Raw genomic sequence first — 288,358 nt, 5'->3', positions numbered from 1 at the left:
ACCAAATTTCTCCCAAGTGAAGAATGGTACAGTCTCATTGTATTGTGCCTAATACATTGCAGAAAATTTCTATATTTGTCATTCTGCATATAATTTTAGCGGTAATTTCTGAGCAAAATAATTATGTGGTACAATAAAGATTTTTCTGTTTCCTCAGGTGCACTGCAAACTACAAAACGAGAGGCATAATATGTTCCTATTAATGTTGACAGCAGCCTGCCACAGTATGAATGCTGTTAGACTGATTATGCACCAGAAAATAGTGCCAGAAATGAAACGAGTGTTATAAAACTATCTATTGGACAAAATGTTGTAATTCTTAAACTATAACTGACAATTTAATAAATTTCCTTGTACAGCTTCAGTTAATATCATTCGGTGTTGGTACAAAACCTCAACTTCCTCCGCATTGCAGGTTACGGGTAATGCGCACCGATAGCGAAGTATAAAAACACAGGCCGTTCACGTCCACACCCCTTAAGCCTATCTATTTCTGTTTTTTAAATTTTCTAGCCTACCTTCCTGATTATGGATCGCAACCTCCAACATTCCGACTAGTAGTTTATTCTATTTATTTATTTATTTACGTCAGCCTCCTGAGTATCCCCCACCTGCCGGTCCGAATGGGGGATTATGTTACCTATGAAATATTTTACCCAATAAATTTTCATCATCATTTAATCGTAGAGCTGCGTGTCCTCGGGAAAAAATAACAGTTGTAGCTTCCCCTTTTTTTCAGCCGTTCGCGGTACCAAAGTAGCAAGCCAGCGCTGGCTAATACGAGGTGCATTCAAGTTCTAAGGCCTCCGATATTTTTTCTAATTAACTACTCACCCGAAATCGATGAAACTGGCGTTACTTCTCGACGTAATCGCCCTGCAGACGTACACATTGTTCACAACGCTGACGCCATGATTCCATGGGCTAAGGCTTCTTTAGGAGTCTGTTTTGACCACTGGAAAATCGCTGAGGCAATAGCAGCACGGCTGGTGACTGTGCGTCCACGGAGAGTGTCTGTCATTGTTGGAAAAAGCCAAAAGTCACTAGGAGCCAGGTCAGGTGAGTAGGGAGCATGAGGAATCACTTCAAAGTTGTTATCACCAAGAAACTGTTGCGTAACGTTAGCTCGATGTGCGGGTGCGTTGTCTTGGTGAAACAGCACACGCGCAGCCCTTCCCGGACGTTTTTGTTGCAGTGCAGGAAGGAATTTGTTCTTCAAAACATTTCCGTAGGATGCACCTGTTACCGTAGTGCCCTTTGGAACGCAATGGGTAAGACTTACGCCGTCGCTGTCCCAGAACATGGACACCATCATTTTTTCAGCACTGGCGGTTACCCGAAATTTTTTTGGTGGCGGTGAATCTGTGTGCTTCCATTGAGCTGACCTGCGCTTTGTTTCTGGATTGAAAAATGGCATCCACGTCTCATCCATTGTCACAGCCGACGAAAAGAAAGTCCCATTCGTGTTGTCATTGCGCGTCAACATTGCTCGGCAACATGCCACACGGGCAGCCGTGTGGTCGTCCGACAGCATTCGTGGCACCCACCTGGATGACACTTTTCTCATTTTCAGGTCGTCATGCAGGATTGTGTGCACAGAACCCACAGAAATGCCAACTCTGGAGGCGATCTGTTCAACAGTCATTCGGCGATCCCCCAAAACAATTCTCTCCACTTTCTCGATCGTGTCGTCAGACTGGCTTGTGCGAGCCCGAGGTTGTTTCGGTTTGTTGTCACACGATGTTCTGCCTTCATTAAACTGTCACACCCACGAACGCACTTTCGACACATCCATAACTCCATCACCACATGTCTCCGTCAACTGTCGATTAATTTCAATTGGTTTCACACCACGCAAATTCAGAAAACGAATGATTGCACGCTGTTCAAGTAAGGAAAACGTCGCCATTTTAAGTATTTAAAACAGTTCTCATTCTCGCCGCTGGCGGTAAAATTCCATCTGCCGTACGGTGCTGCCATCTCTGGGACGTATTGACAATGAACGCGGCCTCATTTTAAAACAATGCGCATGTTTCTATCTCTTTCTAGTCCGGAGAAAAAAATCGGAGGCCTTAGAACGTGAATGCACCTCGTAATTGAGAGATCCGTCCATCATTCAGACAGTTATTCCTGGAAGTATCAGAAAGGATGCTGTCCCTCTTCTGGAACCAAGTACCATAGTAGTCTGGCCCCTCTGCATATACCCCTCCATTGTGATTACACCTAGGATACAACTATACAAAGTATCCCAAGTGCAATGTTCAGTATTCAGAAGTATGACAGGCACGATCATTCGAAGCAAAATGTCTGGTGAACACGCTTACCTAACGAGCTATAAACACTGTTTCATCTCCGATGCTGTGAAACAAATCTCTTCTACTGATAGCTCTTTGCTTTCCTTACGATAGTACGAACCAAAAAAAGAAAAAAGGTACAGTAAACATGACCTCTAAAGTGCATACCTCAAGAATTACGAGTACTTGTTATCTTCTAGTAAACAACTGCTCATAACTCCTAGGGTATGCTTTGTATAGCCCACGTTCACTGGACATTTTTTTCTAGTTTTCGTCCGTACTACCTACACCGAAAATATAGAAAGCAGAGAGCATGCAGTAAAAGAGATTCGTTGCACAGTATCGAAGATCAAGAAGTACTCTTAGCTCTTAAGGTAAGCATTTTAGAGCCTATGTTTCTTAGACCTTTTTGCTTCGAATGATAGTTCCTACCATATCTCTGAAGACTGACCATTTCACCTGGGGCACCCTGTACGTATCACTGAGGCACGCAAGGCTCCCTACCGTGGCGAGGACCATAGTTAGTGAGGGGGTAGGGACTTCTAATCTGCCCCTCCCTTTCTTGTTGTTGCCACTGTCCACAAAGGCCTTTTAAGAAGATTCGAGATGAGTAAGATTTACAATAAACTTTTTACTTAACTTTTCTCGCACAGTTAGCTCCAGTTATTCATGTCTAGGAGTCTGATTCTTGAAGCTGAAATTCTCATGTTTTAGGTTCTCATGGTTCAATTGATCTAAATAATTTTGATGATAGTCTTTGCAGAATTTTTGTTTTCACAATAATTTATTATCTCACATTTTACTGTATCACACTGTCTATTGAATTTTTACATTAAGAAAGCTGAAGTTGCATTGTTCGTCCAAAATACAAAAATACGTCCAATCACATCAGAGGGATGCTTACTACTACTTCACTCTGCGTTAGTAACATTATTCCAAATGATTTGCAATTTTTCTTGAGAAATGAATTTCTATTAGTTTAGATTAGTATTTCATAAATGAATCCAAAAATAAACATAATACACAGTACTAGATTGCGTAATTAATAATAGAAATTTTAAGTGTACCAAATATTTCGTAATTTCAAATGTTTCTATACATTCAGAGCTAGTACATATCAACTGTAACAACGAAAATAAACTAATTGCGTTTCATAAATTTTAGCTTGAAATATAACATATTGTGTATAAAATTATATGAAGCTTTTCAGGAAAATAGTTGAGATAAAACTGCCCTGACCAAAATTCGAATAATATTTCTGGTATCGACTATTACTGTTGAGGAAAAGTAATGTTAGAGGAGAATGTCCCTTTACAGACTGCAGGGCAGGAAGTGAAGATTGGAAGCCTTAGTGGTTAAAAATTGTAGCGAATGACAGAGATTGTACTCGTATATCCAACAAGTAATTGATGGCGTTCAGTGTAATTGCAACTCTGAGATAAAAAGATTGACACAGTCGAGAATGTCCCTTTACAGACTGCAGGGCAGGAAGTGAAGATTGGAAGCCTTAGTGGTTAAAAATTGTAGCGAATGACAGAGATTGTACTCGTATATCCAACAAGTAATTGATGGCGTTCGGTGTAATTGCAACTCTGAGATAAAAAAGATTGACACAGTCGAGAAAACTGTGCAGAACCCCATCAAACATGGGAAACCTAAGAAAATGAGGAACTGCACAAAGAAATTAATCCTTGCGATACCTGAACAGTAATTCACTGGCCGAGACACGTGTCGAAGTCACGTTCCTTGTGCGGTTGCATCCACCGTAGCCGAGATGTTTGCAGACAGTAGTTACACAGTCGCGCAGGTAGAGAAGCAGTGAGATATCGACGGGCTGCGGAATACAGTGCGTACGATGTGCGCAGCAGCCATAGGGCCATACCGGAGCCAGCCGGCGGAGATAGGGCGTTCTGGGAAAGGGCGTGGCGACTGCCCACGAACAATGGCGCGTGCGTTGCGGGGGTGTTGGCCTACGCTCGCTCTATCTGATGCGCGGCTGGTCACGCGGGAACATCGTCCATCCACGCAGTTCTGTCCGCCCGCGTTACGTAACTGGTGTAAGGGAGAGCGAATGCAGAACACAGCAGTCCGTCTGAGACTAAGCTCAGATGTCGCTTTCTTCGAAGTTGTCAGCGTCCCTCTACGTGAGGTAGCCTGTTATACACAGGATAGGCAAAATAATGTGAACACTTGTACTTACTTGGGAATGGTTTATCAATAAGGGGTCGGACCCCCATCTCCCGTAATACAGTTGCGATTCTTCTTGGAATACTGGCATACAATGATTGTATACTTAGTTTCGGGTGGAATCTTATGCCACTCTTCGATCAGAACCTCTTCTAATTCCGGTAGTGTCGAGGGAGGCGGAAATTGCTCCGGAGTTTGCGCACCAATACCGCCCACAAGGAATCGATAATGTTCCAAGTCCAGGGACTGCACTGCCCAGGCGAGACGCTGCAGTTCAGCTGCTTGCTCCTTATACCACGATTGTGTGAATGGGTGCATTATCGTCCTAAAATATGGCGTCGTTGTTGGGGAACAACATTTGAATCATAGGGTGCACCTGATCACCTAAAATGTTCACATAATCGTTGACTGTAACACGGCCTAAATGATGGGACCAGCAGAATACCATAATACTCCAGAATGAGATTTTCACTCTGCAGCGGAGTGTGCGCTGATATGAAACTTCCTGGCAGATTAAAACTGTGTGCCCGACCGAGACTCGAACTCGGGACCTTTGCCTTTCGCGGGAAAGTGCTCTAGCATCGGAGCTACCGAAGCACGACTCACGCCCGGTACTCACAGCTTTACTTCTGCCAGTACCTCGTCTCCTACCTTCCAAACTTTACAGAAGCTCTCCTGCGAACCTTGCAGAACTAGCACTCCTGAAAGAAAGGATATTGCGGAGACATGGCTTAGCCACAGACTGGGGGATGTTTCCAGAATGAGATTTTCACTCTGCAGCGGAGTGTGCGCTGATATGAAACTTCCTGGCAGATTAAAACTGTGTGCCCGACCGAGACTCGAACTCGGGACCTTTGCCCGCGAAAGTCTCGGTCGGGCACACAGTTTTAATCTGCCAGGGAGTTTCATACCATAATACTGACGCCCACACCATCATACTTTCAGCTCCATGCTTAACCCTGGGACTCAAGTAGTCTGGATTGTAGGCTTCTTTTGGCGTTCTCCGGACGTAAACCCGGCCCGATGTTGGAAATAACCAAAACATTGACTCGTCGGTCCATATGACGTGCTTCCACTGATCAGCCGTCTATGATTTATGCTCCTGACACCATGTTTTACGCTTCTTTGCGTTGGTTGTCGTCACTAATGGTTTCGGTATAGCAGCTCGTCCATGAATATTCGCTTTATGAAGTTCTCAGCGGACAGTGCCGATAGATATGGGGCCTCGAAGATGGCTATTGAGCTCTGCAGTCACTTTTGCCGCCGTAGTTTTGATACAGTTCGTGTTAGCGTACGACGATCACTGTCATTTAGTTTTGATGATGGCTATCCATGTTTTGTGTAGACTGTCGTGACTGTTGAAACAGGTGTCCTTGAAACATTCAATAAGTTGGCTGTCTTGGTTACTGATGCTACAGCTATCGGGTCCTCACAATCCGCCATCTTTGGAACTCCGTTAGGTCTTCCATTGCACGTCGACCTCGGCCACTGAATTCAAATACGAAGTGTGCACTACTCGTAAACAACTGCGCTGATGCCTAGTCCGTACTGAACCAACACCGACTCAAAGGAAGGCCTCGGCGCTGGCGTCACGTCAGCTAGGCACGGCGAACGCCAGGTCTGTTGCAGGCAGAAACGCCTGGGCGTGCTTATCACTATAAATCTCTTATTTTTGGGCAAAATGTTTGGTATTGTTTTGGATTCTGGAGTTTTACTTAGATGAAAGATTTTCTTACTATCGTAAAGCTGCAAATTAAGATCATAGCTCTGTATTACTGAATCCTGTCGAAATAAACGTAGATCAATATGAGAAGATGCTTTGCCCCATTGCAAGCTTCGGAAATTTTACATTCAAGTAACTATATTTACTTGATCCATTTTGTTATCTAAACTTACCCCAACGCCCTTACAATGAACTCGTTTCTTTTATTTATTTATTTATTTTCGTTTGACATCGTCACTGGAAATGTGAACTAATTTACATGTGTAAACGTCCAACGGCTGCCAGTCATTACATTACAGTCGTTTTCAACGAAAGGAATTCTAAACAGGAAACAAAATAGCTTCATACATCGAAAATACTGCTGAGCTTAAACTTTTTTAAACATGCACATTAGAAAAGATAAATATTCCCCTCTTGCAACTGAGAGGAGAAACTTTGTAAGATAAAAAAATTTTATTTGATAAAACAAGTATCTCTCCTTTGCCTCTTCTTCTGTCCCCCACCCCCTCCCTCAACGTGTACAATCGCAAGATATTTCATTAACATTCAGTGCTTCTCACCCCATAGTCAACCAAGATACCTAAAGAAGAGCATCAATATGTTCACAGTTTCTTGTAAAAGCAACACAGTACAAACGTAACTTCCTCAGATTTACAAATAAGGTAAAGAGGCACGAATTCTGTTGCTGCTGGACCATGAAGTTGCTTTTGTATGTCAATCCTTAAAACAGGTGGAAATTTAAGTTCAGGAGTACACTATTCTTTAGCCCGCATCTCGTGGTCGTGCGGTAGCGTTCTCGCTTCCCATGCCCGGGTTCCCGGGTTCGATTCCCGGCGGGGTCAGGGATTTTCTCTGCCTCGTGATGGCTGGGTGTTGTGTGCAGTCCTTAGGTTAGTTAGGTTTAAGTAGTTCTAAGTTCTAGGGGACTGATGACCATAGCTGTTAAGTCCCATAGTGCTCAGAGCCAGCCAGTACACTATTTCTTAAGAAGTTTAATGAATTGCACAATTAATTGATTGCAGAAATCTCTCAGAGCAATTTGTGTTGGTCAACTACCGCCAATAGTTTCACATTTTCCTGTGTCAGAGAGGGAGACATCACCATTATGAGTATGCCTGCAACAGACCTGGCGTTCGCCTTGCCTAGCTGACGTGACGTCACGAACAAGCGCCGAGGCCTTTCTTTGAGTCGGTGTTGACTGACACGCACAGTCCAGCGAGACACGTGCCTTACCTGCGTTGTTGACCGTCAAACGCAACCATCCCATTACTATCACCGTTCACATTATTTTGCCTATCCTCTGTAGGTGGACTTTTCTGTTAGTGGCAATTGCACAGGTGTGTAGCTGGTGCTTTATACCACAGGTATATATGCAAGGGGTTGGACAAATATACGGAAACACAGCGAGAAATTCATGCTCGAACATAAATGCCAATGCCAGCCAAACCTGCAGGTTGTGCTGTTATACTTGACCACGAACGGCCCCTGCGCAGTGACCTCAATACACTGCAAGTGTCAGTCGTGATCAGAGCTGTGTTCTACGAGGGTCGTTCCGAAAGTAATGCCTCCTGTTTTTATTCATGGAAACTACAGGAGATACATAAACCACAACAGCGCGGCTAAATAGACCAATATTTCAGCTACAGACTTTCATTTTTCCACATAGGCACCACCATTCGATCTATTATTCTTTTGCCAACGATGAACCAGAGCGTGCATACCTCTCGAGTACAAATCGGAACCAGTTGAGGATAACGACTTTCTTACAGCTCTGACAACAGCATCCAAGTCTTGGAAATGTTCGCCACGTAGTCCGTCTTTCAGAGGCCCAAAGAGATGTAAGGCGCTAAATCGGGACTGTACGGTGGATGTGGTAAGGGAGCCCAGTCGAATTTTGCAATGAGTTGTGTGCTCGAAAAACTGGTGTAGAGACTGGCGTTATCATGTTGGAGGTGAAAGTAGGTCCGCTTCTCTGGCCTTACCCGGGAAATGATAACAGATAACAAATATTAAGAAGTGTTACAAATTCTGACAACGCATTTCTAACAAATAGAATAATGGGAACCAATAAACTAGTAATCCTCAATTAAATCCTTGTCAGAAACTACAAATTGTTTGACTACATACTGGAATCGGTACAGTACATCAGATACTCTTGTGCACATTGTTTTTTTAAGTATATATTTTTCTCGTGTACATAATGTGTCTAATTACAAGTGAGTGGAGTGTAATTATTGTTCGATAATACCGTAATTAACATCAAAGTATACTACAACATTAAATCTTATTAAACGAAAAGGCGGACACAGTAAGTAGGTGTTCCGGACCGTTCTGTTAATGCGGGTTGCCTACATCAGGGCAGGTATGCACTCAGGGACAAACATATTGTTCTCCTTTGATTGACAGGTACTTAACCTATTGTTCTCCTTTGATTGACAGGTCCTTAACCTATTGTTCTGTTCAGTGGTTTTCCAGTCAGAGAGGCTGAGCGGTTCTAGGCGCTTCAGTCTGGAACCGCGTGACTGCTACAGACACAGGTTCGAATCCTGCCTTGGGCATGGATGTGTGTAATGTCCTTAGGTTAGTTAGGTTTAAGTAGTTCTAAGTTCTAGGGGACTGATGACCTCAGATGTCAAGTCCCATAGTGCTCAGAGCTATTTGTTAAGTGGTTTTCTATGTGACTGCACTTAATCTAACGTTTCCCCACCTCTCCCACTCCCCTGCCCCCTCAGGAAGGGGGTGCTGGGCCATTTTGTTAGTGTGTGTTGCCTACATTAGGGGCAGGTATGCACTCAGGGGCGAACATATTGTTCTCCTTTGATTGGCAGGTCCTTAACATATTGTTCTGTTAAGTGGTTTTCCATGTGACTGCATTTAACCTATCCTTCCCCCACCCCTCCCACTCCGCTCCCCTCTCAGGAAGGGGGTGCTGGGCCATTTTGTTAGTGTGAATTGCCTACAAGCAGGGGCAGGTATGCACTCAGGGGTGAATATATTGTTCTCCTTTGATTGATAGGTACTTAACCTTTTGTCCTGTTAAGTGGTTTTCCATGTCACCACCCTTAACCTATTGTTCCACCACCCCTACCCCTCCCCCCAAACCCCCCTCTCCTCTCGCTACTGCAGGCATACTTTCATGTCTGACTTTTTGGAATAGGCCATGTCACTACTATCAATTTGATTGACTACTTAATTAAGTTCATCAATTAATTAATCTCTGCTCATCTGGTAAATCCCCCTCCCGTCCCTCCTCTCTCCCCCCCACCAGGAAAATGGCGGGAAAAAGACTCAGTTGACTGGTCATTTGGAGGGAACTCGATTGCTGTGTATGGAATATTGTTTTAGGGGATTAAAGGCAGTCCATGGAATATATGGAAAGGGTATTTTGTTTCTTTATAAAAAATTCATTTTTTGGGGGGGTTGGATATCTCTTGCTCATGATTCGAGACTGTTTGGGAACGTGTATGTCTTGCCACAAGCAATTACATGGGGCCAAACATTATGCAAAACCTAATGTTCAGCATTGTTCTCTGGGTGTCTTAACCTAATGCTTGGGCCTTTGTTGTCACTTAACCTATGGTTCTGTTAAGTGATTTTCAGTGTCACCACACTTAAACTATTGTACCACCTTTGATACGAAATTAAGTAATAAGTTATGTCCTCCCACCATTTTCTGATACAGTTTTCAAATTTCACACGCTTTTGAACACCATTTCTGGCGCATTCTTCTTTATCACCCACCCCTTAAACTATTGTACCTCGTTTTGCATAAAAATTATTCAAATTAACTTAGTGGTCTGCACGTAACCTGAAGTTCTGCTCCATGTCACCCACTCACACACGCCACCCCCTTAGTTATTGTACCGCTAACACCACGTTGATATAGAAAAAAATTATGCAAATTAATTAAATCGATATTCTTCACATGTATTCGACAGTTTTTTTTTATAATTTGCGACATCCTATTTGTCTTAGAGTATTATTTGCCTGTATGAGCCCCTTTAAAGTTGGGTCTGATTCAAGAGATTGAGAAGGTCCAAAGAAGAATGGCGAGAGTCATGACTGGTACATTTAACCATAACGAGAGCATTACAAATCTCATTGAAAGTTTGGAGTTGGGGCACACTTGCAGATAGACGACATGCTAAACGGAAGGGGCAGCTCACTAAATTCCAAAATCCTATCTTTCTCCGAGGATGTAGAGCATATATTATCACCACCAACTTCCATATCGCGCAATGATCACCATTCAAAGATAACGAAAATTAGAGCTCGTACTGAGACGTTCAGACAATCGTTCTTTCTTCGCGCGAACCGTCAGTGATACAGAAGGAGGGAAATATGACTTTGGCGCAAATAGTGCCCTACACCACACACCGCTTGGTGGCTAGCAGAGTATATATGTAGATGTAGATGGAATATAGTTTAAACAAAAGATCGCTAATAGTAAAAAACACATCCCACCACTCGGTGCCCGACACTGACGCCAGAGTCTGGGTGTACTGGCGCTCCCAGCGAAGCTACGACGCGACAGTTCAGGCCCTGCAAGGATGAGGTGGCGACATCTCTTTCATACTTTACAGTTGAGGAATTCCCACCGAAATACATGTTCACCTATGTACTGTTGCTGGTGCGATGACGCACGGCTACAGTTTGGTCCACAGCCTTTAAGATTTCACAATGCCTCTCAGAATAGCACAGGGCACGTTCCTAACAGGACAACCTGTCCGTCAGTGAATTTACCCATCAAACTACCAGTCTGGGAGCACTATCTGCCATTGTTTTCTGCAGACAAGACTTTCAGAGGCAAAATTCTTTTGCACAGATCGCTACACTGCGAAAGTTGTCTACAGATCATCAAATACATACAAAACTCACAAGAATATTTACCAGTGTAACTACAATTAAATATTACGATTTCTTCTACAGTCTGACACCGATCGATGTACAGCTAATGTCTCCTCTTGATGGCTGTGCTTCTTGAACGAATGCCGGCCGGTGTGGCCGTGCGGTTAAAGGCGCTTCAGTCTGGAACCGCGTGACCGCTACGGTCGCAGGTTCGAATCCTGCCTCGGGCATGGATGTGTGTGATGTTCTTAGGTTAGTTAGGTTTAATTAGTTCTAAGTTCTAGGCGACTGATGACCTCAGACGTTGAGTCGCATAGTGCTCAGAGCCATTTTTCTTGAACGAATATCAGTATCTACAGCACACATAATTTTCCAAGTAAAAAATCTCATACCCTCGCAGTTATCGATGTGCTGAATCCAAATGTCCTTCATAATAGGACACACAGTCCTCCTCTCTAGTCATGCCACAACATAAACCACACTTACTTTACAACCCAATATATACGCACTTTACACAAACAGAGCAGTTATCTTTTATATCTCTCTAGCACCCAAAAAAATTATGGTGTTCCCACACTCACACTGGCTATATGTCACAATGCTCCTCAGTCCTAGGGAAGCACCATCCGCCTTTTCTTTCTTTCTACAGATGTGACATTCAGTGGCAATAAACTATTTTACACTGATCGCCATATTGCACTGACAACTAAACCTCACAAAGTGCCATACATATCGTAAAACACAGAAAAACTCTTACACAATTACACTGCTCTCCCACTGAGGACAGGAGCTTGAATATTAGAGCGTCAAACCAATCTCCAACCCAGCAATATAACACCGCATACCATGTCGATGTAGTAAACATACGATTCATATCCTCCGCCATACAAAATCACCCCTTCTGCATCAGAAAGCCGTTAGTGTATAATAAGTCACTCTCAGAACTGTTGTGCAAAGTGTGGCTATTTCCCCTCCCCCCCCCCCCCCCCAGTATAAACGCGTTACTATTTCTGGGCCAGACCTGCCTGCTTACTCGCGTTTCTAGACCCATCTCCAGACTCTGAGATTGCAAGAACATATCTAATTCCGCATATTTTCGCACCCAGCAGTATCCTACGAATTGCTCACGCAACATAATTCCGAAGATGTAGACTGGGAATTATTTCTATACAAACCTGAAACGTTAACTAGGTGGAGCGTGCTCTAGACCACAGAGTAACTGGAAACAAACAGACGAAAAATGATATTTCCACCTGTAAATACCGATCTCGGTGATGTAACAGATTCTAAATCATCCCTATAATTTACAAGTTCAATGAAGGTGTTTCTCATGTCTAGAGAACCGGCAAATGTGTCTTCCACATGTTAGATGCACATGCCACAATCGATCTCCTCTCAACTAAATAAAGGCGTGAAATGTGCAGAAGCAGTCAACTGAACAATTTACATGGGAGGGAATAATGGTTCAGCACAAACGCACCTCCATATTCATTCTCAAATTTCCACGGGATCACAAAAGCTATCCAACATCCAAGTATTAGTTCACTATTCGGTAATCTAGAGGACAACACCTTAATTCATCTACATTCCTACACTCCAACAGGCCTCTCCATTCTGACAGCTCCTACCATTAAATGGAAATATGAATCGCCCCCGCACAGGTCACCGGCGCTGCAGGCCGAGCACGCACAAGTAGAATCAATCATCGTAAGAAATCGGTCACATATATATTTCATCCCTCTATTTATAACTAAATGTTATGATCGCTGTCTCCACTGAATGACATTCGACAATGAGCGAAGTATCGGAAATTTGCCCTGTTGACAGCAATGGTTCTGCAGATAGAAATATCAGTACCATTCTTATGACTTGACATACTCTTCCCTTTGCTATCACAGTACTAGACTTCAAATCCATACCTTCCTTATGAATGGACACAGTCACTTCCTTTGCATATGTTGAAACGCAAACACATACCTTATAAGCCTGATGCTCAAGGCGAACCTATTACGCACCACCTACTACTAAGTATAATACTTCATCAATAACTGATTACCTATGATATAAAATAATACTGAGAGAAAATCAGAGATAGATGGACATGTCTCATAAGTTTTTCTTGTGATGATATCTCTGTGTCTTAGAAAGAGAGCCGTAATTGGCCAGATGTTAAAAAACCCGATCACAACAACTACTGTATGTTACTGTCAGAGGCGGTCTTGGTTCTACAGGTGCGCACAAGTATCCATGTTAAAAGCTATACTGGCTTTATAAATCGAGGTACGACATTACCACTGAATGAGGTGGTTTTTTGCCCAGACAAATACCGTGACGGCGACCACAGGAGTATATTGTATCAGACCAACACGTTGCCGACGGTGCAACCTCGTAATAAAATTACTCAATTTAGAAAGTGATTTGGCTAAGGAACATGGTATGAAACCAGTATTTGCGAATCTGTCACGCCATCGCAGCTAGATATTTCTACAGTACTTGCAACGTATTTTGTATCGATCCCATGTCGGAGGTTCGGTGATATATCCACTGAGCTACAGGCGATGGTTAATTGATAAGGATCACAAACAGTAGTAGATGGTGTGCTGATTGAGATCGTAAGAAAATGTACACTAGCTTTCCAGATGTCTCGTGTTACGCTATCTGCTAGAAATGATGTCCATTATTTTGAATCAAGTCTTTCCATTCAAGGAGATACCTGCTTTGGATCACAGCCACAAGTGAATCATATTTCTGGCACTCTAATATCTCGAAACGAGACACCTTTCTCAATTATGTCTGCTATAGTAATATTCCAGCGTGGGTTTAGTCCGCCCCTACGTATCTTGCAACTGCTGCCATTTCTACAGCTTAGTGCATGTGATCGCTCCAATTTAAGTCGGAACCGAGCAGAAGTCAGGGAAAGCCATATCCACCACCTTCTGCGGCCCATGTAGAAACAGAACGACGTGAGTAAGTGCAACAGGACTGTGTTTTGACTATTTGGTGGAAATGCACGCATTGTGGTGTGTCGCCAAACCAGATACAGATACTACTGTCTCAAGCAGATCCGCATCCATTCACATCTGCCAGTCCAACATGCTATCATCGTTATTTTGTACCATCCAACAGAGAAAAACATGCTGTCACATCATTGGATGGTGTTGAAATTACTATAAAATTACTAAAATTGTTCACACTGTCAACTGTGATGTTTATTATTACAGTACATTGTCGATGTCTTTTCCATCCCATCCGTGCATTGGCATGCTGTTGGTTATCACATAATGATTGACTGACAGCGCTTGTTTGAGTTGGCCAATGAGTTTTGTGGATGGGTGACACCTTCTGGGGGTTGCTAGCTCTGAAACAGTGATCGCGTACATGAGTGCAATATGAGGAATCAGCCGAAAGGGAACGCAGAGCCATCCTCTATTCTGTCACTGTAACAGATGAGTTTAAACGTAGGTCGTCAATCTCTTTCGGACATCAGTTTGGAAACTCTCCACAATGCAGCCAAACCCTTCTAGTTTCTTTACGTTGTAACTGTCTTTTATTTAAAATCGTCCAGTGTGTGGCTTGTTATGGTAGCCGCCATAACAACATGATTTACACTGTGCGATGTCTAGTTCTCTGCGAGAGGCCGCGGGTCAAAAAGTCTTAATGTCAGTTTAGAACCTGACACTGGTCTCAAAGTTGTGGCAGAAAAAGAAAATGTTTCACAGTGTACAAAAGCGTGTTAGACAACAATGTTTCAGGCAACGACACAGCGTCACAGGGAGCGTCTCTTGTGACTTACAATATAGTCTGTGGGATACGATCATTCTCCTAGATTATAGGTGATGAAACTTTAAAGTGGCCTCTGCAGTGGATCAATACGTGTATATTTAATAGGATCGTCCTACACAGGCAGCAGCAGCAGTTTGAGATAAATTCAGTGACGGACAAGGTGTTCTGTTAGGAATGCTATTCTGGGGGGGGGGGGGGGGGGGGCCTCGCACAACTCTCTCTGTGTGCCATATATATCCATATCGCAGTTATGCGTCATTGCTCCTGCAACGGCATCTACGAGGTGCATTCAAGTTCTAAGGCCTCCGATTTTTTTTCTAATTAACTACTCACCCGAAATCGATGAAACTGGCGTTACTTCTCGACGTAATCGCCCTGCAGACGTACACATTTTTCAAACGCTGACGCCATGATTCCATGGCAGCGGTGAAGGCTTCTTTAGGAGTCTGTTTTGACCACTGGAAAATCGCTGAGGCAATAGCAGCATGGCTGGTGAATGTGCGGCCACGGAGAGTGTCTTTCATTGTTGGAAAAAGCCAAAAGTCACTCTAGGAGCCAGATCAGGTGAGTAGGGAGCATGAGGAATCACTTCAAAGTTGTTATCACGAAGAAACTGTTGCGTAACGTTAGCTCGATGTACGGGTGCGTTGTCTTGGTGAAACAGCACACGCGCAGCCCTTCCCGGACGTTTTTGTTGCAGTGCAGGAAGGAATTTGTTCTTCAAAACATTTTCGTAGGATGCACCTGTTACCGTAGTGCCCTTTGGAACGCAATGGGTAAGGATTACGCCCTCGCTGTCCCAGAACATGGACACCATCATTTTTTCAGCACTGGCGGTTACCCGAAATTTTTTTGGTGGTGGTGAATCTGTGTGCTTCCATTGAGCTGACTGGCGCTTTGTTTCTGGATTGAAAAATGGGATCCACGTCTCATCCATTGTCACAACCGACGAAAAGAAAGTCCAATTCATGCTGTCGTTGCGCGTCAACATTGCTTGGCAACATGTCACACGGGCAGCCGTGTGGTCGTCCGTCAGCATTCGTGGCACCCACCTGGATGACACTTTTCGCATTTTCAGGTCGTCATGCAGGATTGTGTGCACAGAACCCACAGAAATGCCAACTCTGGAGGCGATCTGTTCAACAGTCATTCGGCGATCCCCCAAAACAATTCTCTCCACTTTCCCGATCATGTCGTCAGACCGGCTTGTGCGAGCCCGAGGTTGTTTTGGTTTGTTGTCACACGATGTTCTGCCTTCATTAAACTGTCGCACCCACGAACGCACTTTCGACACATCCGTAACTCCATCACCACATGTCTCCTTCAACTGTCGATGAATTTCAATTGGTTTCACACCACGCAAATTCAGAAAACGAATGATTGCACGCTGTTCAAGTAAGGAAAACGTCGCCATTTTAAGTATTTAAAACAGTTCTCATTCTCGCCACTGGCGCTAAAATTCCATCTGCCATATGGTACTGCCATCTCTGGGACGTATTGACAATGAACGCGGCCTCATTTTAAAACAGTGCGCATGTTTCTATATCTTTCCAGTCCGGAGAAAAAAATCTGAGGCCTTAGAACTTGAATAAACCTCATAGATGAGTTCTCTATTGGATGAAGTTAGTGGAGCTTTTATAGTTCGTAATTTTTCTCTGTTGGATGCTATAGAATAACGATGATAGCATGTTGGACTGATAGATCTGCATGGATGCAGATCTGCTTCAGACAGTTATATCTGTATCTGGTTTGGAGACACACCACAATGCATGCATTTCCACCAAATAGTCAAAACAACACCAAATGGTGTTGCAGTAACTCAGGTCGTTCTGTTTCTACATGCGCTGTAGAACTTAGTGGTTATGGCTTTCTCTGACTTCTGCTCAGATCCAACTTAAATTGGAGTGACCACATGTGCTAAGCTGTAGAATTGGGATCAGTTGCAAGATGCGTAGGGGCTGACTAAATCCACGTTGGAATTTTACTGTACCAGAAAGGTTCGAGAAATGTGTCTCGTTTCGAGATATGAGAGTGCCCCAGAAATGTGATTCACTTGTGGCTGTGATCCAAAGAAGGTATCTGCTCGAATGGAAAGACTTGATTCAAAATAATGGACATCATTTCTAGTGGACAATGTAATACTAGACATCTGGAAAGCTAGTGTACATTTTCTTACGATCTCAATCAGCACACCATCTACTACTGTTTGTGATCATTCTCAATCAATCATCGCCTATAGCTCAGTGGATATATCACCGAACCTGTGACATGGGATCGATACAGAATACATTACAAGTACAGTAGAAATATCGAACTGCAGTGGCGTGAGGGATTCGCAAGTACTGGTTTCATACCACATTCGTTAGTCGAATCACTTTCTAAATTGAGTAATTTTATTACGAGGCTGCACCGTCGTCACATGTTGGTCTGATAATATATACTCCTGCGATCACCGTCACGGTATTTGCCTGTACAAAAAACCACCTCATTCACAGGTAATGTGTATCTCGATTTATAAATCTCAGTATTGCTTTTAACATGGATACTTGTGTGCACTTGTAGAACTAAGACAGCTTGTAGCAGTTACTTTCAGTAGTTGTTACGATCGGGTTTTTTAACATCTGGTCACTTATAGCTCTCTTTCTAAGATGCAGTGGTATCACTCACAAGAAAAACTTATGAGACATGACCGCTCATCGCTTATTTTCTCTCAGTATTATACTTTATTGTAGGTAATCAGTTATTTACGAAGTAGTATACTTAGTAGTAGGTGTAAATTACAGGGATTATGTCGAATCTGTTATATCACCAATTCGGTATTCACAGGTGGAAATATCATTTTTCGTCTGTTTGTTTCTAGTTACTATATGGTCTAGAGCACGCTCCACCTAGCTAAAGTTTTGGGTTTGTACAGAAATAATTCCCAGTCTATATCTTCGGAATTATGTTGCGTGAGCGATTGGTAGGATACTGCTGTTTGTGAACCATGTGAAATTAGATATGTTCTTGTAATCCCAGAGTCTGGAAATGGGTTTATAAACGCAAGCAAGCAGGCAGGTCCGCACCAGAAACAGTAACACGTTTGTACCGAGGGGGGGAAACGAGCCAGTCTTTGCACAATAGTTCTGAGAGTGACTTTGATCCACTGTCAGCTTTCTGATGTTCAAATGGCTCTGAGCACTAAGGGACCTGACATATGAGCTCATCAGTCCCCTAGAATTTAGAACTACTTAAACCCAACTAACGTAAGGACATCACACACACCCATGACTGAGGCAGGATTAGAACCTGTGACTTTAGTGTTCACGCGGTTCCAGACTGAAGTGCCTAGAACTGCTTGGCCACACTGGAAGGCCCTTTCTGATGTAAAAGGGGTTATTTTGTATGGTGGATGATATGAATTGTACGTTTACTACATCAACATGGTATGCGGTGTTATATTGCTGGGTTGGAGATCGGTTTGATGCTCTAATATTCAAGCTCCTGTCCTCAGTGGGTGAGCAGCATAATTGAGTAAGAGTCTGACCATATTTGACGATATGTATGGCACTTTGTGAGGTTTAGTTGTCAGTGCAATATGGCGACCAGTGTAAAATAGTTTATTGCCACTGAATGTCACATCTATAGAAAGAAAGAAAAGGCAGATGGTGCTTCCCTAGGACTGAGGAGCATCGTGACATATAGCCGGTGTGAGTGTGGGAACACCATAATTTTTTTGGGTGCTGGAGAGATATAAAAGATAGCTGCTCTGTTTGTGTAAAATGCGTATATATTGCATTGTAAAGTAAGTGTGGTTTATGTTGTGGCATGACTAGAGAGGAGAACTGTGTGTCCCATCATGAAGGACATTTGGATTCAGCACATCGATAACTGCGAGGGTATGAGATTTTTTACTTGGAAAATTATGTGTGCTGTAGATACTGATATTCGTTCAAGAAGCACAGCCATCAAGAGGAGACATTACCTGTACACCGATCGGGGTCAGACTGTAGAAGAAATCGTAATATTTAATTGTAGTTACACTGGTAAATATTCTTGTGAGTTTTGTATGTATTTGATGATCTGTAGACAGCTTTCGCAGTGTAGCGATCTGTGCAAAAGAATTTTGCCTCTGAAAGTCTTGTCTGCAGAAAACAATGGCAGATAGTGCTCCCAGACTGGTAGTTTGATGGGTAAATTCACTGATGGACAGGTTAGCCTGTAAAGAATGTGTCCTGTGCTATTCTGTGAAGCATTGTGAAATCTTTAGGATGTGGACCAAACTGCAGCTGTGCGTCATCGCACCAGCAATGGTACCTAAGTGAACACGTATTTCGGTAGGCATTTCTCAAGTGTGAAGTATGAAAGAGGGGACCCCAACTGTCACGTTGTAGCTTCGCTGGGATAGTACACCCAGACTCTGGCATCAGCGTCGGGCATCGAGTGGTGGGATGTGTTTTTTATTATTAGCGATCTTTTGTTTAAACTATATTCCATCTGCATCTACATATATACTCTGCTAGCCACCAAGCGGTGTGTGGTGGAGGGCACTATTTGCGCCAGAGTCATATTTCCCTCCTTCTGTATCACTGACGGTTCGCGTAAAGAGAGAACGATTGTCTGAACGTCTCAGTATGAGCTCTAATTTCCGTTATCTTTGAATGGTGATCATTGCGTGACATGGAAGTTGTGTAGTGTTAATATATGCTCTACATCCTTGGAAAAAGATAGGATTTTGGAATTTAGTGAGCTGCCCCTTCCGTTTAGCATGTCGTCTATCTGCAAGTGTGCCCCAACTCCAAACTTACAATGACATTTGTAATGCTCTCATGATGGTTAAATATACCAGTCATGAATCTTGCCATTCTTCTTTGGACCTTCTCAATCTCTTGAATCAGACCCAACTTGTAAGGGCCTCATACAGACAAATAATACTCTAAGACATTTAGTCTGTCGCAAATTATAAAAAAAACTATCCAATACATGTGAAGAATATCGATGTAATTAGTTTGTATAAGGTTTTTATATCAGTGTGGTGTTAGCGGTACAATAGTTAAGGGGGTGGTGTGTGTGAGTGGGTGACATGGAGCAGAACTGCAGGTTACGTGCAAACCACTAAGTTAATTTGAATAATTTTTATGCAAAACGAAGTACAATATTTTAAGGGGTGGGTGACAAAGAAGAATGCGCCAGAAATGGTGTTCAAAACCGTGTGAAATTTGAAAACTGTATCAGAAAATGGTGGGAGGACATAACTTATTACTTAATTTCGTATCATAGGTGGTACAATAGTTTAAGTGTGATGACACTGAAAACCACTTCACAGAACAATAGGTTAAGTGCCGACAAAGGCCCAAGCATTAGGTTAGGAAATCCAGAGTACAATGCTAAACATTAGGTTATGCAACATGTTTGCCCCCATGTAACTGCTTCTTACAAGACATACATGTTTCCAAACAGTCTCGAATCATGAGCAAGAGATATCCAACCCCCCCAAAAGTAAATTTTTCTTATAAAGAAATAATATACCCTTTCCATATATTCCATGGACTGCCTTTAATCCCCTAAAACAATATTCCATACACAGCAATCGATTTCCCTCCAAATGACCAATCAACTGAGTCTTTTTCCCCGTCATTTTCCTGTTGGGGGAGAGGGAGGGAGAGGAGGTGATTTACCAGATGAGCAGAAGTTAATTAATTGATCAACTTAATTAAGTAGTCAATCAAATTGATAGTAGTGACAGGGCCTATTCCAAAAAGTCAGTCATGTAAGTGTGCATGTAGTAGCGAGGGGAGAGGGGGTTTGGGGGGAGGGGTAGGGGTCGTGGAACAATAGGTTAAGCGTGGTGACATGGAAAACCACTTAACAGGACAATGGGTTAAGTACATATCAATCAAAGGAGAACAATATGTTTGCCCCTGACTGCATACCTGCCCCTGATGTAGGCAACCCACACTAACAAAATTGCCCAGAACATAGCTTGTCCCTCTACTACAGTACAAATCTATAATCTTTGCAAGGACAGAACTGGCACACGTGTGACACTAGCAGATGTATCAGAAAGATTTTCACTTATAACTTAACGTCTCGGTCGTTTTCGGACCAGGGTTCCTTACCTCAAAATGATTATTTACCTTTCTCTATCATCCCTGCAAGTTTGTAATATCATCATGGAATCACACAATGTATATTAGTGTTAGCAGAAGTAATGTAGGCAATGCAGATGATGTTACGCTTCATTTGTTACTCAAACATTTACAAAATACAAGCACTCTTCTCAGTTTACGCCTGTTCAACTGCACAGCTACCAGACAAGGGTAACCTTCTTTTCTCGTTTGTGAAAAATGAGAACGAGTCCACGGTAGAGATACACACTGCGTAGTAAGGAAAGTGAAGCACCCAGGAAGGGAAGAGGAAAGGAAATGAAACTTGTTGAATTGAGAGAGTAAGTGATGTTATTTCGTTGATTACGAAATCGAGTCAAATTTACAAAGAATTTGGCAGTAGAGTCCATTTATCGATATGACGCTGCACCCCATATGGCCAGGATGTATTCAGTGATTCGATTGAGAAAGATACCGTCAACCCGTTCCGTCCTCTCGTGATGCAAGATAAGCCACAACTGTTGTAACTTGTAGGCCTACTTGATGTGCTGTACATCGGCACTGCGATGGAATTGACATCCAAGCTGGTACCAAACATGTTCTACCAAGAATAGATCTGAGGATTCTATTGGCTATCGGAGTAACTCAGCATCACATAGACATTGCATAGGGACACGTGCTCTGTCTGAACAAGAATTGCCCTGTTGAAAAATCACACCAAGACAGTCGCATGAGAGTTAACACATGAGGATGCAGGATGTGTGTGACGTCCTGCTGTTCCATTAGAGATCCCTCAATCACTGCTAGCCATTGCCTAAGGTCGTATCTGATGGCCCCCCACATCTCCATGCCAGGAATAACACTACTGTTCCTCTCCAAAATGTTTGAAGAATGGAAGCACCTCTATCCCTCTCCTTCCCCCCCACCCCCCACCCCCAGCGCCAAGTCACCGTCATACTCGCCAACAATGGTCATCCAAGGTAGTGCATAACAGAGATTCATCACTGAACACAATGTAAAGCCATTCATTAGCAGTCTATGCTTCTGAGTCATTGCACCAGTACAAACGCAGACATTTGTCTTGTGGCGTTCATGGCAGCCTACACATGGGACGATAAGTCTCTAGTCTAGCTCCTGCTAGTCTCCAACCAATGATGCACAGAATCAATTACTGTGGTATCGTCCAAAGATCATAATGCCACACCACAATAGGCAATGCGCGTCTATACTACAGACATTAGCAATGCCTCGCTGCAATCTGCAACAATTACTTGGAGAGGCTGAGGAAGACACGGCCTCTCACTCAGCACAGCAGCACTCTTGCATGGAAGTCAAAAAAGTGCCGAGCATGGAAGCACTCAGCCCCAGTTCGTGAACTCAGCTGAAGCAGTCAGCATCATTGTGTACGTCTAAAGAGTTATTCAAGTTTCAGATGGTAATGTAATTTTCTAAATCTTCAATATTGTACATCAAAAGAACAGTTTGTTAATTGGTGCATCAAGTGATGCTTTAATAGCCAAGTCAGTTGTACGAGGGTTGCCCAGAAAGTAGTGCACCACATCTTTTTTCTTCAACAATTAGAATTACACTCACAAAAGAATGATGTTTTATCTACACATCCTATTTTTCCACAAAATCTCCATCCCACTGTATGGCCTTCCTCCAGTGTGAAACAAGGTCGTGTATGTAGGGTGACCAGACGTCCGGATTAATCCGGACATGTCCTCCTTTTCCGCTCTTTGTCCAGGGTCCGGGCGGGTTTTTATAGTGTCCAGGTTTTTCGCAAAGTTGAGCGTAATACAGTTAAATTTACAATTCGTCCCGTTCTATTGCTCTTTTCTTAAATACTTTAACTATTGGCACAGCCTTCGTGACAAACCCGCAGGAAGGCGGTATTAGTAGGTGGCACCAGGATCGTCGATGATATCGTTCATCTATCTATAAGCGAATGCAAATATCGATTATTTAAAATTTTCGTTTCGTATCTTCGATTTGTATTGGCTTGGCTTCCTGCAGTGCACGTGTAATTTGTGAGTATAATCTTTAACCGAGTGAGTTACATAAAATATTTGGCTATGCCTAAACGAAAGTGTACATATTATTATGTTCTTTCCTGCAAATATCCAGCTTTAAGAAAGGAAGAAATGAATTTGAAGCGGAATGTAAGTTATGTGCAGCTGGAACGTATGTCTCAGTGGCCAATAAACGTAAGAAATAACTCGACAGATTAACTGTCATGATTTTATTTCATAGTTTCATAGTCATTCAATTTATTTCTATTCGGAAGGTTAAAGTGCAGTTTACATGTCGTCAGCTGCTGCTTGAATTGTAGATGTTGGTAGCGGTGCGTCGAATAAAGGGAGGTGAATGGTCTTACGTTTTTCGCTTTATAAACAATTCCGTGTTGTTGACATAACAAAACAATTGACTCCACACTGTCACCACAATCAATGTTTTCAATTTTTTTTATATTGCTCAGTTAACCACCACCTGACCATCAGTAAGAATTAACTACTAGTTTTACCGGTAATTCTAGGCAGTCACATGAATTGTCCAAAGCTGACGGGTGGTATCCTCATCTGCAGTTGACCCGTTTGATGTGTCCTCTTTTTGATTCCTTTATCCTCCTTTTTGAAGCTGTTTGTCCTCCTTCTTAAACAATTGTATCTGGCCACCCACTGTGTGAATCACCTCCTCATCGTCCACAAAATGTCTTCCACGAATGGCATTCATTAATGGCCCAAACAAGTGGAAGTCTGAGGGGGCAATGTCAGGTGTGTCAGGTGTGACAGCCGTGGATGGTCTCCCCAACCACTGCAAATCGTGGAGCTTCGCCGAACCTCTTCCTGATGACGTCACCCTCTGTTCCCAGCGACTAACTGTATTTCTGTCGACAACAGATGCTCCACAGACTTTGCACAAGCGTTTGTGAATATTCCCCACAGTTTCTTTCTCTGCAGTGAGACATTCGATGACGGCATAATGCTTGTAACGTACATCATCCACAGACGCCATTTTGAAACTGTCCTGCAGCTACGCTATCTGAGAGAAACCACTGAAACTTGGCGCGCTCACTCAGGAGACTTCAGATAATTCATATGTAACGTTTCGCATTCGTAGCTTTGTTCTCGGCTGAGAAAAAGAATGCGCTGCATTACTTTCTGGGCCACCCTCGTAAATTATCGACAACTCCTGTGGCAAAGGATTGTATCAAGTTAAGGAAATCTCTTTATTGATTGGTGTAATAAAGTGAACTAGTATTTCAACTGTTGTAATTCCAATGAGGCATCTCCCAGAACCAGCTTCGTCTGGTCATAACGATTACTTGTTCTCACATGGCAGGCACGGATGCAAAGGAGTTGCAATGTGCTTCATGCGCAATACGATAATCCTCCCTTGTGGTGGTCGGACGTGGTCGACTGGAAGAGGGAGGGGGCTGGTTCGGAATGGCAGAACCACCACCACTAACCAATGATGACTGTGCTCGTAAGTACTAGTCTTTCATACATACGTAAGTGACAAAATTATTTGTGATTGCACACAATAGTTATATGATATCTATTTTTTTATTTCCGCACGATTTTTGAATGATATCAGTCAGATGGATGTACAACGTATGTGAGAAACGTAATGAGACTGACTGGCAGTGCTGCGTTTTTCTGCTTGAATAGACCAGCATGTTCATCCTTTCCAGGAGCTCGGCCCGAGTTCCAGCTCCATACAGCCATCACGTGATTTTTGAGAGCGCCATCAGTGAAGTTATATTTTTGTTGTTTGTTTCGGAAATGGAACAGAGGACTTTAGGGCAACTTTATGTCATCACGTTTTGTGTTAAAGTTGGGGAATCCACGAGTGGCCCTTTGAAAACGTTGAAAGAGGCTTATGGGAAAGTTTTCTTATCAAGATCGTAAGTTTTTCGCTGAAACACATCATTTTTGTAAGGCCGAGACCACGTTGAAGATAAATCTCGCACAGGGAAACCTTCATTTCCAAAAACTAACGAAAATGTCGAACGAGTGCGTGCTCTGGTAAGATCAGACCGACTTTTAACAGTAAGGATGATGGGTGATCTGTTAAAGACTATCACCGTATATCAGATTTTGACCAAAGTTTTGCACATGCAAAAGGTTTGTGCCAAAATGGTGCCGAAAATCCTCAAAACTGAGCAGAATGACAATCGAAGGAACATGTGCCTTGACCTTCTTGAGAGGATTGCCAATTACCGTGAATGGTTCACTCAAATGATCACAGGTGACGAATTCCAGACTTTTGAGTATGATCCTGAGACAAAGTGGCAAAGTGAAGAATGGCACACTACATCTCTCTGATTGAAAAAACTCGAATGAGCAAGTGAAAGCTCAAAACAATGCTGGTTTGCTTTTTTAACAGTAGGAGCTATCATGCATAAACAATTTGTTCCTTCAGAATGAACTGTCAACCTACTGTGTTTCAAAGATGTCCTTGATAGGCTCAGGAAAAGGATGAATCGAGTGAGACTGGACATTGCAGACAAGTGGATGCTGTATCTTGGAAATGTCCCATGTCAAATGGCAACTTCCATCATGGAATTTTTGATCTCAAAAGGCTTTCCTGTTATTCCACAGTCCCCTTATTCACCTGATCTGAGTTCTTGTGATTTATTTCTTCTCCCAGAATTAAGAAATATCTTAAAAGTACGTAACTTGGGGACTCTGGAGAACATTCAAAAGAATATGAATGACATGTTAAAGGACCTACCAGTTGAAGCCTTTCAGCACTGCTACCAAGACGGGGAACAACGACTCCACTGGTGTATAGCTGCCTAAGGGAACTACCGGGTGATCAAAAAGTCATTATAAATTTCAAAACTGAATAAATCACGGAATAATGTAGATAGAGAGGTACAAATTGTCACACATGCTTGGAATGACATGGGGTTTTATTAGAACCAAAAAAATACGAAAGTTCAAAAAGTGTCCGACAGATGGCGCTTCATCTGATCAGAATAGCAATAATTAGCATAACAACGTAAGACAAAGCAAAGATGATGTTCTTTACAGGAAATGCTCAATATGTCTACCACAATTCCTCAACAATAGCTGTAGTTGAGGAATAATGTTGTGAACAGGACTGTAAAGCATGTCCGGAGTTATGGTGAGGCATTGGCATCAGATGTTGTCTTTCAGCATCCCTAGACATGTTGGTCGATCACGATACACTTGCGACTTCAGGTAACCCCAAAGCCAATAGTCGCACGGACTGAGGTCTGGGGACCTGGGAGGCCAAGCATGACGAAAGTGGCGGCTGAGCACGCAATCATCACCAAACGACGCGCCATCTGTCGGACATTTTGTGAACTTTGTTTTTTTTGTTATAATAAAACCCCATGTCACTCCAAGCATGTGTGTCAATTTTTACCTCTCTATCTACATTATTCCGTGGTTTATTAAATTTTCAAATTTATACTGACTTTTTGATCATCCGGTACTTTGAATGGAACATTATTGCTGTTTGAACAAAAAAAAAAAAAGTTGGTTGCTAAAAAATCAGTTTCATTAATATTCTCACACCCACCCACACACACACACACACACACACACACACACACACACACACACACACACACAAACCCACCTCATTCTCCACGGAGAACTGCACCGGAAATGACCGCGGAGAAGCCCTCGGACGTTGGTGTGCCAGGTACATATAGTCTGCAGCCTTGAGCTTGGCTCCAGTTCACCACTGGCAATGGAGGGTGAAGCTTTGACAATGCCAGCTACTTATGCTGGTGAAACATCAGTAAAATCGTCAGATGAATGTCGGCTGAAGAATGCAAGACTGAAGCCAATAGGCAGTTTGTCAACAAGTGGCCATGATAGCCTTAACAGTTTTGTGATTTCACACAGTCTGTTGGAAATGACTCCAAAAGACTGTTTGTCGTGGACAGGTTAACTGAAACCAAATTCTTGGTGGACACAGGGTATGATCTTGGTGTGCTCCTGCATGACAGTTTCACAGACGATTCTGTTGGAGCACAACTTTTGACAGCAGCTAATGATTCTTTTATTCAAACATAGGAAGGAGACAGTAGAATTCAGACCTCAGTTTGGACAGGAAGTTCCTGGGGATCTTCATAGTCATGAATGTTATTGAACCTGTAATAGGGGCAGTTTTTCTTTACCACTTTCTGCTAGCAGCAGATTTCCACAGTGGAAAACTATTATCAATAGCAACAGCAGAACCAACATGGTGTAGCCAGAACTTTAACAGTGTCATATAAGAATTTCCAGAAATTGAGTCAGTAGAAAAGGCAAGCTCCTTGGGCGAACACAATACTATGCTTTTCATTCAAACATTGCCTGAACCACTGTTAGTGGCATAACGCTGCTGCACAAGAAGACATTAACATACAGATCCATGAGGTTGTGATTTAATTGGAAATACTAACAATATTAGAAAAAAATTGTGACTTACATGATTACAACACTAGATTAAAAAGTAACTTGCATTTACTCCTAGCCAATACAAGTTTGTATCAGAAAGTTACAAGCTACATGGCAATTAAATTATGTAATAAGTTTCCAAATGTAAATATACACTGAAGAGCCAAAGAAACTGGTACACCTGCCAAATATTGTGTAGGGACCTCGCAAGCATGCAGAAGTGCAACAACGTGATATGACATGGACTCAACTAATGTCTGAAGTAGTGCTGGAGGGAACTGATACCATGATGAATCCTGCATGGCTGTCCATAAATCTTTATGAGTATGAGGGGGTGGAGGTCTCTTCTGAACAGCATGTTGCAAGGCATCCCAGATATGCTCAATAATGTTCATGTCTGGGGAGTTTGGTGGCCAGTGGAAGTCTTTAAACTCAGAATAATGTTCCTTGAGCTACTCTGTAGCAATTCTGAATGTGTGTGGTGTCAAATTGTCCTTCTGGAATTTCCCAAGTCCATCAGAATGCACAGTGGACATGAATGGATGCAAGTGATCAGACAGGATGCTTACTTACGTGTCACCCGTCAGAGTCGTATCTAGATATATCAGGGTTCCCATATCATTCCAACTGCACATGCCCCACAAAGCCTCCACCGGCTTGAACAGTCCCCTGCTGACATGCAGGGTCCATGGATTCATAATGTTGTCTCCATATCCATACGCGTCCATCTGCTCAATCCAATTTGAAATGAGACTCATCCGACCCGGCAACATGTTTCCAGTCATCAACAGTCCAATGTCAGTATTGATGGGTCCAGGTGAGGCATAAAGCTCTGTGTCATTCAGTCATCAAGGGTACACAAATGGGTCTTTGGCTCTGAAAGCCCATATTGATGATGTTTCATTGAATGGTTCACATGCTGACACTTGTTGATGACCCAACATTGAAATCTGTAGCAATTTGTGGAGGGGTTGAACTTCTGTCACATTGAATGATTCTCTTCAGTTGTTGTTGGTCCTATTCTTGCAGGTATCCTTTTTCAGCTGCAGTGATGTCAGAGATTTGATGGTTTACAGGATTCCTGATGTTCACAGTACACTCGTGAAATGGTCATACGGGAAACTCTCCACTTCATCGCTGCCTCAGAGATGCTGTGTCCCACCACTCATGTACCGTCTGTAACATCATGTTCAAACTCACTTAAATCTTGAAAACCTGCCATTGTAGCAGCAGTAACCAATCTAACAACTGTGCCAGACACTTGTCTTATAAATGTGTTGCTGACTGCAGCACTGTATTCTGCCTGTTTACATATCTCTGTATTTGAATATGCATGCCTGTACCAGTTTTTTTGCACTTTAGTTTATGTACTAAATATTATTGCTTTTGAAAGTTCTGTTAAAGAACATCCATAGTGCCACTGCTTTTATCCAGTAAGTGAATAGTTGAACTGCAATAAATGTATATAACTGTAACTTTTGTAACATGTAGTATTATATATAACCCTGAATACTGTCCACTATAATAAACAGAGTTAAGCCAAATATCATGTTGTACATCACACTACACAGGATCAAAGACTGAATAAATAAATGGCACCTTCAGACAGTCAGTGGGCCTTTCCATTATGCATGCTGCCAAAGTGGAACAATAAATGGTGTTTGCGCAGCAACTACAGAGTTTGGATGCCAGAACTCTGCCAGAGGTAATGGATTTCAACAATGCTGTTGCAAAAGTCTGAATATTCAGCATCATCACTTGTGAAAAGGCCTATTCACAAATACTGGTTGTGCCCACATATATAAAAAAGACAGCCATCATCTCCGCGTTTGGCGTGTTCGAGTACCAGTTCATGCAGTACAGTTTGCAAAATGCAGCACAAACATGGCAGTGTTTTATTCACCAGGTCCTCAAAGACATTGATTTTTTTGTTTTGTTACATGGACGATATTCTAGTGTTTTCAGTCACTAGAGCAGCATGTGAACCTGAACCATCTCATACAGTGTTTCTGATTGCTATGCCAATAAGGGGCTGACACGAACAAAGAAAAATGCATCTTGGGGAAAAAGCAATATGAACTTTCTCAGTACTGACATGTCAGCAGGGACCATAGCACCAGTGTATGAGAGGGTAGAAAACGTTTGCAAAGTAGTGATATCACAAGCATCTGCAGCATTTCCTCAATTATTACAGAAGGCACCTGCCAAAAGCACTAGAACTTCATGCACCCCTCACAGACCTGTTGAAAGGAAAATGTACGGCTAGCAGGAGAAAAGTGAAGTGGAGTCAAGAACCACTCATGGCATTCAACTCAATTAATGAATATGCAGCTCAGGCAGTGGTACTCACACATTCATGGCATTACACATCATTGGCATTAATCGTGGACACTAGCCAAGTGACAGTTGGAACTGCCTTGCAGCAACTTGTGCATGGAGCCTCGCAGCCTTTAGCATTTTTCTCACAAGTGCTTACAACAACACAATAAAAATGAGGCACAATAGACAGGGAGTTGTACAGTAAATTCACTGCAATACAAAATTTCCGCAACTCAGTGGAAGAGCAAGCATTTCAATATCTACACAGACAATGTTCCACTTACAGCCTTCTTTTCTAAAGTGTCTGCACATGGCTCACAAGGTGCTGTAGACAGGTTAATGCCTTTCTCAAACCTCTACATAGTTGCTGACTTTTTTCTCACGTTGTTGTTCAAACATGAAGGCCATTCCATGGCATAGCATTCTGGAACAACAATAGAATGACAATGACCTACCTTTTATGCTCGAGCAGCAGCATTCCAGTCTCAGTTTGTCACAAGTACATGTGCAAACTGCAAGTTTCATTGTGGAGTGATGCATCACACAACCTGCTGCTCGTTTCTATGCCCACAAAATTCTTGCTCTGTGATTTTGAGGCCTTCCACAATTTAGAACACCCAGGGGTGGGAGATACTGTCAAATTGATAACAACAAGTAGTTTGGCTGGGCATTGAGAAAGACTGCCAAACATTTGGCTCAAGCTTGCACCAGGTGGCAACAGTACAAGACTGGCAGGCCCTTACTGGTGCCCCTTAGCACCAAAAGCATGCCTACAGTGCACTTTAAGCATATTTGCATTGACATGGTGGCACCTTAGTAATGTACCAGATCAGTGTAGTTACTTATTAGCAGTGGTTGACAGATTTACATGCTGGTCCAAGGCCTCTTCAATCACTGATGTGGCTGCAGAAACATTGACCAGAACTTTTGTAAATGACTTGATCACAAGATTTCGGGTACATCAGATGATAATAACAGTTCAGATCCTCACTGTTCTTCCAGTTGCTATGATTATGTGGTTACTCATGTATTTGAGCAACCAGCTGCCATCCTGCTAGCCATGGGATAGTGGAGAGTCTCCACAGGACCTTGAAGGTGACCATTATGTGTAGAGGACAGCAATGGCCCAAAGCTTTACCCCCGGTGCTACAGACAACAGCTACAGACACAGCAGTGCAATTAGTGTTTGGAGAGCACTGGAAACTTCAGGCTGAAATCATGTCTGACAAATGAAGACTTCTGCCTACTGAGGCAGCCACAACAGAATCTGAACAGCTTCTCCAAAGAAGCATGAACCAAATTCAACCTTCAGCACCAAATACCACTATCTTTAGGACCACCTTACACAGGACTGTATAAACATGGAGCAAACACATTTAAGATAGCAAGCAATGATAGGGAAAAAATGGCCTGCATCACAGGGCTGAAGCCATTGCACATAGAGGGGAACTTGATGGACTGGAGGCCATGGATCACACCACCTACTCCATCGGGCTCTAACTTCAGGCCATCTCCTCCAATTGTACATGAGGGGGCCTCAGAATATGTGGTGCAAGACTCACTGGTGCATAAGAAACACCATCTACAAACACCTCAACCACCACAATCAGTGGTCACAAGAGCAGGAAGAGGAGTAAAACATCAGTTCCCCAAAATCCCCACTGCTCCAGGGTTACAAAGAAGAAGGAGACGGGTGTTGATGTAGCAACCTCAGAATCAACCAATCAGTCCTGAAGAAACAAAAGACAAATTGTTAGTGATATTTTTCTATGTTGTGCTGTTTGTACTTTCTGGGTTGTAATGTGCTTTTGCTTGTTGTAAGAAGCTTTCATGTAGTGTAAAGTACAATAAATGCATGTATTCAGAGCTTGTGACTACATAATTATTGTGGTGTCTGTTTACTTTGTTTTTATCCTACACATTCAACTCTTCCATCCAATATTCATATATCTCAATTTTATAGCTGCCACCTTGATAAATCTATCCAATTCTGTGTGTCTACATATAAACAGAGGATTCATCTATGCAATATCCCCCCCTCCAAGAATAAATGCATAACATATGTGCTAATTTATCCATACAGTTACCTATCAATTAATTTCAAGATGGTTCTGATGTTGTCTTTGTGCTCAATTTTCATATCCTTTATATCTTTGTCAGTGTGTTCTTCTTGAGCATTTTCATTCATGATACTCTTGTTAACACTTTCTTTTCAGGCATTTATATCCTGTATTATTTTAGTGATGCTTTCTTTTATAGCATTTATATCCCTGATACTTTTGCTCATGCTTATTTTCAGGCAGTTGTATCTACAATACCAGTACTTTTGCAGATGTCTTCAGGATGGGGTACTTTGATATCTTCTTCAAGTACCACAAGCCTTGCAGCTAGCACATTCATTGTTTGCCATGTGCTCTCGAGTCTCACATTCAACTGCTGTTCAGTCTTTGTGTAATTTGCTGATTAGCCCTCAAAGAATTTGCATTAACCACACTGGTACGGTTTTAATTTTTGTAGAACAGCTTTAAAGAGTTTCATTATTTTTGTCAATACACAATTTTTGCATCAACATAAATGTGGATATTTGGCCTGTGTACCATGCCCTAAGAATAAATGCATGATATGCATGCAAATTTGCCCATGGTGTGGAATATACTGACTCAGTTACATATTGGTACATTACCTTTTAAAAAGAATATCCTGGAAATTCCTCTGTGCCACCCATCATTCAGTTCTGTTGTTTTATCAATAAAAGTAACCCGTACTGCAGGTGATTCTATCAATCTCCATGTACGGTTGTCAATTCGTTGACAATTAGGTCAGTTCCTATGTGTGCTTGATAAATGTGTTTTAGCTCATACTATCTTGGTTGAAAGCAATAATAAAGTTTGTGTTATCCCTTACCACTTGCTTTGAAATCCTAGAATATGTTTCAGTCAAATAAAAGACATCAACCCCATTATCTTTCCATACTTGATCCTGGTTTTCCATAGCAACATCATCATATATGGGGTGGCCAAGATAAAAGAGGCCCTGTGTTATACTGAACATGATATTTGAAACTATCTTGAGTGTTGTTATTTCTTATGTTATTATTTTGTAATGCTAGGGTGTCACTTGAGCATGGTCACATGATATGATGTGATATCAAGCAGTGATTTAGTGATCAGTGCTGCTTTGTCAGCAATCAGTTTGAAGCTTGCTGCAAAAACAGTTCAGCTGAATCCCTTGTTCAGCTGAATAAAGAGTGTTTATTGTTGAAACTTTTTTGTCTGTCAGTTGTTTAAAATGTTAAATTAAAGTATCAGGATAAAACATTCAGATACAGTTACTCCTGCAAAAAGCATTGTGCAGAAATTGATCACAAAACTTAGAGCCACAGGTTAAGTCGCTAACTCCAAATGTAACCAGGTAAAGAAAGTTAGTTTGCCTAAAAATACTGGTGTGTTCAGAAGACTATGGTAAGAAGTCCATGGAAATCAACTGGATGTCTGTCTTCCCAACTAAACATCAAATGAATATCACATTAGAACATGTTTAAGCTGTTACATATGTGAACATACACTGTAAGAATGACGCAAGCATTAAAACCTATGGGTCATGCATAATGACAACACCATTGCAGATGGCCACTCCCACATGTTGCCGATGGTTATCTGGATTCAGATCTTTACTTCAACTCAGATGAAGCTTGGTTTGACTTTATCTGCACTCTGACAACACATTCTATTGGTCAACAGACATTCCCAGGAAATGTTTTGCGATGCCTCTGCATGATTTGAAAGTAGATGTTTGGTCTGCAGTTTCATGCCAATGGATTGTAAGCACCATTTTCTACAACACCAAAAGCTCTCAAGTGTATGTAATGGAACTGTTGCAACCATTCATAGGGCAGCTAATGGAGGAAGAAAGAGAGTATGCATTTTTCCAGCAAAATGGCACTACAGCATATACTTCGTGGCTTTTAATGTCATACGTCGATGAAGCTTTTGGAGAAGAACATACAGTTTCTGAATGTTTATGGCCTTCCAGATCACTCAATCTACCTACCTGTGATTTTTATTTTGAGGTAATTTAAAGGGCAAATTCTGCAGTAACAAGTCATATACAACAGAAGATTTGAATACAAACATTCACAATACTATTGCAAAAATCACACCAAATCAATTGACAAAAGTTTCCAGGAACAAGTTGAGATGTGCTGAGTTGTGTGTAAGGTTTATGGTGACGTTTTCAGCACCTCCTGTGAACTACTGACCTATTGAATGTTAAGTACATTGTTTTTCATAATAATAATTTACTACTCTGAATTTTATATTTACAATGAATGAGTGAATTCTCTGTATATTGTTTATAAGATGAGGGGCCTCTTTTATTTTGGACACTCTGTATAAAAACAGTGTTCAGCTTTACTCTTTCTTGTCATATGATATCACTGCTTTTGCTGAATGTCATGTATGTTACACCATCAATGCTGTGGACAGTATCTCCTGTAATAACTGTTATGTGGGTTAGAATAATTATGATTTTAAAATATATACACATGATCAAAGCAAATCCTAACAGGTTGTGTTAACAATGACATAATAACATTCATCTTGCTGCAGTATCACGGACCAACAGTTATCAGCCATAAGCTATAGGGAAGAAACATTCTATTGTTGTTGTTCTTCTTCTTCTTCATTTTCTTCTTGTTTTTGGTAGTATTGCAGGACCAATCATTTACTATGACGTCCTTGGGATGAGGGTGTTTTGTCCACTCAGCCCTAATGATAACTATACTTTTATATTACCATACAAGGGCTTTTATGGAGGAAAAAGGCACATACATATGGCTCTTACGCTCTTACACTTTTTTATTTATAAACTCTTACATATGAATATGCTTAAACAAGAATTTAGTTCTGTGCGTACATCCGGCATGGCAGGTTTATACATATTTCCGTGTACTGATACACAGCGTGTGTCATAAAGCCTAGTAACGATTTCTTCTGATGGATGCAGAGCTTGGTGAGCTAACTCCATCAGACTAGTCTATGGTTTCTCATACAACCTGTACACATATGGCTGCCACCTCAGTCACTTGTCTAGAGTACACTGGATCATGTAAGTGGCACAATTAAATTTTTAACCATTTGCTCATGTAACTCTCTTTTGTTAAAAAGTTAAACTGTGCATAGGAAGTACCCTGTGGAGATTTTATGATCACCTACTATCAGTGAGGCAGTCCAAGCATCTCCGCTGAATGTGGCAGCAATTTACACTGAACTTTCACATAGTTGAATACATTTACTCAAGGAAAATATCACTTTCATATCCCTATATCAAGGATTTTTGAAAACCACCATTTTGTAGAATTCATGGTCTGACATTATTCTCACAATAATGCATTTACTGTTGCTACTATTTAAACTGTATGTTTAATTAAACAACATTATTTTCACATGAGGTAGTTGGGGTGGGGTGCCTCACCTAACCAGAAAAAAAAGGCTACACATATACACTCCTGGAAATGGAAAAAAGAACACATTGACACCGGTGTGTCAGACCCACCATACTTGCTCCGGACACTGTGAGAGGGCTGTACAAGCAATGATCACACGCACGGCACAGCGGATACACCAGGAACCGCGGTGTTGGCCGTTGAATGGCGCTAGCTGCGCAGCATTTGTGCACCACCGCCGTCAGTGTCAGCCAGTTTGCCGTGGCATACGGAGCTCCATCGCAGTCTTTAACACTGGTAGCATGCCGCGACAGCGTGGACGTGAACCGTATGTGCAGTTGACGGACTTTGAGCGAGGGCATATAGTGGGCATGCGGGAGGCCGGGTGGACATACCGCCGAATTGCTTAACACATGGGGCGTGAGGTCTCCACAGTACATCGATGTTGTCGCCAGTGGTCGGCGGAAGGTGCACGTGCCCGTCGACCTGGGACCGGACCGCAGCGACGCACGGATGCACGCCAAGACCGTAGGATCCTACGCAGTGTCGTAGGAGACCGCACCACCACTTCCCAGCAAATTAGGGACACTGTTGCTCCTGGGGTATCGGCGAGGACCATTCGCAACCGTCTCCATGAAGCTGGGCTACGGTCCCGCACACCGTTAGGCTGTCTTCCGCTCACGCCCCAACATCGTGCAGCCCGCCTCCAGTGGTGTCGCGACAGGCGTGAATGGAGGGACGAATGGAGACGTGTCGTCTTCAGCGATGAGAGTCGCTTCTGCCTTGGTGCCAATGATGGTCGTATGCGTGTTTGGCGCCGTGCAGGTGAGCGCCACAATCAGGACTGCATACGACCGAGGCACACAGGGCCAACACCCGGCATCATGGTGTGGGGAGCGATCTCCTACACTGGCCGTACACCACTGGCGATCGTCGAGGGCACACTGAATAGTGCACGGTACATCCAAACCGTCATCGAACCCATCGTTCTACCATTCCTAGACCGGCAAGGGAACTTGCTGTTCCAACAGGACAATGCACGTCCGCATGTATCCCGTGCTACCCAACGTGCTCTAGAAGGTGTAAGTCAACTACCCTGGCAAGCAAGATCTCCGGATCTGTCCCCCATTGAGCATGTTTGGGACTGGATGAAGCGTCGTCTCACGCGGTCTGCACGTCCAGCACGAACCTACCCTATTTTTTTAAATAAACTTCTGCAATTACCTTACCAATTGAGCCACAATGATTGTATGTCTTTATAAAAAATGATAGGATTGATGAGAAATAAAACATAATTTTTTAAGATATATTATTTTATCATATATTTTTGATACAATCACTTTTATTTATATATAACCATCATCCACAGCACTATTATGAAAATAATTTTTGGTTTTATATGCCTTAATTTCGCCCTGTATTGCTTTCAAACTGATAGGAATAATGACATACTTAGGTATTCTGTCTGTAAATTCTGCCTGAATGGGGGTAATAATAGCAGACTGCAGTACTGCATGAATACATGAATTTATTCATTGATCTTACTTATCACATGTACTCTCCTCTCATACACATAGCTCGCAGAATAATTGAATAGCACCTTCTCATAGGGTTGCCACCAACTCAGCCTGTCTGTCACAATCCGGAAGGGGCTTGTAAGACACACAAGTTCACAACTTTTGAATGACTAATAAATGCACCACAAAGAGTCTCCTGATGTTAACTTCAGTGTTGGAACTGCATACATGTCAGCAATGGATGCCCTCTTGTTAAAGATGTAGATGACTGGAGGATGACATGGGTCATCCAGTGATCGATGTATTCCAACATGTTACACAGATGCTCCCACACCATCTCTGTAAACTGCTCTTTAGCATTGCAATAAATATTCTCAGTTTCTGTTAGTACTTGGCAGTCACTGTCTGGTGCTCTGCCTATGTTTACAGGTTTAAATCCACTGACAGTCAACTGATAAGGAGCTGTGAACAGATATTAACTGGAAATAACCACATGGCCTGCTCGATATATCAGGCAGTCCATCTGCTGATTTCTGCTCCAATGTAACAGGGTGCCATTGTGCAAAGGGAAAAAATAGTAGTAATAATAAGTAATCCAGAAGAAATTATAATAATGGACAGTGAGAGAAAGGAAAAGGTTAGTACTGACATTTGACTGTGCGGGTCAGTTTTTTACTCTGTCTGTAGGTTGCAGATCTCTGGTGACACTTCATGATGATGATAATTGATCTTTTCACTATGGTCTAGCATGAATTCCAAGTCCAGTTGATAGCTTGCATGCCCAGATGCTATGGATGAGTTGTGAGGATAGGTCATAGCAGCTTTGTGGGAACTGGAAGAACGATTTTGGACTGGGAATGGGGGCAGGGGAAATTCTTGGATGATTTGTGTGTCCACCAAATTGGGCAGGCATGTTTGATTGTGATATCACAGTTCCACCTTGCTGCATCCCACCTTGTGTCATGAATTATACTACCTGGATAATAAATACCACTGATAAGATTTTCCAGAATGAGATTTCACTCTGCAGTGGAGTGTGCACTGATATGAAACTTCCTGGCAGATTAAGAGAGTCGTGCTTGGGTAGCTCAGTTGGTAGAGCACTTGCCCACGAGTCTCAGTCTGGCACACAGTTTTAATCTGCCAGGAAGTTTCACCACTGATAAGGTAAGAAATTACAATGATAAAGAAAGGGGTAGTCCTAATTGGGTAATAAGTTAGCTCCTAAACAAACAAAGCTCAAGGACCTAGATACCAGGGGGAGGGGAAGAAAAAAGGGGAAGGGGAAGAAGAAAGTGGGTGGGAAATGTCTAGACATTCAAGATCAGCAGCCCAACTAAAGCATAACAGCCCACCATTTTCAAATTGCTAACTGGCCAAGAGGGAAAGGCAGAAGAGGAGAAGTGAAGAAAGGGAGCTATAAATCACTGATAAGGGGGAGATAAGGATGACAGGTCATAAATCATTGGGATGAAGCTGGTTCTGTTTCATTAATCATTGCCATGCTGTTGTCCCCACCATAGTAAGAAACAAGTTCTTGAGATATTTTATCACTTGTTAAAGACAGAGAAAATAAAGTTCAATAGATCCAAACAGCAGTGTTAGGGCCATTTGCATATCCCTGCAATCTGTAATTTTTATTTTACTTTTGGCTGCTATTTCTCCTTTTCTGTTATTATTATTATTATTACTATTATTATTATTGTTGTTGTTGTTACTTCACTCATTATTTTCAATACCCATTTTTGTCCTTGTCCTTCCTACTGCATTTTGCTTAATTGTTCCTTGTTGTTCTTGTTGCAGCATTCTTCTGTCCAAAAAGAGGTTTGATGCAGCTCCACACCAGTCTATCCTGTGAAAACCTCTTCATCTATCAATAACGGCTGCATCCTACATCCATAGAACCTGTTTACTGTTTTCATCCTTTGTCTTTCCACTACAATTTTTATCCACTATACTTGCCTCCATTATCAAATTTATAATTCATTGATGTCCTGGGATCTGTCCTATTAAATGGCCCCTTCTTTTAGTCAAGTTGAACCATAAATTTCTTTTGTCCCCAGTTTGATTTGGCAAGTCATCATTGGTTACGTTATTTACCAACCTAGCTTTCAGCATTCTTCTGTAGCACCACGTGTATTCTTGTCTGAACTTTGATGTCAACAAGATGTTAAACCCAATCAATCTTCCTTCCTTCCTCCTTCTGGTGCAAACCATTTAGCAACCCAGTTTCACTCCCATACAAGGCCATGCTACAGACAAATTCTTTCAGAAAAGTCTTCTTCACATGTTAATTTATATTGGCTACTAACAACTTTCTCTTTTTCAGAAGTGCTTTCCTTATTGCAGCCAGTTTGCACTTTATATCCTCTCTGCTTTGTCGGTCATCAGTTATTTTGCTGTTCAAATAGCAAAACTCATCTACTACTTTTAGAACTTTACATATCTTAATAACACTTCTCAGTCAGTGATTTCAGTTGTCTTCCTCTGACAATTAGCAGCCCAATTTGTATACAAGTTTTAAATAATCTTTTCTCCCTGTAATCACTGTTACCTTCAGAATTTCAAGGAGTGTATTCCAGTCAACATTGTCAGAAGTTTTATTTAAATCTACAAATTCTTTAAACATAAGTTCGCCTTTTTCTAAAAATCTATCTTCTAAGGTAAGTTGTTTAGTCAGTATTATCTTGTGTGTATCTACATTTCTGTGGGATGCAAACTAATTGTCTATCTGCCTCTCATGACATCTAGCAATCAATTTTGCATTATACAGTGACACCAGGTACTTTTGATCAAATAGTGTATCACCCTCTACCCTGCTTTACAGAAAGCACAATCCACTGACCTCAACTCCTGTGACGAGGTGTGGACATCCAACTCTTTGTTTCCTACTTGTACTTTCACTGTACTTCAACCATTTACCATAGATGCTCATGATTGTAGCATGTAAATGGCCAACTAGCCTTGGCATTACTGAAGTGCTCGTTTCCAGGCACAGGACAATAACAATATGCCATTTGTCAAAGTAGCTTATGTCAGAGGGTTTCCTCATCATCACTAGAATAATTTCCCATTCATCTATGCTCCACTTATACAGTTTCCTTATCACACGACATGCCCACAGTGTGACCAGGTGTCATTCATTCTTGCAGTGGACAGTGGTCATAATGTTTTAGCTCATCAGTATATGTCTCAAATAGTGAATTGTAATTTAAAGTTATAGGATAGCATTTTACAGTAATGGTTCGGTTATATTTGCATTCATGAGTAACACAGGAATTTTACACAATGATAATCAAGCAATTTATGTAGCACCACAGTAAGCTTCCTAACTACCACCGCAAGATTCAATAACGGCAATTCTGAAATATCACTTAGGTGCAGATCTAAAATTAAGGGAGAAACAACTCTAGTGCAAGTAAAGAATTTTTTCACACTAAATATTTTAACACAGTAAACAGCAGTACCAGAGCCCCTCACTATCCTATTCCCTTCACAAATAGAACACTGGAGTAATAAAAGTTTATATGGATCTGTGCACACTGTATCCTCTCTTATCTTTTTCTCATGAATGATGGTGGCTATAATGAGAACTAAATCAGAGATCACTTTTCTTGACTGAAAAGGGAGGGGGGGAGGGGAGGAAGGTTGTAAATACTAAAAACAAAATCAGAAAATGACATACTGATATGTTGTTGTTGTGGTATTCAGTCCTCAGACTGGTTTGATGCAGCTCTCCATGCTACTCTATCCTGTGCAAGCTGCTTCATCTCCCAGTATGTACTGCAGCCTACATCCTTCTGAATCTGCTTAGTTTATCCATCTTGTATCCAAGTCTTGGTCTCCCTCTATGATTTTTACCCTCCACGCTGCCCTCCAATACTACATTGGCGATCCCTTGATGCCTCAGAACATGTCCTACCAACCGATCCCTTCTTCTAGTCAAGTTGTGCCACAAAATCCTCTTCTCCCCAGTTCTGTTCAATACCTCCTCATTAGTTATGTGATCTACCCATCTAATCTTCAGCATTCTTCTATAGCACCACATTTCGAAAGCTTCTATTCTCTTCTTGTCCAAACTATTTATCATCCATGTTTCACTTCCATACATGGCTACACTCCATACAAATACTTTCAGAAACGACTTCCTGACACTTAAATCTATACTCGATGTTAACAAATTTCTCTTCTTCAGAGACACTTTCCTTTCCATTGCCAGTCTACATTTTATATCCTCTCTGCTTCGACCATCAGCAGTTATTTTGCTCCCCAAATAGCAAAACTCCTTTACTACTTTAAGTATCTCATTTCCTAATCTAATTTCCTCAGCATCACCCGACCTGATTTGACTACATTCCATTATCCTTGTTTTGCTTTTGTTGATGTTCATCTTATATCCTCCTTTCAAGATGCTGCCCATTCTGTTCAACTGCTCTTCCAAGTCCTTTGCTGTCTCTGACAGAATTACAATGTCATCAGCGAATCTTACACTTTTACTTCTTCTCCATGGATTTTAATACCTACTCCGAATTTTTCTTTTGTTTCCTTTACTGCTTGCGCAATATACAGATTGAATAACATCAGGGAGAGGCTAAAACCCTTTCTCACTCCCTTCCCAAACACTGCTTCCCTTTCATGTCCCTCAACTAAGGATGGGGTAAAAGATGCACAGAGCATAAAACTGTTTCACCACTGCTACGATAGATAACAGTGGCAGTAGCAGTAGCAGTATCCCAAGTAAGACAACAGTAATGAAATGATAAAGAAATGAGGAGTGAAATTTATCTAAGAAACTTGCATTAGCTCTGAGGAGTGTGGTAGTGCCTAAAAATTGGCATTTATATAATAAAAATGCAATAGTTAAGGATATATTACCTATTCTAGCACAAAATGTGGGGACTGATAAGCTGTTAAGTAAAGTTTTTGAATTTCTTAATGACTGAAAGATAAGAAGCTAAGATTAATAAAAAAAGAGATGAACAACCAGTTACCCTGTGGGTCTTTTTATTTTCTTTATTATTATTAATTTTTTATTTCTTTTTTAACCAAGCTCGTTTTTACTGTGTGACAATTTGTAATATCAAACACATCACAATGTTATAATATAGTAACAGAAAATAGGTTCTTGATGAAAAGTTTTTAAAGACAGACACATGAGAGGGAAAGCTCAGCATTAAATATTTCAATAATATGGAACAAGTTGACATACTGCCAAATACAGGGAATGGTGTAACAGAAGGAGGGAGGAAACAAAGTGTTTTATATAGCCTGGGAAGGTCACTGTGCTATGGAGAAAACTTCAAAATTGGTAGGTGTGATGGGGAAGGGACAAAAACTGGGCACACAATTGAAAAATTTATAAGATGAGGGTGCATCTGAATTTATGTAGGGGTAGGAGGAAGGTAGGTTAGGCAAACCCTTAGAAGGGATGCTCTACACATGGACAGGTAAATCCATGGAAGGATTGACTTTAACTGTTTTTGTAGGAAACGAAAAGTAAAGGGACATTTACATCATGAATACAATAAGGTATGTTCACAGTATTTTGTTCAGAAAACGAGTTGAAAGCACGACTAGTACAGAGAAATGAAATAGTAAAGTGAATGTAAGTAAAATGAAGGAAATATTCTCAAAAACAATTTAAGGCACATGGGTTGACCTGGTTGCTGCTGATTCTTTGTAACTTCATTTTCCATATATGTTGAATGAATACAAACATGAGATTTGAAGACACGGAGAGCAAGGCAGATTGGAATAGCCACCATGTAAACAAATGTTTTAACTTTTATATCTTTAGCAAATTGATAAACCTATGTTGTTACAAACTAATCACACAGTATTGCCCCGATTAAGAGTGATGTAGTCAGGATAGAGCATGAACAACCATGACAAAGGATTTGTGTAGTTTTTATGACCATGCTCTGATTTCTGAGTGAAATAATTGACTGTTAGAAGTAATGCAGTCATTTACTAGTTTATGACAGTCACATGTTTAAATGAAGATATGAAAGGAGAGCATTCCTTGTGATCAATGAAGCTTAATGTTACAATAAAATTACCCTTAGTGGAAATATAAACATTCACACTTACTCTTGGTGAATAAAGTGATTACCAATTTAAAAAGTGCTTGATTTAAGATATCAGAATGTATTTATTTTGTTATGGACAGAATGGAAATATGTAGAAATAGTAACAATTTATCAAATGGTCATAGTTTTCAGATAGTCTAATTGGTTACATAAGTTATTTTACACAAAATCTTTCATCTTAGTGGAGGGAGGGTGTTTCGAGGTATGTAGTGGTACAAGTTGTTATTTAATATAGCAACATGTCTCCCTTCTTTCTACTGTATCATTGAAAGACATTTGTGGAGAAATATGATTTTTAATTAATAGTGTAAAAAGGACTGCCCACTGTGCATGCATTTTTTGGATTTATGTGTGGACATGGAGGAAGAAATGTGAGCACAGTGCATCAACAAGATACAACAAAGTGTGAATGCTTTTATTTGCGATAGTGAAGTCATTTATACATTGCATTTGTGCTCTGGGGATGTTGTGGACTACAGGGGATAAGTGGTATGATGACAACTGTCTAGTCTCAGAACAAAATAAGCTATGTTACGAAATCTCTTACTTACTATCTATCATTTGATTAATTATCGTGTCCAGACCTGCTACAAGCATGTTGTAAATGAATGATCTGTTCACACAATGTTTTAATAGTTTATGAGAAAATTGAAATACAGAAGAGTCCTTTAAAGAGTGGATATGTGATTTTGTAGCCAGTTCCTAGAGAACACAAGCTCTCTTACAGCTCTTAACCCTCTGCAGATGGAGACAAAGTTCCATGGTACAATTAGTGGCACTGCATAGCAGGGCCATAGCCTCAAGAGTTGACTACATGATCACTGTAAGAAGATATTCAGTGTAACTGGTATTACAAACAGCATCAGAGTGACAGATCACTTCACAAAGTAGGTGCACTCAACAATGCAAATACAAAACTGAGCCACCATACTATTGCTAAGTCTCATCACCTATGATGATTGTTCCAGAAAATAATTATCCATATTTTACATTTCAATCAAGTAGTATCATTTTTGTTCAAGAGTTATGGTGCGCAGGACAGATGTACACTCTTCTCTCTTCTTCAAAACATTTTGGAGAATGTCTTGAACTGTTTGAAATGTTGCTCCAGTTTGGTTTGTGACAACAACATTGACGCACTGTGGTGTAACATCCACGACTTACCAATGCATGCTCATGACTGACTGTTTGAATATGTGTCTGTTGTCTACAGCTGCTAGTTCAAGCTGTTACCACAGTTACTGTCCTGACTTCACTTATACACCAGGAATAAAATCAGTCTCAGAATTTTTTGGACAGACAGTGTAGTTCACTGTGACGTGTGACGTCATAAGCGAGTGACTGCGTGTGAGATCGCTCTCTAAGTTTTCATATATTTTTAGGTTTCAGATACATATTTTAATGGTTTTTGTGATAATATTTACTATATAAGTGATGTATTAGTGATTTCTTCATTCACCTCTGCCTTTCTTGTGTTGTAACCTGATATTTGTGAGTGTTTTGTATTGAGCAACTTAACCTCTTGCCTGTGTTTACATTCCACGCAGACCAGTTGCAGCTGTAGCAGTGCATCGAAAGCTAAGTACTAATTAATTGTTTGTGTATAGTGGTTTATTTAGGAACTTTAGTAGTTTTCAACCGGTGTTCTTGGTGTTTTCTGGTGAAATAATTTCAGAAGAATCTTTTGGGAACTGTTTTCAGCTTCGTTACTGTGTCATTAGACGTTTGATTCTCTTTCTGTATTAGTCTTTTGTTATATTCACATTTGTTGTTTATTAATACTGTTAATAATAGTAGTTACTTCCCTTGTAGAGTAAGTTTGTGATTATTGTAGTCAGGTTTTTAACATCTTCTTATTGTAGTAGCGGAATTTAGAAAAAGTAAAATTTTACCATGAGTGAGAAGTGTGGGCTTTGCCGTAGGTTCGTGAGTAGTGGATTGCGGTGTGAGACTTGTTCAAAGTATTTTCACTGGGGGGGAATGCAGTGGGGAAGCCAGTGGGCATTCTGGTGAGATCCTCTCCTGGAACTGCAGGTTATGTAGCAAGAGTAAGTTGATAGAGGAGCAGGAGCGTAAAGTCTGTGCCCTTCAGGTGCAGTTGAAAAACGCACAGGAGGAGCTAGATAGGATGAGGAGGGAGGGGGGGTTGGGGAATGGGAGCTGGCTGTTGGCAAGAGATCTGCTATGAGAAGAAGATTTTCAGGTAGTTTTACCATTGGTGTTTACAATAGATATGACCAACTGACAGAGTCTAGTGGAGAGGAATCTCTAGTAGCTGTAGATGTAGGAAGTATGCAGCAGACCTCAGTAGTTACTGTGCCTAGAACAGTTGCAAAGTCGAAGAGGAAGAAGAAGGTTCTGCTGTTAGGTAGTTCTCATGGCAGAGGTGTAGGCCAGCAGTTGCAGGAAGTGCTGGGGAGTGAGTACCAGGTCACCAGCATTGTGAAGCCTAATGCAGGGTTGGCTCAGGTGACTGTTAACATAGGGGGGTTATGTAGGGATTTTACTAAAGAGGATCAGGTAGTGATTGTGGGTGGGGCTGGTAATAGTATTGATAGGGATGGGGAGTATAACATAGATGGTGACCTGCAAAAGATAGCCACTCAGACTGGCAACACGAATGTGCATTTCGTGAAATTGCTTCAGCGTCACGATCGGCCTCATCTTAATACAGCCGTCAGGCGTAATAACATGAGACTTGGGGGTGCGCTGATGACAGAAGGCATGGGTCACATTTCAGTGGTGTCGGTGGAGTCTATCGGCAGGACGGGTTTCACTAGACATGGCCTGCACCTCAACAGGTATGGGAAGGGGAGGTTGGCAAAGCTTATAGGTGACAGCATAGGTGGGGTTGGTGGGATCACTCATGGGAAAATTCCTGCAGTAGTGGGTGTTAGAGCTGCACCTTTTTTAGATTGAAGTCAGCTGATAGGTATTCCTGCTTAAGGGAAGTCTCTCTAACAAGGGAATCACTTTTGACAAAGCTTAGGTATCCGAGTAATGAGGGAATTAGTATATTTCATCAAAATATACAAGGTATTAGAGATAAAGTTAGTGAACTGCTTATAGATGTTGACTCTGAAATTATTGGTATATCTGAACACTTCTTAAATAAGGAGATAATTCAGAGGCTTCCTTTACCAGGATACAGGTTGGCTGGCAGCTTTTCGAGGAGCTCTTTGCGGTGTGGGGGAGTAGCCATGTATGTGAAAAACGGCATCCCATTTGAGTCAATTGATGTTTCAAAGTACTGCACTGAAAAGGTGTTTGGATGTTGTGCAGGTGTGGTTAAATTTAACGGGGACTCCGATTTCACAACATTTTAGCTAAAGCTAGAGGAAGTTCTTGGTTCACTTTATAGGAAATACAAAAAGTTAGTTATATGTGGTGACTTCAATATTAATTGTATAAGTGATTGTGCAAGGAAGTGGATGCTGGTAGACCTCTTTAATTCATATAATCTTATGCAAACCATATTCTTTCCAACGAGAGTGCAAGGGAACAGTAGAACAACCATAGACAACATTTTTGTTCATTCCTCATTACTAGAAGGGCATTCTGTTAGCAAAAAGGTGAATGGCCTTTCAGATCGTGATGCACAAATTTTAACTTTAAAAGATTTTTGTGCTGCAACACGTGTTAAATATAGTCATCAGCTGTTCAGGAAAGCTGATCCAGTTGCTGTAGAGACCTTTGTAAACCTTATAAAGGAACAAGAGTGGCAAGATGTTTATAGCGCTGATACAGTAGACAATAAATATAATGCTTTTCTCAAGACTTTTCTCATGCTCTTTGAAAGTTGCTTTCCATTAGAACGTTTAAAACAGGGTACTAGCACAAACAGGCAGCCTGGGTGGCTGACTAGAGGGATAAGTATATCTTTTAGAACAAAGTGGCAATTATATCAAAACGTTAGAAACAGTCAAAATCTAAATGCAGCAGCCCATTACAAACAGTATTGTAAGATGCTTAAAAATGGTATTAGGAAGGCAAAAAGTATGTGGTATGCAGATAGAATAGCTAAGTCTCAGGATAAAATTAAAACCATATGGTCAGTCGTAAAGGAAGTAGCTGGTCTGCAGAGACAGGTCGAGGATATAGAATCAGTGCGTAGTGGGAATGTCCATGTTACTGATAAGTCGCATATATGTACAGTATTTAATAATCACTTTCTGAATATAGCAGGTGAACTAAATAGAAACCTAGTCCCAACAGGGAATCATATAGCGCTCTTAGAAAAAAGTTTTCCGAGACTGTTACCTGAAATGCTCCTCCATGATACTGACAAGAGGGAGATTGAGTTAATAATTAAATCACTAAAGACCAAGAACTCTCATGGATATGACGGGGTATCTAGCAGAATACTGAAGTATTGTTCTATGTATGTTAGCCCAGTTCTCAGCCATATCTGTAACTTTTCCTTTAGGAGTGGTCGGTTTCCTGACCGATTAAAGTACTCGGTAGTGAAGCCACTTTATAAAAAGGGAGACATTGATAATGTTGACAATTTTAGACCTATTTCTATGCCATCGGTGTTTGCTAAAGTTATCGAGAAGGTTGTATATACAAGGTTACTGGAGCATTTAAATTCACATAACTTGCTGTCAAATGTTCAGTTTGGTTTTAGAAATGGTTTAACAACTGAAAATGCTATATTCTCTTTTCTCTGTGAGGTTTTGGACAGATTAAATAGAAGGTTCCGAATGCTAGGTGTTTTCTTTGATTTAACGAAGGCTTTTGACTGTGTTGACCACAAAATATTACTGCAGAAGTTGGACCATTATGGAGTAAGGGGAGTAGCTTACAATTGGTTCACCTCTTACTTTAAGAACAGAAAGCAGAGGGTAATTCTCCGCAATATTGAGTGTGGTAGTGATGTTCAGTTCCAATGGGGCACTGTTAAGTGGGGCGTTCCCCAAGGGTCGGTGCTGGGGCCACTGCTGTTTCTTATTTATATAAATGATATGCCTTCTAGTATTACAGGTGATTCAAAAATATTTCTGTTTGCTGATGACACCAGCTTGATAGTGAAGGATCTTGTGTGTAATATTGAAACAGTAACAAATAATGTAGTTCATGAAATAAGTTCATGGCTTGTGGAAAATAATTTGATGCTAAATCACAGTAAGACTCAGTTTTTACAGTTTCTAACTCACAATTCAACAAGAACAGATATTTTAAATCAGACAGAATAGGCATATTATAAGCGAGGCGGAACAGTTCAAGTTCCTAGGCGTTCGGATAGATAGTAAGCTATTGTGGAAAGCCCATGTCCAGGATCTTGTTCAGAAGCTAAATGCTGCTTTATTTACCATTAGAACAGTATCTGAAATAAGTGACACTTCAACACGAAAAGTAGTCTACTTCGCATATTTTCATACGCTTATGTCATATGGTATTATTTTTTTGGGGTAATTCTTCTGATTAAAAAAGGGTATTTTTGGCTCAAAAATGGGCTGTTCGAGCTATATGTGGTATAAGTTCGAGAACCTCTTGTCGACCCCTATTCAAAAATCTGGGAATTCTGACATTGCCCTCACAGTATATATTTTCTTTAATGTCGTTTGTTGTTAGCAATATTAGCCTATTCCCAAGAGTTAGCAGCTTTCACTCAGTTAATACTAGGCAGAAATCAAATCTGCATGTAGAATGCACTTCCTTGACTCTTGTGCAGAAAGGAGTGCAGTATTCTGTTGCATCCATTTTCAATTAGCTACCACAAGAACTCAAAAATCTTAGCAGTAGCCCAAACTATTTTAAGTCTAAACTGAAGAGTTTCCTCATGGCTCACTCCTTCTATTCTGTCGAAGAGCTAAAAAATTAAGCAAATTCCAGTGTTACATTGTTGATTTTCTTCATTTAAACTTACGACTTGTCACCTGAATATGGTTTTTTATATTTCATTTTATCTGTTTCTAATATCGTGTTATAATTTCATGTATTGACTCGTTCCATGACCATGGAGACTTCTCCTTAATTTGGTCCCACGGAACAATAAATAAATAAAATAAAAAAGTTCAGCATGTCACATGACTAAAATGTCTTCAGACCATCTACTATCCATCAGCATGACAATATAGTGCTGGATGGGCTAGGTGTTCAGTGTCAGAGCATATGGTGAACAGGTTGTGACAACAGAAAGTTATTGTGCTAGACTGGGATTCCAACTTTCATGGTCACTGACATTTCCACTTATTATTTTTGAAAAATTTTAATCAGGCCTAGAGGCAGGCTGAGCCTGCTTTCAAATCATTTGTGTGTCCCATCTTAGAATACTGCTTTAGTGTGTGGGTCCCATACCATATTGGACTGACAGAAGATCTTGAATCCTTGCAAAGAAGGTCAGCACAAATGCTCACAGGTTCATTTGATTTAAGGGATAGCATCACACAAGTGCTGAAAAACCTGAATTTGCAAACATTTGAAGATAGACACAAATTATTCCATGAATGTCTGTTTACAAAATTTCAACCAGCAATATCAATTGAAAAATAAAGAGATGTTCTTCAGCTCTCTGCATATCACTCCAGCAAGTGTCTTAAAGACCAGAGACTAATAACAGCACACATAGAAGCATAAAGTAGTCATTCTTCTCACATTACATGCAGATGGAATGAGGAGAAGCCCTAACATGTGCTAGCATTCTAAGTATCCATTGCCTTGGAATTCAAAGTGGTTTGCAGAGCCTATATGTGGATGCTAATATAGATACAGTGGTCATCACACCAAATGTAGGCCTCTGCTCACTATACATTGAAATGATGAAAGTCACAAGATACCTCATGATATCATGTCAGACCTCCTTTTACCCAGCATAGTGCAGCAGCTTGAAATGGCATGCAGTCAACAAGTTGTTGGAAGTCACCAGAATACAAATACAACCAGTGGCAGCAGGTGCTGCTGAGGCATAATCTGCCTCTTTGGTCACTACATGCCTTCCCAGACTCCAGAAAGCATCATCTTCCAGTGGAACTGCATCAGTTTTTCCTCACAACTGGCTGAGTTACATCAACTCTTAGGCATTACACCTGCTTTTTGCATTGCCCTTCAGGAAACTTGGTTTCCCGCAATGCAGACCCCTGCCCTGCATGACTATTCGGGCTGCGACAAAAAAATGTACTGACTGTGACAGACTGTCAGCTGGAGTTTGTATCTATGTCCTTACCTTTGTCAGTAGCGAACCTGCGCCCCTTCAAACACCTTTCGGAACTGTGGCTGTCAGGGTGCGGACAATGCAGGAAATTACTAGATGTAACATCTACCTTCCCCAGATGGTGAAGCGCCACCTGATGTACTGGCTGCATTAATTTCCCAACTCCCTCCACCTTTTCTGTTTCTGGATGATTTTAATGCCCATAACCCTTTGTGGGACAGAAACAAGGTTACAGGCCATGGTAGAGGTGTTGAGGACCTACTAACTTAACTTGACCTCTGCCTCCTAAATACAGGTGTCTCCACATATTTCAGTGTACATGTGGCACATATTTGGCCATTGATCTCTCGGTCTACAGTCCTGACCTTCTCCCATCTATCCACTGGAGAGCTCACAATGAGTTGTGTGGTAGTGACCACTTTCCACTCTTCCTGTCCCCTCTGCCTGTGTCCCTCATCTGAACACTTGCCCAGATGGACTCTTTCCAAAGCTGACTGGGATGTTTTCACTTCCGCTACCACCATTGCATGGCAACACTGATGATGTGATCCACACCATCACTACTACCATTGTTGCTGCAGCTGAATTGGCAGTCTCTTGTTCCTCAGGCTGCCCCCATCTGAAGTCAGTGCTTTGGTGTTTTCCAGAAATCGCTGCGGCCATTAGAGACTGGAGGCGGGCCCTCCAATGTCACAAGTGCCACCCAAGCCTGGAGATCCTCATTGCCTTCAAACGGCTCCATGCCCAGGTCCACATACTCATCGAATGACAGAAGCAGGAGTGTTGGGAATGCTACGTCTTCACCATTGAAATACGAACCTCTCCTTCCTGGGTTTGGACTGAGCTCCGATGTCTTTACATCTATCAGGCCTCTGCAAGTTTACCTCGAATTTCTACACATGGACCTGTATCTGCCGACCCAGAAGTAATCGCAAAGTGTCTTGCTGAGCATGATGCTCACACCTCTGCATCTGAGAATTACTGCCCAGCCTTTCATCTCCTCAATCAGCGGGTGGAATGACCACACTTATTCTTTTGCTCCACACTACCCTGAGCCATATAATTCTCCCTTCAGTGAGTGGGAATTTTTCAGTTCCCTTGCTGACTGTCCTGATATATCACCTGGCCCAGACCACATCAATTCCCAAATGCTTAAACATCTGTCAGCAGATTACCAGTGCCACTTCCTTGCCATCTTCAACCACATCTGCAGCGATGGCAAATTCCCGTCACAATGGTGGGAAAGTATCCAGTTCCATGCTAAAGCCCAATGAGAACCTGCTGGATGTGGATAGCTATCATCCTCTCAGCCTCATCAATGTTCTGTGCAAGCTGCTTGAAAGTATGGTGTGCCGGCAGTTGTGTTGGCTCATTGAGTCTTGGGGCCCCCGCAGGCCGTCATCGCCACACGTTTTCACAGAGGCATCGCAAAACATAACTGTAGTATGCTGAATTCGGTGTTTGGTTGGGTGGGATGAATTCTTTGTGCACAATTCCCTTGGTATCAAAGAAAACTATGATCATGCTCTTCACCTGTCTCACTTTTTTGGGTCTTGGAGAGCCCAGGTTCTTCCACTGGGACGATTGTTGCTTTGTCTCTTGGTCATAACAGTAAATCCAGCTCTCGTCGATGGTGATAACCCATGACAAGAAGGGTGGATCATCAGATGCAGTCTGACGAAGGTCCTTGAACACTTCGCAGATCCTTCGTAAAATCACCACACACCAAACACAAAGTATTACGGAAATCCCTGTGGACATGCAACACATCCTCCCAGCTGAATGACACTCCGCACACTGACTCATCAGATAGGCAGCTCTTGCCACCTAGCAGTGCAAAGATCTACTACTCCTACTTTCCAGATGGCAGCACCAGTCCCAAAAATTTTGGATTCCACCTCGTATTACCTCAGTGTATGTCACAGGGCATAAGAAAAAGATGGTCATTACAAAACCACCATGGAACACTAGAATCTTGGAGAGAGGTCACATGGACAGCCGAGTCACAGTATATGTGGGTTTATGCTAATGGTGGTGTCTGAGCACATTAAATGCTGCAAAACAATGCAGGGCATCCCACTTGTCAGTCTAGGGGAGTTTTTGTGTGTGGACACTGACACAGTTGCCATTGTCTCTCACTAGCAAATGATACAGGAACTTACTGTCCAGTCACAATCACCCATTTGTTTGCCTACACCTCCTCCTCTCCCCTCTACCACAGGCCACCTGACTTTTTAGCAAGGCAATACACACACCAGCTTATCATTCCCAGATTGTCGGAAACACTACACATACTTTAGGGTGCGTGTTTTGCTCCCCAGCTTACCTGTGTTCAATCCAACTGAGCACATATAGGAGGGCATCTAGTGATGTGAGGGCCTTAGACTTAACTCCAACCAATTATCATTAGAAGGGTTTAGTATTTGGTTATGATTCTACCATCTCAGCAAACAGTGATATGATTAAAGATTACGTCCTACTTCAGTATTGCCACACATTCCAGCAACTACCTACTTTGGGCTGTATGTACTCCAGTATTTGTAGTTGGATTTCATTTCTTAGCTAATGGCATGATGCTTGTTAATAGTTATGATCTGTTATGCATTTGATTAATGGTGTCACACTGTAAGTATACAATAGGTCATGGATGATGATTAGTTTATTATATTTGTTTTTGTAATTACTCTCTGTGCCTATTTTTTTCCTTCCTTCTGGTATGCTGATACTGAAAGTAGTCTGTTTCTGACTGAAACTGGTCGTTTAATAAAGTGGCAATACAGCTGCGTGCAACCCATGATTTTTAAAAAAAATCTAGAATCTGTAAATCATTGAGTACTCAAAATAATGTAAAAAAGGATACTTTTAGGTAGTCACTTCAGTACAGATGTGTGATGGACAATACATAGGAACACTTAGAACCATCAAAAAATCAGCTCTCGTACTTTTTTGAGTGATACTGGTTCAAACCCCTTCTGTCTGGGACAGCTGGATGGGGAGCAGTTAAGTACTGGGAGCTCTCTCTCTCTCTCTCTCTCTCTCTCTCTCTCTCTCTCTCTTTGCATTGTTAAGTAGTGCAATAGTTTTGTAAGAGGGTATAATCCTTTCATAAATTTGTTAAATTCATGAAGAGCCTGACAGGATGGACAGTATTTACCTGTAGGAGACAACTTTCTGTAAAGATGACGTAGACAAATCAAGCAATATTCTTATCTCTTGGAGCAACAAGGCCATTTTTCAGGGGACAAATGATGAAATCATTGTGTAGGAAAGAGAGGGGAGTAATGTCACATAATCCACATTAAGAGGAACTGGTGATATATCAGGAACAGAGGCCGTTTATCTATGTGGCATGTGTTATGGGATTCATGGTGTCAGTGCCTAGCAGCTATACTGCACATTTTCTTGGGGGGGGGGGGGGTAATAAGCCATTACCACAAATAAACTAAAAACAATAATAGTATTATGAGACTGTGGGCTACAGTGGATAATAGATCACTGAAAAAATGCTTCAAGAATACATTTGTTGTACGACAGTAAGTCATAAATTATCCAGACTTTTCATAAAACACTTAATTTACTTTGATTTACACATTACTTTTCAAAGTAGTCTCCCTTCTTTGAAATGCCCTCAGTCCAGTGAGCCACAAGCCAAAAAGAAGGTTTCTGGTTGGTTGCAAAGCCACTGATGCACTGCTTTGGAGCACGTCTGTGTCTGAGAAAATATACGTCCTTGCAAAGTGCCTTTCACTGATGCAACAAATAAAGGTCTGATGGAGCAAGATCTGAACTTCCAGGAAGATGTTCCAGCAGCTCAAAACCCAATTTCTGGAGGGTTTCAGTACGAGCGTTACTGTGTGACAAAGAAACTCTCCATGACAAAAGATCTCCGTTTGCTGTGAACTGCTGCTTCATGTTCCTTAGGCAACAATGCACAGTAATAGTCTTTGTTGAGGGTTTTCCCCTTCTCCATGTAATCTTCCAGTATAGGCCATTTCGTGTCCCAAAACACAATTAGCATAACCATCCACGCTTATGCCGCACACTTGAATTTTTTCTTCACTGGTGATTTTGGGTGCTTCACTCCATACTCTGGAGTTTTGATTCTGTCTCATAGTGATGAGCCATTTCATCACAAGTCACTAATCCTTGAAAAAATGACTCACCACCTCTTTCGTAATGGTTGTGTAAGCGATGATAGCTCTCAGGATGTTTGAGTTTGTGTTCTTCAGTGAGTTGTCAATAGCACCCATCACGAGCAAAGTTTACGGAAACTAAGTTTATAATGGATGATGGTATAGGCAGAACCATAACTGATGTTCAGTGCAGATGCTACACAATCAATAGCAACCTACCTATTTGTCAAAACCATCAATTGAGCTTGCTCCATTATGTCTGCCATTGTGGACATTGACAGGCACCCTGTTGTGCATCAAAATTGTCCAGCCAGTTTTGAACTTCTCAATTCACTTGACCACAGCAATGTACTGTCCCAATACTGCACTAACAGTCTACAATGAATTTCAGCCAGTTTCACTGCTTCTGGCCAAAGAAATAGTATCATTGTCCTTTTTTTTTTTTCCTTTGTGCAAACCAATAGTGGAGTGGGCATGTTTACACTGCCACTGCTGGCTCACTACTACTCTGATGAAGGTCAAGAAAGGCACACATCACCACATTAGTACCAACTGTAAACACACATTCGCAGAACACAGTATAACTACTGCCAAAGCATTTCTTTAAGGAAGCCAAGATAATTTTTGACCTACCCTAGTAATTCAACTTTATTAAACCATAAAGGTTACTAGTCTAGACGCACTGAGTCATCATTTTCAAATGCAATCACAAACCTGGAAAAATGCATTAATAATTTATTGTTTTAGTGACTGTGGCTTGACAACCATTTGTGGAGTCAAATAAATATTTTAAATTTTATTCGGTCACACTCCTCAGTGACAATTATGTCGAAATACAAAATTTATTAAACCACATTTTACATACTAAAATTGGTACAGCCTCTGGTCTCCATCAAATTACTATGTACTTGTGCCACCATATTGTTGGGAAAAAATGTTTGCTTTACATTATTGACACACTTCAGCTAAAAATCATTTGTTGGCATACTCTCACACCAAACATGGCAGACCTCTAGCCAAAACAGATAAGACAAGAAGTTCAGATTAAGATTAATTATAATTTATCTCACATAGTTTTGTTTTTTCGTGGCTGTTTTTCATTCCTTTCACTAATTTTGTGTTTAGTCAGTGTGCCTGAGCTTCATCTATGTTTCAATGCATTTTTGTAGTTTTAATACATGCTTTAGTGTTTAACTTACTCATATGGACTTGCCCACCCATTCTCTCCTGACAAATGTTCTCACGCTCCCTCTGCTAAGCAAGATATAGATCAGACTTTCACAAGCAATTTGTCATGGCATTTTACTGTGTGGCATAGTACTATTAACTATGATGCAGAACTTTGTAATTTTCACATGTATAAACTTTATAACATGTCTCATTACTTTTCAACATGAACTGCAATCCAGATCAAGGCAATCTACACAAATTAGTGCATGCAATGGTGGACAACTGCCTGTTCTGCTTGTTGCTAGTTTGAGTGATGGTAAATGCTTGTAATATGGTTATCTTTGTCTTCCCACTTTGTGAAAACAAGTAAGAACCCCTGGTGATTTGTCAGTTTTAGAGTATCCACAGCTAGACATTATCTTCACATTTTACTGTATAGGAACCCTACAATTCTTTAGTGCTAACTACTGCGCCTCCTCCCAAAACACACACACACACACACACACACACACACACACACACACACACTCACTCACTCTCTCTCTCTCTCTCTCTCTTTAAAAGAATTCGAACATGTCCCATGATACAAGCCTGTGAAAATGTATAGTACAGAGCAAACACGAATTTGTCAACATTTACCTTTCATGCAAGTAAGAACGAGCCCATTACAACCAATAGGAGGTGCTGATTTGAGACGTGTTTTCCATTTCCGTCATGGTCAGAAGTATCTGTGCACAGCAGCAGTTCTGTGCTCCATCATAATAGTATATTATTATTATTATTATTATTATTATGTCAATGTGGTAGCAAGGCAGTAAAATAGATTAAGAACGAATTTTTGTGAAAATTGCAAACAAAGGGTGGCAGAAGGAAGAAGAATGATGCAGAACATTAACATGGCCGCGAGCGTAAACGCACGTAATTCTAAGCTATGAAAAGTTACAGTTGTGTGGTCAAGAAGGGCGACTGTGACAGTTGTAAAGTTGAAAAAACAAACACTAAACAAATGAATTTCAAGCCTACAACTCTCAATAAAGTCTTTACGAAGAGCATCGATGCTCTGAAGAAAGAAAACCAGGGCCTACGATTCAAACAAAAACCAATTTAAAGAGGACAAGACAAATGTGATAAACCATCCGAGTGGATAAAAGTGTCGCATAAAGGTAGTTCTTTATCCACGAAAATGTCAAAAAAAATCTGCAAAAACAGCTACAGTCTCAAAAAAAAAAAAAAAAAAAAAAAAAAAAAAAAGACAACACAATATTATGTTCTGCAAAAAGTGTTATTTAACATTAATATCTACATCTACATCTACATCTATACTCCGCAAGCCACCCGACGGTGTGTGGTGGAGGGTACCTTGAGTACCTCTACCGGTTCTCCCTTCTATTCCAATCTCGTATTGTTCGTGGAAAGGATTGTCGATATGCTTCTGTGTGGGCTCTAATCTCTCTGATTTTATCCTCATGGTCTCTTCGCGAGATATACACAGGAGGGACCAATATACTCTTCGGTGAAGGTATGTTCACGAAACTTTAACAAAAGCCCATACCGAGCTACTGAGCGGCTCTCCTGCAGAGTCTTTCACTGGAGTTTATCTATCATTATACTCAAACATAATAAGTGTTCCAAAATTCTACAACTGATTGACGTTAGAGATATAGGTCTATAGTTCTGCACATCTGTTCGACGTCCCTTCTTGAAGACGGGGATGACCTGTGCCCATTTCCAATCCTTTGGAATGCTACGCTCTTCTAGAGACCTACGGTACACCGCTGCAAGAAGGGGGGCAAGTTCCTTCGTGTACTCTGTGTAAAATCGAACTGGTATCCCATCAGGTCCAGCGGCCTTTCCTCTTTTGAGGAATTTTAATTGTTTCTCTATCCCTCTGTTGTCTATTTCGATATCTACCATTTTGTCATCTGTGCGACAATCTAGAGAAGAAACTACAGTGCAGTCTTCCCCTGTGAAACAGCTTTGGAAAAAGACATTTAGTATTTCGGCCTTTAATCTGTCATCCTCTGTTTCAGCGAGTGTATACCTGTCCCTTTTTCCCCCTAAGGTAAGTCTTTCCGCTCCCGGGGTTGGAATGACTCCTTACCCTCTCCCTTAAAACCCACATCCTTTCGTCTTTCCCTCTCCTTCCCCCTTTCCTGATGAAGCAACTGTGGGTTGTGAAACCTGAATTTTGTGTGTGTGTGTTTGTTAGTGTCTCTATCAACATACCAATGCTTTCGTTTGATAAGTTTCATCATCTTTGTTTTTAGATATAAATTACATAGTTGGGTTTATAAGAGTATTTTAGATGCTGTGGTTAACTTAGTCCATGTAATTGCTTTAGTTTAACTGATTATGATGTAGCAAACATGGCATTAATTGCCAGAGGAGTTTGACTATATGTGAAAGTTCATCACAGCTTTACAACACTAGGAAAGCTATTGTAATAGTATGCAAAGAATATATGATTAAATCATTACTATTTAAGTAACAAACTTCAGTAGTACCAAAAACAATGTTACGATAAAGGTACAAATACCTGTTCTAACAAAAGTGGTCAGTCACAATTGTATAGCACGCTTTAAATGAACATGGTGTACAAACTACATAATTAGAATCTGTTAACCTTGAGTAGTGGCACTAGTAATCTGAGATATAAGGAAAAATATGGTTAAAATGAACTTACCTGAAGGAATACAAATGAATTGGTTCAGGATTCATAGCTTTATTTATTTGAAGTTGAGAGAAATATCTAATAGAAATAACAGAGTAATGTTTAACGTGTAATTCTATGAAGAGTTTGCAGGAATTTTATTTTCAGTATGTTACACGGTTAGGGCATAGCGAAGTGATGTGGAGCACAATGTTTGTAGTACCAACAAATGGTTGCCAAACACACAACTTTCTTCTTATTAGCAGCTTTAGTGAGTTTGGATAAGCATATTGGGCAGTAAATATGTATTGTTTACGAGTGTGATGGACGCAGCATTTCTGCAAGAAGTGACAGTGCTGCAGTTTGGTCCTGCTTTGTAGCACCAGCTGGTCTGGTGATTAATCCACACAGCTGTGCCCCTGCCTCAGACACATTGCACTCCATGGCGTAGTGCACTTCATGACAATGGACCATGTTATGAAATGATGAAAGAGTCAGTTCAGCTCTAGAGAGAGTAGACACTGAACCATCTACAAATTTGTAATACTCTACGTAACTGACAAAATCTGAACTGCAGGCAGTTGTATATGGGAGGTTCTAGAATTTGTGTGTGTTGGAAGAACAGATTTACATCTTCAAAACTGACTTCTTTAATTTGGTAGCCTGTGAACATAGATAAGCACGACTTCCCTCTCCAACGCAGGTCAAACTGCATGGGAGACTAAGTCCACGAATCAGTCCTGAGACTGGTTTGACGCAGCTCTCCATGCTACTCTATCCTGTGCAAGCTGCTTCATCTCCCAGTACCTACTGCAACCTACATCCTTCTGAATCTGTTTGGTGTATTCATCTCTTGGTCTCCCTCTACGATTTTTACCCTCCACGCTGCCGTCCAATACTAAATTGGTGATCCCTTGATGCCTCAGAACGTGTCCTACCAACCGATCCCTTCTTCTAGTCAAGTTGTGCCACAAACTCCTCTTCTCCTGAATCCTATTCAATACCTCCTCATTAGTTCATCCCTCAAAGCTACCCATTCTTCTTCTACTGTATTTTTTCCCCCATTCCTGTCAATTGCTCCCTTATGCTCTCTCTGAAACTCTGTACAACCTCTGGTTCTTTTAGTTTATCCAGGTCCCATCTCCTCAAATTCCCACCTTTTTGCAGTTTCTTCAGTTTTAATCTACAGGTCATAACCAATAGATTGTGGTCAGAGTCCACATCTGCCCCTGGAAATGTCTTACAATTTAAAACCTGGTTCCTAAATCTCTGTCTTACCATTATATAATCTATCTGGAACCTGTCAGTGTCTCCAGGCTTCTTCCATGTATACAGCCTTCTTTTATGCTTCTTGAACCAAGTGTTAGAGGGAGATATCAAGTCAGTATCGGCTCTATCACACGAAGCCCCCTCTGAATGTTTAGCACATACAGCAGGAATTATCATACAGGATATTGAGAAAACACAGTGTACAAAGAAGGCTGCTTACAAAACACCTGCATGTCCCATCTCAGAATGTTGCTCAAGTGTGTGGTATTCACACCACATTCAACTTCCAGGAATACTGAATGTGTACGAAGAAGGGCAGTGCAAATGGTCACGGGTTTAACACAAAGGAGTCACAGAAATGCTGAAAAACATTGTCACACATCTGAAGATAAACTCCAATTATCTCACAAACACATAATTACAAAATTTCTAGAGTCAGGCTTAAGTCGGGAATCTAGTAATTATATTTCAGCTCCATACATATCAGTCTCATAAGGACCACAAAAACATGTGGTACAATGCTAAGTAACCTCTGCCATGCACCTCACAGTGGTCTGCTATGTATGAGTTTGTATGTAGATGAAGACAGACCTGGTTAAATGTAGCTCGGCAAAGGCACTGGACTGTTAGAAGAAGAGGAGCCCAGACTACCAAGACAACATCAATGAAGCTGTATCAAACCAAGAGTTGCAGTTTCTGTGAATTAAGGAATGCCTTCTCTTTCTCATAGCTTAACGAAAGTGGCGCAAGGGATGAGGACATCCTACAGGGTTATTACAAATGATTGAAGCGATTTCACAGCGCTGCAATAGCTTTATTATTTGAGATATTTTCACAATGCTTTGCACACACATACAAAAACTCAAAAAGTTTTCTTAGGCATTCACAAATGTTCGATATGTGCCCCTTTAGTGATTCAGCAGACATCAAGCCGATAATCAAGTTCCTCTCACACTCGGCGCAGCATGTCCCCATCAATGAGTTCGAAAGCATTGTTGATGCGAGCTCGCAGTTCTGGCACGTTTCTTGGTAGAGGAGGTTTAAACACTGAATCTTTTACATCACTATGCGTGAAACTTGCCCGCACGCGTTCAACCGTTTCTTCGCTCACTGCAGGCCGACCCGTTGATTTCCCCTTACAGAGGCATCCAGAAGCTTTAAACTGCGCATACCATCACCGAATGGAGTTAGCAGTTGGTAGATCTTTGTTGAACTTCGTCCTGAAGTGTTGTTGCACTGTTATGACTGACTGATGTAAGTGCATTTCAAGCACGACATACGCTTTCTCGGCTCCTGTCGCCATTTTGTCTCACTGCGCTCTCGAGCCCTCTGGCGGCAGAAACCTGAAGTGCGGCTTCAGTCGAACAAAACTTTATGAGTTTTTCTACGTATCTGTAGTGTGTCGTGACCATATGTCAATGAATGGAGCTACAGTGAATTTATGAAATCGCTTCAATTATTTGTAATAGCCCTGTAGTTTCAATAGCTGTACCTCTGTTTGTCTGTTGACCATCAAAGGTTAAGAAGTTATGAGTGACGAAGTTTGCTAGTGCGAAAAGGAAGACGACTGCGGAAGTGTTTTCAGTGGATGTTGGGAGAGGAGACTGAGGTACATAGTAGTTACATCTACAGTAAGAATGCAAGATTTGAGATACAAAAGCAGTCAGAAACGAATAGAGATCCTCCAGCAATTGGCTGGGATCATTGCTATATGAATGATGGTTTGGGCTGATAGATGCTGGGCTACAACCAAAGCTTAAATTGGTTGGAACCGTAGGCCCAAAATCACTGTTCAGAGTGGTTGGGGGCTTGAAGCTGTAGGACAGTACGGATTGTTACCACTGGCTATTTTTGGTTGAAAAACAGTAGAAATGCAGTGATCATGTAGGATTCGAAAGTCTTTGAAGGTTGTCACAAGGGAATGTGATGGACCTAGTATTTTTAGAATTTACTGGAGTTCATTAAGGGTAATCAGAATGAGGTCAAGAAACACGTACACAACCTCTGTGCATCATCAGTCATATACCAGTTGTGGAACTACTGTCCACTGGGCGAGTGAGGATAAAATTTTATAGGTGAATTTTGTTTCACGGCCCATGGTCCAAGACATAATTCCCTACCTGTTTCATCTTCCAATGCTAGAGATAGCATCAGAGGCTTTAATGAGACAGAAAGCAGTTACAGTCTCAAACAAACTCAGTGAGACAAACTGTTTATATACATAACTATGCCACAATCGGTTAGCGGCATAATCAGACCACTACCCAAGATCGTAGCATTGTGCTGACGTATGTTATGGACGTTATAGTAGGTACAAAGACCCATAACTTGTCTAATTTCAGTCCTTTATTGGTGTTAAAGTCTATTTTCTGCTTTTGAATTCCTTTGGCCTCTATGTACATCTTAACACAGATATGGTTAGATCTTAATAAAACCACAATATCAGAGTAACTAATTTACTGGTTCCCTAGTCCAGTGCATCATCATCTGCTGCTGCTGCTGACTAATACATATTCCTCCTATCACAGTTGCTTGTGTTCCTTCCACTTATAAAAATTGTCACTGGCAGAGCACTCAGAAAACAAGGTATTGAGACAGTGTTTAAACCAACATTAATGCAGTATTAATATTTGAATACTGCAAAGGACCTAAGCCTGCCACTTGCCATAGCAGGAGTATATGAAACTCCTTTGCAGTTGTAATCAGGTGTCATAGGAATTGCAAAATGAAGAATTAACATTTACGTTAAGGAATGCATGAGTAACTGTTGTCTAGACAATATAGATAAATCAGTACTTACAGATCATGCACTGGAACCATACATTCAGACAAGAGCTCAGAAATGTGAACAATTATTGCATTTTGGTTATGCACTTCTTCAATCAAAGAGGTCCTTAACCCATTTGCTCCTACAACTTCACCACCAGATAAATTTCTATGCCACAACAGAAGCTAAAATGTGCCTGAGAATTGATTCCATTTATTGAATACTGTCCTCAGTTAATGGGAGTTTTAGGGAGCATTAAAATTAGAAAATATGGAAGAAATTTATTTGTAAACAATCCTTTTACTTATGATATAGCAGACAATGTACATATCCTTCACATACAAATGTAGTGCAAAAACATAGTGACCTCAGTAGAAATCATTTATAACACTCAGATGTTAACAGATGTCCAGCAACAGTAACAATGGTGCATGTAAAATTCCTACTTTAATATCTATACCATCAAGATAACAGTGCACACAGCAGGAAGAAACACGTAAGTTAACACTTCTTAAGTATAAAAATATAAAAAATATCCATTTCACTTCAAAGAGTGCTCAGATCCTCTCAGTACGTATTTTGTACACCTCATCACTGACTAAAATGACAGATCAGCAATAAATTACTCCTAAGCCAAACATAAAATGCCACCACCTTCATGAATCACTAAAGTACTTATAAATATTCTATTAGTACCACTTCCATTCTATTTACTTTAATTAGGAACAGATTGTTGTGATAACACTCCGACCTGGAAGTGAAAATAAACTGAGAAATGGCAGTACACGCAAAGAAACAATTTCAACAGCTGTCAGCCCAGTGCATAATACGAGTTATCTACATAATGAACCACAAAAATTTTTTCACAAAATGAATGTGAGTTATTAATATACAGTAATAAGGCATTGTGTGTGTGAAACCCATTTTATGTTCAGATGTATGCACATACACAAATATTACGTTTCTCAATAAGGGCGCTATCATTTTTTCTATTGCATAATCTGATTTTGGTAGAGTCAGTGCTGTAAGATACCCTTTTACTTTTACAAATGAGACTCCTTTTTTTAATAATAAATATCAACATCATTCACCCACTGCATTAAATTCCCTAAGACTTTGAAAATCTTATTACCACCCTTCTTCATTTAATACCAGTTTCATTTCTAAATATAATGCACACAACACAATCGAAATATACATAAAAGAAACTGAGATCTCATATAAAACTGAGATTTCATTTAAAACTGAGATTTCATTTAAAATGTAAAAGCAATTGCTTTCTATTAAACCAGTTAAATACAAGGTAACCAAAAACTTAAATACAGTAATAAATTGTAAACAGACAAGAGATTTACAGGGAACTGCTGCACTTCTTCCCTACTCCAAACAATATATTGAACTTTCATACTACCAGTAGTTTATCTGATTAACTGAAATTACAGAATCCTTTGGGGAAAAAAACTAGTAAAGATAGACATGATACACTATGGATTGCACTGTACATGAAAAAGATGATCTGATAGTTTCAGTTATCTGCAACATCAAATATTGCACACTTCAAAATCGAACCCGAAGTATTCGTGTTTGTAACAGAACCTTTTAAGTTGTGTTCATGTGATGTATTACATTTCTTGAAAAATATCTGACATAACTGTTTTCCTGGCATATTTCATTTAACCATAGTTAGCCACAAGGATGGAATCCTGTATCACATGCACTACAAGAAAAATATAAAATGAAGGACTAAAATGCCTCCCACAAAACATACATATTCATAAAAAAAGAAAAGCTTCAGATCTATCAAAAATACGCAATAGTTAATGGATGTAAGCAGCATTCAAAAAAGATATACAGGATGTAATAAATGTCTATGTGACTAGTTCTGATTAAACGAAACAGCACAAAAATATGTTTCTCCTTAGCCAATATGGCTCAGAACAATTGCAATGTTGTATGTTATACACATTGATACACTTTTAAGCATTGTATGTAAATACTCTATGAACCACACATTAAACATTCATCCTTGTTGGCTAGTGAACAAACCATTGCACTCATATTGTATGCTTCATCACTGTTGTTCTGCACCTTTGGGGTGGAATGGCCATTTGTTGAGGTGCTAACATTGCGTGATAATTTACTCTTGTCGACTGTGAACTGGATTGCTTGAGCCGCAGGCTTAGTACGAAGATAGTACATTCCTGTCTTCAGCCCCTAATAAACAGATACAAAAAGAAGAAATTTAAGCATTATAAGAACACTAAAAACAAATGTAAGAATTACTGTAATGTTTTGCTTTCCATAACTTTATCTCCTTATGGGACACAAGCAATAGCTCCCACATGTATCTACATGGACGGTTACTTCTTGTAACTTTTCTTTCTTCGTAAGACAAGTACGTTATCTTGTTTCTCTGTAGACAATGAATCTACTGTCCCTATACGTCAAAGGTGTCTACTTCCATTAATACTCTTATTCTTTGTTATATCATTAAATCAAAATAAATACAATGCTTCGAACTGCTGTACAGTATTCTGTTTGTGGGCCAGGGAGTAGAGTTATGACTACATTTCAGAGAACAATGTTAATTAACTGAATACCATCAGTTTAATATAACTTACATAATGTAAGCAGAGCATAGAAGATGAATGGATGATACTGCTACTTTAAAGTAGAACTAACAAGCTGTGTTTTGAGAGTCTGTGGAGTGTGTAGTAAGACAAAAATTAGTTGATGAAGGTATACAATTCAAATGGAGGAGCGATACCTGGAGAAAGTTTTAAACAGCGGTCCACACTTCACACGAAAAATACAAATTTCATGCAATGTAAACCAATGTAAACAAAATGGTTGCATTCTTGTTTATTCCACCTCAATCATGAGTAAACATATCTGCTGCATCAAACAAAAACTGGACACCTAGCAATGTCACTGTTATATCACTGTGACAAAAAAGTGCACTAATAATACTGTACTCAATTTGGTCATGGTAATTTGCATTTGTCGACTAAAACAAGGTGCCTGGCTTATCATTCATTTCTGTAATTTATTTCATATTTTCTCGTTCTGACATTACAGACTCTGTAACACCAAAAGTGTCTGCGTCAACGTAATCCTTAGATATTCTCTAAATAGATATTAAATATTAAAATAACTTTATAGCAGTCTTCAAAAACATTTTATGTGTGATCAGAATATTATTTACTGCTAACCAGTCAGTCATTACGTCCATTACATCAGTATATAACTTGCTTCTGCCATTTAGGCAGGTCGGATATTTTGTGACATTTCAGCTTGCACTTGAGAATGGCTATACAGCCGAAAACATGACTGCGTGAAATAAATTAATAGTTATTTACAGTTTCATGGTGGGAATTTCTTTCAAAACTGTTGTGTATGTAGCAGGAATGCTGCAAGTCTGCAAACTCGTGTACTTGCTCTAATTTCCACTTGCACCTGACAACAGACAGGCGACGAGTGGCCTGCAGCGGAGACTCATGGTCTTATGTGCACATGGAGATGGCGTGTTCAGAGATGTCACAAGACCCGCTGACGAGGTTAAAGCGAGCTCATTTCTGATCCTTACATAATGTCCCTGTTGGTGGGATGCAAGTACAGTTACTCTAACAACATAAGTTTTTCACTTTCAAAACACATACGCATGCCAATAGTGTTTCACATCTAGGAATTATATCTTTTATGGAGGTTTTATAAGTAAGTTAGAAGCCTTTGATGAAAGTGAAGTTTCACTTTGGATTCATCTCATCTCAGTAACTTAAGTGTTCTTCCATAGTTACTCTCCATAAACCTCCTATCTTACATATATTCATAGCTGTAATAATTAGTATAGCTGTAATACTCAGCTGTTGTTGGGAATCGCAGTAATAACTTTTTTGCTCCACATTTGTTGATATTGTTCACGAACTGTCAGTGATGTGACTGAATGGACATGCTAATGAAATACTTATCACTTGATTTTAAGTAAACTATCTGGTGGGAAAATTTTTTCTTTCACACCTTACAGTATGATTTATTTGCTCAATAGAAGGCTGATTTTACTTCCATTATTCATCTTAGTTACTGTGCTGCATCCAGTTAAGAAAACATTGAATGAAATTTTACTTGTTTTGCAGAGGTGGTTCGTTTTAGGGCACTGACTGCTGCATATGAAACATAGATAAAATTTTGTGGTACTTCATAAACGATTCAAGATATTTAAACGAGATTTTGGCAAATGACAGCACACAAAGAAATGCGTATATTATATTGCCGTCGGACTAATACTTTAAACTTTTTCATTGATTGAGATGTGGATGCAACTATAATCTGTTTCAATGGAAAGTTGTATTTGTCTGAACAGCATTTAATATCTCGTCAAAAAGGAATACTCTGGGATTACACACATTAATATTTATGATTGTCTATGTAGGACACTCAGCTACAATCGGAACCTGTTTGTCGTTATGTTACAATATGTATTTGCTAAGTAACTTAATCACTTAAAACTTCTGGGCTATTAGGCCACACTAGATGCATAAAAGTTTCTCCTAACATTTCCTCTCTGACTGTGAGAGACATCTTCAAGGGCAAAATGGCGAACTACAATCAGAACTCGAGGGAGTGCGGAATATATAAGTAGTGTCGATTATAGCTCGTAATGCCAACATTCTTATGCTGCAATGTTGACATCCAAATTTTATCTTATTTAATACCTTTCTCCTTTCTGTTAAATTTATTATGGAGTTTATAAATCTCAATAGCCTCTTTATACATATGAGCATGATAATGCGATGTTTCGATATGACACTTGTCTTGGTGAATTTTATTTCAGTATCACCCTCCTGATAAACGTGTTCCAATACGGCCAATTAATGCACATGTCCCAGCCAGCAATTCCTCTTGTGTTCAACGTGACGGGTGGTAACGCTGCTTTCTGTGGTACCAATATAAACCAGTCCACAACTACAAAGAATGTTGTATCAACCAAGTGCAATCAAAGGATGTCATATGTCTTTTGCCGATCTTTTATGTTCCTGGTGGGTCTGAAGATAGTTTCCGCACCATACTTGCTGAACACAACAATTCTTATATGGAGGTGTCAGAAACTCTGCTTCATTTTTTTTATTCTGCTTCATTTTTTTTTTAATTCTTCTTCCTCTGCACCACCACGACAGTGTGCCATTTTCTCAATCAAAAACCAAGAAGATGACAACACCAACACAAATAAGATCACACGATCAAATGCACATGGGACGAACAATGGAAAGTAGCCGAGTACTCAGGGCAGAAATGCAACTACGCGAACACTATATGGTCGCTAAGTGCCTCGTGCATTAATGCGCCTGGAGCGTACAGACTCAAGCGGCTGACCACATTAACCTACCGGGAGCATAAAGGTGGCAGCAAGGAAGTGGATGTACACATGTCTAGAGCACCTGACAAAAGAATCAAAGGTGTGAGTAAACGTATCAAGGGCACCCAGGGATAACAGCAACCACACATTAACTCAGTCAGTCAAAAGGTTTAATGGTAGAGTGAAAACAGGTGACCAAGTCAGGATTCGGACCCACACCCTTTCAGATACCAGCCACATGCCCTATCACTAGATCACCACACCGGATGCAAATCAGATTGCACTTCCTGTGTCCTCTGCTCTCTCAAGTTATAGCAACTGTTCGTTAAGTGGCAATGGCATTGTTTTCACAACTTGAGTTGAAATCACCATAATTCAGAAAATTTGTACGAAATATTTATAAATTATACACAAAAGCCTTCCTTGCAGGTGAGTGTGCCTATTAGTCTAAATCAGATCAAAATCCCTACAGCAGTTCCTGAGATTAGCCTGCACATACAGTCTGAAGCAAGCAACTTATTTCAGTGTGTGTGTGTGTGTGTGTGTGTGTGTGTGTGTGTGTGTGTGTGTGTCATATATATTAACTAATACCTCTTTGTCACACATATTTTCCAAGCTATTGGCAGGCTGTATTTTATGTCCTATCCAGCCACGTCAACCATTTTGCTTTCCAAATAGCAAAACCCACCTACTACTATGAGTGCCTAATATCCTAATCTAATTCCCTCAGTTGATTTAACTACTACATTCCATTACTTTTACTTTTATTGCTGATCTTATTACCTATTTTCAAGACTCATTCCATTCTGTTCAACATCCAAATCCTTTACTGTCTGACAGAATTACAATGTTGTCAGCAAACCACACTGTTTATTTCCTATCCCTGAACTTTAATATCCTTTCCAAATTTCTCTTTGATTTCCTTTGCTGCTTCCTAAATGTACAGTTTGAATAACACCAGGTCTAGGCCAAAAACCTGTTTCATTCCCCTTTCAACTACTGCTTCCCTTTAATGTCCAGGCTCTGGTTCAGGTTCTGTACTACTTGCAGGTAATAGTTCCCTCATTTTACCCCCACTACCTCCAGAATTTCGAAGAGTGTCTACCAATAAACTTTGCCAAAAGCTGTCTCTCGATTTGCATATGCCACAAATGTAGGGTCAGTATTGCCTCACATGTTACTTGATTACTTTGAAGCCCTACTGATCTGCAATGTCTGCTTCTAGAGGTCTTCCTATTCTTTGGTCAATAAACTGTGTCAGTATTTTGCACCCATGATTTATTAGGCTAATGGTTTGATAATATTCACACCTGTCAGCACCTGCCTTCTTTGGATTGGGAATTATTAAGAGTCTTCTTGACATCTAAGGGTTTTTCGTCTGTCTCACACCTTGCACCATGTGGAATGGCTTGGTCAGGGTTGGCTCTCCCAAGACTTAATGATTCTGAGGATATGATGTAGGCAACATGGGTCTTGTTTAGATTTAGGCCTCGCAGTGCTCAATAAAATTCTTGTAACAGTTTTAATGTGACCCTCTATTTTCATATACTACTACTACCCTTCCTATAAATTTGTCTTCAAATTCATTTCTCTTGTATAGCCTTTAAATAATTCCTCCCATCCTTCTGCTTTCCCTTCTTTGCCTAGTACTAGCTTGCTATCTGAACTCTTTATATTCATTCAGAGATTTCTCTTTCCTCAAAAGGTCTATTTTTTTCCTGTAGGCAGCTTCCATGTTTACTCTAGTAATGCATGCTTCCACAATGTCACATCTGTCCTCTAGCCATTCCTGCTTAACCAATTTTTCACCTTTCTCTCATTCCTTAGATGTCTTTATTCCCTTTTGCACCATTTTCTTACCTTCTATTTTTATCAATTAAATTTACTATCTCCAGTGCAATCCAAGGCTGCTTCTAGGCCTTATCTTTTTACCAATTTGATCATCTGCTGACTTAACCATTTAATATGTCAAAGCTGCCCAATAGTCTTCTATTGTATTCCTTTTCTGTGTCCATCAATCGTCACCTACCCTTCCCTCCAAATACGTGAAAAACCACATTCCGTAATTTCCTACTTTTTTTTGCAGTTTATTCAGTTTTAAATATCAGTTCATAACCAATAAATCAGGGTCAGAGTATATACTTGCAACTGGAAATGTATTACAGTTTTAAGTTTGATTTTGAAATCTGTCTTACCGTTACATAAACTTCGTGTCTTCACATCTCTCTCAATTCCATGTCTCTTCCAACTATACAACCCTTTTTCATGATTCTTATACTAAGGGTTACTGTTGATTTGCTACAGTAATGCATTCACTATAGTGTTCGTGTTAATTTATCTGCATTCCTATATTCTTATTCATTATCAGATCTACACCTCCATTACACCTATTTGATTTTGTATTTATAATCCTGTACTCATCTGACTAGAAATCTTTTCTTCCTGTCACTACACTACACTAATTTCCATTGAACTTGAACCTACCCATTCCTTTTTTAAATCGTTTAATCTTTCTGCTCGATTAAAAGGGTGTAACTTTCCTCACTCTGGCACGTACAAAGCCTTGTGTGTTGCACCTTAGGTACAGGTCAGCAAGGCAAATCGTCTAAGCATAAAATACTTTTACAGCTTGTTGATATACTTTACACTAACCATAGTAACAGATCTATGATAATACAGCTGAATGCGTTTACTTGACAAATCTTAATTCTTGTAACATCAAGTACACTTTTTTATTTTGTAAAAACAAAAATTCTACACCAATTAACAGTAAACTGATTTTCGGCATTAGCTTTTCCTTGTCCTCTTTCTTTTACAGTTGGCTGCAAAAACTATTTTTTTTTAAAACAACTTGTGTTACAATATTCTGGAAAGAAACTAGTGAATTATTGTGCTGACAACGCAAGTAATGCTATGGAGGAACTATAATGTAATTACCATTCGCCATGCATAGAAATGCATTGATGTTAGCTTTCCATAATTTGGTTCAGCAATATGTATGTTGAGAGACTGGCTCTGATCAATGAAAGCTCCTCTATCAGCTGCCATCTTAATAATAGTTTTTTGAGGTATCTCCCACACAGTTTTGTACAGCGCCTTCAGATCATCAGGAATGCCAGCAATGTTCTGCAAACAAACCACATTTAATTAAGGAAGTCCAAATTTTGGTTTACTGTAGAGTGCAATCTTAGATACTTGCCTGTATTGATCCACCACTTGCTATTATTTCATTCTTCATATCATCATTCCACAGACCACACTCAGTCAAGTCCCTTAAGAGGTGTTGATTTACAACCTGCAACATACAATAATTGAAATGAAATTAAAATGGATTAAGGGAAGTTGCATAACTTTACAAGATCAGTTGTGCAAGAAATAGATTTTAGAAGTGTAACTGATTTCTGTTATCACCGTGTAATTTTCATAAAATGCTTGGTAATTCACCTTTTACATATCAGCATGAAAAGTTGACAGTGTATTACTTCAACAACTTAAACATTACAAGTATTAGTAACTGAACTGACATGTATCTAGCCGTCAATTATTTTTAACAGCAGTTGATATTTGGTCCACAACAGTCTGCTTGTGTAATTTTTTGAAATTGAGTTAAGTTTTTCTGTTCAGATTTACAGTGTGAAAAGAAGCCCTGAAGCTTTCAAAGTATAAGTGGAAGATGTCTTCTTAATTCGTAAGATGCAGGGTTCATTCACTGCGTAACTACTATATTTTTGCATTTTGGTACAAATCTACACTGTATGTTTTTCCAGAGAACATGCCTGACTACTGTAAGATTACGTAAACAAATGGAACACTTTTTAAATATAGAATTATGTGGCAATCACATTGTCACCTGTTAATGTTTGAACTTTGGCTGTTACTGATGTACCAATAATCACCAGTTAGTTAATAGCCTGAAGGTGTAAGAAATTATCATTGTGGCCTTGCAGAACAAAACTTTATTTGCATATGCTGAAAGAATGAGGAGGTGCACTGGAAGTGGCAAATACAGATAAGATAAATACTCAATCTCACATTAATAAATGTACTCCAAAATTGTTTTTTTTAGTTGATGTAACTACAAGAGAATAATAAGAGTAGGAAATAACAACAGAACTATTGTTACTCAAAACAATAGCTACGCTCCGTGGTGGCTGTGAAATATTCCATGCTGGTTGCAGTGCCCCTGGTGGTTATCACGAAAAGCCAACTGACAAGCAGAGCACCATCAAGGTAATGCGCAGGGAAGCACACACGCTGTCCCGATCTCGTTGTGCGAGGTGATGGTGGTAGGAGGTGGTTCTGTGACAATCGGGAGGTGGTTCTGCAGCAGTTTGAGGCAGTTCTGCGACAGAGGTAGGCGACACCGGTGCTTGAGCAGGAAGTTGTGGCTGTGGACAGTTGTAAGCAGGATCCTCATGCGGAACGTAAGCTGGTTTCGCGGAACATAAGCTGGTTTCACTATCAATTGGCACTGTATACAGTTTTCCATTTAGCAGTATTTCAAAGGTTTCTTCTCCTTGGGCCAGTGTAAGGCACTTGTGCAGGTCTGGCGCCACCTGTTTGGTGCATGACGTTATTGCAGGACACTAAGTCTCGATGAATGTCAGTAGCAGGAATGCTATGTCTTGAAACTTGGAGAGGGCGAAGTCGAGTGACATGTTCCATGAGCTTAACTACAGAGTCGTCATGATCCTGACCAAATGTCTGTGGCAGCGGTGCTTCAATGAATTCTCCAGGTGGTGCAGTGTTTCGCTGCACACTAGTTTCACCAGTGAAGTGTAAGTCAGGTTTCTACACCATGCAGAGCCCCAGAAGAACAATCGGTAACACAGTAGTCCAGTCTGATCCATGGCACATTATGTCCCCCTTGAGTGTGCAATGCCAGCACTCAACTAAACCATTACTGGCTGGATGGTTACTAGCAGTCCTGTGGTGCACTGCGTTGCAGAACTTGGCTAATTGGGAGACTAGTTCCCACTTGAACTGGTGGCCGCAATCCATTGTTACATGTAGTGGGCAGCCAAAGCAAGAAATTCTGCTTGAGGTAAACACAGAAGCTATTTTTTCTGCTGTTATGTTGTCTATCGGAGTTTTCTCAGGCCAGCGTACGAGGCGATCAATCATTGTTAGAATGTATCTCTGTTCGTTGGAACGAGGCAGTAAGCGTAAGACGTCGATGTGGATGTGTGCAAATCTCACATAGGTCACTGGAAAGTTTCCAATCAGCGCATGAACGTGACGACGAATCTTGCTTTGTTGACAGTGTATGCAAGTATGTGCCTATTACCGGCAGTCTTTTTGCACACTGGGTGAAGCAAATTGGTGCGAGACGACGTGAACTGTTGCCCTGACACCAGGATGACTTCAATTGTGTACTTTGCCCAAAGCTGGTTTATGAAACCCTGCCGACAAGAATGATCTTGCTTTTTCTTTGGCAGCAGCATCAGACAGGCAATCCGCTACCACCTTGTCGATTCCAGACACGTGTCTGATGTCTGTAATAAACTGTGCAATAAACATTAGTTGGTTGTGCCAGCATGGTGAACAGTTGTTGCTGTTCTGTATGAATGCATACATCAACGACTTATGATAAGTGAAAATAGTGAATTCTCTCACTTCCAGTTGAGGTCAAAAGTATTGCCTCCTACATTGCAAGGAGTTCACGCTCACACGCACTTCACAAATGTTAAGATGCCAAAGGTTGCCACGTGACTTCGTTTAATTGTTGCAGCGCAGCTCCAATCACTGTCTGGCTCAAATCTAATTCTAGTGCAAGCAATGAGTCTAGTACATGCTTCAAAGGCAGAATTCATGTCTTCAGTCCACTGAATCAATGAAGTTCCCCCGTTTTTCGGACCAGCCAGTGCTGCAGTGAGTGGTTCTTGTACTTCAGCAGAGTATGGCACATACAGACAGCAGAAATTGAGCATACCAAGAAACTGATGTAGATCACGAGCTGTGCGCTGTTGTGTGATCTGTAATATAGCTTCCACTTGTTCTGGGAGGGGAAGTGTGTCCTAAAAAATCAATCTGCGACTGGCCAAACACACATTTGGCTGTATTTAACACTACCCCTTATTTCCTGAGCTGCTCATCGTTTACATATGAGAAACAGCATGTCAGTCCTTGCAGTACTGAGTCAAAATGCTGCCAAGATTGTACAGCGATCCTCAAGCTGAATGTCATGACTTTCTCGCAAATAAGCCAAAAGGGGTGACAACTGCCATTTTCGGAATGTCTTCCTCTGCAACTGGTATCAGTGTATATGCCTCAGCGCAGTCCAAAAAAGTAAAAATCATCACGTCCTGTAGTACATAATTGTAGCTGCGCAGTAGAGGCACAGGGTATCGATCTGGTACTGTCCGGGCATTGAGAGCATGGTAATCACCACGAGTGCCAGGCGCCGCTTTTCTTAGGCATGAGATGTAGGCGAGAAGACCAAGGGACTGCTACATATGATCCCTTCTCTGAGTATAACATCAAATTCTGCTTTTGCAATAGTTAAGCAGTCAGGCGCTAGATGCTGAGAGTGGCAAGAGACTTGAGGGCCGTCTGTGGTCTTGATGTAATGTAAGGTGTCATGACATACCTCTCTGGGTCCTCCCAGGGGCCGCGTCATGGCCGGAAACCATTTGAGTAGGCGGGCATTCTCCCCAGCATCTGCCTATATGAGAAACAGATCACTCAGCTGCGAAACCTAGAAATCAACAGCCCGTTGATTCCATCAACTAACAGTGCATTCCTGACGTCGGGCAGCATGTTGTTGTGCGCCAACAGATTGACATCGTTGAAAAGCTTGGTGACGCCTGTGATGGAGTCCCACATGAATGCTTGGTGTAGTCCCACGTCCAGTTTCATGCGCTGGGTGCCATACATTTTGATGGACGAATTATTGGCAGCAGACAGGTAGAATAATGTTGTCCGGGAAGAATACACAAATCCGAGCCAGTATCCACTAGATATTTGTAGCCTGTCTTCATGTCACTGACAGAGGCATTGGAATGATGTTTTGCAACCGGAGACAGCATCTGACGTGCAATGACCATTGGTGTTGGTGTACGTGCAAGGAGATGTACACTTATATGTCCGGTTTCCAAATTTCTTATGGTACCAACAGAAGGAGGGTTGTTCTTGTCCTGTAGTGGAAGAGGTAGTTGAGGAACGGCTTCCGGACCTCCTGCGGTACCAGTGCAGGTTGGAACTGTTGTCTTATCAAGAGAGTAGCTCCTCAACTCATTTGGTGAGGCGGTCGATTTTTGCTGCCAGATTATCATGATCAACATATGTGACTCTTGCCAGCAGTAGGCCCAAATGTGTAGCTGCCAGTGTATTATTCAAAGCTGCAGACAGCATGGATTGTGTTAGGTTGTTCAACACTGCCGGCGCACCACTGCACACTGTTACCCACATACTAATGGCAACCTGGCCTGTAGCACCCACTATACGGGCAGCCAAGTTGGCCAGTGCTTCCAAGGGCCTGTCAGTCTGCAATGCTATCTTGGCTTGTATGTGTGGCAGCAGACAGCGACTCCACAATGTACGCAGCAGGCTATCAGGCACAGTACCAGTTACTAACTTGCCATGCATGTGTCACAAAAACTGCAAAGGCATGTGGTCTCCCATGACTTCTTGAGTTAAAATCTGTCATATACACTGCTCTTCCGAAGCAGAAACTCATCATATCAGCTCCGCATTCAATCTCTTATTTGAGTTGACTGCTGATGGTGTAGTGATAACATCTTGTACTTCCACAGTGTAAAGATGGTATAAATGACTGACTACCAGTACAAATTTTGAGGAGTCCAAAGTAACACCATCACAGAGGAAACTGGCTTCAACCTGCACAAACCAAAGTGCCAGATTGTGCAGCCATAAATGGGGTCAGCAGAGTGAGAGTCTCGTGACTTCGAATTATTTCTCTTGACAATTCTGTTAAGTCTGGGTGTAATTGCAGACAAGGAAAAAAAAAAAATTCCCAGATATCCCGTTTAAAAAATATACTTTTTCCCGGGAGAAAATACACTTTTTCGTGCTAAGTGATAGTAGGTTTTCTGTAGATTTTTCCTTTGAAGCTATAAGACTTATCAATCCTTTGAATGGTTTACATTTTATACACTGGCATAGAGCTTCGTGGAAAGGGAGGAAAAGAAGCAGGAGGAGGAGAGAAGTTTTGGAAAGACCTTCGATGTGGAGCAACATAAATGCTGCATATTTTCGTATTACGAAAGTATAAATTCGAATTGCACCAAACACAGCATGTTAATTTCTGGAGCGTTGAAATCGAGATTGCAATGTCCTTTTGTAAACCAGTCCTATCTCATGCCACGTGATCTTGCCAGCCGATGACAGCAGATATTCAGAGCATAGGACACTTGTTAATAGTCATCCAATAGCATGATCATTGTTACGTAGCACGAACATACAGAGGAAAAGTTAATGGTTTACATTAATATACAGAGTATAGCTACAAGAAAAGCTGAGCTTTCACATATAATATTGGTGTCTAAGATTAATAAGCTACAAGATAAGCTGAGCTTTCACATGTAACATTGATCTTTTTTTGGTTGTATTATACTTTAAGATACATGGAAGTATTACACAGTCTTCATGCTAAGGCCTTTGACATATTTTTGCTGTTTGCAGACACTTGTGCGTGCATGGTGTTTTGTCGTCGTATGTGGCATATTTCCATTGCCACTAAAGTTTTATTTTTTCCCCTCTCATTTATATTTTATTGCTGCAGTATCATACTCCAGTAGCAGGATACAGTAACATTCTTTGCTTGAGAATCAGTTCTTACCAATCAAAATTACAAAACTTTAACTGAAAGCTAAAACAATGAAAAATTCCTGGAATTCCGAAAAATTCCCAGGTTTTTCCCGGATGAAAAAATTCCCCTGGATTTTCCCAGTTGTCCCGGGTCGTATACACCTGAAGTCGTATGCAGTGTAACTGTATCTCCTGGTGTTTTTCAGGCTTCAAATCACATTGGTGTCACCACTTTGGTTGATACTGACATGACAGTGATGACGGGTCTGTTAATACCATGAAGGCACAAGAAGTTATCACTGTGGCCTTGCAGACCAAAAGTTTATTTGCGTCCACTGAAGGAATGAGACGGTGCACAAGAGTTAGCAAATACAGATCAGCTAAACACACAATCTTACACAGATAAATCTATCTCCGATAAAAGGAGAGAAGTAAAAAGTGTGTTCATGGAATAGAGTGCTGCGAAGTGCTGGAATGGGAGCAGGGAAGGGGCTGATTGGTGAGGACAATAACGAACGAAGATTGAGGCCAGGATGATTATGAAACATAGAATGTATTGCAGAGAGAGTTCCTTCCTGTGCAATTCAGAAAAGCTGGTGTTGGTGTCTCTCCCACATATAATGCAGAAACCACTGCGCTGCATTCTATGTGGGTATGACAACCAACAAGCTATCTGTCCGCATGAATGGCCACGGACAAACTGTGACCAAGAAATAACTGAACCAGCCTGTTGCTGAGCACGCCGCCCAACACAATAATCTTTTCAGTGACTGCCTCACAGCCCGTGCCACATGGAGCCTTCCCACCAACACCATCTTTTCTGAACTGCCCAGGTGGGAACTCTCCCTGCAATATATCCTATGTTCCTATAATGCTCCTGGCCTCAACCTTCCTTAGTCATTGTCCTCACTCATCAGCCCGTTCCCTGTCCCCTTTCTAGCACTACACAGCACACTATTCCACAAACACCACCTTTTACTTCTCTCCTTTTCCACTATCTCCCCCCCCCCCTTCCCCGCCCACCGTCTAACCACCTGACTGCACCTAGCTGCCCTCCCCTCTCTCCATCTCGTCCCTGCATGCTCCCCTGCAGCATTTTACCACTCCCACCCCAACCCTGCTATCTCCCCCCCCCCTGCCCCAGCCTCCTCCTATCATGCACTGCTACTGCTGCTACTCATAGTGTAGCTTCAGCTGCCAAAGACCGTGGTCGTGTGTGAATATGTGTGTGTGTGTGTGTGTGTGTGTTTTATTTTTGACGAAGGTCTTGCTGCCTACCTGTGACTCAACATCTCTGCTGTATGGTGAGGAGCAACTATCCTTTTCATAATATTCTTACATTTCCTCCTGAATTTTCCATTGTTTAGTTAATGAACAGATGTTGAAGGAGGTGGAATTTAGAAAGAAGTATGTCTCATCAATGGTAAAGGACAACATCGGCATATGGCAGTTGGAATGGGATCCAAGGCTCATTACACAGAAAATGCGTGTTGTACTTAACAATCAGCTCCAAAAGTGCATGCGGCTACAAAAAAGGAGTTTGTGCGGAACCAGTGGACAGCATGTAGCAACCATCAAATACTGGATCAATCAATATCAGCACAGCATGAGATGACCACCACCATCTCTCCACAGCAGTAACTGATTGCACAACTTAGAGGTAACACTGTTTACAAAGCTTTGTAAACATTCAGGGTTGCCACCAGTTTCACCAAGTGGAATTCCCTGGTATTTCCCTGATTTTCAGAGAAGTTTTAGCATTGAAACTTCCTAGTAGATTAAAACTGTGTGCCAGGCCGAGACTCGAACTCGGGAGAGCTTCTGTGAAATTTTGAAGGCACGAGGTGAGGTACAGGTGGAATTAAAGCTGTGAGGATGGGGTGTGAGTCGTGCTTGGGTAGCTCAGTCCGTAGAGCACTTGCCCACGAAAGGCAAATGTAGTTCGAGTCTCGGCCCAGCGCACAGTTTTAATCTGCCAGTAAGTTTCGTATCAGCACACACTCCGCTGCACAGTGAAAATTTCATTCAAGTTTTAGCATTTTTCCCAGACAAATTTTGAGATCTTAAGATTAAGTAAAGGCAAAGTGACAAATGGTTCAAATGGCTCTGAGCACTATGGGACTTAACTTCTGTGGTCATCAGTCCCCTAGAACTTAGAACTACTTAAACCTAACTAACCTAAGGACATCACAAACATCCATGCCTGAGGCAGGATTTGAACCTGTGGTCGCGCGGCTCCAGACTGTAGTGCCTAGAGCTGCTCAGCCACTCAGGTCGGCCCATAAGGTGACAAAAAATGTAAGGCCTTCTGTAAGTACTACCATCAACATCCTTTGTACTGAACTGTTTTTAGAGGGAGAAAGCAAGCCAAATCATACATATGTTTCACTAAGACCATTGAAGTTATTTTATTTCAATGAAGCGAAACATATTTGGCGACAAAAATATGTATTTCCTTGAAGTCGCAAGACAGTTTTATAATCCCATCACTGATTTCATGAATAACATCAGTAAAAAGCATGACTCTTGAAAGAAGTGTATAAGGCAAGGAAAAGTTGTGTAAACTAACACTATAGGTGATCATCAATAAAATGTTGGTTCTACTATGTTTGTTATTGTCAGTTATTCCTCATTGTGTTACATCTTTTTTACAGGTATTGTGTGATTTTTCTATCAAGAAATACATGAGTACGCAGTACAAATTCCAGTGGCTGCCACAATTTTCTTCTTCTTATCATCCATACTTCCTAACACAAACTATTTCCGAAGTGCCAAAATGTACTAGAATCAATAAAACGTCTATAAAATGCTGCACTCTACAATGTACTTGCGGTGAGACAGTTGCAATTCTTGAAATCCATCGCCCATGGCCTCTGGCCTGCCGAGGAGCACTGCAGTCCTGAGTCCACTGATAAACCATGAATATTCACCGCATTACAACACACACCAACAGACCTAGCCTGCAGGCAGATCGGTAAGACTAAATCCGATGGGCACGGCCTGCACATTAGTGGGAAACGATGGTCTTCAGATTGGCAGGCCTGATCCGTTAAGAGATACCCACAAAAATGGCCTGCAATTTTGGCCCGTAAGTCCACTTGTGTGGCCAGCTATTCACAGGCACAGACACCATACTGATGAAAAGAGACCGCAGTGATCAATCCATGCAATAGATAACTTGCACAAATGCTCTGAGAATCAATACCAATCTGGATAGGTAGTAACTCACCGTATAATGATTGTTGAGCTGCAATCAGGCACACAGGAAAGACCATCACACTCTCAACTAAATTTTTGGCCATAGCCTTAGTCAGAAAACAAGAGCACATACACATTTACACAATCACTCAGGCCGCTGTGTCAACAGTCTCTGAGAATCAGATCCAAACAAACCACTCTTCATATTGCCCTGCCTCTTGTGGCAGCTGCTAGGCTAGTGGCAAGAAGTGATGGCAATGCTGACTGCAAGCTGAGGTGAGTGGTACAAAGGGGAGCAGCAGTAAGAATGAGGGAGCAGGGAAACTGCACACCTACTCAGCTATACCCAGCCAGTGACATCTCACTAAACAAACTATTCATCTACTGAGACAAAAATGAGATTTTTCCAGTTTTTTTTTCCTCCAAATTTACCTGATGTTTTCCTAATTTTCTAGACACATTTGAAATTCCCTGACTTTCAGAGCTTGTGGCAACCCTGACATCATTACCTTGACACAAACAATTCAACTGGCTCAGGCCTATTAAGCTACTAAAAGCCAACACTGCAGGCAGAAACTGTGGCATGCATGTCACTGTTTACATTTAATGTGTCAAGTATATATTTGGTCAGCAGCTGTTCATCATAATCCTGCACTGATTTGAGGTTTTGACATAAATCATGTGAAGGGGAATTTATCAGTTACATACTCTGTCCTCCTCTGATTCTATGCCAGCACATTCGGAGGATTTGGTTGCAGCATGTGAGAGCTTCACAGAATACAGACTTAAGCCCAGTATCATGTAGTTCTATAATCCTGATCATTTAAGTATGGCAGTGTGGTTTCAGTTGCCTGAGACTGCAGTTGTGTGTGTGTGTGTGTGTGTGTGTGTGTGTGTGTGTGTGTGTGATTGACAAAGGCCTTAATGGCTGAAAGCTTTAATTGTGAGAGTCTTTTTGGTGTGCCTATCTGCGACTCAGCATCTCTGCTATATGGCGAGTAGCAACTTTCCTTCTCATAATATCGATCATTAAGGTACTGTTATATACTGCGGTAATATTTCACTTCAAAGGTCAGAAACAATCAGCAGTATTAAAAAAAAAGTACTGAACACACGTGGCAAGTGCACCCCTCCTCCTCACGGAACCGATCTGCGATGACAACTTCAGAGGTTGTTCACAGGTATTTTGGATGGATGGAAAGATGTATGGAAGGATGGATTGATGAGGTAAAGGGGAACCAAACCACGAGGTCATCAGTCTGTTAATCCCTTGTGTGTCAAGCCGGGAATGGTCTCCAGAGAGACAAAAGACAAATCCTAATGGACTCTATTATATCCGAGAATCAATAAAGCCAAAAGACAGAAGCATGCAGAAGTGAGAGAGGGGTAAAAGAATGAAGGTCGTAGAGTTCTTCCACCCATAGTGCAGCTGGAGTTCCCTGGGACATGTTATGTGACTGGAGAAGCACCCTCTTCATCTGACTGGAGCTTCCACACACTCCATTACCACAAGAAAGCTAAGTGGATAAGATAAAATCTCAAGAAGAGAACAATGATGAGTCTCAACCAATGACAGATGTAAATTAAAAACAAAAATTAAAAAGATAGGAAGGGCAGAAGCCAGTGTGGCCACTGAACAAGAGCAGCCGTGAGCCACTTGGGTCAGAGCAGGTGACAAGACACCCTTCCAATCCCTCGAGCTGCTGATGAGGTCACAAAGAAGGTACTGGTTAGTCGCAACCAATGGGTGTCTATGGTAGCACTGGTCAACAGCCTGAAGACTACTCAGGGAGTCACTGCTGATTAAGAACATCTCATCAATGCAAGAATGGACGTGGCTGAGGGTTCGAACTATGCTCACCAATTCTAGAGTGAATACACTGCATTCATTTGGCAGGGAATGTTGTTCACTGTGCCCTGCATGTGTGGAGGCAAAATCAGCTTGTCTGTCAACCGTGGAGCCATCAGTGTGAACTACGTCCGAACTTGAAATGCATCAAGCACAGCCAGGGAAAGTTGGTAAAAGACAATGGGATCAAGTCTTTCAGTTCAAAGGATACGTCAAGGCAGATCTGAGACCAGAGTACACACCATGGGGTGTACATGACTGTTTCTTAATAAGATGCAACAATGACGGTAGCTTGAATTCAGAGCAAGGAGCCTGTATGTAAACTGTGAGCATGATTCCAGCCTTGGGCCTCTGTTAAGGGAGGTGGATCTCACCACTATGAAAAAGGACACGGTAGTTCAGATGCTTATTGGAGCAGGGAGTAAGTATCACACAGATGAACAGCAGTGTTGGCATCTGATCTGTAGGATGGGACCCCAGCCTCTGCAAGTAGGATGTACACAGAGCTGTTCTAACAGACACCTGTTGCAAGTCGGATCCCACAATGGTGTATTTGGTTCAGCATCTGACAAACTGAAGGTGATGTCAAGCCATGTGTCAGACTCCAGTAATCAAGATGGAACAGGATCAGAGTTTGCAGAGCAGAAAGAGTGTAGAGCAATCTGCACCCCAGATGATGTTAATGAGGCACAAGGGTATTAAGGGTATGAAGGGTATTAAGTTGTAACTAGCACATTTGCTGAAGTTGGTAAAGATGAGGAAGGGACATCAAGAGAGCACTGAAGACCAGTCCGAAAGAGTGGTAAGGCCCCACCACACTGAGCAATTGTTAGTCAAGGTAGTGTTCTGGTCGGGGATGGAGTAAGATGGTGACGGAAGTGCATGACGCACGTCTTGGCAACAGAAAACCAGCACCCATGGGCGAGAGCCCAGGACTACGCTTTTCGTGTGGCACCCTGCAGTAAGCGTTCAGCAACACCCACAATTCAGGAGCAATAGTAAATGCAAAAATCATCAGCATACAGGAAGGGTGATGCTGTAGAGCCCAAAGCTGCGCTAGACTGCTGAAAGCCTCTAGTAAAAGGAACACCCTCAATACTGAGTCATGCGGTACCCCATTCTCTTTTATATGTGGGGTACTGTGGGAAGCACTATCTTGAATGTACAGTGTAACAAGAAGTTCTCGACGAGAAACAGTGACAAGGTTTTCATAAAGGGCAAAGCTGACCAGATAGACTCCAGGCAGATCCAATTTTCAGCAGTGGATCAACCTCAGTGAGAACTGCCAGACACACCTGTGGGGAACTGGTGTCCACAGAGGTGTCTAATCTTTGCCCAAACCTGAGGGATTGGTACTATTTCCAATGGTTACAACATACCATTCCCAGTATTCTTGTTTGTTTTATGAAGTGGCGGACGACCTGGGCACAGGGCCATTTAAAGGCAATGAGGTGCTCCATCAACAGATGTCTTTTATGGCACTGAAGTGTCCCTCTGAGATCTCTAATGGCCACAGCAATTTCAGAGGTCCAACAAGTCTTCTGACAGAGAGGTCCTGAGGAGCAGGGGACCTCTAAATCAGCTGCCAATAGAGTGGCTGCAGTTGCACTCTGGACAGCCTCACTGATATCTCCTCACCTGGTGGGGTGCTAGTAGCAATTCTAGAGGCAAAGGCATCTCAATCAGCTTTGCTGAGAGCCTACTGGGGTGGACACCCAGGCAAGTGACATCAAGGGAGGGCCAAAACAATCTGACAATGATCACTTGGGCTAATATAACAATGAAAACAACTTTTGGCAAAATAATTTAATTGGGTACATAAAAAAATCTACTCACCAAGTGCAGCAGAACACACACCTAAAAGAGGGTTGTAATTAGGCAAGCTTTCGGAACTACATGAATATCCACAGCCTCCAGTGTCATATTGAGTGGCACATGTTCACTGTAGACAAGAGTCCAGAACATACACGCAAACAACACCCAACATTCTAACATAGTCAGCACTGCTCTTAAAATAGCCCTGATAGCCACGATGGGTAGGTCCACATTGGTGGGAACAGCGTTTCCTGGAGGGCGATGCAACTCAGGGGAAACACGTAAGAGGCAACGTATCTCAGCCAGTTGGTGGGGGGTGAGGTTGGAATGCACGAAAGGACCAAGGAGGCAGGTCACACCTCATGGCCACCTGCTGCCACTGGAATCCAGAAAATGGCGCCAATACACAATGGCTCTGAATCACAGATCACCAGATTCCTGGAAAGGGAGCGTCCCAAGCGACCCATTCCTGGGAAGGGTGCATCCCAAGGGATCCCTTCCTGGTAAGATATGCTGGAGAGAGCGTTGCTGTTTTGGCCGGGGGTTGGGGACAGACAACCACAACGGGTGCAGAGTCAACAGCCCCAAAGGGGGTGTGGGGGGAAGCAGTAGGATGAGGGTCCCCAACCACCAGAGGACCAGGTGTGGGAGAAGCAAGAGAGGCGGGCCCCCAACCACCAGGAGAGTGTATCTAGTCGAGTGGCCCCAAGGACTTGGCGTACAGGGCACAGACGGCAAGGCTAGAGTCGTTAAGAGAGGATGATGTCATAGCTGCAGCATATCATCATACATGTAGGATGTAAAGAAATCAATATCTTACTTGGCATCTTGATATAAGAGCCAGTCACGTGTTTTGTATGCTTTGATTTTCTAGTCAGGAGTCTTGTATTCTTGGATTTTCTTTCCTCTTCTCTTTGGAAGACACTGCAGTCCAGTGAACCGGGGAATAGCGCTCCTCGCAGCTGATACAGATGGGGGTCAAGGCCCAAGGAGCATTCGAGTGCAACAGATGTCCACAACCTCTACATTGCCACGGGTGGAGCTTGTGTAGTAGGCATTTCTGCTACTAGCCGTGTATAGCACAACTCACTGTCAGTTCAGTGCTACCTATGATGTCAATCTGAATTGTTCCGTTCATATGCAGTGATTGTTTTTGCTAGCACTGTTTGGTTCTTGTTTCGTTTTTTATGATGGCAAGTTTAAGTCAACAACATGCAGCTGTGAAATTTTGTTTTCTACTTGGTAAAAATATTGCTGAAATTGCTTTAATGTTAAAGACAGCTTACCAAGATGACACTACAGGGAAAACTCAAGTTTACGAGTGGTTTGCTCAATTTAAAAATGGTGACATATCAACTGATGACAAATATCGTTCTGGACATCAACTACCCGAATCGATGAAAATATTGAAAAAATTGCAGAGCTTGCACTCACAGTTCTCGACAGACAACTGATGAACTGTTAGAGATTAGTGCATTATCTTGGGAGCTCGGTTCAACGAATTTTAACGGAATATTTGTTCCTTGGGTTCTGACTGATAACCAAAAGGCACATCAAGTTGAAACATGTCATACTTTGAAGCAACAGCTTGAAACTGATCCAGATTTTTTTGTCATAGGTCATTACTGGTGATGAGTCATGGTGCTATGGTTGCTACCCAGAAAAAAAGCAACAGTCAAGGCAATGGAAAATGTCATCATCACCCCGTCCCAAAAAATGTCAGGTCAAATCAAACACCAAAAACAATGTTGATTTGCTTTCCTGATGCCAAGAGCATAGTTTATTCAAAGTTTGTTCCTCCAGGTCAGACCGCCAATTAAATATTTTGTTTGGCAGTTTTAAGTAGATTGCATAACAGTGGGAAAAGAAGAAGAAGAAGAAGAAGAAGAAGAGAGAAAGAAAGAAAGAAGAGAGAAAGAAAGAAACAGTGTGGCACACAGGAGACTGGCTCTTCCACTACGACAGCGCACCCGCACATGCATCCATCCCTGTTAAGATAGCTTTTGGCTGAAAATGGCATGGTTCCACTGCTCCACGCACTTACTTTCCTGACTTGGCTCCGTGCAACTTTATCTTACTTCTACACATGGAAAGGATCATGAAAGGACACTTAATCTTCCAACAATGAAGAAGTGCAAGGGAGGAAGGGGGGGGGGGGGGGGGGGAGGAGAACAAGTCTTACAAACAGATCTTTAAAAATTGTACACGCAAAACATGTCTGTCATACCTGAAATTCTCCAGACAAAACACGGCGTGTATAGATATTGCTGGTATATGGCTCAAACGACTCATTGTTTCCAAGAATTTGGGCAGTTGATGCAGTTGGCATAGGTGCCAACAAGAGAGAGTTGCGGACACCATGGGCTGCAATTTTTTCCTTGAGAGCAGCCCAATTCCAAAGTGATGTAGGTTTAACATCCCACATATCATACTGCAAAATCTGTAAAAAACAATTATAAAAACTTTAGTATTCACAGTTGCAAACACAAGCTCTAATACTCTGATGGACAAAATACATAGTTTCAATATGACTTCTGAGTATGTGATGCTGTTACAAGTAACATTCCACATTCTCAGCAACTTTGCAATGGAGGGTATTAATTTTACCAAATTCAATTGATAAAACTAAAATTATGAGACAGAATCAATGGTCCGTTCTTACCTGCAGGAGGCAAACAGAGACATAAAATTAAAGTGACGACACATCCCAGCTTTCAGAGGTATTATTTCCTTTCATGACAGAAGTAATATGGACAGGTTGAGGCAGAATACAAAGGAAGTGTGGGTCACTTGGGCACACAATTGGAGGGTGGGGGTTAACAATAAATGGAACTACAGGAAGAAATAGTTTGAAATATTTCTTCTACAATTTTCCCTATTTATCCCTTCAGATTCATTTTGGACTTCAAACCTTCACTATCACTGTAAGTTACACAGTGAAGTTTAAAAAACTAGTATCTAAAAAATGTAGAAACTAGGAAGATAACTGTTCAATATCTCAACACCAACACAGTCATTTGGGGTAAAGCAAGCTCAGATAAGGCAAGTGTCATGTGTGGAGTCAACCAATAACTCATGCCAGTGTTCATCTAAAATAATGAAGGAAAACATAAATCTGGCTGCTTCTCCTGAATGTTCAGTGACCTTGTTTCATTATGAAACAACCCTATTCATTGTCAAAAGAGAGTACATGCAACTAACACATACTGATTTAATTTCAATGTCTTTAAAATACACTCTGCAGTCACTATGTGTGACCTAAGCAGTGAGAACATGCTTAAATTACAAAGAATGTTAATCACAAAGAGCTCACATGCAATTCTATTGTCACCCCCCCCCCCCCCATCCCCAATTTTTATTTGGTTGACAAACAGCTATTTAAAGTCCTACGTTTTAGTGGGCACCACATTTTAAATAGAAAAAAAAATATAACTGGCTGTTTTATCATGATCTCACACTTACCCCTTTGCTGACAGGACTTCCTTCGTAAGTCTCATAAGCACCCAAGGTCTCTGCCAGTTCACAGCTTGCTTCTAGAGCTCCATAATAGATAGTTTCAAATATCTGGATATTTAACTTCTGAGCCTCTTCACTCTCAAAAGGATATCTCATTAGAATAAATGCATCTGCAAGGCCCTGAACACCAATACCAATAGGGCGATGCCGCATGTTTGACGTCCTTGCCTGAAATGAAAGTATCAAGAATTATCAGATGCACCATTATCTTAACTCACTGTCTCATCGTATTTAATACAGACATGCCCCAAATTCAAAATCTGTTTCCTTTCTTCACAGAACTGCATAAAGTACACCCTTCACAACTATATGCTTACTTGATGGAATATTAGCAACAGGACTTGAAATTAAGAGAGGTCAACACAAAAAATTAATAAACTTACCTCTGGTACAGGATAAAAATTGACTTCAATTATTTTATTTAAATTTTTGGTCACAATTTTTGAGACTTCTTTCAGCTTGTCAAAATCGTACGTCTTATCAGGTTTCACAAACATATTGACAGCTATGGATGCAAGGTTACATACAGCAATCTGAAAATACATGGTGCATATAGTTAACAATTTTCAACATCATCATTCCACGATGAGACCTATGAAATAATTATGAAACCACAATATTTACCTCTGTTGGTGATGTGTATTCAATAATCTCTGTACACAGGTTGCTGGATTTTATTGTACCCAGATTTTGTTGATTAGACTTTCGGTTGCAGGCATCCTTGTACAACATGTAAGGTGTCCCTGTTTCCACTTGTGACTCTATAATAGCATACCACAATTGCTGAGCCCTCACTTTGCGTACATATCTTCCTTCAGCTTCATATCTGTAAGTTATATTAGATGGTATGTTAAAAATGTCACGAAATAATATCAACACTTTGCTAAAATTAACAGTTGGGGGGGGGGGGGGGGGGGAGGCTCGTCTTCCACCTTTTTTTTAAATTTATTTACTGACACGGAGGTTTTGGGCCCATATTTATCTTTGTGCCTGCAAAGCATGCCTGTGTAGCGCTACATGTATTGACGGCAGAAGTTAGTTGTGGCAGCACCTACCAACATTTTCAGAACTTCCGCTTACTTTGCACTCGATTCTAAGCCGCAGGCTTTTTTTTTTTTTTTCTTCCAATTACAAAAACCGGAAAAAAAGTGCGGCTTAGATTCGAGTAAATACGGTAATCATTTTAAAAGATGACATAATCTGTCTTTTCAAAGTATAAGAGGAGATAGTGAGGCCCTGGTCACAGGAAGTGTAAACTACTGGAAGAACATTACATTGCCACGATTAATTAGATCTGTGAGCCGAGATACATTTTGAATGCTGATGAAACTGGCATCATTTATGATTTACTTCCTGCGAAATCCTATTCTGCGAACGGAGAAAAATGCCACAGAGGTAGAAGAAGACGACGAAAGGATGCTGAGCTACTGCATGTAAACTAAATAGTTATTGAGGGAAAATATTATGATAAAGGGTTAGTAAATCTTTTCAACTCTTCCACTGGTTGGCCATTATTTTCTATTCTATAAAGTTTTTACATGCTGCGTTGCTGAAGGCAGCCCTGTATAAAATTCTAAAATTTGGAGGCTAATAGCAAGAGTATAGGAGATTTGGTGAAATGTCGCACTGATGTGGCCACTGGAGATGAAACAGAAGCTTGAATTCCAGAAGGACAGATATGGAAATCAGCCACATCTGTTTCAAAAGAATCATCCAGATACGCAGCTTAATTCAAGACCCCATAGACAATCTAAACTCTGATGGCTAAGGAATGCCCTAAGCACCACTCCACTGGAATTTAAAGCCTGTATCTTAACCATTTCATCACCATATTTGGTAAAATGTTAGTGAGAGAAGTGAGTTACTCAGGATGGAATAACAAATGTTAAATTAAGAACTGCATTATTGAACACACAGCTGTATATGTAGATTTTATTACATACAATAGATTTCGGTTCAGGATCACACAATCGTTGGGGAACCAAAGATCGTCTGATCCTAGACCAAAATCGATGGTCTCTAATAAAATATACTGATACAGCTGTGTATTGCATAAAGCAGTTCGTAACTGTACCGTAGGTGCAACCACAACGGAGGGGTATCCGTTGAGAGGCCAGACAAAAGTTTGGTTCCTGAAGAGGGGCAGCAGCCTTTTCAGTAGTTGCAGGGGCAACAGTCTGGATGATTGACTGATCTGGCCTTGTAACACTAACCAAAACGGCCTTGCTGTGCTGGTACTGCAAACGGCTGAAGCAAGGGGAAACTACAGCCGTAATTTTTCCCGAGGGCACGCAGGTTTACTGTATGGTTAAATGATGATGGCGTCCTCTTGGGTAAAATATTCCTGAGGTAAAATAGTCCCCCATTTGGATCTCCGGGCGGGGACTACTCAAGAGGACGTCAGGAGAAAGAAAACTGGCGTTCTACGGATCGGAGCGTGGAATGTCAGATCCCTTAATCGGGCAGGTAGGTTAGAAAATTTAAAAAGGGAAATGGATAGGTTAAAGTTGGATATAGTGGGAATTAGTGAAGTTCGGTGGCAGGAGGAACAAGACTTTTGGTCAGGTGATTACAGGGTTATAAATACAAAATCAAATAGGGGTAATGCAGGAGTAGGTTTAATAATGAATGAAAAAATAGGAGTGCGGGTTAGCTACTACAAACAGCATAGTGAATGCATTATTGTGGCCAAGATAGATACGAAGCCCATGCCTACCCCAGTAGTACAAGTTTATATGCCAACTAGCTCTGCAGATGATGAAGAAATTGATGAAATGTATGATGAGATAAAAGAAATTATTCAGGTAGTGAAGGGAGACGAAAATTTAATAGTCATGGGTGACTGGAATTCAAGAGTAGGAAAAGGGAGAGAGGGAAACATAGTGGGTGAATATGGATTGGGGGAGAGAAATAAAAGAGGAAGCCGTCTGGTAGAATTTTGCACAGAGCATAACTTAATCATAACTAACACTTGGTTCAAGAATCATGAAAGAAGGTTGTATACATGGAAGAATCCTGGAGATACTAAAAGGTATCAGATAGATTATATAATGGTAAGACAGAGATTTAGGAACCAGGTTTTAAATTGTAAGACATTTCCAGGGGCAGATGTGGACTCTGACCACAACCTATTGGTTATGACCTGTAGATTAAAACTGAAGAAACTGCAAAAAGGTGGGAATTTAAAGAGATGGGATCTGGATAAACTGACTAAACCAGAGGTTGTACAAAGTTTCAGGAAGAGCGTAAGGGAACAAATGGCAGGAATGGGGGAAAGAAATACAGTAGAAGAAGAATGGGTAACTTTGAGGGATGAAGTAGTGAAGGCAGCAGAGGATCAAGTAGGTGAAAAGACGAAGGCTAGTACAAATCGTTGGGTAACAGAAGAAATATTGAATTTAATTGATGAAAAGAGAAAATATAAAAACGCAGTAAATGAAGCAGGCAAAAAGGAATACAAACGTCTCAAAAATGAGATCGACAGGAAGTGTAAAATGGCTAAGCAGGGATGGCTAGAGGACAAATGTAAGGATCTAGAGGCTTATCTCACTAGGGGCAAGATGGATACTGCCTACAGGAAAATTAGAGAGACATTTGGAGAAAAGAGAGCTGCTTGTATGAATATCAAGAGCTCAGATGGAAACCCAGTTCTTAGCAAAGAAGGGAAAGCAGAAAGGTGGAAGGAGTATATAGAGGGTCTATACAAGGGTGATGTACTTGAGGACAATATTATGGAAATGGAAGAGGATGTAGATGAAGATGAAATGGGAGATACGATAGTGCGTGAAGAGTTTGACAGAGCACTGAAAAACCTGAGTCGAAACAAGGGCCCGGGAGTAGACAACATCCCATTAGAACTACTGACGGACTTGGGAGAGCCAGTCCTGACAAAACTCTATCATCTGGTGAGCAAGATGAAATACCCTCAGACTTCAAGAAGAATATAATGATTCCAATCCCAAAGAAAGCAGGTGTTGACAGATGTGAAAATTACTGAACTATCAGTTTAATAAGTCACAGCTACAAAATACTAACGCGAATTCTTTACAGACGAATGGAAAAACTAGTAGAAGCCGACCTCGGGGAAGATCAGTTTGGATTCCGTAGACATGTTGGAACACGTGAGGCAATACTGACCCTACGACTTACCTTAGAAAATAGATTAAGGAAAGGCAAACCTACGTTTCAAGCATTTGTAGACTTAGAGAAAGCTTTTGACAATGTTGACTGGAATACTCTCTTTCAAATTCTAAAGGTGGCAGGGGTAAAATACAGAGAGCGAAAGGCTATTTACAATTTGTACAGAAACCAGATGGCAGTTATAAGAGTCGAGGGGCATGAAAGGGAAGCAGCAGTTGGGAAGGGAGTGAGACAGGGTTGTAGCCTGTCCCCGATGTTATTCAATCTGTAAATTGAACAAGCAGTAAAGGAAACAAAAGAAAAGTTCGGAGTAGGTATTAAAATCCATGGAGAAGAAATAAAAACTTTGAGGTTCGCACATGACATTGTAGTTCTGTCAGAGACAGCAAAGGACTTTTAAGAGCAGTTGAACGGAATGGACAGTGTCTTGAAAGGAGAATATAAGATGAACATCAACAAAAGCAAAACGAGGATAATGGAATGTGGTCAAATTAAGTCGGGTGATGCTGAGGGAATTAGATTAGGAAATGAGACACTTAAAGTAGTAAAGGAGTTTTGCTATTTGGGGAGCAAAATAACTGATGATGGTCGAAGTAGAGAGGATATAAAATGTAGACTGGCAATGGCAAGGAAAGCGTTTCTGAAGAAGAGAAATTTGTTAACATCGAGTATAGATTTAAGTGTCAGGAAGTAGTTTCTGAAAGTATTTGTATGGAGTGTAGCCATGTATGGAAGTGAAACATGGACGATAAATAGTTTAGACAAGAAGAGAATAGAATCTTTCAAAATGTGGTGCTACAGAAGAATGCTGAAGATTAGATGGGTAGATCACATAACTAATGAGAAGGTATTTAATAGGACTGGGGAGAAGAGGAGTTTGTGGCACAACTTGACAAGAAGAAGGGACCGGTTGGCATGACATGATCTAAGGTATCAAGGGATCACAAATTTAGCATTGGAGGGCAGTGTGGAGGGTAAAAATCGTAGAGGGCGACCAAGAGATGAATACACTAAACAGATTCAGAAGGATGTAGGTTGCAGTAAGTACTGGGAGATGAAGAAGCTTGCACAGGATAGAGTAGCATGGAGAGCTGCATCAAACCAGTCTCAGGACTGAAGACCACAACAACAACAACAACAACAACAACAACCTTCTGTTTCTTTCCTTTAGACATAGCATTTCATAAAATATTTGGTTGATTTCTTTCATTCTTTATTTAAGTTTTATTCAGAAAGTAAGATCTGACTGAAACCTCATTCACCTTCCTAGCATCTTCTATTCTCGAAATGTCCTAAATTTAGTATGCGATTCGAATGAAGCCTTTTTGACAATTAAATATCACAACAGTGCAATCTTTTATTCACAAAATATCTAGGCCTTGAAGAGATGAATTTTTTGACACTTCATTTAAACAGCTAGCAGAAAACTAGAACTTTACGAAGTTCAATATCTTTAATTGTTTACAAAATGACAATTTTTAAGACCATATTATTCACGATGCACAGGGAAACAATTGGACACAGTGTGTATGACCCTTCTGCAACACATACAATCTGAAATCTCCCGAACTAAGAGAGAACTTTAAATACAATTTCAATATGTTGGCTATATTTTATACACAAATACGTATGACCTAAAATGAACCATACGAAAAATTTATTAAATGCTTTTTTACCTCTACACTCTCAAATATTTCACACTATCATTATTTAGTTTCATACAGCACAGTAACTACGATGGGAAAAAAATTTAAAAAATTAGTTCTTTATTGAGCAAACATACCAAAAATTAAATTTTCTCATTGTACTGTTTCTAAAACCCTGATAAGTATTTCATAGCATTTGGCATGTCCACTCCAACGCTTTGGCAAGAAGACTCATTGCTGTCACACTCACTGTCACTGTCATGCATGCAGCAGCGACAATATTCAAATGTCGCAAATTATCGCTGAGGACAAGCAGCCCCACCGGTGTCATTCACCTAGGATATTTCCATAACTACTTGATACTTTGTTCTGTTGCCTGAAGCTGTCGCATGCTGTTGATCGCTGCTATCACTTACATAGGATACGTCCTAAAGGAAGGCACACGTAAGACTACAATATAAGGACGTGGACTGTGACATTAGGATGTTAGGGTCAAATCGTGAAGCATGCAAAGATAGCAACCTCTCACAATAAGTGGCAAATCCATGACTCCCAGTCCACTACAAATTTTCACATGCCACAATTGGATATTGCAGCTGGTCTCCTGAAATTCACATTCAGCAAATAATTTGGTCTAAAATAACCATCATAAGATCAAAATACACACACACACACACACACACACACACACACACACACAACGCCGCAGAACAAGTGAACATCGCCTCAGAACATGTCCTACCAACCGATCCCTTCTTCTAGTCAAGTTGTGCCACAAACTTCTCTTCTCCCTAATCCTATTCAATACCTCCTCATTAGTTATGTGATCTACCCGTCTAATCTTCAGCATTCTTCTGTAGCACCACATTTCGAAAGCTTCTATTCTCTTCTTATCCAAACTATTTATCGTCCAATTCTACAGTAAAGCTGCATGCCCTCGGGAAAAATTACGGCTGTAGTTTCCCCTTGCTTTCAGCTGTTCGCAGTACCAGCACAGCAAGGCCGTTTTGGTTAGTGTTGCAAGGCCAGATCAGTCGATCATCCAGACTGTTGCCCCTGCAACTACTGAAAAGGCTGCTGCCCCTCTTCAGGAACCACACGTTTGTCTGGCCTCTCAACAGATACTCCTCCGTTGTGGTTGCACCTACGGTATCCCAAAAGACAGTCGCCATAACCTTTCTGGCTGAAGGAATGGTCTTCGCCTTTTTTTGTGCAGATTCTCACTTGGTAACCCATTGTTTAGATTGTTGTTTGGTCTCAGGAGTATAGTAATGTATCCATATTTCATCCACAGTGACGAAATGACACTTAAAGCCCTGCGGATTCTTCCTGAACAGCTGCAAACAATCCTAGCAACACTTCACACGATTCCGTTTTTGGTCAAGCATGAGCAATCGCGGAACCCATCTTGCGGATAGCTTTCTCATGTTCAAATGTTTATGCAAAATATTATGTACCCATTCATTTGAGATGCCCACAGCACTAGTAATCTCAAACACCTTATCTCTTCTGTCATCCATCTCCATATCATGGATTTTATCAATGATTTCTGAAGTCGTAACCTCCACATTGCGTCCAGAACATTCAGCATCACTTGTGCCCATACGGCCACTCCAAAAATTTTGAAACCCCCTTATAAACTGTTCTAATCGAAGGTGCAGAGTCACCGTAATGTTTATCAACCTTCTCTTTAGTCTCCTGAGGTGTTTTGCCTTATATAAAGTAATGTTTAATTACCACACGAAATTTGTTTTCATCATTTTTTGACAATCACTTGACTTCCTTGACACACACAAATGCTAAACGCAAGGAAATAGACCAATATGGCAGAAACTTTGTGTGCGTTCTTTCCAAAGATGCTACTAACTTGATACGCGCCATTGGTGCCATCTCTCTGACTTTGCAAGGACTTTTCAATCGCCCCTCGTATTCACATTCACAGTTTTTTTCCCCCTTATGTTCTGCCAACAGTTAGTTTTCTGGCAAACCATCAAAGGAAGTTTGAATCCTCTCCACTTCACTGTAGCAAGCAGAAAGCTTCTGTCTATTTGGGTTGTTGACAGGATTTCCATGACCAATGGGATGGTCTGAAGAGAGTGCAATGTTGCTGATACAAAAGTATACATGTATGTGCTTCTACGTTCCAAGAGATCTACAGCGGAAGCGCTGAAGCAAAACGAAAATATGATTGGTCAAAATTTGCAAAACACTTAAAAATACCCTACTGGAGATTTGAGAAAGATGATAATATTATTAGATGCTTGCATCAAGCATGAATGGTGTGAATAAGTTTAATTTTTTTTTTATTGAAAAGGAGAAAAACAATAAATTTCCTTGAAAGCAAAGAAGTGAAAATATATATCTAGTATGCTGACTAAAATTAAAAATAAACAAAAGACTTATCATTCTAATTGCTTATGTTAATGGTATCTTATGTTGAGAGATTTTTTATGATAAATAAAAATGGTTTACCCAGAATCACACTATCTGTCCCCTAACAAACTACAGTTAAAGCAGATTTTATCAAGTAACCTATGTGACTGGTCATGTGTATATTTCACATTTCCATTAGTTATATTTTATTTACACTATCTTTCTTAGATCACTGCAGACATCAGAAACTATCTGATATAAATCAGTTACTGAAATGCATGTATGTTCGCAGTTGCTAATAACCTGAGTGTAAGTGCTAGCCTCTCTTTATATTATGTTAGTTGTCAGTAATTAGTATTCTGCTTTCAAATTTCCACATCCATTTTAAAGTGAAGACAGCAAAAAGCACCACATGAAATATGTACATTGTTTTGGGCTAATGTTGGACAGCTGGAGTTGCAATTCAGAGTGAAGTACACTGCCTCCATTTATTACATGTGTACGTACAGACCGTACAACTACATTCTCCCTTTCCTACACCAATATGTACATTTCTGTTCGCCACCAGAACTGTAACACAGTGTATAAAGTATAAGTTTAAGCAACTTTACTGCAATAATGTTAGCACTAATAAACAATACAGTCTCTCAGTTTCTTTTCCGTTAGCTCCAGTGTAAATGCTTATGGGCAGGTACAAGTCAATGGCACTGCACACTACCAAATACTCTGTACATTGTTAGCAGATGCAGATTTGTTTCTGCATATGCAAATTTGCTTCTGTCTGTTCCAGTGTAAAGGGAGCTTTAGAAGCACATGCACCAATGCATCCTGTCTACTACAGGTAATTAATAAGCTTTGCTCTTTCTTTATTGGAGGAGAGTGGACCAAAATAGTGGTGGCACAGGAAACTGGCTTTGAAGAGAAACAGAAGCACATATGTTCAAATCTAAAACATGTCTGTAATTTTCCACATGCTTGGTATACTCACTTTGTATAGAGTTTTTCAAATTCTTCACCCCAACAATCTTGGAGACCAGGACAGTTGTGGGGACACATTAAACTCCATTCTTCATTGGCCTCCACACGACGCATAAATAAATCTGGGATCCACAAAGCATAAAACAAGTCACGAGCACGAACTTCCTCTTTCCCCGTGTTCTTTTTCAGGTCCAGGAATTCAAAAACGTCTGCATGCCATGGCTCCAGGTAGATTGCAAATGCTCCAGGTCTCTGCAAGTAGTGAACCAAAGGATGTACAGTCATATTATTTGCCACGACTGCTTATTTATTCACTTAGAAACAGATTAGGACAGACATTACAAGTTAATTGTAATCTCAGTTACAGTAAATGGCATTTCAGGGGCATATTTCTTCTTAACTATCTCATTTGCAACAATCCGCACATTTAAGAAATTTGTAAATATATAATCAAAAATTAAGTGTTCTTTTATAGCAGTTCTCCCCAATTGAAGTTAACTTCCAGAAAGAAAGTTAAATCAACAACGGACAGTGTAAATTAACAAATCAAATTTCCTCAAAGTTCCAATGCCAAAATGGGGTGCACCATTACTTGCAGACATTAGTGACAGTCAATACTAGAGCTTAATTCTGAACCCTTATACATTTTATAAGAAACAAATGTGAATAAAATAACTAAACCATTGTCACGTAGTGAACCGCACTCATGCTGATCTGCACAATCACTCTCTCACAAGTCTTGGTACAAAGGAGAAAGGCAAAAGGTCCTACACATGGAATTAAAACACAAGTGAAACCACAGAAGAGCCAAAAGAAAGACATGGGGAAATGTGACGGCTGACCACTTACAAAAAAACATGGGCGAGCCAGACACCCTGTTAAGAACATCTACCTAAAATTTTAGGTAACAAGACAGACAGATCACAAAACCATAAAACTCTAATTTGCTCTATTAATCTCCTAAGACTAAAAATCACATTCTATGCCAGTTTTATTTAAAAATTCAGATGTTATCATGCACAAGGGAAAAGTTGTTTGCTTGGTCTGCTTGCAGCATTTAATTAGAGTAAGAACTCTAATCTTTCAATGATAACATCCACTGTCTTTTGTCAGGGGCAGCTGCCTGTTGTAATTGATGCTGATTTGTGAGCCTACGCCTTTGTGACATCACACTGCCAAGAAGAGTGAACAAATTTTATACCATGATCCATATTGAGAAACTTCATTTTCATGTGAGCTAGCATGCAAGTATTTGCTTTAAGAAAAAATAATAAAAGGATCAAGAAGAATATGTGACACTTTTGCAAACAGCAGTTTTCCTTAAATAAATGGTGTGAAAATATTTTTCTTTTAACATATACATGTTTTTCCTTTAAAGCACTTTAAGCAAAGAAAGGATGTGGGCGAATTAAATTATATTATTGTGATTAAATTTACAGCTCAATGCGTACCTTATTACCGCCCTGGTCCACATATCTGGATGTATTGTTATATACACGCAGCATAGGAACCAAGCCATTGGACGTGCCATTGGTGCCAGCAATGTAGCTTCCAGCAGCTCGTATGCAATGTACACTAAGACCAATACCTCCCGCCGATTTGGAAATCATTGCACACTGCTTCAAAGTATCATAAATACCTTCAATGCTGTCCTCCTTCATGCACAGCAGAAAACAGCTGCAAAAATACATTTTCGATTATTCTGTCAGCATATCCTTTTTTCCTCCAGTTTATATTACACATTATACTCAGTACACTTTTTCCTCTCAAATATGCTGTACTCAACACATTTTACACATAAAAAAGAAAGCAGAAGAATGAAAAAGAAAATGAATTACACATTGAAAGTCGGTGCCTCCAGGATGAAGCCACTTCGCAGTTAAAGATGTTTACAGATAAAAATTGAAGCACTGAGTTTCAAAACAAAAAATATTTTCTTTCACCATAGGCAAAAGAAAGAATAGGTAATCTCAAATAAAGGAACTCACTCTGCTTTACTTCACGTATCAAAATTTTGTGCACGTTGTCCCATTTGTTTACATACTCCGAGGTGACAAAAGTCATGGAATACCTCCTCATATTGTGCTGGACACCTTTTGCTCTGTGTAGTGTAGCATCCGACGTGGAATGGACTCAACATGTCATTGGGAGTCCCCTGCAGAAATACTGAACCATGCTGCCTCTATAACCATCAATAATTGTGAAACTGCTGCTGGTGCAGTATTTTGGGCATGAGCTGACCTCTCGATTATGTTGTATAAATGTTCATGGGATTCAGCCCGGGCTATCTGGGTGGCCAAACAATTCCCTTAAAATTGTCCAGAATGTTCTTCAAACCAACCACAAACAACTGTCATCGTTGTTAGGGAATATGAAGTCCATGAATGGTTGCAAATGGTTCCCAAACAGCCAAACATACCCATTTACTAGTCAATGATCAGTTCAGCTGGTACAGAGGGCCCACCATTCCCTATAAACACAGCCTACATCACAATGGAGCCACCACCAGCTCGCACAGTGGCTTGTTGACAACTTGGATCCACAGCTTCATGAGCTGCGGCACACTAACCTATCATCAGCTCTTACGAACTGATATCTGGACTCGTGACGAGGCCATGGTTTTCCAGTCATCTAGGGTTCAACCAATATGATCACAAGCCCAGAAAAGGCACTGCAGGTGAAACTGTGCTGTTAGCAAAGGCACTGGCTTCAGTCATAGCTCATTAACACCAAATTTCGCTGTACTGTCCTAACGGATATGTTCGTTGTATGCCCCACACTGATTTCTGCAGTTATTTCACACGGTGTTGCTTATCTGTTAACGGTCCTACGCAAATGCCACTGCTCTTGGTTGTTAAGCAAAGATCCTTGACCACTGCGCTGTCCATGGTGGGAGTTAACGTCTGACATTTGCTTATTATCAGCACACTCTTCATACTGTGGACCTGGGAACACTGATTTCCCTACTGATTTTAAAAATGGAATGTCCCATGCATCTAGCTCCAACAACTGCTGTTCCACGTTTTAAGTCTGTCAGTTCCTGTGTGTGGCCATAACCACATTAGAAACCTTTTCACATGAATCATCTGACTATAAATAACAGCTCTGCCAATGCAATGCTCTTTTATATCACGTGTACAGGATACTACCGCCATCTGTATATGTGCACACCACTATCTCACAAATTGCCACATCAGTGCATAGCGCACTTAGTAATGTGTTGAAGGTAATTTCAAATGGCAGGACTATTAAATATGAGAGAATTTCCAGCCACTACTTACCTTTAGCATACAATATTAAGCACTGCCAATACACATACATTAAAGTAGAAGTGATAATGTTATCCTAGCTTTTGTAACTATTAGTTCCTTATTTGGGAAGTAGAGATGGATAGAGTGGGGAATATTAAAAAAGAAAAGCAGGTTTCTCAGACCACAGGGATGCAAGGGATGCATCCGCAGTGAGGACGAAGATACACACAGACGTTCTGTCAATTGCGAAACTAAAGGAGCATGGAAAGAATCTGCCTTTAAGACCCTGACCAAAAAAATGCAGATATAATGACAGAATGTTTTGTTGGCAATGAAGGCCGAAAGCAAAATAATATTCACGACCTAAAACTGTAAGTTAATGGAGTTATTTATTTCAATTATCAGCTTAAACTAAATTTCTGAACAATCTTCATCTACATTTCAAGCTTCTATTATAGTATTCTTCATAGTTGGAAGACTAAAGCACATACTAACATCTGTGAAATACTTGTTACTGTAATTCATGTAATTTTATAGTTTAATGATAAATTACTATCACAATACTTACCTTGATAACTGGGGTCTAGGAGTACCAGCTCCGAAGAGTGTAGGTGAAGCGTGTGTGAAGTATCTTTCAGATAACAGATTATATGTTTGTATGGCAGCATCTATGTCCTCACCATGTATGCCAACAGATACACGCATCAACATATGTTGGGGCCGTTCAACAACTTTTCCATCAATGCGTAGCAAATATGAACGTTCTAGTGTCTAAACATAGAGATTTTAAATAATTCACAATAAGAATGAGCTTATGTATTGCCAGTGTGGTGCTGCATAATGTTCACACGAATATGCTGCCAGACAGTAGGGCCTTAGAGGCATGTTGAACACTGTCTGGAACGTAAAACACTCCCTGGATTGCAGTGCTACAAAAATCCTGGCTCAGAGGCGAGGGTTATGTAGTAGCATAATTACAGAGTCAGTTGAGATTCAGCTGTCTTATGGAAATGCCAGCTATAATCAGATAAAGACACAGGATCTTGGCTTAAATTCAACAAGTGTCTCAGGAAACACAACTCAGGTCACAAACCAGGAATTCAGTCACTGACACAACCTGAACACCATGAATGGTTCAGATAGGCAAGGGTGACATATGGAAAGCCACGGCCATCGAAAGGAGATGGGAGAGGTAATCAGCAGTTATAAAAGAAAGGGCAGTCCCCATGACTTCAGAATGACAGAATCCTCAATGATAAGCTAGGCAGAACTACTGTCCCAGGAACAACAATCTGGCAACACACCATGAGAACATTATGCAATTCGCAGTAAAAATTACAACATTTACAAAAACACACAAGGAATTTAACACAGACCTTTACTATAGTCTACAAACAGTAACACATAAGGGAAATGTCAGCACTGAGACACTAGTGCTTGGTAAGAAAGCTTACTTCTACTGATGATCCCACACTTTCTTTCCTTGTTTTCGTTTCTTCATTATGGACCTGGAACACTTTTCTCTTACAGTACAGCTATCACCTCTGAAACATTGCTACCACTTCCATTCTTTATACTTCCTTTCTTTCACAACTCTTAATTGTATTATTTATTTGCTGGTGACCAGCCTGCTCTTTTATCAGTATTTCACCTTGACTGTGCCTTCCACAGCCAGGTTAACTGCTTCAGGATACCATAGCACATGTCCCACTAACCCGTCCCTTCTGCTGTGCATCTTTCAAATACTTCAATCCTCACATATCCTTTCCATTAGTGCTTCACTTTGTATCTTATCGGTGAAATTGATTCTTAAAATTCTTTGGTAAACTTACATGATTTAATTCATTTGGCCCTTTTGGGGACATAGGGCACCCAGGATAACTTGCCATCCATGTTTGTCTTTATCCATTTCCCACGGTTCCACGCAGGTCTTGCCAACTCTCCTTGCTTCCCCATTCACCACTCTCTTCCATGTATCTCTAAGATCAGCCTCACTTCCTTGTTCCTTGGAGATACCATTCCAATGCCTTCCTCCCAACTGCTCTGTCTGGCTTTCTCGACGTGTGCTCTGGCCACCTCCACTTTCTCTCTCATTCTGTTCTTCTACAGGAATCTGGTTCGTTTTTCTTGAGAGAGCTTTTTTCCACATTTTTTCTGGGCACAGGATAATCATTATGTGCCGGAGACACGTATTTATGGAACTCTGTAAGTATGATGTTCTGTTCTTGTCTACTTACCAACTTTCACTGGTATACAGACAGACTGGACTTGTATTAAAAATACAGATTTTTAGTTTTTTATCACTATCCAGATACATGAATGAATTGATAATCTCCCCCTCCTGCTCCCCTACACACACCGACACTTCCACGTTCCCAGAATTTCCTCTCACTTCCTTTGTTTGACTTATATATCTTCAATTCAGCAGTCTCTGCTTCTTTTTCAGTGAATTCATGGATCCCTCATCTCCTGACTGCTGTGACTCTTCTCACAACAAAGTCATAGACCAGCAGAAAGTGTTTTGTAACAAAATATAAAACTGCTGGACTCCAGTTGGCGTCTTACTGGCTCTGTGAGGTTTCCCTTGTGGAACACAAAACATCTGTAGCCCTTATACAGATCTCTCAGGTTTGGAACATTTTGTTGTATACTAAACTTCTGTGACACCGGTCACATACTTTATGTTTCATAGACTCAAAGGCCTTTTCAAAATCAATGAATACCACACATGGTTGCCTGGAATTCTTTGCTTTGTTTTAATATGACCCTAAAAGTGTACATAAGCTCAGCGAAATTATGTTGTGCCCAAAAAGTGTCCTCTTTATGCAGTCTATTTTCAAGTGAATTTTTAATCCTATTTTACATATCTCTGATCAGGACCTTACTGGGCATCGACAGAAATGTAATACCATGAGAGCCGTTACAACCCGGCAGATTCTCCATTTTTGGAAACTTAACCATAAACCCTTTAGGATTTCTCTTCCAGCCAAATACACAGCAATGGGTCAAGCATTTTAAAGTACTTTCGATATCAGATTTTAAGAGTTCTGGTGCTATGTTGATTAAGAATGGAGCCTTTTCATCTTTCTGGCTTCTCAAAGCACTCCTAATTGCAGCCACTGTGGGATGCTGCAGGTTTCTATCTTGATATGCTCAGACTTCCTCCGGAACTTCTCTCATCTTTTCCTCTAGGTTGTCTGCACAATTTAGAAGCTCCTTAAAATGCTCCCCCATCAGTGTTCTTAACTGGTCCTCCATATCAAAGTTCTTTATTGACAGCTGTTTAGTCTTAGAGGACTCCTATTTGTCCGTGTCCTCCTCCTCCTTAGAAGATAAGGAGTGAGAAAGTTTCCCTGAATTGGTTTCAGGTACAGAGGAGCAACAAGAAGTCTGACGGATAGTAACCTATAGTTCCTTCAGCTATCAGCTGGCGTACGGCTGTGGACCAGCAGGAACCGTGGAAGGCAGCAGGAACCGTGGAAGGAAGAGTCCCAAGTATCTCTCCCTTGCTACAGAAACCAGAGGAGTATGAGGCATCCCCAGCTGGTGGGAGAACCAATCCTCCCAAGGTGGGTGTGGTGGAAGCACAGAAGAGGCCCAACTGCCTGGGGGCAGGGTTTGGTGGGTGGCTCAGAGGGTCTACCGTAAGAGACACAACAAAGGAAGGCATTGTCGTCAGTGAAGGTCACATTGTTGCAGATGTAGCATAAGATTGTGTCATTTGTCTGGATTTAGATGCTTACTTTTTTCTGGCCTCTTGATATGTGAGTTTGTCCAGGGTCTTATATTCTTGGATTTTCTTCTCTTGCTTAAAAACAGAGCACTCTGGTGAACAGGGAGAGTGGATCTCACTGCAGTTTACACAGATGGAGGGAGGGGCACAAGGAACATTCACATGGAGTCCACGTCTACAATTCCTGCAGACAAGGGTAGCAGTGCAATGGAAAGATGTGTGTCCGAACTTCATACACCTGAAGCATCTCATAGGAGCAGGAACATAGGGTTTCATGTCACACTGTAGACCATCACCTTGACCTTCTCAGGTAATGTATCACTCTCAAAAATCAAGATGAAGGCCACAGTAGCAACTCGTTTTCCCTTGGTCCCCTGTGGGCACAACAGGTGAACTGCACACACTGTCACTCTAAGCTGGCCTGCAGCTCATCGTCAAGTTGCCGAAGATCAGTGAAAGATGACGCCTTGGACCATATTGAGACGTGCCACAGTCATGACGGGCACATACTCCATGGCGTACACGGGGAATGTGCAACGCCGGCACTAACAGTGCAATCCCTGTGTGATCAGGAGGCTACCATGTCCATGTACTTGACCCCCCCACCCTAAAGGATGGTTACTGTACTGGGTTTTGGGAGTACGACAACAGGAAGAAAGGCTACCAGGGTAGAAGGACATGGAGGCATTGAATACACAACAGTGGATGACCTTCCCTGCACGACATGCACTTCATTTAATTTGGAAAAATTGGCAAGTCAAACCCAATGATGGTGAACATGTAATAGTGGAAGATGAAGGGTGAAGATCGGGCTGGGAGTGAAAGTAGCAAACAAGACCAAAATTGTAAACTGAATAAAAGCAGTCTGTACCACAAGGACCATCTGATAGAAAGTGTAGGTTTGCAGGACAGAAAGAGGAGCCAATGCTGCAAAGGTTGGCGTGCCAGGCCCCCGTGGTAGCCAAGCACGTACTTAAAAAGAGTGGTGAATCCCGGGGTGGAGGGAGAAGGTGGGGTGGGGTGGGGGGAGAAGAAACTTTAATAGTTGTACATGTTACATATAACTGCATGTACAAAGTACACTTGTTCTAAATTGAAGAAATGAAGGACAAAAATAAGATATACACAGCTCATTTAATTCACTGCTCACATGTGAAATTTAACAAAAATTATGTGGAGTGCTCAAAACACACACACACACACACACACACACACACACACACACACAATAACAGTAAAATGAAAAAGGCAGTTCATGAAAGAAATAACACTGAAAGGACACGGGGATGACTGAGCACTTTACTGAAACAAGAAACTACAGAAACTTTGCAACACAAATTCAGATGCATTGAGGCCAAATTTTTCATCCTTAGCATTTATAAACTGTGTCACATGACATTTATAAACTGTTGTCAACATGACAACCTTTCTGCCTGCCTCTGTATATGACCCTATTACCACTCACTGTAGTATTATTCCTTTGGTGTACTGCTTATACTGGTGTGGAGGCAGCAGCCAAGTCATTTGTTGCAGACAGAAGTTATATTGTGATTTAACACTTTCTCCTGATGAAATAAGTTATTTTTGACCAGAATTAAATCTACACATAATTGTAACTTTTTAATTTCGAACTCATCGAAGATTAGGTGCAAATCATAGTGCCATGTTACTTTTCTTACCTAAACTGAAACAATTCATAATCAACTTCATCATTCCACTGAGCATCTCCATTTTATGTTACAGATAGTACAATTTGAAAGGATGTGATTATCTTGGTACACCTGCAACACTTCCAATACTACATGCATTTCATACTGTGTGGTCCTTTGGTTACAATATCGACACTGTTCCTTTATGTTTACCTATTATGTATCCCCTATTGGTAGCTCAACCACCACCACCACCACCACCACCACCACCACCACCTGTTTGGAACATAAGCCTCACCATCTACTCCTGTTTTCCCACCACCTTTCAGCGTTCACTCTGGTCCAGTTGTCGCATCCTTTCTCAATACACTCCTCCACATCTTAAAGCCATCTGTCCCTTGGTTTTCCTCTTGGTCATTTCCTTTGTGTATCTTCTTGGGAATCCCCTCGCTTTCCTGTCTCCTGAAATGCCTATACCGTCTTTGCCTTGATGTATGTACCTTGCTCTGCAAGGGTTTCTCTTTCCACTATTTCCCTTACTCTTTCATTCCTCTTACTATCTCTCCTCATTACTCCTATCCTACTTCTGAGGATCTTCATTTGTAGCTCAATACTCACTAGATTACATTGGTATAATTAAGTGGTTACCTACGTCTGTGACACAAACACCCCTGTTACAGTACACAGTACTTGCCATGCAGGTTTACAAAGAACGCTACTACTTGCCATTCATTTTCTTTTCAACTGGTAGGAATTCACAATCTCTTTTTTTTTTATGTATGATGGGAGCCAGTTGAATACCTGTGTAACAGAGTACTCTGAGGCAAAGTCTACAAGAAATTAGTCAATCTCTGTAGCTGAGTGCTCAGCACAGATGAATGCCTGTTTAAGGGCCAGGGTTCGATTTTGGCTGGGTAGGAGATTTTCTCCATTCGGATTGGGTGTTGTGTTATCATTATTTCATCATCATCAAAAACAGGCATGTTGCCGAAGTGGGGCCAAATAAGAAGACTTGCACCAGGCATTGGAACACCCACCCACATGAACATCACACAAGAAAATTATTTTTGTCTCTTTTACTGTGACAGTGTAGGTCACAGTTCAGCTGAATGGAGAGGGGGGGGGGGGGGGGCACTGTCTGGCGCAAAGTGCACAGGGATTAGAAAACAGCATCATAAGGCTGTCAGGTCCAGCACTGGGAGGCTGTGGGAACGGGGGAGATTGGGGGGGGGGGGGGGGGTTATAGTGAACAGAAAAGTATAGGAGCAGAGAGGGGACGTCAGGTGTGAGGTGGTGATAGGAAAGGTTGGTCATGGAGGGGAGGATCTAGACATCCCAGAGTGTCAAGCAGCCTCTGAAATACTGCATGTTATATTCAGCTTTATGTTGTGCCACAGGGTGGTCCACTCTGCTCCTGGGCACAGTTTGGTGGTGGTCATTCAGCTTGGTAGACAGCTGGTTGATAGCCACACCAATATAAAAAGCCGTACGATGATTGTGGCAGAGCCAGTATATGAGACGGCTGTTTTCACAGGTGACCCAGCCTCAGAAGAGGCTGGCTCAGCCTGTGACAGCACTGGGATAGTAAGTGCTGGGTGGGTGGACTGAGCAAGCCTTACACCTGGGTCTCCCCCAGAGAAATGATCCATGTGGCAAGGGGCTGGGATTAGCACAAGGATGGACTAGGATTTTTTGGAGGTTGAATGGCAGGAGGGATGGGAAGGATCTTGGATAGGATGTTCTCCCATTTCAGAGCATGATGATAGGCAATCAAAGCCCGAGCGAAGAATGTAGTTCATTCGTTCCAGTCCAGGTTGGTACTGGGCAACAAAGGGGCACTCAGGTGTATGTGGTAATACGGCATAGGATTGTGGATTGGTCGGGGGGGGGATAGTGCCTCTGTGAAGACCCTTGTCAGACATTCAGCATAATGGGCAAGAGTGTTCTTTTCACTGCATATATGCAGTCCCAGCATGGTATGGCTGCATGGAAGGGATTTTTTTGTGTGGAATGGATGGCAGCTGCCAAAATGCTGGTACTTTTGGTGTTTGATGTGTTCTATGTGAACAAAGCTGTGAATGGAGCCATGAGACAGGCGGTGGTAAATGCCAAGGAAGGTGGCATACTAGGTTGAGAAGCAGCTAGAGGGGATGGGAAATAAGGTGTTGAGGCTGTGAAGGAATGAGGGTAGGGTATCTTGGCCCTGAGTTAGGATCATGAAGATATCATCAATGAACCTGAACTGGAAGAGGGGAAAAGATGTACAATGATTGTGACAGCTAACATAAGGCATGGTAGTTTTTACAGGTGGCCCACCCTCTGAAAGGGTTAGGGGTTTTGGGAGGCTAGAAAGGTTTGATCTAGATGATCCATAAACAAGATGGCATATGAGGATGTCATGTGGGTGCCGATGGCAGTGCTGTGGATTTGTTGGTTGGTTTAAAAGAGGGGGCAGGGACCAAACTGCTAGGTCATCAGTCCCTTGTTCCAATTAAAATAATTCCACAAGGGTGGGAGTAAAATAATCAAGACATACAAAAAACAGCTGGAAGAAAGGAGAAAACCACAAGAATGACAGAAGGGCAACAAAGACTAAAATGGACAAGAAAATCATAGATGCAAGAAACAGGTAGAAGTGATGAAAACAAGAGAGCAGCCACTCTGCGACACATTAAAAAGCACCAGTATGTATAACACAAAGGACATGCGCTAAAACTTAGATTGAATGATAAAACCCACCCTCATGTATAAAACGTAAAACTAAATTAGCCTATTAGGCGTTGTCAGTTAGAATTAATGGTAACAACGGTAACTGAAGATTCCATCGCAGGGCAGCCAAAGAAGGCCAGGTCAACAAGATATGTGCCACTGTCAGCCAGGTGCTGCATGGACACTGAAGTGAATCATCATTGCACAGGAGGGTAGCCGTGTGTCACCCAAGTGTGGCCAATACGAAGCCGACAGAGAACCACAGACTCCCTGCAACAGGCCCGCATGGAGGTCTTCCACACAGTCATCGTCTCCTTAATAGCACGCAGTTTGTCGTGCGTACTGACGTTATGCCATTCTGTCCACCAAAGTCAAAAAATCTTGTGGCGTAAGACCGAATGCAGGTCAGTTTCAGAGATGCCCATCTCCAGAAGCGGTTTCTGTGTAGCCTGTTTGGCCAGCTTGTCGCTGGGGTTCTGACGTGACCTGGGATCCTGAGAAACACCACTGAATGAATGGACCGTTCCACTGCATAGATGGACTCCTGGATGGTCACTACCAAATGATGATGAGGGTAGCACTGGTCGATAGCTTGTAGGCTGCTCAAGGAATCAGTACACACAAGAAATGGCTCTGAAGGGTATGAACGGATGTGCTCAAGAGCATGAGATATAGCCACCATCTCTGCAGTGAAAACACTGCAGCCATCGAGCACTGAATGCTGTCCAATACGTCCTCAGGCAATGTCATCATCAGCCACTGAGCCGTCAGTATAAACCACTTCATGGCCTCGGTACACGTCAAGAATCTAGAGGATGTGACAGCGGAGAGCCGCGGGGTTAACTTAGTCCTTAGGGCCATGTGAAAGGTCCAGGCAAAGCTGCAGCCTAGGTGTACACCATGGAGGTGTACGTGAAAGGACCTCAAGTACAGGTGAAAGGCATAGACTCCAGTTCGGACAGAAGGGATCGGATGCAAACAGCAATTGTTAGCCCTGACCAGGGCCGCCACTGTGGGAGATGAACTGCCTTGGGTGGGAAAACGTGACTGCAATTCGGATGCGCAGGAGAACTACGAACGTGTCCAACATAACTGGCGAGCCTAATCTTCAATGGAGGAACTCCAGCCTCCACCAGGACGCGGTCACCAGACTCGTCTTAAAAGCTTCCGTCACAGTGGTGCACTGGGTCCAGTAAACTCAACGCTGAGGGTGCCCCCGAACCATAAACCAGACTCTCATAGTCAAGGCGGGATTGAACAAGGGCTCTGTAGAGCTGCAGCAACACAGAGCGATCTGCACCCCAGTTGGTGTTGCTCAGGCAGCACAGGACATTAAGGTGCTCTTAGCACTTCCACTTAAGCTGATGACAGTTTTTTTTTTTTTTTTTTTTTTTTTTTTTTTTTTTTTTTTTTTTTTTTTTTTGTGGTTTTAGGGCGCACAACTTCAATGGTCATTAGCGCCCTGACTACTCTAAAAATGCACCGCGAGCCACAAGTTGACAACAACAACTAAAAGGAAAAACACAATAAAAGACAGACTGACAGGCATAGGATTAAAAAACTTCATCAAATGTCCTTAGCGAGGTGTGTCAAATTGATAAAACAAAGAACACGAGCAGCTGCTCGTGGGTCATCCGCTAAAATGTCATCGAAAGTATTAGGCAGGTTAAGATCGAGGCGCAGTTGGTTAAGATCGGGACAGGACATTAAAATGTGTCTAACCGTCAGCATGTGCCCACATGGGCAGAACGGCGCCGGCACAGCCGTCAGCAGATGGCGATGGCTGAACCGGCAGTGTCCAATCCTTAACCTTGCTAAAACGACCTCCTCCCGCCGAGAAGGGCGTGAGGAGGACGTCCAAGCCACGGGAAGAGGTTTTAAGGCCCGAAGCTTGTTGTCGGTAAGTGCAGCCCAATCGGCATGCCACAGCGACACAACGCGCCGACAAATGACCCTGCTAAAATCGGACGAAGGGACACAACAAGAAGCTGTCCGAGGCTGGAGGATCGCAGCCTTGGCCGCGGCATCTGCAGCTTCGTTCCCAGGGATACCGACATGGCCAGGAACCCACATAAAGCTAACCGGCGGACCGACGTCCACCAGCTGCTGAAGAGAGCGTTGGATCCGGTGTACGAAAGGGTGAACCGGGTACGGATCACTGAGGCTCTGGATGGCGCTCAGGGAATCTGAGCAGATGACATAAGCTGAATGTCGGTGGCGGCAGATGTAAAGAACAGCCTGGTAGAGGGCAAAGAGCTCAGCTGTGAAGACCGAACAATGGCCATGGAGCCGGTATTGGAAACTTTGTGCCCCGACTATAAAGGAACACCCGACCCCGTCATTGGTCTTAGAGCCATCTGTATAAATGAAAGTCATGGTGATGAACTTCGAACGAAGTTCCAAAAAACGGGAGTGGTAGACCGAACTGGGGGTGACCTCTTTTGGGAGCGAGCTGAGGTCAAGGTGAACGCGGACCTGAGCCTGGAGCCAAGGTGGCGTGTGGCTCTCGCCCACTCGAAAGGTTGCAGGGAGTGAAAAAGTAAGGTGTTGAAGGAGGCGACGAAAGCGAACTCCAGGGGGTAGCAGGGCAGAGACATACAACCTATATTGACGGTCAAGAGAGTCGTCAAAAAAGGAACGATAAGACGGATGGTCGGGCATTGACAGTAGCCGACAGGCATACCGACAAAGCAGTATATCGCGCCGGTAAGTGAGTGGCAATTCGCCAGCGTCAGCATGAAGACTCTCTACGGGACTGGTATAAAATGCTCCGATCGCAAGTCGTAAACCCCGATGTTGTATGGAGTTGAGGCGGCGTAAGATGGATGGCCGTGCAGAGGAGTATACGAAGCTCCCATAATCCAGCTTGGAGCGGACGATCGACCGATATAGACGAAGTAGGACGGTTCGATCCGCTCCCCACGACATACCACTGAGAACACGGAGGACATTTAAAGAACGGGTACAACGGGCGGCCAAATATGACACATGTGGAGACCAGCTAAGTTTCCTGTCAAAGGTAAGGCCTAAAAATTTGGTTGTCTCCACGATTGGGAGAGCAACGGGACCAAGTCGTAAGGACGGTGGGAGAAACTCTTTGTAGCGCCAGAAGTTAATACAGACCGTCTTCTCGGCAGAAAAACGGAAGCCATTGGCGACACTCCAGGAGTAAAGACGGTCAAGAGAACGCTGAAGACAGCGCTCCAGGACACGTGTACGCTGCGCGCTGCAATAGATGGTAAAATCGTCCACAAAAAGAGAGCCTGATACATCAGCTGGGAGGCAATCCATTATTGGATTGATCGCGATGGCGAACAGAGCGACGCTCAAAACTGAGCCCTGTGGCACCCCATTCTCCTGGCGAAAGGTGTCGGACAGGACAGAACCCACACGTACCCTGAACTGTCGATCCATTAAAAAGGAACGAATAAAAAGAGGGAGGCGACCGCGAAGGCCCCATGTATGCATGGTGCGGAGAATGCCCGCCCTCCAACAGGTGTCGTAAGCCTTCTCTAAATCAAAGAACACAGCCGCGGTCGGGCGCTTCCGCAAGAAGTTATTCATAATGAAGGTCGACAAGGTAACCAGATGGTCAACAGCAGAGCGGCGCCTACGAAATCCACATTGGACATTGGTAAGTAGGCGTCGAGACTCAAGCAGCCAAACCAATCGAGAGTTAACCATTCGCTCCATCACTTTACAGACACAGCTGGTAAGTGAGATAGGTCGATAACTGGAAGGCAAGTGCTTGTCCTTCCCCGGCTTAGGAATCGGGACAACAATAGACTCGCGCCAGCATGCGGGAACATGTCCCTCAATCCAGATGCGATTGTATGTACGAAGAAGAAAACCTTTACCCGCAGGAGAAAGGTTCTTCAGCATCTGAATATGAATAGAATCAGGCCCTGGAGCGGAGGACCGTGATCGGCCAAGTGCGGTTTCGAGTTCCCGCATGGTGAATGGGGCATTATAACTTTCACAATTCGAGGAGCAAAAGTCAGGTGGCCTAGCCTCCTCTGCCTGTTTGCGGGGGAGGAAGGCAGGGTGGTAATGAGCGGAGCTCGAAACCTCGGCGAAAAAGCAGCCGAAGGCATTGGAGACAGCCTCAGGGGCCACAAGGACTTCATTCGCGACCTTCAAGCCAGAAACTGGGGAGTGGACCTTAGTGCCAGATAGCCGGCGCAGGCTACCCCAGACAACAGAAGAAGGAGTAAAACTGTTGAAGGTGCTTGTGAAAGCAGCCCAGCTGGCTTTCTTGCTTTCGTTAATAATACGACGACACTGAGCACGTAATCGTTTATAATTAATACAATTCGCCACTGTAGGGTGGCGTTTAAAGGTGCGTAAAGCACGTCGACGAGCACGTAAAGCGTCTCTACATGCTGCGGTCCACCAGGGGACCGGTACGCGACGTGGAGAAGAAGTAGGGTGAGGGATGGAATATTCAGCAGCAGCGAGAATGACTTCCATGAGGTGTGCGACCTGACGATCGCAGCTTGTGAAGGTTTGATCCTGAAAGGTCGCCCTGGAAGAAAAGAGCCCCCAGTCTGCCTTGGAGATGGTCCAACTAGAGGAGCACGGAGAGGGAGTATGCTGCAGGAGATGGATAACACACGGGAAGTGGTCGCTCGAATATGTATCAGCAAGTGCATACCACTCAAACCGGCGTGCAAGTTGGGGAGTACATATAGAGAGGTCTAAATGGGAATAGGTATGAGATGAGTCTGAAAGAAAAGTAGGGGCGCCAGTATTAAGGCAGACAAGATTGAGCTGGTTGAAAAGGTCTGCTAACAAGGAGCCCCTCGGGCAGGAGGCTGGAGAACCCCAAAGGGGATGGTGGGCATTGAAGTCTCCAGTTAACAAAAACGGTGCAGGTAGCTGAGCAATAAGTTGCATCATGTCTGCCCTGGTAACGGCAGATGACGAGGGAGTGTAAACGGTACAAAAGGAAAACGTAAAAGTGGGGAGAGTAATGCGGATGGCGACTGCCTGCAGGCCGGTGTGCAACGTGATGGGATCGTAGTAAATATCATCCCGGACCAGCAACATAACCCCTCCATGAGCTGGGATTCCTACCATAGGGGGTAGGTCAAAACGCACAGAGGTGTAGTGTGCCAAGGCAATTTGATCGCATGGGCGTAGCTTCGTTTCCTGGAGGGCTACGACGAGCGGACGATGCAAGCGGAGCAGCAACTTCAAGTCCTCTCGGTTGGAGCGAATGCTGCGAATATTCCAGTGAATAAGTGCCATCGTAAGAAAAGGAAGATGAAAGAAGGGGTCACCTCGAAGGCCGCTTAGGGCCTGGCTTCGAGCGAGCACTGCCGCCGCTATCAGTAGGCGGACAGTCATCGTCCATGGGGTCTATAGGGTCATCGGCCATCTCGGGAGGATGGCCGGGAGGGGGAGCTTCCTCCGCCGGTGAACGGCCAGATGTACGGCTACCGGCGGTGCGGCCAGGCGAAACGGATGACGGCCTGGGGCGGCAACCGCTGGGTGGCGCAGGAGAAGAGATGCGCCGTGGCGGAGAAGGAGAACTGTGCTTCCTATGCGCCTTTTTGGAAGGACGTTTGGTGGAAGTATCGGTCGAAGGCTGGGAGGTCGAGGGACGGAGGAAGTCTGCACGGGATGGTTCCTTCTTGAAGGACCGTGCATCTGACTTCGGTGTCTTCGACTTAGCAGAAGCTGAGGAAGTGGCTGGTGTCTGTGGTGTGATGGGAGGAAGAGGAGACGTCGACCGCGCGATCTTAGCACTGGCCGAACGGACGACCGTGGTGCTGAAGGTCAGATCGCATGTCTGGGTTGCGACCTCCCGGGTAGTCCGAGGAGAGGCGAGGACAGTACTATATTTCCCCGCTGGGAGCAGCGTGGGCTTCCTACTAGCCAATAGCTTGCGAGCAGCCGAGGTGGACACTTTCTCTTTGACACGAATTTCTTGGATGCAACGTTCGTCCTTATAGACAGGACAGTCGCCGGAGGATGCGGCATGGTCACCCTGACAGTTCACACAATGAGGAGACGGAGGTGGACAGTCACCCTCATGGGCATCCCTGCCACAAGTGACACATTTAGCCGCATTGGAACAAGACTGTCGAGTGTGATTGAAACGCTGACACTGGTAGCAGCGCGTAGGTGTCGGGACATAGGGGCGAACAGAAATAACCTCGTAGCCCGCCTTGATGCGCGATGGCAGCTTAACACTATTGAAGGTCAAGAAGAGTGTCCGGGTCGGTACAAGGTCGTTGTTGACCTTTTTCATGACCCGATGGACAGCCGTCACGCCCTGCTCAGCGAGGAAAGATTGAAGCTCCTCGTCAGTCAATCCGTCGAGGGAGCTAGTATACACTACACCACGAGACGAATTCAAAGTACGGTGGGCCTCCACCCGGACAGGGAACGTGTACAGGAGGGTGGCCCGAAGCAGTTTTTGTGCCTGAAAGGCATTCTCAGTTTCTAGTAATAAGGTGCCGTTACGCAACCTGGTACAAGATTTGACAGATCCGGCTATGGCATCAACGCCCTTCTGAATAACAAAAGGGTTGACAGAGGAAAAATCCTTTCCGTCCTCAGTGCGAGAAACTACGAGGAACTGTGGGGCAGGCGGTAGTACTTTTGTCACTGTTGGCTGGTCACGTTTCCGTTTTTGGGTCGAAGTCGAAAGCGATGGAGTAGAATCCATTGCGGAGGAATCCCCCATGATTGCCAGCGTCTCCGATGGCGCGCTCCTTCCTTGTGGGGACCCTCTCAGAGGGCACTCCCGCCTTAGGTGAATGTTTACACCTCAGGTCACACCTCCCGAGAAACAGACGGAGGGACCAATCGGCATGGTCAGAAGGTATCAGCTCAGGCAATCACCCCTCCCCGGGCCTGGCTTTTACCAGGGGGTACGCGCGTGCCTTACATGTCTACCCAGGGCGGGGACTTACGCGTTACCCCGTCACCGGCTACGCGTGCAAACGCGTGGGTCGGCCTTCAGACACGCACAGGGAGGAAGGAAGAAGAGGAAAAAGAAGAGAGAGAGGGAGAAAGAGGACAGACTGTCTCAAACGCCGAGGCGGAGACCAGAGAAGGCAAGGAGAAGAAGGCAATGAGAAGGCAAGGAGAAAAAGGCAATGAGAAGGCAAGGAGAAAAAGGCAATGAGAAGGCAAGGAGAAAAAGGCAAGGAGAAGGCAAGGAGAAAAAGGCAATGAGAAGGCAAGGAGAAAAAGGCAATGAGAAGGCAAGGAGAAAAAGGCAATGAGAAGGCAAGGAGAAGTCAAGGGAAAGAGTAAGGAAGACAGTGAGGTGGAGAAGAGCAAAGAAAGGGACCAACAAAAGGAAGGAAGAAACGAGAAGTTTAAAACCAAAAGGACCACGATTATAGGTCGTGAAACCGTCCGTCTCCGGACGCAGGCGCTAACTACCCCCGTGAGGGGGATGGACTCCTTTTAGTCGCCTCTTACGACAGGCAGGAATACCTCGGGCCTATTCTAATCCCCGGACCCGCAGGGGGGGCTGATGACAGTGACTAAGCCAAGTCAATCGGGCGTCGAAAACCAGTCCTGAGAATCAATATGTCTCTACTACAGTGAATGGATCATCATTAAGGTAAAGTTGTGGTTCCAGACGAACGGTACAACTCCGACAGAAGTGCATGTCACCCTCACATGACTTTGTGGCTGAAAACTGGAAGCCATGGGCTACAGTCCATGACTGTGGCTTGTGCATAGCTACCTGTAGGCCCTACTCAGCAACACCAGTACTGGAGCAGCAGTACGAGATGCAGAAGTCTTCATACAGAGAAGGTGAGAAAGATGGCCCTACAGTTGCTGATAGGCCATTAATGGCCACCAAAAATGGAGATACACTCAATACAGAGCCCTGCGTGACTCCATTCTCCTGGATAATGGGGGGAACTATGGGTGGCACCAACCTGGACACGGAAAGTACGGAGTGACAGGAAATTTTGAATAAAAACCGGGAGGGGGCCCCGGAGACCTCTTTCATACAATGTGGCAAGGGTATTATGCCACCAGGTTGTGTCGTAAGCTTTTTGTAAATCCAAAAAAGATGGCAACAAGATGTTGGCGTCAGGAAGAGGCTGCTCGGATGGCAGATTCGAGGGACAAGATTATCAGCAGTAGAGTGAACCTGGCAGAAACTGCCCTGGCATGGAGCCAGTAGGCCACGTGACTCCAGGACCCGACCCGACCCAACCCAACCGCCGACGCACCACAGGTTCTAGCAGCTATCCACATAAAGCGTGTTTTTACCAGGTTTGAGCACTGGTATGCTGGTGCTCTCCCGCCATTGCGATGAATAGTCATTGCACCAGATCCAGTTGAGGATGACGAGGAGATATTGCTTGTAGTCAGACGACAGATGTTTAATCATCAGTCTGTGGATCCGATCTGGCCCAGGAGCTGTGTCGGGGCAATATGCAAGGGCACTGAGAAGCTCCCACTCTGTAAATGGGGCATTATAGGGTTCACTGTGGTGTTTAGTGAATGAGAGGACTTTCCCTTCCATCCGCCGTTTGTGAGTGTGAAAGGCCGGGGGGGCTAATTCTCTGACGCAGAGGCTCGAGGTTCACTGCATACTGAGTTCAGGACATCGACACAAACTCTACCTGACACACTATAATAGTCGCTACGGTTCCTGTAATATCCCATATAGCCGCAGAGGGCAGGGGCCTGCATTGCCAGGAACCAGGTTTCCTGGTGGGCAATGCAGAAAGCAGGTGTAAAGCTTAACAGTTGCCGTAGCTCAGCTAGGTGGTCGAAAAAACCACAGCATTTCCACTGGAGGATGACGTTTAGGCACGAAGCGTGCAAGGAGGCAGGTTATGCCTCAGGGTCATCTGCTGCCACCGATTGAGTATTTCTATCCATTCCTATGGTGTATGAGGCATCAGTGAGATCCAGGTCCTCAGGAGACGCTAAGATCTCCACATCACCCTCAGATGCAGAATTGGTAGGGAGTGGTGGTGTTGGGGCCACCAGAGGGTCCTGTTTCTTAGCAGACTACTACTTTGTTTGCTTGCTCTCTCACTTCACTTCACTTCACTTCACTTTAGGGGCTTGCTGGGAAGACTTCTCAGAAGCAGCTTCAGGCTTGGAGGAAGACTGTGAGGCTCTCCGTCCAGCAGCCTTTGGCTCCTTTAGCCACTGGCGAGTGTCTGCTGTGGCATTAGTGGAGACCTCGGGAGAGACGGTCCCAAGGGACCCCTTCCACACGAGAGGAGCTGGAGGAAGCTGTTGCTTCTCCGGCAGGGGAGACAGGAATGATGTCCCCTGCATTTGGGGAGCCTTGCTCCCGAATTAGGTGCTTTGGGAGCAACGGAGGAAGATTTGCCCTCTACCACCAAGGGGGCGGATGCATTGTTGCGGCCCAGGGAGCGCACTGTTCGTGGCACAGAGTGAGAAACCACTGGCACTTGAGACAGCAATGGTGAAGTAGCAGCAGCATATGTCAATGTTAACCGAATGGGGTGCAATCTTTAAAATTTACATTTAGCCTCTTGGTAAGTCATAATTTTCCGCTCTTTTCGGAGTTCTGGGCAGTCTGACGAGCACTGGGATTGTAGCTTTCCACAGTTAATGCAAGTGGGAGGAGGCCCACGTGGAGTATCTAACTGCCGTGTATGTCCGCAGTCTCGACTTGTGGCACTGGAAGTGCAGCGGGAAGACGTGACCAAACTTCCACCACTTAAAGCGCTGCATAGGGGAAAGGACGTATGGTCTAACGTCACAGCGGTAAACCATAACCTTGACCTTTTCAGGCAATAATCACCCTCAAAGGCCAAGATGAAGGCACCGGTAGCAAACCTTTTGTCTTCGGGTCCCCTGTAAACATGCCGGGTGAAATGAACAACTCTTCATTCTAAATTGGCATGGAGCTCGTTGTTGGACGGCAAAAGGAGATCGCGATTAGATACATGATGGCCCCCACCACAACAGGCTGGCTACTGTGCTGGATATTGGGTGCAGAGAAATCCAATATTGTCATGGGGGTGAAAGAGGGCAGGAGACAATGGAAAAAGATGAAATACCCTGGGAAGTGTCCTCACCCAAATAGTTGAATTGCAGGTGGAGAAGCTAAGCCATGATAAGAGATTCAGGAGACAGAATCTAATGGCACTATGGACAAATTGTGCACCACTTAAGGTGTCCTTCCCCATATGGCCCGCACTTCTGCAGAGTTTGGAAAGTGGCAGGTCAAACCAGAAAATAGGACCTGAATGTATAGGGCCGAAAAGTGAGAGACCCATTTTAGTCGCCTCTTATGACAGGCAGGAATACCTCAGGCCTATTCTAATCCCCGGACCTGCAGGGGGGAGAGAATTTGGCATATGATAAGCTGCCCTAACAATCAACTTGGTCATGTAGTGGTGTACTGCACGCAGATGAGACCATTGATATAGTGTGGCCTCCCCCCCCCCCCCCCTTTCCACTCAACATTTTCCGCCCTCTGTCCTATCACCTCCTCCCAACTGACATCCCTCATCCTCATTGTGAATCGCTCTCTGCCAGTGAACTCACAGGTATTTTCCTCTCCTTTTCTGCTCACCATTCACCACCCTCCCTCCACAGCCTCAAGCCGCGCCTGGCAGCCTTGCTTGCCACCTTTTAGTACATGCATGCTCCGCCTGACAGCATTCTTCTCTCCCCACCCGTACCCTCTACTTTCCCCAACTCACTCCAGACTGCTGCTTTAGTTCAAGTCAACAGCTGAGACAGCAGCCATTATGCTAGAGGTGTGTGCTTGTGTGAATATGTGTGCATTTTCCATTCTTGTCTGAAGAAAGCTTTGGCCAAAAGCTCCAGTGTGCAACAGTCTTCTCAGTAATCAGATCTAGAATCAACCTCTTGCCTTATGCTCAGAGCTACAATCCACACCATATGATGCAAGGTGCAGAAGAGACTATTATCCAATGGAACATGACTAACAATTCAGACAAAACCCACCTTCAGTCAACTTCCCTACATGTCTACATTCTTAGGTTGAACAGAGTCATTTCCAGCAACTGCGCAGTGGTTTACCAGTATATGCACTTCTCACCTAAAACCACAGTTATGATACACCACCACAATTCTACAAAAATTGTGAGAGACTATGTACGTGCAAGCTACGGAAAGTAAAGAACCTAAAGATCGATTACCAATGTGCGTAACCCTTCTGTAACGGAAGTAAAAGTTATAAGGAGGTCATTTGCACATATTTCTTTGAGTGAGGTGGAAAAGGCAATAAAATGGTAAGCTATGAGAAAGCTGCAACGGAAAGGGATGAAAAGATGGTGTAGAAAAGAAGGAAGAAGCAAAAGAAGAAAGAAGTTTAAGACATTGAAACAGTAACTATGTATACAAATTAAAGCTAAAATGTAAGAACCATTCAAAGTACAAAAACTAACATTGCTGTTTTAAGGGGAAAAAATCTGCAGATACTTTATAAAAATTCAAATACTAGTAATAAGAAATTTCCTAAGTTTAGTGGCACTTAAGATTAAATTACCAGGTATCAACATCAAAGAGAAGCCACAAGCAAGTTACAGCTGAAAGCTGTAACCAAATAAACAATTCCAATTACTTACTTATCCCCATGACACTAAGCAAAGTTTAAATACAATACTTGCTAACGAGATTATTTTTAGAGGCATTACCTTGAATCCAAAGTAGTTGTAACTAAAATCTCTATCATAAATTATTGCAGAATTAAGCCTGTCTGCATTTTTCATAATAACATTGTGGTGGAATTCTGATATAAGTGGACTTTTCCTTTTTGTCACAGGATTGACCATATTATACAAATCATCCATTACATCTGTGGGAAGAAATGTCATAAGCGAATCAAGAGAAGTTAAAATGTTAACATAAGGAACTTAAGCAACATACTGTAATTATTAATATAATCCTACAGTGTTCTAAGGAACACATCAAAAAAGCATTCTAATGTGTTCCAGTACACTTTCATAACAAATAAGATCTTTAGTCTAGTCAGGCAGAAACAGTTACACACAACGTATGATCTACAACCACGTAACTTTCCTTATTACTTACAAAGCATTATAACATTTAATATAGTTATGAGTATCCCAACAGTGGGAAATGAAAGGGCAAGCTCCAAATAGACATTATTTAAGTTTGAGATGACTATAGTACACATCAATTTTAGTCTGTTCAAACTTACTTTAGGATTGACAGCTACGGCAGAAGCAGTAGAGAGCGAGACCACACGGGCCGTGCAGCACATATTTCGCCAATACCAAAAGACCTGTAGCCACAGCGGGCACTCACAGTTGCCAAACCTCCACCCCCATCGTCACAACATTTCCCTCTTGCACTTTGCTGGAGTTTTAGACAGCTTGTTGTCCCGCGTGTTCGTTGCACCCTGAGATTTTGTTTGTTATAGTCTTTACTGTTTGTAGAAGTTTTTATTTTATTTGTTGTTACTGTTAGTTGTGTGGTTCTCAGCAGTACCAGAAGGAAATTAATCAGAAGTTATGAGCGGTTAAGTTTGACATCATTCTCTCAGCCAGTGGGTTGCTTTATAAGGTAAGATGAGAAAAATGGTTTGCACAATACGCGATTGCTTTGAGATTGAAAAACTTAATAGTGGCCCGATGCTATCTATTAACTGTGTGATCGATAGAACTTCTCCAAATTTGAATAAATAAAAAACCCTATTCCCAAGAAACACTGAAGCTTGAAACTTGGGGGAAAAGTGTTATGTGGATAAGTGGATTACCAATATAGATTAATTTGCTGAAGACACGATTTGTCGTGTTTAAAATTATTATCGTAGAAAGGATCATCTGACACACAGCAGGTTAGTCATCCTTAAGGAGTCAGGTGCTTTTCAAGGCAGTCACACATACCATTTTCATTGGTTTGCATGACATAGGATTTCATTTGGACATTTCTGTCACAGTATAGTGTAAAGGGAAGGGAACATATAGCTGCAATGCAGTGCCGACTTAAGGCAGATCCGTAACATGAATACCGATAAAATTTTATGAACAGGGTGTATAGATGGACATGGAAAAAAAAATTCCCAGATTTCCCGGTTAACAAAACACTTTCTCCCGGGTGAAAATACACTTCTTCCGTGTTAAGTGATAGTATACTTTTCCTCGGAACTATAAAAGTTATCAGTCCTTTGAATGGTTACCGCTTTATACACCGGCGTAGAATTTCCCGGCACTTTAGGAAACAAAACATAGGGGGAAAAAAACAAGTTTTGGAAATATGTCTGATTTTCAGCAACATGTAAACTGTATATTTTCGTATTATGAAAGTATAAACTCTAATTCCACCAAATACCATATGTTACTTTCCGAAGCATTGAAATCGAGACTGCGATGTGCTTTTGTAAGCCAGCCGATGACAATGGATATTCAGAGCATAGGACACTGATGTAGTCAGCCAATAGCAACGTCACTGTTAAATAGTGCAAACACAGAAATAGGAAAAGTAAATGGTTTAAATTAATATACATGGTGTTGCTACAAGAAAAGAAAAGCTTTCACATCTAATATTGGTCTCAAAGGTTAACAAGCAACAAGAGAAGCTAAGCTTTCACATGTAATGTTGCTCTTACACTTTAAAGATACATCACACAAATGTGCCAGTATAATTTTTAACGACATAAATGCCAGATTTTCTGGGCTCGAACTTATTCTAAATGGTCGTCCTCAAAGAGTTGATTTTTAAATTAGAGTCAAACGCTCTGTAATTTAAGAAATTTATTGTACATTCTCACACACAGTTCATCTTGCTTAAAGGAAATTTACTTTGTAAGTAATGCTTCTCAAACAACCTTTCGCAGGATTTTCCAGCGACTTGTTAGAAACAGGTTTGCTTCAGCAGCTGCCAGAGAGCACCTGATAACAGGCGTCACTGAGCTTGCGCAGCTACAATGACACAGGAAGCCTGTATGTTTGTACATGAAATACTAGCAAAACGTTTTATGTTAAGAAACAGCTTCACATTTCATTCATACACTCCAGCTTCTGAAGCATGAAATCGAAAAGTACTACTACGAAATTTTTATATAAATTTGGAATTGTCATATTCTTCCACAATTATGTGATATCCCTGTTTCTTCTCCTTCCTCATTCTAACAAACAATTTTGTCATCGTTAATTCTGTAACAATTCCTGCCAGTGTTAAAACTTATTCTCCAGTTAACTTCACTACCCCTGCTACAATCACCAGTTTAGTTATCCTGCATTTACTCTACGGTTAGGCGTTATTACATGTTCGCACAACGCGTTTTCCGCATTGCTCCCAGAATAGAACTTTAGTGGCTGCTAGCCAGGGACTGTAAAACTGGCCCTTACTAGTGTAGCGTTCTGACCAAAAACTTTTTGTCAACATTTCATTTTCTTGGATACACCGAGAAGATAATACATAATCTCTCTTACCTGTTATTCCTGATAGTCGTTTATTTCCACTCTGGTAGTCTGAATCAATGGATTTCGTTAATAATTATAACAACGCTGATCATTCGCAAACCCAGTCAACCACATAAACAGCGACTGGCATTCACCCGTTCAACTTCATTCTGCTCAGCTGGTATAGCCCTGTCCCCTTTTGTCTGCAGGACAGTTTATTTCTAGATGCAACGAGGATTCCCCTACCAGAGACAACATGTACACTATGCACGCATTCAAAAATCAACTAACGATTCATTCAGAAATCAACTTAGAATTCGTTCAAATACCAACAGGGATATGTTTCAAAATCATACGAGTAATCGATAGACCAACGTGCGCTGGATGCTAGTCACTGTGTAAAACAAGATCTTTTCCTCAAGAATATGAATCTGGCACTCCCTCCCCCTCTCTCAAATTGCTGCCCGGGGCAGATACTCCAGTTTGTCCCCGCTCCTAAATTCAGGCCCGTTGGGCCTGCTTGAATCTGGCAACTTAGGCGCGTGAATAAAATTTTTCCTAGTAGTATCTGGCTGCTTGCTTCTATTGCTTATACAGCTAACTGCCACACTTATGAAGCCAGAAGTGGGAGAAGGTACTACTCATACACAACTCAACTGCGCATGCACGTGAGCTCGCTCGCAACTGCTCAAACAAACCTAATGTAGACAGTTGTGACATCACGCTCATCGAAGGCAATTTGCTGTTGGCAGACACTTGTATGAGCACTGTGCTTTGTTGTTGTATACGACTCATTTCCTTTGCAATTTACATTTTTTTTCCTCTTGTTCATGTTTTATTGCAGCAGCATTATTCTGCAGTAGCGAGATACGGATACGATTAGATTTACTTTCATTCAAATTGATCCATAGTGAGGAAGTCCTCCAGGATGTAGAACATGTCAGAAAAACAGTAATACATGACAAATATTGACAACTGAAACAAATAAGCTAATCTACCTTCCACGGGTTCCAAGTGGAATGATTTTTAATGAACACTATACGAAAGAATCATTTTACAAACACTTATTTACTAAGATCGCATTAATGCACTGAATTAAAAAAATAAATAAATAAATAAATAAAAATTAAATAAATTTGCAAGTAATATCCTTTGTTGGAGTATTTATTCTTACCAGTCAAAGTTACAAAAATTTAACTGGAAACTATAACAATGAAAAATACCCAGAATTCTAAAAATTCCCGGGTTTTACACGGTGTTCTTCTGGGTGAAAAAATTCCCGGGTTTTTCCCGAATCTCCCAGGTTGTATACACCCTGTATGAAACATGTCAACTCTGAACATGTTGTCAAATATGGCTGGACAGGTGACAAGTAAGGAACAATCGCAACAAAACTTTCCAGCATACTCATTATTTGCCATGTATGCACCACCACAAGGTGCTCTCTCCAAGGGTTTCTTGCTTTTTCTCAAGCAGTCTCTTGCTTTTTAAATCACAGGATTAATTAGCAATGTACTTATGTAAAACACAAGAAAAGCAACAGCACTGAGAGAAGCTGCAGAAAAAGGATGAAGTGTGTGTCTGCAGATTATTACTAATTTTTAATGGCAAAAGACCCACCAATGTTGCCAAGGAAGGGCAAATAAATGAATATATCAATCAATCAAAAGAGACAGGAGATGATCACAAAAAATTAACCACATCATGTTTACAGTGCAGTTTTGTAGAATCACTAATTCAAAATCTGGGAAAACTGTCAAAGATTTTTGTTGATAATGCTTCTTATCATTCAGCTGCTGAAAAAGCACCTACCATACCAAGACGAAAGGGGGGAAATGACTGACTGGCTTCAATTTCATAACATCAATGTAAGTGCTAACCTTAGAAGGTTGGAGCTTATGGAGATAACAGCTCATCATTAACCACAGTTTTGCATATATGGAATCTACGAGCTGGGAAAAATGTATGGGCATTCAAGCATTGGGCTACCACCTTACCACTGCCATTTCAACCCAGCAGAGTTAATAAAGGCTCAAACAAAAGGTTATGCTCCCAAGAACACTAATAAATTTACTTTTCTGCAGATGAAGCACTCAGATGTTAGGAACCTCATCTTTGAATACTGGAAGAAATAAGACAAAGATATGTAGAGCATGATGGAGAGAGCATGGCACAATAAAACTGTTCCACAAAGATTCCATGTGGATGGTGATTATGTGATTAAATAAGAACACCAACAGTCCAACAGTTACAGTGATATTTCAAGTATGTCATAGCGATGAGAGCAATGTCGGAGTTCCATTATCACCTTCAAAATGAAATGTAGATGGATTAAGATGCCTATCTGAAGTGCACAAGTTACATAACTGTACTTTGTTAAGTTTTGACATTTTAATGACAAGGCTTTGTCAGTGAAACTCCAAATGAAGTTTGTCTCCTCAAGAATTCATCAAATATCATATTGTACAAAATAGGATTTCTCACATCTTATCTTTTGTTATGTTAGAAATAAGCAGTTGGAGCAAAAAACTTGATAACAGGTTAGTTATAAACTTAGCGATCCGTTTCTCATAACGTAACCATATAGGCAACCCCTTAGTACTTTACGCACCAGCGGACCATAGCAGATCGTATTCAGCCGACGTTATCTCGTGTTATAAAACTTTGACAGTCAGTATGAAGTAGATGAAAATGAAATGCATTTTTACGATTTCATTCGCTTAATATCTTCACCTTAAATCAATAACAAAAGACTTCCACGCATGTCAAAAATTCGATAACATCAACAGAAAATGCAATTTTGTAAATCATCTGTATAATGCCTTAATAATTTGTTGCAACATATGAAACCAGAATAAAAACATAGTGCAACTTTTACAGAACACACAGATGCCAGTTCCATATTTATACAGTGAATAGTTTCCTTGTTTGAGAGAGCTGAATAAAATGTATGATTACACGTCTGTTCCACGTGGAACATCTTGACACTTCTCCGCACCTCCATGTGCTCCAGCCGAACTGTCCATTCTAAAGTAATTTTGAACAGACTATATACGCATTTCATTGAGAACACAAAAGAAGTTGCTGCCTTTATTGTAGTGAGAGATGTTGAGGCTTGGTAGTGCAGTGTGCTTGTACTAAGGTACATAACCACAGTTCTGTACTGGGATGAAATACTTCCTGATACTGCCAGTTTGATCTTCCTTTTTGAATGCATTTTTAGAGTGAATATTTAATGTAGGATCAGACTGTGGAATGTGAATACAAATGCGAATGCACCAATAACCGATACTAGCCACCTTTATTTTTTGGCAATATGTTTATGAGAATACGACCCCCCCCCCCCCCCCAAAGGTAGATTAATTTAAACTGTACCACAGATATTTTGTATGTACATTTTTCTGGACAACTTTCATAACTGGCTTACAGTGTTCACATGCTGCATTTCCAATCATATATAAACTGCAAGCTTAACTTTTCATGAACTGGCATAAGAAGTTACTCTGATCTTCTATTCTGTACCGAAAAGTGTGACTTTGAAGAAAACTAGAATCGCTCTCAGATTCTAGCACAGGTCACCCAGAATATCAGAAGCCTATATGAAACAGTTTGTTATCTTTGTTTTAAAAAATTCATTTGGTGAGAGCTTAAAATTCTTCAAAATGCATAGTGCAAACACTGATGAAGATAACTGGTTATCGGTTAATAGCGTAGTTCTGTTAATCCACATCACTTACTTTGGTTGACCTATAAAGTGGCAATTCTGGGCTGTGCAACACGTGGGAAGTCAGTGTACTTCACACACACTGTTCAAAAAATGGGCAAAGAAGCAACTGAAATTGACAGTGACCCATGTATGACAATAACAATTTCCTGCCCCCATTGATGAGCAACACAGGACAGCAGATGGTAAGACACACACCATCATGAAAATTGTTGGTAAATATTCAGCATTAATTCAGCAATGTAGAACTGGCAAGGTTTCATTACACTACCAGCTATTATACCACATGGCATGGCTCTACTAAAATAAGTTTGAGATACAGTTTGCAAAGGCAAGGGGCAGTGTTGCCAGTGCACACCCTCTACATGTGCCAATAAAATGGCCAACAAAGTGAGCACACAGAGCTCACGAAGACCTACAATTGGCTGGTGGCTGGCCCTATCAGTCAACTCACTGAAATGCCAATCACAAAGTTGCTTCGGTAAAATTTTACTTACAGCAACGTTGGCATAGCGTGCTGATGTTGGCAACGACTGTTGAATACTGGGAATTCCTGATGACCAACTGTGACACATATGTAGGCAGCCAATCAGATTTTGGGCGGTAACACCTAATTTATCCCCACAATAAACTTAATTAGTTTGATAAGGTCGACTGGGAGTTCCAGTTCCACAAAGAGGAACAAATATTGGTTTGTGGTTTAAATTCAGAACCTGCCAAGTGCACAAATTTTAGTATGTACATGGTTCACATAAGCAGTAGGAGCTCCTAGAATTGTTTCACCGATGGCAAAACACATTGCAAACTGCTTGACTGAAGTATTTGTTAATGTCATGTAAGTAGTGCCAGGCATCCATAGCAGAATGCACACAATGTTTTAGTGTCAGACAAATTTGCTACAAAAAATTATGTCGGATGTGAAACGGCTGAACAGACTGCCCGTGTGAAAACAGACTCTAGAAACCTAACCACACAGAGAATAATCCGGTGTTTTCCATTAATAAAAGAAGTAATACTATTGTATGTAGTTTTGTTGCAAAACTGAAGTGATTATTTTCTAGTAACTAGAGACACTGACAAAAAACAATGAAACATTTGTGACAACTAACATTATAATCAACAAGACGTTAGAAATTTATTGTCCAAGATATCACTACTCTTTGAAAACCCAACCATATAGAATGAGGGGACTGGTCTTTTGTGTTGACCATGAAGTAACTAATTAATGCTGTTCCTGCTCTATGGTTGACACGTTCTTGTATGTACCCTTGTCTGCCCGGTAAATTAATTATCTTCGTAAACAGTAAAATTTTGCTTATGGCTTGCATTTTTATAATCCACCAAACCAAAACAGCAAATGTCATTGGATACTGTACACCATCAGCCAATTGGCTAATGCCAACATCTTATTATTCCCAGTATTCAATGGTCATGGCCAACATCAGCACCTTACACCACCAACGCGGGAAAATTTAACTGTTTCTTTAATTGTAATATAGAGTAGTCTGCTTCTGGGCACATCCCCATCAGCAGTCTTTATACATGCTCATGACTAGCAGTATGCTCCCATTTTTCAGCCAGCAATTGTCTACAGTGAACAAAGACAGTCATAAAATTTCCAGGACGATTGAGGCAGGTGGTTGTAACCCGATTCATTTTAGTAGTAATACTAAATTATCTTAGACACTTATAACTATTTTAAGAAACCATTTCATAAAACTTTTGTATACATTTCATAGTGTGACAAAAGTATTTTTTACCACTGAAAGCCTTCTTGGTTTCTTTGTGTAGGTTTGAAACTGCAATTCTTGCTGCCAGTACAGCATAATCAGGATGTCTGGTTGTCATTGTGGCGGCAGTCTCTGCTGCAAGATTGTCCAGCTCCACTGTTGTCACACCAGAGTATAGACCACTGATAACTTTCAGAGTGATCGCTGGCTGTAACAGTAAAATACTTCTGTATTAGCTGCGGTAAACTTCAAAACGTTGACAAATAACTCTTGTAATGCACATAGGAAAGATTATTTACACAACACAATTGCATGAGAGATGATGATAAATGCTTTGCTAGTATTGCACCACTTGCAAAACAGCAAGTTTATCTCCAATGAAAATTTTTTTGTTATTACACTGTTGGAAATATGTTGCTGTCTGAGGAGCAACTGTGCTTTGTTCACAAATGGGGATTGTATGGTTCCTTTTGCTATTACAATGTGTATAACAACGGCCTTACCCCAAAGGCAACTTTACTATATAGTTGGCAAATAATGGTTAAATAAGTGTATCTATATATTCAGGGAGGTTAATGTTCTGCCCTCTTAAAATTCATATACAATGGTATACTCTAAGCACATATTACATCCAATAAAGCTAAGCTCTTTAGTAAAGAACCTTATACAATTGCTTGATTACTTTAGGCCTTATCATCTAAATATTTTATTACACACAAGTGAGGTAAAAAAACACATGTAATGCATTTTTAAGCAGTATCACCCATCACAAGCATGTTACAAGTAGTTGTATCTACATCTACATCATACTCCGCAAGTCATCTAATGGTGTATGGCGGAGGGTGCTTTTTGTACCACTAACTAAGCCCTCCAACTCTGTTCTACTCGCAAATAGTGCAAGGGAAGAATGACTGTTGGTAAACTTCTGTATTGCCCCTAATTTCTCGAATCTTCTCCTCGTGGTCATTACGCAACACATACATCGGGGGAAGTAATATGTTGTCTGACTCTTCCCAGAAAGTGGTCTCTCGAAATTTCAATAGTAAATTTCTCCAAGATGCAAAACGCCTCTCTTGTAACGTCTGCCAGTGGAGTTTGCTGATCATCTCCATTACACTCTCGTGCCGACTAAACGATTCCGTGATGATATATGCCACTCTTTGTTGCATCTTCTCTGGTAGGGGTCTCAGATAGGTGAACCGTACTCAAAAATGGGTCGAACAAGTGCCTTATAAGCCGCTTCCTTCATGGATGAGTACATTTCTTTAAGATTCTTCCTGTGGGTCTGAGTCTGGCATCTGCTTTTCCCACTATTTGTTTTACATAGACGTTCTACTTAAGGTCACACTGCATAAGTACTTTACGGCAGACAGTGTTTCCAGCAGTTTGTCATCAATAGTGTAGCTACACATTAGTGGATTTCTTTTCACATGTATGCACAATAAGTTACATTTATTTACATTCAAGATCACTGCCAGAGCTTGCACCATTTATTAATTCTCTGGAGGTCACTCTTCAAATCGTTATTATCTTCTGGCGTTTCTACTTTGTTGTAGACAACCGCATCATCTGCGAACAGCCTTAGAAAGCACCTGATGCTTTCTACTAGTCATTTATATACATTGTAAACAGTAATGATCCTGTCACACTTCCTTGGGGTACTCCTGTCGATTTTGTTTCGTTAAGAGCGACTTGTTAAGTTCTGTCTGCAAGAAAGTCTTGAACCCAGTCACAGATCTGCTCTGATACTCGATAAGCTTGTATTTTTTTCACTAAACGGCAGTGCAGGATCGTGTCAAATACCTTCCTGAAGTCAAGCAACGTGGCATCAACCTGAGGGCCATTGTATATGGCACCACGGATATCGTGGAGGAACAGAGTGAGCTGAGTTTCGCAGGATCTCAGTCTGCTGAATCCACGTAGATTTTTATAGCGGAGAATTTCCTTCTCCAAGAACATCATAGTTCTTGAACAGAAAACATGCTTCATAATTCTATAACAGATTAATGTCAACAATATAGGTCTATAATTGTGTGCATCTGTCCTATAGCTCTTCTTAAAAATGGGAATGACCTGCGCTTTCTTCCAGTTGCTAGGTACCCTTTGTTGCTCAAGCAATCTATGAAAAACAACTGCTAGAAGGGGAGCAAGTTGTTTTGCATAATATTTGTAGAATTTTATGGGTATCTCATCCGGTCTTGACACGTTTCCACTGCTAAGCAATTGTAGCTTTTTTCCTGTTCCGCGATGGGTTATCTCAATATCTGCCATTCTGACATTCGTATGACAATTGAAAGGAGGGACCATGTTACGATCTTCCACGGTGAAACAATCTTGAAAAACCGAATTCATTATTTCCTCTTCTCTCTGTCATCTTTCGATTCGGTGCCAGTAGATTAGATTAGATTAGATTAATACTTGTTCCATAGATCATGAATACGACACTTCGTAATGATGTGGAACGTGTCAGGTTAATAAAAGATGTCTGTACAAGATATTACATTACACAAAATATTGCGTGACACTAATGTTTAGGTTGGGTTCCCCCCCCCCCCCCCCCCCTCCCTTAATTTATATCTAAAAATTCAGCCAATGAGTAGAAGCAGTTGTCATCTAGAAATTCTTTTAATTTATTTTTACATGTTGGTTGGCTAACTGTCAGGCTTTTGATGCTGTTTGGTAGGTGACCAAAGACTTTTGTGGCAGCATAATTTACCCCTTTCTGTGCCAAAGTCAGATTTAACCCTGCATAGTGAAGATCATCCTTTCTCCTAGTGTTAAAGCTATGCACACTGCTATTACTTTTGAACTGGGTTGGATTATTAACAACAAATTTCATAAGTGAATATATATACTGTGAGGATCCCTAGATCCTTAAATAGATGTCTGCAGGATGACCGTGAGTGGGCTCCAGCAATTATTCTGATTACACGTTTATGAGCAATGAATATTTTTCTACTCAACGATGAATTACCCCAGAATATGATATCATACGAAAGCAGTGAATGAAAGTAGGCATAGTAAGCTAATTTACTGAGATTCTTATCACCAAAATTTGCAATAACCCTAATAGCATACGTAGCTGAACTCTGACATTTCAGCATACCATCAATGTGTTGCTTCCACTTTAACCTCTCATCAATGGACACACCGAAAAATTTTGAAAATTCTACCTTAGCTACAGACTTCTGTTCAAAGTCTATATTTATTACTGGAGTTGTGCCATTTACTGTACGGAACTGTATATATTGTGTTTTATCAAAATTTAAAGAGAGTCCGTTTGCTGAGAACCACTTAATAATTTTGTGAAAAACATCATTTACAATTACATCACTTAGTTCTTGGTTTTTTGATGTTATTACTACACTTGTATCATCAGCAAAAAGAACTAACTTTGCATCTTCATCAATGTGGAATGGTAAGTCATTAATGTATATCAAGAACAGTAAAGGACCTAAGACCGAACCCTGTGGGACCCCGTACTTGATAGCTCCCCAGTTTGAGGAATCAGCTGTTGTTTTAACATTACATGAACCACTTATTTCAACTTTCTGCATTCTTCCAGTTAAGTATGAATTAAACCATTTGTGCACTGCCCCCCTCAAACCATAATGATTTAGCTTATCTAAAAGAATTCAATGATTTACACAATCAAAGGCCTTTGAGAGATCACAAAAAATACCAATGGGTGATGTCTGGTTATTCAGAGCACTTAATATTTGATCAGTGAAAGTGTATATAGCATTTTCTGTTGAAAAGCCTTTCTGAAAACCAAACTGACATTTTGTTAGTACTTTATTTTTACAAATACTCTACTCTTGAATACACCCCCCCCCCCCCCTTGCCGTTGGTGGGGAGGCTTGCGTGGCTCAACGATACAGATAGCCGTACCATAGGTGCAACCACAACGGAGGGGTATGTGTTGAGAGGCCAGACAAACGTGTGGTTCCTGAAGAGGGGCAGCAGCCTTTTCAGTAGTTGCAGGGTCAACAGTTTGGATGATTGACTGATCTGGCCTTGTAACACTAACCAAAATGGCCTTGCTGTTCTGGTACTGCGAACAGCTGAAAGCAAGGGAAAACTACAGCCGTAATTTTTCCCGAGGGCATGCAGCTTTACTGTATGATTAAATGATGATGACGTCCTCTTGGGTAAAATATTCCGGAGGTAAAATAGTCCCCCATTTGGATCTCCGGGCGGGGACTACTCAAGAGGACGTCGTTATCAGGAGAAAGAAAATTGGCGTTCTACAGATCAGAGCGTGGAATGTCAGATCCCTTAATCGGGCAGGTAGGTTAGAAAATTTAAAAAGGGAGATGGATAGGTTAAAGTTAGATATAGTGGGAATTAGTGAAGTTCGGTGGCAGGAGGAAAAAGACTTTTGGTCAGGTGAATACAGGGTTATGAATACAAAATCAAATAGGGGTAATGCAAGAGTAAGTTTTATGATGAATAAAAAAATAGGAGTACGGGTAAGCTACTACAAACAGCATATTGAACACATTATCGTGGCCAAGATAGACACGAAGCCCACACCTACTACAGTAGTACAAGTTTATATGCCAACTAGCTCTGCAGATGATGAAGACATTGATGAAATGTATGATGAGATAAAAGAAATTATTCAGGTAGTGAAGGGAGACGAAAATTTAATAGTCATGGGTGACTGGAATTCGAGTGTAGGAAAAGGGAGAGAAGGAAACGTAGTAGGTGAATATGGATTGGGGCTAAGAAATGAAAGAGGAAGCCGCCTGGTAGAATTTTGCACAGAGCACAACTTAATCATAGCTAACACTTGGTTTAAGAATCATGATAGAAGGTTGTATACATGGAAGAACCCTGGAGATACTAAAAGGTATCAGATAGATTATATAATGGTAAGACAGAGATTTAGGAACCAGGTTTTAAATTGTAAGACATTTCCAGGGGCAGATGTGGACTCTGACCACAATCTATTGGTTATGACCTGTAGATTAAAACTGAAGAAACTGCAAAAAGGTGGGAATTCAAGGAGATCGAACCTGGATAAACTAAAAGAACCAGAAGTTGTACAGAGTTTTAGGAACCAGGTTTTAAATTGTAAGACATTTCCAGGGGCAGATGTGGACTCTGACCACAATCTATTGGTTATGACCTGTAGATTAAAACTGAAGAAACTGCAAAAAGGTGGGAATTCAAGGAGATCGAACCTGGATAAACTAAAAGAACCAGAAGTTGTACAGAGTTTAAGGGAGAGCATAAGGGAACAATTGACAGGAATGGTGGAAAGAAGTACAGTAGAAGAAGAATGGGTAGCTTTGAGGGATGAAGTAGTGAAGGCAGCAGAGGATCAAGTAGGTAAAAAGACGAGGGCTAGTAGAAACCCTTGGGTAACAGAAGAAATATTGAATTTAACTGATGAAAAGAGAAAATATAGAAACGCAGTAAATGAAGCAGGCAGAAAGGAGTACAAATGTCGCAAAAATGAGATCAACAGGAAGTGCGAAATGGCTAAGCAGAGATGGCTAGAGGACAAATGTAAGGATGTAGAGACTTATCTCACTAGGGGTAAGACAGATGCCGCCTACAGGAAAGTTAGAGACCTTTGGAGAGAAGAGAGCCATTTCTATGAATATCAAGAGCTCCGATGGAAACCCAGTTCTTAGCAAAGAAGGGAAAGCAGAAAGGTGGAAGGAGTATATAGAGGGTCTATACAAGGGCGATGTACTTGAGGACAACATTATGGATTATGGAAATGGAAGAGGATGTAGATGAAGATGAAATGGGAGATACGATACTGCGTGAAGAGTTTGACAGAGCACTGAAAGACCTGAGTCGAAACAAGGCCCCGGGAGTAGACAACATCCCATTAGAACTACTGACGGCCTTGGGAGAGCCAGTCCTGACAAAACTCTACAATCTGGTGAGCAAGATGTATGAGACAGGCGAAATACCCTCAGACTTCAAGAAGAATATAATAATTCCAATCCCAAAGAAAGCAGGTTTTGACAGATGTGAAAATTACCGAACTATCAGTTTAATAAGTCACAGCTGCAAAATACTAACGTGAATTCTTTACAGACGAATGGAAAAACTGATAGAAGCCGACCTCAGGGAAGATCAGTTTGGATTCCGTAGAAATGTTGGAACACGTGAGGCAATACTGACCCTACGACTTATCTTAGAAAATAGATTAAGGAAGGGCAAACCTACGTTTCTAGCATTTGTAGACTTAGAGAAAGCTTTTGACAATGTTGATTGGAATACTCTCTTTCAAATTCTGAAGGTGTCAGGGGTAAAATACAGGGAGCGAAAGGCTATTTACAATTTGTATCGAAACCAAATGTCAGTTATAAGAGTTGAGGGGCATGAAAGGGAAGCAGTGGTTGGGAAGGGAGTGAGACAGGGTTGTAGCCTCTCCCCTATGTTATTCAATCTGTATATTGAGCAAGCAATAAAGGAAACAAAAGAAAAGTTCGGATTAGTTATTAAAATCCATGGAGAAGAAATAAAAACTTTGAGGTTCGCCAATGACATTGTAATTCTGTCAGAGACAGCAAAGGACTTGGAAGAGCAGTTGAACGGAATGGACAGTGTCTTGAAAGGAGGGTATAAGATGAACATCAACAAAAGCAAAACGATGATTATGGAATGTAGTCGAATTAAGTCGGGTGATCCTGAGGGAGATCCATCCGAATTCGAGGCCGAGGAAGTAACGAAGGGGAGAAGGGGGGGGGGGGGGGGGGGGACAAAGAAGGAAGCTGAACATCACGGCAAAGATACGTAAGGCGGAGCCCAACCGGTAAACCCGCCCGTGGGCGGGAGTCAGGTGCGCGACGTCTATGGTCTGGGAACAGGATAGAATAGGAAGGATGAGTGGGAGAGGAACGGATAGCGAGTGCATAAGACACCAGAAAAAACTGGGACCACCGAACGGAAGGGGGGGGGGGATCCCAGCTTCAACCAGGAGACTATCAACAGGGGTAGTAGGGAAGGCACCGGTGGCCAAACGGATACCACGATGGTGGACTGTATCCAGCACGTGCAGTGTGGAAGGAGCAGCTGAACCATAAACGTGACAACCAGAGTCCAAGCGAGACAGAACTAGAGCACGATAAAGACGGAGAAAGAGGGAACGGTCCGCACCCCAAGAGGAGTGGGCAAGGAAGCGAAGGACATTGAGTCTACGGAAACATCCTACCTTCAGGAGTCTGATATGGGGCAGCCAAGTGAGCTTGTTGTCGAAAAGAAGACCCAGGAAACGAAACTGTGGGACCACAGGCAATCGTTGTGCATCGAGATAGAGCTCTGGATCAGGGTGGATCGTAGTATGGCGACAGAAGTGGACCACCCGCGATTTTGAAGGAGAGAATTGAAACCCGTGTGAGGGTGTCCATGCAGAGGCACGCCATATAGCTCCCTGGAGCAGCCGTTCTGCAGATGCCATCGAGGAGGAGCTAACCCAAATGCAGAAATCATCCACATAGAGGGCAGGGGCGACCAAGGGAACGACAAAGGCCACAAGTCCATTGATAGCAATGAGGAAAAGAAGGACACTCAAGATAGAACCCTGTGGGATGCCCGTCTCCTGGGTCCGTGGAGAACTAAAAACAGTACCAACTCGAACTCTGAATGACCGATGGAACAGGAACTGGCGGATAAAAATCGGGAGTGGGCCCCGAAGACTCCACTGATGAAGGGTAAGTAAGATGTGATGGCGCCAGGCCGTGTCATACGCCTTGCGAAAGTCAAAAAACACTGCAACCAACTGGCGGCGCTAGGAAAAAGCCTGCCGAACTGCGGATTCCAAGCGAAGTAAATGATCGATTGGAGACCGTCCCTCTCGAAAGCCACACTGGTAAGGGGACAATAGATCCCGAGATTCGAGGACCCAATTGTGCCATCCGTTCAAGTAACTTACAAACAACACTGGTCAAACTAATTGGCCGATAGCTGTCAACAGATAGAGGGTTCTTACCAGGCTTAAGGACAGGAACCACGATGCTATCCCTCCACGGAGAAGGGAAGTCACCCTGGAGCCAGATACGGTTAAACACCAAAAGAAGATGTTGCCGTTGTGGAGCACTGAGATGTTGAAGCAGTTGGTTATGAATGGAATCTGGGCCAGGGGCCGTATCATGAGAAGAAGGTAGAGCAGAAAGAAATTCCCATTCAGTAAAACGTTCGCTGTAAGATTCTGACTCACAAGGTGTGAAACATAAGGTGGAAGCTTCAGCCCGCTGTTTCTGGTGAAGGAAAGCAGCTGGATAGGAGGCTGATGCCACTGCAAAATGGGTCGCAAGATGTTCTGCAAGAACTAATGGGTCCGTACAAAGGCCATCTGGGAGGTGAAGGCCTGGGAGGTGGACTGCCGATGGCAACCTTGGAGAGAGCGAAGTGTAGCCCATACCCGTGACATAGGGACAGTAGAACCAAGGGAAGAAACAAATCGTTCCCAACATATCCACTTGCTCTGTTTGATTAAATAACGGGCTTTAGCGCAGAGGTGTTTAAATGTAGTAAGGCTGGCTATGGATGGGTGCCTCTTAAAGTGTTGGAAAGCTCGACGGCGATCACAGATGGCAATGGCCGTACTCCACCATGGGACTTGCCGGCGACGAAATACCCCAGATGAGTGCAGGACAGCAAGGCTAGCAGCGCGAACAATCGCGTCAGACACGTCACGTGGGACGTCATCAATACAACCCGACAAAGAGGGAGAAAACACAACCTGTACAGTGTATAGAGGCCAATAGGCATGTTGGAAAGACCAACGAGGTAACCTGTCCACCGGGGACCGGGAAGGGAGCGAGATAATCAACGGGAAATGGTCACTATCACAAAGGTCGTCATGTGGCGACCAGTGTAATGAAGGGAGGAGAGAGGGAGAAGAAAGAGAAAGATCAATGGCAGTAAAGGTACCATGACCGGCACTGAAATAAGTAGGGGAGCCATCATTAATAAGGCACAAGTCATTGTCTGCAGTAAACTGGTCTATAAGAAGACCTCGTCTAGACGGAAAGGCACTGCCCCACAAGGGATGATGAGCATTAAAATCCCCAAGGAGGTGGAAGGGAGGAGGAAGTTGCTGAAGAAGGGCAGTTAAGGCAGCAGGTGTAAGAGTCCTGTCAGGATGGAAATAAAGATTGCAAACTGTGACCGCAGAGTCTAAGTGAACACCAACAGCAACCGCTTCCAATGTAGTTTGAAGAGGAATCCACGTGCTAGCAATGTCCGTATGAACCAACATACAAACACCACCAGAAGCCCGCAGGGGTCCGACCCGATTTCGACAGAAAACACGGAACCCACGGAGGGTCGGTGAGCGAGCATCAGTAAAATGAGATTCCTGGAGAACCACACAAGCTGCAGAGTAGGACGAAAGAAGGGATTTCAATTCCGAAAGGTGACGATAGTATCCATTACAATTCCATTGGAGAACCACAGAACGATGATTAAAATGGGGGCTGAACACGCTAAAGCCAGTCATACCGCCAGGTCCCCACCAGTCACTGAGAAGGAGGGGGCGACATCCATGAACGACAAGTTCATCCATGAACAAGTCGGGGGAAGGGACCTTCGGTGAAACCAGAGGCCCCGGGACTACTACTTTTCAGGCTGAGATCGAGAAGGGCTGTGTGGCATAAAGGAGCCAGCTGCAGCAAGATCAGGAACGGAAAGAGACCGGGCGACTGGGGGGGCCGACAGACCGCGGCTCTCGGGGGGGGCCGACAGACCGCGGCTCTCGGGGGGGGGGCCGACAGACCGCGGCTCTCGGGGGGGCCGACAGACCGCGGCTCTCGGGGTCATCACGCGGCAGCAGACCTTTGGCCTGGAAGGGGCATCCCGGGAGAGGCGCCCTTGACCAGCAGACGCCGAAGGAGTGGGACACTTCTCCAGCTGGGGAGGGGGAGCAGCGCCCAGAGGAGAAGGTGTGGGAGCCGCAGGGGGGGAGGGGGGGAGGAGAGGGGTCGGGGATGGGGGTAAAGAAGGGGAGGAAGGGGTGAAGATGTAACCAAGGCGTAACTAGATGTCATGGACACAGGGTGAAGACGTGTATATTTCTTACGGGCCTCTGTGTAGGTTAAATGATCGAGGGACTTATACTCCTGTATCTTCTTTTCCTTCTTATATACTGGGCAATCTGGTGAACGTGGAGAATGACTACCATGACAATTTACACACACAGGAGGGGGAACACAGGGACTCCCCTCATGGAGTGGACGTCCACAGTCACCACAGAGAGGGGCCTGTGAACAGCGGGAAGACATGTGTCCAAAACGCAAGCACTTAAAAACACCTCATAGTAGGTGGGATGTACGGCTTCACATCACATCGATAAACCATAATCTTAACTTTCTCAGGGAGGGTATCCCCTTCAAAGGCCAGGATAAAGGCACCAGTACCAATGCGATTGTCTTTAGCACCCTTCTGAAAACGCCGAACAAAGTGAACACCCTGCTGTCCGAGATTGTCCCGAAGTTCCTCATCAGTTTGAAGGATGAGGTCCCTATGAAAAATCAGACCTTGTACCATATTTAGAGACTGGTGGGGGGTAATGGACACAGGAATTGTGCCAAGATGGGTACAGGCACGAAGGGCCGCAGATTGGGCAGCTGAAGCAGTTATGATCAGCAACGAACCCGATCGCATCTTGCTCAGGGAGTCCACTTCACCAAACTTGTCTTCAATGTGTTCCACAAAGAATAAAGGTTTGGTATTGGTGAAAGTATCTCCATCAGTCTCGGTGCAAACTAGATAACGGGGGAAAGGTTTCGCCCCTAGCCGACGGGCCTGACCCTCTTCCCAGGGGGTAGCCATGGAAGGGAAGGCCGAAGGGGCAAGAGAAGCAGCACTTGAAGAATCAGTTCCACGCAGAGAGAAGGCCGCTGAAGAACGGCCAGAGTTCTGGACCCGTATGCATTTCATGTGCATAGCGTCCGCCCTGATACTACCCACTCCGATCAGGGGCTCTCCTCACGGGCACCACCCAGCCACAGCAAGGGCCGTCTGGCACGGCGGCCATTGCCGGGAGTTCCGACGCTCCAGGATGACGAGCAACCACTCCAAGGCATGCATGAGGTGGTCACAGCACAGGTATCAGAAGTGTGATCCCTGTGTGTACAGGGGGTTCAACCAAAAGGGTACATAGCGACCCCACCACATGGGCTGGTTACCGTGCTGGCTATGCACCCTAGCATCAGGCAACAACGTGAAAGAAGAGGTGGAATGCACTAGGAGGCGCACGTAGGAAACACTAGGTAAGGTGCGCTTCCCCAAATGGCTTACACTAAGGAGGAGAAATTTTGTAATGGAGGTCAAACCCCAGAGGAGGACCAAGGAATGCCAAAAGGAGGAGATGGTTACGCAACAAAGCCGAATTGTAAAACCAACAGAACCGGGAGGATAGCGGGGGCCAACATAAGCAAGGACACCAAGAGAGGGAGAGGAGAGGGGGACAGGAAAGGAGCAAGGAGGGGAAGGGGAAGGAAATGCAGCCCTGGAGAGAAAGAAGGCTGCAATAGCTCGGGGCCCCGTGCTTGCCATGCACGTATCCACAAAAGAGTTGTGGACCCCCTGGGGGAGCACTGCTTTGAAATTCTGATTTGATATACTGCATGGAGCTATGTCATGTACTGTAACTAGCTGTGCACCATGATCTGAAAGACCATTCTCAATAGGATAAGCATTTATGTCCTTAAACTTATCTTGGTCTATAAAAAAGTTATCTAACAATGTCCTGCTGTTCTTTGTTATCCGAGTAGGAAAATCAATGACGGAGCTCAAATTGAAAGAACTGAGAAATACTACAAGGTCATTCTTCCTATTACACTCTTTCAGGGAATCAACATTGAAATCCCCACAAATGATAATTTGCTTCCCCCTGTCTGATAGATAGCACAACAAAGCATCCAAGTTTTCTAGAAATAGCTGGAAATTCCCTGAGGGGGACCTATACACTGTTACAATTATGAAAGTGCCATCATTTAGTATAAGTTCAGTGGCACATGCTTCCATATGTTGCTCTACACAAAATTTTTTAGTTACTAAATTTTTTACACTGTGGAAGCTTTTGACATATATGGCAACTCCTCCTCTCATCATATTATCTCTACTTACATGTGCAGCTAATTTGTACCCGTTGATGCTAACCTTTTGCATATCAGTGACAATGTGATGCTCAGACAGGCATAGTGCATCTATTACATTCTCAGTTTCTATATCTTCTAAACAAAGCAGAAGCTCATCAATTTTATTCTTCAATCCCCCAATATTTTGATGAAATATACTAACACTATTTTTCACTTTACTTTTGTGAGTATCTTTAACTTTTTTAACATCTTTAGTACTTGCCTGGCTGACTTTCCCACTGGACACTGACCTTACACTAAAAAAAAAAAAGTTTCCACCATGAGATGTAGTTCCTCCCCCCTTTAAATTTCCAGTATGGTCACTGAGTGAATGAATAGCTGATTTTGACCCACTTACTTATTTTACATACAAGCAAAATCTCTTGGGGTTTTACTTCCAAAGTCAAGGTTGGTTTGTTTTGTTTTGTTTTAGGGCACAAAAACAACTGGGATTGTACACGTCCAAGTCAAAACTATAGAACACAAAGACAGAGAGGTGTTAAAAAACGACTATACGTCATCCCCAATTGACAGAAGAGAAGACAGTGAAAAACAGGGACGTGGAGAAAGGGCAAAAGACACCATATCGAAACGGAGGTCCGAGACTATAAATTAAATGGCCTTTCATGGATAGAACGTAAAATGCGGTCGACAGCCCGTGCGTCATTTGCCAAAACGGCCGATAACTCAGACGGCAAACTCTAATGGAATGTAGACAGTTAAAAAAAAAAAAAAAAAAAAAAAAAAAGGGCATTTTGTTGGTAAGTGGTGGACAGTTAAAACTTGGGCGCAATGTGCACAAAGTGGTGGGGTAGTGCCTCTTATCAAATGATGATGGCTGAAAAGGCAGTGGCCAATACGCAACCTGGTTAAAATCACTTCCTCGCAGCAGAATGGCCGAGAGAAGCTCATCCAAGCCTCTGGTAGAGGCTTAATAAGCTGGAGCTTATTCCCATGAATGCAAAAGGGACACCAGACTGCAAAAGGGACACCAGACTGCAAAAGGGACACCAGACTGCAAAAGGGACACCACCTCCTGATAGACGGCAACAAAGAGATCATTGGAGGGAATACAGGAAAAAGTGGGCTGAGGCACGACGACTGCAGTCTTGGCAGCAGCGTCAGCAGCCTCGTTTCCTGGCAGACCAACTTGACCAGAAACCCATATAAACATCACAGTGGCTCCACCAAGAGTGAGCAAGTGACAGTTTTCCTGGACCTGTTGCACTAGGGACAAGCGCTGTACATCGCACATAGACTTTCAAGAGTGCTGAGTGAATCTGAGCAGAGGACAATTGAAAAGTCTGTGTCGTCAGATGTACTCCATGGCCTGATACAGGGCGAAGAGCTCAGATGTAAATACTGGGCAGTGTGCCAGATGTCGATATAGAAAGACATGAGCCCCAATGATGAAGGCACACCCGACACCACAGTCAGTCCAAGAACCATCAGTGTACATAAAGGTACTATGGCGAAGTTCCATGCGAAGGTCGTGAAACTGAAGGCAATAGAGCGAGGTTGAAGTAGTGTCCTTATGAAGTGAATGAAGGCCAAGGTTAACATGGGCCGCTTCACGAAGCCAAGGTGGTGAAGGGTTCACATCCACCGGGGAAGTGGCAGGTAGTGTGAATGTAAGCCGTCATAGCAAGTGCAGAAAGCAGACTCCAGGAGGTAACAGAGAAAAGGGACATGCCCCATACTGGTGTTCAAAGGGTGGGTGGCCACACATGGCAGACAATCGGCATGTGTGCCTGCTGAGGGTTTTTTTTTTTTTTTTTTTTTTTAATTAGTGCCCAGTCACAAACGTTAGTGACTAATTGCATAGAAAAACGCAAGGGAGCAACACCAGAAAGTACTTACAAAGACGCAGATAAACAGAATAAAAGATCTCTTTGGACAAGTCCATCAATGTAATAAAACTAAGGACACGAGCAGCTGCTTGAGCGTCATCAGCTAAAAGTTCCTGTAAGGTAGACGGCAGACACAGGACAACACGAGAGTGAATAAAACAGGGACAGGACAATAAAACATGGCGCACCGTCAATGGATGACCACAGGGGCACTGCGGGGCCGGGTCACCAGACAACAGGTAGTGGTGGCTAAATCGGCAATGCCCAATCCGCAACCTGGCCAGAATGACCTCCTCTCGTCGGGAAGGGTGTGAGGATATCATCCAAGCCGTCAGGATAGGATTGATGGCCCTAAGCTATTTTCATGGGGAGAGGACCAAGCCTCATGCCACAATGATGAAAAGCACCAACATAGAACCCCACTAACATCAGTTGATGGGACACAAAAGGAAGCTGTCTGAGGCAGGATGACAGCAGCCTTGGCTGCAGCATCAGCAGCTTCGTTCCCAGGCACACCAATGTGGCCAGGAATCCACACAAAAAAAGACATGAGCACCGGTATCAGCTAGCGACTGAAGGGAACGTTGAATTCGTTGCACGAGAGGGTGGTCCAAATATGGGTCACGGAGACTGAATGGCACTCAAAGAATCAGAGCAGATGGCATAGGAAAAATGACAATGGTGGCAGATACACTGAACAGCCGGATAGAGAGCAAAAAGCTCAGCTGTAAAGGTTTAACACTGTCAAGGAGCCGGTATTGAAAGGTATCATCCCCAATGACAAAGGCACATCCGATGCCACCAGTAGTCTTGGAGCCATCTGTGTAAATAAAGACGTTATTAGCGAGCCTCGAACGAAGTTCAACAAACCTCGATGGTATATCGAATCTGCAGTCCTCTCCTTTGGGAGCAAGCTAAGTTCAAGGTGGACACGAACCTGAGTCTGGAGCCAAGGTGGCGTCGGGCTCTCACCCACTCGAAAAGTCATAGGGAGCGTAAAATCAAGTTGCTGAAGCAGGCAATGAAAGCTAACTCCAGGAGGTAACAGGGCAGAGACATACAGGCCGTATTAGCGGTTTAGAGAGTCGTCAAAGAAGGAGAAATATGACGGGTGGTCAGGCACTGACATCAGTCAGCAGGCATACCAACAAAGCAACATATCACGCTGGTAGTTTAACAGTAATGCGGCAGCTTCGGCATACAGACTCTCAACAGGGCTGGTGCAGATGCTCCAGTCGCCAGACGTAGCCCCCGATGGTAGATAGAATTTAGACAGCATAAGATGGACGGTCTGACAGAAGAGTAGACAAAGCTCCCATAATCCAGCTTTGATCAGACAATGGACCGATATAAGTGAAGCAGGACCATTCAATCTGCTCCCCATGAAGTACTGCTGAGAACACGGAGGACATTTAGGGAACGGGTACAACGAGCAGCCAAGTAAGACACATGTGGAGGCCAGCAAAGTTTCCTGTCAAATGTCAGACCTAAAAATTTTGTCGTCTCCACGAATGGGAGAGCAACGGGACCAAGATGTAAGGATGGTGGAAGAAACTGTTTGTAACACCAGAAGTTCATACAGACCATTTCCTCACCAGAAAAACGGAAAACGTTAGCGACACTCCAGGAATATAGACAGTCTAGACAACACTGAAGACAGCGCTCCAGGAGACATGTTCTCTGAGCACTGCAGTAAAGTCGTCCACGAAAAGGGAGCCTGAAACGTTAGCTGGAAGGAAAGCCATTATTGGATTGATAGCTATGGCAAAAAGGGCCACACTCAAAACGGAGCCCTGGGGCACCCCATTCTCCTGGCGAAAGGCATCTGACAAAACAGAGCCCACATGTACCCTGAACATTCGATCCATTAAAAATGCATTAATAAAAAAAGGGAGGCAACCGCGAAGGCCACAAGTGTGCATCGTGCGGAGAATGCCCACCCTCCAACAGGCGTCGTAAGCCTTCTCCAAATCGAAGAACACAGCCACCATCTGGCACTTATGCAAAAAGTTGTTCATAATAAAGGTCGACAAGGTAACTAGGTGGTCAACAGCAGAGCAGCGCCTACGAAAGCCACACTGAACATTGGTAAGGAGGCGTCGAGATTCAAGGAGCCAAACCAATTGAGAATTTACCATGCGCTCCATCACCTTGCAGACGCAGCTGGTAAGGGAGATGGGGCAATAACTGGAAGGAAGGAGTTTGTCCTTTCCTGGTCTGGGTATGGGAACAACAATTGCTTCACGCCAGCATGTGGGTACATGACCTTCAGTCCAGATGCGATTATAGGTGTGAAGAAGAAAGCCTTTACCTGCAGGAGAAAGGTTCATCAGCATCTGAATATGAATACCATCCGGCCCCGGAACAGATGATCGGGACTGGGCGAGTGCACTTTCGAGTTCCTGCACGGTGAAGGTGGCATTGAAACTTTCACGATTCAAAGACTGGAAAGCATGTGGCCATGCCTCCTCTGCTTGTTTTCAGGGGAGGAAGGCAGGTTGGTAATGGGCAGAGCACAAAACCTCCGCAAAAAAGCGGCCGAAGGCATTTGAGACATCCTCAGGATCCACAAAGACTTCATTCGCTACAGTCGAGGAGTGGACACTGGTGCCAGATAGCCGGCACAGGCCACCCCACACAACCGAAAAATGAGTAAAACTGTTGAATGATCCGGTGAAAGCCACCCAGCAAGCCTTATTGCTTTCTTTGATAGCACAACGACATTGTGCACGAAGTGGTTTGTAACTGATACAGTTCGCGTTGGCGTTGTAAAGCGCATAAAGCACGTCACTGAACATGAATAGCGTCGCTGCATGCTGTAGTCCACCAGGGGACTGGGACTCGACATGGAGAAGAGGAAGTACGAGGGATGGAATATTCAGCAGCAGTGAGGATAACGTCCGTGAGGTATGCGACCTGACTATCGAAGCTGGAGAAGTTTTGATCATGGAAGGTCACCAGGGAGGTGAAAAGCCCCCAGTCGGCTTTGGAGATCTTCCAGCTAGTGGAAGATGGAGAAAGGGCATGATGCAGGAGGCATGATGCAGGAGATGGATTACGCAGGGGAAATGGTCGCTCGAGTATGTGTCAGACAGGGCATACCACTCGAACCAACGTGCAAGTTGGATAGTGGATATTGAGAGGTCTCAGTGGGAATAGGTATGCATTGTGTCTGAAAGGAAGGTAGGCACACTGGTATTTAAGCGGACTAGATTGAGGTGGTTGAAAAGGTCTGCCAAGAGGGAGCCTCTCGGGCAGGATGCTGGAGAGCCCCAAAGGGGATGGTGGGCATTAAAGTCTCCAATCAACAAAAATGGTGTAGGAAGCTGAGCAATCAGGTGTATCACGTCTGCCCTAGTAAAGGTAGGCGATGATGGAGTGTAAACAGTACAAATGGAAAATGTGAAAGTGGGGAGAGTAATGCGGATGGCAACTTCCTCCGCCGGTGAAAGGCCACATGATCGGCTACCAGTGGTGCGGCCTGGGGAAACTGAAGATGGCCGGGGAAGGCAACCGCTGGGTGGCGCAGGAGAAGAAACGCACCTCGACGGAGATGGAGAACTCTTTTTCCCTATGAGCCTTCTGTGAAGAATTACGTTTTGTCGAAACAGCAGTTGATGGCTGTGAAGTTTGTGTACACAAGAAATCTTCACATGTCAGTTCTTTTTTGAAGGTCTGAGCATCTGATTTAGAGGTCCTCGTCTTAGCAGTAGCAGATGATGTTGGAGCCTTAGGGTTGGTTGGAGGAAGAGAAGACATTGATCAGGCGATCTTAGCACTGGCCGATCTGACAACCGAATCACTAAATGTTAGATAGCATGTATGTGTAGCTACCTCCCTGGTAGACCAAGGAGAGGCGAGAACGGTACTGTATTTACCTGCCGGAAGCACAGTGGGCTCTCTGCTATTGAATAACTTGCGAGCAGCCAAGGTTGACACCTTCTCTTTCACTCGGATTTCCTGTATACTTTTCTCATCTTTGCACACGGGCCAGTCGCGAGAGGAGTCAGCATGGTCACCCATACAGTTGCAACGAGGGGACGGAGGTGGACAGTCACCCTCATGGGTGTCCCTGCCACAGGTAACGCATTTAGCCGCACTTGAACAAGACTGCCATGTATGGTTAAAACGCTGACATTGGTAACACCTTGTAGGGCTGGGTACATACGGCCGAACAGAAATGAGCTCATAACCCACTTTAATTCGTGAAGGCAATTGCACATTGTCGAATGTCAGGAATATGGTTCAGTTCAGTATGAGGTCCTTGTCGACCCTTTTCATGACCCAATGGACGGCCGTCACTCCCTGATCAGAGAGGAAAGACAGAATCTCCTCATCAGTTAGTCCGTCGAGTATACATCATCATGCCACGCGACGAATTCAAGGTGCGGTTGGCCTCCACCCGTACAGGAAATGTGTGTAAGAGAGGGGCTCGAAGTAATTTTTGGGCCTGGAAGGCACTCTCTGTCTCCAACAGCAAGGTATCGTTGCGCAACCGAGTACAAGATTTCACTGGTCCTGCAATCGCATCTACACCCTTCTGAATGACGAAATGGTTGACTGTTGAGAAATCGCGACCATCAGATCTTGTGACACTTCGGTGCTGGCGGTAGAATTTTCAGAACAGGAGTTTCATCTAGCTTTCTTTTTTGGGCAGAAGACAGGGAAGAAGAAGAAGAAGAAGAAGAAGAAGAAGAAGAAGGAGAAGAAGGAGAAGAAGAAGAAGAGAAATCCAATGGGGACAAATCCCCCATGATTGCCAGCGTCTCCGATGGCGCGCTCCTTCCTCATGAGGGCCCTCTCAGAGGGCACTCCCACCTTAGGTGACTGTTCACACCTCAGGTCACACCCCCCAAGAAACGGACAGGTGACCAATCGGCACGTTTGGAAGGTAACAGCTCAGGCAATCACCCCTCCCTGGGCCTGGCCTTTACCAGGTGGTACGTGCGTGCCTTACTTGTCTACCCAGGGCGGGGAATCACACGTTACCCCGTCACCGGCAATGCATGCGAATGTGTGGGTCAGCCTTCAGACATGCACAGGGAAAAAAGAAAAGAGGAAAAGAGAGAGAGGGATAGAAGACTGAATCTCAAATGCCGAAACGGAGAATAAGACACGGTAAAGACAAAGAGAATAGGGCAAGGAGAATGAGGCAGAGATAGGAGTAAGGGCATGAAAGCAAGGAGAAGAGTGAACATAGGGAAAGACCAATAGAGGAAGAAAGTGTGAGGATGGAGAAAAACAAAGGGAACAGGATCCTGGAGTTTTCTAACGTCCGTCTCCGGACGAAGGCTCAATACATTACTCCCAAGAAGAGGGAGTGCGAAGGGGTGGTAAGGGGGGGGGAGGAGGGGGAAGGATTGGGGATGAGGAGGGATGGGGAAGGTGGGAAGGGCAGCCCGGAAAGGAAGGAGAACTGCACTAGCTCGGGGGCCCGTGCTCGCCACGCACATATCCACAAAAGAGTTGTGGACCCCTTGGGGGAGGGGGGGGGGGGGGGGGGGCTGCTGAGGAGAAAGTCACGGTGTTAAGACAGTGGTAGCTCAAAGAGGAACGGACATGCATACACAAAAAACAAAGCACTAATAGTCAAGTTTCGAATAGGCAAGGGACTGGTACAAACGGAGGAGGATGGTTCCATCAGCACCCCAGGAAATACCAGTAAGGACACACAGGACATAGAGGAACCACGTACAGTGGGCTGTCAGGTAAGACACACAGGAGGACCAAGAGAGTTTCCTATCCAGCATGAGCCCTAGGAATTTCGTAGTTTGAATGAATGGTAGGGCAACAGGCCCAAGATGTAAAGATGGTGAGAGAAACCATTTGTGCCATCCAAAATTCATACACAAGGTTTTGTCAGTAGAAAAACAAAAGCCACTGTCGATGCTCCAGGAGTAAAGATGATCAAGAGATCGCTGAGGACGCCGCTCAGTGAGACAGCTATGTGGAGAACTACAATAAATGGTAAAATCATCAGCAATAAGGGAGCTGGAGATGCCCTGGTGGAGACAGGCCATTATAGGGTTAATAGCGATAGCGAAGAGGATGATGCTCAGGATGGAAACCCAAAGCACACCGTTTTCCTCTATAAAGGGTGGCCAGCAAATGCATGAACACCTTTCTGAATAATAAACGGATTTACCATGGCGAACAACTGACAGTCTTCTGTGCATGAGACCACGAGGAACCATAGTGCAGTGGGAAGGGTCTTTGAATTGTTAGCCTCATTGCATTTACGTTGATTGGAAAGATGGTGTCTCCAATGACGCGCTCCTTCTAACTGGGGGACCCCTTCACAAGCGGGCGCACTCGCCTTAGGTGATTGTTCACACCTCAGGTCACACGTCCTGAACACCTGACAGAGGGACCGAAGGTTGCAGCTCAGGCAATCACTGGGCCTGGCCAGTACCAGGGGTATGTGCGAACCCTACCTGTCAATCCGGGGTTGGGAATTACGCATTACCCAGTCACCTGTTATGCGTCAGACGCATGGGCTGGCCTTCAGGAGTGCACAGGGGGGAATGAGAGGAGAAGGGAAACAGAGAAAGGAAAAGGAATGAAAAACAGTGGTGAGACTGTTCTTACATCAGTGACAGACAATGCAGAACATTCCAAATAACACCCGAGAGATGTTCCCCAAGGGAAGGGAAAAAGAACAGCAAGAGAATAAACATTCACCACAGAAGTGAAAAGATGCTGCAAAGACTGGGGCCCCGTGGTAGCCAAGCATGAACCCACCAAAGAGTGGCAAGCCCCCTGGGAGGTCTCTCATACTTGGGAATACAAAGTTTTGTCTTGTCTATTAATTATGCTAGTTTTGCTATGTTAGCTCTGAACACATTGCCTTTATTCACTTGAACTTCTTGCATGTGAAACCACTATGTGCAATAACTACAATAGGTAATGTCCTAAATGATAACCCCAAGCCAACACACAAATTAATGATTTATATTCTTAGTGATACCCCACAATATGTTAGATGTGACACTTCAGTCATAAGCCACAGATCTGCAAGCACAGTCCAAATGTATTTTAGATAATTACGGATATGGTATTTGTTAATTGTGATTATTTTGCTGAATGCCCACACATAAGTAAATGACAGATATTCATGTTATTTATTTTACTTTACATTTGCACTGGCTTGTCACAAATGTACGATATATTCATGTTTTATGGTGTTTCAGTACTGCTTGCCGTACAACAATGTTTAAATATGAAAACTAACATGAAGAAATCCATCAAATGTGGCTCTGTAATAGTGTGTGTGTGTGTGTGTGTGTGTGTGTGTGTGGTGTTTTCTTCTTCTTTCTCCATCCATCAATTAAAATTTTCAGTAATTATTCATGCCACAATGTGCCAAACCACTTCATTTTTTCCATGTTCTTTACAAGCACTTTTTCTCATTTATTCATTGCAGAACCACTTTGTCCCTTGGACGATCAATTCATCTGATCTTTAACAGTCTCGTCTGTCACTACATTGACAGGGCTTCTACATGTTTCACTTCTTTCTTTCAAAACAATATGTGCTGTAGTATATAACCCACCACCAATATTATAAGAGTTTAACCAATTTTTAACAATATAATTCAACTGGATGGCTAAAAAAATCACCAATCAGCATTCGAAGAACACACATATAAAAAAAAGGTTTTACTTATGGAAGGTTTCAGAGTCATGGCTCCTTCCTCTGGCAGAAGCGTTGAAGATTCCAATGAAGAGGGGTGAAGAAAAAGTACTGGAGAAGTTTAGGACAGGTTACAGTTAAAACATCATGCATGAGTTAATAAGAGTGAAAAGCTAAGTGCACTGTATGCAACAGAGGTGAGAGGGAGACAGAGAAAAAAATAGACTAGTCATAAAATGAAAGATGTGGAAAACTAAAACAGAGTGAAGAAAGGATCAGTTACTCTGAAGATACGTTGGTATGGAAGAAGTTAACGTAAATTAAGACCAAGTGAGTGGCGAGAACCAAGGGGATGTTGTAGCGCTAGTTCCCACCTGCAGAGTTCAGAGAAACTGGTGTCTGGAGGAAGAATGCTGATGGCGCGTGTGGTGAAACAGGCACCGAGGTCATGACTGTCACGCTGTAGAGCATGCTCAGCTACAGGATATTGCGTGTTTCCAGTATACACCCCTTGCCTATGCCCATTCATCCTAACAGATAACTTGGTGGTAGTCGTGCCAATGTAAAAGGCTGAAAACATTGTTTACACAACAGACGGTATATGACATGTCGTTTAAAAGGTGGCTCTCCCTTTCATATTATATGTTTTGTCAGTTACTAGGCTGGAATAGGTGGTGGTAGGAGGGTGTATTGGGCACGTCTTGCAGTGGGGACGTTCACAGGATTAGGAGCTGTAGGGCACGGAGATGGGTCCACAAGGAGCATAGGGTCTGACAAGGATAATGCAAAGATTGGGAAGGCGAAAAGAAGTCTTCTTCCTTCTGGCAACCTTACAATTACAAAGGTTTATTTGACAAAATAGAAGAATGGTGCAGAGGAAAGGCTACTAACGGAAAAGAAGGCCTGTCATTTGAGATACTGGGTCAAGGTAAACATCAGGATTGGACTGGATCTGATCAATTCTTTCTTGACATTTCTTTCTTTCGATTTTCATTGTATTCTACATGATGGAGTGACCCTTGGTCCCTTTTCTCGAAGTAGCTTTTTTTGTGAAAAAGATTCTGGGTATTCCTCACTAAAAGTGGCAAACTCGTAGATGCGTCTTAATGTCACTTTATTATCTGCAAAACTTTCAGGACAAATTTTATGGAAAAAATCTCTTATTATTCTAAAACGAAAGAAAGTAATTAAAGGTCTTTAACAACGGTTAAACCGCAAGCTTTTGTATTTAAATAACAACAATAATAAAATCAGAAAAATTAAGGAATGGAAGAGGTAAAAGACATACTTGTCCTTACTGAAAGCAAATTTTAGAGCGGGGAATATAGTAGCTGTGCTTGACACAGGTTTTCACTCTAAAACTGGACTAATTTCGTACAAGAGCAAGGTCCAGATGTCCCGCTACCTGTCGCTTGACGGGTGCTTCCTTCTGTTGCCCATTCATAGTATTAGTTAGAAAGAAGTAGTAGCGAACGTTAGAGCTGTTCAGACACAAAGAGGCAATTCACCGGCAAAAAGAGTAGATAAGAAGCGAACTGCTATTGCTCTGCATGCCAGAACACTTCATCTTTTCTATACTATAGAAAAGTCGAAGTGTTATGGCATGAAGAGACTTGTGACATTGCTCAGTAACACATTATGCACTTTTTTGAAGGTCAATTATACTTTTTGCCATCGATTGCATACGAAAGAACAACATTAAATATGAAAACTAACTTGAAGCTCAATCTTCTTTTAGCATGTGTTACACGTTAAGTCACATCAAATACAAATGTGCCGGTAAAATTTTAAATGGTGGCATAAATGACTTATATTCTGGGCCTGAATCTTTTCAAATGACTGATCCTCAAAGTATAGCGTTTTTAATTAGAGTTATAATGTCCTGCGATTTAAGAAATTCACTGCACATTCTCACACGTAACATAAAGCATCTTGTGTGGAAATTTACTTTGAAAGTAACGCTTCTCAAGCCACTATTCGTAATATTTTCCAGTGATCTGTTACAAATGTAAACAATTGTGACGTCACACACATCAAATGCACGTTAGTTGTTAAGGACGTACAGCATAATCTTTGACCTAAATAAAGCCTTTTGACACTTTTTGGTGTCGGCAAACTGGTCTGTGCATTGTCTAAATTACCCATTTTCTATGCAACTAAACTTTTATTTTGGCGTTATTCTCCAATTTATGTTTCATTGCTACAGTGTTATTCAGCAGTAGTGGGCTAAAGTTCTTTGTCAGTGTATCAAATCCTACACTTCAAACCTACAAAAATTTAACTGAAATCTAAAACAATGAAAAATCCCAGATTTCTACAAAATTCCTGGGTTTTTCCCAGATGAAAAAATGCCTGGGTTTTTCCCGGATCTCCCATGCCGTATACACCCTGTAATAAGTATTTACACTTTTATGTGTGTTTTAAACTCATAAAAACATGTGAGAGCTGTTACTGAGGAAAACAAATTCAGCGGTGAATTTCAAAGTTGTAAAATAATTTATGGCCAATGCAAATTCAGTTACGACATGAACACAGGATTTCTAGACAAAAATATATTGTTCTACACTATATAAAAAAAAAAAAAAAAACAGAACACCACTTACTGGATCCACAAAATCCATGTTCAATCCATAGCACAGTTTCTGTATTCTGGATGTGATCTTGTCAAAATGGACTTCCTCTTTCCTTCCATCTGTAAAACACCACAAAATTATAGATTAAGAAAAAACTTGATGCTGGGCCTAAGCCACAAAATGAGAGGTGAGCGCTGTGCCTTACGTGACACAAAACCCTTTCTACCATCCACCCTACACAAGCTGATGCCCCACCCACCACTCTAAAAAAGGAAGACTAAAAGAAAATTATACCAGACTTGAATGATAAACTACTACGCTCTGATTTTTCAATAGCTCTTCATTGTCCAGTTCACAGTATTGTACGGTATCTTGTTAACTGATTTTCATACTATCTGACTAAAAGATTGCAGAGTGCTATAAATAAGGAACTAAGGGAGTGCAGGCCTACAGCTTTGCCCTCAGTGTTCACTGCATAGGCTTCCAATGCACAAAAGCAACAAATGACCAGTGCTGCAATACATATAAATAAAAAATCAGTGCTCAGTTCCCTTTCCTGTTTGTGCATGTATGGATTCACATGCCACGTCTTTACGTCACCGGATGAAGCTACTTCTCAGTATTGGTAGGTGATGCTGAACATAAAATGTGTCTTCAACTTCTGCATTATGTGGTCACACCCCACTTCTGCATTATGTGGTCACACTGCTCACCAACTGACATTTCAAGAAAGGTTTAGAGCTTGAGGTACTGATCATCTCAAAAGTTAAATCCATTTGCTATAAATGGTTCAAATGGCTCTGAGCACTATGGGACTTAACATTGGTGGTCATCAGTCCCCTAGAACTTAGAACTACTTACACCTAACTAACCTAAGGACATTACACACTTCCATGCCCAAGGCAGGATTCGAACCTGACTGTAGCAGTCGTGCAGTTCTGGACTGAAGCAGCTAGAGCCGCTCAGCTGCCGCGGCCGGCCCATTTGCTATATTTCAGCATACTTAGTTACTTATGGCCAGCCTCCTTAGGAGAATAATGGGTACCACTGTTCTCCATTCATCTGACATGTTGCCCATCAGACATACCTGAGATATGGTTGGCCACCGACCAGTTCATCACAATTCTCCAGCAACCTGTTGATCCTTTCTGACTACTACTTCAAATCACCTGGAGGCAGATTTTGCCAATAAGTATCGAGAGACACTGACTCTTTGGCACAACAGTTACTGACAATGTGGCACAGGGACTCCAAACCATGCCAAGTTCTTAGCATCAGCAAGGATGTACAGCTCTAATACTAATATTTCTGAATGATCATGTACATAATTTGTGGTGTGATTGTTACATAAATTAGTGTTGTTTTTGTTACATCCATGGTGGATTTGCATTTCCAAAAAACTATACTTTGTAATGGTTTCATCATCCCTCTAACAATCTGTAATGGTTTCATCATCCCTCTAACAATCCAACACACAAAGATACAGCACTTTATTGTTGACAACCGTGACTTTAAAAATGTACAGCAGGGCTGTGTCATGTAATTTGGTGCAAGTTGTGTGCTTGTATTCAGGAAGTGTGGGGGCAGACCTTGAGCAATTTTTAAGTATAGGCCCTATCTTTGCTACATGCTGGAACCAAGTGAATTGGTTAGAAAAGCTTAACCTATATGCAACTGGAGTTTTAATAGGTGACCTTATAAGAAAACCATCTTTTCCATTTGTTTCCAGTTCCCCAATTTAATTAGTAGTGCTACATAATGATAAAAAAAGTGTGGCATATATGTAAGTCCCCCAGTTCACTGCCACCTCATTATCTGTTGTTTGTGACCTAAGTCTGGCAAAATTAACGCGAGTCCAACAGTAAAAGAAGATTAAAAACATTTCTAAGTTAGGTTAACACTTAAATTTATTTAGACACTGGAAACTTCAGATCTGCACACTAACTTAAACAGCCACAGTAATGGGAAACTTTGGGAATACACTATTACTAATCCTCCTAAAATAAATGTAAATAACATAGTTACTTTGATTTCACACTTAAAACTGCGAGTACCAGCTCTACCTGCAAGCCAATGTCCCATAGTGCTTCTACACTTATACTTTCTCAAGTTCGCTTTGTCAGTAACGTTAAAGCACCATCATTTCACAAATTGAAGAATATTAAGCAACTGGCTGTGAAAAAACAGCTTAAGAAACATTCAAAACCACTGAAAAATTTCCCGTCTTCCCTCATCCTCTACCTAACTAGTTACCAATGGTTCACGGTTGTCCAAGATTACTTAAAAGCCAGGTAATATTAATTGACGAGTAAGAACGTTAGTGCAACTTCTTAACACACCCCACACTGTTTTTGAGTCAGGTAAAGTACGTTAAGGATTTTAGATGGTCTAATCTTACTGGTTCACGACAGACGATATTCCTGAAATCAGCGCTCCAACAGTTTATTCTCTACCAGTTAACGAAGATAATAAACGACCCTGCATACGTGCCACTATGACTACTTCTAACAAATATGAGTGTTCTACATCGTATGTGCTCTTCCAATGATACTTTAGAATTATGTATTATGAATCTATATTGAGTGCATCTTCTTGTAACACAAATTAAAAAAAAAAAAAAAAAAAATGATTGTAATCCTTTAAAACTACACAGTGACGAATTCAGTCCTTCATATTCGTACAAATAACAAACAAACACGAATTATTTTGCTGCTTATGTAATTTTATTTGTGTATTTACGAGCTTACCTCTCTTCAAAACAAACATTTTACCAGATCTTTCAACAACCATCTCAGAAACACCTACGTTTGCCGCTTATACGCCTAACGTACACAACTACCCGCCACGGTGTATTTCGATGCAAAGCGCGGGTAAAATAGTAGTCAGGTGAGCCAACGAGTACAATTAAATTTCCCAGATTTGTCGTATTTGCTTGTTGTTCGAAAATTCAAGAAGAATTATGTAACGCATCATTTTAATCGGGAAGAAGTTTTTGAAGTTTAGGGAATTAGATTCCAGCACAGTGTGCATCACAACCGATATCCGGGTAAGTACAACATATTTATTTTCGACAACGAACGAGAGAACAATGATAAGACAATAGTGCTACGACAAACGGCGGCGGATCAAAGAGTCTGCCTCTGCAGTAAGCAAATGTTAAGACCAGCAGAAGTCGGCCGTACAGTTAAGAAAATTAAGTACACAGATGTCAGATAAAGAAAGTCAAGAAAATGAACTTTCTGCGTTGGAAAGCATATATAATGCAGAAGAAATTAAAATTATAGAAGACAGTGGTAAATCTGGCGGACAATTCTATGCGTACCCAGATATTTCATCTGATTTTAAAATCATTTATCGTGACCTAAGGAAAGAAGGTACTGTGATGCACTGTCTGCTGCTAGTCTAAAATAATTGTTATGGTATGCTGTGAAACTCAACTGTTTTGCAGATAATGAAGTCACCGAAGTTAGTATCAGGTACTTGCCACCATTGGTTTTATACTTCAGCTTACCTCCCGATTACCCATCAACGAATCCACCGGATTTCACATTATCGTGCAAATGGTTGAGAAAGATAGAGGTATGTAGTACGTCTTGCATGTGTAAATAATTACAAAACAAATGCAGGAAAGAACTTCTGTACTTCGCATGAAACCAACACAACTGTTCACACTATGTTCAATTTTTTTATGATGCCTGCATCTCTAACGCTAGGAAAGCAGTTATAGTGTAATTAACCTGGGTCTCCACAGTTAAAAATCAATTGTACAGAGTGGAGAAAAATTTTCTTTTGATTGTGCTCAAGTAGGTTGGGTTACTGTTTAATACACGAAGGTAGTTTGCCTGTAAAGTAATACTGTTATTGTTGAATTAATATACATACATCATGTTACTAGTCACTTACTAAAAGTGATCTAGAGCAGCGTAACACAAATAAGTTCATTACAGAGTCGTAGTTGATAGACGTAGTCATTATAGCCACAATTAATTGAAATCATGTGCATGTGCACACTTGTAAATAAAATCTTCTATAACGTCTCTATAACATTAATAAAAAATCTAGTTTGTAAACATATTTACTTCCTCCTCTGCAGACATACATTATTGGATGAGCCAACCCATGAGCATGTAACACAAACTTGGAGCCACTTAGCTGTGTCAAATATATTCATCAGCACTTTGAGATGAATAGTCATGCCCATACCTCAGCAATGGTCAAAATGACATTTACTACCTGCTAACAAAGGTGTCAGTGGCTCAGGAAGGAGTGCAATATGCATCAACAGTTTTTTTTTTTTTTTTTTTTTTTTTTTTTTTTTTTTTTTTTTTTTTTTTCAAAAATTTAGCCAATAACATAAAATGTGTGACAGGTAGCAAAGCATGTTTCAAATCTAACATGAAATCTTTTTTTTTTTTTTTTTACTCCTATTTCGTAGATGAAGTTTCATTTTAAAACTGTTAGCCTGTAAAAAAAAAACCTAGTTTTTAACTGTAGTTGCATGTGGTGGTCTGTCACAGCAAATAGTAAACTCACTCATACTACATTATTTCAGAAGAAAACTTTGAAATGAGCTTACAAACATGTAACTAATTTAATAAACTGCCAGCATCAGATTTTGATCGTCACTGACAATGCATATCTCACTTGATATTGTTTATGTTGCAGTCCTTACACTTAAAATTTGTCAATTTCGTAGTAAATTGACATGGTGTGGAGCTGAAAAACAGATACCAGAAAGATCTTCACATTCTTAAATGTATTGTCAAATAAAGCTGGGGAGTTTAAAGGTCTCACTTCCTGTGGTTTTACAAGGCATTTGTTTGATCCCAGCTTCAATAAAGATGCATTTTACGTGGTTCTACAAGGCAGGCAGATCTAGTCAAACCATATTGATACCTAGCCAATTTGTTGAGGCTGGTGAGTAAACCTTCACCTAGATGGTCTTGCCTCATGGTGAGACTTGCTCTAAAGATCTTTCACTCCTGTAATTTTGTACAATAAAGTCGTTTAATCATGTTTTGAGCAGTTTTTCAGAAAAAAGGGAGTATGCAAACCAACTGGGATTAGAGCATGAGAATGTCTTGTGAAATTAGTCAGTAACTGGGCTTAACAGAAGTGTCAGATTCCACCCGTCTCCTTTGACCCATGACGTAATGGGGGTGTTGTGTGTGACATCATTACGGCACGGAGTTTGAGTTGGTTGTGTTTGTAGATGTCGTCTTGTTGTGTTTGATGGCGTTGTGTGTGTGTGTTTGTTTGTTTGGTATGGCTGGCCCAAATTTGTTGGTTGTAAGTAATTGTTTTTTTTTTGGTCTATTTTTCTCGAATTGTAATGTTTTGTGTATTGAATGTGTTTTAATTTACATAGGGATGTTTAAGTTTTTAATTTTTGAGGTGTTGTGGTTTTGTTTTTGTTTTTTGTAGTTGTAGGTGTTGGTTTTTTCGTATCAGTAATTATAGTTGACCTTTATATGTCAAGGGAAATGACTGATTCCAATTTTCTTATTTTTATATGTAGTTATAGGTGTTTTGGCACCATCAGCTGTGGTCTAGGGAAATGTCTGATTCCAATTTCAGTAGTTTTTGCTGTAGATGTTGGTGTTTTGGTATCGTCAGCTGCAGTTGACGATTTTAGGGAAGTGTCTGATTCCTGTAGATTTTGTAAAATAATTATTTTTTTATTTTTTTTCATCATCTTGTGTGTTTTGGGATTATGTTTTTTTTTTTTTACTGCTATATTTAGGTTGTCCCCTCCCTAAACCCCCGGTTTTCCGTGGTTGTCCCATTAATTTGATTTTATTTTTGGAGGGAGATGTTATTGTCATATTTATACATATTTTTGTGTTTGTTGCCATGTTTATGTAGTGATATCGTAGGCGCCATATTGGAGATGCGTAGAATAGCCATTTCCACCATATTGATGACATCATGGGTCAAAGCAGACAGGTCGAATTGGACACTTCCGTATTCCCAGTAACTGTTGATATTACTTGTCAGGGCTGGAGTGGGCCACCATCAAAACCAATTGAACGGCTCAGTCTTATTATGGAAAAGACAAACCACAGGAAACAGCATACTCCTCTTGTTCTAAACTGTGGTTGTAGTTAACATATTGACTTTGCTATTTCATTAACTGAACAGTTAGAAATTCACTAAATGAGCTCATGAATTTTGTAAGTTCACAGAAGCAAGCATGAGCTCTGAATTACTGCAGTACAACAATATTTTATGTTATACAATTGCAGTCTCTACCTGTTCTCTCACTGTAAGTCTCCTAATGTCAACCTCAGTGCTGCTCCCCAGCATTCCTTTTTCTGTGTGAACTGTGCAGTGGAGGGCATCCAATGTAGCAGCAGGTGACCACCTAGTGCAGCCATCGTGGCACCCTGACCTTGGTGAAGCCCAATGTACGCTGAGATCCAAACTCAGTAGCCACTCCGTTATAAGCAGGTTGGAGTGTTATCATGTACACTTGACAGCGCAAAAGTTTGTCACTGAAATTTTTATTGCTTTGCATGTTATGCAAGAGCCAGTAACACCAGAGTGTACAGTACTGTGGAAAAGGGACTTAAAGTTGAGAGATGGCACCAAGTGTGGAAGAGCAGTATGAAATACATGAATATTGCAGAACTTGGTAGAGTGACTTCATAGCTTGGTGATGGACTCGAGGCTCATAAGCAGGCACATGACAGTAGGATTTGGATTTAACCTCTCTTTGTCAAATTCAAAGGTTGTCCATTTCAGTGACCACCAGCACCCTTTTAGGAGGGTATCTTTGAGATGTATTGTCCTTGCCATTATTGGTGTGAAGTTGTTAGGCATGTGTCTGTGTACTGATGTCTACCACGTAGTTACTATATGGCCTTGTGATCATCTGATTGTATGTGGAAAGGCTCTCTAGTACAGAATGATCTCGAATAAATATGTTGTAAGTGGTGTATGCATTTGTATGTCCTATCCACCCACTCATGCAGTACAAACATAGTCAAAGTCTGCTTGATCAAAATGGATATTTGAAATTTCTCCACAAAATAAACTTCAGAATGTCGTTGTCTCTTCATGTCATGGCTATTAAACCAATAAAGTACAGGGTGTATCAAAAAGAATCAACCAATTTGCCACATCTATATTTCTGAAACTAAGAAACATATGCAGTGAATTTTGTTTTCTGATGAACGGGAAATTCAAAAAGTTTTTTTTCGTACCTTTTCATAGGTGTTAAATATGCCTCCCTTGAGATGCAGAGCTTACGTCAGTGTGGTATTAAGATTGTTCCCACAGTGCAGTGAGCATGTCTTGAGTTACAGCTTCTACAGCTGCTGTTATGCGATCTCTCAGTTCATTTACCGTTGTTGGCAACAGACACATGTAAACAGTCTTTTATTAACCCCCACAAAAATAAAATCAAACAATGGAAAATAGAGGATGGGATGTAACAGTATTAGAGAAGGAAAGTTGCTACTCTCCATATAGCGGAGATACTGAGTCGCGATAGGCACAACAGGAAGATTCACACAAGTGTAGAAAAAATGGTTCAAATGGCTCTGAGCACTATGGGACTTAACTTCTGAGGTCATCAATCCCCTAGAACTTAGAACTACTTAAACCTAACTAACCTAAGGACAGCACACACATCCATGCCCGAGGCAGGATTCGAACCTGTGACCGTAGCGGTCGGGCGGTTCCAGACTAGCGCCTAGAACCACTCGGCCACTTCGGCCTGCCACAATTATAGATTTCAGCCATTAAGGCGTTTGTCAGCAGTACACACGCGTACAAGTGCGCGCGCCCACACACACACACACACACACACGCGCCCGCGCGCGCAAACGCAAACACAACTTGCACACACGCCTGCAGTCTCAGACAACTGAAATCACACTGCGAGCAGCAGCACCAGTGCATGATGGGAGTGGTAACTGGGTGGGGTAAGGAGGAGGCTGGGATGGGGAGGGGGAGCGATAGTATGGTGGGGGTGGCTGACAGTGAAGTGTAGCAGTTTAGTCAGAGGTCAGTAGAGAAGGTGGGGGGGGGGGGGTAAGTAGTGGAAAGGAGAGAAATTAAGACTGTGTGTGGCAGTGAAACGATGGCTGTGTAGTGCTGGAATGGGAACAGGGACGGGGTTGGATGGGCGAGGACAGTGACTAACGAAGGTTGAGGCCAGGAGGTTTACGGTAACGTAGGATGTATTGCAGGGAAAGTTCCCACCTGCACAACTCAGGAAAGCTGGTGTTGGTAGGAAGGATCCATATGGCACAGGCTGTGAAGCAGTCATTGAGATGAGGGATATCATGTTCGGCAGCGTGTTCAGCAACAGGATGGTCCACTTGTTTTTTGGCCACAGTTTGTCGGTGTTCATTCTTGTGGACAGACAGCTTGTTGGTTGTGATGCCTACATAGAATGCTACACAGTGGTTGCAGCTTAGCTTGTAAATCACATGACTGGTTTCACAGGTAGCCTTATCTTTGATGGGATAGGTGATGTTAGTGACCGGGCTGGAGTAGATGGTGGTAGGAGAATGTATGGGATAGGTCTTGCATCTAGGTCTATTATAGGGGTATGAGCCATGAGGTAAGGGATGGGGAGCAGGGGTTGTGTAACAATGGACGAGTGTATTGTGTATGTTCGGTGGATGGCGGAATACCACTGTAGGAGGGGTGGGAAGGATAGTGGGCAGGACATTTCTCATTTGAGGGCATGACAAGAGGTAATTGAAACCCTGGCAGAGAATGTAATTCAGTCGCTCTAGTCCCGGATGGTACTGAGTTATGAGGGGAATGCTCGTCTGTGGCCAGACTGTGGGACTTTGTGAGGTGGTGGAGACTGGAAAGATAAGGCACAGGAGATTTGTTTTTGTACAAGGTTGGGAGGATAATTACGGTCAGTGAAGGTTTCAGTGAGACCCTCGATATATTTTGTGAGGGACTGCTCATCACTGCAGATGAGACGACCATGGGTGGCTAGGCTGTACGGAAGGGATGGGAGCTGCCAAAGTGGAGGTATTGCTGGTGGTTAGTAGGTTTTATATGGATGGAGGTACTGATGCAGCCATCTCTGAGGTGGACGTCAACATCTAGGAAGGTGGCTTGTTGGGTTAAGTAGGACCAGGTGAAGCAAATGGGAGAGAAGTTGTTGAGGTTCTGGAGGAATTTGAATAGGGTGTCAACACCTTCAGTCAAGATAGCAAAAATGTCAACAATGAATCTGAGCCAGGTGAGGGGTTTAGGATTCTGGGTTTTTAGGAAGGATTCCTCTAGATGGCCCATGAATAGGTTAGCATAGGTTGGCGCCATGCGGGTGTCCTTAGCCGTACGCTGGATTTGTTTGTAGTTAATGCCTTCAAAGGAGAAGTAATTGTGGGTGAGGCTATTGTTGATCATGGTGACTACGAAGGAGGTTGTTGTTTTGGAATCAATAGGGTGTCTGGGAAGGTAGTGTTGGATAGCAGTAAGGCCATGGGCTTTAGGAATGTTAGTGTACAGGGATGTGGCATCAACAGTGATGAGTAGGGCACCATGTGGTAAAGGGACAGGAACTGTGGAGACTCGATAGAGGAAATAGTTGGTATCTTTTATATAGGAGGATAGGTTGTAGGTAATAGGTTGAATGTGTTGGTCTATGAGAGCAGAGATTCTCTGTGGCAGCACAGTAACCGGCCACAGTGGGGCGGCCTAACTGGTTGGGTTTATGGACTTCAAGAAGCATATAGAAGGTAGGAGTGCGGGAAGTGGTAGGGGTAAGTAGAGAGATGGACTCTGGGGAGAGGTTCTGAAATGGGCCTAAGGATTTGAGTAGTGCCTGGAGATCCTGTTGGATTATTGGAATGTGGTCACTGTGGCAAGATTTGTAGGTGGCAGTATCTGACAGCTGACTGAGTCCCTCTGCCCTGTAATCCTTGCAGTTCAAAACAACGGTGGTGGAGCCTTTGTGTGCAGGTAGGATTATAAGGTCGGGATCAGTTTTAAGATAGTGAACTGCGTTTTTTTCTGCAGATGTTATGTTAGTTTGCATGTTGAAGGATTTGGGGAATGATGGTGAGGCAAGGTTAGTGGTTAAGAAATTCTAGAAAGTTAACAGGGGGTGGTTTGGAGGCAGTGGGGGTGGATTTCGGTTGGATAGAGGAATGAACCGAGTTGGGCAAGGTTCAATATTGGTCTTCGGTTGGGTCTGATTGGTCGGGTCAGTGGTGAAAGTGTTTCCCCTGCAGGGACCAGGGGAAGGAGAGAAGGTCTTTAACTAGTCCTGTATGATTGAATTTGGGAGTGGGGCAAAAGGTAAGGCCATTGGGAAGGACTGATATTTCTGTGGGACGGAGGCTTCTGGAGGAAATGTTCATGACTATGTTGCGGGTATGTTTAGGTTCAGGGTTCTGTGTGGTAGTGGGAGGGAGTTTTGGAGGGTGGGATAAGTGTAGTAGGCCTGCGAGGCAGGGTTTGTCAGCTTTGAGGGTGTGTGGGGCGGTTTGGAAACTGTTGTAGAAGTGGTGGACAGTGGTACTTAGAGGCACGAATAGGAAATGAGCAGGACGGAGAGCTTTTTGAGGTGGTGGTGTGCATGTTGCTAGGAGAATTTTGCAGATGGAGAGAAGGTACTGCAAGGAGGATTGGGTTGGTTGATGTGGTTTTGCATGACTATGTTGGTGAGGGCTAAGGATTGGCAGAATCTGAACACATGGAGGTCATTGAGGAAGGAGGGGTGGCAACCAGAGACGGGTAATTTGATGGTAAGGCCATTAGAGGGGATTTCATGAGCCAAGCAACAACGCAGGAACAGTATGTGGGACTGGGATCTGGCTAGGGTTAAGGAAACTTTTCTGTATTGATGCAGATGGAAGGAGCAAGGATCCATGGTGGTGCAAAAAATGCAAAAAAATTATGTAAAAAAAATAGAATTGTATGTGAAAAATTACACAAAAATCCACCCAAATACGTGTGAAAAATACGAAAAGGATGAAATGAATGCACTAGGGGAAAAAAAAACGAAATGAAATCTGAGGAAGACGATGATAGCGGAAAGTGAAAACTCACTAAAATTGGCAAGAAGTCACAAGGATCAAAGAAGAAAATAACTAATAATTAATAAATATACATCCTCCTACCACCACCTACTCCAGTCCGGTTACTAACATCACCTATCCCATTAAAGGGAGGGCTACCTGTGAAACCAGACATGTGATTTACAAGCTAAGCTGCAACCACTGTGTTGCATTCTATATAGGCATCACAGCCAACAAGCTGTCTGTCCACAAGAATGAACACCGGCAAACTGTGGCCAAAAAGCAAGTGGACCATCCTGCTGCTGAACAAGCTGCCAAACATGAGATCCCTCATCTCAGTGACTGTTTCACAGCGTGTGCCATATGGATCCTTCCCACCAACATCAGCTTTCCTGAATTGTGCAGGTGGGAACTTACCCTGCAATAAATACATCCTACGTTCCCCTAACCCTCCTGACCTCAACCTTCATTAGTCACTGTCCTCACCCATCCAGCCCCCTCCCTGTTCCCATTCCAGCACTACACAGCCATCGTTTCACTGCCACACCCAGTCTTTTAATTTCTTTTCATTTCTCTCCTTTCTGCTACTTACCCCCCTCCCCTGCCCTCCCCAACTTCTCTCCTGCCCTCTGTCTACACTGTGCCACCCCAACCATACTATCACTCCACATCCCAGCCTCCTCCTTACCCCAACCAGTCACCACTCCCATCATGCACTGTTAGTGCTGCTCGCAGTGTGGTTTCAGATGTCTGAGACTGCAGACATGTGTGCAAGTTGTGTGTGTGTGTGTGTGTGTGTGTGTGTGTGTGTGTGTGTTGTACTGCTGACAAAGGCCTTAATGGACGAAAGCTATAACTGTGTGAATCTTTTTGTTGTGCCTATCGCGATTCAGCACATCTGCTATATGGTGGGTAGCAACTTTCCTTCTCTAATACCCGCACAAAAATAATCAGATTTAGTCAGTTCCGGTGACCTTGGAGGTTAGTAATGTAAGGCTGAGTCATTTGGTCCAGTGCGACCAATCCATCGTTCAGTAATCCTTTTTTGATTTAAAAATTCCTGCACTTCCAGATACCAGTGTGGCAGTGCCTCATCTTGTTGGTAAATGAAGTCGTTCGAATCAATTTCCAACTGTGGGAAAGTTCTCAACCATATCAAGATATTTGCTTCCTGTAACAGTGTTCTCCACAAAGAAAAATGGACCATATACCTTTTCGCATGAAATTGCACAAAACACATTAAATTTTGGAGAGTCCTCTCATGTTGTATTACAACTTCATGTGGTTGTGCTGTATCCCATATTCTCACATTGATGATTCACCTTTCCATTTAAATGGAAGGTTGCCTCATCACTAAACACTAAGTGTGGAAGAAAACTGTCATACTCCCTCTTGCCAAAAATGAAATACACAACTCCACACATTGTTGTTCATCACTTTCATAAAGAGCTTGCAGTAGCTGCAACACACGCCAGGTGACATCGGGGGCATGCTGAGCTGTCGAGCTTCACAGTGAACAAGATTTCTGCAGACTCATTGTGAAAACTATGGCGGATGTGTTTGACGTCTGTGTCAGACACCAGGGGACGGCCCGGCAATTTGCCTTTACACAAACAACCTGTTTCTCGCAATTGTTCATGCCATCATCTAATGCTCTGTACTGTAGGAGGACCCACACTATACATAGTATGAAAGTTACGATGAAGAGTTATTACTGACCCGCACTGTGCAAAATGTATAAAACAAAATGCTTTGTTGGCCCGACTCCATTTTTAGTAGAACTGCAGTGGGTGCGCACTACTGCTACAAGCAGGAACCATGTAAACTCGAGAGTTTGCTCTTCCCAACAGTATGTTGTTCATGTGTGTATCTCAAATAATATAAAAGTTATGATTTTTCTAAAATTGGATGATTCTTTTTTATATACCCTGTATATATCAACAAAGTAAGTAATCTTCAGGAGGTTAATGTAAACTGTATAGTCAATCATCTCACCACACACCAGTAATTACATACACTGTCAAGATTTGCTCACCAAGATCATCATCAGTCTGAATTAATTATCTGCTCCCTCATGTACGCAAACCACAAATCATATATTTGTAGTAGGTCAGCCAGTCTCTGAAACTTCAGTGATTCCTGTAATGTTCTGTTATTTCTTTTTGTTTATAATAATTATAATACAGTGTGCATGAAACTACAGAGATCATCGTAGTGCAGTGACAAACTGTTATGTAGGCAGTTGGCTCCTGCAGATTTGACTGAGTGGAAAACTTTTACAAACTTTTCAACTGAACCTTTAGCTTCAGATTGTATAATTATTTGTAGGCTCTTCCTCATAATCAAGTGTACACACCCCTGTTTTGCTATAAAGTCACATTACCTAATACAGTCGGGTGAAATGGGGAAAAATATTATTTTCACAAACATTTTTTTGATTGAATATAATTTCAGTCTTCATTTAATGATCCATAAACATCATACACTTGACTTCAACTTGACAGTGGTTAGCAATTCCATCAAACTAGCAATTCTTTTCTAATAGTGCACTTCAATCTCCTGGAATTCAGTACACATCTTCCTATGACAGCTTTACACCATGCTGATCAAAATTTAATATCTTGATACACAAATTATCCTTTCAGAGAATTGATTGCACTGATGAATGCCTATCTCATTGTATTAACTCTGACTGTTCGTAGTGCGCTGCACTTCCATCTGCCTGTCATGCTCACTCACTGGCTAAATTATGTCCAACTCGTCACTTGCAAGCTTAAATTCCTACCTTTCAACGAAAGAACATACAATTCAGACATTCATAAAATTTGTAAAATAACTGTACACAATAAAGTAGACAGGTAAGTAATGAATCCCATTTTTGGCTACCTCCTCCCAGGCATTTAGTATAACATTCCAAAATTGATTGCAGGTGCTCATTGCGAGATGAGGCAACTTCTCTCGCAAGTATGTTTCATTTCTGCCTGTACATTTTCAACAGGGCTGTGGTTTGTAGTTGCAGCAGGAGGCCAGCCAGGAAGAGATATCTCATTCTTTTCTGCAAACTACTACAATACCATAGCTGGCATTTGTCTCCTGCAAACAGATCAGTCCCATTTGATACAGTCACTCTGAAGGGATCACAATGTTACCCCTAGTATGAGTATACTGGGTACTCAAATCAACCATCTATCCTGTGCGCCCGCCTGAGGTATTCCTGCCTGTCGTAAGAGGCGACTAAAAGGAGTTTCACACGGTTCGGCCTTTATGTGATGGTCTCCTGTAGGTTTGGCCTCCATTCTTCAAAATTTTCCCAAAGAGCGAGCCAATTGGGGAAGGGTGCCTTACATGATGCATTGTGTCCATTGTGCATTGAGATCTTTAGCCCACTTTTTCATCGTCGCATTTCAGTCCCGCTCATTCTCCATCTCTTGGGCGAGGATACCTTCCTGGGTGCGTTTTCCACCATGCACTATGCAGTGTCGCTTTCTGCGTCGATGATGACCATAGACTTCTTTGCACCTGATATCCAGCAGGGTAGCCAGTCCATTGTGGTGGGGCCACCATGTACCCTGTTAGTTGTAGTGTTGTAGTCCCCTGACCACACAGGTATCGCTCTGCTGATACCTGCGCCGTTAACTCCCCACATATGCCAAGGGGTAGATGTCCATCCCCCTGCGGTATCAGGACTCCCGGCAATGGCCATCCTGCCAGGTGGCTTTGCTGCGGCTGGGTGGCACCTGTGAGGAGGGCCCCTGATTGGATTGGGTGACATCAGGGTGGATGACATGCGATGAAGCGTAGTACATCATCTCTTGCTGGTGGTGAAACACCAGCAGTCTCTAAGCATTCACGAGCTCAGTTCGTCTCTCACAAGGGAACCTCCCCATCGCACCCCCCTCAGATTTAGTTATAATTGGGCACAGTGGATAGGCCTTGAAAAACTGAACACAGATCAATCAAGAAAACAGGAAGAAGTTGTGTGGAACTATGAAAAAATAAGCAAATAACCACGGGACCACAGCGCTCTTGAGCTCACGTCATCCTTGATGTGGCCTATGTTGCCCATGGACTACTCAGTTTGTATATTTTGCGTATTTTTTCATAGTTCCACACAACTTCTTCCTGTTTCCTCGATTGATCTGTGTTCAGTTTTTCAAGGCCTATCCACTGTGCCAACTTATAACTAAATCTGAGGGGGGTGCGATGGGGAGGTTCCCTTGTCAGAAGTACGACCTCAAATCGTTCCCCTCCCTGGCCGCACCCTGGGAAGAATGTCAGGCTAAGGAAGGCAGTGGATCTTATTTGCCCTGGTACCTTGTATGTTCAAGAGCTGATGGGGAATCTTTCATGACGACGAGCCTCAGTTTTTTGTTGAACATTTAGAGGACAAGTTTGGGTAGATGGAGGGATTGTCCAGAATGAGATCTGGGTCATTCTTGATCAAAACAGCATCCTCTGCCCAGTCACAGGCTTTACTCACTTGTGACAAGCTGGGGGGGTTTCTGTAACCATCACACGACATAAGAGCTTAAATATGGGCCAGGGTATCGTATTTCACAGGGACCTTCTTTTGCAGTCTGACGCTGAGCTGCGCGCCAATTTAGAACAGCGAGGTGTAAATTTTGTTCGACGTATCCACTGGAGTCTAAGGGGTAATCGGGTTGCCACCGGAGCCTTCATCTTGGCCTTCGAGGGTGATACATTACCTGAGAAGGTCAAGTTGATGGTCTACTGCTGTGATGTAAAACCCTATACCCCTCCCCAAATACAGTGCTTTAAATGTGGGAACTTCAGTCATATGTCTTCCCGCTATACTTCCAGCGTGACATGTCGAGATTGTGGATGCCCATCACATCCCAATACTCCATGTGCCCCACCTCCCATCTGTGTCAACTGTGGAGGGCACCATTCACCGTACTCGCCAGACTGCAGGATTCTCCTACAGTAAGAAAGGAAAACCATGGAGTAAAAGACCCTGGACCGACTGACCTACACTGAGGCAAAGAGGAAATTTGAACACTTACATCCTGTACGCATGACATCGTCTTAAGTCGCCGCTACAACAGTTCTAGCCCCATCAGCTCTGCCAACCAGTCACCTCTCAGAGCCAGAAGACTACACCTGGCCCCTTGATGGTGGGGGGCACTACACTGCATCACCTACTTCAGGGGCAACACCTCCCACCCCACCCCCACCCCCCAACCGTCAGGGACATCCGTCCCCATTTCTAAGCCAGAGAAGTGTAAAACTTCTTCAGCTGCTCTCGCTAGGAAGGCGTCCCTCAGGTCACTCCCTTCCCAGGTTTCTTCTAGCGGGAAAGATGACACCTGCCAGTGACTGAAGAACCCAAAAGCGGCTGGTCACAGGGCTTCATGCTCATCCTCAGTCCTGGAGACAGAATCAGTGATGTCCTCCCAGCCAGAGAAACCCAAGGATCAGTGAGAGAAATCCAAAAAGAAGGTCCCCAAGACCAAGGGAATTGCAGTCGCACCCACACCACCCGCTACCTCCAAGCTCTGCGTCTGCGGATGAGGTGGAGATACTGGCGTGTGCTGAGGACCTAGATCTCGCCAGACCCTCAGACTAAATGGATATAGACTGCTCATGCAGTTGGTGACCCTGAGTCATAAACTGCCTCATTGAATGTTCCATGCCTTCCCAGTCTCACAATGACGTCATCCTCCAGTGGAATTGAGGCGGTTTTTTCCACCGCCTGGCTGAGCTAGCAACTGTTAAGCTGACACCTGCTTTCTGCATTGTTCTCTAGGAAACCTGGTTCCTGGCAGTGCGGACCCCTGCCCTCCGCGGCTATAAGGGATACTACAGGAACCATAGTGACTGTAATCAAGTGTCAGGTGGAGTTTGTGTTTATGTCCTAAATTCAGTCTGTAGTGAACCTGTGCCCCCTTGAAACCCCTCTTGAAGCTGTGGCTGTCAGAATGACGACGACGCAGGAAATAACTGTTTGCAATGTATATCTTCCTCCAGATGGTGTAGTATCCCTGAATGTATTAACTCCACTGATTGATCAACTCCCTAAACCTTTCCTACTTTTGGGGGATTTTAATGCCCATAACCCTTTGTGGGGTGGCACTGTGCTTACTGGCCAAGGCAGAGATGTCGAAACTGTACTGTCCCAGTTCGACCTCTGCGTCTTAAATTCTGGGGCCGCAGCACATTTCAGTGTGGCTTGAGGTAGTTACTCGGTCATTGATTTATCAATTTGAAGCCCAGGACTTCTCCCATCTATCCACTGGAGAGCACATGACAACCTGTGTGGTAGTGACCACTTCCCCATCTTCCTGTCACTGCCCTGGCGTCAAGCCCACGGATGCCTGCCCAGATGGGCTTTAAACAAGGTGGACTGGGAAACTTTCACGTCTGCTGTCACTGTTGAATCTCCCCCATACGGGAACATCAATGTGATGGTTGAACAGGTGATTCCAACAATTTTCTGTGGCAGAAAACACGATCCCTCGCTCTTTAGGGTGCCTCTGGTGAAAGACAGTCCCTTGCTGGTCGCCAGAAGTCGCTGAAGCAATTAAGGAGCATCGGCAAGCTCTACAGTGGCATAAGCAGCACCCGTCCCTGGAGCACCTTGTAGCCTTTAAATGGCTCAGTGCTTCCATTCAGCTGATCAAACGACGGAAGCAGGAGTGTTGGGAGAGATATGTCTCAACCATTGGGTGCCATACATCACCTTCCCAAGTCTGGGCAGAGATCAAATGTGTTTTCAGGTACCAGACCCCAACAGGTGTTCCCGGTGTTAACATAAATGCCATGTTATCTACTGACACAAACGTTATTGCCAATCACTTTGCTGAGCACTATGCTCGAGCCTCTGCGTCGAAGAATTACCCCCAGCCTTTTGCACTCTCAAACGGCGGTGTGAAGGGAAAGTCCTCTTTTTTAATACACGCCACAGTGAATCCTATAACGCCCCATCTACAGAGTTGGAGCTCCTCAGTGACATTGCACATTGCCCTGACACAGCTCCTGGACCAGATCAGATTCACAGTCAGATGATTAAACATCTCTCATCTGACAACAAGTGACACCTCTTAGTCATCTTCAACTGAATCTGGTGCGATGGCGTCTTTCCATCGCAATGGTGGGAAAACACCATTGTTCCGGTGCTCAAACCCGGTAAAAACACACTTGATGTGGATAGCTATCAGCCCATCAGCTTCACCAACGTTCTTTGTAAGCTGCTGGAACTTATGGTGTATCAGCAGTTGGGTTGGATCCTGAAGTCATGTGGCCTATTGGCTTCTTGTCATGGCAGCTTCTGCCAGGGGCACTCTACCACTGATAATCTTATATGAGTGAGTGGAGTCTCCGAGGCCCACTTCCGATTTTTATCCAGAATTTCCTTTTGCTTCAATCTTTCTGTGTCCAAGTTGGTGCCTCCCATAGACCACTCCCCCCCCCCCCCCTCCTGTATCCAGGAGTTGGGGTCCCACTGGGCTCTGTGTTGAATGTCTATTTTTAGTGGCCATTAATGGTGTGTAGCAGCAGCTGTAGGGCCGTCCGTCTCACCTTCTCTGTATGCAGACGACTTCCACATTTCATATTGCTCCATCTGTACTGGTGTTGCTGAGCGGCACCTGCAGGGAGCAATCCACAAGGTGCAGTCGTGGGCTGTAGCCCACAGTTTCCAGTTTTCGGCCGAAAAGTCGTGTGTAATGTACTTCTGTTGGCGTTGTACCATTCATCCAGAACCGAAACTTTACCTTAATGATGATCCACTCACTGTAGTGGAGACATATCGATTCTCAGGACTGATTTTCGATGCCTGATTGACTTGGCTTAGTCACTGTCGTCAGCTTAAGTGGAAGTGCTAGCAGCACCTCAACGCCCTCTGCTGCCTGAGCAACACCAACTGGGGGGCAGATCACTCTGTGTTGCTGTAGCTCTACAGAGCACTTGCCTAAACCCACCTGGACTATGGTAGTGTGGTGCATGGCTCGTCAGTGCTCTCAGTGTTGCATTTACTCGGTCCTGTGCACCACTGTGGGGTTCGACTAGCGACAGGAGCTTTTAGGACGAGTCCGGTGACCAGCGTACTGGTGGGGCTGGGGTCCCTCCATTGCAGATCAGATGTGCACCACTGCTCGCAATTTACGCAGCACACATACGTAGTTCTCCCGAGTATCTGAATTACCGTCTCCTTTTCCCGCCCGCAGCAGTCCATCTCCCGCATCAGAGGCCCAGGTTGTGGCTAACTGTTGCGGTTCGTATGCGGTCCGTTCATGTACGCCTCAGCCGCAGCATCGTCTGGACCTTTCACGTGGCCCTAAGGACTCCATTAACCCTACAGCTCTCTGCTGTCACTTCATATTTATTCTTGACGTGTTCTGAGGCTCTGAAGTGGTTTACACCGATGGCTAGATGGTTGATGATGGTCACATTGGCTTTGCCTACATTCCCAGTGGCCATATTGAACAGCATTCCATACCCGATGGCTGCAGTGTATTCACTGCAGAGCTGGTGGCCATTTTTCGTGCACTTCAGTATCTCCGTTCATGCCCTAGGGAGTCTTTCCTTTTATGTACTGACTTCTTAAGCAGCCTGAAAACTATCAACCATTGCTTCCCTCATCATCCTTTGATAGCGTCCATCCAGGAGTCCATCTACGCCTTGGAACGGTCCAGTCATTCAGTGGCGTTCGTCTGGACCCCTGGTCACATCGGAATCCCACGAAATGAACTCACTGACAGGCTGGCCAAACAGGCTCCACAGAAACCACTTCTGGAGATCGGCATCCCCACAACTGACCTGCGTTCGTTATTATACTGCAAGGCTTTTCAGCTTTGGGAGACAGAATGGCAAAACCTCAGTACCCACAACAAACTGCGAGCCATTAAGGGGACCATGAATGTGTGGAAGTCCTCGATGAGGGCCTCTCACAGGTTCTTCGTGGTTATCTGCCGGTTCCGCATTGGCCATGCCTGCGCAACCCGCGAAACCTCCTGCACTGTGAAGACCCACCTCAGTGTTGGTGCGATGCTCAGTTGACAGTGACCCATATTCTTCTGCTCTGTCCTTCTTTGGCTACCCTGCGACTTCATCTTCTGATGCCAGACTCGTTATCATTCATTTTAGCAGACAACGCCTCATCGACTGATTTGGTTTTACGTTTTATCTGTGAGGGTGGGTTTTATCATTCAATCTGAGTTTTAGTGCATGTCCTTGGTCCCTCTGTGTCCTACACCCTAGTGCTTTTAGTGTGGAGGTTTTAATGTGTTACAGGGTGACTGGCTTTTCCTTTCTATTTTTGTGGTCGGCCAGCCACTGTAATTTGCTTCCTTGTTTTACTCTCTTTTAACTGTTTCTTGCATCTCTCTGTTGTTTTCTTATCCTCTTATGTTCCATTTACTGTTCGTTGCCTTTCCTTCGTTCTTGTGGTCTTCCCTTTTTGTGTTATATGTCTCATCTGTTTTATTCTCACACTTGTGGCATTGTTTTATTAGGAACAAGGGACCGATGACCTTGTAGTTTTGTCCCTTCCACCCCTCTTTTAAACCAACCATCTATCCTGCGAAGCATCTGAAGTCCACAAGAATAAATTCAGCCCCCAACTATTAAGACACTAGGTCACTGTGAGATGACTCAGGTGAAAACAGATATGATGCAGCTATACACTCATACTGGACCACCATGTGTTGTGGAATATACTGATTCATGATGAAGAATTACATACCACTAGTCACTATAAATATATTCCTCAGCAAACACTAGTAGGTGGAGTCGATATTGATCACTGAGTTTCTCCTTGGTGGCCACATTTCCTTTGTAATCCAGCAGAACTCTGCTCACAGAACCACGAAATGCAGTGGTATGTTTGAAATGCATAGCATTTAAAAATGTTGTTTGTTTGTTTTTGTTATTCAGTTCGAAGCTTGGTTTGATGCAGCTCTCTGTGCTGCTCTGTTATGTGCAACCCTCATCTCCAAATAACTGTGGCAACCTGTTTCCTTCTGCTTAATGTATTCATCTCTTTGTTGCCCTGTATCCTATTGAATTTCATCACTGTATTCACCTCTTTGTCTCCCTGTAAGATTTTTTTTACCCCCCCCCTCCACACACACACACACACACACACACACACACACACTCACACACTCACCCATGCAGTACAAGAAAGTGTCCTATAAGCTGATCCCTTCTTTTAGTCAAAATTCTTTTCTCCCCAGTTTTATTCAGTACCTCCTCATTAGTTGCTTGATATATACATCTAACCGTCAGCATTCTTCTGTAGCATTGCATTTCCATGCTTCTCTTCTTGTCTAAACTATATATAATCCATGTTTCACTTCCATACATGGCTACACTCTAGACAAGTACCTTTAGAAAAGGTGTCCAAACACTTAAATCTACATCCAATGTTAACAAATTCCTCTTTATCAAAAACACTTTTTTCCATTTCCAGTCCACGTTTTATATCATCTCTACTTCTGACCTCACCAGTTATTTTGCTGCCCAAATAACAAAATTCATCTACTACAACAACTGCAACAATAAATGTTCATTAACTAGTCAAATTCCTTCAGCAGCCCCCAATTTAATTGAGTTACATTCCATTATCCTTGGTTTGCTTTTGTTGATATTCATCTCATATCCTCCTTTCAAGATACTGTCCATTCCATTCATTTACTCTTCCAGGTCCTATGCTGTGTCTCGATTGAATCAAAATGTCATTGGCAAACCTCAAAATTTTTATTTCTTCTCTCCCAACTTTAATTCCTACTCTACATTTTTCTTTGATTTCCTTTACTGCTTGCTTAATGCACAGATTGAATTACACCTGGGATAGGCTACAATGTTGTCTTACTCCCTTCTAGACCACTATTTCCCTTTCAAGGCCCTCAACTCCTATAACTGCTGTCTGACCTCTGTACAAGTTGTAAATAGCCCTTTGCTTCATGTATTTTACCCCCTGCTAACTTCAGAATTTCAAAGAGAGCATTCCAGTCAACACTGTCAAAAGCCTTCTTGAAGTCTACAGATGCTATAATCGTAGGTTTACCTTTTGTTGACCTATCTTCTAAGTGAAGTCATAGGGTCAGTATTGCTTTTATGTGTTTCTTCATTTCTTTGGAATCCAAACTGATCTTCTCTGGGCCGGCTTTACCAATTTTTCCATTCTTCTGTAAAGAATCCATGTTAATGTTTTGCAGCCATGACTTATTAAAGTAATAATTCGGTAATATTCACATCTGTGTGCACTTGCTATCTTCAGAATTTGTTTACAAGTCTGAGGCTATTTCTCTTGTCTCGTACATCTTGCTCATCAGATTGAATAGTTATGTCATGGCTGGGTCTCCCAAGGCTACCAGTAGCTCTGATGGAATGTCGAAACTCAGGGGCCCTTGTTTCAGCATAGTTCATTCAATGCTGTGTTAAATTCTTCTCGCAGTATCATATCTCCCATCTCATCTTCATCTGCATGCTCTTCTAGTTCTGCAATATTGCCTTCAAATTCATCTCCCTTGTGTAGACCCTCTATGTACTGCTTCCACCATTCAGCTTTACCTTCTTTGTGTAGCACTGGTTTTCCATCTGAGTGAGCTCTTAATATTCATGCAGCTCCTTATCTTTTCTCCATAAGTGTCATTAATTTTCCTGTTGGCAGTATTTATCTCTCCCCTAGTGATGTATGCTTCTAAACCCTTACATTTGTCCTCTGGCCACTCCTGCTTAGCCATTTTGCACATTCTGTCAGTCTCATTTTTTAGACATTTGTGTTTCCTTCACCTTCTTCATTGTCTGCATTTTTATATTTTCCCTTTTCATGAATAAAATTCAATATCTCCTTCAATATTCGAGGATTTCTATCGAGCCTTGTCTTTTTACTTACTTTATCCTCTATTGCCTTCACTATTTCATCTCTCAGAGTTAGCTATATGTGTTCTGCTATAGTGCTCCCTCTTATTCTTTCAACTTATCCAGGTCCTATCTTCTTGATTTCCTATCTACAGTGTATAACATAGTAAATTGTGGTCAGTCCACACTGCACCTGAAAATGTCTTGCAACTTAAAATTTGGTTTCGAAATCTTTGCCTTACCATTAGACGATCAGTCTGAGACCCTCCATTGTTTCCAGGTCTCTTCCACATACACAACCTTCCTTCATGATTCTCAAACCAGGTGTTAGTGATAATTAAATTATGCTCTTTGTAAAATTCTACCAGGTGACTTTCTCCTTCATTCCATTTCCTCCAGTCTGAAGTGACCTGTTATTGTTTCCTCCTCCTTTTTGCTACTATCAAATTACAGTCCCCCATAATTAAATTTTCATCTCCCTTATCTATGTGGACAATTACTTATCTCATCATACATGTTCAATATCTTCATCTGCAGACCTTGTTGGCATATAAAATTGCACTGCTGTGGTGCGTGTGGGCTTCATGTCTTACTCAGCTACAATAATGCATTCAATATGCTGTTCACATTAACTTACCCACATTCCTATTTTGTTACTCATTGTTAAACCTACTTCTCCATTACCCCTATTTGAGTTTGTATTTATAACCCTATATTTGCCTGACCAGAAGTTCTGTTCCTCCTTCCACCAAACTTTGCTAATTCCCACTATATCTAACTTCAACCTATCCATATCTCTTTTTAAATTTTCTAAGCCTTCTGCCCAATTAATGGATCTAACATTCCACACTCTGACCCATAGGATCCCAGGTTTGTTTCTGCTGATAGCTACATGCTCCTTAGTAGTCCCTGCCCAGAAATCTAAATAGGGGACTATTTTACCTCCAGAATATTTTACCCAAGAGGATGCCATTATCATTTAACCATAAAATAGAGCAGCACGCCTTCAGGGACAAGTATGGTAGTAGTTTCCCTCCGCTTTCAGCTGTTCGCAGTACTGTCACAGCAAGGCCATGTGTGTTGATATTGTAAAGTTAGCTCAATCATCCACACTGTTGTGTCTGCAGTTATTGAAAAGGCTGCTGTCCCTTTTCAGGAGCCACATGTTTGTCTGGCTTCTCAATAGGTATCCCACCATTTTGGTTGCACCTTTGGTACGGGTATCTGTATCATCGAAGCAAGCAAGCCTCCCCTTCACCATCGAGGTTAATTTGGGGGGGGGGGGGGTTCAAAAGGTATGTTGCTATTATGTGTTTATAAGTTCATTATCTGGGAATTGCTACACACCTACTGGATTCTCCAGCATCACAATATTGTTTTGCCTATTACTGCACTGTTCTGAAAAATAATGCACTGTTCCCCTGCCTCCACTGCCACAGATTTCCTTCCTCCACAAAGCAAGGACAGTCACAAATAGTCTGTTAACAATTTATGGCTCATGAATAAAGTGGCTGGACTCAAAGCAAGGTGGTGCGTGTATCTGACATTGATTCATGTTATTGGCTGGTATAGAACAAATGATGCAGTGACAACTTGCTTCATCAGAGTGCCAGTCACTGTAGCTGAATGCTGCCACCACTTGCGGATATAACATCGAACATGATAGTTTATTCCAGGAGCACATTCCCATTAGGGTAAGGTGATAGTACAAGGAAATTGAGCAGTTTAGTCCCTATAAATGCGTTTGTACAGGATTTAGGTAACTAGGACTCAGTTACCAAAAAAAAAAAGAAAAGAAAAGAAAAGAAATGGACGTCAACATTTATCACTTTCGAGCACTTTATTAGTTCAACATAGAGAGTTGGTGCAGCAATTAGAGCGATACTTTCCAACCTGGACATCGTGGGTTCAGCACCGCTACCCAGTCTTTTAGCAACATGCGCCTGAGTAGTCTCTGCCCAGAAATCTGAAGTGATAAAAAAGTTGCCATGAAGTACTAAATTAGCAGCTACGGGCTGGTAGCCACAGTGTGTCATGTTGGTCAGAATAACATAGCATGGAACATTGAGATGAGGCTAGCTGCACACAGTGGAAAAGAGCACCATGGGGCGGTAATCACGGTAGCATGTGGGTCAGTGACACTGAACCAGGGCAAGCCTCTTGTTATGGGTGACCTGACTAGCTGTCAGGTTTTAGTTAAACAAGCGTACCTCGGATTGATATAACTATGTCTGAACTTTAAAGCAGAGGCATTCCCATTGTCGGGATCCAGCAGCACCACCATCACTATGCCAGGGCCATGCCACTGGTCACTGGTGACTTTACTGACAGGCTTTCCCTTGGCCTGAGCTGGTACAGGCTAAGCCCTTGGGTGCTATTCTTGTGTAACCTGTCAATGTTGGTATTTGTGGCCTCTCTGGTTGGATTGGCATCTGGTTTTCTGAAATATATACAAACAAACATTTGCTGGCAAACTAGCTAATTAGTACAGAAAAGCCGGGGAGTCTTAGCTGGGTGGAGGGTTTTCGACTCCTCTTCTTTGCACACCTGACAAGATGTTTCCAGTCACTGAGAGTGAAGATGGCACATGCTTTGATTTCACCACCACTCCGAACAGAAAGACAAAGGTGCTTTGCCAGCAGCTGGCATTGGTTCGAGAACAGTCTGTGCCTGTTGCTGCAAGCACAGAGTTCCTCACAGGATTTAATGCCACAGCACCATCAACCTGCTGTTCATAGCTGCTGCCATCTGCACTGAGTTCCCCGCATGACTTAGTACCTCAATGCTAGCATTCGTCGGACTCCTGCCAGAGGACAGTGAGTTGAATGCCGTGCACAGCAGACACAACACGCTGTCATGGTGAATGCGTGTGGGACCAAGGGGCCACTGAAGGCACGATCACCATTGGAGAAGCTGCATCCCACTGACATCGTGGGCATGGCCGACAGAGGCTGCTGGCTGTTCACAGGCCTGCCGTCAGCAGTGCAGGTGCCTACACAGCATACCTTCACCAGGGTAGCAGCTACCACCCACACATCAGCACAAGCCAGGCTCAATAGTGAGGCATGTTCTGCCTTGCCAAACCATGACAAAGCCTGTACCGATGTTGAATAACACATTGTTTATTGTCAGCATTATTTCTTCTGGGACCTCCTGTCTGTCACCTTCACCACTTGAACCATGGAGTGCAACTCCTCTCTTCAGAGTGGTATCAGAAGTGGACTCCAATGTTCCCTCAGTCAGCAGCAGAGTGTGTGACCCCTCCCGCAGTGCAACATCAGAATCACAGCTTATAGTATCATTGTTTGGAATGGGTGAGACTATTTAATTTTTGTGGTGACAGTCATGGGGGCATTATAATAGAAGGGTTACTTTATAAAATTGGAGAAAGCAGTGGACTTACACAGTATAAGGACAGTTCTAGAGATCAGTGATTTTAACCTGTGTGTTAAACACAGTGTGTTATCCTTGGACATTCTGCCTCTTGTGTCGAGTCTGTAGCATTTGTTTGTTTGTGTGTAATTGTTCTGGGCACATGGCTAGAGAGTATAGTGTGTCCAGGTGACTCATGATTAGGCAAAAGAAATGGGTTGGTAGAGCAGGTAGCCACAGTGTGTTCTGCCTGAGTTATTGTTGGATTATTATTTCTGTGTTGTTAGATTATTAATTTTTAATCAAGAGAATGAGTAATGGTGAATCAATAGCAAAATTAGACACACAAGGTGTCATCAGAGAGAAAGCTGTACAGTCAGTGGCAAATCAGGTAGCTCAGTTAAGGGTGGATAAGTTGGTTTTGGAGAATAAACTAGTAAAGAAAATTGAGGAGATATTTGTTAGTCAGACTTTAAGAAGGATCTGGCTGTTGCAAACCTTTTCTCTCCCTTTTCTTGTATTTAATTTGAGGATGTGTTAGCACATGTGTGAAATCATCGGTAAACATAGAGGTTTCATCAGATAAGCAATTATTTACAGGTAGCAGGGTTACATTTCACAGGAGAAATGTAGTTTGTATGCTGCACAGAGCAGAGACTTTTGATCAATGCAGGTGGGATTAGGAAAAAGATAAAGGAAGCAGAACAGTGCACAGTTTTTCTGTGAACAATGCAGTGTGGTTTCTGAAATGCATAATGAAGCAGTTGAAGACTGCATATAGACTTAGGAAACTTAATGTAAATACTTTGGAATTAACACAGATTAAGGATGTAACCAAAGTGTTGGTACAGGAAGCAGAGAAACATGTGTTTAACGCTTTTCTAAGAGGTACAGCACTAGAGATATCTAGAAGAGATTGCACTGGAATGCCTAGGAGTGTGAGGGAATTGATGCTTCAGCAGTGCCAGGGATTGGAGGAACGTGCTTGTGTCAAATGTAAAATGTTTTGTGGATGTACAGGGCATGTGCAGAGGCAATGCTACCAACCACAGAGGGGTTTAGTGGTAGCGTAGACTCCCAACAATCTAATAGGAATAATTATAGGAATTGTCCAGGGAAGGGCATGTATGTGTTAAGAAGTGCCCGTTAAACTTAAGGAGGAACCTCAGAGGTCCAGGAAGCAGTTCCCAGTAAAGATAAATGCAGTAAAAATAAATGCAGATGCAGAATGTGCCACAGTGGGCGTCGAAGGTGGTAGGGAATGTGAAGTTTTATTGGTCACAGGGGCACAGGTGTCATGTCCACAAGAGAGTTAGTTGGTAGGAGGCTTTGGAACCCAACACATTACAAATTACAAGTTGCATGGAATAGGGGTTGGTGATATACTACCACTTGGGTTGGCAATAATGAATTTTTCATTGACACAACAAAGTTTAGGCAGTGGAAGTGGTCTGTCATATAAGTGAGGGCTAGAGCATCATCCTAATGTTAGACTATCTGCATCAATATCACGCCATAGTCAATCTTCTGTGATGTGTAGTGGAGTTCTGTCGGAACACATTCCGACTAGGGGAAGTTGTTCGTGTTGATCAGTCATGAGCAGTGTCATATTTACAGGACTATCCAGTTAAACTGTTGTGGGTTGGCAGGAGAGCCAACACCGGTATGAGAGGAAGCCAAAAGGCACGCGTTTTATCTCACGCAGGCTGGCGTGAGGTCTGGAACAGGACAAGGAAATTAGACTTTAGCAAAAAACGTACGTAGCTGCTGGAATACTTAACTTTAATCCATAAATGGTGAACATCGCTCTTGACGGTACATTATTTATAATTTCAATAGTAACTGGTAATGGCGCCTTGCTAGGTCGTAGCAAATGACGTAGCTGAAGGCTATGCTAACTATCATCTCGGCAACTGAGAGCATATTTTGTCAGTGAACAATCGCTAGCAAAGTCGGTTATACCACTGGGGCGAGTGCTAGGAAGTCTCTCTAGACCTGCCGTGTGGCGGCGCTCGGTTTGTAATCACTGATAGTGGCGACACGTGGGTCCCACGTATACTAATGGGCCGTGGCCGATTAAAGGCTACCACCTAGCAAGTGTGGTGTCTGGCAGTGACACCACATAAACTGCCAACAGTACCATTAAGACTTAGTTTGCATGATTGTGCAGGAGCATAGGCAATGACTGAGGGAAGTATTCAAGAGGGGGACGGGCAATCCATTAGACACTAAGTACTGAGAAATGTCGTTTTGCATTAGAAGTAAACTATTGAGGCCATGTAATTAGTTAGGTGGTGTAAGAACTGATTCTAGATTAGTGCAACCAGTGAAGTATTTTCCGGTATAAGGCAAAACTAAGGAGTTACAATCTTTTCTAGGTCTCATAAATTATTATAGAATATTTGTTAAAGAGCTTGTGGATATTGCTCAACCACTCGGACAGTTGTGGAAAAAGGATGTTAAGCTCATGTGGTCAAAGGAATGTTAGGGAGTGTTTGTCGAATTACAGAAGGTGTTAACATTGAGTCCAGTGTTGGTGTTTCTGGAGTTTCAGAAGAAGTTTAAATAGTTATGCGACGCGTCGCACCATGCTTTAGGGTATGTCTTGAGCCAGGAGGTTGATGTTCAAGATCATCCTGTTGCTTTTGCATCAAGACAGTGAACAGAGCATAGAAAACTATTCTACAACAGAAAGAGAGATGTTTAGCTTCGTGTATGGAGTAACATATTTCCAGTGTTACCCTTATGTAAGGAAGTTCAAGATAGTGGCAGACCATACAACTTTGAAATGATTACTAGGTTTGAAGGATCGATCCAGTAGACAGACAAGATGGGCATTAAAACTGAGTGAATTTGAGTACAAAGTAACCCATAAATCAGGGAAGGAGCACTGAAATGTGAGCAGGTTAAGCAGGAAAATAGCAGTAGTACAAGAATTGGGTCAGACCTCGCTGAATTGCAAACAGCACAGAGCATTGACTAGGAGTGTAAACAGTGTACAATTTAAAATACGTGTTGGGTTATTGTGTGTTGTTGTTGTGGTCTTCAGTCCTGAGACTGGTTTGATGCAGCTCTCCATGCTACTCTATCCTGTGCAAGCTTCTTCATCTCCCAGTACTTACTGCAACCTACATCCTTCTGAATCTGCTTAGTGTATTCATCTCTTGGTCTCCCCCTATGATTTTTACCCTCCACGCTGCCCTCCAATACTAAATTGGTGATCCCTTGATGCCTCAGAACATGTCCTACCAACCGATCCCTTCTTCTGGTCAAGTTGTGCCACAAACTTCTCTTCTCCCCAATCCTATTCAATACTTCCTCATTAGTTATGTGATCTATCCATCTAATCTTCAGCATTCTTCTGTAGCACCACATTTCAAAAGCTTCTATTCTCTTCTTGTCCAAACTATTTACCGTCCATGTTTCACTTCCATACATGGCTACACTCCATACAAATACTTTCAGAAATGACTTCCTGACACTTAAATCTATACTTGATGTTAACAAATTTCTCTTCTTCAGAAACGCTTTCCTTGCCATTGCCAGTCTACATTTTATATCCTCTCTACTTCGACCATCATCAGTTATTTTGCTCCCCAAATAGCAAAACTCCTTTACTACTTTAAGTGTCTCATTTCCTAATTTAATACCCTCAGCATCACCCGACTTAATTCGACTACATTCCATTATCCTCGTTTTGCTTTTGTTGATGTTCATCTTATATCTTCCCTTCAAGACACCATCCATTCCGTTCAACTGCTCTTCCAAGTCCTTTGCTGTCTCTGACAGAATTACAATGTCATCGGCGAACCTCAGAGTTTTTATTTCTTCTCCATGGATTTTAATACCTACTCCAAATTTTTCTTTTGTTTCCTTTACTGCTTGCTCAATATACAGATTGAATAACATCGGGGAGAGGCTACAACCCTGTCTTACTCCCTTACCAACCACTGCTTCCCTTTCATGTCCCTCAACTCTTATAACTGCCATCTGGTTTCTGTACAAGTTGTAAATAGCCTTTCGCTCCCTGTATTTTACCCCTGCCACCTTTAGAATTTGAAAGAGAGTATTCCAGTCAACATTATCAGAAGCTTTCTCTAAGTCTACAAATGCTAGAAACGTAGGTCTGCCTTTCCTTAATCTTTCTTCTAAGATAAGTCGTAAGGTCAGTATTGCCTCACGTGTTATTGTGTAGAGAAACAAATTTAGGACCACAGGTGGCTGTGCCAGCAGAATGGAAGGAAGTACTATGTGAAATGCAAGATCACAACTTGTCCAATTATGGGGGGGATGCAGGTTGATGAATTGGCAAGTGGCAGAAAGGTACTGGCGGAAGGGAAGAAAGAAGGTTGTCAATGAGTACATCAGAAACTGTATAGAATGTATGTAGTGTTTGGATTTTAATCAGAAGCTGGTAATATTGCTGAGGTTACCAGAGGCAACAGAACCATTTAGTTTCATTTTGGTGGACATGGTCCTAAAATGTTAGGACCATTCAAGCAGACACGAGGTAATCATTTTGTGATGACCGTAATAGACACTCATTACATTAAGATGGTGCTGATGCCAGAACAACAGACAGCCACAGTCACACAAGCATTAGTTAATAAGTAGGTAATGAAGTTTGGGGTGCCTGAGACAATAATAACGGACCTAGGGATGAACTTAATGTCAGGCCTGAAGGAAGAATTATTGGTTATTAAATGTAAAGAAGTTGAGAACTAATCCACTTCATCCTTACACTGACAGGAGGACAGAACATGTTCATCAAACAGTTAGGAAGATGCTTAGTTCTTACGTGAATGCACACCTTTCAGATGGAGACATAGAGGGTGTTTCCGTAAGACCCTGCAGAAATTTAACAGGCATTAAAAGATGCTGCACTGAACAATTTGAGGTAGAGAACCTGGAATCAGAGAAGCCAGCTTAAGAAGATAATAGGAATAAAATCATATTACTGTGTACTTTTTTATTTGTTATTTTGCAGTTAACTAAATGCAAATACCATCCAATGAACATACCATTTGTACTGTATCTTGCAAAACTTGCTGTAAGTTATGACCACCAACCTGAATGCAAGCGTGAAATCGGTGAACAAGATTTTGATACACCCTAACAAATATCCCTGGTGTGTTTCAAATCATATCACAGGCAACTACAATTCTGGCAATTAATTCCATCTCCATATCCACTGGGGGCGTCATACACAAGTGACTTGAGATATCCCCATAGGAAATAATCAAGGGAATTCTAGTCAGGTGACCTCGCAGGCCATGCAATAGGGCCTCCCCTTCCAACCCAGAGACCAGGAAATACAGCATTGAGATGGTTGCGGATGTCCGCACTGAAGTGAGACGGTGCACCGTCATGTTGTATCCACATCCTCTCACGAATATACAAGGGTACAGTCTCCAACAACTCGGGTAGAACTTTTTGCATGAACTTACTAAAGTACAGACGGCCAGGTAGAAGATATGGCCCATTGAGGTTGTTCCCTACAATGCAAGCCCAGATATTCACAGCAAAATCCACTTGATGGTGGTGACTTCTACTGTGTGAGGGTTTTTCTCATCCCACGTATGGCTATTGCTGCAGTTCAAAATAGCATCACGATCAAATGAGGCCTTGTCAGTAAGCAGCACTATTTGGAGAAAATCTGGTCAATCAATCCAATGTTGGAGTAACCACTGATACAATGCGACCCTTGGTGCAAAGTCAGTCACAGCATTGCTTGAACTCATGGGTGATATGGATGTAACTGTTATTCTTGGAGTACTTGCCACGTGCTAGTATGTGCAGCACTCATTTCATGTGCAATACAACGAGAACTTGTAGTGGGGTCTGCTGCAACACGTTCCAGCACCTCCTCTTTAAAATCAGGTGTGTAAGTGGTCCTCACTTTACCAGGTCTCTCATTTCTTCTTTCCAATGACCCAGTCCTCCGCATTTGTCGATCAAGAGAAATAATAAACACTTGTCATGATGGATGATGCTTGTTAGGTAATCGTTCCCTGTACAGTCTCTCACAAGGGAACATCCCCATCGCACCCCCCTCAGATTTAGTTATAAGTTGGCACAATGGATAGGCCTTGAAAAACTGAACACAGATCAATCGAGAAAACAGGAAGAAGTTGTGTGGAACTATGAAAAAATAAGCAAAATATACAAACTGGGTCGTACATGCGTAAGATAGGCAATATTAAGGGCAATGTGAGGCGAGGAGCGCCGTGGTCCCGTGGTTAGCGTGAACAGCTGCGGAACGAGAGGTCCTTGGTTCAAATCTTCAACAACCCTGTCTCACTCCCTCCCAACTGCTGCTTCCCTTTCATGCCCTTGAGTCTTATAACTGCCATCTGTTTTCTGTGCAAATTGTAAATAGCCTTTCGCTCCCTGTATTTGACCCCTGCCACCTTCAGAATTTGAGAGAGAGTATTCCAGTCAACATTGTCAAAAGCTTTCTCTAAGTCTAAAAATGCTAGAAATGTAGGCTTGCCTTTCCTTAATCTATCTTCTAAGATGAGTCGCAGGGCCAATATTGCCTCACATGTTCCAACATTTCTACGGAATCCAAACTGATCTTCCCCGAGGTCGGCTTCTATCAGTTTTTTTCCATTCTTCTGTAAAGAATTTGCATTAGTACTTTGCAGCTGTGATTTATTAAACTGATTGTTCGGTAATTTTCACATCTGTCAACACCTGCTTTCTTTGGGATTGGAATTATTATATTATTCTTGAAGTCTGAGGGTATTTCACCTGTCTCATACATCTTGCTCACCAGATGATAGAGTTTTGTCCTGACTGGCTCTCCCAAGGCCGTCAGTAGTTCTAATGGAATGTTGTCTATTCCTGGGGCCTTGTTTCGACTCAGGTCTTTCAGTGCTTTGTCAAACTCTTCACGCAGTATCATATCTCCCATTTCATCTTCATCTACATCCTCTACCATTTCCATAATATTGTCCTCAAGTACATCGCCCTTGTATAGACCCTCATTATACCCCTTCCACCTTTCTGCTTTCCCTTCTTTGCTTAGAACTGGGTTTCCATCTGAGCTTTTGATATTCATACAGGTGGTTCTCTTTTCTCAAAAGGCCTCTTTAATTTTCCTGTAGGCAGTATCTATCTTACCCCTAGTGAGATAAGCCTCTACATCCTTACATTTGTCCTCTAGCCATCCCTGCTTAGGCATTTTGCACTGCCTATCGATCTCATTTTTGAGACGTTTGTATTCCTCTTTGCCTACTTCATTTACTGCATTTTCATATTTTCTCCTTTCATCAATTAAATTCAATATCTCTTCTGTTGCCCAAGGATTTCTACCAGGCCTCATCTTTGTACCTATTTGATCTTCTGCTGCCTTCACTATTTCATCTCTCAAAGCTACCCATTCTTCTTCGATTGTATTTCTTCCCCCCTTTCTTGTCAGTCGTTCCCTAATGCTTTCTCTAAAGCACTCTACAACCTCTGGTTCTTTCAGTTTGTCCAGGTCCCGACTCCTTAAATTATCACTTTTTCACAATTTCTTCAGTTTTAATCTACAGTTCATAATTAATAGATTGTGGTCAAAGTCCACATATGCTCCTGGAAAAGTCTTACAATTTATAACCTGGTTCCTAAATCTCTCTTACCATTATATAATCCATCTGAAACCTCCAGTGTCTCCAGGCCTCTTCCACGTATACGACCTTCTTTCATGATTCTTAAACCTAGTGTTGGCTGTGATTAAGTTATGCTCCATGCAGAATTCTACCAGGCGGCTTCCTCTTGCATTCATTACCCCCATTCCATATTCAACTACAACTTTTCCTTCTCTTCTTTTTCCTACTATCTAATTCCAGTCCCCCATGATTATTAAATTTTTGTCTCCCTTCCCAGTTTGAATAATTTCTTTTATGTCATTGTACATTTCTTCCATCTCTTTGTCATCTGTGTGCTAGTTAGCATATAAACTTGTACTACTGTGGTAGGCGTGGGCTTCGTATCTATCTTGGGACAATAATGTGTTCACTGTGCTGTTCGTAGTAGCTTACCCATGCTCCTGTTTTTTATTCGTTATTAAAGCTACTCCTGCATTACCCCTATTTGATTTTGTATTTATAACTGTGTATTCACCTGACCAGAAGTGCAGGCACACTTGAACTGTAACATCAATTCCTCTTAACACAATATCCAATATTTGATGTGGCATGTGTCTTGTTAGATGTGTTTGTCAAATATTGTGTGTGTAATGTGTTCGTGAGAAATTTTGATTGGTGGCAGATCTTAAAAGGTAAGAGACATTGATACTGTCTTATGTTTCACTGTGCATGTCTATTGAAAAAGAGTCTGATTAAAATTTATCTCCCTGTATAATGAGTTTCCAAAACTATGGAGACTGAAATAAAGAAAAAAGAACAAAATATCGCTGGCAATTACCAAAATGGTTGAGGTGTTGCATCCTTCCCAGCTGGATATAACTCAGGAAGCGGGTTAAGAAGAAGATCAATTTTGTACACACAATATAAAAGCGAGAGTGAGAAAGAAAAAAAGGTTGTTGAAGTTCTCCAGACCTTCCACAGACAGTGTATATATTCCCATGTTGGGGTATTTTAATGAACTGTTATTAGAGGACAAAGTAGAAGAGATTTTTTTTCTTACTTGTGTAACCTTTTTCTGTGTGAGGGCAAAGTAACTCAGTTTTTAAAAGTTTAACTGTCCATTTGGAGAAAGTTAATGTAAATATCTGGTTCTGTGTGTTTATTTCTCGTAGCAGATTTTCACGGATATATTTTTGTGAATTTCAACCATTCCCTGGACCAGCATCTTGTTTTGTTTTTCTTTATACACAGTGCTAAAGTCAATGCAAGAAATACTTTGCATTGGTAGCCATTCCCACTACAGTCAGAGTACTGCACAATGTGAAGAATGTCAGTTTCAGAAGTGAAGTTGACACTTCGCTGGTATGTGTACAAGCTTGTTTGACAAGCCTGTGAGCAGAAACAAGTGAATCTGACAAACAAGTATAATCATGTATGGGCTGTTTTACCATCATCCTACTTGGCAGTCTGCATAGTTCTCTGGCAACCACACCTTACCTACAAACTTTACCATCCCTTCTGTAGGAACTGGACCAGTCCCTTACATCCGAGGAGGAATCTGTATGCTCATTCACACATATGTTCATAGTGAATGGGTGCCTCTTCGTACAGCGGTAGCCCTGTGGGTTTGAATGACCTCTGATTCATCCTGTGCAGTATTTACGTGCCTTCTCCAGACAGGAAGATAATGTATCCAAAGATGATCAACCGACAAAGTAACTCCCCCCCTCCTCCCCCGGAACTATTCCTCATGCTCAGGCACTTCATCACCTCAGTGGATAAGCAAAAAGCAGCTTGGAAGGTGTCCCTGATACAACTACTATTGTCTGATTTTAGCCTGTATGGTCTCAATGATGGAATCTCCGCACATTTTAGTGCAGCTTATGGCACTTTCTCAGCCATCAATCTGACATGTACTCTTCTAGTCTTGTTACCTCAGTGCGTTGGTCTGTGCAGAGTAATGCCTATGACAATGTTTCAGTGGTTCTGTTGCTTCCATAAACAGTTCCCAGAAGGACTGAGCAAAGCCGAGACATACTGAGTAGTGTCAAGGCAGACTGAGCCATGGACTGCATGTATGCAGCATATAGTGCACATGTGCAGCTTTGCATGCCATTACTGACCCCACCCTAGCCATCTGTATTAGCTGTTAATTTTTTCTTCCTCCCCCCCCTCTCCACACACACACACACACACACACACACACACACACACACACACACACACACACACACACACACGAGAGAGAGAGAGAGAGAGAGAGAGAGAGAGAGAGAGAGAGAGAGATCCAGTTCGAACTTTGAAACAGGAATATAGGAATGCATTTGGGAACTCGAATGTACCTGGAGAGTGACTCTATTTGTATATGTTGCCTCCCATTCTGTTTGGTGGTCTTTGTCCAGGCCAGACCCCATGGTGTGTGCTCAGACCATAGATCCAGCTAAACCTATTCCAAGAGTCTAAAATCTGTCACCTCCACATTGTTTTCAGGCATATCATTCTTTCAGTTCTATGAGAATACCAAGGTGCTGAAATCTTGTTTAGTGATAGCTCTAAAAATGGAAAAGACAGGATATTCTTTCACGCATGCTGAAAGCCTGTAATGTCTTCGCAGTGTAACTTGCAGTTATTGCTAAAGCCTTCTGCTTCGTCAAGAAGGAAACTCTCAGTTCATTTTTGGTATGCAATGGTTGTGAGCAGTCTGCTGGCTACTGACCCCAGTGCTTACCTCATTACCATGCTGTCCTTGGCCTTCTGGATAATCCTAGCCATACAGCACACTCAGTAGTTTTCCCTTTGCATCTCAAGTCCTATAAAAAGCCCAGGGAATGAGCTAGCAGATCATTAGTCAGAGTTTTCCACAAGGTTGACATCAGTAATAGGCATACTTGGCACTGATTCGTGAGCACAGATGTGCCTCCAACAAACTATGCTGCCACTGTTGTGGGGTATCCTCCTTCCATTTGTCCCAGAAAAGTGTCCACAATTTTCTGCTGGCATAATATTGCTCATAATCATCTAATTCATAACTTTCATGCTAAGTTGCAGACAGGCACAACTAAGACACTTACACATAAGCTTTCAGGCACAGCCTTCATCGGAAAAAGAGGAACTTTCATTCATATAAGCAAGCACACATCACACACTCAGGACCACCAAGTCCAGCAGCTTGGGCTGAGTTGGCAGTCATTTCAGTGTGAGGCGTGATTGCTTGTGTGAATGAATGATGCGTGTTTCTCTTTTTCTGACAAAATCTGTGGCTGAAAGTTTATATGTAAGTGTCTTTTAATTGTGCCTGTCTGCAACTTAGCCTGTTATCTTTACAGTAAGTAGCAATCTATCTTTTCCTACATTGTTAATATTCCTACCTGAAGTGTCCATTGTTTAATTCATAATTTTATCCTGTGCAATGAGATCATGCTTCTGTCCCCTCCGCTTCCCGTGTGAATGTGGTGCTCTGGTGACAGCTGAATTGCTCACATTCTCGTGATGCGTTACACCTGCTAACCCCCCCCCCCCCCCTTCGTCCTCAGTCCCATCCTCCCCCTTTCGCCTCCATTTCCAACATTCTGATGAACAGAGGGTCTTAAGAACTCCTTATCCTCAATATTTACTTTGTAGATTTAATATTTGTTATATTTGAGTTGTGGTGGTTGTGGACTGCATGCTGAACCATGGGGGATCATTGACTGCAGTTTCCCCACTTGCCAGCCTGATCATCCCTTTTACTGCATTTTTTTTCTTTGTCTTTTCTAATCATCATTCATGCTTTTTTTCTAATATGTGCTATGCTGTTAGCTCTTTGTCTCCTTCATTCACATTGGTCTTACCTTCAAGTGGTTAGAATCATTGTTTTGTACACATTAACTCACCAGAGGTGAACTCCTAAGAGTCCCTCTCCTGTCTGTGTCGCATTGGCTGATTATTGTGCACCTTCTCAAATTTTGTCTGGTCACTTTTAATTCTTTGTTTTCTCAGTGTTCTACATGTCTCTGCTTTGTTGTTTTCTATATGCCAGGGAACACACCTAGGCAACTTATATACCTGGTTTGTGACTGTTGTATATGGATTTGTTCTTCTGTAAATGAGGGACTGATGAATTAACAATTGAAAAGTTGCTGGTGTCCTCAACTTGATGTTTAGTTTCAACACCACACTGCCTTATTTAATATTGTGTTATTGGCTCCCTCCATCCTTTGAACTTATTTACGCAACCACTTATAGAGGAATGTTCAGTTTAAATATTGCAATTCAACAGTTTCCACAGTAACAAACATCAGTAGAAATGAAATAAGTGTAATGTGAGATAAAAATTGTAGGGCTGAAAAGGGATCAAACTCTGGACATTTGGATCTTTAGTCAGGCGACTAACCACCGACCCACCCACATCTGTCGGTTTCCAAAACCCCTATACAACCTACCTAGCTACCTATTTATTAGAAAGCCATGCTCATTACAATTCAGTAGTATAGACATTTAAATATTTAGTGATATGCCACTACTTTAATATGCCACACACTTTGAAGAGTGGTGGGTGACTGAATAGCCTAGTAATTCACAACTTTAAAAAATATAGTAAATTTCAAATAAATACGGTAAATTTCAAATAGGGGAACAGATATTAACCTGTGAGGGAACTCTCCTTCATTGAGTAATAAATTAGTAATATATGCCGAAATCATTTACATTGTCCACAGACACAAAGCGAGAACTTGGAAATTGCCTAAAATTTACAAGTAAGTGTATATTGCTTCATATACTGTGGTTATGAAACACTGTTTGAAGTTTCAACACAATAAATCTGTGGTATCTGTAATATATACACTGGTGTGCAAAACTTAAGGACGAAAGTAACTTTCACATGATATCACTGCCAAGTAACATAGCTAGATGAAAATTGGCCCAAACGTAAAAAGAACTACTACAGTATAGTGTTGAAGGAAACTGAAAGGTATATGCAGTGAGACAAACAGGAAGACACTTTTATTGAAAGAAAATAAACTGAAATCCTCTCTATTTATGATAGTCTTCTGGACATTCAAAAGGTGAGACATGGTTCTTAGTAGGGTGTGTGAGATCACGACGGATGGCAGTACATGCTCTGCAACATGCTCCTGTGCTGGCCACATTGTTGGTGAGAAGTTTTGTGTTATCGCATTCCTTTTCTGTACCAGAATGGTTGATTACTGCTGGATTGTCAGTGCTTGCGATCATGCTGCGTAAGTCTCCTTAACACATCCCACACATGCTTGTTAGGATTTAATTCAGGGGGAGGCCTGCCCATTTACTGAATATCCTCTCATTCCAAGAGCTCCTCCACCTGTGCATTTCAGTGCAGTGCCGCATTTTACTCCATAAAAAAGAAGTCACAACCGAAAGCAACCCTGTAAAGACACACTTGGGAAGGAGTACAGTGTCACAATAATTTTGATTGCTGAGTGTACCCTGCTCAGAGCCTCGGAGGTTTAGTATGCACATGCAACATTAAGCCTCTTGTTACAGGTAGCTGGATCACAGTAGGAAAGTGTGGAGCAGTTGATTGAGTTTGGATTATGTTTGCATTATTTAAAACATTTATTAAAGACCAAATTTGCATAAAACTTTGCGCGCTGATGACTGCACAAAATTTTTTCTCCAGATTGGGCCACTGTTACTGTAAGAGTATTAAAATATTGAAACAAGTTACTTTCAGAGGCAGGTATTTAAAAACTTTGCTTTAGTTCTGAAACAAACCTTAGAAAGGAATGAACAACCTCTCAATTAAATCGATAAACTTCACGAATTAACTAAGCAACCAAAACTTTAAAATTAATTTCAGTAGTGTTTACTACGCCCGGGTTCGATTCCCGGCGGGGTCAGGGATTTTCTCTGCCTCGTGATGACTGGGTGTTGTGTGCTGTCCTTAGGTTAGTTAGGTTTACGTAGTTCTAAGTTCTAGGGGACCGATGACCATAGATGTTAAGTCCCATAGTGCTCAGAGCCAGTAGTGTTTACTTTATGCAAATATTACAGAACTGCATTTCTCACACTGGCTTACCAGGCCCACACAACCATAACAGTTGCTATCAATACAAGTCAGTAACCAATTAACAGTTTCACATTTTAGAAAAGAATCTATACCATTAGCTGTTAATGCTAACTGTGTAGTACATACTAAACTGGAACATAGCTTCCCTTTTTTTTGTAAACGACTGGTCGTGTCCCTACCATTGCTGAATTAACAGGTCCATTAGAATCCACCATTAGTCTGCCAGTGCACTTGAAAGAGCCCAGTATTATACATTTTCATAAACAATTTCCTTGAACCCACTAGCAAACGCTACTGTTTCAACTTTAATCGTTCTAGCCACTGCTGTGCCCAATGTTAGCGTATTAATTGTTTTAACAAGTGGACCTGAACTAGTAGCTTGTATCGTACCATCCTCGTTAAACAATAGCATTTAGCAACTACATTCTGACCAGTTGTGTAGTCTCTTAAATAAAGCTGCACTAATAGGACATCAATTTCAATCACAAAGATCAGTAGCAAGAAATGGATGTTCCATCTAATATTGTCACACTACAAAAATGACAATAATTACTTCGCCAAGTTACAGTAACTGTAGCAAATATTCCATAAACACAACAGTGCATTTCGCTTCATGCATCTGTCCTCCATACACACATGATGTGCAGGCTGCCTGCTGATTGTTTCCTATACAAATGATGCAAGCTGCTAACCACTCTGCCCAGCATAGCCTCCAGTAAACACACAGCAGTGCTGCAAACCTGCGCCCCTCGTACAACAACCAGCATACCATTTCCCAGTGTCCGTTCACAAAACTGTTACTTACTGTGCCACCAACTTCCTTCTTCCCACAAAGCTCACTTTTTCGCCCAGATGGGCGGGGACAAAAAGAAGTCTCGCCAACCTAGTTCGGCTGTTTCCAACCGAGATCAGAATGCCGTACACAGCACACTCTGCACACCATAATACCTGGACCACCAAAACAGTCATATTTGACAATGTGCCTGGATGCATTGTGTGTTCCTATCTCTTGTCATATGAGAGTACTTCCACCATTGTCAAAGATGATTGTTTCAGTGTCTCAGTGTGTTATTGTCTGAGGAGGCATAGTGCTGCATGGGCGTACCGACTTCCAAATCTTTGAGCGGGGTACACTCTGTGGCGCTGTGCTCCTTCCCCGAGTGCGTCTTTTGATTGGTGCATTTGCCCCCAATTCCTTTTTTGTGGATGACAGTGTGTGGTCACATTGAACTGTGTGGTTGGAGGAGCTCTTGGAACTGGATATTCAGTAATGGCTTTGCCTGCCCATTCCCCTGACTTAAATCGCATCGAGCACTTGCGGGTTGCATTGGGGACTTGTATTATAGCACACACATGTGCACCGAGAACTATACAGCAGTTGTCAACCATGATGGTGGAGAATTGGAACGCCCATCACAAGAACTCCTAACCAACCTTATGATTGTAATGGGAGCACATTGTTGAGCATGAATTGCTCTTCTTGGTGATCACACACCTGTTACGAACAGTTTCCCATTTTTGTAATGTCCAGGGGACAATCATAAATTGCAGTGACTCCACTGTAATTCTTGTCTTTCAGAAGTGTCATTTCTGTTTGTCTCGCTGCGTAATTTTTTCAGTTATTTGTACACTATACTAAAGGAGTTCTTTCTGTGTGTGGCCCAAGTTCCCTCAAGCTATTTTACTTGGCAGTGACTATTCGTGGGGAAGTTACTTTTGTCAAAATTTTGCCCACAAGTGTATGTGTGAAACTTCTTGGCAGAGTAAAACTGTGTGCCGGACCGAAACTTGAATTGGGGTCCCAAGTTCGAGTCTCGGTTCGGCGCACAGCTTTAACCTGCCAGAAGTTTCATATCTGTGCACACTCCACTGCAGAGTGAAAATCTTATTCTGGCAAGTGTATATGTGTCCCTCCTAATAGTCATCAGACAAATTTTCTCTCGTGTCTCAGCAGATAATTGCAATTTGGTTTTTGCAATGTGTAAATAGTGGTCATCACATCTTTCTTGTGGTGCCCAATGTTGATGGAAAGCATCAGTTTGATTCCTTTTACAAACAGAATTATTTTTAAAGCAATTTATTTGTTTGGTGCAGTATTTGTTTTGTCGATGCCTATTAATAGGGACAGTAAAACAGAGTAACCAGTCTTCCAGCAGGGACAGCAGTGCTGTCACCCACACTGGCTGCTACCACCTTGAGGCAGTGCTGCTCAGTTGTTGCTGGAGCACTGGTTATTCTTGGTGTCTTACTGTCCCTGAGAATAAATATTGATAAAATGACTTGCTTGACATGGCTCTATTGAACAGGCACATAAAATTCCACTTTAATAACAAATTTATTTGTAACGAAAAACAAACCAGTGCTTCCTGTCATCGCTGGGTGTTAGGTGAAAGACATAGTGGGCAATATTCATTTGAGGTGACGCCAACTACACATTCAAAAATGAAATTGCAAATTCTGCTGAAACATCAGAGAAAAAGCTCTCTCTCTCTCTCTCTCTCTCTCTCTCTCTCTCTCTCTCTCTCTCTTTCCCTTTCCCTTTCACTTTCCCTTTCCCTCTCCCCTCCCTCTCTGTCTCTAGTACCAGTATTTAAAAGCATTATTCTTAAGTTAAAATGTGTGGCAGAATATGAGACATTTGTAACTGACCTTTTAATTATGTTTCATCTAGGAATATGAATATCAGATACTGTAAACACTTTATTTTATGCAATAGTGCTGTGTGTGTGTGTGTGTGTGTGTGTGTGTGTGTGTGTGTGTGTGTGGTGGGGGGAGGGGGTGTTTAAAAGTATCGCTGGACATTTTGATAGCATCTCTCTGTAAACATGCTTCTCATTAATAAATTTTGACCAAATACATTATAATTTTGTTTCAGATTTCAAAATTGTGCAGGAAATTAGATGATATATGGGAAGAAAACAAAGGCATGGAAATACTTTTCCTTTGGACTCAGTTTCTGAAAGAGGAAGCACTGAAATTTCTAGGACATGAAGAAAAGCTAGATCTGAGTGCAATGTACACTTTCAACCAGAAGTTCGTTGCCAATCATCGATCAGAGAGCATTCAGAAGGTTATTTTTGATCCAAGCAGTAATGAAAACAAACATGGAAACAAAAGTCTCAGGAATATATTTTTGACTACAGATGGGAAAGACAAGAAACTAGGGCATAACACTCGTGGTCGGGGTTACTCAAGCAGAGGAAGAAGAGGATATAGAACTAACTGGAAATCCCAAAGAAACTGGGAAAATCATTACACCTACACTCCATCACCACCTAGTGAAAGTGATACAGGTAAGTTTTCTTGAGGACTGTGTCACATGTATAAAGTGATTGTGAATGTTAGTTACAATATGGAAAGAATAGATAGCTATTCATCACATAAAGAAGGCATTGGGTCACAAACAAGCACAGTGAAAAAGAATGCTAGAAATGTTCAGCTTTTGGACCGCCGCCTTCATCAGAAATAGCCCCCCCCCCCCCCCCCCACACACACACACACACACACACACACAGTCTCCAGATGCTAAGGAGACAACAGTGGCCATTTGTGTGTGAGCTGTGAATGTGTGTGCTTCTGTTTCAGAAATTCTTTTTCATTGTGCCTGTTGGCAACTCAAACCCCATTATGTGGGTTGTTGCAATTTGTCCTTTCCCTACTGTTGTCATTCTGTCCAGGACTTTCCATTGTGAATGTTAGCTGATACACAATTTTCGTTACGAAAAACAACCTGACACTAAGGGATTTTTGTAAACACAGAAAAATTTAATTGCGTCTTAGACTGTGGGTGTAAGAAGTATTAAATAAAGACAATTGTAACCTTACATGGTACATTATTTTCAATCTACAGAAGTGTGAAACAGCAGAAAAAAAATTACTAAAAATGTAGAAAAGGATTTGTAGCAAGTGGCAGTAACAGATGAACGAAAGCAGACATAAGAAACACTGGATGTTGGATAAGTTTTTTTGCACAGCAAGAGAAAGGAAAATGTTGCAGGAAATAGGACTATTTCGGAAATAGGTAGGAAAGCCACCGACGACTTTTGAGATTTGTTTTGGTACAATAACACATGGTGAGATGTGTAATCAGTGGCCTCCGTATAAGGAAGCTTCAGTTATAAAGTGACTACCGTTGTTGAATTTTGGCCACTCACAGGAACAAAAACATTAGATACAGAACATTGGCCTTAAATACTGAGAAACAGTCGTACAGATAACAGATCTTACATAGCCATGAAAGTTTATAATTTTGATCACTAGTGACGTGTTCTGCTGATTGTTCTGAAAGAAAATAATCTTATTATATTCAGAACATTGGAGAAACGTGCCTTCCCCCCACCCCCACCCCCTCCTGGTAGCTTCTAGTGCCATAATGCCAGGTTAACACGGCTGTACATCTCGAAAATCATTGAAAGAATGGACCCTGTGCGATACTCACTGATGGTCATCTGGGGAAGTGCAGAACCACATTTCATCACTGAACACAATGTGATGCCATTAATCAGCGGTCTGTGCTTCCTCCCTCAAGGTGCCACTCCAACAAAGCTGTGTTAGCAGCAGCATGTGCATGAGATACTTATTCCCTTGTCTGGCTGCTGTTAGTCTCTGACCAGTGGTGCAGGATGACACATCAAGTTGCAGTGAATCCATTGGTTGTTCTTGGATGCCAGGCACAGATGTTAAGAGGTTACAATGTGGTGCTTGATATACAGTACGGCTATCCTCCCTTGTGACGGTCAGACCTGACAACTTTGACTATGTGTATGCCTGTCCTCACATTCCAGTGCAATCCAATGTTGACACAATTACATCTGAATGCCTCAAAAATATGGATATTGCATGATTCGACCAAACAGCCAAGTGGAGACCTGAAATGGGGCTCCTTTCATACTCTTCATAGGTGTTGATATCGCAGTCTCACACAAGTATATGGTATCTCTGTGTCCTTCACAAGTAATGCTGTGCACAACCTGTATATACCTGACCAGGCCTGGTAATAACACACAACACTAATACACTCCAGTGGTCATTTTACCTTTTACAGAGATTTGCAATTTTAATCATTTCTAGACCCACCGATGCTAAGTGTGATTACTAAGTTATATTGACACTTTACTGTATCTTCTGGGTGCTTCACTTTTTTGTCAGGCAATGTAGTTATAAAGGTTATTAATAGTTAATTTCAATCCTATGTATGCTCCTGCCATTTGGAATTTTCACTAGCATAATTGTAAAATGTCTTCAGTTTACAACCTTCTGGCCTGATATAATAAAATAAGCATTAATTTATATTGAGTTGTTTAGCAATTTTAGTATTTATAAAACTGGCAGGTACTAAAGAAGATAACGCAGGGATAAGACAGAGGAAAACTGAAACTAAAGAAAACATTCTGGAAAAGTCATCTGAAATGCCAGCAACTGCTCCACAAGCAAATGGCATAGCATTCACTTCAAGGCAAAGCAGAACAGGAGACCCACGTGCCGTTCTCGACATCAGTCCATTCACTTCAGTTGTTAGAGTGATTGTGGACTACAATAAAATCAGAGATGAAGAAGTTTTCAAACGCAATTTCTACACTTGCAAGATCTGTTTCCAGGTATGTTGTGCATGTATATGAATGTGACAATTGTTTGGCTTAAATGTCAAGTATAATATCCTATATAAATGCAAAATATGAGAGACAAATGAGTAGGATGTCAGCAATTGATCCACAGTAAGAAGAAAGCACTTAGGTCATTGAAACGAGCAATTGCATTGTGGCTACTGACATGATTAGTGGAAACAAATACAGAGTAATTGTTACATATGTTATATACTCCTAGTTACTGTCTGTTTATTCCTTACATTATTTATAACTGTTCTTCTTTACACATTGGAATGTCCTCCTCTCATTTTGTTATCAGTGAAAAAATTATTTCTACATCTGCTATAGTGGTGTGCACGTAATAAGGTGGATGATAGAGCAATGTGCAGCAGCAAGGGCCATATTTCCACATGGCAGTCGAGCAGGTAGCTTCATTCCAATATGTTGGCCTGTTGCCATGCACTTAGACTTGAGTGTAGAACATTTAAGCTTAGATTTTCACGTCAGTTTATGTCTGATGAAGATACCAGGCTGCTGTTGTGTCTTATTATAGATGGCATATAGCATAAACTATTATGTTAACAAGCAACAGCAGTAGTTGTCTGAGCATATAAAGTTGCTTAGGAAGATTCAGAAACAGAAACAGTGTCCCACTGTGGGACTTATCCAGCGTTGCTAGTTACCAGGTTAGGCTATGGGTGGACTGAGTGTGTGACGTGGGACAGAGGCAGAATGCTCAGGCGATGCCACAAAATATTCTCCATCCATCTCTGTCTCTGTGCAGAATACATCATGCAGCTACCTTCTTACAGGCATACCACTGTAATAGTGTGTGTGTGTGTGTGTGTGTGTGTGTGTGTCAATACTTTTACATCAGAAGTTGCTGAATGGGTATTTGCAAAATACCAACACCTCTGGATTAAAAATGGAAAGTCTAGGATGGAATAATAACGATCTTAGGAAAAGGATATATTGCTGCTCGTCATGTAGAGGAGACGAGTGACAGGCAGGCACAGTGAAAACACTGCAATACATCTAAGCTTTCGACCAAAAGACCACCTCCTGAAGTAAAAAACCACCCGCGCGCGCGCGCACACACACACACACACACACACACACACACACACACACACGTCCACTTTCTGTGTCTGTAAATACAGACTGCAACTGTGTCTGATGGGAGAAGCAATCCAACATTTGGGGATGAGTTGGTAGGAAGGGGAGCAGGAGAGAAGAGGAAAAAGGCTGTTGGGTGCATTTGTGGAATAAAAGGCTTTGTAGTGCTAGAGCGGGAGCAGGGAAGGGGATAAGGAGGGGAAGGACGGGGATTAACTAAGGTTGGGGCAAGATGTTTATGGGGATGTAGTATATATTGCAGGCAGGGTTCCCACCTGTGCATTTCAGAAAAACTGATGCTGGTAGGAAGGATCCAAATGGTGCAGGCTGTGAAGCAGCCATTGAATGAAGCACATTTTGCTGGACAGCATGTTCAAAAACTGAGTGGTGTGACTGTTTGTGGGCACAGTTTGTCTGTGGCAATTTGTGCGGACAGTCAGCTTGATAGTTGAAACTTCCTGGCAGATTAAAACTGTGTGCCCGACCGAGACTCGAACTCGGGACCTTTGCCTTTCGCGGGCAAGTGCTCTACCATCTGAGCTACCGAAGCACGACTCACGCCCGGTCTCACAGCTTACTTCTGCCAGTATCTCGTCTCCTACCTTCCAAACTTTACAGAAGCAGTCTCCCCACCTCGGCGGAAAAAGAGGCAGAAAGTACACCCACCGTGATGGCTCCCATATTACAATGTAACCTGCAAGGGTTCAGGACACATGTGGAGGAACTACGTCTGTTGATTCAGGATAGACCTATGTGTGTATGTCTGCAAGAGACAAATTTCAGTGAAACATACACCCCTGAGCTACGTGGTTATGTCCTCCACAAAAAGGACAACCTAAGTGGACAGAGAGCTCGAGGAGGAGTAGGTATCTTCATCAACACCGACTACCACTCCTCGCCTCTCTCCCTCACGACGAATTTACAGGCAGTTGCAATATTAGTACATGTGCGTCATATGCTAACAGTATGTTCGCTTTACCTGCCCCCACATGATGTGCTCGACGAAGAGGCTCTCAGTGATCTTCTTACACAGCTCCCCCTCCCCTTCATCCTCTGTGGTGATTTTAATGCACACAATATGCTTTGGGGCTCTGTGAGTACTTGCCCAGGGGTAAAGCAATTGAGAGGCTTCTTACGTCTTCCAGTGCCTATTTGCTAAATACAGGTCAAAGCACGCATTTTTGCATTGCAACTGGGTCGTTCTCTGCCATTGATCTATCGCTTTGCTCTCCAGCCATCGCCCACACTGCTGCATGGGAAGTGGTTGATGACTTACACGGCAGCGATCACTTCCCCATCTAGATTCACCTGCCACATGCAGTGGAACCGGAAAGGAAACTGCCTCGATGGGTGCTCGGTAGAGCCAACTGGGCACTGTATAGTCAACTAGCCCAGTTTGAACATCGGGTCAGTGTCCAGGAATGGTTGGATCATATTACTGAGGTGATCCACCGTGCCAGTGAAGCGTCCATCCCACAGTCTACGGGACAACCGACGTGGCAGCCTGTCCCTTGGTGGAGCGACGAATGCCGCTCTGCAATCAGGGCTAGACGGGCAGCTCTGCATAGGTTCAAATGCCGGCCAACTGTAGAGAACCTTGCAGCCTTTCAGGTGGCGAGGGCAAAGTGTTGTCGGATTATACGAGAGAGCAAGAAGAGGTTGTGGCAGCAGTTCCTGAACACCATTAATCGTTCTACACGAAGTTTCATTGTATGGGAGACCATCAGGAGGATTTCTGGGAGAGGTGGGAGGTGCCCTATGGCTGCTATAATGTGGAATGATACTCTCCAAACGACCCCAAAAGATATTGCCCAGTCTATGGCAGCTCATTTTGCAGCTATTACTGCAACCGCCAGTCAGAATCCAGCTTTCCAGCCCCACAGAGTGGCTGCTGAGAGGAGCAGTTTTGACTTCCGCTCACCCAATACAGAAGAGTACAACTGCCCATTTTCCATGTGGGAACTGGATTCTGCATTGTGTGGGGCTCGTGATACATCCCCTGGTCAGGATAGAATCCACTATAGCATGCTGCGGCACCTCACAGGGAGAAATAAAGAAATCCTCCTCTGACTTTTTAATCTTGTTTGGATGTCCGGTCACTTCCCTGACTCGTGGCGTGAAGCAATATTTATTCCTCTTTTAAAACCTAGGAAAGACCGCACGTGCCCGGGTAGTTACCGTAGCGTTGCCCTCACTAGCTGCGTGGGAAAGACCTTGGAGCGGATGGTCAACCGCTGCCTTGTCTGGATGTTAGAATCCAGACAACTCCTTAGTCGCTTTCAGTGTGGATTCAGGAGGTATCGCTCCACCTTTGATAACCTGGCCCTCCTGGAGGCGGCTATACAACAGGCTTTCCCGCACCAGCATTACCTGTTGGGAATATTTTTTGACATTGAAAAGGCATACGACACTACTTGGAGGCATCTTATCCTCAGGCAGCTCCACAACTTGGTACCGAAAATAACGTGGCGACAGGAAGGACAAAATGGGCTGGGAAGTACTGTCCCATCTTGCTTACAGTCCTTCCTCTCGCCACGTTATTTTCGGTACCAGGTTGGAGACGTACTGTCTAGTCGCTTTGAACAAGAGAACGGTGTCCCTCAAGGTAGTGTTTTAAGTGTGACGGTCTTTGCTATTGCTATTAATAGTATTATGTTTGTTGTGAAAAGTCCTGTGCAGTGTTCCTTGTTTGTGGACGATTTCTCTGTATTTTGCTCTTCTTCAAGCCTTGCAACAACGACTCCTCAGTTGCAACTCACTCTGTGATGTTTGGATGAATGGGCACAGAAGAGTGGTTTTAAGTTTTCACCTGATAAGTCAGTGTGTGTTCCTTTTAACCGTTCTCGTTCCATTTTTGACTTGCCTGAGTAGAGGATGAGGTACACCGTTCTGAATTTTAAAGACACGGTGAAGTTTCTGGGCCTCACTTTTGATTCTAAGCTTATGTGGCTGCCACACATTAAGAAACTGAAAAAACGGTCTCTTAAGGCGCTGTCTATTTTAAAATGTCTTAGTCGCCACACATGAGTAGCAGACAGGACTCGTCTACTCCGGTTTACAGAGCCTTCATGTGGTCCCGGCTCGATTATGGATGCACGGTGTATGGGTCTGCACGACCCACTTATTTGAAGCTGTTGGATGTGGTGCACCATGAGGGGATTCGGTTGGCCACTGGGGCATTCAGAACGAGCCCCATACCGAGCCTCTGTGCAGAGGCAGGTGAACTGCCACTTCACCTCCGGTGGCGTCTACTAATGGTGCGCCAGGCCTATCAAACATGATCCACACCATACACACCTGCATACCACACTGTTGCTCGACCTCCACTGGAAAGGCTTTTTCGCAACCGGCAACGAGCAACAAGGCCCTATGGGATTTGTGCAAAGGATTGCATTTTAGAGATGGGTATAGCCGGTTTTAATGTTTCACGTCGAGGTTGGAGCAGATATCCACCTTGGCTCCTCCAGAGGCCCACATTGATTTTAGATTTGGCAAATTTTAAGAAAGACAGTACATCAGATTTTACTTTCAAATCTTTGTTTTTTAACATTTTAGACAGGCATCATGATTTTACAGTAGTCTACACTGATGGATCCCAACAGGGGGATTTTCTTGGCTGCTCAGTCGTGTTCCCCAAATGTGTCATCCCCAGGAATACACTGTTTTTTCCGCAGAACTTCACGCGATCCTGAAGGCATTGGAGCAGATACGGTTTACTCAGGGCAAACACTTCCTAATTTGATCTGACTCACTGAGCACATTACAGTCACTGTAGAACCTGTACCCAGCAGAGAAGTTGGAACAGCTGATTTACGACCAACTGTACATCCTCCAACGACAGGGCAAGCAAGTGTCCTTTTGCGGGGTGCCAGGGCATGTGGGCATACGGGGAAATGAACAAGCTGATAGAGCTGCCAAGGACGCCTGCAGATTACCGGAGGTGACACAATGTTCTATTCCTTTGCAAGGTGTCGTTTCTGTGCTGCAGCGGAAGTATATGCAATTGTGGGAGGAGGAATGGCTGGCGGTGAGGGAAAATAAGCTGTGGTTGGTGAAACCCACCATCCAGCCGTGGTGTTCTTCCTGCCAGTCACCTAGGCGTGACGAAGTGACCCTTACATGTCTTCGCATAGGGCACTGTCCTCTTACGCGTGCCTTCTTACTACAGCGAGAGGAACCCCCGCTGTGTGATGCCTGTGGCGTACGAATCACTGTACGCCACATTTTAGTTGAGTGTGATTTATATAGTTCTGTCAGGGCGGAAGTTAATATTAGTGGGGATCTGCCCTGGATTTTAGCCGATGACGAGGCGAGTGTCAAGAAAGTTTTAAGGTACTGTGATGTTTCTGGGCTTCAGCCTAAAATTTTAGGTTGGAATTTTTAGTGTGTTGCCGAGTGGCTTACCACTCCTTTTTATTCTTGTAATAGGCCAGTTCCAAACATGTGCTATGTGTTTCATTTTAACCCCTTCCCCTACGTTCTCTTGCAGTTCTCCTCTTTATGTGCTGCTTTCCACTTTGCTACTGTTGATGTGCAAACTGCCTATGTAGACTTTCACCTTTAATTTTAGTCCTAGTTTTGCACTTGCTGCATTTTAGTGACACTCATCCGTTGTTGTTTCCGTTCGGGCGCTAAAGATTACACTGTTGAGCGCCCATAACACCATATCCATCCACCAATTCCTTTGAGGAAGCGTCTACTTGCAAAATCACCGGTTTGGCAGGATCAATATGTACTAAACATCTGTCACTGAGCAAGGCATTTTTGAGTTTCTGAATGCGTAGTGACACTCTTTGGTCCACACGAAAGGCACATTTTTCCAACTCAAGCGATCTGTGAAGCGTTCAGAATGAAACAAATGTAGTATGTCAACTTGCCTAGTACTGACTGCAGTTCAAATACATTACGAGGAACTGGTAGGTCATGGATTGCAAGCAAATGAAATTAGAGGGGGTGCACACCCTGACTGCTTATCACGTAACCTAAGTACTGTAGTTCTGTCTGAAAAAAGTCACACTTTTTGAGATGACACTTGAGTCCTGCATCTAAGAACTTTCGAAAAAGAGTACGAAAATTTGTAATGTGTATCTCTGGTGTACGAACTCAGATGACAATATCTTCAAGGTAGTTTGAACAGTGTATTAAAAACGAACACTTTCTGTGAATCTTCAGTTAGTGTTATTTGCAGATAAGCATCATGCAAATCTATCTTGGAAAAGTAATGGCCTGCGCCAAGCTCAGGGTGAGGCAATGGATAAGTGTCGGTTATTGTCTGTGGATTGATTGTAGTTTAAGTCACCGCAAATGTGAATGCAGTCAGCAGGCTTGGGCATCAAAACTAATGGACTTGCCCACAGAGTAGCTTGTATTGGAGCAATCACATGATTGTCTTGCAATTCTTTTAATTGACTGGCTACTTTGTCCCTTAAAGCAATGGGAACAGACCGAGCCCAGAAAAATTTAGGCGGTGCATTGTCTTTCAGGGTAATGTGCACTACAAAATTATTAGCTTTGCCAAGTCCATCAGAAAAGAGTTCAGGAAATTTCTTAAGTAACCTAGCTACACTGTCGTTTGGATTAAAAAGTCACAGAAGCTACAGTGTGTTGGACACTAAGGCCAAACAAGTCAAATGAATCTTACCCAAAAATATTTTCACTGTCTGTTGATTGCAACACAGTAAATTTCACTGTCCTAGTGTGAGATTTGTAAGTGGCAGGCAAACTACACTGTTAAAGTACTGGGATTTCCTGTCTGTTATATGCAATGAGATGCGTGCTAGAGTTTGACAGGTGTGGTGAGCTTAACTGTTTGTACTTGCCAAGATTAAGCCAAGTTACAGAAGCACTTGTGTCCAATTGAAAGTCAGTGTGTTGGCCAGCAATTTGTAGAGTTACAAATAGGAACCTGTAGTCAGTTTTGCAAACACTGCATTCACAGAATGTGCATGAGACTGGTTGCTGCGAGAGCGGGCAGAATTTGCATTCTTTCGCCATTGCAAGCATATTGCCTGGACATGGCTTTTCTTTACGCGTGATCTACGTGTCGCATTGCAAGATAGGCAGTTACTGCTTATGGCGAGCAAAACAGTGAGGGCAAGACTTCACTAGATTTACAGGCCTGGCTACTTGTTTACTGGGCTGTATGCATGTCTGTGTGTGCACTCATTGTGGCAGCTGAGTGGGGAAGTCGCTGGCAAGAGCCGACTGGGCCCGACGAATTGGGTCCTGATCAAATTTATCTGCGGCTGTGGTGCCGGAATCGAATTGTTCTAATATCTGTAATACTTAAGAAGTGAAGGACCAGAGTACTTGATAATCTGTTCTCTAATTCTAATTCTGCTATCAGGGACATTGTATCTGATCGTATCGCGGATCATCATGTCCCTATAAAAGTTGCCACAATTACACTTGAATTTACACTTCCAAGTGAGATGCTGTAAGTCTGCATATCACTGACGATACGTCTGTACTAGCTTTTTCTTAAGGCAGAAGAACTGAAATGTGGCTGCTGTGACTTGACTCTTCTGTTCATAATACGGACCTAACACACCTATACTTGATCATAGGAGAGAGCGTCAGGAGACAACGCAGGGAAAAGTTTTTGAATTAAGCAAACCACAGGGGTTCCCGCGATGGACAGGAAATAATGAAATTTCACAGTACCTGGAATTCAACAGACTTGACAGTGGGCCTGGAACTGGGTGGGATATTCAAGCCATTGCTCATATTTTTCGTCGAAGTGCCGAATTAGTGGAATGTTGTTTGGTGCCACTTTTTGGATCAGTTGGTTGGTCGGTTGGGCAGCCAACCCTGCTTGTGCAGCAAGCAGTTGCTGTACAGTAGACAGCAGTGTGGCGATTTGCTGGTTCTGAAACTGAAAAATCTGGTTTACTTCCAGAGCAGGAGCAGCCTATGGCTGAGGCACAGGGCCAGAGGATGGAGGGGGCGGAGTAGCCATACTGATGCTAACAAATTACAGCAAAATATGAGGGTCATTCAGTAATTAAAGAGACAAATTGGCCTGGGGAAAAAACTGTTTAGTAGGGCAAGTTTGGTACTTTTATGGCTTCAATTTGGCATCACTGGGATGAGCCCTGATCAGCTGATGTATCAACATTGTTTTGTTTATAACCTCAAAAATACATTTCAAGATGGCAAGTCCACTTGAAACGTCCACATTAGTAGAACAATGTTCTGTTATTCGTTTTTTACTTGCTGAAGGTGAGAAATGAGTGAATATATACTGTAGAATGTCTAAAGTTTATGGTGAAGGTTGTATGAATTGTGCAAATTTTTACAAGTGGGTAGAACAGTTCAAAATGGTCATGACTCAGTGACTGATGAACACCGTCCTGGCTGACCAGTTGCAGTTTCAACTCTCTCACATGAAAGTTGAATTGATGACATTATTAGTGCCGACTGCTGTGTGACTGTGGAAATGATAGTTGATAAGGTTCAAGTTAGTACTGGTACAGTTCATAACATTATCTGTAACAAGCTGCAAAACACGTGCAAGATGGGTCCCAAAGAAGTTGGGGCGGCTATACAAAAAAACAAGGTTGAGAGTGTGCACAGAGCTAAAGGAACATTGTGAAAGAGAAGGTGAGCACTTCAACAAAATTTTAACTTGTGATGAAACTTGGGCTCACTGTTATGAGCCAGAATTAAAAAGACAAAGCATCAACTGAAAGCACTCCAACTCACCTGTCAAGAAAAATTCAGAACCCAAGCATCAGCAGGAAAAGTCATGTTGACGGTGTTTTGGGATGCTGAAGATCCAGTTTTTTGTGATTATCTCGAAGAGCAGCATACAATGAATACCCAGTACTACTCGGATTTGCTTTTAAACAAGGTAAGCCAGTCATGAGAGAGAGAGATGACGTGGATCTCAGAGGAGAGGTGTGATTCTCCAGCAAGACAAGAGCACGTCCTTATATTGCTCAACTAACCTGTGGAACCATTGACAAAATGGGCTGGGAAGTACTGCCCCATCTTGCTTACAGTCCTGATTTAGCACCTAGTGATTTCCATTTGTTTGGTGCACTGAGGGAGGCAAACATGGGAAGAGGTTTAAGGACAACGAGGACGTGAAAAAGTTTGTGGGGAAATTGATTCAAACATCAAGATAAAGAGTTCTTTGCAGCTGGAATAAAAAAGCTTGTAGCCTGTTGGAACAAGTGCATAAAAGTTCAAGGGGATTATATTGAAAAGTAGAAAAAGTATTGTTTTGTAAATGCAAAGCCTCTGAAAAGAGAACTAGATTTGTTTTGCAGCTCCCATCCTGTAATACATGCAACAACAAGAACAAATTAGTGAAAAGAATCACTGTAGAAATGTAAAACACATGAAAAGCAAACAAAACTGGATCAGACTCGTCGCCACTTGGTCTTCCCTCCTGTGATGTTTTGTGGTTCCTGGCTGGATGAAGAGATGGTGATATGATAGATGGGTGGCTGGTTTGGTCTTACTACAACGCAAAATACACTTTATTATAGGAACCAATAGTGTACTTAACTTCAGTGATGTCCAATCTGAAGTTCTGTGGTTAATGGCAATCAAATGACTAATCCCTGAATCTTGTCCATGTCCATCACAGCTATATACAATGACTAACATTCCCTCACAGCTAGCTAAGGTGCGAGGTGACAACTATCACTGTGGAAGACTAGAGCTTTGTGCAACGTATTGAGGTGCAATTCGAACTTAGTCCCGATGTGACATACTGAGGTACTGAGACTGAGCTGTCTGTCAGCGACCGTGGCCTGTATGTACACTACTCCAGGAGCATTATCAGAGAGTAGTCGGGGGGGGGGGGGGGTCTTGATCTTCTCTTGTCATAGGTGCACATAATTCAGCACATTATACAGAGTGTTTCTTAGTGCCGAATTGTGTGCTGGCAAAGTCATATGCCAGCACAAGATGAGTCTTATTTCTGCAGTTTCCAACTTCTGGTGGAGTTTATGTCCAAAGAGTGAAATACACCTGGGTTCGGTGGCGATTTGTGCAACCATATGATGGTATTCCATGGGTCTTTGGTTACTCTGCAAGGTTACATTACTGCCAGGGATTATGTGACCATTTTGACAGATCAGGTCCATTCTGTGGTACGGTGTTTGTTCCCTAATGGTAATGCTATGGTCCAGGATGACAGGACTCCTGTTCACATAGCTCACATTGTCCAGAACTGGTTTTGTGATCACAAGGATGAATTTTCACATCTCCCTTGGCCACCACAGTCACCAGATCCCAATATTATTGAGCCTTTGTGATCTACTTTGGAGAGAAGGATGCCTGATCACTATTCACCTCCATCGTCATTATCTGAACTCTCAAGTATTTTGCAGGAAGAATGGTATAAAATTACCTAGAAAACAATACAGGTCCTGTATTCATCCATTCTGATAAAACTGGAATTTTTTTAATTTTTTTTAATGCCATTTGTTTTCCTACAACACATTAGGCATGGTAATGTGTTGTGAATTTGGTGTTTCCAAATTTTTTCCACACTCTGTATGTATACAATTCACCAAATAATGATACATCTACGCTGAAATCCTTAAGGCAGCAATAACAAATACCTACCTTTTAGTAGAGTGATGAATATTTCTCATATCAGTGGTGGGCATATGGCACTGTCTAGGTTCAAATACTTATCATCTGGAGAGAACTTCACACTGTCTTCCAGGTAGTGAGGGCCAAATGCTGCAAGAAATCCTAGCTAGGTTTCCTGAGCTCCATAAATCATTACACTAAGCTTTTGATTGTATGGACACGTTTTGTAATCGGAAATGGTGTTGTCAAAACCAGTGAGAGAGAGAAAACCCAGACAGTTGCAGAGTATTTTACTTGAATTACTATTGCTGCCACATAGAATGCACCTTTCTAACCATCAAGTGGACACTGAGAGGAATGGTTTGGCTTCAGTTCTAGCAACGATTTTTCTTAGCAACGATTTTTCTTACTAGCCTATCCCCGTGTGAGAGTTGAATTCATTGGTGTCTGTCACATACCTGCTCATAACAAAATAAGATTCAACATGTCATTGTGTATCACTGGAAGTTATAAAAAAAAGTATCTGATACCTTTTTAATTAAATTTATGAAATGGAAAAATTTCTTGACTTAAAAGCAGAAGCTATTTTAATGCCCTTCCTTACACCTGGATTTGGCCAGAAATACCAGAGTACTTACACTTCTCCGGTAAGGCAGGAAGACATTGGTACATATGGTCACCCTTACTTTATCTGGATCTTATAATACAGGCAACTCCAATATTTTTCAGTGTTGGATTGGAATGAAATTTAGCCCTACCCGAGGTGGCCATGTCACAGGCTATGCTGTGCAAGCTTCACCTAATTCGTATTTTCATCAGTTTTGAAATAGCATTTGATACTAGATGGAGGCATAATGCCCTTGGACAGCTCAACATATGGCGCTCTGATCTTTCTGTGTGATGCTCATCCCTACCCCTCCCATCCCTTCTCCATTTTGTTTGGTGTATTTCCAAAATTATCAAGAACGCATTTTCAGTTCAGTGCTCTTCCTCAAACAGTTCCACAATGTGTTAACCGTTTCAGAAGACACACTTCTTGAAGGACTGCCAAATAAAATTTTGCTTCTGTCATGAAGCCTTCCTTGAATATTAATTTCTCCCCACGAAGTCAGTTTTTCGGGCTTTTGGAGAGGAAGTAGTTCCTCGGAGCAATCTCTGGAGTATAGGGTGAATGAGATAGCAGTTCATAATGCAGTTCAGCAAATTTTGTCATTGTATCAAAAGACGTGTGGGCAGACAGTTTCGTGATGAAAGAGAACCTTTTTCTTTATCAAATGTGGTTGTTCCTTTAACAGTCTCTTGCGAAATTTATACAGTGCTTCAGCATAATATAAAAGAGTGATTATTTTATTCTTCACAAGGTAGTCTCTAAATATCATACCTTGAGAATCCCTTGCCTCCCAAAGAAAGTGGGGGGGGGGGGGGTATGTTGCCATGACTTTTCCCAGTGACAAAATGTTTTTGCTTCCTTTTGAGCATGTTCACCAGAGGAAATCTGCTGCTTCAGTTGTTGTTTTGTTTCACAGTGAAAGTAATGAATCCATGCTTCATCAGCCATGATATAACACTGCAAAAACTCATTAGGATTACACTTCAACATGTTCGAACATTCGTGTGAAACGAAACATGGTTGTGCTTGTTGTTAACTGTGAACGTTTGTGGCACCCATCTTGCCCATGCACTTCTCATAACCAAATTTTCATGCAGAATATTATTCATATGTTCACTCAAAATGTTTATGGTCTTGGCTTTTGTGTGGATTTTCATGTGAAGGTCTTCCATCGCAATATCACAAACTTTGTTGAACATTTCTTCTTTTGTGATCTCAACTAGCCGTGCACTGTGCTGGTTTCAGCCCACCCAACCTGTGTCTTGCATCATGTGCAATCCTGTACATGGGCCCATCCAGATGGGTCACAAGACAATGCAGCTGAGCCCAACTCTCGGGCTAGTGCGTCACTTTTGCAATGTTACATTCTGCATCATCAGTAAATCTCAAAATCCCGTTTATTATTATTTCCATTAAATATCTAGGGACATGTGAATGGAAGTTTCAATGAATGTTTGAGCTTCACTATAGTGCCAATCTTATCCAGCCAGTTACAGTATTTGCATAGGTATTTTTTATGCTAAGACTATTGTTTGTAAAAGCAATAACAATTAAAAAATATCTTTGCTGTGGATAGATTGTTAATTTCCAAGTAGTGCAAATGAAGCATATGTTGACACAATTAAGGGGAGTACATTCTTATAGTGTGAAATATCTGATCATCACATTACATGTGGTAGGAATCAAGTGGTACATGATGTTAAAAGTGAGTGGCCAGCTATAATATAACTCAGTCTGCGGCACTCGGTTCGTCTGCCAGACAAGTAAGTGGCCCGTACAAGCTATGAAAACTAAAACATGTGCCACGTACAAATCAAACATCAAGCATGCGTTCTGTGTGCTTGGCATCTCTCGTGCTCTAGTGTTCGCATAAAAATTCTGTGAATGATGCCTTGTGACAGAGCAGGGTCCCCATAACATTTTTTCAGCTTTTCCTCCCTTTCTTTCATCACTATACCACCAAAGAATTGTTTCTTACTAAAACACAATTCTCCAATTTCACGAAACAACATACTCTCAACAATTCCTTTGGAAACTCTTGTTGGCACATTTCTCGGATTATACACAGAGTAAATATGACTTCTGTGCCAATAAGAAATAAGTGATTTCAGCGTGCTCTTTCATCATTCACGGATTTATGAATCCATCCTTGTGTAACCTGTAGTGTCCCTTCTGATGCCTTGGAACAACAGAAGTGCCCTTCAAGGTAGTGCATTAAGCATGACATTGTTTGTTATCTATGGGCAGCACTATGTCCCCAGTAAAGTGTCCCACAAAGTGCTATTTGTGTGTGTGTGTGTGTGTGTGTGTGTGTGTGTGTGTGTGTGTGTGTGTGTGTGAGAGAGAGAGAGAGAGAGAGAGAGAGAGAGAGAGAGAGAGAGAGAGGATGTAAAAGGAGGGAAGACCATACTAAAAATTTAGGGAGGCTTCAGGGTCTCATCTTACATTCATCAACCAACACGATTATCACTGTTCAGATATCTGAAAACTTGTGGAAAATTTGAAATGTATGTTTGTAGCATATGGGGAGCTTACAGAGGTTGTCTGCTCCTGCTTTCATTAGTGCCAGTGTACAGTCCCATTCGTAGTGTGCTTCCAGGTGTTCTGCAGAGTCATTGCTAGCATTTTCTGTACAGTGTTTAGAAAGCCAACCAGGGTGGTTGGAATCCAGACGGTGAGCACAGCAACACTTTCAGCATATGAAGAATGATGGCTGAATCTGTCATTGAAATATTGTGCAGAAAATGGAAACAACAACTCAGCAGAACACCTGAAAGTGCACTATATGCCGAGAAAATCTGAGAGAGCATAGTGTGGGGCATTACTTTCTGTGTGACCCTTGTATTTGGACAAGAGGACAAATGGTAGCTTAAGTGGTCCTGTATTTCACCTTACTGTGAGTCAAGTGTTTTAAAACTTTTAATGTTCTGTGTGTCATCTGGACTACAGACTTAAGGGTTTAGGTTGGCGATTTTAGTGTGTACGGGAGTGGGTGGCTTGTCTATTTTATTTCTTGTTAGTTAGTTAGTTAGTTAGCTGCATGTTCCATATATCATTCTGCACAATAGATTTCTATGATGTGGAATGAGTCATCTTACATTCCATCTTAAATATATTTGTACACATGATTACTTTCTGAACATTACATTCTTCTTTGTCCTTTTTTTTTCCCCCAAAATGAAAAAAAATATATACACATATGAGTTAGTTACTCCTACCCGCCACCTTTTACATGTTACAGTAATAGAGATTCTCCTATTGTTAATAGTTGTGAAGGAGAAACTTTCCCAGATAGCACTGTGTAAGTTATAAAAATCTTGTTGCAGCATTGTGCACCCCTTTTTGTGCTATGAAAAACAGTGTGGAGTAATGAATGTCATTTCTCCTTCTGGTATTGTAATTAATTATGTACATTATTTCACCAAGATTTTCTGTGATTCCAAGTGCAAATGTGGGTGAACTAAGTTGTTTTGGAAGTTCTGAAATGTGTTTTTTCCATTTTAAATTCTCATCAATATGGATCCGTAAGAATTTTGAAGTTTCCACCCTACCAATTGTTTCCTCGCCACGTGTTACACTTATCATTGGTGTAATATGTCTAGATGTGTAGAACTGAGTATGTTGTATCTTTCTAAAATTGAGGGTGAGACCGTTCGCAGAAAAGTAGTCAATGGTAATGTTAAGAACTTTTTTTACTGTTGCTTCTGATCCTGTAAATATGCCTTCATTGATTGCCATACTTGTCATCTGCAAACAGAGCTAATTCTGCTTGTTATATATGAGAAGGAAGAGTGTTTATATATCTGAGGGACAATAGTGGACCTAAGATTGAACCTTGGGAAACCCCATATGTGATTTCTCCCCAGTCAGAATAATGTCCCTGGACTATATTGCTTGTATTACTGTGTACAACTTTCTGCAAATATTTTTTATCTTCATTATTTTATCATAAGTCGTAATAACTGACACTGCCCATGTTTTTTGTCATTGGTTGTGCATGTGTGGTATATAAATTTTAGTTATCAATTTAGTGTGTGCCCTGATGCATCTCTCCCTTATTAAAAGTTTTAAAACTGATTACACAATTTCAGTCTTTGTGCTTCTGTGTGTGTGTGGGGGGGGGGGGGGGGGTGTTATGTCCGGCTTAAATGACAGATAACTTACTCAAAATAACATTATTATGAAAAGGGGAGTTCTACTCAGTATATAGCAACAATGGTGATTAGCAACATTCCTTTTCATTATGTTGTTACATTCCATCCTGGATTTTCCGTTGTCTGATTACACAAAATAACAAGTCCAACACTCTCTCTCTCTCTCTCTCTCTCTCTCTCTCTCTCTCTCTCTCTCTCTCTCTCTCCTTTTTTTAATTACGAACCGCTGCTATCTGTTCCTTCCCCTCACTGTGATGTTTTTAATAATATTTTTAAAATTATATACTGTAATTGGGTACTGTAACACTAATTTTACAAAATATCAACACTGTTGATTACCATTTCAAAAACTTTACAAAACTTCAGAGATGGCATAGCTTTTTAACGAAGTGGTCAGTGAAGAAAGAATTTTCTTAAAGCCTTGTTTACAAGTCCTTATGACTGCTATTGTGAGAATTTTTTTTATGTTTACCTTAAATTACTTCATTCAGTGCACTATCGATCAGTGGCCATGGTGTTACCGCATGGTTAACTTTTGCAGTAGTGCTATATCAATAAGAAATTTCAATTGTGATCATTGTAGTATTGCATTGATGATTGAAAATTCTTGACAGGCTTCTGTACTGCTTCTCTGCAACATCAACATACGAGGGTTGTTTGAAAAGTTCTTGGAACAGAAAAAAAGTACTTACATCACTGAAGCTTCTTTTATTTTTCAATGTAGACCCCTTGTGGATTAATGCACTTGGTCCAACGCTGTTCCAGTGCCTTGATCCCCTCTCGAAAATGAGTTTCCTCCAGGCCTGCAAAATAGTTGTCAACTCCGGCTATCAGTTCTTCATTTGAAATGAATTTTCATCCACCAAGAAAGATTTTCTGTTTTGGGAAGAGATGGAAGTCTGATGGAGCCATATCAGGTGAATAAGGCGGGTGTGGCAACAACTCATATCTTAGTTCGTGTAATTTTGCCATAGCGACGGCACGTGTGTGGGCACACATTGTCTTGATGGAAGATGACTTTCTTCCTTGATAAACCTGGCCTTTTTTGTGTCTTTTCTTGCAATTTGTCCAGGAGGTTAGCATAGTATTCTCCGGTAATTGTCTGCCATGTAGGGAGATAATCTACACACAGGAGCCCCTTCGCATCCCAGAACACTGATGCCATGACCTTTCCTGCCGAAGGAATTGTCTTTGCTTTCTTTGGTGGCAGAGAATCAGCATTTTTCCACTGCTTTGACTTTTGTTTTGTCTCTGGGGTATAGTAGTGCACCAAAGTTTCATCTGTGGTCACAAACCAGTGCAAAAAATCTTGTTCATTCCTCCTAAAACGGCCAAACATTGTCCGACATGTCCATTCTCAAGGGTTTTTGATCCAGCGTCAAGAGTTGCGACATCCATCTTGCAGATAATTTTTTCATTTCTAATTCTTCAGTTAAAATGAGATATACCATTTCAGATGACATCTGGCAACTGTGAGCAATTCCACGCACTTTCGGTCAGCCATCTTCCATGACCATTTTGTGCACTTTTGCAATGATTTCTGGAGTAGTGACACATCTTGGCCAACCACTGCACGGATCGTCATCTAAGCTCTCCCTACCCAATTTAAATTCATTTGTCCATGTGGCAACAGTTGAATATGAAGGAGCAGAGTCCCCCACTGTATTCTGAAAATCGTCATGAATGTCCTTTGCTTTCATACCTTTCTTTACGAAGTACTTAATCACCACTCAAATCTTGGTCCCCCCTCCCGCCAATCACTACGCAGGGACAACAACAGAGCCACATCACCGCCACAGCTCTCTTCCAAGAGCACTGACATGGCACCTGTTTACAGGCAACAGTCCAATGAATATCACGTGAACAACTTGTGCTAGCGTTGACCTCTCGTGGTGATTCCAAGAACTTTTCAAACCACCCTCATAGAAATAAGTAATAATAAAAACTTTGTATGAGAGCTGAAGATACCAAAAGATGTTAGTTTAAGGAAAAGAAGAAAACTTGTGGATACTGTGTAGCAATAATATGTGTGGTGTCGTGCAGATGACTAGATGATGATGATGATGATGATGATGATGATGATGATGATGATGATAAAGAAAACAAAAGAAAAAAAGAAAACAGGAGAAAAAATTGAAAAATACATCCAACTGGCTGAGGAAGTCAAGGACATGTGGCATCAGGATAAAGTTGACATTATACCAATTATACTATCAACTACAGGAGTCATACCACACAATATCCACCAGTACATCCACGCAATACAGCTACATCCGAACTTATATATACAACTACAGAAATCCGTAATTATTGATACATGTTCAATTACCCGAAAGTTCCTAAATGCAATATAACATATATCGTACAGTTAAAAGGAAGTCACGCTTGATCAAGGTCTGCGTCACTTTCCATTTTTGACCAGACATAACGTCTGAGAAAAGAAAGAAATAATAATAATAATAATAATAATAATAGGAGCACTCACTACACTAAATATACACACTAGGCAGAGATCAGATGGATGAAAAGAAGCAGAAATTACAAGCATTGGCCAAACGACTTAGAAGATACAAAAAAAGTGAAAATAGAAGGAAACAAAACCAAACATTCAACACAAACCAAAAGAAATTTTATCAGACAATAGATAACACACACATTAAAATAGACAATCCACCAAACATAACAGACATGGAACACTTCTGGAGCAACATATGGTCAAACCCGGTACAACATAACAGGCATGCACGGTGGATACAAGTAGAAACAGACACAAGATGATACCACAAATGCCCGAAGTGATAATTTTGCAACATGAAGTCACCTGAGCAATTAATTCTATGCACAATTGGAAAGCCCCTGGAAAAGATAAAATAGCAAATTTCTGGCTAAAGTTCACCTCAACACATTCACATCTAACTAAATTATTTAACAGTTACATTGCAGACCCATACACATTCCCTGATACACTTACACATGGAATAACTTACCTGAAACCTAATGATCAAGCAGACACAGCAACCCCAGCTAAATATCGCCCCATAACATGCCTACCAACAATATACAAAATATTAACTTCAGTCATTACACAGAAATTAATGACACATACAACACAGAACAAAATTATAAATGGAGAACAAAAAGGCTGCTGCAAAGGAGCCCGAGGATGTAAAGAGCAACTGATAATAGATACAGAGGTGACATATCAAGCTAAAACTAAACAAAGGTCGCTGCACTACGCATACATTGATTACCAAAAAGCTTTTGATAGTATACCCCACTCATGGTTACTACAGATATTGGAATTATACAAAGTAGATCCTAAATTAACACAGTTCCTAAACATAGTAATGAAAAATTGGAAAAACACACTTAATATCCAAACAAATTCAAATAATATCAGATCACAGCCAATACAGATTAAGCATGGAATATACAAAGGAGACTCACCCTTTCTGGTTCTGCCTTGCTCTGAACCCACTATCCAACATGCTAAATAATACAAATTATGGATATAATATTACTGGAACATACCCACGCAAAATCACACATTTGCTATACATGGGTGATCTAAAACTACTGGCAGCAACAAATCAAGAACTCAACCAATTACTAAAGATAACAGAAGTATTCAGCAATGATATAAATATGGGTTTTGGAACAGACAAATGTAAGAAAAATAGCATAGTCAAGGGAAAACACACTAAACAAGAAGATTACATATTGGATAACCACAGCAACTGCATAGAAGCAAAGGAAAAAACAGATGCCTATAAATATCTAGGATACAAACAAAAAATAGGAATAGATAATACAAATATTAAAGAAGAACTAAAAGAAAAATATAGACAAAGACTAACAAAAATACTGAAAACAGATTTGACAGCAAGAAGCAAAACAAAAGCTATAAATACCTATGCTATACCAATATTGACCTACTCATTTGGAGTAGTGAAATGGAGTAACGCAGACCTAGAAGCACTCAATACACTTACACGATCACACTGCCATAAATATAGAATACATTCAGCAACAGAAAGATTCACATTAAGCAGAAAGGAAGGAGGAAGGGGATTTATGGACAAAAAAAAACCTACATTATGGACAGGTATACGATTTAAGAAAATTCTTTCTAGAATGAGCAGAAACTAGCAAAATACACAAAGCAATCACTCATATAAATACATCAGCTACACCATTGCAATTTCGTAACCACTTCTACAACCCTTTAGATCACATAATATCAACAGATACGAAGAAAGTAAATTGGAAAAAGAAAACACTACATGGCAAGCACCCGTATCATCTAACACAGCCACACATTGATCAAGACGCATCCATCACATGGCTAAGAAAAGGCAATATATACAGTGAGACACAAGGATTCATGATTGCAATACAGGACCAAACAATAAACACCCGATATTACAGCAAGCATTTTATTAAAGATTCCAATACCACAACAGATAAATGCAGACTTTGCAAACAACAAATAGAAACAGTAAATCACATCACAAGCAGATGTACAATACTAGCAAATACAGAATACTCCAGAAGACATGACAATATAGCAAAAATAATACATCAACAACTTGCCATACAACATAAACTAATAAAACAACACGTTCCCACATACAAGTATGCACCACAAAATGTACTGGAGAATGATGAATACAAATTATACTGGAACAGAACCATTATAACAGATAAAACACCACCACATAACAAACCTGACATCATACTCACCAATAAAAAGAAGTAGTTAACACAACTAATCGAAATATCCGTACCCAATACAACAAATATACAGAAGAAAACAGGAGAAAAAATTGAAAAATACATCCAACTGGCTGAGAAAGTCAGACATGTGGCATCAGGATAAAGTTGACATCATACCAATTATACTCTCAAGTACAGGAGTCATACCACACAATATCCACCAGTACATCGATGCAATACAGCTACGTCCAGACGTATATATACAACTACAGTCAATTACCTGAAAGTTCCTAAATGCAATGTAACATATACCGTACAGTTAAAAGGAAGTCACGCTTGACCAAGGTCCGCGTCACTTTCCATTTTTAACCATACATAACGTCTGAGACAGGAAAGAGAAATAATAATAATAATTATTATTATTATTATTATTATTATTATTGCCAGTCAGTCATTTGTGAAATAACATTTTAGGATATATACAGGGTGTGATTCAAAAGTTTCAAGACTTAACTCAGAACTAGAAATTTATTAGACATTTAAGTACAGCGGACTAAAATTCTTCAAAATATGATCCTTCAGCATCAACACAGCACTGCCAGCGCGTCTTCCACTCTTCATAGCCCTTCAGGAAGGCCTCGGGCATCATGCTGTCAAGGGCTCTCATCAAAGCCTGCTTGATGGCATTGATGGAGTCGAATCGCTTCACTTTTAGGCCAGTCTTGATTCGGGGGAAGAGGAAAAAGTCACTTGGAGCCAAGTCGGGGCTGTAGGGTGGCTGTGGCAGTGTTGTCACATTGAACTTGACCGAAACATTGGCAGCGGCGCGCGACATGTGAGCGGGTGTGTTGTCGTGGTGGAGAATCCGATCACCCTTGATCGCCGGGCGGATGCGGCGAACTCAATCCCTCAAGCGGCGGAGCACTCCTGCGTAAAAGCCAACTGTGACAGTCTGGCCACGAGCAACAAACTCCTTGTGAATCACTCCTTTACCATAAAAAAACAGCATGCACTTCACACATGACTGACTCAAGCAAGCTTTTTTAGGCTTCAGTGAAGAAGCATTGTGCCATTCTACGTTTTGACACTTCGACTCAGGATCGTACTTGTAGACCCAGGTCTCATCACAAGTAACCACTTTCCATAGAAGGTTCAGATCAACATTCAACCGCTGGAGCATTTCCTGGTAAACAGTTAGGTGCCGTTTCTTCTGATCCACCGACAAAACTTTTGGCCCAAACTTTTCGCATCATCAAATTCTCCGTCACAATCCTCCACACTTCACACTCTGAGTCCCAGTTCAATGGCAGTTAATCTAGTACTAAGTCGATGGTAATTGTTTAAAAGTTTCCGCACACTCTCCACATTTTGATCTGTTCGGCTTTATGATGGCCTCCCATAGCCATCGTCGTCTTCAACATTCCCACGGCCATCTTTGAAACATTTGTGCCACAGGAAAACCATTGCATGGGACATGGCTTCTTCCTTAAAGGCCTCTTGAATCATACTGAGAGTCTCCATGGCGGTTTTGTTCAGTCGCACACAAAACCTAATCGCATAACGCTGCTCCAAGTGATACTCCATTTTCACCTATCCCACTATTCGACTGAGGTCAATGACATGCACCCACACTGCAAGCGATGCACAGTCTCCAGGGTTCTGGAAGCAACTGCTGCAGCATCAGTTTGTTCCCAGAGACCCCCCACTACTTCCCCCACCTGGCAGAACGCACGCGCTCCCCTACTCAGAAATGAATCAGTTTTGAAACTTCTGAATCACACCTTGTATAATGTGTTTTAAAGCCAGGCAGTCATAAAGAGAGAGCCACTAGTAGTCTTGTAGTGGAAGGCATAGGATCAGTGCACCTGAAGATTATGCAGTGGAGTGCTATTAAATGGTCATAAATGCAGGAGATCACAAGTGCGTACCGAAGAGTGTCATTGTGAATTTGTGATTTATTAGTCTCATACCATGTGTAATGTAAATCATTTACTTCAGTTACAGGAGACAAGTCCAAACCATTAGCTCTAAATGCAGAGCAGTTGATGGGCGGCTAATAACAGATCCTAATCCTTGAATTCTTATGCAGAATAGTAACATTTCTTACACAGAATCCACTACAGCATTTTCTAAAGTATCTAGCTTCATGTTAACTACATTCTGACCATTAATTAGTGGTAAAGTCAGTATCGTTTGCTAGTATTTCCATTGCATAAGCAAAATACTTAGATTTATTTAATAGGAAGTCAATATGCCTATCCCAGCTTAAGTTCTTGTCAGTGTTTAACGCAAGCAAATCAGTCAAGTGAGTTTCCTCGATAAGTTCATAATTATGCTGCATTTTAAGCTCCACGTGTTTGGTTTCAAAATGCTCCATATGGTTTTTGCAGTGTTCGCTTTCAGTTCTCAAAATGCTCCATATGGTTTTTGCAGTGTTCGCTTTCAGTTCCTTTAACTGGCACTAGTTTTTTAGGATATCAAGTGTTCTCTCAATAGGGCTTGGAATTTTTTCTGCATCATCACCTCCAATTAAACCAGATTTGACAAGATGGCATGGCACATTGATGTCTTATCACAGTCTAATATATTGCTCTGCTGAAATTTGCAATTTCGTTAGCACAAAGTGTATTTTCCGGTTCTGCACACTTGATGTGTTTGGTGAACACAATTACATTAAGTGAAACTTCTTGTGCTTTCTGTTACTGCATTCGGAGCGAAACATCAATTGTCAAAGGATTTTGAACATGAAGCATAAACTTTCAGCAGTGGAAAGATGTTCAGGAAATTGAAGATTTGTTAAGTTTGTTTTGTGATGGAAATATGTTACATGACTCTGAGCAGAATAAGTGCACAATGCTGGTGAATTCACAAGTGTTTCAGAGCACACTGTTCATTGTACACTGTTGAAGATGGAGCTCCGCAACAGACCACCCCTACGTGTTCACATGTTGATCCAGCAACCTCATCAATTATGATACGCAGTTGGCACGGGACCATCAGAATTCGACCATCAATCAGTGGAAACCTGTTGGCTATTCAGTGGAATCACATTTTTGGTACACTAGGTCGATGGTTCTCCACAAACATTCTCATTGAGGTAAATGGTGGTTTAAAACGTGCAGCATGCCACAGATGCAGGCTGATGGGTGTAGTATTATGCTATGGGAGATATTCTCCCGCATTTGCATGGTACCTGTGGTTGTCTTCAAAGACACATTGACAGCTGCAAACCACCAGCATCCCTTAATGATTGATGTCTTCCACAATGGTGATGTCATCTTTTAGCAGTATAATTGTCCATGCCTTGGAGCCAGAATCATGATACATTGGTTTGAAGAGCACTTTAGTGAACTCGCGTTGATGTCTCGGCAGCCTGATGTAAATCAAACGGAACCTGTCTTTGTCACTATAGGGCACAGTCACCATATTTGCTAATAAGTGGCCTGTTATTTACATGAATTACATGGCCTGTGTGCAGACATCTAATGCCACACACCGTCACAAACATACCGACAGTCACATACTTGATACGAAGAATCGGTGATGTATTTTGTTCCAAAGACAGACAAACGTGCTGTTAAGCAGATGGCCATAATGTTTCGACTCATCCGTGTATACAATATCGATGTTACTCGAACAATCACATGACATTTGATTTGGTCAGTGCTAGCGCAAGGAATATGTGAAAAACTTTGAACTACCTAGAACAACAATCTAATGTTCTGCATAAAATTTGACAGTTTTATGAAACATGGGAGGAAATAGCACTAAGTTCTATCATCTTACTGGCTGTTGTTGTATTTGAATGGGTTTGCAACGAAAGTGCTCATACTGAGAGACTCTAATGATTTACTAAGTGATGTGCAAATGAGAAATTTGCTCGCTGTTTGCGTTTTAGAATACTGGGTAAAAACATTACCACCTTTCAGTCTGCTTTAGAATACGATGGTGACATAAAGATGAAAAAAGTAAACGTAACCCAGAGTGACATGTCTAACAAGTGAAATAAATCATACTAGATGGACTTGTTGTACCAGCTGTCTTCTCAGGTCCCGCAGTAACCAAAACCTCAGAAATTGCAACATATGTGGTAGAAACAGACAAATATTTGTGACAATGAGGATATAAATTTCACAGCTGTGGTATTGGGATGATGATGATGATGATGATGATGATGATGATGATGATGATTAAAAATAGTGGTATCACAGATGACAGGGCTAGTAAGTGTAAAATTATAAAACAAATGGTCAGATTAATGTAAACCATTTAATAGATTTCTCCTGGTATTATCAAAACATAGACAATCAATAAATGGCATAAATTTAGAATAGGTGTAATGTTAACATTTTAGGCAGATACTTTGTCAGTAAAACAATTTGTGATTGTGATTAGTCAGAATATGTTTAAAATATTTGCTCAAGAAGCCTCTTGATAAAAAGGGTGCTGGGCTAATACAGTAACATTTCCCACAGCCTTTATCAAAAATTTTCAAAAGTGGGCAAGATGTTCAGCTTTGTGATAAAGTCCAAAGGGATTTACTTTACACATATACTCCACTAAAACACCATCTGCCTTTGTTACATTTATGAAGAATTCATTTAAACACTCTTATACTTTCTGTTTATTGTTTGAAGGTCTCTCATTTTAAATGTGCTAAGGACCAAAGTAATGTTTTCATATGTAACAAAAAAAATTGTGTGACATATGAATTAGCAACCATGTTTTAATGATATTAAACATATTTGGTCATCCAGGAAACATAAACTATGCTACAAGTCCAGAGAAAATTGCATCGGATTGTCCAGAAACAGAAAACTAAAGATTTGAGAGCAGAAGGTGTCTCAAGCATTACGTTACTCCGTCCAAACAGGCTAAGTCCAACAGAGATATTGTGCTATAATAGTTGATGAACAATAACTAAATGTAAATGTCTTAAGACAAATAAAAATAATCAGTTTGTAGTATCATTGCATTTTTTATTACATATTCGTGTAGTACATAAGGAAATATGAATGTTTTAGTTGGACCACTTTTTTTTGCTTCGTGATAGATGGTGCTGTAATAGTCACCAACATATGGCTCACAATTTTAGATGAACAGTTGGTAACAGGTAGGTTTTTTAAATTAAAATACAGAACATAGGTACGTTTGAACATTTTATTTCGGTTGTTCCAATGTGATACATGTACCTTTGTGAACTTATCATTTCTGAGAACGCACGGTGTTACAGTGTGATTGCCTGTAAATACCATATTAATGCAATAAATGCTCAGTATGATGTCCGTCAACCTCAGTGCATTCGGCTATACCTGTAACGATGTTCCTTTCGACAGCGAGTAGTTCACCTTCCGTAACGTTCGAACATGCATTGATAATGTGCTGATGCATGTTGTCAGGTGTTGTCAGTGGATCACGATAGCAAATATCCTTCAACTTTCCGCACCGAAAGAAGCCCAGGGAAGTCAGGTCCATTGAACATGTGGGCCATGGTATGGTACTTCGACAACCAATCCACCTGTCATGAAATATGCTATTCAATACCGCTTCAATTGCACGTGAGCTATGTGCCGGACATCCATCATGTTGGAAGTACATCGTCATTCTGTCATGCAGTGAAACATCTTATAGTAACATCTGTAGAACATTATGTAAGAAATCAGCATACATTGCACCATTTAGATTGCCATCGATAAAATGGGGGCCAATTATCCTTCCTTCCCATAATACCGCAACATACATTAACCCGCCAAGGTCGCTGATGTTCCACTTGTCACAGCCATCGTGGATTTTCCATTGCCCAATAGTGCATATTATGCCGGTTTTCGTTACCGCTGCTGGTAAATGATGCTTCGTCATTAAATGAACGCGTGCAAAAAATCTGTCATCATTCCGTAATTTCTCTTGTGCCCAGTGACAGAACTGTATACGACGTTCAAAGTCGTCGCCATGCAATTCCTAGTGGACAGAAATATGGTACGGGTGCAATCGACGTTGATGAAGCATTCTCAACACCGACGTTTTTGAGATTCCGATACTCGCGCAATTTGTCTGCTACTTATGTGCTGATTATCCGTGACAGCAGCTAAAACACCTACTTGGGCATCATCATTTGTTGCAGGTCATGGTTGACGTTTCACATGTGGCTGAACACTTCCTGTTTCCTTAAATAACGTAACTGTCCGGCAAACGGTCAGGACACTTCAATGATGTCGTCCAGGATACCAAGCAGCATACATAGCACATGCCCATTGGGCATTTTCATCACAGTAGCCATACACCAACACGATATCGACCTTTTCCACAATTGGTAAACGGTCCATTTTAACACCGGTAATGTATCACGAAGCAAATACCATCCGCACTGGAGGAATGTTACGTGGTCCAACTGAAACATTCATATTTCTTTACATACTACATGAATATGTAATAAAAAATGGTGGTTCCTATTTTAAAAAATGCAGTTGATATCCGTTTGACCTATGGCAGCGCCATCTAGCTGGCCAACCACAGTGCCATCTTGTTTCCCCCTTCAAGCTAGCAGAGTTTCGTTTTTTGTAGTTTTTTCGTTTGATGCTTATATCGTGAGATATTTGGCCCGGTCACTATCAATCGACCATCCTGTATAACTACAAGAAAGGAATTTAATTTATGAACAAACAGCAAGCAATTTCAGCTAAATGATTTTTATTTGCAACAACAAATTTGCCATAACTGTTTATTCACAACTAAGTGCTGCTTATTACGTTAGCGTGGGCGTGAATCATAGTATTTTGTTGTTTAGTGCTTGGAGCAAGTGAAATGTATTTAGCTTCACATGAGTGTTCTGGCATCTGTTACACTACAATATTGTCCTGATACCTGATCGTGTGGTGGTCTTACCAATATCTAAGCTATGTTATAGCACCATGATCTGTAATGTTTGGAGCCTCATGTCCACCAGTACTGTCAAAAAAAACAGCTACTGATGAAACAATGTAAAGTCAGTGATGTAGCCCTTCTGAAAATGTAAGTGCTATGAAGTCCCAAATCTAAAACATCCAAACATATCCACATACCTGTAGAAGGTAATACTGGTTCCACTCCTGAATTTGTGCAGTTAAATGCTGCACAACTCTCACCATTTTTCTCCACATACAATGGAATGTACAGACAGTACAGTTGTGACCTAAAAATGCTGTAAGTACCCACAACACAACAAACCGTATGCAACTATTGCACATTAAACTGATGTAATTCCACATTGATTGTCAGTGGTATAAAATACTCGCATGGATGTAGCACATTTAGAGCGAATAAAATCACTTTTGAAAGAAACGGTACTTAAAACATCTAGAACGTTATAACTTTGCTTGGCTACCTTCACACACTTCTTCTTTTCTTTCTTCTTCTTCTTCTTCTTCTTCTTCTTCTTCCTCCTCCTCTCTTTTATTTATTTTCTTTATTAGCATCTTACATACTTAATAAAATGCCAATCTGTGTTCTACTGTAGTTCATTGTGGAGTTTCTTCTTCTGACACTAGATAATTTTATACCTTGAATTTTCCATTAGAGTTGAAGAATGTGGTGTGTGTACAGTCACCACCAGACATCAAAAATGCAATTGCCAATACCCTTTGTGTATTTCTCATCATGTCCAGAATGAGGAACATCCTGTCCACCATCCTTTTCACTCCTCCCAGAGTGGTATTCTGCCACCCATAGAATCTACACAATTTTGTGGTACGTCCGTACATCAAATCCACTCCCAACCCTCTTGCCACACAAGTCCTATCCCTGTGTAAAAACCAGTGTTTGCAATATGTTATAAGCATACTTTCTTATTTTTGAAGGATAAAGTGGGCGCACAGAGCACAAAGTTTGACCCATGTGGTCATGTGTTTTGTCGCAATTGCATCTCCTCGTACCTTGAAGTCCGCATCAAAGAGGGCACTGTCCATCATATAGCCTGCCCTGAGGATAAATGCACCTCAGAAGCGACACCTGCACAGGTATGTTTTTTATTTACGATTAGTAACATGTTATTTATTAAGCAGTTCAATCAGGCTTTTAAATTGTGTTTTTACCTCTTACAATTGCTGATAATTTTGAAGTGTGTAATGCCTTTTTTAGTTATTGCTAGAAAGTTTTTCTACACTTAATGTCGTTTACTTTCTTCATTGGGACATGAAATTATTCTGTTTTCCACAGGAATGCATTTTATTAAATTTCCCTTTTCCTACTTCCTCAAGATTGGTACAGTATCAAGAGACTTGATTATGGCACATGGGCAAGAACGATAAAATCCTGGGAAATGCCTGTGTACTTTTGCTTGGTAAACTTGCTTACAAATTACACTTCCATATTTTCACTGTATTCTCAAGGCAGTGCAGTTCTTCAAAAGTGTAGCAAATAGAGAGGGTACAAGCATGGAGGGAGGATGTTATCAGTGCCCTAAAATGGAGGCCTTCCAAATGCAGGTAGAAAAAACTCTCAATAGAAAGCCCAGGTCCATCAGGGGTTCTGCAAAACATTGATATTATTTTCAGCTTTAAATTTTCCTACTCCTAAGTCAAAGGACTTAATGGATCGCAGGGTGATAAAATTCACTGCAGCAAAAGGGTTAATCCAGCCTTTAAAGTAACGCTATGGAATGTTGGTTATTGCCATTGAACCAGAGAGAAATAAAACACTATGGAACTGTGCAAAATTAACATTTTAATTGCTGCTGAGCAGGAGAGGGCTAGGGACTAAGAATCCAAAGAGGTATTAAATTAGAGGTAAGGATAATATAGTAGTCATGGAAGAATAATTTAGCAGATCTGAAAACGAAGAGGGGTAAGTACACTGTTAGACTACTATCTGCACCTACCTGAAAAAGAAAAGTGAAAACAATATATATTAGGAATCTGTACAGCATACACAATTCTATTGATAGGAACAACTGTTTTAAAAAATAACTAATTTTATTTCAGACAAAAGGTATAAGCAAATATACTTAGACTGTTGATGGATACAAAGTATTATTGCCTACAAAATTGTCTATAAACAGTTTAAAGTATGGTGCAACCCACATCTCTATATAGAGACATTATCTGGCTCGAAACAGCCAGGGTAAAATTCAGAATAATACGAATGAGAAGAGCTGAACAAAATACATATGCTAAAAGACAAAGAAGGTATGCTCACTAGATTGCACAGACATACATATATATTGGCATATACCTTTGGAACAATTGCCGCGTGTTTTTTATTGTTCAGTCATATAGGTTCCCATAAAGAGCTGGAATTGTGGGCAGCCAACAATTACCAAATCTCCTTTCCAAAAATTTAAGAGAAACCAATTTTGTGTTAAGTATAGCATGAAACAGAACTCTTGACTGTGGAACAGTAACAAAGAGGTCAATACCAATATCAGTGGTGCCAATTACACTGTTTTTTAACTGTGTTCAGAGCACATAACTCAGTTTCTTGTCCTTTGCTTTAGCTTGTCTGTAATTAAATATCATAATGACTTCAATGATTTGGTTGCTCATTTTTTAGGGCAACAAATGATTTTTGATGTCCTTCACTGTCTCTGGTTTGGAAATTCTGGATATACAAATTTCACACTTAGGAGTTACTGACTTTATCATCTCTAGTGTGGCTTTCTTGCATTTATGCAATTTGTTCCCTTACAGAATTTGTTACTGAAGGATTGGTGGCACAAGGGAGATGACTCATTTCTTGTTTGTTGCATAAGCTTTTAAAATATAAATTCCAGTACTGTCATTATTGCAGCAGGATGCGAAAATGAAATGCTTCTTTAAAATAATCAGAAATCAGAAAAGTCATTTATTAAATGAAAATGTTTTTTGTCAGTTACATTTCAGTTGCTAATACTCTTGAATTAGTACGTTCTCCAGCAGGAAACAAATTTTGCTAAATCTGACTCCCTCTAGCACTGTAGTTGGAAGACATGTTTTATGGTGCCTGGTACATGAAATTAGAAGTGTACAGGTAGATAGTGCCCTCAGTGAATTAGGAAATGCCCCTTTACCCAGATGTTGAAGAAACAAAGCACAGTGAAATGAAATATCAAATTAATAATGAGCACTCAGAGCTACTGTATTCTGTATTAAGTCATTGAAGTTGGCAGTAGTGAGAAGTCTTTGCACTCACACTGTTTGCTTATTAATTTTCACATTTTATGCGAATGTACAAGCATATTGTAGTAAAACCACACATTATAGGAACAAAATAGTGTAGATTTATGTGTAGACTCTTTAAAAGTTCAAAAAAAGACTTCCTTTCTTCATTTTAGGTGCAGGAACTTGTGAGCCGAGAATTATTTCAAAAATATGATTCTGTGCTTCTAAACGCTATGTTGGATTCAATGGAGGATGTAATTTATTGTCCGAGGTCCTTTTGCCAGTACCCAACAACACGTGATCCTGATGAGAAAATGGCGACATGCCCAGCTTGCAATTATGTTTTTTGTGTGTACTGCAAGATGGTCTACCACGGTGTTGAACCATGCCGTTATAAGTCAGGTATGTGTCATTTCTCACACACACTGTTTTTGTATGAGATTTCACTTTTATACATAATTCATCAACTTTAAAGAAATAGAGCATGAATAAAGTACAGACATGTCTCATAATATAAACATAGGAAACTACTTTTTTTTCTAAATAACTTTTATGCGTGTAATGCTGCATTGGAGTAGTTCTGTACTTTACTGAGTAAGAGATAGTGTTTTGAGTTTCACGTAATGTTAACACACATTTTACATGAAAGATGTTGTGTTGTGCACCTGTTGTTAGTAATGAATGGCAACAATTACTTCTATTTCTTAAATGTGTTAGGGTCTTGAGTAAGATGAATGCAGAAGGCACCCAAACCTTACATCTGTAATGGCCAGAACTGTTGTTTGGTCGTATGAAATCAGGAATTGCCATGTTGCAGCAGTGCACTTGCAGATAGCAAACTGTTGTTTTAATTAGATTGTAGTGTGTGGATGTCTTCTAGGGCATATTTGTTTATTGCATGAGAGACAATGAATCTTCATGACTTACAGTGCCTCTGTGTAACCTCCTTTTCATCCCAGAAAGAGGTTGCTATAATCTTCCATGCTGTATTTTATACTTGTTTCATTTGGATTGTGAGGCTGAGTGCCATTCCTTGGTCATTATATTTATGATCTGTGCTAGTGGACTCAGGTTTCAAACCCATTTCACGAAGAGAAGCTTCACTTTGTTCAGCGCATCATAGAAATTATTGACACGCATCACTAATTCAGTTCGGTAGTCAACTGCCGGGGCACCGATTTTGAAGCTACTTTGTGAAATTAGAGCACTTTCTGCACAATTTCATTTGCTGGACCACAATGGCTGTTTACAGTTGTTGAAATGTCATCCAGTATCACTTGGCATTACCTTTCACAATATCTTCTATAGTTGCTGTGTCTTTCATAGTCTCAACACATTGTGCCTAAAGCTGATGAATAGCATAAGCCACAGATACTGCACTATTTGTGAACTTTCAGCCTCATTTCTAGACTTCGTGGCTGCAACAAATGTGTGTCACCATACTAGCTTTTCATTCTGGAATCACTGTACAGAAAGTAAGTTTCCGAATTTTGTAATTCCATGGTGCAAATTGTAGCCATCTTAATATTATTTGTCTGCCAGTGTTTGTACATACACACAGCTTCGATCACGATTACAAACTTACTTTTTCTTTTAATCGCGCTTTTACAGTTGTCATGTGACTCACACTTACAAAATTTCTCCACTTGAAGTCCCAGTTTCAAGGATAAGGCTTGTAACATTGCTGATATTTTTTTCCGCCTCTGGTATGCAAAAACTATTGTGATTTCTTAGCAAGTCATTATCAGATGAACTGTTAAAAAAGAAAGGGGGACAGTAAAATACTGGAAAATTAAATTACAAAATTATGTTAACTATTATGTTGCAGGTACTTATCAGTCCCTTTACATAGGTAACGTTCCTGGTACCTAACAAAAGTGCACTGCCTCTATTATTCCTTAAGTCATTGTTTGTCGTGGTTCTTCTCCAGCAGCTGATGGATGGAACAATAGAGCAGTCTGTATTATTACATAGTATACATACATTCGACGTTTCATGTTGTAAATAATGCACTATTTTTCCCACTTACTGTATGGTTGTTTAATAGTTATGTGGCCAGTTGTTTTCAGTTGACATACATGAGTTACCTTGATTGATAAGCAGTTATGCTACTACGTATAATATAAGACACTGTATGCAGATAACACTTCCATACTGCTTCACACTCCGTGATGGTAGCAGTTCAGTATCAGTGATAAACAACAAGGTACACAGTACAGTGGAGACTTCATTAACCAGATTAATTATTTGTCATGTCATTTGGATAATCAAAAATCTGGATAACTGAATGATGAAGAAAGGCAATTATTTTTTTAATTATTAACTCTAGAAAGACAATGTACGTCATCCACATATGGTTATCTTTTGTGTATGTTGTCATATGATTATCCTTCTACCATTAATACATAATGTTAAGGTGATCGTTCCTGTAAAAATCAGTAGTACAGAGCTTATTCCACAAGTTCATTTTTCAGTTTACTCATCACTTCTTGATTTATTTATTTATTTATTTATTTATTTACACATCTAGTTCCATAGGGCCAAATTGTGGAGCAAATCTCCAAGATCATGGAATGTCCCAGTACATGAAATTACAACATAAAAGTTGTTGTTGTTATGGTCTTCAGTCCTGAGACTGGTTTGATGCAGCTCTCCATGCTACTCTATCCTGTGCAAGCTTCTTCATCTCCCAGTACCTACTGCAACCTACATCCTTCTGAATCTGCTTAGTGTATTCATCTCTTGGTCTCCCCCTACGATTTTTACCCGCCACGCTGCCCTCCAATGCTAAATTTGTGATCCCTTGATGCCTCAGAACATGTCCTACCAACCGATCCCTTCTTCTGGTCAAGTTGTGCCACAAACTTCTCTTCTCCCCAATCCTGTTCAATACTTCCTCATTAGTTATGTGATCTACCCATCTAATCTTCAGCATTCTTCTGTAGCACCACATTTCGAAAGCTTCTATTCTCTTCTTGTCCAAACTATTTACCGTCCATGTTTCACTTCAATACATGGCTACACTCCATACAAATACTTTCAGAAATGACTTCCTGACACTTAAATCTTTACTCAATGTTAACAAATTTCTCTTCTTCAGAAACGCTTTCCTTGCCATTGCCAGTCTACATCTCTACTTCGACCATCATCAGTTATTTTGCTCCCCAAATAGCAAAACTCCTTTACTACTTTAAGTGTCTCATTTCCTAATCTAATACCCTCAACATCACCCGACTTAATTCGACTACATTCCATTATCCTCGTTTTGCTTTTGTTGATGTTCGTCTTATATCCTCCCTTCAAGACACCATCCATTCCATTCAACTGCTCTTCCAAGTCCTTTGCTGTCTCTGACAGAATTACAATGTCATCAGCGAATCTTACACTTTTATTTCTTCTCCATGGATTTTAATACCTATTCCGAATTTTTCTTTTGTTTCCTTTACTGCTTGCTCAATATACAGATTGAATAACATCGGGGAGAGGCTACAACCCTGTCTTACTCCCTTCTTAACCACTGCTTCCCTTTCATGTCCCTCGACTCTTATAACTGCCATCTGGTTTCTGTACACATTGTAAATAGCCTTTCGCTCCCTGTATTTTACCCCTGCCACCTTTAGAATTTGAAAGAGAGTATTCCAGTCAACATTGTCAAAAGCTTTCTCTAAGTCTACAAATGCTAGAAATGTAGGTTTGCCTTTCCTTAATCTTTCTTCTAAGATAAGTCGTAAGGTCAGTATTGCCTCACGTGTTCCAGTATTTCTACGGAATCCAAACTGATCTTCCCCCAGGTCGGCTTCTACCAGTTTATCCATTCGCCTGTAAAGAATTCGTGTTAGTATTTTGCAGCTGTGACTTATTAAACTGATAGTTCGGTAATTTTCACATCTGTCAACACCTGCTTTCTTTGGGATTGGTATTATTATATTCTTCTTGAAGTCTGAGGGTATTTCGCCTGTTTCATACATCTTGCTCACCAGATGGTAGAGTTTTGTCAGGAGTGGCTCTCCCAAGGCCGTCAGTAGTTCCAATGGAATGTTGTCTACTCCGGGGGCCTTGTTTCGACTCAGGTCTTTCAGTGCTCTGTCAAACTCTTCACGCAGTATCGTATCTCCCATTTCGTTTTCATCTACATCCTCTTCCATTTCCATAATATTGTCCTCAAGTTCATCGCCCTTGTATAGACCCTCTATATACTCCTTCCACCTTTCTGCTTTCCCTTCTTTGCTTAGAACTGGGTTTCCATCTGAGCTCTTGATGTTCATACAAGTGGTTCTCTTATCTCCAAAGGTCTCTTTAATTTTCCTGTAGGCAGTATCTATCTTACCCCTAGTGAGATAAGCCTCTACATCCTTACATTTGTCCTCTAGCCATCCCTGCTTAGCCATTTTGCACTTCCTGTCGATCTCATTTTTGAGACGTTTGTATTCCTTTTTGCCTGCTTCACTTACTGCATTTTTATATTTTCTCCTTTCATCAATTAAATTCAATATTTCTTCTGTTACCCAAGGATTTCTACTAGCCCTCGTCTTTTTACCTACTTGATCCTCTGCTGCCTTCACTACTTCATCCCTCAAAGCTACCCATTCTTCTTCTACTGTATTTCTTTCCCCCATTCCTGTCAATTGTTCCCTTATGCTCTCCCTGAAACTCTGTACAACCTCTGGTTCTTTCAGTTTATCCAGGTCCCATCTCCTTAAATTCCCACCTTTTTGCAGTTTCTTCAGTTTTAATCTACAGGTCATAACCAATAGATTGTGGTCAGAGTCCACATCTGCCCCTGGAAATGTCTTACAATTTAAAATCTGGTTCCTAAATCTCTGTCTTACCATTATATAATCTATCTGATACCTTTTAGTATCTCCAGGGTTCTTCCATGTATACAACCTTCTATCATGATTCTTAAACCAAGTGTTAGCTATGATTAAGTTGTGCTCTGTGCAAAATTCTACCAGGCGGCTCCCTCTTTCATTTCTTAGCCCCAATCCATATTCACCTACTACGTTTCCTTCTCTCCCTTTTCCTACACTCGAATTCCAGTCACCCATGACTATTAAATTTTCGTCTCCCTTCACTATCTGAATAATTTCTTTTATTTCATCATACATTTCTTCAATTTCTTCGTCATCTGCAGAGCTAGTTGGCATATAAACTTGTACTACTGTAGTAGGTGTGGGCGTCGTATCTATCTTGGCCACAATAATGCGTTCACTATGCTGTTTGTAGTAGCTTACCCGCACTCCTATTTTCCTATTCATTATTAAACCTACTCCTGCATTACCCCTATTTGACTTTGTGTTTATAACCCTGTAGTCACCTGACAAGAAGTCTTGTTCCTCCTGCCACCGAACTTCACTAATTCCCACTATATCTAACTTTAACCTATCCATTTCCCTTTTTAAATTTTCTAACCTACCTGCCCGATTAAGGGATCTGACATTCCACACTCCGATCCGTAGAACGCCAGTTTTCTTTCTCCTGATAACGACATCCTCTTGAGTAGTCCCCGCCCGGAGATCCGAATGGGGGACTATTTTACCTCCGGAATATTTTACCCAAGAGGACGCCATCATCATTTAATCATACACCTTCATTACATGAGGAAAGAAACACTATCTCTAATGCATCAACACACACCAAGAACTTCTACAAACCAGTCCTGTACTATAACAAACTCTTTAAGCTAGGACGGCAGAGTGAAAACATAAAAGTAATAACAGATAAAATAAAAGGTTTATGAACCCAAAAAAGTCAAGCTACGAGTTTAATTAAACACAATCAACAATATAACATAGGAATCGGCTTTTCAAGGATCTCCTCAGCAGAATAGGAGTGACTCCAGTCTTCACTATTAAGTTCACAGGTGTTCGTCAGAATCGAATCTGTATTCTTCTTTATTTCACTTATCTCAGAAGTACCTACACCATACTTATTGGCTAATTTATGACCAGTTTCTTATAACTGAGGTTCACATAATTGAGTCTCCACTTATCATTACACCACTAAAACAACACAAGATTTTTTTGCCTAATGTTGCATGCCAACCTTATACAAGACAACAAATGGTTAACATTTTCTAAGTTCCAGAGCAAAGCTATCTCGCTTGTATTAAGGTGGTGTCAACATGAGGCGGGCATGAAGAATAACTTTTCACCACTGAGAGCTGGTCAGAGGAAAACGTAACATTAGTGTTTCAGGCGAACCAGGCGGCAGACCACAGCAGAAATGTAGTGGAGCAGAGCAGCTTTTCAGTATCACATCACCTTCATTACATGAGGAAAGAAACACTATCTCTAATGCATCAACACACACCAAGAACTTCTACAAACCAGGCCTGTACTATAACAAACTCTTTAAGCTAGGACGGCAGAGTGAAAACTGCTGGTACTTTCATAATAGCAAGAACTATGCGGTCATGAAAAGTGATGTCGGGTAAACATTAGACTCTACTTCACTCCATAAATACCCCTGCATTTTAGCTTATAAGGCAGTCAGTCACAAGGATCGATGGTGTACATAATGTTTGCACTCAATTGCCTGATTGCACAAAAGTGACTTCTGGCACAAGCCTGGTGTAGATTTCTTGCGCACTACTGAGCAACAACAGGCACTACTGGGAGACATGGTTACTTCGCCATAATCACCAGTCACTGAGCTCCAAACCACAGCCTGTCACTGTCACCAGTGTGTGGACCAAGGCATGTTTCCTATCATCCTGGATCAGAATACCAGCATTCCTCTCTCACTACTGTGGCACCGCAGTACAGCCAGTGCCAGAGCCACTTTAGACAGCAAACTGCCATAACAACAGCTGGCCATGAATGAAGGATGCAGCGTCGACTACCTAGGCGGCCTGAAGGCCACTTACGATGTGAATCCTCAATGGGCTTTGACAGGTGAAGTAAAAAGCGAGTCTTGACACCGATTGTAAGTTACAGAAATAAACAACTAATTCTGAGCCTTCTTTTACTGCACCTACCTGTGATAGCAGGCCACCAGCATCCTTCTGAGGAAAACTGGGAGAGTGCCTCCTGACACAGGGCCGTCCATACTTTCACTTTCCCAACAATTGCCTGTTAGCAGAATTGGTGTCAGGAAGTGGTTGTGCTTCTGACGCTTGCAGCATCAGCATTAGAAGTCTGTATGAACAGTGGCATACTGGAGCCACACCAGTAGTTATAACTCACTAAAAAAGTCATTGCTCACACAAATGTGTTTTGGATTGATCTTGACCAGAATAAGACACAGTGAGTTATGAGCTATTTTTTGCAAAGCCTTGTGGACCCATAAATGTGTCTAAATTTAAGGGGAATTGTAGTGAAGTGTATTTAGTTCTGGAAGATCGTAAACTTGGTAATTTGTCTGGGTACAGTGTGCCTTGTAATACGTTTATTCCTGTAATATGTTTCACCTGTGAGAAGTATGGTTATGCAAAAGAGGACTGTGTTAAGTGTCATTGGATGTTGAGGAACGAAGGAATAAGTATTTTTGGTATTAATGATAGTGTATATTGTGTGTGGTGTATAAGGCTTACTGTGATAGAAAAGGAAATTGCGCAAATATGGCACAAATACTAGCAGCTACTACAGCAGACACGGTATCGGCTCTGACGGAACAGATTAAATTATTAAAGAAACAGAACAAGCAAATGGTGCAGCTATTACATAGTCAAATGGCAGATCGTTCAAAATCAAATCCTAGTGAAATTAAATCAAAACTGGCAGTACCTTCCTCACCCATGACTCCAGCAGTTAGAATTTTTATTTCTCTTTTTTTCTGGCAAAACATCAGAGAGTGTCGCTTTTCATTCAGGGCATGTTAGCAGCAGCAAGCTTGTGCAACTGGCTTGAACAAACATCATTGCTCATGGCCAAATTATGCTTGTCCAGTGAGGCTAAAACGTACTACGAGGTTTTGAGTGAGGTAACCACATTTACAGAGTTGGTAAATGGCTTAAAGCAACAGTACACAAAACAAAATAATGCTAATTTCTTTCGAGAACAGTAATTGGAGACAAATGCTAAAGAGACTGTAGGAGCGTTTTCAGACAGAATATGCAAGTTGAATGTCCAAACTTAAGAGTTGACTAACAAACTGGACACTGATGCGGTTTTATGGTTGGAAGGGGGGGGGGGGGGGGTTACTGAGGATGGGGCACTAGATGTGTTTCTATGGGGGATTTCTACAGAATTTTCTCAAGGGTGGGAGTGGCAAATCCACAATTTGTACCAGCTGCCCTGTATGTAGCCACTTATCTGCAAGAGAGAGATAGTGCTGCTAAGTATTGGAATGATCAGAAAATGTTTGTGTCAGAGAATGTTACCACTGTGGGAGAAAGAATCATTTAAAAGCACAATCACAATGTTTTGTTGGCAGGTTGGTCATAAGGCACAGGAGTATAAACCAAAGGAAAAGGAGTAACTATAATGGGAAAAGGAACTTGTTAAATAACAGTGGGAATCTTCCTTCCTTCGAGAACCATTCCCATTAAATAGAAGTGCATTAAAAGTGAACACAGAGATGGATTGTTTGTTGGTGACTTGGTTGAAAGAGAAACAGTATGAATTATTGCTAGATACGGGGCACACATATCAGTTGACAGTCTTGACATCTGTCGTGTCCCAGCACAGTTTTGTAGTACAATAGGAACGTTGACAACAATCTGAGGGTTGTTGGGGTGTCCACCTTTGTTGTCGGAGACGAGAGGGAGAAAGCTCTCTAAGGTAGAACTGGGTGGTTATTGGTTGTAGTGGTAATCTTTTAGCATTAATGGCAGGATGGGTATGCTGAAGAGTGCAGTAATTATTTAAATAATTCATTTATTATCTCTTTGATAACTTACAAAAGAGGTGCCAGTTCCTAACCCCTTCTTTATTAAAGCCACTCACTTAAGCTTACAAGAGACAGTTACTGCTCTGTAAATTGTTCTTGTTAATTACGAAACTACAAATGCTATCTATTCCTTGAGTCAAAGACAGGTCTTCTATGTTCAAGGCTATTCCCCAGAATAGATAATGATTACTTACCTTGCAGTTGATGTGCGTGTCAGCAGATCTGATTACCAACTTCTCGCTGAGAATGATACTTCTGCATACAACTGCTGCTGATACCTGGCGTAGCTACATGGTGGCTCCTCAAAGCGGCCACTCGCTAGTCGATCATACTACTGTTCCCTCTGTGAATCCTCTCTCAGAATCTCTTGCTTATATACCATTTTAAGTTGCAGCTGACCTCCTATAAGATCCATTCGGGATATTTCCATTAGCTGGCTCCTTTGACACGAAAACATTTTAATGTTCAATTTCTGTTATAGGTTTCCACTCAATGTTACCACTTACGTATACTGGAAAGCTTCCTTTAGGGTCAGGGCTTGTGACTCACCAAGTCTCCTTCCATTTGACCTGACAAGTATTGCTTGACCTGACAAGTATTGCTTATTACTTCTTTTTTTCTCCTTGGGACTGGACACATCATGGATAAGAGCAGACTACAAGAACCAAAGTATAGGTTGCTCACAATAGACAGCAATGTAGTAGACTGAGTCGCGACTACACAATTCGTGTTTAAGCCATTTCATGAGCAAATGAGTGTTGCCAATTGTGGTACACTGTGTTGCTGCAATACTTGGGTTAGACTTTCTGATTAGGCGTTGTACTACAATCAACCTTTGACAATAGACAGTTGTATTTGATGGTAAATTATTTCTGTAGGGTACAACAGTGGCAATTGTTTCCACATCACAAGATGCACCCATTTCAAAGGTGGCATCAGATAAACTGTGTAAGTGCATTAAAAGTTGTTTTGCGTGACAGAGTACAAGCAGGTACAGGCAAACTATTCTGGGTACCAGTAGATATTAATGTTCCAAAGGTTATAGTGTGTTTCATAGAACTACTAGCAATTAATAACATGTTGGATGAGCAGCATTGTTTTTTTTAGGTAGATGTATAATGCATACAAGGGTTATTATTAAGTGTCAGGTTACAGTGCCAATAAGCATGGATAATGTTTGGAAAGATGAACTTACTCTTCCAAAGGGATTACTTATAGCCAGATTAGATGTTATAGAAAAGGAAGATATTGAAAATTCTAGGGCACAAGGCAGAACAGAGCGAACTGTTGACATACATGCATTGAAGAAAAAGTGAAGCATCTTAATGGTGAAGATAGATTGTAACTGGAATTGGTGCTAATACAATATAAGGATTTGTTGAATCCACAAGGTGCTAATACAATATAAGGATTTGTTGAATCCACAAAAAGTGTTACCTGCCACACCAATCACACAGCATAGAATACAGACAATCACTCACCAGTAGTTGGAAGACAGTATCAGTTGCCTAAGCATTTAGAGTCTTTAGTAAATTGGTTTATGGATCAGCGATTATTAGAATGGATTATAGAAGATAGTGTTAGGCCATGGGCAGTGAGTGTAGTAATTAAATTAAAAAAGTCACCAGATGGAAGAAATAAATACTGGTTTTGTTGGAACTGTATACTCTCCTCCCTCCTATTTTAAAAAATTACAGACGGATAGCGGATACACTAACACATTAGATAATTTAGGTCAGTGCAAGTTCTTTTCAACACTACATTTAAGAATTAAATACCATCAAATTGAGGTAAACCCTGAGGATAGACATAAAACAGCTTTTACTGTGTCTTCTGGTCACTACCATTATTGTAGGATGCCTTTTGGGTTGGAAGTGCCAGCTACATCCAACGTTTATTAGATGGAGTCCTCAGAGGTACCAAACAAATGCATGGTCTCTTTAGATGATGTAATTGTATTCTCTAAAAGTCTAGAAGAGCTTGCTCAGCATTTGGAGACGGTATTTGAAAGGTTGGCAGAGGCTTGACTTACGCTTAGTATTGATAAGTCTCTCTTTGCACCATCACAAGTAAACTGTCTGGGGCATATAATTAGCAGAGCTGGAATAAGGACAAATCAACACTTTACATCAGCAGTACATGACTTTCTGGTCCCTCAGACAGTTAAACAATTACAATCTTTCCTTGAATTAGCAAATTACTGCAGAAAAATCGTGAAGAGATGTGCTGAAGTGGCACAACAAACTAACAAAAGTATTGCCAAAAGATGTTATGTTTAGCTGGACACCTGAGTGTCAGTGTTTCAAAATTTAAAAGATGTAATAACTTCAGATCCAATTTCAGTTTTTCCACATTTCACAAAAGAATTCTTATTGTGTTGTGATACATGTAGTATAGTTTTAGGAGTAATTTTTGGAAAAATCATTGATGGGAAAGAACACTCAATCACATATATCTCTCATCATCTTAATAAGGCCAAGCAAAATTATTCTACCACTGAAAAGGAGATGTTGATATTGATATATGGTATTTCTTATTTTTTATTTTATCTGTCACTTTGGTTAATCATGATGCAGCTTTAGAATGGCTACGATGGCAAAAATTCCAGCAAGTCTTCTAACAAGATGTGGTTTGGAACTAAGTGAATTTCAGTATGATGTAATCCACGAACTGGGTGTTAAAACACAAAAATGCTGATACACTTAGTAAAAAGATTGGGCATTGCAAGTCTCTGGATTTGATATCAAAGATCTGAAGAAAGTGCAATAAAAAAGACTGTCAGGCGTATTGCAAACCGCCACAGTTTGTCATACAAGATGGGATATTATGCAGATCAAGAAAGTGTGGTGCATGTGTTGTAGTCTCAGCAGCTTTGCGAACAGAGGTATTACAGCAGGAACATGATCATACATTGTTGGGTCACAGGGGTGAGAGGAGAACAGACAGAAGAGTAGCAGTAAGCATCTGATGGCAAACAAAACGTGCTGATGTTCAGCAGTGTGTCAAGAACTGTATTCCATGTTTGCACCATTCTGATTTTTTGCCATCAGAAGATACAATCATAAAGACTGCCAGAGTCCGACTATGCATTTCAAATGATAGGAGCTGATATTTTAGGGTCATTTCATGAGAGTCCATCGGGTAACAAGTATGTATTAACAGTTCTCGATCACTTCTAGAGATATTTAGTAATTATAGCAATACCAGACCAGAAAGTGAGCACCATAGTTCATGCTATCGCAAATCATTGGATACTTAAATTTTGGGTGCTGCAAGCAATTATTATGGACCAAAATTTCATGTCTGATATTAAGCAGTTGTCACTTCCTGAAAATTGAGAAATTACTGAGGAGTCCGTTCCACCCTCAGGCAAATGGTCATAGAGAAAGAGTTCGTAGGGCTAAACCAAAGATGCTAAGCCATTGTATGAATTCTCAACACATACACTGTGACATATATTTAGATTTTGTAGTTAGTGTCGTCGATTGAAAAACTTGCACAGGAATAGAGTTATCAAATTACTAGGTTGTACATGGATGCAGAGTGCCATCTCCATTTGGTGTGATTCAACTAAAATTGGGAAAAGATGGTGAACACGACAAGGTGTTTGCAAGAATTCTAAAGGAAGTCTGGCAAAGGGTAAAACAGGCCAACATGAAAGTGTTAGACTGTGAAAAGCATGTGGGGTTAAGCAAGAGGAATTTACCACAGTATTGGATGGGTCATTGGGTAGTACTTGTGAACCTTTGCATTCCAAAGGGTAGGAAAAAAAGTTTTTGGTGAAGTTTCAGGGTCCTTATCAGGTGGTGAAGATAGTCACCTGTAAATGTAAAGTTACAATTAACAATACAGAAAAAGATAGATTGCTACTTACCATAAAGAAGACATGTCAAGTTGCAGACAGGCACAATTAAGACACCTACATAAAGCTTTCAACCATAGCGTCCAGCAGTAAAAAACACACACACACACACACACACACACACACACACACGCGTGCACACCATTCACACATGCAAGCACACCTCACACGAACGCAACGATAAAGTTGTAATTACCAGGATGAACTTCAGTACTTCATATCAGTAGAATTAAACCTTTTCAAGGGGGCCGTAGGTTCCTTTCCTCAAGTACCAGAGGAATTTCCATTTACTAGAACTAAGAAGCAAAAGAGTAAAGAAATACTGCAGAATAGGCTATAATGGTTGAGACCAAGGAATACATAGCCAGGGATGTAGAGATACATCGGTAATAATAGGATATTTTCTTTGTTTTCATTGATTTATGTAGTGTACTTGGGAATATTGGTGTTTTTGTTGTATTCCCACCTTTTTCTAAGGAGGGAAGTAGTACATATAAATTATGTCCTCAATGTGATGGTGAGGGTGACACTTAGATGGAGTTTACCAAGTGTCATTAGATCAGAAGGAATTGTCAACCAGTCTTTGTGGAATGAGGTTTTGTTTGCACAGCAGCCAGATATACCGTATTTACTCGAATCTAAGCTGCACTTTTTTTCCGGTTTTTGTAATCCAAAAAACCGCCTGCGGCTTAGAATCGAGTGCAAAGTAAGCGGAAGTTCTGAAAAATGTTGGTAGGTGCCGCCACAACTAACTTCTGCCGTCGAATATATGTAGCGCTACACATGCATGCTTTGCAGGCACAAAGATAAATACTGGCGCCAAAATCTCTGAGTCAGTAAATAAATAAAAAAAAGGTGGAAGACGAGCTTCTTTTTCTCCGCCCCAAGTTTCAACCACTGCATTTTCATACTTTACCCAATGAAGTAAATACAAATGCCGTATTGTTCATCTTCGAATGTGGCAGCATTTCAATGTACTACGGAAATCCGACTGGCGAGACTGTTCGGGATGTTTGTCAATATGGCCAACTCTACGTTCCGAATTTTTTCCTACCTGTGAGAAGAGATGGTTGCTAATAGGAACTTTTATGAATTGTGAATCACATGCAGTATTCTCTTCACCATCAGAATAATACGAATATAAACATTTTGCCATGTGTTCTTTCGTGTTTGTTGCTATCTCGTTTAAATCCTGTCTGCCTAATAAACTACGGAACTGGAGTGAGGCAACAGCAAACGTGGAATAATATACATATTATGTCATGTTTATATTTGTATTATTCTTATGCCTAATAGTGATACAGTCAGAAATGAAACACGGCAATTGACTAGATTTTTAAATCTAAGATGACTCTAATTTCTGTGCAGAATGTAATGTACTAAAAAGGCGTCTGCAAAGATTTTTAAACGGAGAAAAATTTTCGCTAAACTCTCGTTCAGAACATCATCTATCATACACAATCTATTATTTGGTTCTTGTTGATCATTATCAAAGAAAGCAGCAGTGTAAGTAACAACAAATAGTAGTCTCTTACCATCGTCTCGCTAATTAGACGATTCCTCTCTCTCTCTCTCTCTCTCTCTCTCTCTTTAATTGTAAGCAGTGTTAGCGTGCACAAAAGCAAGCCATGCCGCGAGCGACGACAGGCCGTAAACACTCATTATCAGATTGTGACAAACAATGAATGACACAGTACAGTAATGCATTTTCAGCTTAGAGTGACGTAAACACCTATAACAAAGAGAACAGCACTTATCAGATCAAAGAAAAATCAGCAATCAATTCAAACCAGATGAAGCACGTGAAAAAGGAAGGGCACCCGAATAAATACGGACACAGCGTCTGACACACAGCAATGGCTACCTGGTAAAGCTTAACTGCTAAGCTTACGACTCGAACCAAACTACTGTAGCTGTATCGTCATTCATTCGACCTAAATTGTTTCTCATATTACAATGGACCAACTTTGTTTCGATTTGGAGGTGCGGCCTAAAACTTTTCTCTCCCTTTGAATTTCGAGTCTCAAATTTCAGGTGCGGCTTAGATTCGGGAATCCCCCCTTGATTTCGAGTCTCATTTTTCAGGTGCGGCTTAGATTCGAGTAAATACGGTAGTCCTCAAAAATCACAGATGGTTGTTGATACTGACCTTCAATATCTGGGAGGTTAGGAATGAAGTGAAAAATTTGCAAGACATGTCAGAAGTATGAAAGACACCAAATGGGGGGCAATATAATTATTAGCTTAAGTTTTGCTATGATAAGCTGCGAGAGCTGTTGCAGCAAGTAATGGGTAAAACATTCTCTAATACAGAGAAAGAGAGGATGGCTCAATGTGGGTGGTAAACTACTAAAAACCATGTTTGACACTTCAGATAATGATATTTCAAGTCTGAATAGTACAATTTTTAAAGTGCAAGAAGTAACAAGACACTACAGGAACAATAGTGGGTTGGCATATGACACAAATTATGGGTCTGGAGTGAGGATTGTTAAATATAACTAAAAAGGTTGCATAAAAGAACAGTTGAATTACTGCAATATGTTAATGATACAATGATTGCCATGAATAAGAATTTTTAAGTGTAACATAGTCATCTGAAAATGTTACACAGGGTGGTAGGGATAGCTAGGCTAACAAGAGAATTAGCAAACAGTTTGTGACCATTGAATAAAATCAAAAATAATTAGAGAAGCTCCCAGAATGAAGTTAGGAAGGTAGGAGACGAGGTACTGGCAGAAGTAAAGCTGTGAGGACGGGGCGTGAGTCATGCTTGGATAGCTCAGTTGGTAGAGCACTTGCCCGCGAAAGGCATATGTCCTGAGTTCGAGTCTCGGTCCGGCACACAGATTTAATCTGCCAGGAAAGTTTCAATTAGAGAAGCTGTCCACCATCCTACAAATAAACAATTAACCACTACGCTGCTAACACCAAAAAGATTTTTGTAAGGATTATTTCAAGAGGAAAAAGGAATTTACCATGTGTCTGTGGCATATTTCCATAAATGAGAGCAGCAAGTTTATACAAGATAAATTTTGTGTGTGTGTGTGTGTGTGTGTGTGTGTGTGTGTGTGTGTCTGTCTTAATGTTAATGTTAATGTACAGGTCCCTGTAACTAGCTGTAAGTCATAATTTACAATTTAAATGTTATAAGATTTGTGCATATCCATTTGCATGGAGTGTTGTTGACAGATGGATTAAATTCTTGGTTAATGAACTACTACGTGTATCTAAATAACTGAAAATGTGTGTAGTTCTATCAGTAGAGCTTTTGGTAAGTGTACTAATGAAACTATTATTATTTGTCGTGCATTAGTAGTTCAAACAGATAACCAATGTTGCGAAGCAAACCTACTTTAGGGAAATATGAATGCACCCAATTGTAAGAAGGTGGTTATGAAGCCAGAAACACATTTCCAGTGGGTTGGAAATCATTGGATTTATACTGTGTACAAGCCACAAATGGTAATAGTGAACCATTACAAAAATGATACTTTTACAGGAATGATGAGTGGAATTGCAGATTAGTGGTATATTAATCAACGAAACAGAATGTGATATAGCGGAAGTATACTTTCACCTATGAATAACCATCATGCATACTACAGTAATTAGTAGTGCACAACCAACATTGTATTGGACAGAAAATCCCTTCAGAATTTTACCTATTTAAAATGTTTCCTTTGTAAACTACACACCAGATGCTACCATACTGTAGGACATATACAGCTTAATTGGTGCAGAAAATGGGCAAATTGCTGTCGAACAAATGTTAAGACATCTTCAGGGATATCACCATGGATGAAAGCAGAACACAGTTACCATTAGTGTTGCGGACACTAGTATAATCACCATACTAGTGGTGATTTGTGCAGTGTATCTTTTCCTAAGATTCAAAATTATGCAAGCAGCGTTAGAAACCGCACATGAGATCCCCCTGAAGTGGGTTGTGCCAGAAAGAAACACAGAAATTTAACAATCTTAAGTTGGTAAAGAATTTTGTAAGTAGAGAAATATTTTGTATTAAGATTTTAGTTTTTCCTAAAATTTGGTACAATTTTTTTGAAGGAGAGGGATTGCAGGCCAGCCTCGTAGAAGGCAGCAGACTGTTAAAATTTTGAAAGTCTCAGAGCAAAGCTATCTCACTTAAATTAGGGCAGTGTCAACATCAGGGGCAAGAAGAATAATATTTCAGTACCGAGAGTGGGTCAGGGGAAAACACAACATTGGCACTTCCGGTGAAACAAACAATGGACCTCAGCAGAAATGTAGTGGTGTGGAGCAGCTAGGCGGGATCACGCCTATTTTGTGATGTAATGAAAGAAATACTATTACTAAAGCAACAGTTCACACAAAAAGTTTTTATGAACCGGTCATATACTATCACAAACTTATTAAGCATGCACGGTAGAGTGAGAACCCCTGGCTGATACCTTCATAACAGCTAGACCTATGCGGTCATGACAAGTGACGTTGGGTAAACATTGGCCACGACTTTGCTCCATAAATACCCCAGCATTTTAGCTTGTAATGCAGTTGGTCAGACAGATCGATGATGTGAATAACGTTCACACTCAATTCCCAGATTACAGTAATGTGTTGTAGATTTAGTGCACGCTACTGAACGATGACAACCCCTACTGGAAAAGATGGGTACCTTGCTATGATCACCAGTCACAGAGTTCACCATTAGTCCATCGCTGTAACAGAGGGGTGGACCTGGAGGTCTTCCCTATCATCCTGGATCGGAACATGAGTGCTTCTGATACTTCAGAGGATGATCGTACTACGCAGCTACACCTCAACCGTCATCTCACTTCAGCAGATGAAGAAAAGTGGTGGCGAATGGGAGGCGACAGAGTTCTGTCCAGATCGGCATGAGTAAGTCCAACACACGCATCGCCTTCACTGTATGGGCAGTGCCGGAGCCACCACAGTCAGTGAACTGCCATTAAGCAGACAGCAGGAACAAAGGATGCAGCAGCAGCTACCTCAAGCGGGCTGAAGGCCACTTAAGACACAAATCCTCAATAGGCGTCGACTGCCGATGTCAACAGCGAGTTGATAAACTGAGTGAAACTTATGGAAATAAATAACTAATTCTGAACATTCTTTCACTGCGTCTACTGGTGGCAACAGGTCACCAGGCTCCTCCTGAGGAAAAAAAGACAAGGAGCAAACTTGGAGAGCGCCTCCTGATGCAAAACCATCTCTACTTCCGCCCTCCCAACAGTTGCCATCTTGCACTGACTGTAGTTGTACACATATTGTAGACTGAGTCACCTAAAACTGAACATTTACAATGTTGTATCGGATTCCAAAGTAGGCCACCCTTTGACTATTGTGACAGATATGTATGGGGGCTCAGACTCTACTGACTCTAAGATCAGTGGTGTTATAACTTTGAATTCCCCTTCATACCTCTTCATAAATTATTGCTGCTGATCAGGCTAAATCCGATTCCCACATAACTGCAAAATTATTACAGTCTTCTGTAGTAATTTGGTGTCTTTTCAGGAATATTGAGGCTTTCCCTAGGATTTTCTTTCTTTATTAATTATGAACAGATTTTAATATAATTTTAGTCATGTAGTTGATTGTTCAGACGCTGCAGTAACTGCACCATTATGACAAGTGTGCACGCCTCTCAACGTACTTTCACACATGGGCCACTTGTCATTACAATATCTGCTGACTAGCCAGACACAGGCATTAGCGGCTTGTCCTGTACATAACGTGTTGCTTGTTTGCACTGAATGCAACCGGACCCAAGGAAAAAAGTATTTAAAAAATGATTGGATAGAAAATTGTGTGTAGTTGTGTATAGGTGTTGATGTGGTTTTGTAGTTTAATTTCATAGTATTTTACTATCTCCCATTTTCTTTCTTTTTAAACAGATTATCTGATGATGACTTGCTAAAAACTCTAGACTCATGACGATACCATTTTTTTTAACCGAGTCTGAAATATGTAACTAAAAAAATTCCATTTAGAAGACAGTCTGTTTTTCCCTAAGGCAATGCGCCTATTTTGTGTAGAGTTCCAATTCTTATCATATTTCATTTTAATGGCATTTATGTTCTGGGTAAAAGGACTGTGTTAAACAACATTTAGGTTATGTTTCGTTAAAAGATTGCAGCCAAATAACATTTGGTAAAATTAACATTTTTGTGCACTACTTAATCTGAAACACACAAACTTTATATTCTGTTAAATAATTTGCCCTCTCACTTTGCACATAGATGAAAAAATGCGGCTTGTGGAGGAATATCGGTCAGCAGATGAGAAGCAAAAGGAAGTGCTGGAGCAGCGTTATGGTAGAAGGCAGTTACAATTACTTGTTGACAATACAATGTCAGAAGCATGGATTAGTAGCAACAGTAAGAACTGTCCTAATTGTAATGCTGCCATAGAGGTAAGAATAATTGAATTGTTGGCTAGAAGGTGCCTTTTCAATAATTTGTTCTGTATTACGCTACTACATTTCTGTTTGTCACTTACCACTTCTTTCACCACTTGTCATGTTTGTTAATGTGAAAAATGCAAAGTTGCCCATAGTTCAGAGGTTGGAGGAAGGCAATAGAATACCGCCTCCAATAGAGCCATGCCTAGTAAAGCACTGTGTGTTCAAATCAGGCTTCAGGTTCATCGTGGCAGCTTTACCTTCTTTATGTAAATTCAATAGATGGCACTGTTTATGTAGAAGTCTCTTACAGTGACAAATAGAGTTCTTTTGTACTGACTTTTTTTTTAATGGTGTGAAACATAATTATGCATAAATATTATGCCTGATCAGCCTGTTACTGACCTAAAATAATACCTCTAGTATTCTGGGTGTAAAATTCATAAAGAAGTTAGATGAACTTTTGCTGTTAAGGTAGTGAGCTCAACATCTCAATATGACAATTGCTGACAGTGGCAAAGAGAAACTCTTCCAGTTAACTTTCTGATCCCTGTATTGGAATGAGTGGGTTTTTTAAAGGAAAAGTAGCAATATTTTATAGAGCCTGGAGAAAACTGATATTAACTTAAGAAATCTTATGTAGAAGTATGAAGAATCAGCAGTGTGGCATGTCATTATAATGTGACAGTTGATACTATGGGGGCTTCATCTTGAGATACTCAATTTGCTATGGCATCTTGATTCATGGCATAATTAGACTTATATTCCCAATCACCCTCTCACCCATACTTGGTTGTATTAACCATCTCTATCCCTTAGCCAGTTCTTGTTAGCCACTTGCGTTCCACGGGTTGCAGTACTTCCCCATACTACTCTATCCCCTTCCAATCACTGATGGTGATTGTTCATTTAATTACAAAGGCACGGAATTGCTGGATAGTTTTTACCTTCAGGGCAAGAAATTCTAGGACTGCCAGTAAACTCATTAGAAAGTAAAGAATTATTCCTAGCTTCCAGAACTATCTTTCCTTCTTCAGGAAGGAAATAGGGATAGGTTGGGGAGGTTGCAAAGACATGAGGTGGTTTCCTCTCAACTTGGGGTGAGTGACTTCCACCTCTTTCTAACATTTTTCAACCTATCCCTCTGTTCTCCCTGTGAAAGGAACTGATAGCTCCAAAAGTTACTCCATCTTGGTTATGTGCCTATTGGAGACTTAGTATCTCAATGTTTCACCAAGTTGTTTCTGTTACTCCTTAGTTAACATTTAAACAAAGATGATGTGACTTACCAAACGAAAGTGCTGGCAGGTCGATAGACACACAAGCATACACACAAAATTCAAGCTTTCGCAACAAACGGTTGCTTCATCAGGAAAGAGGGAAGGAGAGGGAAAGACGAAAGGATGTGGGTTTTAAGGGAGAGGGTAAGGAGTCATTCCAATCCCGGGAGCGGAAAGACTTACCTTAGGGGGGGGGGAAAGGACAGGTATACACTCTCTCTCTCGCGCGCGCGCCCACACACACACACACACACACACACACACACACACACACACACACACACAGAGAGGGCAGAGATGTCAGTCGGGACGGAAGTACAGAGGCAAAGATGATGTTGAAAGACAGGTGAGGTATGAGCGGCGGCGGATTGAAATTAGAAATTAGCGGAGATTGAGGCCTGGCGGATAGCGAGAAGAGAGGATATGCTGAAGGGCAAGTTCCCATCTCCGGAGTTCTGACAGGTTGGTGTTAGTGGGAAGTATCTTTTGCTTTATTTCCATTTCCGTTTTTCTCACATCATCGATCATTTTTAGCCGCTTCCCACAGGTTTTAACGTCATTATTTCTTCATCAGACAATTGTTAGCTTCATTTCCATAATCTGCCACCACCAAACCACCCTTTTAATACATCCTCACGTAGTTTTTTCGAAATTTTCCCGGATTTCTCCACCCTTTAACGTGTTTTGGCGGCAACACAACCACCTAACCTTTATGCACATCATTATCTACCTACACAAGTTCACCATAGGATCAACATAGCCCAGCTCTAACCAACCCTTTTTCGCCTTTTTTCACACCAGATCTCCATTTGATTTCTAGTTTTACCTTTATCTCTCCCCATATATTTTTATATTTATTTTCATTTTCATTTCAGCCTCGTGTTCCACTTTCCACCTTCTAGTACCATGTCACCCTCACAACACCTCCACAACGACCCCATTAAATTTTATTTACATTCCCTCCGCAAACATGCCTTCGCCCTAGCCAGATTACACTCCCATATTTTATTTTCTCAGGCTTGTCTGACATTTGGCATCACCCCCAAAGGCCTCACACTTAAAGTTCCCATCTCTGGCTGCAACCCTTCTTTCCATCAGTCCCTATACCAGTTCCAGACTGAACAATCCATTGCCCTCACCCACCTAATCCTTCACCTACACGTCCACTCAGCCAATCAACACACCCATCAACTCCTATCCTTAATAAAAGTCCTCAATCTTTCCTCTCCCACATCCACACCGGCTGTTCAGAGCATCCTCCTACAGGCCAACCGCAAATTAGAACAGCATGCCACCCTCCACCTTAAAAAACTATCCAATCTCCTGGTTTCCCACCTCCGGAAAGGCAACTCACTCACCCTTCACAACCATTCCAGCAAACCTCAACCTCTCATTGCACACAAACCCAGTCTCTCCCATCTACTCAATCTCCCACTTCCAGCTCCACTCCCTCCAAAACCTCAAAATTCCAATCAACACAATCTGGAACCACAACACCCCAATTCAGTAGTTAACCTCTCCTCCAAACCTCTCTCCCAATCCGAAACCTCTGTCCTATCCAAAGGCCTCACCTTCAGCCCCACTCCCAGATTTAACCAAACAGCCCTTGTCAAAGATTTACTGTCCTACACCCGTACTCTCTGCTGGAAGTATCACTTTGCCACGAAGAAAAATGATCCTAATCCTACTCCTAATGATCCAACTCCCCAAGATACTATCCAAATTGAACCATGCCTGGAACAGTTCCGTCCTCCGTCACAGCGGGACCCACCTCCTCTTCCTCAAAATCACCCTCTCCTAACCTTCCAGGAATTTCTGACTTCCAGCCTTGCCTCTCAATCCTTCTTAAAAAACCTTAATCCTACTCCCAACATCACCACTGCTGAAGCCCAGGCTATCCGTGATCTGAAGGCTGACCAATCCATCGTCATTCTTCCGGCGGACAAGGGTTCCACGACTGTGGTACTTGATCGTCAGGAGTACGTAGCTGAGGGACTGCGTCAGCTTTCAGACAACACTACTTACAAAGTTTGCCATGGTAATCCCATTCCTGATGTCCAGGCGGAGCTTCAAGGAATCCTCAGAACCTTAGGCCCCCTACAAAACCTTTCACATGACTCCATCAACCTCCTGACCCCACCAACACCCCGCACCCCTACCTTCTACCTTCTTCCCAAAATTCACAAACCTAATCATCCCGGCCGTCCCATTGTAGCTGGTTACCAAGCCCCCACAGAACGCATCTCTGCCTACATAGATCAACACCTTCAACCCATTACATGCAGTCTCCCATCCTTCATCAAAGACACCAACCACTTTCTCGAACGCCTGGAATCCCTACCCAGTCTGTTACCCCCGGAAACCATCCTTGTAACCATTGATGCCACCTCCTTATACACAAATATTCCGCATGTCCAGGGCCTCGCTGCGATGGAGCACTTCCTTTCACGCCGATCACCTGCCGCCCTACCTAAAACCTCTTTCCTCATTACCTTAGCCAGCTTCATCCTGACCCACAACTTCTTCACTTTTGAAGGCCAGACATACCAACAATTAAAGGGAACAGCCATGGGTACCAGGATGGCCCCCTCGTACGCCAACCTATTCATGGGTCGCTTAGAGGAAGCCTTCTTGGTTACCCAGGCCTGCCAACCCAAAGTTTGGTACAGATTTATTGATGACATTTTCATGATCTGGACTCACAGTGAAGAAGAACTCCAGAATTTCCTCTCCAACCTCAACTCCTTTGGTTCCATCAGATTCACCTGGTCCTACTCTAAATCCCATGCCACTTTCCTTGACGTTGACCTCCACCTGTCCAATGGCCAGCTTCACACGTCCGTCCACATCAAACCCACCAACAAGCAACAGTACCTCCATTATGACAGCTGCCACCCATTCCACATCAAACGGTCCCTTCCCTACAGCCTAGGTCTTCGTGGCAAACGAATCTGCTCCAGTCCGGAATCCTTGAACCATTACACCAACAACCTGATAACAGCTTTTGCATCCCGTAACTACCCTCCCGACCTGGTACAGAAGCAAATAACCAGAGCCACTTCCTCATCTCCTCAAACCCGGAACCTTCCACAGAAGAACCCCAAAAGTGCCCCACTTGTGACAGGATACTTTCCGGGACTGGATCAGATTCTGAATGTGGCTCTCCAGCAGGGATACGACTTCCTCAAATCCTGCCCTGAAATGAGATCCATCCTTCATGAAAGCCTCCCCACTCCACCAAGAGTGTCTTTCCGCCGTCCACCTAACCTTCGTAACCTCTTAGTTCATCCCTATGAAATCCCCAAACCACCTTCCCTACCATCTGGCTCCTACCCCTGTAATCGCCCCCGGTGTAAAACCTGTCCCATGCACCCTCCCACAACCACCTAATCCGGTCCTGTAACCCGGAAGGTGTACACGATCAAAGGCAGAGCCACGTGTGAAAGCACCCACGTGATTTACCAACTGACCTGCCTACACTGTGAAGCGTTCTATGTGGGAATGACCAGCAACAAACTGTCCATTCGCATGAATGGACACAGGCAGACAGTGTTTGTTGGTAATGAGGATCACCCTGTGGCTAAACATGCCTTGGTGCACGGCCAGCACATCTTGGCACAGTGTTACACCGTCCGGGTTATCTGGATACTTCCCACTAACACCAACCTGTCAGAACTCCGGAGATAGGAACTTGCCCTTCAGCATATCCTCTCTTCTCGCTATCCGCCAGGCCTCAATCTCCGCTAATTTCTAATTTCAATCCGCCGCCGCTCATACCTCACCTGTCTTTCAACATCATCTTTGCCTCTGTACTTCCGTCCCGACCGACATCTCTGCCCAAACTCTTTGCCTTTACAAATGTCTGCTTGTGTCTGTGTATGTGTGGATGGATATGTGTGTGTGTGCGAGTGTATACCTGTCCTTTTTTCCCCCTAAGGTAAGTCTTTCTGCTCCCGGGATTGGAATGACTCCTTACCCTCTCCCTTAAAACCCATATCCTTTTGTCTTTCCTTCTCCTCCCCTCTTTCCTGACGAGGCAACCGTTGGTTGCGAAAGCTAGATTTTTGCATGTATGTTTGTGTTTGTTTGTGTGTCTATCGACCTGCCAGCGCTTTTGTTTGGTAAGTCTCATCATCTTTCTTTTTAAATATATTTTCCCACGTGGAATGTTTCCCTCATATATATATATATATATATATATATATATATATATATATATATATATATATATATATATATATATATATATATATATATATATATATATATATATATATATATATATTCCATTACTTACCAAACGGGAAAGCGCTGGTAGATAGGCACAATAAAACACACACATACACACAAAATTTCAAGCTGTCGCAACCAACGGTTGCTTCGTCAGGAAAGAGGGAAGGAGAGGGAAAGATGAAAGGATGTGGGTTTTAAGGGAGAGGGTAAGGAGTCATTCCAATCCTGGGAGCAGAAAGACTTACCTTAGGGGGGAAAAAAGGACAGGTATACACTCGCGCGCGCGCACACACACACACACACATACACAGACACAAGCAGACATATTTAAAGGCAAAGAATTTGGGCAGAGATATATATTCATTTTGTCAATCTACAAGTGCGTTTGGACATATTTAGCTCATTTTTCCTTCTTTTATTCGTGGTATTTCATCATTATTTGACTGCATTACTTTTTACACACTTATCTCCCTCAGCTAATTCTCACATTTGGCCCCAAAAATCTGCTGAAACTTTCTCTCACCTATTTTTTATGGCTTGCATTTCACATCTGTCTCCAGTTACTTTGATAATTGATTGTGGATGCAGTATCAAAAATAGAGGACAATACAGTACTTATGAATTGGATGCATCATGAAAAAATAAAAAAATAGGGCTGTATCAACACAAATCCAAAAGCGCGTAGTATTTTTGCATGCACCTGTCAGTTGCATCAATTTTCCTTACACTTACCATTTCTGTGTGTTACTGATAAGTAAAAAACCTCACATGTCGTCTTCAAAATGTCCATTTTCTGCTGGAACACATGATTTAGTTCACTGTCAATTGTCCTAATCATAATTTCATCCCCCATTGACGCGCAAGTCGCCAAAGTGGCGTCAAATCGAAAGACTTGCACCTGGCGAATGGGCTACCCGACAGGAGGCCCTAATCACATGTCGTTTACATTTTACTGTCTCAGTGAATTCTAGACACATTCAAATGAACCTAGCATAATTGGTATGGGCTTGTGGTTTCTCAACCTGTGTTAAAAAATACGTCATTACTCACATAAGTTCGTAGACAATCACTATGACATAACCCGCGCAGAAAGAAGTCCAAGGAGTTTGACAGATAACTTTCAAAGCCAAGGAATTGGTCCACATCTACCTGTCCACTGACCATAGTACAACTGGATGCTGTATTTAATAAACCACAAGGAAAATCAGCAGGTTCAGTTGCTAAAATATTTATATATTTGAACATTTGCCTGTACAGAGTTATTACCACACACTTTCTGATGTTCTTACACATAATCACCAGTGAACCACAACAGACAGTAGTTGTTATCGGTGTGAGAGAATATGACATATCCATCTGGGAAATTGCTGCTTGTGTGGGACAAAGTGTTTCGGCAGTGCAACAGGTGTTTGCTGAATGGTTCACAGAACACGACAAGATGGGTCGGGTCGCACCACCCAGACCCATCCCCCACCCCCCACCCCCCATCAAAATGGCATTGCAGGTTGCAGGACAGATCTGCATCCTCCTCGGCTCTGGGGCAACACTGTAATACATCGTACACTATCAGTGGTGACAGTCCCTCGCCGTTTATTGCAGCACGGGTTACGTGCGTGTTATCCCCTTCTCTTTCTACCTTTGACGAATGTACAGAAACATGCTAGACGGCAATGGCGTTTGGAACGACATCAATGGGGACAGGAATGGCATTAGATAGTGTTTTTGGATGAATGCAGGTTCTGTTTATTTGAAAACAATGGCTGTATTTTGGTTTGCCAAAGATGTGGAGTAGCATCACAGTGTTTGCATTTGCACAAGACATAAAGTGCCAATTCAAGGTCTTATGGTTTGGGGATGCTATTGCGTACAACCACAAATCACAGTTGGTGTATATCCAGAGTGCTGTGACCCGAGTGACCTTGTGAACAGCATCCTGTGACATGTAGCCATATCCTTTCTGCACAGCACCCCACACGCCATTTTTCAGTGAGACAATGCATGACCACATGTTGCTGCGCAAACGAATGCCTTCTTGGTGTCACAGAATGTCAGCCTTTTGCTCTGGCCCACCATATTACCAGACTTTCAATCAGTGAAGACGTGTCAGATATGGTGAAACAATGGGAGCAATGCTGTAACCGAATGCCAACCACCACAGATGAACTTTGGAACCAGGTGTATGCGACATGGATGTCTATACCACGTAATGCCATTCACGCTTTATAAGCGTTGGTATGGAACAAGTTATCAGTGCCCATGGCAGTTCCTGGGCCTACTAGTCAGCAGGACACGTGCCGAACCGAGGTGACTGAAATGGTAATCATTTCTGCAGAACTTACTAATGTACACGTCCTATGAATATGAACATCCTATCTCTAGGCATTCAGGGTGTTCTGTTTTTCCTGAAGATGAGTGTAAAAGTCTTGATCAGGTTTCAGTATCACTAAGGGTATCTCCTTCAGAAGGAAAGTTACCTATAATATTTTAAATATGTTATAAAATAAATGTCTAAAATACTGAATACTTTACAACATTGAAATGGAATATGTGGAATGAAACTGGTACTTACGTAAATTACATGATGTTAAAATTGTAAACTTCTGTGATGAGCTACGAAGCTAAAGTCAGACAGCAGAAAATATGGAATAAAGCCCTCCATGGAAACAGTAAAAATTGTTAAACAGGTACTGCTTGTAAAAATACCAGACATTAGCCTCAACATGTGGCAACTAGTTGTGACGCCAGGTAAATGTAGTGTAGAGTGCGCCACTTACTTGGTGCTGGTATTGTGACAGACATTCAACGGCATGAAATACATGACTGTTACAGTACAGCAAATAAACAATGTTTTCAGCCTTCAGTTGCAAGGTAATTTTATGTGGATATGATGAATAAAATGTGGATATGATGAATAAAATTACCTTGCAACTGAAGGCTGAAAACATTGTTTATTTGCTGTACATTTCACAGTTGCTGACACGCTGCAATATGTTAAAGATTTGTAAAACTGTTACAGTAGTACATAAGTATGCTATATGTTTAGATGTTTTAAACAGAGTAAAATGTTTGTAGTATAAAAAAAATTCATAAAAGATAATAAAAGGAATAAAATAATTTTTATAAAAATGACAACAACAGTATGTAGCATAAAATAAATTAAGTGTTTAATTACAAATACGAGGTGCATTCAAGTTCTAAGGCCTCCGATTTTTTTTCTCCGGACAGGAAAGAGATAGAAACATGCGCATTGTTTTAAAATGAGGCCGCGTTCATTGTCAATACGTCCCAGAGATGGCAGCACCGTACAGCAGATGGAATTTTACCGCCAGCGGCGAGAATGAGAACTGTTTTAAATACTTAAAACGGCGGCGTTTTCCTTACTTGAACAGCGTGCAATCATTCGTTTTCTGAATTTGCGTGGTGTGAAACCAATTGAAATTCATCAACAGTTGAAGGAGACATGTCGTGATGGAGTTATGGATGTGTCGAAAGTGCGTTCGTGGGTGTGACAGTTTAATGAAGGCAGAACATCGTGTGACAACAAACCGAAACAACCTCGGGCTCGCACAAGCCAGTCTGACGACACGATCGAGAAAGTGGAGAGAATTGTTTTGGGGGATCGCCGAATGACTGTTGAACAGATCGCCCCCAGAGTTGGCATTTCTGTGGGTTCTGTGCACACAATCCTGCATGACGACCTGAAAATGCGAAAAGTGTCATCCAGGTGGGTGCCACGAATGCTGATGGATGACCACATGGCTGCCCGTGTGGCATGTTGCCAAGCAATGTTGACGCGCAACGACAGCATGAATGAATGGGACTTTCTTTTCGTTGGTTGTGTCAATGGATGAGACGTGGATGCCGTTTTTCAATCCAGAAACAAAGCGCCAGTCAGCTCAATGGAAGCACACAGATTCACCGCCACCAAAAAAATTTTGGGTAACCGCCAGTGCTGAAAAAATGATGGTGTCCATGTTCTGGGACAGCGAGGGCGTAATCCTTACCCATTGCGTTCCAAACGGCGCTACAGTAACAGGTGCATCCTACAAAAATGGTTTGAAGAACAAATTCCTTCCTGCACTGCAACAAAAACATCCGGGAAGGGCTGTGTATGTGCTGTTTCACCAAGACAACGCACCCGCACATCAAGCTAACGTTACGCAACAGTTTCTTCGTGATAACAACTTTGAAGTGATTCCTCATGCTCTCTACTCACCTGACCTGGCTCCTAGTGACGTTCGGCTTTTTCCGACAATGAAAGATGCTCTCCGTGGCCGCACATTCACCAGCCGTGCTGCTATTGCCTCAGCGATTTTCCAGTGGTCAAAACAGACTCCTAAAGAAGCCTTCGCCACTGCCATGGAATCATGTTGTCAGCGTTGTGAAAAATGTGTACGTCTGCAGGGCGATTACGTCGAGAAGTAACGCCAGTTTCATCGATTTCGGGTGAGTAGTTAATTAGAAAAAAATTGGAGCCCTTAGAACTTGAATGCACCTCGTACATGCTAAGAATAAAGAACTTACTGTAGAAGGATTTTATCAAGATGTTACAATAAGCGAAAAAGGAGGAAATATACTTTACATAGAATCTACAAAACAGAATGTGGTATACAGTGCCATCTGGTATGCTGTCAGTAACAGAGTATAGAGTCCATATAGAAAAGGGAGAAATGATGTTTTGAAATGGAAGTACATGGAAACGTGAATCAAAACCTCATATAGTTGTGACCAATGGCTTGAAATGTTCAAGAAGTGTTTGTTTCTTAACTGTAGTTGCTTGTTTACAAGGCCACAGTTATTGTTCATATTCATAAGGACCTGAAGTTCTTTCAAGACACGAAGTGTCTTCTCTCTATGTAGAATCATAATTTTTTCTACTCCTTTTGGTTTGTGTCCCAATATTAATAAATATTCCATGAAAGTAGAATTATGAACATTAGTACCCTTCTTCCCTAGCAAATGTTACTTATCTCTTATGTCAAAAGCTCTACTAGTCTGTCCGATATTAAACACCGGGCACATATGCCAGGCGATGGATAATTTCTTTCCCCCATTCCTGTCAATTGTTCCCTTATGCTCTCCTTGAAACCCTGTACAACCTCTGGTTCTTTCAGTTTATCCAGGTCCCATCTCCTTAAATTCCCACCTTTTTGCAGTTTCTTCGGTTTTAATCTACAGTTCATAACCAATAGATTGTGGTCAGAGTCCACATCTGCCCCTGGAAATGTCTTACAATTTGAAACCCGGTTCCTAAATCTCTGTCTTACCATTATATAATCTATCTGAAACTTGTCAGTATATCCAGGGTTCTTCCATGTATACAAACTTCTTTCATGATTCTTGAACCAAGTGTTAGCTATGATGAAGTTATGCTCTGTGCAAAATTCTACCAGGCGGCTTCCTCTTTCATTTCTTAGCCCCAATCCGTATTCATCTACTACGTTTCCTTCTCTTCCTTTTCCTACTGTCGAATTCCAGTCACCCATGACTATTAATTTTTGTCTCCCTTCACTACCTGAATAATTTCTTTTATCTCATTATACATTTCATCAGTTTCTTCATAATCTGCAGAGCTAGTTGGCATATAAACTTGTACTACTGTAGTAGGTGTGGGCTTCGTGTCTATCTTGGCCACAATAATGCGTTCACTATGTTGTTTGTAGTAGCTTACCCGCACTCCTATTTTTTTTTTTTTTTTTTTTTTTTTATTCATTATTAAACCTACTCCTGCATTACCCCTATTTGATTTCGTATTTATAACCCTGTATTCACCCGACCAAAAGTCTTGTTCCTCCTGCCACTGAAGTTCACTAATTCCCACTATATCTAACTTTAACCTATCCATTTCCCTTTTTAAATTTTCTAACCTACCTGCCCGATTAAGGGATCTGACATTCCACGCTTCGATCTGTAGAACGCCAGTTTTCTTTCTCCTGGTAATGACATGCTCTTGAGTAGTCCCCGCCCGGAGATCCGAATGGGGGACTATTTTACCTCCGGAATATTTTACCCAAGACGAGGCCATCATCATTTAATCATACAGTAAAGCTGCATATAGGTAATGTGTCAGTTAATATCCTGTTAATTGTGATTCTTTCATTACTGATTAGTGGAACAATTTTGTAATTATAAATGAAAAACACAGAATTGTTTTAGTTCTATAGTATACTGTTGAACTATGACAATTTTGTGCTTTTTTTGTATAATTTTGTCAGTTAATGTCTGTTGACTCATGTCAACGTATTCTCATACTGCGTACTAAGACATCACATCTGTAGTTGTTGGTAGGAAATTTTACCTGAAGATGGATAATTAGGAGCCAAGTTTATGATAGTTGCTAAAGTCCTATTTCTTTGTCGTGTAACGTATTACTGACGAAGCTGTGCACCCAATTAATATCTAACATTTCCTTTTGAATGATTCTCTCAAAAGTTTTTCAGCTCTAGAGGTTTACATTGCCCTTTGGCTATTTGAATTTAATATAAATTTGTATTTTAACTAAATTCAAAGAATAAACATTATTATGATGTCAAAATTTGACAGTTGTTTGAAGAGAACAACTCTGAACTTGATTGAATATGCATTTACATAAACATTAAGCAACCCACATTCATCTTTAATTTCATATGTCTTTTTAGTACATGATTTTTGAGACTAAATTATGTGAGAACTGTGTACACTAAATTAGTGGTTGTTCACCTTGTAGATGAAATGCATAATATTCATTATATATGTGCATTGTATACAGAAAATGTTAACATGTTTTGTGAATCACTGCTACTAACATTACAGAAATCAGATGGATGCAACAAAATGGTGTGCTGGCGATGCAATACCTATTTCTGCTGGATTTGTAGTGCTCGTCTGAATCCACAGTGCCCTTACCTGCATTTTAGTAGCAGATCATCTAAGTGCTTTAATCTGCTTTTCCATGGAGTAGAGCTTGATGCTGAAATGGATGAAGAAGAGGAAGATGAAGATGAAGAGGAAGAATTTGGTGCCTTCATAGGTCTTGATGCATAGCTGGAATCTGGTTCAGATGTCAGATGATTCTCGATTAAGTTAAGACAAATGTTCTTTCAGGGTTACAGGTCATAGACTATTAAACATTGTACAGTTAGCATATTCTAAGATCGTGTTCAGGTACAAGAGTGCTAACAGAATTATTACTGTAATATTATGCTTAAAGTATCATCTGCCCTGTTGCAGAAACAAATTATGTTGTGTATTTAAACACTTTGACTGTATCAGATAACACACAAGAATATATTTTTGATTTAATAATTTTATAGAAATGTTGGAAAATAATTGTTAGATAGTGAGCTGTACTTGGGTAGTAACAAGCTCTGTGCAACTAGGTATAGATCAAAGTTGAAGGTTCTGACTGTTTTCTTATGTCTCGCCAAGTTTCTAATACACTTATTGTTATTTTTGCTGTTATTATTTGTATACTATATTGTCATTACGGGTATTGAAACCAAGACTTTTGGTGTTTCAAAATAAAAGTTCCTTTTAATTTTTTTTTTTCAGCCTCCCCTAGAAAATTCAAATGGGTAGCTATCTCTTATACTTGGACAGGCATATGCAGCATATTTTGTTATGGAACTTGTATGTAAAAAATGTAAATATATAATTTGTTGGTCTATGTACAATAATGTTCACCATATATTTTTACTGTTTTCAAACACAGTGAAAAATTACTTAAGTATCTGTTTTTAATTTAAACAACATTTCATAAGATAAAGTGAGGTTTCCTGTTTTGTGGTCATCCAACAAGAATAATTTTGTCTCTTTAAAACTGTGTATATTTGTGATTTTTTTTTTTCCTTCTTTCTTTCTTCTTTTTATTTTCAGCCCTCCAAAGAGCAACACTTGTCAGCTCTGGCTTGTGTGAAATACAACAGTTATCATGACATTGTCTGTGAAAGTAAATTATATATTTGGAATCTGTAGTATAAGTTGCACTTTTCATTGCTGTGGTCCAAAAGACCTAGAGTTTAAATTGTAAATTAATACTGCTTTTACGGATATGATATTTAAGTTATCTAGAGACTTACTGTTAAATATACTCAAGATCTGACAGCCATACTTCAAACAGTGTATGGATCACATCTTGACTGATGTCCACATAGGCATGCCTCCCTCTGCATGTGATGCATCATCTATTCTCTCTGGTAGTCAGAAAATGAGAGTACCAGCTGGGACACCACACTGCTCCTCAATTAGTCTGTATATTAGGATGAAATCTTATAATGTTGGACTTGATGTACCACAGGGATGAGAGCATCAGCAATGGGCAGGGTGCCTATAGAATTTGTGGCCTCACTGAAACCATGCGTAGTTTAAGCATGCTCATCCAACGCTGTGAGATGTGGATGCTTGATGCCAAAGTGTAGATCTGGTTGTGCTGCTGCTGCTGCTGTAGTAATATGTTAAAGGTGATTTTCTTCCTGTGAAACCCCAGTATCCATTCTGCACGTCGAACGGTGCTGTCATGTTGTCGTCCTGGAGGGAGGATGGTCAGCGTGTGATTGGCTGACCTCTTCTCACAGCTTTCTCTACTCTGTTGTTCCTGACTGGCGTGCTGACACTGACTTTATTCCGTAACAATACTAACATGTTGTTTATGACATGAACTTGACTAGAATGAGTTTAATAATGTACAAAGTGGCACTTTTAATACAACAGTGGAGATTCTAAACAGTAAATGAATTTTATCCATAGTGGATTCTAGACAGTGTTGTGTGTGTGTGTGCGTGTGTGTGTGTGTGTGTGTGTGTGTGTGTGTGTGTGTGTGAGAGAGAGAGAGAGAGGGGGGGGGGGGGGGGGGCTAGTGCTTCCTTTCAAGCTTCCCTATCTAAATTGGACATCAATACATCATGGCTGCCTGTGCCTGATAACTCTTCTGATTTTTAAGTACATTGGTAGACTTTCAATCTTACGGAGACTGTTCATCATTTAATATCAGCCCAACTACAGAGCTCTGTGAATGGCAGTAATATAGGATCTACTGACAGTGATTACTTTCTGAGTAGATGAAGTATTCATCAATCTATCGAGGACAAAAAAAAGTCCTTTGTAAATAGGGATCTAGCATCTTAAAATGCTTCCAGAAAATCTGTATAAAGCAGTCCCAGTCATTCATGATAAATAAAGCAAATTTAGAGAGGCGGTAAGTGGGGACTGAAACAAGGAAGGAAATCCAGTAAACATTGTCTATAAAATGCGTACATAAAGTGTTACGAGCACTAATTCATTGTCACATTTGTCAAAGACAGTCTCTTGTGTGGCAAGCTCTTTCCTGCTGCGAACAGCCTTACATATTGTGTGAAACCGGTTGACTCATGTGCCGTATCAAGTTCCTGTCAAATGACGTTCTTGTGCTGCGAGGGGAGGTACCATTCCCACAAAGGCTGAAGACATGGTCTGTGCATGATGAACCAGCCAGTTTTCTCCAAAATGTTTAAGGATACTCCACACGGGCATCTAAGGAGCAATGGGCTGATTGGGGAGGTCCTGTACATTGCCTACCTTATATTCCCCTGTTCTTAATCCCAAGGATTTTTGTTTATGGGGATACTTGAAACTTTTACAAGAACATGTCATCAGTTCTTGCCAGCACATCCAAAACCACCATGGAAGTTTTCAAACAGTGGCTCATAACTGCAGCAAGCAGATTGCATAAGAAACTCTGCTGTTTCACAGTAACGGAATACTCAGTCGTCATTTGTTTATTGCATTCTATAGGTTGTTCATAATAGCAAAGAACTTGTAGTAGAAGACATGTTTCACAGTAGCAAAGATAAAAATGTGCTCATAGCTCTTAAGGTATGCATTTTAGAGCTAATGTTTGCTAGACATTTTAACTTATTTCTGTATAAGGAATGTGTCCGTGATTGATGGAGTTTTTCTGGGATACTCTGTATATGCCCTTGGCCGCCTCTAAGATTTTTACCCTTCACACTTCCTTCCCTCATCAAATTGTAATTCTTTGATGCCTCAAGATGTGTCCTATGAACAGAGTTGTACCATAAATTTATTTTCTCCCCAATTCATTTCAGCTTCTGTTCTCTTCTTGTCTGAATTGCCTATCATCAAAGTTTAAAGTTGGTGGTAGTGCCAGTCCTTCTCAGCATATTCACCCTATGGGATGAATTGACAGATACCTTGGTTGTAGAAGTCTGCATTTCGGCTGTTCAAGACGTTCCCCATCATTGTGGAAATGTTTTCTGTGCAGTAGCTTTTTCATCTGAGGAAAGGAGAGAATATGGAGACACATCAGGGAGAGACATTTAATAGGCCAAAGAAGCAGCATGTGTGTCTGTGTCCCATGCTGGATGGACAGTATTGTTGTCGTGGAGCAAAAACACCCCTCTAGGACAGCTTCTCACAGTGAGTCATCTTGCCTTTTTCGATAGTGGTGAATCCACGTGTTTCAACTTTTTGCTTTGTGTGTTTGCCTCGGGTAAGGTCATCTGGGTTGGCCTGACACAGCTGCAACATTTCTGCTGCTGGCTTGGGTTGGCGGAGTTTTTGAATGTTAAAGAGCAGCTACAGAACTTAGTGGGTGGCAAAAAATTTTTTCAAGTTCAAAAGTTGTCCAAGGTACTGAAAAAGGACCCTTTGTTGCCATACTCTTCCAACTCAGAACGGATTTCTTGCAGCATTGTTCCCCTTCAAATGGAGAAAATGAACTATCACATGATACTCCAGTGTATTAGTTTCTCTTATGCGTGTTTTTAGTTTTTAATCCAGTGCTTCCCTCTATGTACTTGAAATCAGCAATGCGTTAGCACGTCTGAGCGCATGACTTGTGTCACGTTTGTCGAGACGTGAATTGTCAGTTCAGTTCAGGTCAGTAAAGACGTGAAGTTGCAGTTTACAGGGCCTGTATTTAAAATGTCGGGTAAAAGGAAAGTACTTATCTCTGACGAGGGAAAGCAGCAGGTACTAAGGTTTTATTCATTAGAAATATAGGTAGAAGTTTCGGATCGTTGTGAAAAAGGTGAGTGAGTGTGTAGTTGGTATTCAGTCATGGTTCATACGATCCGGGAATTTTTCGTTGTTTTAGTTTTCAGTTAAATTTTTGTAATTTTGGTTGGTAACAACCGATACTCTCACTACTGCAGAATAATACTGAAGCAATAAAACATGAACGAGAGAAAAAAACGAAAATAAAACTTAAGTTGCAAAGGAAATGCGCCACATACAACAACAAAACACAGTGCTTATATAAGCGTCTGCCAACAGCAAGGTTTGTCAAATGCTTTAAGGAGACTGTGCAATGCTTCATAACAAATTGCCTCCGATGAGCCTGACGTGACAACTGTTTAAATAAGATTCGTTTGAGCAGTTGCGGGCGGGATCTTGTGCATGCACAGTTGAGTAGTACATTCTCCCACTTCTGGTTACAGAGGTGTGGTTGGGCGCCACTATCTATTATTGCCCCAGTTAGGAAATACAGTAAATCTGGGACTGATGCATAGAGCAGTCTGAGTTGTGGTGGGGAGGTGTGTCGTCTCGACGTGACCTGTGTATACGTTCGGTGATTTTACTGTTTCTTCTTCGTTTATGGCTTTCATGTTAAATGAAAACAAAACGGATTTTTGTGACCGGGAGCTATCAAATGAATGAAAAAAACATTTGCATAATTACGGAAGGCTAAAATATGTTATTAGTTTCAGATTTTGTTTCCACCTTTCTGACAGTCAAGCATTAATCGCCTTGCAGAACAATGAAGTTATTTTTGAAGGTTTGCTAAAGAGATTTGGCTTTTATTAATCTTTTCTCCTAAGGCAGTCAATTTATTTGAAACAAAGTGTTTAGTTCCACACTATTGCCCAGTTTCAACTGTTCGCTGTATTGCAAGTACACTTATCGCATTATGCCATAGTAAAGAACTGAACATGAGGTAATACAGTACTGGTGCTCCAAGAAAATTCACATCCGAATCTGGACAAACGAATGTGCACTTAAGCCGAATTATGCATTTTACAATGGTGCACGAAATTCCAATGCTCTTGAAGTATCCTCTGATGTCCTGTTTCTTTCAAGACATAATGCAAGATCTTTTAATGTTTTACACGTAGGAACATTGGGCTTCATGCGTCGTCATAGCTGCGCATGCTTGGTGACGCCTGTTATCTGGCGCTCTCTGCCAACTGCCGAAACGAACCTATTTCTAACAGGTTGCGGGAAAATATTGTGAATGGTGGTATGAAAAGCGTTACATTCAGAGCAAATTTCCTTTTACGCAAGATGAACTATGTTTCATAAATCACAAAGCGTTTGACTCTCATTTAAAAATCAACTCCTTGAGGAGGACCGTTTAGAAGAATTTCGAGCCCAGAAAATCGGACATTTAGGTCGTTATTAAAAATTTTATTGGCACATTTGTGTGATGTGCCTTAAAGTGTAACATGCGCAAAGAAGATCAACATTATGTGTGCAAGCTTAGCTTCTCTTGCATCTTATTAATCTTAGAGACCAATATTATATGTGAATGCTATGTATATTAATCTAAACCATTAACTTTTTTATCTGTGTGTTCATGCTACTTAAGAGTGATGTTTCTATTGGCTGACTACATCATGTGTCGTCGAGCTGGACAGATCACGTGATATGAGCTATGACTGGCTTACAAAAGCGCAGCGCAATCTCGATTTCAATGCTTTGGAAAGTAAGATGTTTGGTGGAATCCGAATTTATACCTTCGTAATACGAAACACGTGTAGCGTACATGTTGCTGCACATCAAAGGGTTTCCAAAATGTTTCCTTATTCTCCTCCTCCTTTTAACCGGGAATTTTTTTTCCTTGTCCATGTATACACCCTGGGCAGGGTTAGTGAAGTTAACCAGAGAATGAGTCTAACACTGGGAGGAATAGGTACAGAATTAGTAAGGACAAGATTGGTTTTTACAACAAGGAAGGAGAAGTAATTGGGGGGGGGCGGGGGAGGGGAAGAATAAGATGATTCCAAATTTATACAAAAATTTCGTACTGCTACTTTTCGATCTAATGCTAGAGCAGCTGGAGCGTATGAATGAAATGTGAAACTATTTTCTTTCCTAAAGCTTTTTGCTTTTAGTGGGCCGAATAGGCATTTGATATTGGCACTTCGTGAATTATGTTCTCTCGTGCTATAAAAATGACCATTTGTGCCAAAAAACAGATAATCCCATGCAGTATTAACTGCGAGGGTTCCTTTTTATCTCTGGCCTTTTTTTTTTAAAAAAAAAAAAAAAAAAGTCTGGCTGTCAAACGGGCCGACTGGGAGCAGGAGAGGCACCACAGGACATTCTAATTTCCACTGTTGTAAATATAGTTTGATGGCATCCATTACCAAATAAGCACGTTTGAATTCCAAGGAGCGAAATACAGTGACGTGCGACAGAAGAATGCTGTGTAAAGAGGCGTGGCACTGCACTTTGGCACACTTAAGACCACGTAACGTGTATCCACAGGACATGTGGCCTGTAATTGAAGAAGTGTCATGATGATCTCTCCATTGGCAAATGATTCCGGAATAGTCCCCCATTCGGACCTCTGGGACGGGACTGCCAAGGGGGAGGTTACCATGAGAAAAAGATTGAATAATCAACGAAAGGATAACGTTCTACAAGTCGGGGCGTGGAATGTCAGAAGCTTGATAGGGAAAGTAGAAAATCTGAAAAGGAAAATGCAAAGGCTCAATCTAGATATAGTAGGGGTCAGTGAAGTGAAGTGGAAAGAAGACAAGGAGTTCTGGTCAGATGAGTATCGGGTAATATCAACAGCAGCAGAAAATGCTATAACAGGTGTAGGATTCGTTATGAATAGGAAGGTAGGGCAGAGGGTGTGTTACTGTGAACAGTTCAGTGACCGGGTTGTTGTAATAAGAATCGATAGCAGACCAACACCGACGATAGTTCAGGTATACATGCCGACGTCGCAAGCTGAAGATGAACAGATAGAGAAAGTGTATGAGGATATTTAAAGGGTAATGCAGTATGTAAAGGGGGACGAAAATCTACTAGTCATGGGCGACTGGAATGCAGTTGTAGGGGAAGGACTAGAAGAAAAGGTTACAGGAGAATATGGGCTTGGGACGAGGAATGAAAGAGGAGAAAGACTAATTGAGTTCTGTAACAAGTTTCAGCTAGTAATAGCGAATACCCTGTTCAAGAATCACAAGAGGAGGAGGTATACTTGGAAAAGGCAGGGAGATACGGGAAGATGTCAATTAGATTATATCATGGTCAGACAGGGATTCCGAAATCAGATACTGGATTGTAAGGCATACCCAGGAGCAGATGTAGACTCAGATCACAATATAGTAGTGTTGAAGAGTAGGCTGAAGTTCAAGACATTAGTCAGGAAGAATCAATACGCAAAGAAGTGGGATACGGAAGTACTAAGGAATGGCGAGATACCTTTGAAGTTCTCTAACGCTATAGGTACAGCAATAAGGAGTAGCACAGTAGGCAGTACAGTTGAAGAGGAATGGACATCTCTAAAAAGGGCCATCACAGAAGTTGGGAAGGAAAACATAGGTACAAAGAAGGTAGCTGCGAAGAAACCATGGGTAACAGAAGAAATACTTCAGTTGATTGATGAAAGGAGGAAGTACAAACATGTTCCGGGAAAATCAGGAATACAGAAATATAAGTCGCTGAGGAATGAAATAAATAGGAAGCTAAGACGAAATGGCTGCAGGAAAAATGTGAAGACATCGAAAAAGATATGATTGTCGGAAGGACAGACTCAGCATATAGGAAAGTCAAAACAACCTTTGGTGACATTAAAAGCAACGGTGGTAACATTAAGAGTGCAACAGGAATTCCACTGTTAAATGCAGAGGAGAGAGCAGATAGATGGAAAGAATACATTGAAAACCTCTATCAGGGTGAAGATTTGTCTGATGTGATAGAAGAAGAAACGAGTCGATTTAGAAGAGCTAGGGGATCCAGTATTAGAATCGGAATTTAAAAGAGCTTTGGAGGACTTATGGTCAAATAAGGCAGAAGGGATAGATAACATTCCATCAGAATTTCTAAAATCATTGGGGGAAGTGGCAACAAAACGACTATTCACGTTGGTGTGTGGAATATGTGAGTCTGACGATATACCATCTGACTTTCGGAAAAGCATCATCCACACAATTCCGAAGACGGCAAGAGCGGACAAGTGCGAGAATTATCGCACAATCAGCTTGACAGCTCATGCATCGAAGCTGCTTACAAGAATAATATACAGAAGAATGGAAAAGAAAATTGAGAATGCGCTAGGTGACGATCAGTTTGGCTTTAGGAAAAGTAAAGGGACGAGAGAGGCAATTCTTACCTTACGGCTAATAATGGAAGCAAGGCTTAAGAAAAATCAAGACACTTTCATAGGATTTGTCGACCTGGGAAAAGCATTCGACAATATAAAATGGTGCAAGCTGTTCGAGATTCTGAAAAAAGTAGGGATAAGCTATAGGGAGAGACGGGTCATATACAATATGTACAACAACCAAGAGGGAATAATAAGAGTGGACGATCAAGAACGAAGTGCTCGTATTAAGAAGGGTGTAAGACAAGGCTGTAGCCTTTCGCCCGTACTCTTCAATCTGTAAATTGAGGAAGCAATGATGGAAATAAAAGAATGGTTCAGGAGTGGAATTAAAATACACGGTGAAAGGATATCAATGATACGATTCGCTGATGACATTGCTATCCTGAGTGAAAGTGAAGAAGAATTAAATGATCTGCTGAACAGAATGAACAGTCTAATGAGTACACAGCATGGTTTGAGAGTAAATCGGAGAAAGATGAAGGTAATGAGAAGTAGTGAAAATGAGAACAGCGAGAAACTTAACATCAGGATTGATGGTCACGAAGTCAATGAAGTTAAGGAATTCTGCTACCTAGGCAGTAAAATAACCAATGATGGACGGAGCAATGAGGACATCAAAAGCAGATTCGCTATGGCAAGAAAGGCATTTCTGGCCAAGAGAAGTCTACTATCAAATACCGGCCTTAATTTGAGGAAGAAATTTCTGAGGATGTACGTCTGGAGTACAGCATTATATGGTAGTGAAACATGGACTGTGGGAAAACCGGAACAGAAGAGAATCGAAGCATTTGAGATGTGGTGCTATAGACGAATGTTGAAAATTAGGTGGACTGATAAGGTAAGGAATGAGGAGGTTCTACGCAGAATCGGAGAGGAAAGGAATATGTGGAAAACACTGATAAGGAGAAGGGACAGGATGATAGTACATCTGCTAAGACATGAGGGAATGACTTCCACGGTACTAGAGGGAGCTGTAGAGGGCAAAAACTGTAGAGGAAGACAGAGATTGGAATATGTCAAGCAAATAATTAAGGACGTAGGTTGCAGTGCTACTCTGAGGTGGAGAGGTTAGCACAGGAAAGGAATTCGTGGCGGGCCGCATCAAACCAGTCAGTAGATGACCAAAAAAAAGACCAAATAACTTGTCTTACATTTCCTCGAACATATGTTTTATGTATCAGCTGTTCAGAAAGATGTACATTACAAAATGAACATTTTTTTAGGAAAAAAAATTGGAGTCCAACGCTTGGGGTGGGGTGTTCGGAAATATCGTAGATCCGGGACGGACACGCAGAGCAGTCTTTTGAGTTATAGTGGAGAGGTGGGGATAGTCTCGACGTGACCCTTGTTTACGTTTAGTGTTTCGTTTACTGCTCTCACGTCAAATGAAAGCAAAAAGGATGTCTGTGGCCGGAAGGTATCAGGTGAATTAAAGTACAGTCACATAATTACGTTTAGTTTCATATTTTATTTCCACCTTTCTGACAGACAAGCATTAATCGCCTTACAGAAGAAGGTAGTTATTTTTGTCGGTTTGCAAAAGAAATTTGGCTTTTATTAATTTTTTTCCACGGAGGTTGTCAATTTATTTGAAACAAAGTGTTTAATTCCATGCTAATGGTTAGTTACAGCTGTTCGCTGCCTTTCAAGTTCACATTTTCATCCTCTAGCACGTATGGCATTATGCCATAATAAAGCAACAAACACAATACAGTATTGGTTTTCCAAGAAAATTTACATTCTGAAAACCACACTGAGAAGCTTAATATCAGGTCGAGGCGTACTTTATTGAGAATCTGGACATGCGAAGGTACACTATAAGCCGAATTATGCGTTTCAGTGTGGTTCACGAAATTCCGATACTCTTGGAGTATCCTTTCTTCTACGACATAAGGTAGATCTTTTTATGTTTTACACATACGATCATATGGGACCCTATATCATCGTAGCTGCGCAAGTTCGGTAATGCGTGTTACCTGGCGCTCTCTGGCAACTGCTGAGACGAACCTATTTCTAACGGGTCGTGGAAAAATATTGCAAATTGTGGTTTGAAAAGCGTTACGCCTAGTTTACACGACAACACTGGGTTGCGCCACTCGTTGCGTTGAATGAGTTGCTCGCAGATGGTTTCATGAATAGGGCTCGGATTTTAATTATCTAAAAAACAGTGAAATATGCAAGCATTTACGACCTAAAACTTACATAAATATGACCTAAAACTTACATAAATATGACCTTAAACTTACATAAATAGGACCTTAAAAAATAAAATAGTATGATTTAATAGAAGTTTATTGAAAGCATTCTTGTTTGTTTATTTAATTTTTTATTCACCATAAAGTAATACAAAAATTCACTTCTCAAAATATTGTAAGCATAGTTCTTCCTTTCTGTAGGGTTTGTGGCTAATTTGCACCTATTTTTTGAATATGTGAATGTTTTATTGCCTAAACACAAAGTACAGTGAAAGATCATCTATCGAAACAGTAAAACAATGTTTTTATTTCTACATAGTATTTAAAGCATTTCAGATTATTTAATACCGTATGTCTATCTTCAGTATCTGCAAAGTTGCACTGGATCACAAGGTGCATTTTCAGGTTTTCCACTGTCAAAGATCTATGGTTGTTGCTGAGGATAGTTTTGTACCCGGAAAAGCTCTTCTCCTGTCCACTTCACAAGAAGTCACTGGAGCGTATTTGAAGGCAGCGATGTCACTGGAGTTCAGCTATGTTTCGCAGTATCTTCAGATGTTGCGGCATTCCCCGAAGGGCTGTCTCTAATTGTGCACAGTGTAGAATATGCGGGATTCCGTTGGAGAATACTTTGCAATTTTTTCACTTTGTCAGCCACATGACCACGAGCTCGACCCAACTCACTCTGCACATGTTGCACAATACTCAGGGCCTCACATAGCTGAGTACCAACAGCTTCCAGTCGTTTGAAGGATTTTGATATCACTGAAAAATTGGAGTTGATGTATGCCAAGTTTCGAGACAATGTATCTGTAAAAACTTCTTTCACAATTTTGATAGCACTTGATTCATCGCTATCAAGCTCACAGAAGATTGTCTTTATTAAGGTGTAGTTGGTGCAGTAATACTCAGCATCATTAAGCGATGAACCCCATCGTGTAAGAACAGGTTTAGGTGGGAGGGACGTTCAAGGTGCTTGTTCCTTTAATTTCTGCACTCGTAGCGGAGCCTTCACATAGATTTTCTTGCCACAGGAAATTAATTTGTCCACGTAAGTGTAATTTGATTGCACCTCTTCGGCAACTCTGTGCAACGCATGTGCAAGGCAAGTGGTGTAACCATATTGGAGTAGAGAATCTGAAGCCCTTTGGCTGCTTTAGCCACATATGAAGCACCATCTGTTACAAGCAGCAAAACGTTGTCTCTTTTCACACCATCCAGCAACAATAGCTTCAGAGATTTGTCAAATAAAATAGCAATTGTCGAATTGTTTACTCCATCGAGAGCTTCACACGTTAGTAGGAACGTATCTCCAGGCCCATCAACTTTTAGAACATCAACAACAATATTTGCAATATATTGCCCACTAATATCTGTAGTTTCATCTATCGACAGCCAGGTCTTTTGCTCAGCAATAGTAATTTGTATTTTGTTGAGCACATCATTGTAGCATACGAATAAATAATTCTTTCTCAGTGTAGATTCATCTGGATCTATATGTGTTGTGTACTTCTCCAAGAACCATCTGAAGCGTGGACTCTTCAGCTTTTCCAATGGGATGTTGCAGGACACCACATCTCACACAAATCCTTGCAGAATGATTGCATGGTTGACGATTGACCTGTTTGTTCAAATAACAGTGTTTGCCTGCTGTTATTTTCAGCACTTCATTTCACACAGCTGCTGTGTTTAGCGGTATTACAGTGTTGTTGCACATTCAAGCGCTTTTCTGTTCTAACTGTAACTTCACGCAGTTTACAAAATAATATTTTTCCATCAGTACTAAAGAACTTCTCTCCAAATTCTCGAACATATCCTCGCAACTTCACGCTGTCGGAGCACTTTGCTTTATGCATGTTGAACAAGGCAAAGGATGCATTCAAACTGGTTACTGGGAACACCTTTGCGACTGCGATGATTATTACGGCAGAAGCCGCCTTTGTTGGCTCTGAGAGCATATTGTCGACTGCGCAACAATGTTTTATGTTGGCAAAACGACTTGTGGTACACCGATTTTATGCTACAGTCCTGAGAAATAAAGCTGTGTACTAATTTATCTGTTTATCTTTCATAATAGCACGTTAAATATTGTCTCGTGAGCAACATGTTCATTTTCTTATTCGTGTGTCCCGTAAGATACGAGAAAAACGGTATATGCATTTTTGTCAAAAGTTGACGGAAATATGACCTATTATATTAAGTTAGCCGCAGTATGACCTATTACTAAAATTTGTTGAAATGTGACTTTATATGCACAATCAAAATACATTTTTCGACACTAAAATGCCTAGATTTGCGTATAAATTGTTCTAAAATCCATCCTATAGTTCAGAAAAAAAATATGACTCGTGATTAAAATCGGGGCCCTATTCATGACCGTAGACACGGCTTTAGACGATGACCATCCTCAGATCTACCGTATACAAATATACAGGGTGGTCCATTGATCTTGACCGGGCCAAGTATCTCAAGAAATAAGCGTCAAACTTCGACCATAGATACTAGTAGACTGGCCTTGCTGTGCAGAAGCTATGGGGCTAGTGTGGCTCCAACATAAACCACGTGACTGTTGGCAAAACGTGGCGGGATTTCAAATCAGCGGTCTGCCATCCTATGTTTGTATCGGATTTTCCCCACATTTCTCAATTGACTGCCAAACGCTTCCAACAAAAACTACTTTTTTATTTGTGAAAAATTATGCCAGAACTACATTTGACCTGGATTTGTTCAAAGTACCATTTATAAAATCTAACAAATACATCGAACGCCACTCTGGTGGGCAGCGGGACGAAATTACTATAAACTATCAATTATAGTAAAATGTCGTTAAAATTCTTTTAAACAGTAAGAATGGGCTCGTGTCAAAACCTTAAACATTGTATTCGCCACGTTTCGAGCTTTAGTCACTTATAAAAGAAAATGGGCTATGGGAATTATGTCAACTATAGGTGTCAAAATTGTTTACTTTAGGAGCAGGTCCATTTTATAGTATCAATTTTAGGTGCACTTCAAAGGTTCAGTTCCCACTATTTTTACAAACGTTTAAACTATCAGTTTTAAAAAAATGATATTTTAGATGAAAGGTGAGACTTTGCAGTTTCAGAAAATAATTTTGGAGCCTAGGTTTAAAAATGACAGACACTGTAAATACAAATTATTTATATACATTGTAAATAATAACTAACCTATCAAAACACTTCTCCGCGAAGTGCTTCGAGCAAAGGCGCGTATGTGCAAACGGCTTAAAGTTTTTCCGTTTCAGGGCCTGTATCCAAAGCTGCCTTCGGTTTTCATCCTTACGGAACCTATGAGTAGCAACGAGAAACGATTATACTTACTTCTGTAACCGAATTATCACAGATACTTTCCAAAATGTAATATCAGTCTGACTTTACAGGCATCACTTTCAACACTTTAATTTACGTGATACTCTATTTCAAGAGTAAAAAACATATAAAAGTCACTTCAGCAGATTTCAATAAACGCATCTGCACCATCTTAGACACACTTACACGTGAAATGTAATGCCATTTCCCCGACAAAACGCTGAGTACAGCCATAAGCGCAACACGAAACAACCATGTTTTGCCAACATTCACGTGACTTCAGCCCAGAGATGTTGGAGCCACGAAAATGACGTCAGGGCCAGTCTATTATATTTATGGTCGAAGGCATCAAACGAAAAAAACTACAAAGAACAAAACTTGTCTAGCTTGAAGGGGGAAACCAGATGGCGCTATGGTTGGCCCACTAGATGGCGCTGCCATAGGTCAAACGGATATCAACTGCGTTTTTTTAAAATAGGAACCCCCATTTCTTATTACATATTCGTGTAGTACATAAAGAAATATGAATGTTTTAGTTGGACCGCTTTTTTTTGCTTTGTGATGGATGGCGCTGTAATAATCACAGACATACGGCTAACAATTTTAGGCGAACAGTTGGTAACAGGTAGGTTTTTTTAAAAATTAAAATACAGAACGTAGGTACGTTTGAACATTTTATTTCGGTTGTTCCAATGTGATAATTTACCTTTGCAAACTTATCATTTCTGAGAACGCATGCTGTTACAGCGCGATTACCTGCAAATACCACATTAATGCAATAAATGCTCAAAATGATGTCCGTCAGCCTCAATGCATTTGTCAATACGTGTAACGACATTCCTCTCAACAGCGAGTAGTTCACCTTCCGTAATGTCCGCAGATGCGTTGACAATGCGCGGATGCATGTCGTCTGGAGTTGTCGGTGGATCACTAAAGCAAATATCCTTCAACTTTCCCCACAGAAAGAAATCCAGGGACGTCAGATCCGGTGAACGTGCGGGCCATGCGTGCTTCGACGACCAATCCACCTGTCATGAAATATGCTATTCAATACCGCTTCAACTGCACGCGAGCTATGTGCCGGACATCCATCATGTTGGAAGTACATCGCCATTCTGTCATGCAGCGAAACATCTTGTAGTACCATCGGAGATCAGCATACATTGCACCATTTAGTTGCCATCGATAAAATGGGGGGGCCACTTATCCTTCCTCCCATAATTCCGCACCATTCGTTAACCCGCCAAGGTCGCTGATGTTCACTTGTCGAAGCCATCGTGGATTTTCCGTTGCCCAATAGCGCGTATTACGCCGGTTTACGTTACCGCTGTTGGTGAATTAAGGTTTGTCGCTAAATAGAACGCGTGCAAAAAACCTGTCATTGTCCCATGTTTTCTCTTGTGCCCAGTTTCAGAACTGTACAGGACGTTCAGAGTCGTGGCCATGCAATTCCTCGTGCATATAAGTATGGTACGGGTGCAATCGATGTTGATGTAGCATTCTCAACACTGACGTTTTTGAGATTCTCGCGCAATTTGTATGCTACTGATGTGCGGATTAGCCGCGACAGCAGCTAAAACACCTACTTGGTTATCATCATTTGTTGCAGGTCGTGGTTGACGTTTCACATGTGGCTGAACACTTCCTGTTTCCTTAAATAACGTAACTATCCGGCGAACGGTCCGGACACTTGGATGATGTCGTCCAGGATATCGAGCAGCATACATAGTACACACCCGTTGGGCATTTTGATCACAATAGCCATACTTCAACACGATATCACCTTTTCCGCAATTGGTAAACGGTACATTTTAACACGGGTAATGTATCACGAAACAAATATCGTGTGCACTGGCGGAATGTTGCGTGATACCACGTACTTATACGTTTGTGACTATCGCAGCGCCATCTATAACAAAGCGAAAAAAGTGGTGCAACTAAAACATTCATATTTCTTTACGTACTACATGAATATGTAATAAAAAATGGGGATTCCTATTTAGAAAATAACGCAGATGATATTCCTTTGACCTATGGCAGCGCCATCTAGCGGGCCAACCATAGCGCCTTCTGGTTTCCCCCTTTAAGCTAGACGAGTTTCGTTCTTTGTAGTTTTTCGTTTGACGCTTATTTCATGAGATATTTGGCCTGGTCACTATCAGTGGACCACCCTGTATACACCTAGTGAGCAGTGTGTCTTTCAACATAATAAAGCAGTACGCACCACAATATACTATCATACAATCAGGGAAATGTTCAGATAAAATACAGTGAAACGTACCTTTTTTATACCATGTCCTAAAGTGATAAGGCCATAATGGCATCGTCAAAACATATATAAAAATAATCAGCACAGCATTGTCACATAGATCTAAAATAAGGTATAGAATAGGCCACATCGTCCACAGAGTCATTATTGCAACTGGCTATTGAAGTACAATAGCTACCAGAAATATGTTTGCCTACATCCTCCCTCGATATCACTACTGTGGGCTTAGATGTAGTCATCATTTACGCAAAAAACATAATCTGAAAAAAACACATTAGGTAAAATACAAGTAGTAGACTTTTAAAATTGATAACTACCGTAGAAACCAATTGTGATACATTAAAAGATGAATACAGTTATCCACATAAAATTGTTAAAAGGAAATATATGAAGAGAATAGGACCGATCCTTTTTATGGTGAATTTATGGTCAACAATTAATATACGTAATACATTGCCTGTAGCAACCTATAAATTGCCTATGAAAAATAAAATGTCTGTATGACAGCTGAAAAAAAAAAAAAAAGACAGATCAATGATCAGCGCCCTCTGCTGGGTCGGCCGCCAGGATGTTATGTAGCCATGCACCGATCGTAAGAACTTAACCACTAGAGGGCTTTACATACAACGTGATATGGCTCCCACAGAAAACGTTTAAACAACGTATTAACAATCAATAAATAAAATTATAGTGTCTGGCTATACATTCCATTAATAGCTAGGACATAATCAGTTACAGGATTAGAGCAACTAATGTATGGAAGTAAGGCAAATGCCTATTGTTCTCAGCATAAATCATCAAGTAAGGCTAGGTATATATACAAGAGGCATTATTTGGTTATCGTAGTACATTATCAAACCAAGCAAAGCAGGCGTTGAGTATACAATCGCTTTGTCCATTGAGTACCCTAGTGGGCTCATGCTTTTTGGCTTTGTAAATCCCGAAGTTGAGAGCCCGACCATTCTCTGCCCTGTGTAGAATACGCAAACAACTCTCGATATTGCCTACAGTGTGGCCGGTTTCTGTCAAATACATTCCGAAAGCAGTTTCGTTATGCGCCCGCAAATGCTCCCTGAATCTAATTTTAAAAACACGGCGAGTTTGATCCATGTAAAATTTGTTACAACTACTACAAACGATCTTGTAAACCCCAGAACCGTCAAATTTATCAGAATCTTTACTCGAACTATGTTTTACAAGGAGTTTGAGTGTTAACTCGAAAACCACATCTAACCTTAGATTTATTCAAACACTTTTCTCTTTGTTGGGACAATTTTCCGTAAAATTTCATTGGAATAGTTTTCAGGTTTTCTTTATTCTTTCTTTCTTCTAGATGATTGTGGGACTGCCTAATGTTTACTTTCTGTTTTGTTTTTTTTATTTTTTTATTTTTTTTTTTGTCCTCTTGTATGGGCGCATAACATCTTTAGCTGAGAAACCGTTGGCTACTGCAATTTGCCTTAATATACTAAGTTCTTGACGTATTTCACTGTCGGCCAGTGGTAATCTAAAATGTCGGCAGCTCATAGAGGTGAAAAAGGCCGTTTTATATCGTGGCAGATGGCATGAAGCGTCTCCGATAATAGTATCTGTACATGTAGGCCTTCTGAAAATTGATAATTTATGTCTGTTATCAACCTTCTTAATGGTAAGGTCTAAATAGTTAATGGAGCCCGCTTCTTCTATTTCTGTAGTAAACGCTATGTTTTGGTGCATGCTGCCTATGGCTTGAGCAAATGCGGTAACCTCATTCTCGTCCCCCTCTAACAGTAACAAGATTTCATCGACATAACGTTCATAATATGTAGTCTTGTGTTTCAGTCGTGGAAACATAGCAAAGAACTTACATTCTAAGTCTTTCATGAAAATGTCTGCTAACGTACCAGCCAAACTGTTACCCATCCCAAGACCAACTTTTTGTTGATATATTTTGCCATTGAATGTAAAATAGTTATAAGTTAACGCAAATTCTAAAAGTTTTATTCATTCGATGTATTCTGCAGTACTAATCTTGTTATGAGTCGAAAAAAAAATGGCTGTGAGCACTATGGGACTTAACATCTGAGGTCATCAGTCCCCTAGAACTTAGAACTACTTAAACCTAACTAACCTAAGAACATCACACACGTCCATGCCCGAGGCAGGATTCGAACATGCAACCATACCGATCGCGCGGTTCCAGATCGTAACGCCTAGAACCGCTCGGCCACCCCGGCCGGCTATGAGTTAGCAGATTACGTTTAATAATCTGAATCCTTTCCTTTATTGGGACACTACTGTAGAGGTTTTTTTCATCTAGGGAAGCTAGTGTCGCATTATTTGGAATATGTATCTCTTTAATCGTATTAGCAAGGTCAGAACTGTTCTTCACCCCAAAATTGGCAGAGAAAGTGTACGCTGCATTAAGTTCGTTGTTAATAAACTTATTTAGTTTACAACATGGCAATGACAAATTGTCAACAATTAGACGGACTGGGTTTCCTTTCTTATGTATCTTAACCTGCGATCTCAGTTGGGGGAGCTTAGGATGCATCATTTTTAGCGATTTCTTTTCGTAATCGTTAAGCAGAAATTGGGAGCTGTCTATCTTTTTCCGTAAATCTATTTGGAACTTCTGTGTTGGGTCTTTGTGAACTTCCATTATCTCATTTTCAGAGAAGAATTCCTCCATTTTCTTAATATAGTCCTCTTCATAAGGACCGCTGTATTACCCTTGTCTGCTTGAATGACCATTGACTTCTCTTTTTCTAACTTTGTATTAAGATTTTTTAAGATCCGACTTTCATGACTGACGGCATTAGAAGAGTTACACTGACTGGATAAAGGTTTATTAACTTTAGCGGCTGTGTCCGCAACTTCTAGTTTCGTCATCTTAGCTGCTTCGCACGCCATTTTAGTTTCGACTATGACTCTTGTAATGGTTCGATTATCAGGATTAGGAGCGACGTTATGTTGTAAACCTTTATTCAGCAGAGTATTTTCATCCTCATTCAATTCGATATTTGTCAAGTTAGCTACTATATCATAAAAGCGATGTTGTTCAACGCCATCTTTACTTTTTACAACATTAGTCTTCTGATACTTTAGCAATACACCTAACTTTTTGTTGTGCCTCTTTTCTATTCTTTCAACATTAATTCTTACTCTGTTTTTCTTCCTGGGTTGTCCATGTTTTACTGTTGGTGGCATGCTTCGTGCCACGCTTTGGTGTGGGTAGGCACATATTTTTCCAAGCTTGTTTCCTGTGTCTTACGTTTTGCTTTTTATCTTATTGTTCTGAGTCTTTTCTTGACACCTGTCACAATCTGTTAGTGAGCGGGCGCTGAAGACCTTGCCGTCGTGCGCCCTTAAAACCAACCCTCTCCATCCGTCCACATCCAACACAAATTTCTTGCCAAAACAAACTGAAACAGAGTACTAGACAGTTCGTTACTTAACTGCAAATGTAAATCGAAAGCTTCTTTACTTAGAAAGTCTTTATGGTTATACGATTCACGTAATTGGGACTTAATCCAGTTCCTCTCACTTTTGGCTTTGATTACCAAGGCGAAGGCTGACTGTTGTTTAATGTTCACTTTCGCATAATTCGGTGTGACGCCTGCTGCAAGGCACTGCTTGTTGAATGTAATATTCATTACCTCAGTACTGATTTTCTGCTTCAGTTTACAGAGCCTTTTGACTCTGTTATAAGCCAGTTTCACCAAGTGCGACATGGTCGCGTATACAAACAGTGATCCGATACTGTCAAATGTTTTTTTATTCCAGTCTTTGATCACAATATCAATTCTTTAGATGATGACCAGTTTCAGTCCGTAATGACCATTCTCAGATCTACAATATACAAATATATACACCTAGTGAGCAATGTGTCTTTCAGCATAATACAGCAACAAGTATCACAATATACTATCAAAACAATCAGGGAATTGTTCAGATAAAATACCGTGAAACTTACCTGTTTTACACCATGTCCTAAAGTGATAAGGCCATACTGGCATCGTCAAAACATATAATCAGCACAGCATCGTCACATAGATCTAAAATAAGGTATAGAATAGGCCACATTGTCCACACAGTCATTATCGCAACTGGCTACTGAAGTACAATAGCTACCAGAAATATGTTTGCCTACATCCTCCCTCGATATCACTACTGTGGGCTTAGATGTAGTCATCATTTATGCAAAAAACATAATCTGATAAAAACGCATTAGGTAAAATGCATGTAGCAGACTTTTAAAATTGATAACTGTGATAGAAACCAATTGTGATACTTTAAAAGACGAATACAGTTATCCATATAAAATTGTTAAAAGGAAATATATGAAGAGAATAGGACCAATCCTTTTTGTGGTGAATTTACGTAATACATTGCCTATAGCAACCTATAAATTGCCTATGAAAGATAAGAAAAAGATAGGAAAAATGGGCTTTTCTTTATTATTTAACCAGTTTCAAGCATGTGTGTTCTCCATGAGCTCTAGAGCCCAACTGGCTTAGTTGATATCGTCGCCACCAGGGAGCGCCACCGTGACACCATCCAAGATGGCTGCACCCCGTGTATCCACCACGGGAGGATGCTAAGTTCACCCAACCTGGAGTTGACATGACGTCATTATGACGTAGAACACTTTAGTCGATTAACACACCTATCGACTTTTACGAACGTTCGAGATTCTAAACTGTCGTCAGCTAGTGGTTTGTTTTGACACGTGCGATTCTGATAACGGCTCAGTGTGGCAGCGTGTATGTATTTCGCCAAAATAAAAGTAAAAAATCTGGATATTAATAGAAATATTCCTGACCGTGGCCTTGAAAACACCATGGACAAGACGTTTCGTAAAAAAGTGAAGTCTTCTTATGTCCCGACCAGATTAGATTGTGCGATTGTTGTATTGAACGCTTACGCCGAAAATAATATTTATTTATTATCAATATTTTAGTATGGTTTCATACAATTGGTCTTGTCAGTACATATTAGATTGTAGCAGCATACTCTTGCTGACTTTTTTTCTTAATTTATATAGCGGAAAGAGAACTCGTGCAAGTTAGTTTGTTAGCTAAGTAATTTATATGCCCATCCCAAGATAGTCTTTTATCAACCATAATTCCAAGTAATTTTACGCTCGGACCGCAGAGACAGGTACCTTAGTGTCCATTAATGACTGGTGTGTAGAATGATTGAATTTCGAACTTAAAAAGAAAAATATGAGGCATTGTTGAAGAAAAATTGTCGACCGGAGATGAAATACGAGGGGAAGTGGATTTCTCAATGTAATCTTAACCAAAGGTTAGTGTCTTGATGCATCTAAAGATTTTGGCTGCTGAGTGCTTCTTCTCACCGAGTACGAATAACCGACGCACTTCAGCTGGGTCAGAAGTACATCAATTTCTGCTTGAGATTCACAATAACCACGCAATTGCCCGTCGTCAACGATGCTGAACTCTTTCAGCTTTTCTCTCATTAGTCTCTCGAATGCTGAACACATAATTAGAGACGAGCAAACAAAAAACAACGCACAGGACACAAACACAGTACAATACACGATTTAAACGCAAGGAACGCAAAACATATCCAAACGAATGGCGCAGAGCACAGCGCTACCCTATCACAACCTCTCGAAAGTTCACAAAAGTCGAATAGTCGATATACGGTTTCTATCGTTTTCGATGTAGCGTGTATACGTTATAATGACGTCACATCGTATCCAAGTCCGGTGAACTTAGCATCCTCCATTTCCAGCTGCTGCGGAGCGCGTAACAGGCATCTCTGACTGTTAACAGTTAGCCGCCATTACGCGGTACATTTAAAAATATTTTTTCACAGCACAATGTTTGATAGCCGGAGCGGAAGAAATTATGTAAAAATGTTCTGTAAGATTAATTGAAGGAATGCAGTGAAATAATTTTATTGAAACTTGTCTATTTTCTGTGATAGTAATAATTTCAGATCAGTAAACTGGAGCTGAGTAATACTACGCTTTTGCATTTACAGTAATTTGTAGGGAGCCTGGCGCTCAATAAAACCAGATATAATACGTAATTGGCAACCTAAGAAATTCGTTATTTTGCTTATTATATCTCTTTTGTATTTTTTTGAAAGCTAAACGTAAAAACTAACTTCACTAAAAATCAGCAACAGATCACGATAAATCAAAGGACAAACAAAGTTACTAGGAGAGTGTTTCCTCTAAAAATATATTAGTTACACTTTTTTTAAGAGATATAATACACCCTCAGTATGGATTCTCTGAGACACTGCTTGGAGAGACAGTATTCTGATGCAACTACATCGATGGGGCTTTCATGGCCACTTCCCCATCTTCATATGGTCTTTCCTTTCTCAGCGATTTTTTTAGGACACAATTTGGTGACTCACTGTCAGATCGTTTTGAGCAGGAGAATGGTGCCCCCTCAGGGCATTGTTTTAAGTGTTACCCTCTTTATTATAGCCATGAACAGTATCACATTTGTGGTAACGGGTACTGTATATTGCTCCTTATTTGTTGACAATTTTGCAATTTTCTGTTGCTCCTCCAGTGTTGCTACAACGAACCATTAGTTGCAACTCACATTGCAGAGGTTAGAGGAGTGGGCTGCAAAGAGGGGTTTTCAGTTTTCTGAAAATAAGTGTGTGTGTTTATCTTAATCGTTTTCTTCATATTTTTATTGTCTTGCATATGAGAGAAACTGAGCCATGGTCAAATTTTCTGTTTTGAAGAGCTCGCCGCAGCGCGTAGTGTGAGGCGGTAGCCCTCTGTTTCTGGCGGTGGCGCCGCTGTAGCAATTGCAGCTTTGATGTCTCCCTCTGGTGTGAAAGGGGAAAGGTTGCCTGTTCACGTGCATTTAAGGGGCGTTATGAGCTCTGGAGTTGTCCCCGGACTCGTACACGGTTAGTGAACATTCGCGCGCCAGAGATCAACGCCTCGTGTTCTGTGTGTGCCGTCGTTTTGTGGTTCAGAGGTTCAGTGTTATTCGTTTTGTGCACCTACGTTCACGTATGACAAGTTTCGTCTATGTATGTGTCGAAGTGTCTGACCAAATTTTATCTTGGACTCTACGCCCGTGAACGGCTCCATGTATTTTAAGAAGTGTTTGTCTCCGTTTATATGTCCACCGTATTTTTTTCTCCAAATGTCTTCATCTGTATCTTTTGTGTTTCTCTGAGGCCCAAGAGCGGCGTAGTATGCTGCTGCTGGCCTTCCTGTACACAGGTTTCAAAATAACAATAAAGAGAAAACAAAACTCTGGAGTTGGTCAGTCTGAGTCGGTCAGTCATCAGGTAGGGGCGAGTCTGGTCAGTTGGTCAACCGGATCAGTGTGGGGCAGTCAGTGTCTGTCTGTCATCCGCAGTGCTAGTATGAGTTAGGCCGCCAGTCTGCTCGAGTTTGTCAGGCAATGGGCATTGGCGGTTGAACCGATCGGTTGGTCGGTCGCGCACTGAGGCACAAGATGACTCGTCCGCCTTGAGCGTTGGCGCATGTGAGGCCGCCACATCAGTCCAGTGAGCCGCGCCATATAGCGAGGAGTAGTGGCTTCGCGGCTGACACGAGAGCAACAGGAGTCAAACCACGACATCGGTCTGGCCGCCGCGAGCTGCGACGCCGTGAGATAGGAGATCGGCGCGCCTTCCTGTGTCCGTTGAAGCGGCTGGCAACAGACGGTTCGGGAGAGCGTTTCGGGGGTGCTGCGCCAGGTCTTCGCCAGGCATCGCAGTTTATTAGAAATTAAATGATTTGCGCTGTTGTTTCATTTATTCGTTAAATTCTACTAGTTTTTGTGGTCAGTCTCTCGTCCCCAGCTTCCTCGTCTGTTTCCCGTCTGCATTTGTTAGGTAGTTAGTGTCTGTCTGTTGGTCTGCTGAACGTTAATAGCTGCCTCCGTCACGTTTGTCGGATTCGGTGTTAACGAAATTATTGCTTAAAGACCGAATTCTTGAAATATGTTTTTATCTTGCCTATCATCTTGCGAGGTGGTATATGTGTAATGTAGAGCATGTTGTACATTTTAAGTAAGTCTGCATTTTATGAACTTTATTTAAATAGTCATTTTAGTTTATAAGGTTGCCACCCTTTCACCGTAACAGTCCTAAAAAAAATTTTAAAAATTGCACTTTGGGTGGCAAATAATTTGAGTTTGTACCATTTCCATCCCTCTTACAGGATGCATAGCTTAAGTGTTTGTGTGAGTTGTTAAATTTTTTTTTTTTTTTAGTTTAAAGTAATCTGGTGTGTTGCAGATTTGCACCAGTGTACTCATTCAGAGGTTGTTGTTGAGCAGTCTTGACTATGGCCGTGGTGAAAGGGAGCAGGCAAGCTTCTCAGCCCGAAGGCTTATACTGTTAATATTGTTCTTTCTGTCTCTAAATAAAATTGTAACTTGATATTTCGAGGGTGCTTTTCTGCTTATAATTTTAAATCTGTTTTTGAAAAAGCTTTTAGGAATAAAATTCACATTTGTTAAAGGGTCATTCCATGTCAAGTCACCCGGCCTTGACACCAACCATGTCAGATTTTGATGAAACTTGGTACAATTACTTCTTTTGTCATCCTGAAAGCACTTGTAAAATTTTTTTGCTCTGTCTCTTAAAGTTTTTTTTATAAATTTTTAAAGTTTTTAGATTTGGCGTTGTTTCATCAGTCGGAAATCGTAACTTAAACGTGTCCTCACAACTAAACAAATTTGTATATCAAAGAATACTCAAGATATCAGTGTGAAATTTTGGAATAAGTTTGCGTATTATATTTAAATGTAAAAAAAATTACCATAAAGATATATTAAAATCTTCCAAATGAAAAAAACTTTACAAGGTTTTTTTTTCTTTTTTTTTCTAACGGATGTTTAGTTTTACAAAAACTGCAATATCTTACAGTCTCAGACCTGATAGAAAGCTCAAATTTGTTTTAAAATACTCTTAATTGTATAGACTATTAGATAAAAGAAAAATTATGTTGGCTTTTTAACCTGTTTAATAGTTATCTAATTTTTTAAATAATATTAATTATATTTTAAAAATAAAAAGTACCAAGTGACTTAGACACCGAAAGTAAGTTTTTATCTTCTTGGAGTAACAATGTACGCTTGGGTCTTGTTTTGTTACTCCTATGTTTTGAAGTAAAAAAAAATTATTGCAGTGTTAAATAGTGCTTGGATAGTATTTTATTAAGTTTATTCGAACTTTCAGTAAGTACTGTTACTTAGTTTACAGAGATTCTTTTACAATATCCTATAAAAGTAACCAGAACAGTAATCAGACCAAAAGTGAAATCAGTATGTCAGATATTCAAACCTGTAGTGTAGGGTTATTTAAAAAATCTGACTGTTTCCAAACAACCTACACACCTTCAAAAAAGTTACAACTGGTATCTGAATTGAGTGAGGAAGAAAAAGATTTGATCCACTTATGATCTGGAATTAATCTGTGTGAATTTAAGAGTATATGTTCACACCACAGCTACTACTTTTTAAATGTTTTTGAAAAGTATCAAACAACATGTGTAGACCCACTAAAAAAACACGAAAACCCCATCAAAAAATCATTGAGAAGTGTAGGCTTGGATCTTTCTAAACAATTACTGACAAAAAATATTAGCATAAAACCTGGACAAAAGCTTTGCTCAACATGCTGTAACTTTTGTGAGGAAAAATTAAGAGTTGAAGTCAATGAAAGTGAAACAGATGATGAAGCCATGATTGAATTAGAATCATTGGAATCCAGAAATGAATCCCTCATACAAACAAACATTGCTCTTGATAATTTAGGTTTAACACTGATAAAGCTTCATGGCTTGTCAGAAAAAAGTAAAGGGTCTTATTTTAAAAGGAAGGTTAGCAGTATTGAAAAGACTGCAAAAAAAGGCGGTTTCAAAAGCATTAAAATTGATGCACCAAGTTCTGATGATGACGAAGAAGATACAAGTGTGTTTGAGAAAGCAAAGGATTTTGATGTAATGATTTCTCTTATGAAAGAGAAGATTTCATTTGTTGGGAGGTCTAGAAAAATCCAGATTCTGACCTTGGCTCCAGATTCTTGGAGTCGAAATAAAGTGATGAAAGAATTTAATGTAAGTGAGTACATGGTGCGACAAGCTAGAAAGCTAAAATCTGAAAAGGGTATTTTGGAAATTCCTGGTCCAAAAAAAGGTAAAACTCTTTCTGAAAATATAGTAAGACTTATAACAGATTTTTATGAAAAGGATGAAAGTTCCAGAGTGCTACCTGGAACAAAAGACAAAGTATATGCTCAAAAAAATGTGTACTTGCAAAAAAGACTCATTTTGTGTAACTTGAGAGAACTCTATTATTCTTTCAAATGGGAGAATCCCGAGGTAGAAGTAGGATTTTCAAAATTTTGTTTCTTGAGACCTAAATGGTGTATCCTTGCTGGTGCTGCAGGCGCACACACACACTGTATGTGTATGCAGTATCCACCAGAATGTTAAACTATTACTGGATGCTGTGAAAATTGAAGAATCTTATAAAGACCTAATTAAGATGCTTGTGTGCAACTCGGAAAACCAAAACTGCATGCTACACCATTGCGACAGCTGCCCTGCAAATACTGCACTGAGTACTTAACTGAAAAACTAAGTGAAGATTATGATTTAGAAGAAGAAATTGTAATCAGTCAGTGGGTTAACACAGACAGGGCAGAAATGATCAAACAGTCAATCAGTGTTGAAGACTACATTTCTTTATTGGTTAGATCATTGGAAAAGCTCACCCCGCACTCGTTTATAGCAAAATCCCAATCAGCAGCCTTTAAAAGTTCAAAAGAAGACCCACCACCCAAAACAGCAATTATTGTGATGGATTTCAGTGAAAATTATTCCTTTGTTATACAAAATGAGATCCAAAGTTACCACTGGAATAGAGGTGGTTGTACTCTACACCCAGTTGGAGTTTTTCTAAGAAATGAGGAAAACAATGTTTTTGTTTCCAACCACTGTTTTATTAGTGATGACGAAGAACATGACACTTGTTTTGTTAACTTTTTACAAAAAGAAATTACAAAGTGGCTGTCATTACATCATACTGACATTGACTCAGTTCACTACTTTACAGATGGTTGTGCTGGGCAGTACAAAAATAGAAACAGTTTTAAAAATTTGACTGAACACTTGAGAGACTTTAATTTGAAGGCTCAACACTCTTTTTTTACAAGAAGTCATGGGAAGTCAATTTGTGATGGCCTAGGAGGAACCAGTCTACAGCTTTCAGACGAAGAACAAATAATGACAGCAATTGATGTGTACAAGTTTTGTGAAAAAAATATTGAAAACATTCATTTTCAATTTATTGACAAAAAAGAAGCTGATTTGCTACGGTTAAAACTAGAAAAACATTTTTCAGCAACCCGAACCATTCCTGGAAGTTTTCATAACTTCAAACGATTTCCAACAAATAACCTTGAAAGTAGGACTACAGATAGTGAAAAAACCCTCCTTAGTCTTTTCTTTCCATTGTTCTTCTGATTGGGTTCGTGTGGAACCATCCATAAATAGCTATGTGGCTGCAAATTATGATGGTAACTGGTACTTTGGACTGGTAAAAACAATATTCAATGATGAAGAAGATGCAGAAATTCTATTTCTACATCCTTCAGGACCAGCTGCATCATTTTATTCGCCTGAAAGAGAAGATTATTGCATAGTGCCTTTGGAGCACATAGTCTGTGTAGTAGACACACCTCAATCAAGCGGCACTGGAAGAATGTATTAGTTTAAAAAAGACTGTATCAAAAGAACTGAAAGCTCTTGGATGAAGTGGAAAAACAGTTTGAATCAGCATTAATGTTTATTAAAAAGACAAAATTACTCAAAAAATTCAGTGTTCCAAGCAATCAGTTCGGTTATACATAAGTGTCGTAAGTACACTATCTTTGTACATAATTCTAATGTAATCTACTATAATTAATAAACATGTTAAAAAGCCATCATTATTTTTGTTTCATCAAGTAGCCTATATGTTTAAGAGTAAATTAAAACAAATTTGAGCATTCTATCAGGTCTGAGACTCTAGATAGTGCAATTCTTATAAAACAAAACATCAAAAAAAAAATTACATTTATATTTTTTTCATAGAAAATATTAATATATTTTAATAGTATCATTTTTATCTTCAAATATGTATAATAAATAAACTTTCTGCAAAAATTCATGATGTTATCTAAAAGAGTTTTTAAGATAAGCAATTATAAGTTTTGAATACAAATTAAATTTACCATTTCCGAAGGTTCGGAAAATGCAAAACATAAAAACTTTAAACATTTATAAAAAAAACTATAAGAGATACAGCAAAAAAAATTGCAGGTGTTGTCAGGATGGTATTAGAACCATTTGAGCCAAATTTCATGAAAATCTAAGAAGGTGGGTGTAAAATTTATTTTTTACTGGGTGATTTGATATGGAATGACCCTAAAAGTAATTTCATTTTTCATCAGTTACTTCCGGACAACTATTTCCATGCTCACCTAGTGTGATTAAATGTGTTAATGTTCTTGATGAATCACTAGTAAATAAAATAAATTCTTTAAGAAAAAATTTTGAAAGTAAATTCACGGTTCAGACACCATACTATATTTTGGAGACACAGTGAGGTTGTAGGGCCTCATTTTTTACTCAAAATTGTTGTGATTGCCACTCCTTAGAAACCTGCAAGCTGGAACCCTAGAGATACTGAACGTCATAAAGTACCATTGCCACAGGTCTTGGGGAGCAGACAGGGCGTGTCTGCTCCAGTTGTATAGGGTTTTTTTGCATCCCCAGCTGGACTATGGGTGCATGAAGTATGGATCAGTGCGACTTCTTATTTGAAGATCATTGATGCTGTCCACCATGAAGGGATTTGGCTGGCCCCGGGTGCATATAGAACAAGCCCCATACTGAGTCTCTGTGCTGAGGCTGGGGAACCACCGCTGGCCAGAGGTCCTCATGGTGCAGCAAGCATGTAAGTTCCTCACAGCTCCAACTTCACTGTATAACATTCTATTGCTCGTCCACCTCTGGAATGTCTTTTCTCTAACCATCCACAAGCCACAATGCCATTTGGGATCTGTGTGCAGTGTCTGCTGCAGTCACTCAGTGTGGAGCAGATTGCCCCCAGATCCAAGGTTTTAACCATCTGCTGCACTGGTAACTGCAGAGACCCTGTGTCATTTTAGATTTAATGCAGTACAGGAGAGATTGCACTCCTGCTTCTGTTTTCAGTGCAATATTTTCTGACATTTTATATGAGCACCACATCTATGTAGCTGTCTTTATGAATGGGTGTAGTGGGGGGAGGGGGGAAATCTGTGGGTTGCTCTGACATTTTCCCAGATAATAACCTTAAGGTCCCACTGCCTCAAGAATTTACTGTCTTTGAAGCAGAATTATATGCAGTCTTGCCGGCACTGGAACAGACGAGACATTTATCCAGTGCTAAATTTCTTGCCTGTTCCAAGTTCCTGAGTGTCCTTCACTCTTTCCAACATTTGTACCCTGCAGATAAAGTAATACAGGGTGCCCTCCACCAACTGCAATGATTGGGGTAGCAGGTGTCATTCTGCTGGGCACCATGACACATGGGTTTTGCAGGGAATGAAAGGGTTGATCTAGCAGTCGAGGAGGCAAGTTGTAATCCTCAGTTATTTCAGTGCGTCATCCCTCTCTGTGCTAGCACCTCACTGCTGAGGTACAAAGTCACGCAAATGTCATGCAGCGATGGGAAAATGAGTGGCTGGAAGTGACCAACAATAAGCCCTGTGTAGTAAAGCCCACAAATCAAATACCTCCTTCCAGCCACATTGATGGTATGAGGTCCATCTTACTCGCCTTCACATAGGTCACAGCCCGATGATGCATGGCTTCTTATTCTGCCGAGAGGAACCTCCAATGTGAGGTGCTTGTGGCGTGCAAATCACTGTGTGCCACATTTTATTGGACTGTGTTTTATTTTCCGACCAGTGGACCACAGCAAATTTGCTGATGAATCTACCCTCTGTTTTAAGTAACTTCCAAACAAATGTGGTTCAAGTTTTAAAGTTTTGTGAATTGTCCAACATTTTTGCCAAGATTTTAGGGAGATGGTTTTAATGTGTCTACAGGGTAACTGTCTCACTCAAGTTTTTTGTATGTGGTCAGCCACTCACATTTCCCTGTGTTTCTGTTTTAGTTCTTCCATGTTTTGTTTTCTCTGTATTTT

General features: G+C 41.5%; 2 protein-coding genes and 1 long non-coding RNA gene across 4 annotated transcripts in view; 1 reads left to right on the top strand and 2 right to left on the bottom strand.

Annotated features, from left to right (window-relative positions):
- Positions 1–62,119: 62,119 nt before the first annotated feature.
- Positions 62,120–153,701, bottom strand: LOC126092498 (ribonucleoside-diphosphate reductase large subunit). Its single transcript, XM_049908121.1, has 14 exons — positions 153,568–153,701; positions 150,851–150,939; positions 126,686–126,863; positions 118,469–118,629; positions 99,310–99,512; positions 96,942–97,167; positions 95,501–95,742; positions 86,978–87,179; positions 86,737–86,886; positions 86,300–86,521; positions 85,065–85,277; positions 70,406–70,501; positions 70,144–70,332; positions 62,120–64,067 (listed from the first exon to the last, which is right to left on the bottom strand). The coding sequence occupies exons 1-14, from the start codon at positions 153,608–153,610 to the stop codon at positions 63,852–63,854; spliced, it is 2,430 nt and encodes an 809-aa protein (XP_049764078.1). The 5' UTR covers positions 153,611–153,701; the 3' UTR covers positions 62,120–63,851.
- A 231-nt stretch (positions 153,702–153,932) lies between these two features.
- LOC126092499 (E3 ubiquitin-protein ligase RNF14-like) lies at positions 153,933–259,007 on the top strand. 2 transcript variants are annotated; one of them, XM_049908122.1, is made up of 8 exons: positions 153,933–154,194; positions 154,269–154,399; positions 193,493–193,910; positions 195,949–196,214; positions 224,183–224,341; positions 226,633–226,861; positions 245,396–245,568; positions 257,862–259,004. In XM_049908122.1, exons 1-8 carry the CDS (start codon positions 154,026–154,028, stop codon positions 258,090–258,092), a joined length of 1,776 nt encoding a protein of 591 aa, XP_049764079.1. In that variant the 5' UTR covers positions 153,933–154,025; the 3' UTR covers positions 258,093–259,004. The 2 variants fall into 2 exon arrangements, with proteins under 2 accessions (XP_049764079.1, XP_049764080.1); XM_049908123.1 differs by lacking the exon at positions 154,269–154,399 and having other exon boundaries at positions 154,061–154,194; positions 257,862–259,007.
- Positions 259,008–285,630: 26,623 nt separating this feature from the next.
- The window catches only part of LOC126092501 (uncharacterized), a 24,314-nt gene continuing 21,586 nt past the window's right edge, over positions 285,631–288,358 (bottom strand). Inside the window, exon 3 of the long non-coding RNA XR_007521346.1 lies at positions 285,631–285,803. This is a non-coding gene — a long non-coding RNA (uncharacterized LOC126092501). The remainder of the gene's footprint in view (positions 285,804–288,358) is intronic.

Source organism: Schistocerca cancellata, chromosome 7, assembly GCF_023864275.1.
Source record: "Schistocerca cancellata isolate TAMUIC-IGC-003103 chromosome 7, iqSchCanc2.1, whole genome shotgun sequence".
Classification (NCBI taxonomy): Eukaryota; Metazoa; Arthropoda; class Insecta; order Orthoptera; family Acrididae; genus Schistocerca; species Schistocerca cancellata.
This window is presented reverse-complemented; position numbering and strand designations above follow the sequence as displayed.

Excerpts from the sequence above, each read along its gene's own strand:
- LOC126092498 (XM_049908121.1), bottom strand. The coding sequence starts at position 153,610 with ATGGTTGTTGAAAGATCTGGTAAAATGTTTGTTTTGAAGAGAG. Across the intron at positions 70,502-85,064 it reads TTTTGTCTGGAGAATTTCAG|GTTGTAAATCAACACCTCTT; the intron begins GTATGACAGACA and ends TGTATGTTGCAG. Across the intron at positions 70,333-70,405 it reads CAAGTGGTGGATCAATACAG|AACATTGCTGGCATTCCTGA; the intron begins GCAAGTATCTAA and ends GTTTGTTTGCAG.
- LOC126092499 (XM_049908122.1), top strand. The coding sequence starts at position 154,026 with ATGTCAGATAAAGAAAGTCAAGAAAATGAACTTTCTGCGTTGGAAAGC. Across the intron at positions 193,911-195,948 it reads ACCTAGTGAAAGTGATACAG|GTACTAAAGAAGATAACGCA; the intron begins GTAAGTTTTCTT and ends TAAAACTGGCAG. Across the intron at positions 226,862-245,395 it reads ACCATGCCGTTATAAGTCAG|ATGAAAAAATGCGGCTTGTG; the intron begins GTATGTGTCATT and ends CTTTGCACATAG.